The sequence below is a fragment of the Tauraco erythrolophus genome, chromosome Z (assembly GCF_009769465.1).
Source record: "Tauraco erythrolophus isolate bTauEry1 chromosome Z, bTauEry1.pri, whole genome shotgun sequence".
Lineage (NCBI taxonomy): Eukaryota > Metazoa > Chordata > Aves > Musophagiformes > Musophagidae > Tauraco > Tauraco erythrolophus.
In genome coordinates, this window is record NC_141496.1 from 24,005,148 (window position 1) to 24,220,369 (window position 215,222).

At 40.9% G+C, this 215,222-nt stretch overlaps 3 protein-coding genes across 4 annotated transcripts; 1 reads left to right on the forward strand and 2 right to left on the reverse strand.

Moving 5' to 3' along the window:
* Nucleotides 1-18,666: 18,666 nt before the first annotated feature.
* Nucleotides 18,667-55,665, reverse strand: ERCC8 (ERCC excision repair 8, CSA ubiquitin ligase complex subunit). Of its 2 annotated transcripts, XM_086628946.1 has the most exons (12): nt 55,581-55,665; nt 52,593-52,688; nt 52,342-52,443; nt 46,325-46,448; nt 44,701-44,782; nt 42,506-42,574; nt 40,321-40,387; nt 37,433-37,536; nt 34,509-34,633; nt 28,523-28,720; nt 20,742-20,828; nt 18,667-19,011 (listed from the first exon to the last, which is right to left on the reverse strand). In XM_086628946.1, the coding sequence occupies exons 1-12, from the start codon at nt 55,655-55,657 to the stop codon at nt 18,943-18,945; spliced, it is 1,200 nt and encodes a 399-aa protein (XP_086485072.1). In that variant the 5' UTR covers nt 55,658-55,665; the 3' UTR covers nt 18,667-18,942. The 2 variants fall into 2 exon arrangements, with proteins under 2 accessions (XP_086485072.1, XP_086485073.1); XM_086628947.1 differs by lacking the exons at nt 44,701-44,782; nt 52,342-52,443; nt 52,593-52,688; nt 55,581-55,665 and having other exon boundaries at nt 46,325-46,393.
* Nucleotides 55,666-55,962: 297 nt separating this feature from the next.
* Nucleotides 55,963-127,275, forward strand: NDUFAF2 (NADH:ubiquinone oxidoreductase complex assembly factor 2). Its single transcript, XM_086629688.1, has 4 exons — nt 55,963-56,089; nt 100,986-101,075; nt 110,447-110,487; nt 126,888-127,275. Exons 1-4 carry the CDS (start codon nt 55,963-55,965, stop codon nt 127,143-127,145), a joined length of 516 nt encoding a protein of 171 aa, XP_086485814.1. The 3' UTR covers nt 127,146-127,275.
* Nucleotides 127,276-127,887: 612 nt separating this feature from the next.
* On the reverse strand, nt 127,888-131,128 carry SMIM15 (small integral membrane protein 15). Its single transcript, XM_086629443.1, has 2 exons — nt 131,068-131,128; nt 127,888-129,676 (listed from the first exon to the last, which is right to left on the reverse strand). The coding sequence occupies exon 2, from the start codon at nt 129,647-129,649 to the stop codon at nt 129,425-129,427; it is 225 nt and encodes a 74-aa protein (XP_086485569.1). The 5' UTR covers nt 129,650-129,676; nt 131,068-131,128; the 3' UTR covers nt 127,888-129,424.
* Nucleotides 131,129-215,222: the final 84,094 nt, after the last annotated feature.

Sequence of the window (215,222 nt, forward strand, 5' to 3'; positions counted from 1 at the left end):
GCAAGCTGAAGATAAACCAGTACAGCCTAGGGAAACTGAACAAGCCTTAGTTTCCTGCTTATTGACAGCATTCCCTGCATGGGGGATCCCTGTCGGCGTTATGTCAATGAGAATCTGAGATAAGTTCATTGGTTCAGACAATTTTCATAAACTTCATAATAATTATCAACAAAAATTTGCCAAGAGTTGGAGTTATTGTATATTTTTATCCAGAAGAATGGCTGAAAATACTAAGTGGTACACCTTCGTTCTGCATAAGCATAAGAAAGAACAGCAAGAGCTGAATGAGTAACTACTTCTGGTATTTCTTAATTTAAATACATAACCCTGAAGCTGCAGCAAATCACACTTTCCTAGTAAGAAGTGCAGAAGTCGACGCAATGAGCCACTCCGTTCAGTTATCCATCTGTGCAGTGCAAAAGCCTGGGAAGATCACAGCTCTATTACACTAGGCTGGTCCTTTCAGCACTCTACTCAGAGGGGATGATTCAAGTTTCACCTCACAGTGTTGTTACCCACACTTTACCCCAAAACCCTTTCCTGCTCAGTTCTGCCCATGGTCTTCCCCTTCCTCTTGGCCAACAAGTTCATGCCATGGAAATAGGCATCAAGAATATACTCCTTTCTTGCATCTTCTCTCTTTGGTACCTTTGACACTCTCTCCAAAGGGTAGTAGAGAGCCCACGATCTGAGTTTTTAACGCTTCAACAAAACAAGTGAAAATAAAATCACATGCACTAATAGCTAAGCTGTGCTCAACAGTTCTCATTCATTTACATGAGTCTGTCCCTAGCCCTCTCCAAACAAAAAGTCCGATCCTTTCTACACACTCCTCACCAGCTAGCACAGACGTGCAGGAACACATCACTATCTTTTCCTCCATGAGGAGGAAGGCAGACGGTCTTAGAGTACAACAGAAGCTTTTATTCAAAGCATTACTTGTATCCCTGTTTTTTTTAACATTTACCATCAAATCTGATGTTTTCACAGCAAGCACCTGAGCCACCACCACTCACCCACAGGACAACACATGCCTTCCCATTGTGATTAAAATTCTCCTTCTATAGAAGGGCACACACTTACATTACTATCACAACAGTTCACAGAAACACACCTGAATTCCTTTTATTCTTTCCAGCTCATGTCTGTAGCAGCATAACTGCAGCAACAGTGAACTCAGAGCAAGTAACTAAAGCTTCCTTGAGGGCTGAGTAAACACTCTTCAGATTGCCAAGCCTGAGGAAGCTGAGCTGCACTTAATTAGCACCATGGCAGGAGCGGAGGAGAGAGGAGAGCAGCTGACTCCATGAGGTTATCGAACAGTTGCCTGGGCTGTTAGTGGGCTGGGCATCGCTTGCTTTTGAGGATTTTACAGGCCTGACTTTATTACTGCCTCACAGTAAAAAACACAGTAAAAAACTGCCTCAGAAAAAACATCGTGCACCCCTTTGCAGGCCAACACAGATGCATTTTTCTTTATCTACTATCCTTGATCTTGCAGGCAGCCATGAGAGTGTCTTTTAAGCAGACACGACTAACAAGCAGCACTACACAGTGTCACAGATGTGACATGCTTAGAGAGATGGGAAGAGTAGTTTAATTTTTTCATGAAGTGCTTGAAATTCCTTTATTACTTCTTACCATAAATGTCACTTGCAGCAGTTCAGAACAATGTGTTTATGCAGATAAGAATGTCTTCTTTATGTGTTTAAAGGAGGGCAACATTGCCATCAAACAGTGAGGCTCACAACAAGGCTTAAAGATTTGAACAGTAACGTGACTGGAAAAACATATTCTGTCTTGGAGAATCTGCTGTGAAACCCAAATTGTTCGGCAAAGGAGTCTAAGGCCAGTATGGAAGAAATGTGGGGAAAAACCCACCAAACAAACTAGTGAAAATTTTAGTCTAAACTCGGTGAACCAAACTGTTTCTTCCCAAAGAGACTGCTATCTTCCTATTCTAGCTGAGAAATTAGACTTATCAGTGAGAAACTTAAAATGCACCAGGGTACATTGTTGCTACAGGGTATATCCCGGGCCTATACTCCCACTAAAGATACTCTCCCAGGCAGACTCCTGTAACCATCAGTCACATCTAGGGATGTGTTAGGCAACGGCATGAAACAGCATTATGTCTTACAGCACACTTCATAGCAGGTGCTGTCATTCTTTCTCTTTTCCTGCTATTTCTTTACTGTTGCAACTGAGAATTTATAGATCAAGAGTAAAAGCTGGAAGTGGGAGTGTGGCTTCATATTAGATGGTAGAACATTATTTGACTCGTAGGTGTAGGTGTGAGCTGAGAAAAAGATCCTCTTCAGTGTACTTGTTTTCATATCTCCACCCATTTTGACATGCCTTTACACTCACTCTAGGGTAGCCACAGGCAAAGTAGTAAGAACAGCTCAGAGACTGGCTGAGACTAATGCAACACTTTACAGTGTGTTGAATCTTATTTAAAAGTCTCAGGGTTTCAAATTTAGGCTTACACTTCCTTAGTTGTTACTGTTCAATGAATTATTACTTCTGCATTAGTCTACAGCATGTTACTATGGAATAATACATAGTCTGATGGTCTTCAGCTTGGAAAATTTTTCAGGCTAAATCTTCAGTGAAGTTTGCAAGATCTACATTCACAGACCAGTTTTGCACCTGAGGTACTGTTTTCTCTGTGCAAGTGGCACCCACAAACATAAACAAATGATTTTTAGACAGAGCATAGGAAGAATTCTGTATTCTTACAAGCCAATAGTTTCTCTTCAAAGCTTAACTAGATAGCAGAAAACTATTAACTGAGGCTTCTGGTCTTTTTCTGTGATTCTAACATGGCTTCTGAAGTATTTCTAAAGAATACTATGAAGCTTTCTCCCTGTTCTTTTTCCTTCCTGACAACTATTGTCTCATCCAGACACTTACTGTGGTTGAGATAAACCATTTTTTTATTTATTCTCACCTTTTCTACTGAGAGATGCAGTAAGAGCATACAGTGGAAATTTTAAACTTATGTCAAGGTTTTCAGAGACATTTCAGGCTCTTGTCTTCTAGGCTGCTCTTGGCTTGATCTCGGTCTTTATTGTTTATAATGAGTTCTACATACATAAACAAATCTCAAAGCCTGCATGAGCTCATACATATGAATGCAGCTGAAACGTCTCTCAGCAGATACAGTGTCATTGTGACACAAAGAAAGGACTACATTACTTACTATTGCTTACTATTCTCTCTTACCATTCTTAAGGCAGCTTGTCCCTTTGTCGTACTGAAGATGAGGAAAAAGAAGTTATCCCCAAGCATCTTTGTTTCTTCTGGTGGCAGTATTTTCATATACAAAGCCATACAGGAATTAGTGCTCTTTGTCAGAACATGCCCCTTAATCTTCTGGTCTAAGATTCTGCAAGTTTCAGAGAATAGTGAAGTAAATCATCCTACATATCACCAGTCAATGTACGAACAACAACAACAACAACCCAATTAAAAATAAATAATTGAGAAAAGCCAACATAATTCTCTTTTTCCCACTCTCTTTTTGGGTGTCAGTTGGGTTAGTTCTTATCCTAGGATGTCTAGTCTCTGGTTCTGCTAGAGGATCTAGATGCTTCCAAATCACAAATTAATTTATAATAAAGCTAATTACTTATAATCTTAAGGCAGAAATTGAAAAGCCACTTGAAATTTCACTGAAATTCCTAAAACCAAAGAAATTTCAGTCTAGTCTGCCTTATACTCTTTCTTTAAAAATTTAGCTCATTCAATCTAAATGGTGAAATGGCTTCTACCATGATTTTATGATGATATAGAAACAAATATTTCAATATCACTAAAAAGAGGCTAAGCAAAATGCTGTGTCGGAAACCTCTCACTGACATTGGAAAGTGCTTTTGATCACCTTGTATAAAGGAAAGGTCCAAATATCTGTTGATTTTACAGAGAAATCCAGGTAAAGTTGTGAAGTTTTGAGAATTTAGACAATGTCTGGCTCCCAAATTCAACACAAGTGTAGATACCTTTTGGAAAACTCCTACCAATGCCGTAGCATTGATTTTTCTTATCAGAAGTATATTGTGTGCTCTGAAATAGTAATTTCGGAGCTTTGCTTTTCCAGCTGCAGGTGCACACCATTCTCTCTAAAAAGTCCTTTTTTGTTTGATGTCCTCCACCTTCATCAAAATCAAAATCCCCAAATAACTGTGCCACTGAAAGACAGGTTCTTAACACTTGCTTGCTCGCAGTTAGAGGCATCTGTGGCTCCCCATCCAGGCATATGATACTAGTCTGCATGTGGGTATTTTCCGTGTAGGATCTGAGCTTGTCTTCCTACCAACCTGCTAAGTTTGAACAAGCTATTGAAGCATTACTAATAGCTGAGTTTCAGAATGTGGCAGGCTGGAGTCAAGTGTCAGGGAAACGTGTGCTTTTCCACAGTTAATCTTTAACAGTTAAAAGGCAATTTTACATTAGAGCTCCTAAGAAAACACCTTATTTTTTCAAAAAAAAAAAAGCTACAAAGAAAAGTGGAGAGGATGAGAATTGTTTAAGTAATACAAAAGGGAGATGGCTGAGACAGAAAAACAGGAGAGAAATAACCCGAGTAGACAAAGCCCGGGAGTTTCCCTACGAACTCCTTCCATTACACTAGATTTGTTTTTAAGACTTTGCCAACACATAGCAGGATTTTCATGCACAGAAAGTAAAGAAGTAATCCAGTTCTGCACCAGAGCTTTCCCCTGTGCCACCTGAGGAGAGGTGAGGCAAAGTTAACGTTAACCATTTCGAATCCTCTCACCCAATTGCCAAGGACGTCCCTGTGCCTGTTTGGCTCATCTTTAACGTAGCAGCCTGAGGGGTTCAAACGCTGTTGACTCTGATGTCTGCTGTGGTGCAGCCCAGGTGGGCAGAGATGGTGGAGACACAAACAGGGCTCCTTCTGGTGACTGTCTCTGACTTTGTCATCTCTGGTAATGACTTTGTCTTCTTGAATAGCTGATAGCTCTGAACAGGATAACATTGGGTCGATTAGAAACAATGCAGAATACCTACTTGCCTGCAGATTTCTGCAGAGTCCAATCAAGGAAATCTTCTCTGCTTCGTGCAGCATGAGCTCAGATTTTATAAGACTTGGGAGAACTGTTATTTTCCTCAAAGCATTTTTGACAACAGCTTTATACAAAGTTAAGCAGCTCTGTCAAGACACTGTACTTTAGATATCTCCTGTATTTTTTTTTTAAGCATCCTGTAATACTTTAGAATACACCCACAGATATTACAGAACACTATTTCATTTTGCTGCTGATATCAGATGAAGGTTTACCTCCTATATTAAATCATTCATATGTTTAATATACCTGTGTTATAGTTTTGAGTAATGCGAGTCCTGATGCAATGAAGGGGTTAAAGCTTTAGGACAGTAGAAAGGATGAGGAGTGGATGATGTGATCATGCAAAAGAAGAAAGGTCTAATGTTTGTCAGCTATGGTCCGTTGTCCATTTTCTGGATTGACTAGGTCACCTACAACAATGGGACAGCATGGGATGCAGCTGAAAGCGCAATGCAGAAACATCTCATGAATATTTAAGAGGTAACCATAAATGCATGCCTGACTCATTTTCTAAAGACATAGTGATAGAAGTGAGTCTTGAAATCTGATAAGAGAGAAAAGTTACAACCTGGGTAGACTAGCTTGGAGTAAGGTAGTAAAAAATGGTGGAGATAGTTGCTGGAAGAGTAAATGAACGAAGCTTATGCCAGCAGGATAGGTAAGAATTATTGAATTTATTGAAGATAAAGAAAAGCAATTTAAAGAGGAGGTGATATACTGGGAGAATAAAAGTGAAGGTAAAAAGAAACTAAAAAAGGGAAGGTAAAAAAAAAGCTAGATCTTAGGGAGCTATCTTAAAATTTGTGGTACTTTTCATTAAATAGGTGGCAGATTGGAAATGTAGGAGTAAGTGAAGAGGAAGCCATGAAGATGAGAGGTGAAAGAACGAAAGTTAGTGGACTCTGTGCACAAAAAAAAAATTGGTAAATAGGTTAGGCTATACTTTATGAAAAGTTACACAGGAAAAAGTGGTAAAATCTTAATGCTGGATGGAGCAGATCTTGCACCTCTGTATCATGGATGCTGCGGGTCTTCAATATGGTGACAGGAGACAAGGAAGTGACAATGTTTTAAGATAAGTAATTCAGTTTGGACTAGTGAAAGGGCATTTAAGGAACATGACAGAGAAAGGCAGAAATGTGAATTGGGTACGAAAGATCATGGAGAAGTGGCATCTAGAAATGAGGATAAATAACAAAGCTGGTAACTGTTTTATATTGCACAAAGTTATAAAACTGAGAAATACTTTAATATGGCAGTTAGTAGTGCTGCTGTATTTCAAAGATTTCTGCAATACTTCAGCTATACTTTTATTTAACTCTCTTTTCAGATAAACCAGATCTTGAATATTTATATGATCATTTTTGTTAATGACTAAGATTTTAAGAAGCTGCAGGTGACTGGGGAAAATAACAAACATAGGTCAGCTTCTTGGGGCCCAACCTAAATGCCTCTATGCTAATGCACGCAGTATGGGGAATAAGCAAGAGGAATTGGAAGTGTATGAGCACCTGTTGGAAGATGATCTTTTTGGCATCACGGAGGAGTGGTGGCATGAATCCTAGGACTGGAGTGTCAGAATAGAAGGGTACGGGCTCTTTAGGAAGGACAGGCGGGGGAGAAGAGGAGGAGGGATTGCCCTCTATGTCAAAGACCAGCTGGAGTGCATGGAGCTGCACCTGGGGACAGATGAGGAGCCAACTGAGAGCTTATGGGCCAAGATTAAAAGGAGGGCAGGGACAGAGGACATAGTAGTAGGGGTCTGCTACAGACCACCTGACCAGAGGACAGAGTGGATGAGGCCCTCTACAGACAGATAGGAGCTGCTTCACATTCACGAGCCCTGGTCCTCATGGGGGACTTCAACCACCCCGATATCTGTTGGAAGGACAACACAGCAGGGCATAGGCAATCCAGGAGGTTCCTGGAATGCATGGATGATAAATTCCTTCTCCAAGTGGTAGAGGAACCAACAAGGAGAGGTGCTTTGCGGGACCTTGTTCTCACCAACAAAGAGGGGCTGGTGGGGAACGTGACGCTCAAGGGCAGCCTTGGCTGCAGTGATCACAAAATGGTGGAATTCAAGATTCTTAGGGAAGCAAGGAGGGTGCATAGCAGGCTCACTACCCTGGATTTCAGGAGAGTAAACTTCGGCCTCTTCAGGGATCTCCTTGGTAGAGTACAATGGGATGAAGCCCTGGAGGGAAGAGGGGCTTGAGAAAGCTGGATAATATTCAAGGATCACCTCCTCCAAGCTCAGGAGCGGTGCATCCCAACAAAAAGAAAGAGAGGTAGGAACACCAGGAGGTCTACTTGGATGAACAAGGAGCTCCTGGACCAACTCGGACACAAACTACAGAGGGTGGAAGCGAGGACAGGTAGCCTGGGAAGAATACAGAGCGATTGTCCGAGCAACCAGAGATCAGGTTAGGAAAGCTAAAGCCCTGATAGATTTAAATCTGGCCAGGGACATCAAGGGCAACAAGAAAAACTTCTATAGATGTCCAGGTGATCTTATTGCAGCCTTCCAGTACTTAAAGTGGGCCTACAGGAAAGCTGGAGAGGGACTTTTTACAAGGGCATGTAGTGATAGGACAAGGGGCTATGGATTTAAACTGAAGGAGGGGAGATTTAGATTGGATATAAGAAAAAAATTCTTCACTCAGAGGGTGGTGAGGTACTGGAACAGGTTGTCCAGAGAAGTTGTGGCTGCCCCATCCCTGGAAGTGTTCAAGGCCAGGTTGGATGAGGCTTTGGGCAACCTGGTGTTGTGGAGGGTGTCCCTCCCCATGGCAGGGGGCTGGAACTAGATGATCTTTGAAGTCTCTTCCAACCCTAACCATTCTATGATTCTATGATAGGTCAATTATGAAATATAAGTAATATTTAAATGGCAGGTTTTCAAGACATCTCTTTCCTACCGTCTTTAATGAACAAATGCTGCAAGTGTGGTAAACTAATGAGCTGCTTGTTCATAGAAAAATATTGCACTGCATCCACGTGAGTTAACAAGCAGTTAATGTTACTCCAGGAACAGCATGTATAAGTTAACATAGGATTACAAAAAAGCTAATGAAACCTCCCTCTCATTTTCCTTATTGTTTGGGTAGTTTTTCTCTAAAAAGTCAAATGGCTTTCAGATCAAAGCCCTTGTGTTCTTCTGCTCAAAACTCTATCTGAACTGGCAAGCCACTGTATGCACCTAAGCATGTAGCCATTCCAGCCAAATGAAAGTGGAGAAGAAAGGGGAGGACAGGCCAAAGGACTGCCCAGAGAGGTTGGGTGATATTTCAAAAGCAAACAGAACCACCAGCTTTAAGCAGATTAGCTTGAGGAGTAATACTGGATGACCAAAAGGTCATGGACTTCAGCATAGAGACAGGCCAGGAATAAGTCCTGGCCTGGAGGGCTGTCTGTGGGCACGGCTGTGTGCAGCAAAGAAAGGAGATGCGAATTAACAGCAATGATTATGAGCAGCCTGCTGGGGAGAGAAGAAGAGCAGGCAGGAGTTAGGGACCATGAAAGATTTGTATTTAATTGACCCTAGGTAAAGCAATGGAGGGAGAGGAAAGATGGAGCAATGTGAAAGCCATTGCCTTCACAGCTCTCGTGCACTTGGTCATGTGGAGCAGGACGTTTGCCTTGGGGTTTGGGAGATCAGGGCACCACAGAAATGAGCACTGGTCTGAGTGAGGCACCACTGCAGCATGGAGGACTGTCGAGCACGCACACCCGGTGCGTCTTGGGGCACAAGCAGGGCTCTACCTTCCTTTCTATAAACTAGAATGGCTCCTTTGTTTCCTTTCTCTATCGCCATTTTTTTTGTGCCTGTTAAGCTTAACGCTTGAGCAGCCTTCTTAACTACTGGACCACTTTCCACCCTTTGATTTGCATCATTTTTCTTCTCTCTGGGAGGAAAGAAACCTTTGCTGGCATAGTTTTCAAGGCCACAGGAATACATAATAAAGCCTTCCTACTGATATCAGATGTACCAGTGAGACCTCATACATGTTTGGGGCACACAGAGCAAGCCTCCCGAAGTGCTGAAACCTGTAATCCAACACCAGGGAATTCTGCTAAGCAGCAATATAATTCTTATACCCCAGAGTTCTCCATGTCTTACAGGTACCTATATTTAATATAGTAGTCCATCACTGAGTGTGATTTACATTACTTTGACATACTTCATTAGTCAATCTAAACTTCAATAGTTCTCCATAGTGGCAGAAAAAGGATGAAGCAGCTGTTTCAAACAATCATTTAGCCTCTCAGTTATATTAGCTGTCTGCAAAACAATGACGTTCTGGAAACTTTCTTTATAAAAAATGATGAATAGCACTTAGATGGCAAAGTTCCATGCAACTCTAGAGATGCATTTTTTTTTTCCTTGGGAAACAATTTATGCACTACTCTGAAAATGTGCAACACACTCCAAGTAAGTGCCAAATGTTACAATTTCCCACAGAAGATGTGCAGAAGAACTGTTCAGTATAAGGCTCCCACTGCACTAGTGGCAGTGCAAAACCACAGAACACCATCAGACTGTTTAATACTTCAGATGCTTAGCTTCAACTCACATAGGCCATAATGCATGGTTCTGGTACAAGAATATATTCTCTGGGCCACATACTCCACCTGGAAGCACTAGTGATGGGGAAAAGACAAGAGCTTCATTAAAATCTACTATTTTATAAAGTCCCAAACATTTCTTTTTCCTGTTTGCTAGCATGAGAATCATATAATCAGCTGACTTCCAAAGGTGTTACCGCACAGTGTAGGAGGCAATGGCAACAGTAATTAACTGTTGAGCAACCGAAGACAACTCCCTACTGACTGGCACAAGAGAACTTGATATTCTTACTATGCACCTACTGTTTGGTATATCTTTTATCACAGCAAACACGGGCTCCCCAAACTGCTACATTGGTTGTGTCCTGTTGGCATAGCCTATCTACGGAAAATAGGAAAGAAACGTATTAACACAGTAACGAAGTCGTCTAGCCATGGAAGTATTCAGCTCCATACAGGGGAACTGATGCAGCATCCCAGCAAGGCCCATTAGCCTCTGGTGGGGTTCCTCACGTAACCTAGAGCTAACATCTCTGTGTTATGCTGCTGCCTGCAGAACGGACGTACCCTAAGTCAGAGAAAAGGATTCTCTGTTTTTCTTTTTCCCAGGTTACCCCTCTCAAAATGGCACTGACAGATTAAGGATCCACCACACAGACCAAGATACAGTTACATGGATGAAAGGAAAACATTGCAGGCAGGCATTAATAGCTACAGGTCCTTCAGACACCATCTTGAACTACTAACAGAGAGGATTAAGAGTCAACTTTAAATTTTAAATACAAATGGAACTGGCTGGCTACCAAATGTAAGTTTATTTTTGTCAATGATCTCCAGAAAGAGCATAATGTATTTCTTCATTTATTATGAATATGGCTTTTGAGCTAACTTTTCCAAAAATGTGATTCCAAATTTTCTTAGAATGTTTTAATAATTCTGTTATTAAAACATAATTAATATATATTTAGCTAATATAAAACGAGTATCCTGTGAAATAAATTCTTTACAGTCAATCGAAAAGAAAAATGCTCAGTATCTTTCAAATGTGGCTGCTGAGAACTGCAAAAAAAACATTCTAATAACCCCGTGTTTTCTCTGCCCCCCACGTTAATCTATTTGTATTAAACAAAGACATATTATTTTTGTTGCTGAATAAATTACTCTATTCTTGCTTAAACATGTTACTCCAGATTACAAACATACAGCTGTACAAATAACTGGTTGGAATGATTCAAACTGCTGATTTTAATCTCTGATTTGGCATGAGGAAATTTACTATAAAACCTGTTTAGGATTGCAGATACATCTCTGTCCCACAGCTGCAAGAAAGGGGTGGATTTGTAATCTTCTAAGTGTACAGACCTCAGTGACTGACTGAAAGTCTCCTTCTTAGCACAAAGCTAAAATGCATAACTACAAATATCCTGGTTTCTTTCTGCCTTAATTTGAAAGCAAATGGTGATAAAATGGAAATTAAGAACAAAGATGTATGCCTATGCAATTAAAAAATTCTTTCATACTTCAAATAGAAAGCTGCCTTAATAGCCCCAAATATTTTTTTCCAGAATCTTGGGCTTGGTGGAATTTGGCAGGACTGGGGGTGGTTAAGGGTTGCCAGAGTGGTGAATGACATCAGTTAGCTGTCATCTGGGCAGAATGCGTGGGTTGGTGGGTAAGGCTGACTACACAGCACACAGATATGATTAGAAGGGATGAAGCTGTGGGGAGTAGTTATGCACCTGCCTGAATTCCTGGCCACTCAGTCATCTCTTTTTATCCTCCATTCCCACTGTTTTTATAAAATAAGACTAAAAGAAAACAAAAACAAGGGGAGCATGGAAGAAGGTATGTCCATTTCATAACTCTGCTTTAACCACACAGAAGGATTTTATTGATACATTTTACATACTTTTGTTTAGCTGGGTATTATAGGTGTTACCTGCTGTCCACTGAAATCAATATACTGCCTTCAAGAACATCTCTCAGATGTCAAAACATCAGCACACATCTTAGTGGCTAAGCACATGGCCAATACGCAAGCTCTCTTTCTCTATGGACCTCTTCAACCATGTTAGTTCCTATGTTTTACATGCCAAAAATATCTATCTGGACAATTCCCAGGGTTTAACTGATATGCCCGTAACTTGACTATGTGCCTCAAACTTCACTTGTACTAAGATAACAGGAGGCTTATCCATTCATTGTGGCAGACCCTAGGCTAATGTGCACTCAAGAGCTTACAATTCTCAACTATACGCACTAGACCTTTACCTATATTAAAAAAAAAAAGAGGTAGGAAGAAAACCGAGAACCATCCTCCAATGGTGCCAAAGCAGTGGTATTTTAAATATATTTATATCTTGCATGCATACATAAAGGTGTGTGCGTATACATCTCTATCTCTGTATTTCTGTTCAAGGTAAGAAAGAACTATAAAACAAGTTTAAACACAAAGGAAAATAATGTAGCAATCAATTCTATTGATGTTCCCAAATAGAAGTTTTCAGCTTTACAATGACAAAGGTCTTAAGTTCTGGGCCGTAAGCTGACTGAGCACACGAGGAACTCATTCCTGATTAAAAAAAGACGTGTCTTGTGCAGTCAGAAGCCTGGCCTGACTACAAATCCAAACAATGCCAAAAAAGGTGGCAAACAAACCCCTACATTTTTAGTCTTGTCAATGTGTGTGTAAGACTGCGTATAATGCGGATAGAGAAAAGTGCAAAGGGAGGTAAGCACATGGTGTTAACTTGTTCTTCCCAATACTTGGGAGTTAGCCATATTTACATTCTCATGTGCTAATGCTTTCTTCCAGGTCTGTGTACAGGAGGGGAAAAAAAAAAAGAACCAGGTTTTTGCTTGGTTGTCTCCGTACTAGATTCTTTCTGAGCATCATAACCTAGACAAATAATCAGAGTCCTCTATTACTGTCTCTACAGAACTCAGCTTTCACTCAGGCTGAAGAAGGCTTGTTTTAGGCTGTCTGGATTTCTTCAGCTGGGCTGGCTTAGACCAACTCCCACCTTCATTGTTTCCTTAGGCTAGAAGGGAAAGGAAATTCTTTGATCTCTTGTGAGAACAAATAAATTGTTTTCTCTCTTTTGGTACCTGCTGTATCAAGCTCAAAAAAAATTTCTCTGCCTTGGCAGGCAAAGCAAGTCTCCTAAGCAATAGTCAATTCCCGGAATGGCCTGAAAAGATGAAAGCACTTCTCTAAGTATTTTGATACAGTGTATGACTACTAAATCCCAGTACCGCTGCTGTGATAAGAGTGCAGGCCATTCCAGCTTAAGCTGTCTCTTCAAACTCTCAGCTTTCTTACTGCTTTCAACAGGAGCTTATAATCCAGCTATCAGCTAGTTGCCTCTCAAGTGAATAACTTTATTTCAAAACGAATACAGCACTCCTTTTGACGCCTGCTGGATTTTCAAATGTGTTTTTTTCTGACTGACATAAGGATGGAAAGTGCAATTAAACCCATGCTACGCCACTTGCTGCATTTCTGGTTCTGAAAGAGCTCTCATACAATAAAAATACATGCTATAAGCACAGGATCAGAATAGGCATAAACCAAAGGGAAGACTCAGATTTAATTATCGCATTTAACTTACATACAAGCAAGAGATGCATAGTTGCAACTGACATCGTTGGCTTCGTACTTCATTCTTTTCAGTGAAAAATAACATACAGCACACCTTCACTGTCCTTTAAAACTTTTCATTTTGAAGATACCAACACTTCACTTAGTAATTAAGTACAGCCACCATAAGAATACAGCAGAAATAAAATAAAAAAATATTTTTTTCCTTAGAGAAAATTTAAATAATAAATTTACCACATCTACAGAAAACTAGAAGTGCTGAAAAAATCATAACATATATACCATTGTTCCAAGTACAATTTTCACAGAAATTGGTGTTTTTGATGCTGGCTAGTACCAAGAGGTTTCAAACCTTGCAAACTAAACATCACCTATCAGCTACTGCCATTATGTGGAAGGTTTGCAGGTGCTGGATTGTACAATATGCCTGGATTCTTGCCCAGATAAGAAACAGATGTTTTTAATTTCCCTCATCAGAAACACCTCTCCTTCCAGCAGAGGACAACAGGCAAGAGGGAGAATGACATTATCAACTGATACCAGAATAGAACTTGGAAAGATTCCTGTGCAGAAGATACTAGCTGTTAGTAGGAGCAATAAGCTCCCAAGATATCTGATTTCTATTGTCAGCTGTTTGGGACAGCTTCAGACACTAAACCAACAGGTTTCTGGGTGGATAGATACTTGGGCAAATAATCCCCAGCTCACTTCTTCTTGAGCTGAATCTCACATTGTATTCATGTATTCATTTGCATATCAGAAAACTGATATGCAAAAAGTTATGCAGCAACAGTATGAAAATGAGCTCCATAAAAACAGAAAGGAAAGTTTCCACATTTCCAGATAGATCCCTATTCAGGGTTCCATCTTGAAGAATTCCATGGGATATGTCTCTGATGAGAAGACAGGTCCAGGAGAGCTGGCTGATTTTCAAGGATGGTCCATCCTCACATGCAGGAATTGAAGTAAAGGTGGAAGGATGTAATGAAAATAGAGCTCCTGAAAAAACTCAAGATGCAAAACAGACGTATACAAGAGATGGAAGCAGGGAAAAATACAGAGAAGCTGTCTTAGCATGCACAGATAAGGCCAGGAAAGCCAAAACTCCTCTGGAGTTAAATCTGTCGAGGAGTATGAAAAGCAAAACTAAAACCTACAGATATACCAGCAGCAAAAGGAAGACTAGGGAAAATGTGGACTCACTGATAAATGAGGAAGGAGAACTGGAGACAAAGGACACAGAAAAGGCTGAGGTACTCAAAGCTTCTTCACCCTGGTCTTTAGTGGTAAGACTGGACTTGAGCAATGCCAGGTCCTTGAGACCACTGAAGTCTGGAGCAAGGAAGGCGTTCCCGTGGTGGAGGAGGATCAATCCAAAGAGGCAACACTTATACGAACTGGACATACACAAGTTTTGGTGCTTGACTGGATGCACCCACAACTGGCAGGTGTCATTGCAAGACCACTCTCAATTATCTTGGAAAGGTCATGGTGAACAGGAGAGGTTTCTGAGGACTGGAAGAAAGCCAAAGTCACCTATGTCTTCAAGTGCGAAGATCCAGAAAATACAGGTCAGTCAATCTCAACTCTATCCCTGGGAAGGTGATGGAGCAAGTAATCCTGGAAATCACTTCCAGACACATAAAGGACATGGAAGTAGCAGTCAGCATAGATTTATGAAGGGAAAATCATGCCTAACCAACCTGAGCCTTCTACATGTTGTCTAGCTTGTTGGATGAGGGGAGAACAGTGGATGATGTCTGCCTTTACTTTAGCAAGGCTCCTGGCAGTCTCCCAAAACACCCTTATCTATAAGCTGGAAAAGTAGAGACTAGATAAATGGACAGTGAGATTGAAGGTTGCGATCAGTGGCACAAAGCACAGTTGGAGGCCAGTAACTAGTGGTGTACCCCAGGGGTCGACAGTGGGGCCATTACTGTTTAATATCTTCATTAATGACCTTGATGCTAGGACAGAACGTGAGTTCAACAAGTGTACAGATGATACAGGACTGTGAAGGAGTGCTTGATATACCAGATGGTTGTGCTGCTACCATTCAGAGTGACCTCAACAGATGGGATAAACAGGCAAATAGGAATCTTGTGATGTTCAGTAAAGGCAGTCACCAAATCCTGCACCCAGGGAGGAAAAAGCCCATGGACAAGAAAAGGTCAGGGATCAACTTGCTGGAAAGCAGCTTTGCAGAAAACACCAACACTCCCTGTGGACACTAAAGCGACCATAAACCAGCAATGTGCCCTTGCAGGAAAAACAGCCAATAGCATCCTGGATTGCATTAGGAAGAGTGCTGTCAGTGGGCTGAGGGTGATCCTTCCTATGTGGAGAAGCTGAAAGAGCTGGGACTGTTCTACCTGGAGAAGAAAAGGCTCAGTGGGATCTCACCAATGTGTAGAAACATCTGATGGAGCCAAGGAAAGGGAGAATAAAGAAGAAGAATTCTGACTTTTCTCAGTGGTATCCAATGACAGGGCAAGACACTATCGGTGCAAACTGAAATACAGAAAATTCCACTTAAATCTAGTAAGAAACTTATACTCTTAAGAATGCTCAAATACCAGAACAGGTTTGTAGGTTGTAGAGATACTCAAAGCCTGACTCGACACAGGGCTGAGAAACCTGCTTTAGGTGACCATGTTTTAGCCAGGGAGGCTGGACTAGGTTATCTTCAGTGGTCCCCTCGAAACTCAATAACTGTGTACTCAAAGCACAGGAAAAGGAACTTGTTTAAAACAGGCCACTCCAAAAACCAGGAGAGTTAATGCAACATTCTTATTTATGGGTTTAATTTTTATGATTTCTCACCTTTTTTAATAAACATTATTTTTCTCTCTCTCCCATTTTATGTACCATTCCCATTTCACCATACAGCTGGGGTTTTTTTTGGCAAGTTTTTAGTTTGTTTGTCTTAAAATCAACACAATTTATAGTCATGTTACAGATGACTGAAAACCGACTTAAAAAAACAATGCGTTTATTCTTCGATAACTAGCTCTATGATTTTCTGATCACATTTTTAGAAATTCAAATACCAAACGCATGCCCTGCAGTTGGCATATATAAATGATACGCAGAATTATAACATGCAAAAAAGTCATCCTCTTCAAGACAAAAAAATCAAAATGTGTAATCTTTCTTCAAATTTGTTCCACAGTTTTTCCAATTTTAGAGGGAACAGCCACCATTGGTAATGAAAACTATAATTTGGAAAAAAACAGAAAATTCTCTTCTCTATTCCTGTAAAGTTACAGTTACAGGCTGGTTCTCAAATTCAGCTGAAAGTTCGGGAAGTCTTCCACGCTGTAGCTATCCGCTTAATAGTGCAACTTAAATTCTAGGTGTCTACCAGCAAATACACACCATATGTGAAGCTTGATTAATTACAGCATTCCCTTGATATCACCTGGTATCATTTTACAATGCTAAACCGTAGATTGATACAGAAGCTGACAGCCTATTTCTTGTATAGATATTAAAACACAGATGCGCAGTCAGTTAGTTCTAAAATGAATGCTAATCACAGAAATACAACACACTATACAAAGACTAAATTATTATCTTTCATTTATCCGTACAATATTTTTTCCTTTTGCCTGAATCTGTGGTCCTAACATCTGCTCTGCTTTGGAAGGAATTTCTCCTTTACAAAGCTGCATCTACATCTGATAGGAACCTCTAACTCACCTCTCAGATTGGTGACTACACTATGTCAGAAGCAAAAATTAGTGATTGAGATGAGACAGCAACCCCTCAAAGCTCCTCCCTTTCAAAACACAGAAGGCATTCGGACCACAAATTCAGATGAAAATAGTTTTGAAGGACTACATTTGATATTTCTAACTTGAAACATGATCCATTCTCAGCCTTGTACTGTACCTAAAGCCTGTTTCTGTCCAGGAATTCTTCACACTGGCTAGGGAAGTGTGAGAGATTCACACATAGAAGACTGACCTTAAAAATCTGCTAACAGAAGCAACAAAAATTCTATTTCTATTAGAAAATCTAGTTTCTATTAGAAACAAAAATCTAGTTTCTATTCTAAACTTTATAGGACAGATTCAGATAGTAGTATACATGGTCTAATATAAATTCTTAAATAGATGATCCCAGCTACACCTCTTTCTGAACTGAATACTGCGTGTATGGAGAAACTTTCACAAAAACTGAAAATGCAAAAGAAGAGGCACAAAATCCTGTTGGCTCCCACAGCACACAAGCACTTGAAAATGGACGCAGTCTGCTCCATCTAGACATTGAGAAAAATAAGCTGGAGGTATCCCTGAGCTAGTCCTCCTTCAGGCAAAATCCTCTGTATTGTATCTCTTGGAAACACAGGGATTATCTCCTTATATTCCTTATTATGCTCCTGGAAGCAAGGACAGGTAGCCTGGGAAGAATACAGAGTGATTGTCCGAGCAACCAGAGATCAGGTTAGGAAAGCTAAAAACCTGATAGAGTTAAATCTGGCCAGGGACATCAAGGGCAACAAGAAAAACTTCTATAGATATGTCAGTGATAAAAGGAGATCTAGGGAAAATGTAGGCCCTCTCCGGAAGGAAAGGGGGGACCTGGCTACCTGGGATATGGAGAAGGCTGAGGTTCTCAATGACTTCTTTGCCTCAGTCTTCACTGGCAAGAGCTCCAGCTGCACAACACCAGCCACAGAAGGCAAAGGCAGGGACTGTGAGAATGTAGAACCGCCCACTCTAGAAGATCAGGTTCGAGACCATCTTAAGAACCTGAAAGTAGACAAGTCCATGGGACCTGATGAGGTGCATCTGAGGGTCCTGAGGGAACTGGCAGATGAGGTTTCTAAATCACTATCCATCACATTTGAGAAGTCATGGCAGTCTGGTGAAGTTCCCACTGACTGGGAAAGGGGATATATAGCCCCAATCTTTAAAAAGGGGAAAAAAGAAGACCCAGAAGACAGGCTGAGAGAGTTTGGGACGTTCAGCTTGGAGAAGAGAAGGCTTCGGGGTGATCTTACTGCAGCCTTCCAGTACCTGAAGGGGGCCTGCAGGAAAGCTGGAGAGGGACTTTTTACAAGGGCATGTAGTGACAGGACAAGGGGCAATGGATTTCAACTGAAAGAGGGGAGATTTAGATCGGATATAAGGAAGTAATTCTTTACTCTGAGAGTGGTGAGACACTGGAACGGGTTGCCCAGAGAAGTTGTGGATGCCACATCTCTGGAAGTGTTCAAGGCCAGGTTGGATGAGGCTTTGGGCAACCTGGTGTAGTGGAGGGTTTCCCTCCCTATGGCAGGGGGGTTGGAACTAGATGATCTTTGAGGTCCCTTCCAACTCTAAGCATTCTATGATTTTATGTATTAGTGATACCAGAAACAATGCAATATTAACCAGTCCCAAGGGCTTTTATTTTTCCTTTATCATCTGTTCAAAAGTGAATGAAGTATACCAATGCATAAGGTTAAGTATAAAAGTCAGTAAGTATGAAAAAGTAATCCTTTAGATTTAACTGTAAGAGTGAAGAAAGAACACAGAGAACAGTGAAAACTTATTTCTAAAAGACCTTGCTCTAATAGAGCTGTACCAAAAATCCAGTTGTAACAAATCTGATGATATCCAATTCTGTAGATAAAGTCCATGAACGCAGTGCCTGAATGTCAATTTTATATCAGCACATAATTGAAATTCAGCCTTCATCATCACTGCTGCTCCATGCGTCTTCATATGCTGGATTTAAATGCTGTTGAGGCAGAGACTAAAGAAAATAAAAATTCTCTCAGCGGTTTGCTTAATTAAAAATACTAAAATCAAATAAAAGCAATGCTAAATGCATGTCTTAAATTACTATATGTAGGCAAACCATTGTGCCTCTCATGGGTATTGGAATTTTTTTAACCACTTCTTTGGCCATCCTGCTAATTAGAGACATGATACATTATGAAAAGAAACAGTACTCTATTTAATTCTAATTACAACAAAAAAAATATCTAGAGCACTGATTGGAAATTTTACAAATGTCTGCTATAAAATATAACAGATATTACTGTGTTTGCTTTGAGTCACTGGTTTTAAGAAATAATTTCCCTGGCCCAGTGTAACTGATCAGTACTGTCTCAAGAAGTAGTCCTGGCCTCTATGCACATCCAAGATCTATTCCTCACCACATCCCCGCCAGGGTCAAGCTAAAGGGTTTCTGCAGCGACACAATGCACTGCCTCACAGTTTTGACTCGAAATAAAACGTTTTTCTTGTTCACCTCTACCCTGGGTTCAGATTGTGGTCATACAGGCACCCTAACGGCTGTTCTAGCACATGAGAGGGAGCAGGAACTAGCTGCCTGTGGACAGCGGAGCTGCTTCTTTCAGAGGCAGTGCTCATACACAACATTTGCAGACAGCAGCTGTAGCTTAATAGATTTCAAAAAAATGGTATGCATTACATACCTCCACCATGTCAAGTTTAAAGGGGCAGTTCTAATCAGAGCTGGGTAAATAATCTTGTTGCTGTGAGTTTGTCTTTGGTTTTCAGACTAAGAAGAAAATAACTCTCACACATCAAGATTCTCAGTTACACCAAAAATACTCACTTCAGGTGAACTCAGCACATTTTGGGTTCAGGGTATCTAACCTTCAAAATTATTTTCGTCTTCCTTCCTTAAGCGTAGGACAGTTTTTAAGTAAGTTATCTTACAATGCAAAGGAAATGTTACAAAAATTTTATGCTTTTTACCATTTCCCCCATCCAAAATGGAACGTTTTAGAAATTTTAAAAATCAGAATTTTTGTATGCTATGAGCCAAAACATTAATATATCCTGAACTTCTAACAGTAGTACAGTTTGCCAGACTCTGATTCTGTGAATGGTTTCAGTTCCTTAAAATCTAGAATTTTTCCCTCTCAAACTGTTCATTGAAATTTTTATTGCCAAGCTCTAATACTAAGGAAGAAAACATTCTCTTGGACAACAGTGTTACATATGATTTTCCCTGTAAGAGCCAGAACGTCTTGCCTCAGACACTAAAATAAGCTCCTTTGGAATCTTCTTATTGTATTTCTGCATAAAAAATATTTGGGTATGAAGTGTGTCATCTCTAATCTTACTGTTTAATACACAGTATATTCTTAAAGAACTTAAAATAAAGTCTTTGGCACCTTTCCAATTCCAAAATAGAATAAACTACAGAAAATAGTATGGAAATTAAGGAAGCTAAAATAGGAAAGAGTGAAAGCCAAATGACAAGTACTACTTTTAAATAAGTGAAAAGCCAGAAGTCTGCAAAGGATTTTACTAGCCTATGGAAGAAAATATCCTCTCAAAACCCCACAACAATCAAAAGATTGCACAGAAACAGTAGGTGATTCTCCTCTCACTTATGACTTGTTGCAAGTTTTGATGGTGAAACACATACTTTATATGCAATTTCAACACCACCACCTCAAGTACGACAGCTATAAAAACTATAGTTCAAACTCACAAATTCATTACCTTTTCAGAAATGTCATCAGGAACTGGCTCTCGAAGAGCTGGAATCCACGCAAGGATATTGCAATCTTTGCTACCACTGTAAAGTTCCTTTAAGAAAGCAAACAAAAATTACTTTCACACTGTTTTACTGAATAGTGACACAGATATAATGGGGGGGTGGGGGGTGGGGGAAGCGTATGAAATATTTCTTTAAAAATAAAGACAAATATACAACTTCTAATTTGTACTGTAATCTTGATAAACAGTATTTTAAATGATATAATGATATGTCAAAGAAAATTAATAAATTTTTGTCTTTTTCCCAGACTGCTCACCAAAACAGCACTACCCACACTTAAATGAACTTCATTGCTTAAATGCGCTTTTCTTCTTCCTTCTTTCATGTGTCCTGAAAAGACACCTATTTTAACAGTTAGGAAGCTTAAGAGATTATTTATGTTTCATGGAGAAGTGAGGAGGGAAAAAAAAAAAAGGAAAAGACATTTTATTGTAATTAAAAAATATGAATCAATTCAAAAGCATCTGGTAATACATGTTAGACGAGTGCATGAGTATAGAACAAAGAAGTATTAAGTAAACGTAGTTTCAGTACGCCTAGGGAAGGAAAAGAACAAATAAAGAACAACTTGAAGCCTGTATCCTGTTGGGAAGGCGGAGATCAGAAAGACCAATTTATTATTTTTAATATAAATAACTCTATTTATTATGGTAATGACTAAGGACTGAGTTCCCATTGTGCAGGCACCCTGCAAACACATGGAAGCAAACACTCTCCACACCAAACAGCTAACAGTCAAATACAGCTTAGTTTTCTTAGTTCTCTATTAAAGGAAACACAGACTTTTCTGTCACTTTAAACTGCAGAAATTCTGCTAATGACAAGCACTGCACCATCTTCGCAGTAAATTTTGCACTAATAATGCTTCTGTTTTCCAAAGTGCTGCTTAAATGAACACCCATGAAGATATTCTCATATGCCTTCAATCTTGAATCCTACTCCTGCATATTATATGCGGTGCCTGACAACACGTGAGTATTGCCGGAGCGAAACAAAAAGTATTCTTTTCTGTATTCAGGCCGACAGCATGAAAGCCTTGCTTTAAGCATGTTGGCTTTTACCCTTCAACTAGCAACTCTGTGTATATATGCACATTATTAGTATGTTGATTCAACATAAGTTCAATGAATTATTACAGTTCTGTCTTTGCAGAAAATCTCCTTTCTGTATGTTTAATTCCAGAACTGCATTCTTTCTTTATGTCTGTTTAATTCTAGAACTGCATGAATTACACTGACGGTGCGGGAAAATAATGCCTAATTCTTATAAAAGCCATTTATGTGGGTAATCTTATTCAACAGAGCTGACATACTAACTTATAGAATCATAGAACCATAGAATGGTTAGGGTTGGAAGGGACCTCAAAGATCATCTAGTTCCAATCCCCCTGCCATAGGCAGGGAAACCCTCCACTACACCAGGTTGCCCAAAGCCTCATCCAACCTGGCCTTGAACACTTCCAGGGATGGGGCATCTACAACTTCTCTGGGCAACCTGTTCCAGTGCCTCACCACCCTCTGAGTGAAAAATTTCCTTATATCCGATCTAAATCTCCCCTCCTTCAGTTTAAGTCCATTGCCCCTTGTCCTATCACTACACGTCCTTGTAAAAAGTCCCTCTCCAGCTTTCCTGTAGGCCCCCTTTAGGTACTGGAAAGCTGCTATGAGATCACCCCGGAGCCTTCTCTTCTCCAGGCTGAACAGCCCCAACTAACTCTCTCAGCCTGTCTTCATAGCAGAGGTGCTCCAGCCCTCGAATCATCTTTGTGGCCGTCCTCTGGACTCGTTCCAGTAGCTCCATGTGCTTCTTATGTTGGGGACTCCAGAGCTGAACGCAGTATTCCAGGTGGGGTCTCACGAGAGCAGAGTAGAGGGGCAGAATCACTTCCCTCGACCTGCTGGCCATACTTCTTTTGATACAGCCCAGGATACGATTTGCTTTCTGGGCTGCCAGCTCACATTGCTGGCTCATGTTGAGCTTCTCATCCACCAGCACTCCCAAGTCCTTTTCCTCAGGGCTGCTCTCAATCCATTCTCCACCCAGCCTGTACTTGTGCTTGGGATTGCCCCAATCCATGTGCAGGACCTTGCACTTGGCCTTGTTGAACTTCATGAGGTTCTCACAGGCCCACCTCTCCAGCCTGTCAAGGTCCCTCTGGAGGGCATCCCTTCCCTCCAGCGTGTCCACAACACCACACAACTTGGTGTCATCTGCAAACTTGCTGAGGGTGCACTCGATCCCACTGTCCATGTCTCCAACAAAGATGTTAAACAGCACTGGTCCCAGTACTGACCGTGAGGAACACCACTCGTCACAGGCCTCCACGTGGACATCGAACCGTTGACTAAAACTCTTTGAGTGCGACCATCCAGCCAATTCCTTATCCACCGAGTGGTCCATTCATCAAAACCATGTCTTTCCAGCTTAGAGACAAGGATGTCGTGTGGGACAGTATCAAATGCTTTGGATAAGTCCAGGTAGATGATGTCAGTTGCTCTTCCCCTATCTATCAATGCTGTAACCTCATCATAGAAGGCCACCAAATTTGTCAGGCAGGATTTGCCCTTAGTGAAGCCATGTTGGCTGTCACCAGTCACCTCCTTATTTTCTATGCGCCTTAGCATAGTCACCAGGAGGATCTGCTCCATGATCTTGCCGGGCACAGAGGTGAGACTGACTGGCCTGTAATTCCCTGGGTCTTCTTTTTTCCCCTGTTTAAAGATGGGGGCTATGTTTCCCCTTTTCCAGTCAGTGGGAACTTAACCAGATTGCCACGACTTCTGAAATATGATGGATAGTGGCTTAGCAACTTCAGCTGCCAGTTCCCTCAGGACCCGCGGATGTACCTCGTCTGGTCCCATGGACTTGTTCACCTTCAGGTTCTTAAGATGGTCTCGGACCTGATCTTCTCCTACAGTGGGCGGTTCTTCATTCTCACAGTCCCTGCCTTTGCCTTCTGTGACTTGGGCTGCGCCGCTGGAGCTCTTGCCAGTGAAGACTGAGGCAAAGAAGTCATTGAGAACCTCAGCCTTCTCCATATCCCAGGTAGCCAGGTCCCCCCTTTCCTTCCGGAGAGGGCCTACATCTTCCCTAGATGTCTTTTTATCACTGACATATCTATAGAAGCTTTATGTAAAACTGGTCCCATGCATGAAGTTATTACTGCATAAAACACACACAAGATTAGGGTTTATAATTCTATGAGACAGAAACATCTTACTCAACTTGCTTAAAAGAAGATAGGTCAAAGATATACCAACGTATAGGTCAAATCTCACTTCATCCTGTCAGCAGTACTCTACTCAGGCCTCCTGTCTTTGACAGGGTATAGAACTTTAAAACCTCTTCCCACGACAAAATCTCTCCTTGTGAACAATGTTACAGTGACATCAGCATACATCCTTTTAATCTTTATTACCACTGTCTCACTTTCTGATCCTGGCATTGCAAGATCTTCAGTTAATATCTACTGCATTGAGTAATACTTACAATTAATTATTACAATCTGAAATGATGACTAATACCTTAAGTCAGTGAAAAGAAGAGCCAGTGAGGTCCATGCACGTTTATCATACAGTATAGAACACACACATACATTGCACTAGAAACACGCTCCATTCGTGCTTATGGTACAATATATGGAAATATTATGCTTTAAGACTCTGAGGAAAGACTGCAAATAAAATCTAATTTACCTTTCAGTTATTTTAACTTATTAGCCTATCACTGGATTTGCAAAATGCCTTTGCAAATGTCACTGTAGTTTCTTGAACAATAGCAGTAGCTACAATTTAAAGCAAAATTGTTTCCTGATGCATACCTAATATTTTATGACATATTATTCGTGCATGGTGCTTTACTCCATTTATGTTTCTGAAAGGGAAATGTAGGTTTTGTTTGTTTACTCAAATTATTTTAAGCAGCTAATATGGCACAATGGTATCTGTGTGTTAGATCCAACAGTAAACATCTAAGAGATTGCACAACCAAGATTTCCTCTTCCACACCACCCTTGAAATTACCGACCTCCTATTAAATTAATGGCTCTTATTAAAGGGCCAAATTCTGCAGTTCTTACTACTTAAGCAGACTAACATCTTATTAACTTGACAGAGATAATTACGCAAGAACAATTTAGGCCAACAATAACATAGTGGATTTTATGGCTCTATTCCCAGGATCTCAAATGGCACATATACGCACATATACACACATTAACTAAGTCTCACACCACTCTGTGGAGACACAATATCTCAAACACAAAAGGTACTCCACACAAACCTGCTAATTAATTTGGACCTCTTAAGAACAGATAACGACTAATATCATTGGATTGCAAATAGCTAGTTGCTTGGGCATCAGTGATCATATTTCATTACACGGTTCTGAGCAAATACAAGACACTTCTCACCTCAAATACATAAGTGCTGCAAAGTTAAAGTTTCTTTTAGAGCCTATTCCAGTTATGAGGTAAAAAAAAGAGAGTGATTAAAATACAGTTAATGAACAGAAAGAACATGAGGGACTGGCAGCAACCAATATCAATCAGAAGTTTTGAACATAATAAAAAATAGTAAGAAAATCTAAGGACCAGATTTGGGGGTGGGTAGGACAAAAATCACTCAGTAGAGTTAAAGACAGCAGAAAAAAGACTATTAATACTCTTAATAGAAGACTATTAATATGAAGAAAACTTAACAATGACAGAGACTGACTGCTACATGGAAATGGTAGAAACTATACAGAAAAGATGTAGACCTTAATTAATATGAAGATAGTGTACTGATTTCAAGTGTGCTAATAAGTAAGAAAAATGTGTTAGAAAGCCATCTGCTACACATTTCACCAGTAGATGCGTAACTTTTATCAGAGAGGCTTAGAAGAGCTGTCTAAGAAAACTTCTGGCTTGCTTAAGTTAATCACATTTTAAAACATACTGAAATACTACAGAGCTGAAAGTGAGCTAATACGCCACTCAAGCAAAAAAAAAAAAAAAAAAAAAAAAGAAGTGGAACGATACAGAAACAAACAAACAAACTGACATTTCTTTAGTCCTAAACAAGACAATGAAAAAGGTGATTAAACCATTCAGCTACTGTAGATTTAAGATATAGGAATATAAACAACATCAGTCAACATGGTTTGCAAGAAGGAAGGTTTTGTCAAGCAAAACTGATTTTATTTACGACTAGTAACTGAAAATAGAAATGCACAGCTGTCAAAAAGTTAGGAACATATTGATTTATTATTGCTTGCAAGAGTAAAATAAAACATGTAACTATAAATTTTGCAAATTACTTCATTCTCAGAAAAGGAGTTTTAACTGAGAAATCATTTCCATTGGAATTATAAGAAGACTGATAAATGTACTTAATTATCTCAAGGCAGAATGAGCTATTTGGAAGTATGGGTGTGAACACAAACAGTTAAAATAACACTACCACTACCTTTGGTGTTGACACATTGACTATACTGACGTTATTCCATCAGAGTAACAATAAAACTAAAGCAGAGCATATGAAAAAAAGAAAATCATAGAATCATAGAATGGTTCGGGTTGGAAGGGACCTCAAAGATCATCTAGTTCCAACCCCCCTGCCATGGGCAGGGAAACCCTCCACTACACCAGGTTGCCCAAAGCCTCATCCAACCTGGCCTTGAACACTTCCAGGGATGGGGCATCCACAACTTCTCTGGGCAACCCGTTCCAGTGCCTCACCACCCTCTGAGTGAAAAATTTCTTCCTTAGATCTAATCTAAATCTGCCCTCTTTCAATTTAAAGCCATTGCCCCTTGTCCTATCACTACATGCCCTTGTAAAAAGTCCCTCTCCAGCTTTCCTGTAGGCTCACCAGTCAGGTGAGACTGACTGGCCTGTAATTCCCTGGGTCTTCTTTTTTCCCCTGTTTAAAGATGGGGGCTATGTTTCCCCTTTTCCAGTCAGTGGGAACTTTACTAGATTGCCACGACTTCTGAAATATGATGGATAGTGGTTTAGCAACTTCATCTGCCAGCTCCCTCAGGACCCGCGGATGCACCTCATCAGGAGGTTGGATTAGATGATCTCTAAGGTCCCTTCCAGCCTATGCCATTCTATGATTCTATGATTCTATGACTTGCCCACCTTCATGTTCTTTAGATGGTCTTGAACCTGATCTTCTCCTACAGTGGGCGGTTCTTCATTCTCACAGTCCCTGCCTTTGCCTTCTGGACTTGAGCTGTGCAGCTGGAGCTTTTGCCAGTGAAGACTGAGGCAAAGAAATCATTGAGAACCTCAGCCTTCTCCATATCCCGGGTAACCAGGTTCCCCGTTTCCTTCCAGAGAGGGCCTACATTTTCCCTAGATGTCTTTTTATCACTGACATATCTATAGAAGTTTTTCTTGTTGCCCTTGATGTCCCTGGCCAGATTTAACTCTATGAGGACTTTAGCTTTCCTAACCTGATCTCTGGTTGCTCGGACAATCACTCTGTATTCTTCCCAGTCTACCTGTCCTTGCTTCCACCCTCTATAGGCCTTCTTTTTGTGTCCGAGTTGGTCCAGGAGCTCCTTGTTCATCCTTGCAGGCCTCCTGGTGTTCCTACCTGACTTTCTCTTTGTTGGACTGCACCGCTCCTGAGCTTGGAGGAGGTGATCCTTGAATATTATCCAGCTTTCTTGGGCCCCTCTTCCCCAGGGGGAATATCTAGGCATACTTCTAGAATACAAAATCTAGGCATACTTCTAGAATACAAAATCTAGGCATACTTCTAGAATACAAAATCTAGGCATACTTCTAGAATACAAAATCTAGGCATACTTCTAGAATATAGAACTGAACTCTGGAAAAGGTAACTATGAAAGAGAATCAGGAAACACAACGGATAAACAAATGAAGTTGTTGCCAACATAAACCTATACCTATAGTGTCTGATGCAGTTCTTAGGTGTATGCTCACACGAGTGATCCTTTCCTAAGGATCTTAAAAGCCAAGATAGAGATACTATAAAGAGATATGCACTTCCAGGGCTGGAAAACACGATTTACAGTGAGATTTAATGAGCCTCACCTCTTCATCTTATCCAAAAGAGCACCAAGGATGACTTAATGTAAACACACTAGCACTTGTGTTGGGAAACTACTCTTAAAAACACAAAGGACTTTTTTAACTAGTCAAGAACAGTCCAGAAAAGATATGCCTTAGCTATCATGTGAATATTTGACCTTTCAGATTAATTCAAGAAGCTCATCTTCTCAGCACTTCATCCAAACTGTTCGTAGATCCAGTGATTGCATAAGTACAGGCATTTGAGCAAGATCACCTTAGCAAAGTACTTGAGAGGTTTCTCAGCAATACTAACACTAATGCACTTCACCTAAATGCACTTCACACTTTTTCTTACTGTGATTAGTCTTAGGTATCTCACAGAAAGACAAACGCCTCCTCTTCAGCCTTTCAGAAAACACGCAAAAGCTTTAATGCATATGATTTATTAACAACAATATAAGCCAAAAAATCATTACAGGTATATTGAAAAGTTACCTATGTGAGATGAAACGAACAGTGGAAGGAACCCAATATAGAAAGGGCTGTCCCAAGAACCTGACCAAACTTTTCTTGCTTGACACATAGGCCACAGAACTCCCTCTTATGTCAAAACCTTTGATTAAAGCACATCTCTGAAAAGTTTACATTTTTTGTGCAAATGGCTTGGCAATCTGCATAAGTTCGTACTTTACTTACCTGAAAATTAGGTTGAAATACACAGCAGTCGACAGTACTGTAATGCCCTCTAAGCATAGTTATCAGTTCGCCTGTGAAAATCGTGTAAACCGCAATGGTACTATCATATGGTACAAAGGCAAACTCTGGATTACAGCCACAAGAGATGGTGAATTTCAGTCCTTTTCTACTTTCATTACAGACTTTCCCATAATTCACCTGTAAAATGAAGGAGTATGCAATTAGTTATTAACTAAAACTACAGGAAATAACTTTCCACGAAAAGGCCAACTACATTTCTTCTTTAATACCTAGTAAAATTAATTTTAATCTTCCCACTGTTAATACAACTCTTCAGATTTCCAATTACAGATGTCTATCAAGAGAATCATTTTTCTGTTCATTAAAGTTCACTCTCCTTAATATCAACTTTAAGAAAGCGAAAGCAAGATATGCCTAAAAATCAGCAGTTCCACACTTAAAAATAAAATTTTCACAGGCTGTTGCATATCAGATCTACACTGAGAACCTAAACTATCATTGATATTAAAACTGGTTCAGGAATTACCACCTTAGATATTTTCCTAGATGATCAAACATATTAATTTCTCTCAAATGTTGAAACTATGAAAAGACCTCCTTACGCACAACAGTATACAGTTATAAATCATAGAATCACAGAATAATTTGGGTTGGAAAGGACCTTCAAGGGTCATGTGGTCCACTCCCTTTGCAGTGAGTACGGACATCTTCAACTAGATCAAGTGGCTCAGAGAGAGCCCTGTCCAACCTGGCCTTTAACGCTTCCAGGGATGGGACATCTACCACCTCTCTGGGAAACCTGTTCCAGTGTTTCACCATCCTCATTGTAAAAAATTTCTTCCTATATCTGGATTAAATCTACCCTCTTTTAGCTTAAAACCATCAGCCCTTGTCCTATCGCAACAAGCCGTGCTAAAAAGTTTGTCCCCATCTTTCTTATAAGCCTTCTATACTTGAATAAGTATTGAAAATCTGCAATAAGGTCTCTCCAGAACCTCTCTTCTCCAGGCTGAACAACCCCAACTCTTTCAACCTTTCCTCATAGGAGAGGTCTTCCAGCCCTCGGATCATTTTAGTAGCCCTCCTCTGGACCTGCTCCAACAAGTCCACGTCTTTTCTGTGCTGAGGACTCCAGAGCTGAATGCAGTACTCCAGGTGGGGTCTCACCAGAGTGGAGTAGAGGGGCGGAATCACCTCCCTCGACCTGCTGGCCATGCTTCTTTGGATGCAGCCCAGGACATGGTTGGCTTTCTGCGCTGCCAGCGCACATTGCCAGCTCACATTGAGCTTTTCATCCACCAGTACTCCCAAGTCCTTCCTGGCAGGGCTGCTCTCCATCCCTTCATCTCCCAGTCTGTATCGATACCAGTGGTTGCCCTGACCCATGTGCAGGACCTTGCACTTGGCCTTGTTGAAGCTCATGAGGTTCACATGGGCCCACTTCTCGAGCTTGTCCAGGTCTCTCTCAATGGCATCCCACCCCTCAGGCATGTGAACTGCACCACTCAGCTTGGTGTCACCTGCAAATTTGCTGAGGGTGCACTCAATCCCACTGTCTGTGTCACTGGTGATATTAAACAGTACTGGGCCACATACTGCAAGACTTTAGTTCACAGATTGAAGAAAAACGGATCTACATTACCCTTTATCCTGTAAGTACCCCTTGTTGGAGTTGACTGATGTTGCAAAAAATTACATTTCTGAAGTGTACATAACAGAAGGATGGCAGAGAGCATAAGCATAAGTCTATACAATACAAGAAATAGCCCTAAGGATTTCTTGCTCGGGGAAGAAGGAACAGAGGAAAAACATCTGCAATGTAGGGAAAGGTTCTGCATCTCTCCCTCCTGAGTTACCAAGAAACAGTAGGCGGTGAATAGACAGAATGAAAACAACAAGCAGAAGGATGGTATAAGTAATGGGTGAAGTAAAGGGATTACAAGAGAGAGACTCAGGGAGGAGAGGCAAAGAAAGAAAAACTTGCTAAATTATTACGGACTCGTTAAGAGTGATAAAAAAGCCTATCTTCTAACCAAAGCTTTACCACTGAGAAATTTAGTACTGTTCCCTATAAGGGCAGCTGGGAGAGCAAATGATACATTTCTAAGGCCTGACTTGTGAGATGACTTGCAAATAAAAGCAGTATAAGAAGTATAGCTTATTAACATCTGTATGTTTCAGGGTCTTGGCAAGTCCTATAGAGATAAAAACCTCACCAAAAGTTGAAACTGTAAAGTTTCCAAACATGCTACGAAATAGTTCAGTTTGATATATCAGTCTAATTAGGTCCTATCAGACATCAAAAACGTATTCATGAGAAAATACAGAAGTATATTGATGGAAACAGTTTATCTTACCTCTAAACAAACTTAATTAAAACAAAGCATTAGAATTTTGACAAGTAAAGCAAACATATATTATTTTTAATGAAGAGGGAGAAGTCCACTATAAAACCTGAAATTCATACATTATTTTATGATTTAGAAGAAGTGTAAATTTAAAGTAAACGATCTTTGATCATATAAATGATCTTTGAGGTCCCTTCCAACCCTAACCATTCTATGATTCTATGAAATTAATTAATCCTACATAGCATTATATATAAAATATTTTCTTTTCAAATAGTATTGTCCTACAACCTATGCTCTTAATTTCTGCTTAAAAACAGAGATTCACTTCCATGTACAATGTTAGCAAAGCTCTCTGGGTTAATTTTAGAGCTGCCTACCTAAACCTCATGGCCTATAGCCAAAAAAAAACCCCAACAACAAGTTGGTGTCAACAACCTGAAGTGTGAAATCTTTTTCTACAAGCAAACAGATTTGTAAAGTTTAGCAGGTAAATATTCTAATACGAACGTCTTGCTTTGTCAGGAGTGGTGGTCAATGGCTCGATGTCCAAGTGCAGACCGGTCACGAGTGGCGTCCCTCAGGGGTCCGTGTTGGGCCCAGCCCTCTTCAACATCTTTGTCGGTGATGTGGACAGTGGCATGGAGTGCACCCTCAGCAAGTTCGCCGATGACACCAAGCTGTGTGGTGCCGTCGACACTCTGGAAGGGAGGGATGCCATCCAGAGGGACCTCGACAGGCTGCAGAGGTGGGCCCGTGACAACCTCATGAAGTTCAACCAGGCCAAATGCAAGGTCCTACATCTGGGTCGTGGCAATCCCAGGCACAAATACAGACTGGGCGGAGAATGGATTGTGAGCAGCCCTGAGGAGAAGGACTTGGGAGTACTGGTGGACGAGAAGCTCAACATGAGCCAGCAATGTGCTCTTGCGGCCCAGAAGGCCAACCGCGTCCTGGGCTGCATCAAGAGGAGCGTGGCCAGCAGGTCGAGGGAGGTGATTCTCCCCCTCTACTCTGCCCTCGTGAGACCTCACTTGGGAGTACTGCGTCCAGTTCTGGAGCCCCCAACATAAGAAGGACATGGACCAGTTGGAGAGGGTCCAGAGGAGGGCCACGAAGATGGTAAGAGGGCTGGAGCACCTTTCCTATGAGGACAGGCTGAAAGAGTTGGGGCTGTTCAGCCTGGAGAAGAGGAGGCTCCGGGGTGACCTTATAGCGGTCTTCCAGTACCTCAAGGGGGCCTACAAGAAAGATGGGGAGAGGCTGTTCAGGAAGGCCAGTTGTGATAGGACAAGGGGTAATGGTTTTAAAATAGAGGGAGGTAGATTCAGGTTGGATATTAGGAAAAAATTTTTTACCATGAGAGTTGTAGAACACTGGAACAGGTTGCCCAGAGAGGTGGTGGATGCTCCATCCCTGCAGGCGTTCAAGGCCAGGTTGGACGAGGCCCTGAGCAACCTGATCTAGTTGGAGATGTCCCTGTTCCTTGCAGGGGGGTTGGACTAGATGACCTTTGAAGGTCCCTTCCAGCCCTAACCATTCTATGATTCTATGATTCTTGATCCGTACTACATCAATTGCCTGAGTCCAAAGTTTGAGGGAAATATAAGCACCGCACCCGTCAGCATGAGCCAGGCAAGAAAGAAGACTACTTGTTCTATTTTTGAAGTATGCTCTTTCATAGTAAAGAGCACTTATGTAAGAAAAGTATAATAAAAAGGAGTCCTGAGAAAATCTCTCTCAATCATCATAAAAACATATACAAAGAGAGTTTGATTAGCATACAAGTAGGCTGCTATTTTTTCATATTGAGAAGATATTTTCATGAGACACGGAGCTTATGTCATGTCCTTTGTGGATAATATTGCTCATTTGGTAAAGGATATGTTTGTAAATACTGACCGTGTTAAGCCTTGTTAATGCTAGTCATTTCAACAGGCATATGACTCTGCTGATAAAGAGCAATTAAACTCCTTTACACAGTATGTGAGCTATAACAGCAACAATTCCCAAGCCATAACACCGCTCATAACAAAGGAATGTATAATGAAAGGGAGGAGCGGAGGCTGGGAAAAGTAAATTATATAGATATAGTCAGTGTATATGTTGCTGCTTGATAGAGGAGCAACAGAAAGGAAAGGATAGTGCCAAAACAAGAACCAAAGAAAGATCTTAAAAACTGGCTTTGTCCTTTGAGCACACAGACAAACAGAAAATTGCTTCCTTCCATTTGGTTCTTCCTATACGAAGTGAATCAGAACTTTCTATTCCTTTTTGTGATAAAGGATGTACACAAGATGTGTACAACTCCAACACTCGTTTCTCTTACTAAATTAAACAATCTATTAGGGCCCAAATTTGGTTCATTGTGAAAAAAAAAATAAAAAATCACATGCATGACTTAGCTTCTGTATCTTTTGAAAGGTACAGAAAAAAAATATGGAGTCCAAAAGGACTGGTTAGTAAGAGAAATAAAGGGATTATGGTGTGAACTTGTGTTATCCATACATGAATTTATTTGTCTGCTGGTGCCTTGAAATAGTTTTAAGCAATACCTCTTGCAGTGAGTGAAAATACAGTACCTTGGATAAAATAATTCTGGACTTGAAAAAGCAAGGCAGGATCAAGCTATTCCACACCGAATAAGAAAATCATGAAACAATTCAATGAACTAACAGGCACAGAAAAACAAAAAACAGTGATCCAGCTGGTGACAGGAGAGTGAACAAACTGTATTATCTACTTTGGTGATGCTGATTTGAAGACAGAAAGATGTCTGTATATGAAGTGCTGAGAACAAGCTGGCAAATATGGGTAGCATAGAGACAGAAAAGTCCTTTCATTTAAACGTCTATAAAGAATTATTTTTGTGTGTTCTCAAACTAAGCAGCAGAAGTAAAAGATTTCTAAGGTAGAGCAAAATTTCTTCCTTTCCTGATAGCACTGACAGACCATGACTGTGACTGGCTAAAATCCCATGGAAATGCACTTACCTAGTACGTCCTTCTGTCAAAATAAACATAACAATTTTCTTCACTGAACAGAAAATTAAAACAGGAACCTTCAGCAAAAAACAAGCCACAGAAAGGACTGGAGCAGCAGTAGAGATTTAATTACCTCTGGCCTCTACCCTATTTGGTTGCAATGCAACTGCAGAGGAACAGATATTTTTAACGCTGCCATACAACTTCACAAGAGAGATGCCACAAAAACACAAAGAAAGGTCCTAGAAAGCCAGGAAGTCAAGGAGTGAAACGCTCAGGTGTCGACAACTGCCCTATGGATAGCATGCTGAAAACTAATAGTTTAAAAAAAATAAATAAAATTTCTACCAAGAGTCACAGCATATCAAGATTTTCATTACTATCTGAAGTGTTTTCAGCTATAAACACAAATTAATGAACTTAAAGTTACCATATCCAATCTTTAAGTAGATCCAGGCTAAGAAAAGAAATCTGGAAAAAATGCTCATAAAATCTCCTAATGTTGAGATTAAGCAGTTGTATCCTTTATGAAAATTAATAAATATCCAAAGCTGTAATGACAATCGCACAAACTATAACTCTCTAAAATTAAAGTGCAAGTAAAAACATAACCTGCGATCCTTGAAAACTTACTAACGTGTTTTCTCCAGTGGAGCTGTTCCAGAGTCGCATCCGATCATCTGTACCAATGGTCAACAGATGAAGCCCATCACTCGTATAGCACAAACCATTAACTCTCCCATTGTGAGCAGTGCTTGCTGTCAGGAAAACGAGCTGGTTCAGATTTCTACAGAAGAATTACTATTTTTTATACACATTTTTATTTCAATGTATAGTAGTGAAAGTGCTATTTGAATGGTAACATATCAGTAAATTAATAATTTAACTCTTGGTTTATAAAAGTGTTTGTCTGGTGACCAGTCACCAGTGGTATTCCTCAGAGTTCAATTCTAGAGCCAGCGCTGTTCGGTATATTTATCAACAATCTGGATGCAGGAGCTGAATGCACCATTAGCAAGTGCGCTGATGACACCAAACTGGGAGGTGCTGTAGACTCTCTTGAGGGGCAGAAGGCCTTGCAGAGGGATCTAGATAGACTGAGGGATTGGACAATGATTAATGGGATGAAATTTAACAAGTCCAAAGGCCAGATCCTGCACTTGGGAGAGAGTAATGGAGGGCCTAAGCATAAACTGGGAGAGGAGCGTCTGGAGGGCAGCCCTGCAGAAAGGGATCTGTGGGTGCTGGTTGACAGCAGGCTCAGTAGGAATCAGCAGGGTGCCCTGGCAGCCAAGAGGGCAAAGCACAGCCTGGGGTGCATCAAACACAGCATAACCAGCCAGTCCAAACAGGGGATTACCCCGCTGTATTCAGCACTGGTGCAGCCTCACCTTGAGCAACGTGTGCAGTTCTGGGGCCACCGTTTAAGAAGGATGTGGAAGTACTCGAATGTGTCCAGAGGAGGGCAACAAAGCTGGTGAAAGGGCTGGAAGGCCCTTGTCCTATGAGGAGTGGCTGAGGACTTTGGGCTTGTCTAGTCTGAAGAGAAGGAGGCTGAGGGGCAACCTCGTTACTCTCTACAGCCTCCTGAGGAAGGAAAGTGGAGAGGGAGGAGCTGAGCTCTTCTTCCTGGGATTCAGTGGCAGGACACGTGGGAATGGGTCGAAGCTGCACCAAAGGAGGTTTGGACTGGACATTAGGAAGCACTTCTTTACCCAGAGGGCAATCAAACACTGGAACAGGCTTCTTAAAGAAGAGGTCAATGCCCCCAGCCCGTCAGTGTTTAAGAGGCATTTGAACAATGCCCTTCATAACACGCTTTAGCTTTTGGTCAGCTCTGAATTGGTGAGGCAGTTGGACTAGGTGATCATTGTAGGTCCCTTCCAACTGAACGTTCTGTATAAAGTATTACAAATGAATTCCATTGAGTTCACCCTACAATACTGCACATTAAGTATACTAAAGTAGCAAAAATCCAACTCACTGCTGCCTTAGCAAACGTAACTATGGTGCCCATAAATTAACTCACTGAAAAATGGATAAGGTATCTTTGCATTATACTGCAGTACATAATTCAGATATACCTCTTTGGTAAACAGTGTTACTTGTTTTTCAAAGAATTTCTAAAACAATAATTGTTAGCTGCATTTGGTTTAGTTCAGCTATATTTCAATACATTTAATATCTTAGTCTATATTTCAATAGATTTAATATCCTACTCTATCTGATTGCCATTAGATCATCAAAAATCATCTTGAACCTGTCAGACAGAGCAATTAAGTTGAAAAGAAATTTGTGTTTGAACGAAACAACATATCATTCAAACTTATGTATACAATGGCACTATCTTGGGAGTTACATAGAATTTTGTTTTTTTCCAAATTTTTCCTTTTTCATAAGTCTTAGATTTCTTTAGGGCATTTTCATTTCAGTAATTCCCTGAATTTCAATGAAATTTAAAATTGTCAAAACCACCATACTGTAATTTACATAGTAGAGAGTATGGTTACTAAAACAGATACTTACTGCTACTTCATATCCTCTAACCACAAATTTTGGAAAATTAGTTTGACTTTATAGAGATTTGTATGTGTTTTTCTACATGTAATTTAAGTTGCACATAACAAGTCAGAGTAACTTGTAGCTTTAATCATTATGATTTATGCTATGAAAATCTCTTTGTTCAGAGTTATGATACACAGTATCTACTTTGTGTTTCAATTCCAAATATTATGAATTTCTACCTCAGAGCAGTGACCGTTCAAGTACTTTTTTAGCCTGTCAAAATTAAATATCTTTTGTCCAGAATTGACCAAAATACATGAACTATAATTTAAAGCTCAGAAGCTTCCCTTTAGTTTTGGTTTTTGGTTGGTTTTGGTGTGGATTTTTTTTTATCTTCAGAAATGCAACACCAAAATGTTAATGTTGAAGCTAATAACAACTGATACAAGGCCTCACTAATAATTTGACTGTACTGAAATAAAAGTGTAATTTAGCTTCCTCTAAAATTAAATATAATTATAAATTTATACTCTGCTGTACATTTTATGCAGTATAAAAGGAATATAATTGATTTTATGGCACCACATATGAGAAAGTATTCTAGAGACTTGCATTGGAAGCCACAATAATTTAAACAGGAAAAGGAATGTGCTTTTGTGGGTTTTGTTTGTGTTGTCTTTGTTTTTACAGGAGGGTAGTTAGCTACTGGAACAGCTTATGAAGTATGAAGTGATTGCTGTTTATATTAAACTTAATCTACACCAGGAATTAATCCTTCTGCCTATAAAGTGGATGGCAAAATTTTCCATTTTAGGGGGAAAAACATTTAGAACAGATACAATACTGTTGCCAAGGAGATCTCTCTACACAATACCATAAACACTGACTCTATAGCAGAAGTAACTGAATAAAATTAAACAGCCTGTTCTATGCAGTAGGTAACAACTGGATTGTCACCATTCTCCTTGCTGGTCTTAGTATTCAACACATTTATGAAATTTAAGTGTGCTTCTAGTTACATACAGATTACCACCAGTTATAATCTGTATTACCTGCCTCAGAAGATGCTTTGGACTTTTCTCCATTGTGCTGATCAAGCGTCATCAGACATCCAGATGCTCTCCTCACATCCCATAACTTTACTCTACTGTCAGCACTAAGGAAAACAGATTTGCATACATTAGGGAAATTGTGAGCACCCTGGCTCAATAACTGTCTTTAGCCAACCCACCTGGCACTCACCCTGGTCCAGCAACTATTCTGAACTACTCATCATGTAGTCTTATTCAAGACAATAAAATTTCATGAGAAGATTTGGTAAGACAGACTTCAGACGTTCATTTACGTGAATTAATAAATATAGCTGACACACTACAGGCACCTAAGTTAAGAGTGAATCTTTGTCTACAATACAATACGCTTGCCTCTGCCTACAAGGTAACATGCTTGCATACATACTTAGACTAGGAATGAATTTTCTAATTCTTCTGTTGATTATACTGTAGGTGCAAACTTCAGCATGGTCTGTAATGGTTGTCTGAGAACTTAGGCTCTTGCTACCAGAGATCCACAGTATGACTGGCACACATACATGCAGCCTGGATAAGGTCTATATGCTCTGCTGTCATATGGTGCTATGGCAGAGAAACACTGAGAGCTTGCTTCTGTAGGAATTCACTGGCTTTCCATAATTTACCAGTGTGGGACAAGGAGGGAAAGACCAAGGTCCAGGCTGCTGTGGTTCATTCTGGTTCCCAGGCCTCATGCTCATGCGTTGCCACACTGTATCTTTGCCAGCAACAAAAGCTACAATAACTGTTGGTACTAGGTATATTCATAGACAGCAACATTGCAGGCAGTGCACTTTGCATGGCACCTTGACGTGCAGCTTGATTTGAGCATTCCAGTAGTATACTACTGTGTGTGCACCACAAGACTCCCAGGTATAGGAAGGAGGTAAATTCATAGAAAAGACCTAATGCACTAAATGCACTCTTCCCATGCACTAAATCACCAGTGTAGATGTATTTACTGAAACTATTTGGACAGTTCTCAGCAACTTAACTGTCCTTTTGGAGAAAAAAAGGTAACAACAACAAAAAAACCCCACAACACAAAAACTCCAGCTAAACAAAAACAACGGCATCTCTTTCATCTACGGGGCGGGGGGGGGGGAGGGTATTGTAATACAACAACTTGTAATACAACATTCATACAACAATACAATACAACAATATTGTAATACAACAACTACTTCTTAGATAAGCAGCCTTCTAACTGAAGTACTACATAATTTTTCTCAAAGTTAGATCAGTGCATTACTATCAGGAATATACATAGTATACATATACCAACTGACCAAAACAAACCCAACTGTTACTTATTATCTGTTCTGCATCTGGAAAAGCTAATGACTAATTTGTTCTTTTGTGTTCTCCTCCACTACAGATTGGAGTTATTCTTGGAGTTACTTCCAAGTAATATTCCAACTGAATATGCTGACAACACATTACTTTGCTGCAAACCACGAATAGAGACATTGTTGAGGTGTGAGCTGACTGTAAAGTGAGCAACAAACTGCAGGTAGTTGACTGAAATATTCTTAACAAAGGCATGGAAAGAGCTTCCTTATTACAAAAGCCTACAGTTGTCCATTTTTGATGGTTCAGTTTCTACTGGCTAATCTTTTCTAGGCAGTTCTAATGACCAAGAAAGAGCTTATTATCTTCTCTAGTGCCTGCAACTGAAGTGTGTTGAAGACACCCAGAAAACATGTTTCTTCTCTGACCATTCAAATCTCCGGCCAAAACTACGGAAGAGCTGAGCATCACACAGAGAAATTTGAAATAATACGTTCCACGTGCAAGCCACATAAAACCCAAATATGTATTTTCCCTCCCCTGAGGTGATCACAAGGAAACATACAATTGTCTTGGAAAACAGTCACGTCTCCTGATACGCAAGATTATTCCAGATTCTCTTTTTACCAGTATCAGTTTCTTCTCACTAGCTCTTCATTATCACCGTGTTGCCAGTTCTCACCCATATTTGTCTTAGCAGATGGCCAAACTGAGTTACGTTGTTAGAAACTAGTAGTCCAACTATAGCACTGAATTAAGTAATGGAGCCACAAGAAACATGTTTAACATGCAATTATCATAAGGCAGCATTACAACAGAGATAGATGCAGTTCATAGTTATATGACTTGGAAGCAAAACGTTTCAGGAGACATCAGTATGTCAATATTTAATAAACAAAATTTGCTACTATTTACGTGATGCGAAAACAGGGAAACGATTTTTCATTTGCTAAAATAAACAAACAAATCACACTGTTAGTAAATTCTCCAACTATGCTGAGCCTTTCAGAAGCTTGGCATCAGAAGCCAAGGGTAGGCAATTCTCATATCAACTGATTGAAATTTTATTCCCAGCTTACAAAAAGGTCATTCTTCTCTGCAGTTCAAAACAAAAAACAAGTCAACCATGAAACTCAGAAGAGAAATGTCACATTATAATCAAAAGCTAACATATACAAAAGCTATGGGAAAGCCAAGAGGATCTTTTAGACTGAAAATGGCTGGAATGAAAAAAAAAAAAAAGGATTGGGAATATCAACACACAACTTATACTCACTGAATTACTGCAGCTTGGAAGGTTATTTACCCATCAGATGAGCTACCTGCATTACACTCTTTGACATAATTAAGCATGATTAACCAGGACGGTACTTTGAGCTAAACATGTTTTACTTATTATAAAACAGATTAGCAATGCACACACTAATAAACAGGAAGAAGTAAGTATCTCTGTAATGCTCCACCATTTTCCTACACCTATAAATACAATTACAATTTCAAAATTCTGTACAATATTCCTATAAAAGAAGCACCACTTGGATAGCTATCCCCTGCATATAACAGTCCAGTAACATCTCTACCTTGCCGTTGCCAAAACATATTCGTGACGTGGGGACCAAGACACTGCCAGTATTTCTTGCCTGTGACCTAAAAATTAATACGAAAAAGCTTATATGATTTTCTAGGAAAATATTTATACAGACCATTTTATGTAAATAATTAAAAGTGAATACTTAGTTCTATAGGCTAGACCAATCCATAACAATAATCTAAATTGTAATACGAATCTGAATTTTGTGATAATATATTATTTTGCGCTAGAGGTTATTTCTCTTTCTTCCTACTGCTCAAGTGGGATTGCAGTGAGCTGAAAGTGATACATAGAGTATTACATATTTGCAGTTTTTGACAGCAAAGACAGTTTTCCCTAAGCAAAATACATTACAGCACAGTCACAACTACTGACTTTTCTTTAAGTACTGTTATTAAATTTCGTGTTAACACTAGTGTTCTCATGTGCAGAAGGAACCTTCCATTTGTTTTTCTTCAAATCCTTTCAAAATGTTTAATAGAAAGTATATTTACCTTATGTACTTATGATGAAAACCTTATTCAGCTTATCCTCAACTACTTTTGTCCTGAATTTGGGATATTTTCTCCCTTAATTAGGTCTGAAATATTAAGATAAATGTTGTCTTCGCAATGCCATACCTAGTGCAGCTTAGTGAAAAGTAATAACATACATATACACGCACACATACACCTTAAAACTTTCAAAGTTTTAAAAATGTTAGACCAATACAGACAAAAGGAAGTGTAAGGTGTCCTAAATGGAAAGACTGCCATCGCACTTCATGTAATAAAAGAAATATGTTGCTGAAAAATAAACTGTTATACACATACATTTTTGCTAATGCAGTTTAGAGCTATCTGAACCACCTTGTTTCCAGTATATCTTCGAGTAGCTGGTTTTCCATTACCTGAAGTAATCAAAGGGCTGTGATGCCCAAGATAACGGACAAAATCTCCATAATACTGGTACTACAGGACACACTTTGAAGGCTCAGGGCAGACACATTTATTCAGATCCATTAAGTAAACTACAGCCAAGTATTTACTTCCTTTTCAGCTGCTAGAGTTAGCCTATGTGAAAAGTATTCGTAATTATTTTCAAGACACTATTGAGCGCTTCAAGTTCTGTAAAGAATGAATAGATTATGTTTAGGGGAAGACGTAATCTGCTTCCACTTGTTCCTCTGATACTGCACTTGAGCTAACTGTACCAGGCTGTCTACAAAGACACAACCAATTTGTGCCTGAAAAGCACTAACTCTTATGTCAAAAAATGAAGAAGACTTGCTGAAAACAAACTGATTCTCTAGAGAACTATTTTTATCTGCACTCTCTGATGCTCAGTTTGAGAAACAGAACATTGTGACACCCATTGTGGCTGATTCAGTTCAGAAGGACTTACTGGCTTAAGCTCTGCATCACACGAAAGCACCTAGGGCACTTTGAGACTTGAGCTGGCCAGCGAAGGAAGAAGAGCTCTGTTTGTACATTGCTGGATCTGAACTAACACTTCTCTACAGTTCTTAGATCAGATCTGGCTTTTTCCCTGTTGGTGAGCATGTGTATATATACTCATATTCCAAAAAGAAAACATGAGAAAAGAGACATTAAGGGCAAATTCTCATTAAATGCAAAAAGTAATGCATTACGCAACACTACACCCCTGTTTTTACTGAATTAGGTAAATGCAAATGATTAGATACCACCTTTCTATAGCAAGTAGTATCTTGCCTGTTATTTAGAAAATCCTAAACAAAACCATGCAATTACCTCCACAGCATATTTTGTCAAAAACAGTGAAGGTTGTTTTTTTTTGTAGTTTCATGTTGGGTTTTGGGTTGGTTTGTCTGTTTCGAGGTTTGTTTTTTTTTAAAGAAAGCAGCACTATATATTGAACACAAAATCAATGTCTACATTTAACCATGTACTAAATATCAATCACTACTGAATAGGCCATGAAAATGCCCATACATCTGTAATAACCGTCATTAATTAATATTTGTATTCGCTGACTGCCTACCGCTAGACTAACACCCAGAAGAACCTTTCGCCACTGTGTAACTTTCACAACTGGCAATAAATAAATTAGTCATGTTACTTACAAAGAATACATTGTATACAGTGTTTCTTTACAGGACTTGTTTTACTCAAAGTAGTTATTGTTTAACATTTATGTTTCAGACTAAAAAGTACCCTGCAGAATGTGAGAACAGGATCCAGACTTCAAGTCACAGAGCTGTACTTTGGGGCTTTTGGTACCAACTGTAACAAGACAAACAAAGGCAGCTTAAAAAACCCTCAGCATCTGAGAGAACAACAACAAAAAAATCTTAGCAATGACAAAGAAATAGTAGAAAAATGTTAGCTGCATTAACAGTTCATTTAGTCAGATCAATCCATTCTATTAACAAATTTATATTTTTAGTCCAAGTAAATTCACCACGTTAACAAACAAAATTTAGAAACTGGGGGTAAACAGGACAGTACTTAAAAATGAAAAATATCTCCTAATTTTTATTTTTTTTTTGCTAAACATAGTGAAATTGTGTACAAGTAAGCAATTCACACACATCCCCATTTACATAATTTACTCCGTTTGGATCTAATAACCTTCAAATGCTAACTTATGTAATGATAGGTAACCTAATTACAGCTTGCAATTTTTATCTAGAAGAATTACCTGAAGCATTAGAAGTGTGTGCGTGTCTGTTGGAATATGATCCCAATAATGGCATCACGGAGGCGTGGTGGCATGAATCCTAGGACTGGAGTGTCAGAATAGAAGGTACGGGCTCTTTAGGAAGGATAGGCAGGGGAGAAGAGGAGGAGGGATTGCCCTCTATGTCAAAGACCAGCTGGAGTGCATGGAGCTGCACCTGGGGACAGATGAGGTCCCAACTGAGAGCTTATGGGTTAGGATTAAAGGCAGAGCAGGGACAGGGGACATAGTAGTAGGGGTCTGCTACAGACCACCTGACCAGGAGGACTGGGTGGATGAGGCCCTCTACAGACAGATGGGAGCTGCCTCACATTCACGAGCCCTGGTCCTCATGGGGGACTTCAACCACCCCGATATTTGTTGGAAGGACAACACAGCAGGGCATAGGCAATCCAGGAGGTTCCTGGAATGCATGGATGATAACTTCCTTCTCCAAGTGGTAGAGGAACCAACAAGAGGAACTGTCCAAGTGGAGGCCAGTGACAAGTGGTGCTCCTCAGGGGTCGGTACTGGGACCAGTGCTATTTAACATCTTTGTTGGAGACACGGACAGTAGGATTGAGTGCACCCTCAGCAAGTTTGCAGATGACACCAAGTTGTGTGGTGTTGTGGACACGCTGGAGTGAAGGGATGCCATCCAGAGGGACCTTGACAGGCTGGAGAGGTGGGCCTGTGAGAACCTCATGAAGTTCAACAAGGCCAAGTGCAAGATCCTGCACATGGATTGGGGCAATCCCAAGCACAAGTACAGGCTGGGTGGAGAATGGATTGAGAGCAGCCAGGAGGAAAAGGACTTGGGAGTGCTGGTGGATGAGAAGCTCAACATGAGCCGGCAATGTGTGCTGGCAGCCCAGAAAGCCAACCGTATCCTGGGCTGCATCAGAAGGAGCATGGCCAGCAGGTCGAGGGAGGTGATTCTGCCCTCTACTCTGCTCTCGTGAGACCCCACCTAGAATACTGCGCTCAGCTCTGGAGTCCCCAACACAAGAAGGACATGGAGCTGTTGGAGTGATTCCAAAGGAGGGCCACGAAGACGATCCGAGGGCTGGAACACCTCTGCTATGAAGACAGGCTGAGAGAGTTGGGGCTGTCAGCCTGGAGAAGAGAGGGCTCCGGGGTGATCTTACAGCAGCATTCCAGTACTTAAAGGGGGCCTACAGGAAAGCTGGAGAGGGACTTTTTACAAGGGCATGTAGTGATAGGACAAGGGGTAATGGCTTTAAACTGAAAAGAGGGCAGACTTAGATATAAGGAAAAAATTTTTCACTCAGAGGGTGGTGAGGTACTGGAACGGGTTGCCCAGAGAAGTTGTGGATGCCCCATCCCTGGAAGTGTTCAAGGCCAGGCTGGATGAGGCTTTGGGCAACCTGGTGTAGTGGAGGGTTTCCCTGCCCATGGCAGGGATTGGAGATCTTTGAGGTCCCTTCCATTCTATGGAATGGTCCCAAACCATTCTATGATTCTATGATTATGTTAGAAGAAGAAAGGTGGTATTCTCATTGATACCATCTGATTAACCGATATTTTATTTTACCAATGACCCTATGTTTTATGACTCAAATTATGTAAAAATAAGACAGGAGAGGGGGGAAAAAACCTCTACTGAATATTGCTTGCTTTTAATATAACCCCAAAACACATAGGACATTTCTTAAAAACACATACATACCTGCTATTAAACAATGCTTTGTAGCAACTGGAGACATGTGATGGCTATAGACTGTTCCCTCAAAGTGAAATACATCTGCAGGCTGACAACAAAAAGATTAAATTAATGTCAGCATCAATTATATTATCAGAAAGAAAAATACTTAATTATGAGGATATACAAGTAACATCTACAAGTGAGACTAATACAACCATTACTATTTACATACTAACAATAACTCTCCTGGTTAGAAACCAGATCATGTAAGCATTGCAAAGTAAGTCTGTCTGTTTGCGAGGCTAGAACAACTATGCCAGAGCTCAGAGATGACCCAAAAGAAAGACCAAGAAAACTAGCTAATCAGAAGCACGAAATTATCGAAAATTTAAAAAGCTGGCAAGAAAAAACATCAAAGAATATTATAATATGGACACAGAAGTCAACAGGAAAGAGGCATTTAGACTAAATTTAGAAGCTCCTTGTCATTCACAGACATCACATACCATCTTAAATTCCTAAAAAAAAACCCACAAAAAAAACAACCATTCAAAATTATTAGTTCCCTTGTGAGTGTTAAAAATTAAGGAAATATAATACTGGCTTTAATAATCAGTGTAATTACTTTCAGGCACAATTGCTATGTTGTCTCATTCTAAAACATTGTAAATAAAACCCTAAAACCTTAGAAATAAGTTGCCTGTATTTTCAAATACACATTTGGTGGCAGAACGGGTCAATCAATAACCTTCACATAAAAACTGCATCTTTTAAGTGATGCTCGCAGAACTACCTGGAAAGTGAACTGAAATTTGCATTCATGAAAAGATTCAGTAACTACAAATACAGCTTCACATCTCGCAAAAAAACAGGTGAAAATTTATTCTCTATTGTGTCCCTAGGATGACAGACCTTTTATTTTTTTTAAATTCTTTGACTAGGTATGAAACAACACCCAAACAGCATCAGTGTAAATTCATTAACATGTACATACTGGAAACAGGATAAACTGCAGTACAGAATTCATAGTTCAACAAGTAGATGCCAGGATTAATGAGTCAAAGTAACCTAAAATCCTACTGAATCTGTTTACTTCGGTAAAGCCAGTTACATTGGTTAGCATTTTATTAATGGTTTCTCTCGTTCTCCACCAATTTTGAGCAATGGCATCTACAGTGCTTACAACAGCAGAATTTTGGACCTCATGACCCCAAATGCCAAGACCACCAGTCCTTCAAAAGCAGTATTTAGGCCTTGGTTACTAAAAATGATCAGCCCTGCTGTACACTACCATCACACTCAGTAATTCCCCAGAATGAACTTTAGACCAGCCCTCGGTGGGTAAGTTTACACAGCATGAATTCATCTAGCTGTATTCTTGGTCACAGCAAAAACATGAATAAATTGTCCCAAGGGTTCAAGTTCTCATGTAGTTTAGACATTCAGGTCTTCAGAAACAGACAGGTACACACCAAGGTATGTGTGAATGGCAAAACCACGCCACCCTCTGCTGCACCCACAGTCCTAACAATCGGCTCGTTTTTAACCTTCTGGATCCTTGGTCCTGTTGAGCTCTGGGTGAACTGCAGATGTGGCAGGAATAACGTGTACACAAAGAAGCCTGCAAGCTATCGAAATTCTCTCTTACTTGTAAAGTATTTGTATCCCATATTTTCAAGGTTTTATCAAATGAGCTGGATGTAAACATGCCAGTGTCATGAGGATACCACTGGACTGTTTCCACACTGAATTTATGTACATCAGGATGGCTCCTAAAATCAAGGAAAAGATGCCAGTTGGTTAGAGTCTTGATAATTGTTTTATAATTGTCTTCATATTCGATGGCAAGTTGAAAACATAGTTTAAACATTTCTTTTAATTTGTACTGAACTTATCAAGTATTAGCTGTTTCGATGCATCAATTTTCAACCAATCAATGCTAATTCCTTCGAAGAGCCCTCATTTCAAGACACAACAGATCAGTTACCTTTTCAAAATATAGTATCTGTAGCATATCTCAAGTTAAGATACTCAGTCTGAGGCATAAAAGGCACTAAAGTCTTTTGAAATTCTTAAATTCTAATGTTTCAAGATCTAATGCTTGAAGTGAGAGTCTAACACTACAAACCACTTATTTTTTTTTGTGCAATCTCACTGTATTAGAAATGGATTCACCAGAAAATACAATCACATACAGTTCAAAAAATTTACGATCATTAGCTAATAAATACAGCTGCACAGTTACTGGAAATTCATTTATACTGAAGTCAGCAGATAGCAGTGGAATAAGTTACGGAAAGTTAACTGTTTTTGCATTCATTAATGAAAGAGGAATAACAATATCAAACTTTCAATTTAACTACGCACAGTAACAGAATGTAACATAATTAATAATACATTAACAGTGGTGTGAAGAAAGGACACCAGAGCCAACCTTGACAGCTCCAGGACATGATTCAACCAACCAGGCTCTGAACAATACAGGTCGTTTCACATACGTGCTAGGCCACTCATATCCGAGCTGGATTCACATGGATCCAGCTTCAGGGCCCAAAACCATGCTCCCAGACTCAGAAGGAGCAGGTTGTTGTGGGTTAACCCCAGCCAGCTAAGCACCACCACAGCCACTCACTCATTTTTCCCCCTGCAGTGGGATGGGGGACACAATCCAAATGGCAAAGGTGAGAAAACTTGTGGGTTGAGATAAAAACATTTTAATCAGTTAAATGAAACAAAACAAGTCACAAAAAGAAAAACAAGTGATGCAAAAGCAATCAGGGTTTTGCCTCACCACAGGCTGACCAATGCCCAGCCTGAGCAACGGCAAACCCTGTTAAACTCCCCAAGTTTTATTGCTGCACATGACATTGTATGGTATGGAATATCAACTGGAATATCCCTCTGGTCAATTCAGGTCAGATGTTCCAGCTATGTTTCCTCCCAGCCTCCTGTGCACCCTCAGCCGTCTACTTGCTGAGGGGGCACAGTGAGGAACGGAGAATGCCTTGACACTCTGCAAGCACTGTTCAGCAACAGCAAAACCATCAGTGTGCTATCAGGACTGGTCACAAATCCAAAACACAGCACCATACAAGATACTATGAAGAAAATCAACTCTATCCCAGCCAGCCACAGTACACACATGAAAACAGTCCAATTGGCTCCATCTGCAGCTAGTAAAAGGCTCACAAGATTTCTTCACTTCAGGCTTTATCTTTGCATTGTTCTCAAGTGTCCTGACCTCCAAAACGGTAACTATTGCAGCGGTATCATTGTGTAAATGCAGGTGCAGGTCTTCTGTACAGATCTGGCACTACACCTAAGCTAATAAGCCTTCCTGCTGACTTGGGCTGCTAGAAAGCACGAAAGCCAGCACTGACAATACTAAGTGGGAGCTATTGAACAACTGTTAGTTCAGTAACTCTTGCATTGCTTATCTCTGAGACATACCCTAGAACGGCCTGTTACTTTGCCATGGTGCTAAATACCAAGAGATTTGGGGCACTTACTCTACAGGTGTGTCGAGCTAAAAATCTTCCGTACCTGCAGTGCCAGGAAATCAAGCCTGACTTAGTGTGAACTCACTCCTGCAGAGGCATTTGTATGCACTATGCTGAAAAATCTAAACTCATGCAACTAATTATCCTGGTACAATAAACGTAAGTGCACAACACTGGACAGTGTCCAGCACTGCACCACAGCAATCCATTCTCCCACAATCCGCAGAGCGGAGGAATGAACTAAGAGACTCTTGAGTATCTCTTGAGGTGTTTGATCTGACTATGCTTAGTAGTGGCCACATGCCGTTCGACCTGGCTTCATGTCTCAGGGCTGTATGTTATTCCCAGTTCATTCTATACGCAGTATTTGCTCCTATTACTCAGAATATCTCAACCTTTTCTTACCAAAGAAAAACACAGAATTAATTCTATGGATAGGAAGGTCACTGCCATTCATTCTTCCTGGACAGGTTTTCAGTAGAGAAGACTACCTTACACACTAGCATCAGCTATCCATTATCTAGAAGCTGGTGCTGTTTGGTTGCTCTCAAATGCCAGTTTTTGCCACAGGACAGTGTGGATCACATGAAACCACATAAAGCTCTGTGTGCTGTCAGTGGAACAAGGAAAGCTCTTGGTTTTTGCAATAGTGGCCCGACATTCTAGGTGAGAATCACAGAATCTAGGTTAATCACAGGCTACCATCAGGAATTATCTCCTCTGATGTTTTAAACTGCTGGACTCTCAGCAGGCCCAGGTCACAGTCTATTCAGAAACAGCTTCAAAGGGTCTCTACCAAGAGCCTGTTCTTTAAGCAACTTCGAGGCTGGAGTTGTGTTGTGCCCTGCAAACTTGGAACACAGGCAAACTTCTGCAACACATCATTACCACATGCTTCTCCGATAGGAGCCAGACAGTCAGATGCGAAGTGTTTTGTACTGGTAATTATAAATTCATTTATGATGCCAGGAACTCTGCATAAACAATATTCCAATATCTGAAGCTCTATCTGTAGCTAATCAGCTACAACAAATGTTTAAAACATACTAGGAGCCACATGAATACTGGGAATAAATAACTGAGGCAAAAAATCTACTATGGTTACTTCATAGAATCATAGAATGGCATAGGCTGGAAGGCACCTGAGAGATCATCTAATCCAACCTCCCTGCCATGGGCAGGGACACCTCTCAACTAGATCAGGCTACTCAAGGTTCCATCCAACCCGGCCTTGAACACCTCCAGAGGGGGCATCCACAACTTCTCTGGGCAATTTATTCCAAAGTCTTACCACCCTCGTACTGAAGAATTTCTTCCTAAGATCTAATCTAAATCCGTTCTCCTTCAACTTAAACCCATTTCCCCTTGTCCTATCAGTGGACACTCTTGTAAAAAGTCCCTCCCCAGCCTTCCTGTAAGTTTCCTTCAGGTATTGGAAGGCAGCTATTAGGTCCCTCCAAAGTCTTCTCTTTTCAAGGCTGAACAATCCCAGCTCCCGCAACCTGTCCTGGTAGCAGAGGTGCTCCAGCCCCTGGATCATCTTTGTGGCCCTCCTCTGAACACGCTCCAACAAATCTATGTCTCTCTTATGGTGGGGACACCAGAACTGGACGCAGTATTTGAGGTGGGGTCTCACAAGAGCAGAGTAGAGGGGCAGAATCACCTCTCTTGACCTGCTGACCACGCTTCTCTTGATACATCCCAGGATGCGGTTGACCTTCTGGGCCGCATGAGCGCATTGCCGGCTCATGTTGAGCTTCTCATCTATAAACACCCCCAAATCCTTCTCTTCAGGGCTACTCTCAACCCACTCTGTGCCCAGTTTGTATTTGTGCCTAGGATTGGTCCGACCCAGGTGAAGGACCTTGCATTTTGACTTGTTGAAGCTCATGCAGTTAGCACTGGCCCATTTCTCAAGCCTATCAAGGTCCCTCTGGATGGCATCTCTTTCCTCAAGGGAGTCCACGGCACCACACAACTTGGTGTCATCGGCAAACTTACTGAGGGTACACTCAATGCTGTCATCCATGTCGCTGACAAAGATGTTGAACAGCACTGGACCCAGAACAGACCCCTGAGGGACACCGCTTGACACTGGTCTCCATGTAGACATCACACCATTGACCAGAACTCCTTGAGTGCGACCATCCAGCCAGTTCTTTATCCACCAAGTGGTCCATCTGTCAAATCTGTGTCTCACCATTTTAGAGACAAGGATGTCATGTGGGACAGTGTCAAACGCCTTGCACAAGTCCAGGGAAACGACATCTGTTGCTTTACCCATGTCAACCAGTGCTGTAGCTTTGTCGTAGTCAGGCACGACTTGCCCCTAGTGAAGTCATGTTGCCTGTCACCAACCACTTGGTTATTTTTTAAGTGCCTTAGTACAGCTACCAGGAGAATCTGTTCCATGATTTTACCTGGCACAGAGGTAAGGCTGACTGGTCTGTAGTTTCCCGGGTTGTTCTTCGTCCTTTTTTTAAAGATGGGGGTTACGTATAATTTAGAACATTGTATGACACAAAATCAGATTATACTAGTTAAGATTTATGCCTCTACTCTATTGGTAAGAAATAAAAGATGCATCTACAAAAATTAACACCTATTCAAGACACAAACTATCAACTAACTATGCTCATAAACAGAATTTCCAAGTACTAAATATTTCTACTGACCTAAGTGAAGGGAACGATGTCATGATTTTGGCACAGATTAGCCAGTCTTTATGCTGTGTCTTCTCAGCATGTATTTCACCAGTTTGCTGTATCTTTTTCAGAATTCATTTTGGTTTTGAGATTTGGGTATGTATAGCTATTACTTGATCTTTATTACGATTTTAATTAATTTTATTCACAAAGTCCTAGCCACCAATACTTATCAAATGCAGCTTACTTGCAGCAGATTCTGTTTCTACCCATTTGTTTTGATGCATGTACTATTCCCCTTTTTCTTTCTTATGGTGCAAGATACCATTTAGGCCTTTTATTGCTACAAATCTGTTCTGTTCTTGTCGATCTTACTTATGGAGCTCTTAGACCTCAAATAATTTGAAGACTGGGAAAAAATAAGGGGAAAATGTAGCTACTAATCTTTTACAGAGTAGGATACATCTTATTATGAGCCTCAGATAAAGGCCTAACCTACTAGGTAGCCTTACTATGTAGACACGAGGGAAAAACAGCTTTTCCTAGAAGACTTAATGCCCATAAAAGACAAATTTATATTGCCTGCAGGGAAAGCCTGACCAATCAATAAAGGCTTTGAGTTTTACATACATTACACACCGTATGATAGTACCCTGTTCTTCAGAAAAATATATCTCATTTTTGTCAGCAACACATGTGTCTTCATTCAAATACATTCTTAAGAAGTTCTCTACTAATTACTTCTGTACCTGGTGAATGCCTGGTGAGCTTAAAATAGCTGTTCATAAAGCTGGGAGCAGGGAGAAGGGAAACAAAAATAACAACTGTAAATCTGTATTGGATTTTTTTCCAATCAGATAAACAGGGTTATGCAAAGATTATTTTCCTTTTGCTTAAACACAGAATTTTTCAAAGATACATATACTATATGTATTTGAGGGATACAAGGAATATTTCTACAACAGTTCCAAAATTACTTTCTCATAGTTACTGGCACAGAGTTAGCAAATTCAAATGTGAAACAACAAGAAAACTTGCAGGTGAAGAACTGTGATCTGGAAGAGGGTTGGGGTACTTTTTGCCTTTTTTGTAATGTTAAAACATGAGATTGGAGTACTAACTCTGAATTTTTTGTAAGGTCTAGAGCAGCACAAGTCTCTCTAGTTTCCATATGAGTACAATTAACACCCTCCATTTTAACTTTTGAACTGTCAAAGATCTACTCAAACAATATCAGAGTCATTGTACATATATTGTAACTGTTAGAGCAGACAAATGGAGAAAAAAAAATCAGCTCCTGCTACTTAGTAAATCACACAAATCCTCACGAAGTTTCTTGCTTTTTTTTGTTTGTTTTTGCATGCAAAACACCCATAATACATCATGCTAGCCTTCAACGATTTCTGGCATTATTTTCTACATTATTTTTATCCTAGAAATAAGAAAACACATTGTGAGCTTAATGCTAGACATACAAGAGAAATCAATATGAACTATAAATAGAATTTTTGAGCACCTACCTTCCCACAGAACAAAGTGCTTTGCACGTGTAACTTGGTTTTCTGCTCAAGTTTTCAAGGTCATAAAGCACAATAACACCATCTGACCCGCCGGATAACATGCTGAAAGTGTTAATAAAGCACACAAGTTACAACACTCGTGATCTCAGGATGCTCAATATAACTGAGTGCTCAGCAAGAAAACAAACGCATAGTTCTAAAACACAGTGAAGTTCTCATAGACGTTTTTACCAACTGAAGCATATACTTACTATCTTCCCTCAACAGGCTCAATATCAAGGGTGTTGATACCACTGCCATGTATTCTTTCCACATCTCTATCTTTGTTTAATTCCAAACTTAGAACCCTTAAAAGGACAACAACAAAAAAAAGAAAAACAGAGACATGAACAACAAGAACAACAGAATTGCAGATTGTTACTATGTAGCTCTGAATGGCTCAAACTGTAGGTTGAGCACTTTGCACTTCCTCAATGCATCTAACCCATCCCCATGAGTTTTTGCAAAACCAGGCTGGCAGACACCATACTGGGCTGGAAATAAGTCCTGTGAAATTCGCAGAAAACAATATTTTATACTTTATGTTGTTTGGAAAGTAAGAGAGAAATAAATATGTAAAATAGGCTCAAAGAAATAGCAAGACTGCATTTGGGGTCAACATAGAAACCAAAAAACCGAATACAATTTCAAAACACTGAGCAAAACAAACAGTAAGAAGCAGCTGCTGAAGCCACAATAAATGTTACTATGAAGCTTCATCAGGTACTATCTCTCCAAGCTTCATCCTACTTGGAACTACGGACACCTAGTGGACAGATTAATTTAGTTTAACAAATTACAGTACTTCCTTTAAGGAAACAATGTTTGTGAGTTATCTTTTCTGCAACATGAAATAAAAACTATGCTATCTACATGATGAAGCTTCCAAGACAAACTTTTCTGAGCTGCAATTAGTATCTTGTACTACTTAGCAACAGCCGATATCTTTAAATATGTTAATATTGCATAGTCAAAGAGACAGATTCTGCCTCCTTAAACCATGGTACTTGACATAAAATGAGCCTTACAAGACGATCAGTTATTCCTGCAGCACTATTCTGTGAAAACCACTATTGATAAAAACGTAATTAAGCAGATAACTGCAAAGCTGTATGGCAGAGTGCCTCTGCTCTACTTCAGCTTGAGCGGCAAACATCTTGCTGTGAGAAGCTCAGGCTGCTACAGGCAGAGCCTCGACAGCACGCCTGTGCTTCGAAAGCAGCAAGTCATTTAAGCTCTTTTAAAAGATGTGAAATATAATTACACAAGAATTCACCTAGAATAAAAACTCTGACGTATACGAGATTCCTAGTTTAAAACTTTTGAGCTCAAGATTGGATTTTAGTGAAGCAATAAACCCCCTCAGGAAATATTTCAAAACATATGACTTTAAAATGTAGTTATAAACACACTCTGCTGAAGACTATAGATTATTTCTTTCTAAAGTCAAAATTAAAATGGAGAGAAATGTAAGGTAGACAGTTGTCCGAGTAATGTAAATTCTGCCCACTGTGCTTCCATTCTTAACGCTGAATGCTACCCGAGTGCTGAGGGCACTGAAAGGATGTAATCACGTTGTCAAAATGCAAACGGAATGGAGCTTCCTGAATCACCAACATTCATTTTGACTTTGAACACTCTATTTCTGTAACGATACAGCCACAAAAGCTGCGTCATTGTACGAGTAAATCACCAACAAAAATCCTTCCTGCTGATGGAGTTGTGTGAGTAACGGAACTGCGGCTGGCTTTATTGGATTTATCTTGAAATACAGCTGCGAAACCAATTCTCTGATAATGATCAAATATTATCACATTGAACCATCGGTCCAGAGGGACGTTGATAGGCTTGAGAAATGGGCCAGTTGCAAACTGCATGAGCTTCAACAAGTCAAAATGCAAGGTCCTTCACCTGGGTTGGGCCAATCCTAGGCACAAATACAAATTGGGCACAGAGTGGGTTAAGAGTAGCCCTGAAGAGAAGGATTTGGGGGTGTTTATAGATGAGAAGCTCAACATGAGCCGGCAGTGCGCTCATGCGGCCCAGAAGGTCAACCGCATCCTGGGATGTATCAAGAGAAGTGTGGTCAGCAGGTTGATTGTCCCCCTTTACGCTGCTCTTGTGAGATCCCACCTCAAATACTGCGTCCAGTTCTGGTGTCCCCACCATAAGAGAGACATAGATCTGTTGGAGCGTGTTCAGAGGAGGGCCACAAAGATGATCCAGGGGCTGCAGCACCTCCGCTATGAGGACAGGTTGCAGGAGCTGGGGTTGTTCAGCCTTGAAAAGAGAAGACTTTGGAGGGACCTAAGAGCTGCCTTCCCATACCTGAAAGGAACTTACAGGAAGGCTGGGGAGGGACTTTTTACAAGAGTGTCCACTGATAGGACAAGGGGAAATGGGTTTAAGTTGAAGGAGAACAGATTTAGATTAGATCTTAGGAAGAAATTCTTCAGTATGAGGGTGGTGAGACTTTGGAATAAATTGCCCAGAGAAGTTGTGGATGCCCCCTCTGGAGGTGTTCAAGGCCAGGTTGGACAGAGCCTTGAGTAACCTGGTCTAGTTGAGAGGCGTCCCTGCCCATGACAGGGAGGATTAGATGATCTCTCAGGTGCCTTCCAGGCTATGCCATTCTATGATTCTATGATTGAACTCTTTAGCAGGAAGATTAACATGTCTTCCTATGTAGTCACCACTTTCCACAAAAGCTGTTGGGAGCCTAATAAAGCCCCCTGCATCTGATACTTCTGCCACCTGCCAACAGGCCAAGATTTGGAATGAAGAAGGACGAACTGAGCGGGCAGGCAAGCACCGCATACATCCAGTTTCTCCACTCAGCAGAACACAGCCGCAGGCAAATCCAAGCACCCGGGGAAGCCGCTAGGACAGCCAGGGCCGTGCTCCCACCGCAGCTCATCGCCCGGCGCCCACTCAGCCCGCCGAACCACCACTCCTCGGCCCATCCCAGCGCTACTGACCCGCACGGGAAAACAAAAAAAAAAAAAAACCACGGGGAACGCCCGCGACGCGGCCCCGGGGCTCCCGGCTTCCCGCTCCAGCGCCCCGAGCACCCCGCGGGGCGGCGGCAGGGCCGAGCGGGCGCTCCCCGGCAAGGCGGAGCCGGGAGCTGCCGCTGCCGCTGCCGCCCCGCCGGCCAGAGGCGGCCGCCCCGTTCCCGGCTGCCCACCGGCCCCCGCTACCTCCGGGTGGACTCCGCCCGGCGCAGCCGCACTGGATCGTCGAGCCCGGCCCGGCGAGCCGAAATAAACCCCAACATGGCGGGGCCGCAAGGCCACTCCGCACCGCTCCGCCATCTTGGGCCAGGGGTGGCCGGGATTGGCGCGAGGCGGATCGGCCGCCGCCAATGGCGAGCGGCGTTGCTGGCACGCCATCCACCGAGGGGCGGAGCCGGGCGGGCATGGGGGCGCCGGTGAGTGCAGTCAGCCGGGCAGAGTGGTGCGCGGGAAGGCGCGCGCGTATGGCGTACCTGCATGGCGCGCTCGCATGACGCGCCCGCCGGGGGCGGGGCACGGCACGGCACAGCGGCGGCGGCGGCCTCGGCGGCGGGAGCGGCGCGGCGGGATGAGCCGGCCGTGGCAGGCGCTGCGCGCCCTGCGCCTACGGCTCTTCGGGCCCGCCAAGGAGCTGGTGGGCACCGACCAGTTCGGCAACAAGTACTACCGGGTGCCCAAGCACGAGACCCGCGCAGGTAGGTACGGCGGGCCGCCGCGGCGCAGCGAGGGGCTGCCTGCTGGCGGCGGGGCCGCGGCCGGGGGCCTGGCGGGCCGGTGGCGGCGACGGTGGCGGCCAGTGGTGGCGTACGATCCGCGGCGCCCCGGGCGCTGCTGCTGCGGAGAGCCGCCGAGCCGCCGGCGGAGCGCGGTCCTGCGCGGTCGGTGGCCACGTCGCTGCTGGGGCGGTTTAGCTGCTGCTGCCTGGTCGCAAGGAAGAGCGATTCCTGAGCGAAGGAAAAGATGCAGCCGCGGAGGAGACTGAGGGTGCGCCCGTCGGTGCGGCTCGCTTCGGAAAGCGCGCCCGGAGTGTCATTAGGCTGATGCTCTAGGGCAAGGAAAAAGCTGAAGCCAGTCATCGAAGGATTTCGGAGCGTAGCGATCAACCTGTAGTAGGTGCAGGCGGCAATAAACGTATCGGCTCATCTTAATAATTCAGAGCACTACTGGATGTGTCTTTAAATGAATTCCTTGCTGTACGTTCGCTGCACTCCTGAAGAAAAACAGTTCTGTAGGTTTCTGCCTGCGTTCCGTGAGCCTGGGTGATCTCATGGCATGTCCCCACCTCGTTCTCTAGAGATGCCATGCTTACACTGCACAGCTATTTATTGAAGATGTCTCAGTGCATGTACTACGATATTTTACAGTCCTGCTTCCTCTCGCTGCGCAGGCTCTTTTATCTGCCTGCTCTACTCCATGTGTTTTGCATGATCGCATCAGCTACAGCACTCCAGGCTGTGGAGACTTTCTGCTTCGTATTCTTCAGAGTACAAGGAGAAACAGTCTGAGGCTGTGCAATCAGTTAAGTCGGTACCTTTCCTAAAAGGAAGGGAGGGAAGGGGCATGCACCTTCCCTTCAGAAACATGTGATGTCTTCTGGAGTTATTTTGCCTTCAGAGCAGTTCCCTTCACCTGTTTTGCTGTGCAAATTCGTGAACAACTGGCAGTGACTTAAAGCAAATCCACTCAGACAAGTGTCTGGGAAGGTGATGTGCACATTTCATCAGCAGTATGATTTTCCTCTGGGTTAGTATGACAGTGTGACACTTCCAGGCTTTCTGCATCTTGCTTTCAGCTGTTCATTTTCTCATTGCTGGGGTTCATGGTGGCTTTGAGGGGTGTACAGAAGGCTGTGTCTTCTAGCACAGAGGAAGCAGTAAAAACTACAGTCAAATTTCTTGTGTGTGTGTGATTATTGCAGTGTAAGTCCTTTTTTACCAGTAAAAATTACTTGTTTCATCAAAAACATTTGCAGTCTTTTTCTTGATGTTTAGTTTATGCTGTCCTGCCTTTCACAGTGAAAGCTCTCTGCTGAAGCTTTAACACCAATTTCTGTATTTAGAGTTTAATTATACGGTAGTTGTAGTGCCAGTAAGAGGGCAGGAGAGGTGGGACATAGCTATTGAACTCGGCAAGAGCATGGTATAAGAGACTTTCAAAGTTAAAAATTAATTGGAATAGTTGTATCTAAGAGCACGTTTCCCAGTTTTTCTTCAGATTAACTGTAGAAATACCGAACGCAACAATTCAGAGGTGAAGTTGCACTAATTTTGCTTTTAGCAGGGAGGGCTGACTTTTAAATGCTCTACTCTGGCTGATGTGAGTGAGAGCAGTACTTCTATAAATCTTAAGGCTCTTGCACACTGAGTATATTTTAGTGCTGCAGATGACATAGTTACGACTGAATTAATAGTATTCCTCTGTTACTAGATTTTCCTCTCTCATTCTTCCATTTGTCTTACTTTCTTTGTCTTGATCTGTTGAAACTTCTGCACCACCAGCTTGCACTGATGCAATATTTTTCTGCCTCCAAAAGGGAGAGAACTCTTCCCTCTATTTTCTTTCTCACCACTGCTAACTTTTCACTGTAATTTATTTCATCTTCTTACAGAAAATGTTCATAGAAAAATGGTTTAAAATTACTTGATGAAGAATAAATTGTAATCTAGAACTGGCACAGAAATGGGGATGAAGAGGATGAGCTGTTAGATAGCATAAGGTTATACAAGATGTCTTGAAACAAAATCAAGAGCTAGAACTTTTACAGAGTCTTTAATACTTTCTAACCATGTTCACCTCATTTTCCTCTGCTTTCTAGTCATTTGCTTACCAGCTTTTTACTTGGAAAAAAATAGTGTATTTTAAAAAAACACTAAAAAACTGAATGAGAAAAGATGTCTTGCCAAGGGCTAGTATTTTATTCACTCTCCCCATGCTCCTCTTCTATCTTTGGAATGAAACTAAGGGAAAGGTTATTACGATTTTGCTTTACAAACTGACATTTGAGATACTCGAAAATAATACCACATATTCCATAAATGTATTAATTCACAGTTAGTTAATTCTCCTTTATTGTCCTTTTTTATGTAGCTAGAGAATAAGAGAGTGCATATGAAAAATACTACTTCTGGAATTCTATGTGAAAATACTACTTTTGAAAACTCTGGTTTCTCTTTAATTTACCAAGGCGTATTTAACATTGAACTAGCCGTCGCTTTAGATTATCTTAAAAAAACAAACCCCTCAGCATCAGGAGAATGAAAGAACTCTGAATGGAGTAAACGAGACTTCCCCACAGGAAGAAGAAATTTATGGTGAAACTTTTTTATGAAAGTGTTCAAACTTTGCCTTTTATTCTGCTGGTTTGTTCTGTGTTATATTACTTGATGGAACTCACTATTACAGTCAGACACGCTTGACTGCGATGTGGAATGTAACACTCATTAAAGAGGAAGGGAAATAACTAGAATGAAAACAGCTTGCTTCAGGAAAACAGGCTTCAATAAATTCAGAAAATGTGTAGGAGAGATCCTGTGAATATCTAAACAGAATCAGTGAAAAGGTGTGTAGGATAATTCATACCTGTATCTCCTCCAACTGTTAAAGGCACAAGTACAATGTGGATGAAGTTTAAAGGCACAAGTTTAATGTGGATGAAGGCTGAGAAGTATAGCAATAAATTAACCTAGCTAAATCATGAGTTTTTAGGGACCTCAAAAAAAACCCCAAACCCTTCATGAATCAGTTTAACTGGCATGGGTGCTGGAAAAATAGAGGAAGAAGTAATAACTTGTAAGTATATTCACAAGGTAGTGAGTGAAAACTTTTATGAAATTATTGGTTTGACGAGATAGATTCTTTTCAAAATTATCGTCTGAGTGGTCAATACTTCAATGTTTTTTCGACCTTTTTGTGTGCAAAGTTGAAGACTCTTGATTATGAATTTGCTGTGTGGGTACATAGCGAGTTGGAAACTGTTCTTGGAATGTTACCTTGTCAGCTGGAGGGGAATATTCAGAGGGATCTGCTAACTGTCTGTTGAAGTCCAGAACTACCCAGTTTTTATTAGTGGTTTGGATGAAGAACAAGAAAGTATTTTTATTAAATTCTCAGGTCAAACTGTGCAGGAGGAAACTGGGAGTAGCTGTGAGCATCTTACTAGCAGGTCAGCTGTCATACAATTCAACTGGGGGATCAGCTGAGATCAAGCCTTGCTTATTTCTAAACAAAGAGCATACAATTTAGTGATTAAAGGGTCCTGAGAACATGGATCTATGCAACTGACAAATTTTCTTTAGTACGGCATGTATTTTATTAGTACTGTTAAAAATTTCATTTCTGTGTTCTCTTAATTTGGAAACCCTCTTTCTCCCTCCATTTCCACCTTACAGATGGTTACCCACTTTCCTTGCAAAACAGACTCCCTTATGAGTGTTTGTTGTTATTATTTCAAGATCTAGTCTTCCCTGAACCTAGCCAGCCCCTTTCAGCAGTCCCTTGTGACTTTGAGTTACTCGGGTGTAGGAGATTCTACATCTGTTCAATTTCCCCACTCACTGATGGCTCATTTCAGCTGTAATTTGTGGTTTTACTTCTGCGGGTGGTGGTCCTTGTGATGTCAGCTGAGCAAAGATACTAGATTTGGTCTATTGCAGAACAGGAAAGTATGCCAGTCCTCCCTCAGGTTTGTATTATCTTGTGGCTGAGGATAAGTCCGTTCATTCTATCTCTACCAATCCACTTGGGAGGTAGGTGATCACGAGTGGTTACACGCACTGGCTTGAGTGGTGGTAACTAACTCGCTCTCAGCTTGTAACACTTTTGAAGAGCATCCTGTGCTGTTCACACTTGCATATGACAGGGTCACACCGGGACTTGGGGCTTTTAAAACTGGTGAAGAAGTTTAAAGATACTGGATGGGGAAGGAAATTAATTTTAATCTATAGAAAATAAAATGTGCCCATACGGAAGATTTCTGAAGCTCAATTATTTCCCTGGTGTAGGAAACCATTGCGGAGATTTAAACCAGTATCAGCTCTCAGTGACATGCAAAGGTGCTGATTTTAGCAGATGTTTTGCCTTATTTTAGAAAGGTCTAATGAGTAATGGGAAAAAGATAGGAGCTTGCAAGGGTATCGTGGTTCTGCTGGGTGAAATAGAAAGGACTGGAATACTGCGTTCAGCTCTGGAGCCCCCAACACAAGAAGGACATGGAGCTGCTGGAGCAGGTCCAGAGGAGGGCCACGAAGATGGTCCGAGGGCTGGAGCACCTCTGCTATGAAGACAGGCTGAGAGAGTAGGGGCTGTTCAGCCCGGAGAAGAGAAGGCTCCAGGGTGATCTTATAGCAGCTTTCCAGTACTTAAAGGGGGCCAACAGGAAAGCTGGAGAGGGACTTTTTACAAGGGTGTGTAGTGATAGGACAAGGGGCAATGGATTTAAACTGAAAGAGGGCAGATTTAGATTAGATATAAGGAAGAAATTTTTCCCTCAGAGGGTGGTGAGGTATTGGAACAGGTTGCCTGGAGAAGTTGTAGGTGCCCCATCCCTGGAAGTGTACAAGGCCAGGCTGGATGAGGCTTTGGGCGACCTGGTGTAGTGGAGGGTTTCCCTGCCCATGGCAGGGGTGTTGGAACTAGATGATCTTTGAGGTCCCTTCCAACTCTAACCGTTCTATGATTCTATGACTGTCAATTTGGAGAGGAATGGAAGGAAAATGTAAAACTCAGCTGGTTGAGTCTGGTTGCATTAATTCTCTTGAAAGAGAGACGTGAACATTGAAAGACTCTAGACTGTAAGAAGTTAGTAGATTCAGTAAAGAAAGTAATTACCAGAAATAGAAGAGGAATTAAGAAGATTTTAAGAGTCAAGACAGAGGGGAAAGACCCTGAAAAAGAAACTGTTCTGCTCACAGGAGTACGGAAGAATTCAGAATTAGTTACTCCTCTGGAAACATGGGCCTTCAGACATAATGGGGCTGAAGGTATATTATGTAATGTTTATCAGGGACTTTTATTTCCAGGTGGGATGTAGCTATTTTCTCCCAAGTTACGTTAAACGTTCAAGACTATGGTGAAGTAGGCTCATTTGGAAGTAAAAGATGACTCTGTGTTTAATGACATGATGCGGGTGGTATTTCTTACAAGATTACTTTAAGTTGATGACAGTCACTAAATAGTACAAGTGCACCTTGCTTGGCATGAGATGTGCAGCATAACTCATGAACTCTGAGATGACTCTTCAGTTGCCAGTTCTGAAACTGGATGTGATGGAAGATGGGAATAGACAGTTGGGTAGTGGTGATTGATGACTCATTTCAGTATCTCAGACAAGTATTTCACTAAACAGACTAGATTTATCAATGTAATACATTTATTTTTCTTATTGTATAACATGTCATAGTTTTGCTACATAATTGTTTTTTCTTGTTGCAGAACATGGAGTAATACTTAAAATGTTCCTATTTTTTTAATTACAAAACAAATTCCTTTTACAGTTTATGCATTTATTACAACAAAATATATCTTACAGGAAATAGCTGATTCCATTTTCCACTGAAAATAATTCATAAAAACTCTTAATAATCAATTTATTAAAAAAATGCAGGAAGATAAAAGCCACTAAATGCTTAGGATCTGATATATAGTTTTCATCTTTTCAAAGGGCTGATTAATGGGCAGCTTATATCTAAACTTTTTCAATATCGTCATTTGCACTGTCATCTGTTGTAATGATCAGGAGTTAAAATAAGCGCTCTGTGAAATAAAAGCCTATGCAACCGTAGAGCAGCAACCAGAGGGTAATTTCTTTAAAAGATTGTGTGTCAACACTAGTTTTAAGGTTCCCTTTGGAGAAGCAGCAGTTTCAGGTTTGACTTGTTTTGGAGCTGCAGCTGGAAAAAGCCCAAAGCATTGTGTATCTGTAGGTTTTTAGATGTTGCATAAACTCAGTGTTACGGGGCGTATGTGGCCTGAGCCCGTGATGATACGAGCTTAAAGAAGGAAGCTGGAAAGCTAAACGTGTTTCTTGGTATTCTTATAAATACCATCTGAAACAAAAGTGGGATTATCAAGTTTCAGTTGTAAATTTTGTTGCTAATAATTGAGTGTAAGCACTGACTTCCGTGGGAAACCTTTTGTTCGTGTGAAATGCCTACTCATGTTCGCATGAAAGGCCTGTGAGCTCTTTTGCTTGACAAACCAGAAATGTGCAAATAAAAAAGAATCCGTATAAGGAAAAGATACTAATTGCACAATTGCGTGAAGCATGTAGGATGTCCTAAATCTTATTGAATCCAGGCTTCAGTAGAAATACATACCTTTTGTTTATGAAAGTCAGAAAAATTTACTATTCTGTTGATATTAAGGAATCCTCTGTGATTGTTTTTGTAGCTGCTTGTTTCTGGTTTTAGATAGTAGCATGTTGCCTTCCTCTGCATCAGAAATGTAGAATACCATTTCTACTCTTTTTCAAAATTTACTACAAAATAAAATTTTGTGTTGAACACTAGACTGCAACATTCCTGTAATGCTTTACGGCAAATAGGGTAAAGCGGAAGGAGCAACATCGTGTCTCTAAAGCATGTCATTTCAGGTTTGGGCTACAGTTTTCTTTTGACTCTGAATGTTACCTTTTTTACTAACAGGAGTGAAGCCTGAGAACGAGGCAGAAACTGATTCCCATTGTGTGTAGCATTCATAAACTGATTATCAAGTGTTGTGGATAATTGTACACAATATTGGTGAACATAACAAAAGAAAGCTAGTTTTTCAAGTGTAGGTGGAAAGCTACTAAATTAATTTTAGTTTTACATGTGTAATTTTAAGATACTAAGGAAACACAATTTTAATTTTGTTTCATGGGTATGAAACCAAATTTGAAGAGACTTAATTATTTTGGATATGGAAATAAGTGTATTGGGAAAGTATTCTTTTCACATAGGGAGTTTTTATCCAGATACATACTCTCACAGCCAGTAATCGCTTGGAGTTGCAGGTTTGTCCAGATGATGGCAACGTTGTTTCAGAAACAGTGAGTTCCTACAGTTCCCTGATCGTTCCCTTTGGGTGAGACTACCTGACAGAGAAACCTAGCTCTGAAATAATTGTGTTTATGTGTGTTTGTAGAGAAATAAAACTTGCGTAGCAGGCTGCCAGCTTCTAGGACAGTAATTCTGGAATGACAAAATAGCTTTTCAGTCTGGGTGATGCACTATGCAGCAAAACAATTACATTGTGAGGAGCTCACTGCAGGTGATAAAAGCATTAATATTTGAAAAACAGTGTTTGGGTGCAGCGATATGTTTTTCCTTCAGCTGCCAGAAGTGAATTGACAACAGGCATGGTATGTTACTCTCGCCGATTTGAAAATCAGGAATAGCAATAAGTAGTCGTATGTACAGGCAGTGACTTGCGTGCTATCTGTTGCTATGGCCAGGTTTGAGCCTCAATATATATATTATTATTAAACCGAGGTGCTGATCTTCTTGAATTTTGCCTGCCAGTATTAAGATTTATATGCTATACATTTGTTACTTTTAGTTATTGTGGTTTTGGTTTGAGAACCTGCTTTGATTCTTTCAGTAGAGGTGTGGGGAGGTATATGGGATGCTTTGGGGTGTTTTTGAGGTCTGTTTGATGGCCAAAAATCAGATAGTAAAAAATACATGATCTTAAATTCCTTGCATTAATAGCTTTCTTTTTACTGTATATAGAGAAAGAAACACTAAGGTGCTGGACAGATACGTGTTTTTAATAGCCGGAAAAAATCTTACTTGATTTTTGTTAATCCTGATTTAATCAGCTGCCACCTGCAAGGTTCAGAATAGCAGCCGTTTTGGTGGTTGTTACAAATATATTTCATTAGACGTGTCTTTTCTAAGAGTTAAAATAACTATAGGGTACCTGTGCTGTCTTGATGCCATTGTTTGCACTTTGTTTTCCTACCTGTATATTAAAAAGTGGTGTGACTCAAAACTATGTTGTTCTGCTGTAAGTTAGCAGAGGTGAGCCTGTTGTGAGTTCCCTGTGGCAGGAGAAGGACAGCTGTCCCAGAAATAGAGCTTATGAAACTGTCAGCAGTGTTGCCCATGTTTCCTCCTTGCAACATGATCGCTAGAGCTATGAGTGTTGCAAACATGATCATTATATTGATCAGAATTGTCAGCGTATCATCATACCTGCTTTATGGCTAAATTCTATTGCTTTTAGTTTCATTATCCTGAAAAACAAGGAGAATTCAAATATTTTTTCTGGTTCAAAAAGAGTGAAAAAAAATTGGTCATTTATATATATATGTAAGAACAAATCACCTACCCTGTAAAAAGCTTCAGGGTTTGAAATTGTACTGGCAAACCAAGGAACAGATTTAATATGTAGAAGATACTTGAAGTGAGTTTGTAGCTGGTACAGGAAACATTTTCAAATCTGTCTGGATAATTTATTTCAGCTCATTATTTATATGGATTTGGACTAACAAGATTATAAATACCGTCCAAATGCTCTGTTAATGGTGATTGTCATATGAAAATTTTTGATATCTACATTTACTGGTACCTTATTTGCTGTATCTTTTTAGAAATGGTTTATGACTGTGAAATAAAACTAGAAAAAAAATAAAGCATTTAAATAAAAGTGGAGGAGCTACATTACTATTTTAAAAAAGAAGATAGAATAGAAGGGTAAAGAGCTGAACAAAAAAGCGCAGTTGAGAAACTGTAGTAAAAGAGAGGTTAAGTAAAAGGAGCTGAGGAAGGTTGGCATGCTACTCTGTGGGCCACTGTAACCTTTTCAGTTTCTCCTGAAGAAGAGAGAAAGTGGTAAGGAATTAGGTTTGACTTCTGCTTTGTACAGTAAGTTTTTTTATATTCTTTATAGATCTTTAAAATACCAAATAAATTTTCTATCATAAGAGACTTGGTAGTTTTAAGGTCAGATTTACAGAGATAATAACTGCTTTGCTTTGAGGAGAGAGAAGAATCAGTTTTGTGCTCTGCCTCTGGGTATAGGAATTGCACAGAGAGAAGGAGCACTTAAAAATGAACGTGACAGGTTGAGGAGATGGAAATGATGAAATAGGGAGGTAAGATCTTATTTTCCAAGTCTCCGTAGTTTATGGCTATGTGCATATGAAACACAAGGTGTTACCATTTCACCCTTCTTGAAGTGAAGGACTAATTTGACTAGGCTCTTCTGTCTAGATGATCTGGAGGCATTATCGAGGGGAATTGCAGTCAATATGAAATTTGCTTCTGACCGGGAGAAGCCAAAGAAGGGATGCATTCTGGCCAACTTCTGAAGCGGTAGTCAGTGCTGTAAGAATTGAAAATGTTGTAAGCTTTGGAACTCATGAAGCACATGGACTGATTGATGTTTCATACCTGTAAGAGATACTGAACTCAAGGATGAGGAAAAGTACAGAACTACAACCGGAAAGGTAGAATGGAAAGATATACAGCACCATGCAGGAGGATTGCTGCTGCAATGCCTGAGGAGCACCCTGAAGATACTAGCCACAGCAGAGTTTAATCTGGCAGAACTAATGTGCTTGAGAGAGGGTCATATCCAGTCACTGATATCCAGTAAGAAAGTGAAAATGGGTGTCAGTGAGAGTGGCATCACCTCAGCCAAAAATGTTATTGATTGTTATGATTAATAGAAAGAATGGGAGAGCACAATTATACAAGGGTCCGTTACTTGCAAGTCATCAGTATTTGTACAGGGGTGTTGTATGGAAGCGTACTGGAAGTAGATGCCTGTTTGGCAAGAGGTGCATCTGCGTCTAGTAGCCTGTCTACGTTGGCTTGAAGTTTTATTTCAGTCTTGCAGCAGAACTTCCTATAACGCAGAATTTCCAAACACCATAGTTTTCTAAGCAATTTAGAATCCCCACATCCTCAATAGTAGCTATATATTCCCATCAGTCGTTTGTTTGCTTCTCTGTAAGAACGCAGAAAGGTCCAGGACATAAATTGAGGCTTTTCTTCCAGTACTATGGACTAATTGTTTCTCTTCTACTGAGGAGTCTTAAATTAAGACCATCTAACGAGGCAGCTTAGAAAAGCAGAACACTACCAGCGTTTCCCAGCCTCGCAGTCTTGCCCACTTCTTTTTCAGTCTTATCCATAAACAGTACTCATATTTTTTTTCTCTTTTTTGCTTAGTATATGGCAGTGACTCATTCGTATGATCAAGAATGCTCAAATTTAACAGTTGTAATAAGAAGATACTATGTAGCGAAGAAATTAAGATAAATTAATTGAGCTCAGTTGCTCCTTCATATTTTGCTGTGTAGAAAATTAAATGGATCTCCCACCCCTATTTAGTCAGAAATAGTATTTATCATGTTTTGCTGTCTGGATCAGGATTCACCAGCCCGAAGGCTGGTAGCAGCCAAGGTGAGGTTTTGCCTGAAGCAGGGGAGGGATTAATTCAGGAGCATAGTTCATGTTTGGTTAGTATAAACATTAATCACTAGGTTGATAATGAAATTTACTACTACACTTTTAAGCTTAAGTGAGGTGAATTGTTTCTCTGAATGTATCGAGCATAAGAGAGGAACTGAACATGTTTTTGATTCAGAAGCATCAGTACAATAAATTGGTTTTCAGAGAAGACTTCTTTTTGTAGCCGGCCGGCTGCTTCTGTAGGCTGGGTGACTAGGAATCGAGCAGGGAGGAAATAAAGTTCCCACTCACTCAGAGTGGCAAAATCTGCAGCTTCCAGTAGGACTTGCAGGCAGTTATCTCAAGCAGATGTATCCAGCAACAGAGTACTGAAGGAACACTTGTTTTGCTCCTCTAACCAAACTAATCACAAAAGATTTTATTTTATTTTGTTAAAGAAATGGCAAGAAATTTGGAAGGCACAGCTTACAGTCGCAGTGTGTGTGGAAAATACATGGGCAATTTAACAAGACCTTTCAGTTTAGAAGAACTTTAAGGATAGTTGCTTAAGGTAAGCCACACTTCTGGTAGTTCTTGTGAGAACATCATGCCATTGTTCTGTTTACTCGGTCCCTGGATCACTACTTCACTTAAGGTGTTCTTGCATCAGATGTTGTCTCATTGATGGCCCTGTGCCCTTACTCAAGGTGGTCCTTGCTACTACTTTTTCAGACCAGCATGGGACCAGGGCACAGTGCGTTCAGTGCTAGCTTATTTTGTTTGTGTCTAGCAGCTTTTCTTGTTTCTTGATTAACAAGCATTCATTCTGTGTTGAAAGAAATGGAAAAAAAAGATAAGTTTAGTGATGAAGAGCTTCACGCTATACAAGAGCTGTGAAAGGTTCAGGTTGGGCAAGAGAGAAGCCTCAGAGCTGGTTATTACCAGGAGACTCTACAAAGACTATTTCAAAGTTATGTCTGAATGAAGTGTTGGCAGTTGTCTGTTTAGCCGTCAGATCTTGCTTACTTGTATTGGAGAAGTGTTAACTTTTTCTAATATATGAGCTAGAAATTGAAATATTGAGTGCTGGTTGGTATAGGCATCACAATATTGAAGCAACTAAATATTATTTTAAACTTCAGATGAACTGATCTTCTGGAAGCTTTAAAAAAGTTTGTCCTGATGTAAACAACCTCTAATTGTGGGACTATGAATGTTTCAGTTAGTGATAAGACTTTCATAATTGGATGTAATATATCTTTTTCTGTTTTTAGTCAGTCAAGAAGTGTTAGTTAATATATGATGGCATGATTATGGCCAGACCCATCTGTTATGCTTTCTCTTTTACTGCATCAGATTTTTAGAAAACATACTTTGAGTGTTTTTCCTTAAGAAATAAGAACTGATTCTGTTGAAGTCAATGAGAGAACATTTGTTGTCTTCCAGAGTTTCACCTCTTTTTTTGCCACTCTTGCAAAATACCTACTGAAAGAGTTCTGTATATGTACATGTCTGTTTAATTTAATTCTTGTGGCATATGTTGGTGTTTAAACTGATTTAAAAACACAAACTGTAAATACTTGATCTAAACAATATGCTAGAAACGCTGGGCTCTAAAATTGCCAAAACACATCCTGTTCATGGTTCCATTTTATGCAAAACTACTTGGCTGTGGTGAAATTGACATCCAGCTTTACTTCCATGATAAAGTAAATGTCTGATCTGAGAGTTAGTAGAAGCTGGTATTTCTGTGAAAAAAAAGGCAGAGCAGTCCTTTTCCTTTGACTGGCTGCTCATGTCTACCTTCTAGCGTTGGCCTTTCCCTCTTTCTCATTACAAGTGTTTGTGCACCCTTATGCTAGATCTGTCATTTCTGTAATCTAACGCGCTTCATTTTTTCAGCAAGAGTAGTCACCTGGTCTGGTTCATGTCACAAGCTGTGCTGGTGCAACAGTGTAAGGGAGCAAAAAGCACCCAGGGATAAGAGCAAGGCAGGTCTGCTACTTTCAGTGTCTCATCTAGCTCGAATGCTAGTTGAACTGCTAATCCACATTCACTGCGGAGTATTTCTAAAGAATCGAGCGCTGCGCTGCTTATTTTTACTGATCTGTACATAACCAGTGGAAATTTGCAAAGTACTGATACTGATTTTCTTAGCTCATATTTGTAATAGCATTGAGAACTTTGCCGCTGTTATCTTATCATACAAAACGAAATTCTGAATTAAGGCTAGTATAATGGTTATAAAATAATCAAAATAGTAGTTTTAGAAATAAGTTGTGGTTATTATCTTATCTGGCTAGGATATTAATATCTTTTTTAACTTGGTGTAATAGTTTTGTATTCTTGTAAGAATTTCTTCAGATGAAATAAAAACATTTGTCCATGCTATTAAAGCATGCTTGATATTGGTGTATGGATATTTCCTCATTTAAAAAAAAAATAAAAGCTTGCTTAGTCTATTCCTGATTTGAGAACCAAGAATACAGTATCCATAAGCAAATCATGGCATTGCTTACGTGTGATGCACCAAAATTTCCTAGGTCGTTCATGAAATAAATAAGTGGGAAAATAACAGGTAGTTTATGAAATCAGCTGCTTTTGTGAAATTTCTGTTGTCTTGGATCGAAAAGACATGTTGTGTAAGCAGTTTTTGAGCCAGAGATGGAAAATGGATTTGGGTCTGACCCAGGTATCTAATAGCATGGGATAAAGTCTAGAAAACTGGAGCCAGAATCACTTGTGAACGTGAAGGTGAAGTAAGGTTGACTCAGTGGATTCACATAAGTTTGCTGTCGCTGAAAGGAAGCTGTCATTTTCTTTCTTTACTTTCTCTCCCTCAAATTGACAATGGCACTCATGAGACCCGTTGCTGTGCCAGTTTAACTCAACACAGTAGAAGGTGATGAGCAAGTGATCCCATGAGCTGTGAAGCTGGGACAAAGAAGGAAGGTGGAACTGTTGAGCTAAAAGTGTCTCAATACCAACCCCTGAGGAATAACACTCATCACTGGTCTCCACTTGCACATCGAGCTGTTGACCACAACTCTTTGAGTGTGACCATGCAGCCAGTTCCTTATCCACTGAGTGGTCCATCCATCAAATCCTTATCTCTCCAGTTTAGAGACAAGGATGTCATGCAGGACAATGTCAGATGCTTTGGACAAGTCCAGGTAGATGACATCTATTGCTCTTCCCTTACCCACCAATGCTGTAACCCCATCATAGAAGGCCATAGAATATAGGTAGACTCTCAAAGAAGAATAATTGATTATCTAGTTTCTGCTGTTACAATGTGCAACATTGTTGTTCAGTACAGTCCACAACTCTGACCTAGTCTCTTCCGTGTCCTTTGGGTGCTCATATCTTCACCTTAGTAAAAGAAAGGTGTCTATTCCAAGTCAGAGTTAGAGGCCTTGGATGCCTAACCGCAGCAGCCTACCAAAATAGCCTTGATGTACCAGAAAACCAGCAAGAAATGTTCTAGTTGCATAAGTCACATCGTTGTGTGGCCAGTTGTTGTGTATTTCATGTTTTGTTTTAATAGTGTTGAGGAGCTGATGAGCAGACAGTTCAAATAAGGGGCAAACATGGGTCACCCAAGCACCTTGGGGCCAGTTACAGTCACACCTACAAAAGAAAGCATGCTTCAACCAGTTACACATCCTGACCTCCCTCCTGAATGACAGCTGTGCACTGGCTATTTGTTTTTTGTGAATTATGACTTTGTTTCTATGTCTCCAAGCTTGTAGTAACCGTTTATTTGAAGAATAATCGTCAAAGTGTCTTGTAGTAATGCATTTGTAAATTATTAAAGTACATAAGAAATCAGAACTTTAAATACCTTTAATATGAGTTACTATCTCATGACCCAAAAAAGACTGCATTGAGTTTTATCACATGGTTACATTGCTATAAATATTGTTAGTTTACCATAGGAGTCACCTTATCACAACTATTGTAATTCTTGGGGATAGATGAAGAGGCAAACACCCATGTTGTGCTACCCAAGGGAAGATGGAGATTTCTAAGATACTATTGTGTTGGATGTTCACATCTAAAAAATGATCTAGGTTTTCACTCTGGAGGTCTGCTGCTATGAAAATCTTGCTGCAATGGATTGTGGGCTTTACCAGGAAATTTTACAATTTTACAGTAGGAAGACACAGCTGCACTTTCCTGAATTTTCCACCTTGCCACCTCTCAGATAAGGAGAAGAATGAATCAGATGGTGGGTGAAGATGGAAAATGATGGTCAAGGATTTGTGTTAGTTGTTCCTTAGTAGAATTTATGAATCTGTTCTGATGGAGAAACTGTTATTTTGAATTTATTTTTTTTTTTGCTCAAAACATTTCTAGAATCTTCTGCAGCTTGAAAAACTTGAATTATCCTTGCTTGGAAGTTTGGAATAGCAAGAAGTTTATATATTAATTGATTGTTTCAAGCTGCTTACTAACATCTACATACTTCTACTTACCTTGCAAGTTGAATACGTTCAGTAATCTGGCTTAGGGCAAAATTTTACAGCTTGGTCACTTCTCTTTAAAAGGGATTGTAATAGAAATGCTGGTACAAAATTACAGCTACTAGGTCATATGTTCTGCATATTGATCAGATGTGGATTTACGCAGGCTGCTGACTGGATTATAGGCATCTTTGCTCCGACACTGGCATTGCTCAGTGTAATGCAATAGGAGTTATGATTCCTTGTCATTGTTACTGGCAGCCCCCTTTACTGTATCTCTCTCCCTTCAATTTTTTTTTTTTTTTAAAGTTAAGAAATCTCAATTATTTAATTTCCTCCTTAGTACAGTTTCATTATCTGTAGAGATTTGTTTTCTTTCTCCCGTATTCTAAGAAACAAATCTTTAGAAGAAGCACCTCTTTCTGAAATTGGAATAGTACAAAAGAACTACCTTAGGAGAAAAATGAAGTTCAGTTGCTGAGTGGTGAAATCTGTTTGTTTATATGCAGTTATTTCAAATTATTTACCTTATAGGAGAAAAACACCTTGCTGTAAAACTACTTCAAAATTTGCTCTACTTATGGGCAAAGAGCAAGTGCATGTTATCTTCCTGGCTGTTGCAGCACTATTTCTTCCATTCGTGTACTTCAATTTTTTTTTTAAGGTGTTGCTCTTTTTATTTAAGTGTATTACACTTATGAGCTACAAATTATAGTCTTGCATCTCAGAGTACCTGCTTGATCATCTATACAAAGGATAGTCTTTATCCAAAGTGTTTAAAGTTGATGCGTAAGGAAAGGTACCCTCAATAAATATGGATAGGAATGGTCATCCTCATTAGCAAAAATATACCCCACCTGCAGGCTGACTAACTGAAGTTTTTGTTTTATACTTTGTGTCAAAATAGAAGGTAAAGGAAAATTTTGGAATTAGTTTGTGGATATTCATGGAGATCTCCTGTCTAGCTGAGGAGGCAGAAAATTAATTTAGGTTGGTGGATACAGACGTGTATGTGTCAGAGGTCAACCTGTCTCAGGCTGTAGAAAGACAGAGAAGGGGACAGTTTGCAGATGAGTTTGAAAATGAAGTAGCTTGTAGCCAAAGTGAAAAATAGAGATCCTGTGGAGGGTCTAAAGACAGAGATGAAACACTCCAGTTTCTGATTAGAAAAGCCATCTTACATCAGTATTACAAATTCATGAGTAGGGTAGGATGCATATGCCATGTCAAGAGAAAATGATGTTGTAGTAACTGAGCCTGGATGACAGATTTAGCAGTGTGGAAAATCAGGCAAGTTTTACTGAAAAAAAAAAAAAATCTTATGCAGAAAGACATATACATTTGAAAGAGATCCTTAGTATAGAGAGAAGAGAGCTCCAATTCTAAAACAATACCAGAAAGTAAGGAGGAGAGTGGTATCATTCTTCATTGTGATTTTGGGGGAAGGAAGGAGAATAAGATCTGGTTTAGATATGCTGATTTTAATATTAAGATCAGGCATTGGGGGTGTCAGACAGAGATCTCAAGGCAAAAGGAGGCAAGTCTTTAAATTCTTAAAGAGAATAATTCGTTTTTGTATATGAGATGGGTGAGCCCTGGCAGTAAACTCAAAACAACAATGGAGGGTGCTTAGCAGTAATCTGTGTTGGAAAGAAGCAGTGAGAGATTGGCATTAGCCATGGCATCCTGTACTACACAATATTTGTCTGAAGGGTGTCTGTGTTGAAAAATTGCATTATCTCCAGAGATGCAATACTTAGAAGGCTACTGCCTCATGGCACTGACTGTCCTTGATACCCTCTTCTCTTTCTGTGTTTCAAGATAATTATTAGTTACATGTTTCTGAGAGGAGCTGTTAGAACAATTGTGGCAAATCCTGTAGGGCTCTGGAGCTTTCTGGCTCGTCTTGCTGCTCAAAATGCTGACGCACCAGAAAACGCTGGAAGCCGATGAAGGCAGGGTGAGAGAGAAAATGTAACTGTAGCAAGAAAGGGTGAGGTGGGGATTTTTTGAAAGCAGTATTGCTGACAGGCTATATAGAGGAAGTATCATGGAAGACCAAGCAAGAATTGGAGCACATTGGAAGTGAGGTGAGGGAGGACAAAGACTTGAATGGAATCAGAGATTTTTCCTTCATAATGACTGTAATTAAAGAAAGGGATTTAGAGAGACTGAAAAGGTAAGAAAAAGCACTTTTCAGTGGAAGCTTAAATGTTGGATGGTGATTGGTATTTAGGGTTTAGTCCACTTATAACTGCTGTTTGAAGCAATAAAACAGTTCAGAGAAGGGGGAAGGGAAGAGAAATGTGTATGCGTTTGAGATTTGAGAGTTTCTTACCCCACAGAGTTTGTTATTTTTTTCTCCACAGGAGATGGAATGTGTATTTTTTTCTCACATTAATGCACTGTGCATTAATGCCTATTGTTTCTTAAACATTAAGTATTGCATAAATATATAATGGGATATAATAATGTCAGTTTAATCTTTGCAGTGTTCAATTCATTGTTTTGGGGATGGTGCACCTGCTTCTTAGAAAGGAGTAGCTTTCAGCTTAATTTGAGTTATATTTTAAGTATTGGCCCAGTTGACAAAAACGAGAAATTCTGTCTGTTCAACTGTTGTGTAGAATAAAGTTTTATCTCTGTAGCACATGGTCATGTCTAAAATTGACAGCGTAATCTGTTGGGTTTTTATTTTGTCCCACTTCCCCAGGTGTCTCTTGGTACAGTTTTGATTATAAAGAAGTAATTCGGTACTTCAATCAACCTGTCTCAAATGATGAGATTTTTTTCTGTCATTTCTGTGGTGCTGTAGGGGTCAGGCGAGTTATAGGTATGCAGTATTCACTAGATTTTCCACTTACTTCCCCCTTCCACCCTCAAGTTCTGATGAGTATAGAACCACTGTGCTTAATTTTAGTAAAGATTCACAAGTAGCAGTAACATTTTACCCATTTATGAATATTCTGCTCATCTGTAGCTGATGTACCACTGAATTAGCTGCGTGTGCTCCTTTTTCTCAGGGTAGCTTCTCAAGGCGTGTTCCCTGTCTTGCCTTGTATCATGCTGAAGGAGCTCACAGATGATGAAGGCAGTATTTCTGTGAATTTAGAAAATTTTGCATTCTCAGATCAAAGTTTGTAATTTACTGAATATTGCTTTATTGTGAGCTTTTTCAGAAGAGGTTCAAATTTATTTCCAAAGAGTTATTGGCAGACTGGAACTTTTAGCTTATGTTACTGTAGTTAAAGTTCACACAGTAGGTGAAATCATAATACAACTTTTTAATATTTGTAAAGTGTTAGCACGCTGAAATGATGATGTTACCTTGAAATCTTATGTAGTAGAAGACCTCAACTGCTAGGTGAAATTGAAACTCTTTGTAGGACGTAATTCTTGGCTAGAGTTGATAGTCTGAATGAATAAGATGGCAAGTACTTCAACTGGCACTGGTATAATGAGGTTCTGATGCATTTTGTAAGTGAGAGAGTGGAGACACAGAGATTCTGAAGTGCTTCTGTAATGCATTGAGCCATTTCAGCTGTTTTCTCTGAAATCGTGAGATGAGATTCAAGCATGCATTGACTCTGTATTTGAGCCTGTGATGAGATACATAGCTGTAGTCCAACCAGATGAATTAAACTGGGGGAAAAGATGATACTAAGATGAAGAATGAGCTGAGTGAAAAATGGTGACAGTGATAATTAGGAAAAGATACAATGTAAGAAAGCTGGCCAAAATATAAAGAAGAACCTGGAGTTGGCTTAAAAGAAAAGTTGCTATTGGGTGCATCTGAAGATTGACGTAAGTGTGGATGAATAGTAAATTCCTGAAGATGAATGAGAACTAAAGCACCGTAATTCTGTGTAGAGAAAAAGAACTTGCAACTTGTTATAAAATGGGAGAGAGAATGTAAAATATATTTCAAATACACAATAGAAACTACACGTTAGAATGTTGGGATTAGGTGGGGTATTTTTCAGTATGAGAAACATTAAAGACCTAACAAATAGTATGTCTGCATCTGACAAGCGACAAAATAATGGACTAAAAGGAAAGTAATTGGTAGTTTCCTTTGTATTAATATTGATAAGTATACCTAAATGATGTTTAATAGGTACTAAAGAAAATAGAATGGAGAAAAAATTGTTAGAAGATACCTTGTCCAATGGATGCATGGGTTATGATGTTGAGTTAGTCTGACATTTCAGTTACAATTCTTTATCACGCATGGGACATGCTGATGTGAAATGTTCGTATAACTAACCCTTTCCACGGCCAGCTTCCAAAAGGATCTTCCATCCTTCCCCCTTGCTATTCATAGAATCATAGAATCGTTAGGGTTGGAAGGGACCTCAAAGATCATCTAGCTCCAACACCTCTGCGACAGGCAGGGACACCTTCCACTAGACCAGGTTGCTCAAAGCCTCATCCAACCTGGCCTTGAACACTTCCAGGGATGAGGCATCCACAGCTTCTCTGGGCAACCTGTTCCAGTGTTCCACCACGCTCATTGTAAAAAATTTCTTCCTTATGTCTAATCTAAATCTCCCCTCTTTCAGTTTAAAGACATTGCCCCTTGTCCTATCACTGCGTGCCCTTAGGCCCCCTTTAAGTACTGGAAGGCTACAATAAGATCACCCGGAGCCTTCTCTTCTCCAGGCTGAACAGCACCAACTCTCTCAGCCTGTCTTCATAGCAGAGGTGCTCCAGCCCTCGGATCATCGTCATGGCCCTCCTCTGGACTTGCTCCAGCAGCTCCATGTCCTTCTTGTGCTGGGGACTCCAGAGCTGAACGCAGTATTCCAGGTGGAGTCTCACGAGAGCAGAGTAGAGGGGCAGAATCACCTCCCTCGACCTGCTGGCCATACTACTTTGGGCGCAGCCCAGGACAGGGTTGGCTTTCCCAACGTGTGGAAAGCCTTGGATGGAAGAATCCGTACAAGGAAGTCCCACATTCCTGTTTTCCTTTTCATTGCTCCCCTTTCTATACTTCCTCATCGAGGCAGTACTCTGAGCCTGCTATTTGTGATGCAGATTACAAGAGCAGTTCAGTTTAGAGAGCCTTTAACATCTCTGTGTGCGTTGCTGAATGCCAAATTCTGGGACTCATACGCTCCAGGCAGGAAAGTTTTCATGGAGGAGGAGATGCACCCTCATTGGAAGCAACTATGAAACAGTTTTGTGGTGGTGATTTGTTGGTTTGGTTTTTTTTTTTCCTCCATTAACAGAAAATAGGAGAAAACAAAGATGTTTGGCTAATCTTTGAAGTAAAAAGTGAAAGAAAAACAAGTTTATGAAACAACCATCGAAACCTGTGCTACTTTTAGGAGGAAACAGGGATGCAGCTGCAAATCTTGGTGAGCGCAGAAGGCTAGGATTTGATGGCAGATACCTAAAAATTAAGTGTAGTGCTTGCTTTCTTCCTGTTACATGAAAGCTGAGCAGAGTTCTCATGTGCACACAACCTATTTTGGGATTTTTTAAATGATTTAAAATCTTATTGTTCATCATCTCATTGATGGAAAATATTTGAAAATGAGATTTGATGTGTAGTATCACAGAAGAAGGATATGTGCCTGATTATACACTAACTAGCATGGCCTCACTCCAGATGAGGCTTTCAAGGCTGTCATAAATAATGATACTGGATATCACTGAGCAACATAATTGTATTGTTTTGTGAAGGCCGCAACAGTTCTGGAATGCAAGCTTTTCCAGAAACATGCACACAAATAAATATTATACTGAGAACTATTTTTGAGAGACTGGAGATGGACCAAGTTTTCTTTTAGAAAATGAACCTTGTGCGTACTGAGGTGAGGCGGTGTTAATATAGATGACATTATCCAAGCAATGCTTATAGAATTATAGAATTTCCATTAACTTTTTAATTTCAGTAGGGCTTTACTTGGTTAATATGACATTTTTTCTCTTTGGATCCAGCAGCTGATGGAAGCATTCTAATTCTGATTCCTCCTTGCTCATGGGCAACAGAAAAGGAGAGGTCATTGCAAGAAGTAAAAGCAGAAGGGAGATGAAAACGTAAGCACATAACAACCAAGCTGCCTTCTAAAGGACAGATAGTTTTCAAGTTGTAATGTTTCTTTTCTCTGTTCCTGCTAGTGTCCAAATGCTCTTCTGCAAGCTCTTCCTGAGAGCATTCAAGTACAAAGATATCCCACTGGACAACTTGCTGCTGTTGCAGTGTAAAGGTGTTCTCTGTGCATCACTCTTGTGTTTTCTTGTTAACATGCCATAAATGGTGGAGACCGTGTGGAAAGTTTGAAAATTACTATTCCCAGAGACAGCATATCTTTTATGCCATATGGTGAATTAACTGACAGTCGTGCAAATAATATAGTTTTAACCACTGTGTATTTTCTGTTTTGAAAACTATTTCTGATTTCCATTAACCAGGCTTGGTTAATCTTCATGTCAATTTTTAAGACATTTTTAGAGTTTTGTAAGTGGAACAATTATCTTACTTAGATTGTCACGTTATAAAATACATTTGATCCAAAAGTAATTGACAGTTACGAAAACAAAAAGTGAAATCAAACCTTTTTGTTTGTTTTTATTATTAATTTCACTTTTGGCATTGTCTGCTTCTAATACGGTCAATGATTATGCTGTGCTGTAATTTAAAACAGAAATCAGCTTCACAAGGCGTTAGTGCTACGAGCCCCTCTAAGCAAAACCTTGTTAGATGTCTTGCCATTTACAAACTTGTCCAGTTGCCTTAAGAAGAAGATAAGAAAAAGGAAATCTTCATCAGCTTCTGCGCATGTGTGTGCGGGAGATGTTAAGAAATTAAAAGCAAAGCTAGATCAACTGTTTAATGTCGTTGTCTATTGAGTAGAAAAGCCAAGGAAAATATTGTGGTGGTGTTTTAGCTGTGATCATTAAGAGATGAGCAAGGCAAAGTTTGTAGATAGAAAGCAATATTTTTATTAAAATAACTAATTATATAACAAAAAAAAAAAACATACCAACTTTTGAGCCCAGAAACATAAATCTTCGGTTCTGAGTCAGAAGTCAAGTATTTCAGTCATGAGTAATGTGAGTTTAGGGACATCTGGAAGGAGGCCAATATAATCTGCAGATGCTGTACCTTAGTGCTGTAAAAATGACAATTTTTGTTTATTTGTAATCCTTGTGACACCTTGCCAAAACTTGTTTATTGTCATTCTAGGCTTACCGGACTTCTGACGTTACTACTTGATGCGTGGGGTTTTTTTATATATCCACAGATGACTAAATGCTCCTAAGTAATACAACTTAATACATAACATAAAATTCTAAAACTGTTTTGCTCAGGATTAAGGCTCTTTTCGAGTGTGGAGTTTACTGTTGTTGTTCAACATACGTATATAATTGATATGCTAACTACTTTCAAGGTTATATTAGAAGGAAAAGAAGGAATCACATTGATTTAGTAGCAGTAACTATGGTGCCAGAAGATGGCACCGAAGAAACATATAGCACATCTTTGATTTTGTGGGATCTCATTTGTTGGATTTGTACTACAGTGAGTTTTCTTTTGTGCAGCTTTCTATTGTTTTATTTTGTGTTGCTTATTGACATTATTTTCAATTTTCATTTTGTTGCATAAGTTTTAAAGTACTTCGGTGTTTTCAGTTTTGTAGGAGATTAGCGTGTTGGAGTCCACATGGAAATTGGAAAATTCTGCACTTTCATTTGTTAGCTGGAAGTTTAATCAACTCCCTTTGGAAGTGGTTCAATACTCTGTGCTTTAATAAAGCATCATGACCTAGAACTTGAAAGATATGAATAAAGTGGAAGTAATTGTTCTTGAGAAATAGAGATGAGGTTTGAATTAATGTGAGACAAAGGTAAACCCTAAAACTGTACAGGAATAAGTGCCCAATGATGGTGGATTAATACGGTTAGGATGGATTCTTGGTGCCTGTCCTTCACATGTATTACAGTGAACTCTATCAGTAGTACTCTGGATATTTTTCAAAATAGAACCAGATTTTCCTGTTATGACTGTCTTCCTTTCTGTCAGGGTCCACAGATAAATGTAACCAAATAATCCAATGTTCAAGAAGTGGTTATAATGAAAGCTGTTTTAATACATTCCGTAATTACCTTTTGTGCTATCTACCCTAGCAGAACCTGTAGCAATACTCAGGTGCTAAAACTTGTGACTGGAAACCATGTGTGTTACAGGACATCTGCTTTACTGGATAAAATTACTGGCATTAGAGAAGAGATTGGTGTGTGCTTTTGTTTTGCTGTTAAAGCTAATGTGTATGTGTCCACGTGAAACTGAAGTAAAGTCCTGGCATTATTTGATCTGGGATGTTGTAATTCAATGAAGATAAACCAGAGACTTACTGAAACAATGTTTTGAGCAAAGTTGGGGTCTTTTTTGTCATGCTGAGCAGGAAACTTGCATTCAAATAATAGCAAGCTTATAAGGGTCATTTTAATAAGCATGGTTTAAAAAGGAGCCCAGTAGTTTTCTCTGCACAACAGAGAACTTCTAACCTGCTTATTTGCTGAAGCATAAGATTTCACCCAACTAGTATCAGAAAAATGCACTACCTTATGTAATACTCTTACTGTAATTTTTACTACTATGAAGAGTGATTTATTCCAAAGCTTCAATACTAGGTATTTTACATCCACGTCTTTTACTGGATATCCCAGTTTTGATCTTGATAATCTTCAGATCTGTTATTTGTAGTCTGGAAACGATTATTCCGGAATAAAACTTGCAAGACTGAGACCAGAGTTTTAAACTATGCATGTGAAATAGGTCGTTATTAGTATTTTTTAAATTCAAGTAGGTGGGATATTTTTCTGATCTTGAAAACAGCCAAGATGATTTAGAACTGTATCTGATCAACAAAGAAAACAAATAATTTCTTCAGGTATGTTCCAGTCGTTGTTTATAATTTGAATGATTAATTCTTGATGAAGATAGTGGGAATAGGTAGTGCAGGCAGGCGTTCTTTCCTTGAGCCTTTTTTTGAGACAAACATGATTTTTGACATAGACTAGTTCTCTTGCCTTTGTTTTTTGTTGTTTTTTTGTATGTGTGTGGTTTTTTTTTTTTTAATTTTAGTAAGTAAGTCAAGTCGTACTTAAGGTTAAGAAACCAGTCATGGAAATTTATAGATCAGTTAATTTTGAGAGTCTGAAATATTTCATAGATTTCATTTCATAGATTTCTAGGTTGGAAAAGACCTTAGAGATCATCGAGTCCAACCGTCCCTAATCCCCATTAAACCATATCCCTAAGTAGATCATCCACCCTATTCTTAAACACATCCAGGGATGGGGACTCAACCACCTCCCTGGGCAGCCTATTCCAGTGGCTGACAACCCTTTCAGAGAAGAAATACTTCCTAACATTCAACCTGAATCTCCCCTGACTAAGCTTAAACCCATTTCCTCTTGTTCTATCACCCATCACTAATGTAAAGAGCCCTTCCCCCACCTCCCCACCATCCCTTTTCAAGTATTTGTAGGCTGTAATCAGGTCTCCCCTCAGCCTCCTCTTCTCCAGGCTAAACAGCCCCAACTCCCTCAGCCGCTCCTCATAAGTTTTATTTTCCAGTCCCTTGACCAGTTTAGTGGCCCTCCTCTGGACCCGCTCCAGGAGCTCAATCTCTCTCTTAAAGCGAGGGGCCCAAAACTGGACACAATATTCCAAGTGCGGCCTCACCAGTGCCGAGTACAGGGGCAGGATCACCTCCCTATTCCTGCTGGTTACACTATTCTTGATACACGCCAGTATCCCATTGGCCTTTTTGGCCACCTGGGCACACTGCTGGCTCATATCAAGCCGGTAGTCAACCAAGACCCCCAGGTCCTTCTCCGCCAGGCAGCTCTCCAGCCACTCTTCCCCGAGCCTATAGCGATGCTTGGGGTTTTTGTATCCCAAGTGAAGGACTCTGCATTTGGCCTTATTAAAGCTCATGCCATTGGCCTCAGCCCAACGATCCGGTCTGTTCAACTCCCTCTGAAGGGCCTCCCTACCCTCGAGCAGATCGACACAGCCTCCCAGCTTGGTGTCGTCCGCAAATTTACTGAGGGTACATTCAATCCCCTCATCCAGGTCATTGATAAAGATGTTAAACAGAACTGGACCCAGCACTGAGCCCTGGGATATGATTAACTATAAGGTCATTCCAGTTGACACAACTGAACACAGTGCAGGTAACCAAGGGGAGGTGGGGGACTTAACCAAAGAAAAGCTGTAGTGACAATTATTAAGTGATAATACCTCAGTACATTGAAAGTCTTCTGCAAGGGAATTATTGTGCAGCTGGTCATTTTTAGGTTTCTCTCTTCATTGAGAATTAACTGAAGGTTTCATGTATAGAAAAAGAATATGCCCCATTGGATTGTTCTGTAAACTGAAAGACAGTCTTGTGTTTTGGAATATGGTATTCATGCTGAAAGATCCAAACCAGGATCATTCTTTTCAGTATTAGTAAATTACATTCAGTAAGCCCCCCATCCCACCCCACATATTTATTCCTGGACAGGAGAAAACAAATAAAAGGACAGCGAGCACTTAACTACATGAATAGAGAAGTTGTCATTATGAGAGAATTTCTCTCTATGAACGTTTTTTTTAAATATGGAAAGAAGATGAGAGTAATGTGTAATGAACAGACTATTTAGTTTGCTTGCAAATTGGAAATGTATTGTTTTACATATTTCATGTTAGTGTTTACAGAAGACAGAAACAAATATTTTTCTAAAGCAAAATACTTGAGCTGCTATAATATTCGTGATAGACTGCATGTGCTTTTGTTATGGTTTGAAGTGGGGAGGGAGGTCCGGGTGGCAGAAGCTGCCCATCACACCGGACTCCCATCCCCCTCGGGGCTTGAGCCAATCGACGCCTCTGCGAATTGCCCTATTTACGACGGACAAAGGAACCGGAAAGGTGTGTGCCTTTGCCCAGGAGCAAGGAGAAGGGAGAGGGGGGCACGGCCCCTGCTCCCGGCTCCCGGCCGGGCCGGGCTGGGCCGGTGCCCGCTCCGTGCCGATGCCCGCCCCGTCGAGGATGGCGGCGGCGGAGCCGCTTGGGGAACTCGGGGAGAGCCCCGCTGCCGGGGCGCCCACCGGGCCGAGTTCACTCAGAAAGGACTGAGATCTGAGAGAAACGGCCACACAGATAAGAGGTCAGTGAAGATGGAATGGAACAACGTGTGCCGCGGCTGAGTCCCCCTTGCGAGCAGCCCCTTGCAGCCAGCCCTCGGTGGAGCAAGCAGAGACCCACTCGTAGCCCGTGGAGGACACATGTCGAGAAGAGATGCCAGAGCCTGAGCACAGTACGCATCTAGAGTCCGTGGGATGACCCCACCGATGGGGAGGTGTTTCGTTAAAGGAGATGCCTGAGCCTGAGACTATTGTGAATCATGGGCACAGGTCGAGGCGCATTTACGCATCTAAGTCTGTATGAAGACGCATTTAAGGTCGATATGCCGACCCACGCCGGAGCGCATTTAAAGCCTGTATGATGACCCACGCCAGAGCGAGTGGCTACAGCTCCTTAAAAGTCCAGGACTGGTAAAGCCCGCACGTGGGGCAAATCCAATGGGGTGAGGATTTGCCCCCCAGCGGGTAGTATTCACGCTTTTGCTGTGAGTAGGGGATCCACTGGAGCAAGGGACAATGGTGTAAGGACTCCTTTTCCTTTAAGAGAAGCGGCAGTAACAACATGGAATGAACTGACCTGCACTCCCCCATTCCCTGCCCCCCTGCGCCGCTGGGGGGGAGGAGGTAGAGCCGGGAGGAAGAGGCAAAGGGGGCGAGTGGTGTTGTTTTTAAGACCTGGCCTTGTTTCCTTGTTATCCTCTTAAGTAACCGTTTTTGTTTGCTTTTCTCTTTGTAGGTAGCTGTTAATAAACTGTTTTGCTTTAAGAAAAAAGCCTCTTTTGCCCGGGACCATGGTTGGTGGGTGCTCCTCTGTTCCTGTCTCGATCCTCAGCTCTTTTATTACATTTTTCTCCTCTCCATTTTACTGGGTTGGGAGAGCTGCGTGGGTTTAGTTACCGGATCGGCCTAACCCACGACAGCTTTCTAACCTACTGTAAGAAACAGTAATTGGATCAGAAATTGTGTTTTGCTTTACCGTGTTCAGAGAACAGCAAACTGTTCAAAACTGTACTAAGTTTCAGTTTTAGTCATTTATGTATGTGTTTTCTTTTTTCCATCAACGTTTAATGTATGTCCAGATTTAGAAGAAACAAACTGTCTCTGTGAACTGAACTTGCTCTTCTTGAGAATTACACCATTTTGACAGTATAGGAAATTTTTAAGTTTTATTGCAGCTGATTTCTGGGGGTTTATCAGTGCAAAATACTGTAAAATGGATAGCGGGTTCAAATAAGTGTTTGAGAGCATTTGGAATATATTGAAGGCCTTTTTGTTTTATTCTACTACTAAAAAGAAGAGAAAATATAATTTAATTTTTTATGGAAAAAAAAACCCTGGGTCATATTTAATGGGTTATTTAACCCTTTCAATGGTAGGGAGAGATAATGAGGGAAAAAATGACTGGTCTCAAGCTGGTAGGCACTATATCTGGGCTAGCTCTATTTTAGTGCAGCTTGAATTCTAACATGAGAAAATTGCAGAAATTTACAATTCAAAGTGTGTTTCATCAGGGAGAAATCCACAGATTGTTTTGACACTCAGTTAGAAATTCAACATGAAGATGGACGTCTCATGAAATTTGCAGCTGCTGATTGAATTTATATTTCCATAAAGGCCATCAACAGTAGCAGCCTGCAGGGAAAGTGGGGGGAAAATGACAAAAATTGTGAGGCTGGCATTTTTTCCTCAGCCTTATAGTAGCAAATTACTTGTAATAAGGTCCTACACTGACCAGGATTAAAGAAGAATATAGGCAGCCAGAAGGGAATGATTTCTCGGTTTAATTGATTTGAACTAAAAATGTCTGAATTTGATATTTAAATATATGTTTAGTCATCTGTACAATATGTAAAATGCAACTGCAAATCAAAAGTGTCGGTAAACTGGAAATTACTGGTAATTACAGAAGGTTTATCATACAGGTAATTTGATTTTATAGTAAATTCCCAGAACAGAGAATGAATTATATAAAATGTGCAAAAGTAGGCCTTCTTTATTAGAGGTGAAAATCTCATCTCATCTCATCTCATCTCATCTCTGGCGTGCTCCCTCTCATTCATTCACACGTGCAGACAGGAGAGGATATGTAAGATCTGAATTTATTTTTCTGAGTAACAACTCTCATTGCGTTGATAACTTTAAAAGCAAACATGCATTCACAAAAACAAGCCCATGTTGTCAAAACAATTAGTAAGAAATGTCATTGAGACAAATGGTATAATAAAATTGAACAGGTTTATCTTTTGTTTAGAAGCTTTTGTACGTTACTGTCTATTTATGTTTTCATGGAAGGAACGGGGCAGGCGAAAGGCTAAGTATTTTTGAAATATCTTCTTTTTTGGTAAAAGCATAATCTCAAAGGTGATACTAATGATTCTAATTCCCTTAATGCCTTTGTTTCAAAATACCTGGGACTGTGTAGGTGTTTTCTTTTGTCTTGGTGTCAGAGATTTATGCATGCAAGTCTCAATGTATAGCAAGGCAGCTATGCCCACCGAGTTGTAGTCAGAAGCTTTTTATCGTTAGTAGTCTGCATCTGTGCCATCCTGTGCTGCAGGTACGTCATGTCTTGCAAGCTAAGGAAGGTCAAAAAAAAAAAAAAAAAAATTTTGATGTCAATAGACACCTGATGTTCCAGAAACTTTAGGGGAGCTCTCTGTGGCTGGACAGCACAGAGTTGTGCTTTCATATGGTGAGACACCAGTCACGTGTAGTCTTGATATCAGTAAGGTTCCTTACTCTATGGAGACATTTAAGAATGAAAGAACTTGTGTGACATCTTCGTATGAAAACACAGGGATCACACATCTGAGCTGCTCAAGCCAGGGAGAAATAAGTTAGAATTCTAATGGGACTAATTGAATAACTTTGCAATAATGACAATCTCTATGAATGTCGTTATTTCTGAGAGTTTACATTTTAGATATTAAATTGGTAAAGTATTTTTTTTTACTTGTAAAAATTAAAATATAGTTTAGGAACCTAGCAGTCTTTGACATACCTAGAAATGAAATTATTTGATTGTAGAGTTTATCAGTATCACAGTTTGTTCTTTCTGTGGTCTTAAATGCTGTGTATCAAACACTCATATTATGGTTATTAGAAGCTATGGAAGTCTAAAGATTGCAGTCCAAATGCAGTCTTTCTTCTTTTTGTTCACTGACATCAGCATAAATGCTGTCACATAGAAAGTTCCGTATGTACTGACTGGCTACAGTAGTTGCACTTGTTGCTTTAGCTTCTAGTAACAGCAAAATACTCTAACATCAATGGACACACAATTGAATATTTAAATACTTGATGATTAGGTACTTGCACACTGTAAAAGCACATAGACCTCAGTATTTGCCATTTAGTCTAAAATTTGCACAGTTAAACTGGACCTGTGGAAGTAGAAAGCAGAAAAAACTGTTAGGTGGAGACGGCATGTTGCTTTTTGCATGTGCATTTGTTTTTCTAACTTGCAAAGTGACCCACAAACTCTTGAGATCTGAGTAGAAAAATAAATTCATGGGTTGACTCAGGTCTAAAAAGCTTTGACTTTCAGGTAGTCCTTGGTCCCTGTTCCAATTTATTCTTTTCTTGCTCAAAGTAGCTTTGTAGGGAGATCAGACATTACTGCAGTACCTTGGCTATATTTTTTTTCCCCTCTTCACCACTTAAACCACCCTGTGCTAACCAAAACCAGCTAAAATGTTGTCGGTTTGTTTGTTTTTCCCCACAGAATTAGTGTTACTGGAAAATACCTTGACTAATGGGTACACATGGTTCAGCTTAAAGAAACAAACTTTTGAAGCAGAGGTTTAAAAGTAATCTAACAATGTAAAGTAAGAGCTAAATCAGGCAAAAATTTTCAGCTGTTGAAAGAGAAATGACTCCATGTTGCTAATATTAATCAACTAAATTGTAGTGCTAAGTATTGTTTAATTTTGTTTTTAAAAAGTACTAGTTGCCTTTGAAATACTTGTTTTTCTTAGAACTCTAACCAAGTAAAGGTTTTGTTTTTATTTCTATATATAATGAAAGACGAAATTTGGCAAACTTTAGGTATTAAAAGCTATAGAAGTACTTACTAACCTGAACTATTATGATAATTAATCTCCTATGAGCATTAGTATAGCATTCTTTGAATTCTTTTGGAAAATACATTACTAATTATGTTTGCAATCTATTTCCTGTTCTTTTTTACTTCACTACCTTTTAATAAATACTGAATAGTATATGTAACATATGTATATAAAGATATTTGAAAAAGCATACCAGAAATTTATTGTAAATATAAGCAAACTTGAAAGTAAAGCAAAATACAATGGCCGATGAACATAAAAATCTTATTGCGCTCATCTGTCAAGCGTCAAACAAGTGAGTCAGAAATGTGTTTAGAAGGCTTTCTCTGAACTAGCGTACAACCGTTTTTTAGATATGTCATTTTGAGCATCCCCTTTACAGCCCTCATACATTTTAAACAAATTAGGATACAAGAGTAAAATTGTGGGGAGTTTTTTTTGCTTGTTAACTGTCCACCCAGCTTCTTAAGGATCCTGAGCGTCAAATGCTATCATTATGAATTATAATAATTAATATAAATTGCAAAGGGTGCGGCATTTCCTCTTTTTTTTAGAACTGCGATGACAGTTTCAAATTCAAAATATATATTCCTATCATAATATTATAGGTATCGAGTTGTCTTTAAGCCCTTTTCAGTAATATTTTTTTCGTCTTGTAGTGAAAGTAAGACGTGATTTGCTTATCACCTAAGGTATTCAAGTTCAGTTAGTTTATCTGAGTAAAAAAATTAAACTTTCGAGTTGGAAATAAGTGATGATAGCATACTTTTATTTGAACTCACTGCTGCAATATGTATGTGCTAGATAATGCTGGTATTCTGAAGCACAAGAAGTTTTTGTGATAGCATTTTGAGCCATCTGTTCAATGTACATGCTTCTTTCCCAGATCGGGCAGTGTTCTTCTGTTTTTTGCATTACCAATTTTTGTTTTTTCTCAAACGTGATTCTTCAGAACTGCTAAAAGCTCAATCCAAGTGAAAGGTCTGCATTTTCAAACAGAAGCTTCAGTATTGTTTTACATAAAACATGAACAAAATGCCTGGGTTCAGCAGCCGGTGTCAAGGCCCTGCCGTTGTGCCCTCGAGCCCGTGGCTGCATTCCCGGCTGTGCCGTGGTGCCCTGTCTGCGCAGTCGGGTGCTGCAGGATAATGTCACTTGTCACGTTCGTCTTGACGCCTGCGCATCCCTTTTGGTTGCTGTACCCAAGAGCCGAGGGGAAGCAGTCCCTGCTGCTGCTTTACCTGGTTGTGTCCATCCTGACTGCCCCATCCCACAAGACCTATCTTCGCTGCGAGGTTATTTATAAAAGGACAGAACCTCCTGTTAGACCCAGCTGTGTGATAAAATGGAAGATGCTTTCTCTTTTGGCAACCCTGACAAACTACAACTATCTACATTTATTTCAGTCTTTGTTAGGTATTTTATTTCCTTGAAGCTGTGCAGTGTTTCTCTTGACTCTAGTAGGCTACACTTAGTGAAACCATTTCCACGTTCAGGGTCGTGCTGTGGTCACTTGTCCCGTCGTATTAAAATTGCTCCCTTTTCTCCCAAGGATGAGTTCTTGCCCTCTCCTGAGATCCCAGTCAGGCCTTGCCTTGCCTAGCGGGCTGTCCCTCTGAATCCGTGCCAACCCGCTCCCTTTTTCAGCCTTCCTTTGAAAATGGCGTTTTGGTGCTCATCACTCAGCCAAAAAGGTCAGTGAAACACAGACACACCGCCAGGGTCCCGCCGGCGGTGTTCTGAGCACTGCACCATGTTTGGGTGTTCTCTGATACTCCCCACCCGTCTTTTTCCTTGAGCCTTGAGCTTTCACAACAGTCAGCGTTTCTGATTTTCTTCCCAAAGCCATATTTTAACACATGAAGAACAGTATTTAACCAGCTGGATAAGCTGAGAGGCTTTTTTGAACAGAATATATACATTCAACATGTCTCCCAAGTTGACTGTGGCATTTGCAGGGGGACACAGGAGCTCAGTCTTGATCTAATCAGATTTCCAACCATACCACCTTCAGAGCCATGTTGGCATGTTCGGGGGGGGACCACGTCTACCTTCTGCATCTGAAATGTTAGGACCTCTGTTCACATCTTGTTCAGATGTGAAGTTTGCAAGAGTTTTTGTGTAATTGCTTTATAGGTGAGAAGGAGCAACTTAACTACAGTCGGAGTTTATTTTTTGTGCAATATTGATGTATCTGCATCCTACTTTTTCTAAGTTTGTATTTGTGAGACTTCTGTTAGTAAAAGGACTACATTTATATATGTACACCTCTCATGTTCTCAAATGCTCTGTCTTGAAGTATACAGATAGTGCAAGGGCAGCTTCAAAGGATAACTTTGTAATTTATATTATAAAATGAGTAGCATAAAAATTGTAGGATAAAAAATATTTTTTTTAATACTGTTTAAAAGAAATGTCTGTAGGATATGAATGTACCCGAAATGAATAATTATCTCAAAGGACAAGTTACTTGAGTTTACTTTTTGTTTCTTGAAAAGTGGCATTGTTGTGTTGATGGTGGCTGAAATACATAAGCATTCTCCACTATACTCTCCAATGAAAAGCAAACACAATATAGTGGTACTAATAGTGTTCTTTAATCCTTCAAGTTCTATATGCAGTATTGGCTGTAATTGTGTTCAGACTTTGTACAAGACGGAAATTTCTTTGCAAACTCAAACTTGTAATCCTTTTGTGGAACGTATTAAAATTTGCTAAAAAACAGAAATAGCATTAGCTCCTTGATAGTCTATGTGTAGCTAGCTGTAACAATTCCATTTATTCTGAAGAAAATGGAGGTGGTAAATGAGCATTTGCAAATGCTCTATAATTGAAATATAATTAATCATCCAAACCAGACTGCAACGCTGTTGTTTTGGGTCATATTCTTAATTGATGTTCTCCACAGCTGTAACTTTCTTTTCATTTCATTTACAGTTCATACCCTTTACTGTCATTTGCCTGTTTCTCTTCCCTGCATGGCTGCCTTTTTGTTTGTCTTCCTGTGTTATCTTTTTATAAATAAAGTACAAGTTATTGTACATTTTCTATCTGCTTGCTGAGTTTCCTTTATACATGCTAAATCCTCATTTTAAGCCGTTTTTCATACATTTACAGAAAATATTCAGTACTTCATCCTGGATTTAGTCACATTTTGACAGTAATTGGTAGAAAACTGTTTCTTGAATCTGATAGACCAAAACAAACCAAAAGAACAGTTGGGAGAAAGCTTCTGCATGCCAGAGCACCAAGCATCCATCAGCTCTCCAAGGAAGTGGCATTTGTACTAGTACCATTTACACTTCAGTTGCAAAAAGAATATAATGCTGCATATTTCTAGTAAGGTTATTGTAGATTCATTAACAAAACAGTGGTTCTTCATAAAGGTGTAGTATCTGTTGGGCTTCGTGCAGCTTTGAGGTAGAAGGCACAAGGCTTTCCAGTGAGCAGGGAATGGGAACTGGTGTTGATGCATCCTGCTGCCAGATGGAGAGAGCTCATGAATGTCCTGGTTTCGACTAGAATGACAAGGGGCATTTAGCAGAGGGTTTTTAAATCTCTGTCCGCTGCAGGAACTTCCTTCTTGGACAAATGCAATAAAAGATATTTTTGCTTGAGTTAACTGCCACAGTCTCTCATACAGCAGGCTTTCAAAACATCAGATTTGTGTGCACGTGTATAACAGCTATGGGCTCTGATCCCTCAGGAAGTTACAGGTTAAGCATTTTCAGATTATTAAATTTGTTGCTCCTGAAAAGAAGATACAGAAAACAGGATGCCTTTTTTCTTATGTCTGACACAGATGTAGGTGAATACACGTTGACTGCTCAGCAGCTTGTAATTGTTCATAGCAATCTAATTTTATTAGAATAAACTACTTACTGTTGGAAAAGCACAGTTGTAGTATCCCTTCTAACTAACTTGAATGACCTACAGTGACAAAAGATAAAAGAAAACTAAAAGCAAAATGGCAAGAAGAGCACAGAGAAGACTGAGAAATTGACCCCCAGAAATGAGAATGAGTATGTTTAAATTTGTTTTGTCCTTACATGTAGAAAACATGAATCTGCTCAGTTCAAGTAGAGGACAGTTTTCACATGCTTATCATATAAGGGATAAGATCTGAAATAAATATCAAAGTGGACTTCTTCCCTAGACAGCCTTCAGGCCAAATTCACAAGGGTACTTTCAGTAAGTTCAATATCACCTCCCATTGCTTTAACTGTAAATAATACTGCTAAAAAAAACCCAAGTGTGTTTAATTGTTAGAGGAGTATGCAGAATAAAACCTTGATGAGGTGTAGTTTTGCACTGTAATTACCTAAAGATTTGCAGTGGAAGCCTCTTCTATTTATTTTGCTCTGCCTGCACACTAGTTTACCAGGTAGCGAGTTACGAAGTGATCATTTCTTACTGAGAATTGAGCCATGTTTTCAGGATACCTCTTAAGTTTTTGGGAAATGCATGATGCATTATGTCATATAAAAGATAGAACAGATCACTTAAAATACTAGATAATTTTTGAAATAAATTTTATTTTTTTAGAAAGGACCTACCTTATCACTGATTAGTGGTTGTGTCTTTTTTCTTTCTTTCCCTTCTCTTTGGCCTCCTTAAAATAAGTGTTGCATGTATTAGTTCTTTGAGACTGGTTCATAGCTTTTCAACACCAGAGTCAAGAGTTCCAGTAACAACTACTAGTTTGTCAGGGAGCATTTGCAGGTATAGAGACTCTGAAACCATCCTCTTAACCATTAGCTACTTGATAATCAGGTGTGAATAAAAACAACTTTGGGATGTTTCTGGTCAAGTTGCACTTGTCCAGAGACTTACTAGAACAGATATCGTACTATGTACAGCTCTTGACTGTTTCCTTAAGAATGATGTGCTCAAAATGGCATTATTGTAATAATCCCTATTTTGGCTTTTGTGAAAGTAAAATGTTTTGCAATATATATGAGCCCAAGTGAATCAGTGTATACACACTAATTGCCAATCTTCCTGTGAAATAGTGCGAAATACCACGTATTTAATACAGTTGTTCAAACTTAAGCTTCTGCCTTCCTGTTCTCAACCTGCTGAGTTTAAAATGCATATTTTTAATTCTTGTACCAGATTGGCTTCTGTTGTGGTTTAGCCCAGCCAGCAGCTAAGCTGTTATGCAGCTGCTCACTCATTTGGAGGGCCGACCTGCCTCCCCCCTTACTTCACTGCAGATCCTGCCTGGCTCAGCTTCCTTTGTCCCCTTCTTAAATTGGGCATTCGCAGAGGTGCTGATCGGCTCCGCCCTGGCCAGAGATTGGTCTGACTGGTTTTGAAGCTAGGGAAGCTTCTCACAGCTCCTTACAGAGGCTGTCTCTGCTGCCCCTCCCCTGGTACCAAACCCCCACCATGTGAACCCAGCACAGCTTCCTGCCCCCAGTGTGGCGTGGAGTGTTACGTTCTGTTTGTGTATTGTAGATATCCTTGAGTTCGTATGTGTTTGTCTGCTTACCCAATTATGATGTTACAACGCAGTGAATTTGGGCCTTGTTTTACTTGCTGTCTTTGGCTAGAGCTAAGGGTTTGGGGATTTTTGTGGGGAGTGGTGAGGGAGGTTTATTATTTGTTCATTTATTTGGCTGTAGAGAAGGTACTATAGAACGTTTGGATTCAGAGAACTCTGTGGTTTCCTTGTCTTCTATTTCTTTAAAACTAGGTTTAATTTTGCTGCTTGGAAGGAATTTGTCATGTCTCAAAATGAATATCCTCATTTGTTTCATAATCCCTTTAGCCCTAAACATTCTGACAAAATACACTGTTTATCAGAGAGAGAGGCTGTATGTTTCTTACTGCTAATTAACTAGCCTTCATTGAGAATAATGTGATTTATTTTATTTTTTTTCCCCTGCAGCAGCACAGGCTACAAGAGATAACAAACAGTATGTTTTGATCCTTGCTTATGACCTAGATTTCTTAGGTATTGGCATAGTATCTGTAATGATATCCATATACTTAGGAACAGTAATGGCATCTGCATCCTCAAGAACAATGACAGAAGAGATTATTTCTAAAATAAAAGCATTTGTTAGAATTCTAGACAAAGAGACATGGACCATGTAAACAATGAATAAACTCAACCCATCAGTCACTGTCAGCAATAGCAGTATTTTAATCAAATGATTCCTGCCACACCAGATCCAGTGAACTAACACTTCAGATGTTAGTTTAGATGCATCTATAGGAACTGATGCCAGCATGGCTTCACTTAGGGTGAATCATGCCCGACAAATTTAGTGGCCTTTTACAGTGGGGTTACAGCATTGCTGGATAAGGGAAGAACAACTGACATCATCTACCTGGACTTGTCCAAAGCATTTGACACTGTCCCATGTGTCATCCTTGTGTCTAAATTAGAGAGAAATGGATATGACGGAGGGACACTCAGTGGATAAGGAATTGTCTGGATGGTGGCACTCAGAGACATCCCTTCCCTCCAGCGTGTCGACCACACTACACAGCTTGGTGTCATCAGCAGACTTGCTGAGAGTGCATTTGATCCCACTGTCCGTGTCACCAACAAAGATATTAAACAGCACCAGCCTCGATACCAAGCCCTGAGGAATGCCACACGTCACAGGTCTCCACTTGAACGGTGAGCCATTGACCACAACTCTTTGAGTGTGACCATCCAGCCAATATGGCAGACTTGCTGCCATTATGTTAATACCCATTTCTGACAAACGATATGATGTTGGGACATGTCTCTGGCAAAGCTAGAACTCTCTCCTCATCTAAATTCCACATTAAAATTTGACATCTTCTCTGGTGACTTCATGACAATTAAAACCAAAAGCTTACTCTCCTGCAAGAGACCCAGACCCATAAGTCTCTTAAACTATAAGGGGTTTTTTTGAGATACATGGACTAGAAGTGTGTGCAGTAAATGTGTGCACTATTTGGGCCAGTGTTACCTGCCGGGACGGAAGTCTGGAAGACTGTCAAAATCAGAGATAAGGTGGGAGAAATTATCAAAGCTCTGAATTTGCCATGACTAGACTTTCTGAGATGTAAACTCGTTCAAAACTATCTTGGCTATCTTGAGTTTCTGTTGCAACATGAGCCTACCCTTAATCTTTTTGTACCATGTCAAATCCATTGTTAGCAGGGTACAAATAATATTTAATGGGTTGTATTGGCAAAATCTGTTAACCAAGTTAATTAAACATGACAAACTGTTTCCACCTTATTGGATGTTAGTTGTAAATGCTGTAGAAAATGAGAGCAAGGTGAGAACGATTATTTTGGTACACTGTGGGACAGTAACAACAGCAGTTAGTACAAAATAACAGATAATACCAAGACAGTATGGCTGTGACGCTGGCATTTCTTTTGGGAAGTGAAAAGGGACTGCGAGGCTTGTACTGCATGTGAGTCTTTTCCTTTGACAGTTTGTGTTCCCCAAACTGGAAGCAATCATCCTGACTTCAAATCTTCAGTAGAAATATGAAGAAACAGATCTTCCTTTGAAAAGAAAATAGTACTTGCGGACAAGTCTGTAAAGCTGAATGTATTGTTGATAAGAAGTAAATATAAATAGCAAAGTCAAAGCATGATTTTTGAGCCCCAGTGCCTGGTACTTAAGCTTTTTTGGATTTGCTCACTCAGCACTTAGCAGATTTGATATTTCTTGATCTCGCATCACTGTAAAACTGGAAATCACTGATCCTAGTTCTTTTGAGGTTAATGGAAATCAGCACCATAGAACGAAGCAGCCTATGGCCTTACTTGCTGCTCTTAAAAGTTGGAATGAGTTTCTAATATGACTTAGAAAGCATAAAGAGTTTTAGATGACTTTGACGCAAGGATGTACTATTCTTTAGGATAACAAGGGATAGCAGAGGAACCTTAAACAGGAGAACATTCGTCAATATAGGAGGGCACACGTCCTTGTACATCCAAAACATCTGGCAAGTGTTAATCACTCTGCTAACCGTTAATCACCGAAGGAGGAGCTGAAGTAAGGGCCTCAAAGACTGATAAGGAAAACATCTCGCTATGAGGAAGGTTAACGAGATTGGAAGAATATGACAAGTATAAAGTCAGCAAGTCAGCAGTAACTAGGGTAAAGGTAAAGGTGGCAGTGGAAGATCATGACAACCAACTCATTTCAGGTCTAAAAAGACTTACCCCCCAGGCCTGCACAGAGCATGCACACTAATTTATATATGTTTAACCAATAGTAAATGTTAAGCACTAACCAACGAGTGTAATTTTGAGTAGGTTTTTACTAATCATGCAACAGGATAATTATGCTATGATTTTCTGGTAAAGGAGAGCTAGCTTTGTGAAATACTACTTAGCTCCCAACTTTGCACAAACTTGTAATAACGAAATACCTCGACCCTGCGTGTATTGCCTTGCATACTGGGTAAAGATTCCACTTTTTTTGTACAACAACTTCAAGTGTATGAATTATTGGAGAAGATACAACTGCATGCATAAATGATAGATGTTAAGCGCAAATATTAAGCCTTTAGTATTTTATTTTAGACTACTGTATGGATTTGTTGTATGAATAAATATAATGAACTATTGAAAGCTATTAACTTGTCACTCAGCAAAAATTAATTAACTTTATAGAAATCAAATTTTGAAAAAAAAATCAGAATTCTTTGGGAGAAAAGTATTGTCGTAAAATGTTGACATCTTTCCTAAGGTGAAGATTATTACTGCTGGAATTCTGATCACAAGGTAACATGGAGATGGTCACCAATGAACAGGGTCCCTCAGCTAAAAATCTATGCAAAGGAGAGATGTACGCTTGCACAAATTAATGTTCACCTTTAAAAGGATTGTTTTCCATTTCTTAATGACAAACTTTTTTTTTTTCCCCTTCTTCAGTATAGATGAGAACTTCAAGTCTTGCTCTGGAGGTTATGGGCCCCTCCTGCAGCCTATAGAGAAATAATCTACTTTTTGTTGCCTCTGGAGTAGTAGTTCTTTCTCTGCTTTGAGTGAAGAACTGCTGACAGTTCAGTTGCTTTGCTAACTTAAGTACTGCTTCAGATTTAGCAAAAACTAGTTTGTTGAGGTGTTACCAGGCAAGAGCAAAGAAATGAGGGATCCATTCTGTTGAGCTTTAAGTTACTGTTGAAAAAAATTTGAGAAACCTGTTACCAGTAGGTAAAGTTTATGTCATGTTACTGATGATGAAATAATGTACTGTTAGTAAATGAAGTACAATATAGTCTCTTCAAAGTACGTAACAATTCTGTAAATTGGTATGCTTTAAAAATGCTTGTTTCTTCCTAAAATTTACAGTAATGCTGTGCAATTGAAATTTATTCTGTCTTAAATTAACAAAGGCTACATATTCAGTCTGCACATTTAAAAAAAAAATTCTCTAAGTAATTAATAAAGTGTTTCTTCTACAGAGATACTGCAAATCAGCAAGCCAAAAGTGTCCTGGTCCAAGTTCTCATGAACATCTGAGATTTATTGAATTTGAATGGGAATTGTGAATTGTTCCTTTAACATGAAAGCTCCATGCATACACATGTGTGAGAGGGTGATCCCATTTCCATCTGCTGACTGCAAAACACTGATATTTTATAGCTGGCAGTGGCTCTTGCTCAGTTCAGGTACCAAAACCATCCAGTTCCCTGTTAATGGTCCCATTTCTCCTCTTGCTGATCTTGTGTGCCATAGTTTACCCTAGCTGTACACATTAGACAAACTTATCTGGAGGGTAAAAGAGAAATCTTTTTCAAGTAACAGTTTTCTAAACAGCGAAGATCAATCTAGGGCTATGGGAGATCTTTAAAATTATATGTACATGTGTTGTTGTAGGAAATTGATATGAGAAGAATAACAATTTGGTTATAGAACATCATGAGTTTGAGATTATTCATGATTTAACTTTATTTTGATCTGGAAGATTCTTCAAAGAGTTTTTCTTAAAGCAAGTGTGTATATATAAGATTTAGTGGCTGCAGTGGAAACAATTAGGATGTTTTATCTGTAGAAGAAGGGCTCTTCCTTAGAAGAAACTGAAAAATTAAAATACTTATAACATCTGTGCATATCTACAGTTAACCGTGTTTTTGTTGTGGAAATATAACTTGGTTTCTAGGCTTCATAGTCTATAGATAAGGTTGTAGAAATTAATGAATTATTTTCTAAAGCCGTTTGCTACCCCTTCACATTTCACTTAATATTTCCCTTGCTGGCTTCGCCTACCGCTTTCTCATGCCGGCAGACTGCCTAACTTCTGTTAAACACTTTTTTTTTTTCCAGGCTTTTATACAAATTGACTTCAATCATCACACATTGACTTTCAGATACACTGTGACAGAAAGTCTTTCAGAAAATATGTACAGTAAGAAAGTATATAAATCTAAAATGTGTAATTACTGCATCACTTGCCGAATGATCTCTCCGTTACATAAACTTCTTGGCCATTTTCCTTCCTTGTTACTCTTGGAAAGTTGCAAATCTTGGCTGCTTCAGTGTTTTGTGTAAATGATACTGTATCTGAGTATTCTATGTGAGTATTCTGAACATCTGTTAAATTCTTGCTGAAGTAATCTGCTTTTTGTTTTATGAGATATTGGCTGTTATTCTTTGGATGTGTTGTGTTCTATATAATCTCAACTCAAATTATTAATGGTTCTTCTATGCTTCTGAGATCTACTGGTCACATGAAAATTAGGTTAATTTTCAAGTTACTAAATAGTGGTTCTTACTTTGCTATTTGTAATTTCTTTGTATGTATACCCTTCCAAGTGAAGTTTCTTGAGTTATAGAAGGAAAGACCACAGTATTTATTTGAAAACATGGGAATGAATTAATTGATATAAAGCAAAATAGTCAATATCTTCAGCATGAAAAAACACTTCTGTAAACTGTGAAAGGTCTTAATTACGTCTAAAGAGGCCTCAGTGTGATCTTCATTAGAAAAGTCTACGTAAATTAGTCAGTGGTGGTCTGCCAAAAAAAAACCTAGGGGACAAGGCAAATCAGACAGTTGAAGTTAATTAGTGCCGTGTGTGCATCACTAATACAGAGAGGCTTAAAACCTACCAGTGCTACTGCTTGATGATTCTTCAAAATAACATCTTTGGGAAATAATTTTCTGAGTTTGGCTCTACCATGTGATTTGATTGTGGGATCTGCAGAAATAGTTTTTACATGTGTATTATGAAAGCTTGTGCCAGAAAAAAAAAAAAAAAAGGTGTATTTTGTTAAAAGTAGATTTCTTAAAAATGTTTTATTTGGGAATGCATAAAGATACAACATCGATCGCAAGTCATGGTAGCAGGGAGAAAAACACTTGTTCATTACTTCTGCGTATGTCAGTTTATTCAGACTGTTCTGTCTGTGTAGGACTGAAATTATGGACAGTTTTTTAAAAGATGCTTTGCTAACAGTAAAATCTAGTGACTTTCTAAAAATGGAGAAGGGTGTTAATCCTGAGGCTTATATAGGATCAGACTTGATTAGATAGGTCTTCAGCTTTTCTGGCAATCTTCTGTATGGGAAGAAAGTTATTTTGTATTTTTGGTTTCCAGTGTAGGTAAAGAGTTTTGACAATGGATTTATCCATTATATTTTTGAAAGGTGATTATTTTAAAGCAAATGTATAAATTATGATATATTCAGCATATAAGAATTGTGTACTTGTAAAACAAATAAGTATAAATTGTAGTATCATAGAATGGTTAGGATTGGAAGGGATCTCAAAGATAATCTAGTTGCAGCCCCCCTGCCATGGGCAGGGAAACCCTCCACTACACCAGGTCGCCCAAAGCCTCATCCAGCCTGGCCTTGAACACTTCCAGGGATGGGGCATCTACAACTTCTCTGGGCAACCTGTTCCAGTACCTCACCACCCTCTGAGTGAAAAATTTCTTCCTTAGATCTAATCAAAATCTGCCCTTTTTTAGTTTAAAGCCATTGCCCCTTGTCCTATCACTACACGCCCTTGTAAAAAGTCCCTCTCCAGCTTTCCTGTAGACCCCCTTTAAGTACTGGAAGGCTGCAAGAAGATCACCCCAGAGCCTTCTCTTCTCCAGGCTGAACAGTCCCAACTCTCTCAGCCTGTCTTCATAGCAGAGGTGCTCCAGCCCTCGGATCATCTTTGTGGCCCTCCTCTGGACCCGCTCCAGCAGCTCCATGTCCTTCTTGTGCTGGGGACTCCAGAGCTGAACACAGTATTCATGGTGCGGTCTGATGAGAGCAGAGTAGAGGGGCAGAATCACTTCACTCGACCTGCTGGCCACACTTCTTTGGATGCAGCCCAGCATACGGTTGGCTTTCTGGGCTGCCAGTGCACATTGCCGGCTCATGTTGAGCTTCTCATCCACCATCACTCCCAAGTCCTTTTCCTCAGGGCTGCTCTCAATCCATTCTCCACCCAGCCTGTACTTGTGGTTGGGATTGCCCCGACCCATGTGCAGGACTGTCCTGGTTTTAGCTGGGACAGAGTTAGCTCTTCTTTTTAGCAGCTTGAAGAGCTCCGTGTTTTGGTTTTACTCAGAGGCTCGCTCTGAGAAGAATGTTGATAGCAAGCTGATGTTTGTGGTTGGACGTGAGACTCCAAGGACTTTTCAGTGTGCCGTGTTCTGGCCGCAGTGCAGAAGCCCAGTGGGATAAGGGGGGAGCATAGCCAGGACAAGGGGGCCACAATTCTCCTTGTGATTTGTGGTGGAACTTAAGATAGAGGGCCAAACTGGCCAATCAGTATTCCATATCATGCAGCGTCATGCCCAATATAAAGGTGAGGGACAGCCGGACAGAAGGGCTTTTGCGCTTTGGCTCTCTTGCCGCTTTTGCTCCTTTGCGCTTCTGCGCTTTTGTTCTATTGCATTTCCCGCTCCCACCCCCCCAGTACTCCCATTCTCGGAGTACTATCTCTCTCTCTCTGCCCCTCTCTATTTCGGGGCCTTGTGTTCGTCCGGGATTGCAGCTTCGGGACGAGACGGGCTGCGGATAAGAGGGGGTGGTGAGCATCTACACTGTGTAGTACTTATCTGTATTAAATTGTTCTTATCTCAACCCACGAGTTTCCTTTAATTCTATCCTTCTTTCCTGGGGGTGGGGGAGGGTGAGTGACCGGCTGTGTGGGTTCGGTTGCTGGAGCGGCCTAACCCAAGACAAGGATCTTGCACTTGGCAAGATCTTAGATCATAGATCTTTTCAACACTGATTAAAAATATCTAATCTTGAAGATGAAAGTATGCTACACTGTTTTCTTTGCCTGATGGTTTATGTCTGAAAGAGTAAAAATGATGGGTTCCTTAAAAAGAAAAAGAAATATTATAAAGCTAAAAAAGGTACTCAAAAAAGGAATTTCATTTTCTATACAAGTTCTTATTTTACTGTATTGATACTGAACATTAGTATGCAGTTTAGCTGTTAACCAGAGACAGGTTGAATTGGAACTCCTGACTATGAGTTTTAAAATAACTTCATTTGAAATACTTGTTGAAAGCATACTGAATGAGTGAACTGCATTAGTCATATCATTATGAAAGAAAATATTTTATGCGGATGTTTCTTGATGTTTCCTCAAAATGTCAAATTTCTCTAGATCAGCCTTCCAGGAAGATAAAAAGCTGGGAGAAGAAGCCTGGGGAATGTTGTTAGTTTTTTTTCCTGTGAGCAATGGGGGCCTTGCACATCTTTCCAGCATCTTCTAATTTAAAAAGCAAATTAAAATACTCTTTCATACATGAAAGCTGCAACAGTTAAGAAGGTTTTTTTCCTGAATGATACACTGTCTGTTCCTCTATACAGTAGCATGATATCTGACAGTCAGTCTTCTGTTTGCTGCGTCACTGGTTGAACCTTAATTCTTCCTCTTTGGCAGTACTAGAGTCTGTGGGTAGGCTTCAGATCCAGATTCTCCGCACTGACTCCCTTTCAATATACCGAATGTTCCCTATCAGAGAGCTATCTACCATTTTTCATTTTTTTAACATAGAGAATACTTAGTTTGCAAGCATATGTGAGAAGGCTCACGTGCACAGAGCGGTTGCCAGTGATTGTGGCCTGGCTGCTTTGCAAAGCTGACCAGTGCACTTTCATTGCTGTTTTTTTACTTGAAAACAGCATCAAGTTTCTGATCCTACACTAGCAATGGTGTGGAAGATATCCAGGTGAAGGAAAACCATATAGGAAACTGATCGACAATCCTTCAGAGAAGCATTCTCAAGGGGAGGGACACAAAGGGGTGGTGGGGGTGGGGTGCACGTGATTGGTGTATGACTTGGTGGGTAACCTGGATTGAAATGTATTTGTCATTAATATTTCAAGTCAACTCTAGAACATGCAAGCTTTTGTTAAAGTTACTGAAACAGATAGCATTTCAGACTGTCACCCAGATGGTAATAATTTTCTCAGTATTTTAATCCTTAATTTTTTTCCTGTAGACATCATTGCACTTGTGTAAATAAGTACAGTTCTTTTAAAACAGTAACATAATCAGCAATTTAAATATTATATAGAAATATATTTAACTGCTTTTTTTTTCTTTTTTTCTTGCTATAGGGCAGATTATACCAGAAAGAAGGTTTGTAGAAGCAATAAATCGTCAAGCATATCAATATGAAATGGGTGATTTTCCAATAGAATGGGAAGGTAACTCCTGAATATTTTGGTTTTATTTCAAGATAATTTTGCTATTGAATGTAGATTCAGTACTTTTAGTGGAAAGCCTGACTATGTGAATAGGCTGTCTGTTATATTACATTCTGAGTAATGCAAGCTTTTGTTTAACTGCATAGTTATTATGAATTCTTAAAGAAACCCTTTTACAAATAGGATAAATTGTTCAGGAAATCAGTACTTAATAAAAATGTAAATAAAGACTGTATGATCATAAATTTCTCCTATTAAATGGGTAAATATTTGTGCCTGAGGGAGATCTAACAGGATCACCAAAACTAAATGTGTTAAACTTTCTGATTATGCCTTCAACTGCAGTGTTAATTTGTTGGTCAGTTGAAACATTGGAGGCCCAGTGATAGGGCTCTTTTGTGTGTGTGTGTGTGGTGGTATTTGGCTTCCTGTAGTCTTCCTTGCACAATCTTGTAGGGAGTTGAAGAACCTCTTAATTAACAATTTTTTCCCACTGATACTGATGAAAATTTTGTCTGAAAATTTGGGACATAGACATTCAGGGAGGTTAGAGAAGTTCCTTAGGATTAGCTGAGCAGCCCTTGGAGAAACAGAGAAAGCAGAGAAGGAGTGTATGTTTGTCCTTGAGGCTATCAGAGCTTGAGCCAAGTGTGGGGTTAAATTTGGCTTAAAATCCAGGACTCTAAAGCATAAGCAAGGAATCCCTGAAATAGTAGATAGAGTCTACCCAACATTCAGCATGCATTTTGGGAAGAATAATATCTAGGCATCTCCCAAAAGTTGGTAGGTTCAAAGCAAACAAACCTCTTTACTTTGGACACTATGCAGTTGAACTGTGGAATTCCTTGTAATTGAAAATCCTGCTTGCTGGAAGTTTGCATGAGTTCAAAAAGTTTAGAAGCAGTTGTGGAACAAAAATCCTTCTTGTATACAGACATCACTGTGGTTCAGTTAGTAAGCTGCAAATTAATGGAGGCTACAGTGTGTTTTGAGGAATTAGCACAATGTATTTGCTTTACCTCATTCTCTTTCCTCTGTTCTCACTGCTGGCCCCTGAGGGAGGTGATACTGAGCTAAGAGAAATCTTTGGTCCCATAATATCCCTTCCTGGAGTCAGTAGAGAAATACCAAATGTCCCCATCTTGCATTTTATCATTGCCATTACACTGATTCCTGTGATTTTTTTTGTGATTAACTAAGGCTAGTATTAACAGCTAAAAGCTTCTCAAATATGTTTCAACCCTATTAGCAGCATTTGCCAACTGTGGCAAAACCACAATATCAACAGCTTCCGTCTTCTGCTGCCGCGGAACTCACAGTTGGCTGGCAAGTCTCCATCTAGTTGTTCTTTGTTCTTTATCAACCCGAGATAACATCTTTTGAAGAACAGCAGCAGCCTGGTAGGCTTATCCTTACTAAATCATCTGGTGCTTGAATGGGTATCTACCGACTTTCTGAAGGTCTGTTTCCTCATCCAAAAGTTCTTCCGTCACTGTTGGTCATCTTAGGTCTGTATGACCGTCATGCAGTCACTCTGCACCACAAACACTGAGAAGCGTGAATAAAACCTCACGTGCTGTGCATGCATTCTCGTCTAAAACCTGCTGCTGCCTTTTAAGAGTTGAAAAATGCAATCCGATAGTCTCTACCTGCACTTGGCTGGAAGTAACAGGAAACGACGTGGACAGTCAGACTGTCTCAGATGCCTGTGGAATAATCACCCTTTCACAAAGGGTCTTACACTGTTTCAACCAGCTTGCTGCATGAACCTGTTCCTTAGGACTGCTGGAACCCCTGTAGCACTAAAAAGCCTGCACTACATCTCTCTTCAGAAACCTTAGCACAAATCCATGTGACTTGACAGTGTGGTGCGTGGGAGGGGACAGATGTTTGGAAAGATGCTTTTGGCAAGCACCAGTACAGGGAGAGACCTTGGAGTCAAGGGTCAGGTCTCCTGCAGTGTGGACTTGCCTAAAAAGATGCAACTGCTGGACCTGAGATGCACTTTTGCAAGTCAAGGCATCTTATTTGAGTTTGTTTTAAAGAACACAATTTGGCAGTCCCATTTTTATGAGCTGTGTTTATACTTTTAACGCATAACTTCCTCATCTTTGTAACTGCGTTTTTTTTCTATGTTTTTTGTCAGCACCAAATATAAAGAATTTACAGAGAAAAGCAAAATTTACAGTATGCAGATAGGTAACAGTCTTTTCCTCTTAAGTACTGAATTTCTCTAGAAACAGAAAGAAAGGATACATGCATCTTTTTTGCCCCGGGCATTTCTTAAGCAGAATGGGCATGTAGTGCATGTTTCTGATAAAGTATGGGAATTCCACCAAAAAAACCACCATGTTAACCTGTATTTTTTTGTCCAATGCCAATTTAAACATTACAAACGATTCTGTGTGAGTATAAGATAATCTTAAAAAAGCCAAACCTGGTGCTTCTGCTGTGGGTATAGAGGCTGTTCAAAGAGCTATTGTACCTTCCCTGTGTAATGGGATGTGAATTAGGGATGTGAGATGCTCTGAAGTTCAGTTCATCACTACTTCTTTTCTGCCTCCTGTAAAATGAAAACTTCTCAATGTGTAAGAAATGGGAAAGAACAGAAAGAGTAGACAGTTCAAATGATACTATGGAAGCCAGTTGCCTGACTGTGAACCAGTTTAATACAAGGTTTTTAGATGTGCTTTGTCGAAAGGCACATTACAGTTTTGTCCCTATTTTTTCCTCTTTAAGATAGGTCTAGAAGTTTCCTAGGCTCACAAGACCTGTGCTGAACTTTCACTCTGTATCTTCTGGCCAGACTCTTGAAAATTTCCCCACACTTTCTTTCTGTGGGTGTTCACTTCATGATTTGTACTGTTGTGGATGCTGATCATTCCAGCAAATAGTCTGAGACTGCAGAAGGATTTCTATAATACTTGCTGTTTTCTCTGAACAGTAAAAGATGAATGTAAGGTTAGAAGGCTGTATAGTATTTCTTACTTCTGTTTTCTCTTTACTCTTGGAAATTTTTGGATTTTTAGTGTTCTAAATTCTCTCTGCTGAGCTCATGCTTACATCTCCAGGGACCTTCTCTCCAAATTCTCTGTATGCACTCTGACATCTATGCCTCTCAGCTTCAGTTTTGGCTGGTTCAGCAATAGCAGTCTCCTTGCCTAGCCTTCTCACACTTTTCACTTTAAGGACCATGCTAAAGTTTCTGTTGCCTTCTTTCCTCTCCTTTTCCTCGGGATCTACAGAGAGCCGCTTTCACCTGTGTTGTCTTTGTTCTGCCAGGACTCAGTTTTTGCACTTGTGGATAACTCTTAATGGCCGCCCCATTTAAAAGCAGGCATCTCAGAACTCTCTCCCTCTCCTTGTTTCCCTACATCACACTGTCTGGCTAGAAAATAAACCTCTTGTGACCGAAATTAATAAAAGTACTGTCCCTGGAAATATTTAAGGACACGAGTTGTCTGAGGAGAACTTGCACAAACCCAGGGACAAAGGACTGTTGAAGGAGTGGGAGCAGGCTGTAGTGAAATTTGAAGAGAATCCAAGTTAAATCTCATTGTAAATCTAAGACATTCAGCCTGGACAGCTGGTAAACTGAGAGGCTGATTTTGACACTGTGTTTATCACGTTATAAACATGTAATAAGGTAACCGAGACCATGTAGAAAGCTATAAAGCAAGCAGATAAACCTGTCAGCCAGACTGCAGACTCAGTCTGTGCAAGCTGTTTCTCAGACTCCAGAGAAGATGTTTGTGTATTAGTCCTGAGAGTTTACTAAATGTAGGGCCCAGGGCTTACACCTGAAGTATTTGCCTGGAATTTTTCTCCTGAAGATGTTAGTTTTAAGTGCTCCACGGGATTAAATTTCCGAAGTTCTCAGATCTGTGAATTTTACAAAAGTTCTGAAGATCCGTTAAGGCTTTTGTAAAACTGAAATGTGCTCAATGTTAAAATAATAGAATCATAGTCCCTTGTGTTCTCCATAGTCTTAATGTTAGTCTATTTGTACACAGAAAATTAAGTATATTTTAATTTTAAAAATCTGAAAGTGTGTTTCGATTTGTACTGTAGTTTTGAATTTAGAACGTAATCCGTACACACAATGCAAATATTACCTGTTTTTGTTTAGGTGAAGCCTTTTATAGTTGACTACAAGGTGGGAGTGCATACTTTTCCCTAGGCAATATGGATGCACACAACAGATAACCTGTCTGTAATGTTAGTTCTGAATGTTCACCTACTGTAGAATGTGTAATTTACCTCCTTGGGACGTGTCAATAGTGCTCCTGAGAGGAGATCAGTAATTTTACATGCCTCCAGAGATTCATGAGATTGCATGCTTCACGCAGCATTTTATTGCCCATCTACTCCTTGTCCTTTTTTTTTTTTCTTTCCTGCTAACATTTAGTGATTAATGGGATTCTTAATTTGCATGCTCACTTTTACGCTCATTACAGTAACGCTCATTACAGTGTGTTACGTGCCAGTAGGAGTCTTAAAGTTCAATGAAAATCTCATGCATGCTAATGAAAATGCAAATGAGTGCTGATGAAAGAATGCAAGGGTCTCAAGGTAGGAAATGTCCAGCTATCTTGCAAAATTCTTCTAGACAAAAGTAGCATTACAATGAATACAGAATGCAGGAAGTGCCATCCAGATAAAATTAGAAGCAGTAACTTAATGAGTTTGAAAATTTTGCCAAAGCTTTGGGGGGCAGGGAAGCATGTTTTGCTAGCACTCAGTACATACATGTTACCTTCTCTGCTTTACTAGGTTTAGAGTAACTTGACTGACAATGGTGAGGGCATTTTGTTTTATTAGTGTAGGGAACAGGAGTCTTTATGTGGAAATCTTTTCCAGCTTAACTGTTCACTGGACACTTTTTCATTAAGTGTATGCGTGTGTGCATATGGTGTTCAAATAGTATGGAATAATGCACCTACCTGCCTTCTTTCCATCAACAAATACTTAACTGTGGTATAAATCTGTTCAGTAATACAAACCTGCATTGACTAAAGGTGTAATGGAGCAAAGAAAGGTGGGAGAGCTTTTCCATTGCTGAATTTTATACACTGACTATATTTGTAAACGAGAATGCAAAATGTCTTAATTTTAATATATTTACTTGGATTTTGTTAAAATTAGTGCTCCGTAGTAAATCGCTGGTTATATTTTTGTATATATTCACTCTTCCTTGAATTGTTACTATGAATTTCTCTTACTCCTGAGTTACGAGTTGTTGGTGTTTTTCTGAACCATGTGTTGGATGCTTAAAATATTGTTGATACTTCAGAAAAAATTGAAAGACTTTTAAAATTTTTCTGTCTGAAAGAGAAACCACCTGAAAACTGGTGGGGATCAAATATATTAGTGCCCTCCAGTTCTTTTTCCCAAAGACTGAGGAGTGGTCAGGTGAATAATTAGTAAAATTTAATCCTTTTGAAAGGCTGATAAAACTATTAGAAGCTAAAGTACAGTATACTAAAATATACTCAATTCAGATGATATTTGCTTTGCTTTTAATCTTGTAATGTATCTTGAACTGTGCTTTGTGTAGAATATTTCAGAAATGGATTTGCACAGAGGGAATATTATGTATTAAAGCTAACTAACTTCATCAAATGGCTATAAAGATATTTTAGTAAATTTTGTTACTGTATTTCTCCCTCAGCTACGTAGCAGTGAAGGAATCTTTCATTAAATAATGACTTTCCACTGCAACTCATTAGAGATATTAAAATGAATTTACATGTAGTAATTTGGAAAATGGTATCCAGTCTTTGTGTCAGCAAGTTTTATTTAGGGTTAAACTGAAAAAGATTTGTAGTCCTGACACTTATTATAAAGAAGGAAGGTTGATCGCTCCTATAAAATCGTGCATTTAGATGCCTGTTATAGCTGGACAGAAAAATAAGGTGATGTTATAACTTTGTGTGTTATTTGTGTATTTAAATAGATACAGTCTGATAATGGAATGTTTGTTACGAGAAATCTTCCTAAATTATGGATTGTTTTGTTGCTTTTGAGTGTTGGTACTAATTGAGATGTATTAATGAATGAAAATGTGTTGTGTAACACTTCTTGCTTCACAGCTTCTGTTCACAGGACATGTGTCATTGTGTTATCCTTCACTGTTCAGTCTGTGGCTTGTTAAAACTGAGGCAGATAATTAAATGATAAAATCTTTTAATAGAAGTATTCCATTCATCTGAAAATCATTAATCAAGTAACTGCCTAAAAGCCCCATCTGCTATTGAAAGTAAATCTATTGTAAATGTTGTATTTCAGTAGTTTCTAACTGGAGTTTAATTTTTGTAGGATTTCAAATTTTAAGAATATTTCTTTAAGAATCACTAATTATAATCAGTTGAAGTTAAAACAGCTGGTATTTTAAGAAAATACTGGCACTTTCAAAAAAAATGACATTTTTAGGTGCTGAGAGCTGTGGAATTGAAACCAGTGATACTGTACATATGACCAGAAGCAAGGCATAGCAAGGCAGAAGATGATAGTTTGTTGAAAGTAATCCCTTAAATTTTGAAGGTTTGAACCATAATTTTTTACTAAACACTTTAAACTACTACTTTTCCCTTTTTTCTCCAGCTGTATCTCTTATTGTTTAGTGGCTAGTATACATACTTCACTATACCTGATACTTCTACCCCTTTCTTTTATGGATCATGTTGGAACATCATGATTGTGGGTGAACATGACTTCTGTCAGGAGGAAAGGCTTGTGTGCTATGATTTTCTCTAAAATCTGTTGGTCCTTTTACAAAGAGTGTCTGCAAGGCTGCCAGCTGAGAAGTGCCAGTCTCATGCCAGTCTGGTCTCTAATCTTGCCAGATTTTGCATTTGGAAATCCTAATAAAATTTAAACGTTTGAAAGTGCTACAGATAGATGCAAAACGTTTTCCAGCTCTACAGATTCAATAGAAAGTGATTTTGTTGTATTTTGAGTTGTCTTGATGGTCTGTTTTTCTTTCCACTAACATAAAACTTTTTCAGAAAGAGTGATGAGTACTGTTGAGCCTCAGTTGCTTCTCCACAATGGCAAATTTGGGTCTAATCTTTGTTAGGATCAAAAGATCTCTGAGAAGAGCCAGCAGAGACTGCTTTTACCTGAAGATGTTTGAGAATGGTATTTAAAAGAACACATCTTTAGAAAGTGTCATCTGATAGACAAGAACCAAAAGTAATACCTTGATTTGTATCATTACTGGTATTTTACCATTAACCTGTGTTAAGGCTGTTGGCCTTGCCGTCATAGCTAAATTCCAAGCTAGGTAATGCTGGTTTTCTTCCCTTAATTCCATTCTTATGTTAATTGGAAACTATTCCTCCTGAAATCGGTTTCATAATGTTGCTGAAGAAGAGTGATGTTAGTGCTTCACTCTATGTTTAATTGCATTTTCAGTATTGAGGGGACATGACTCTGTGCAGCTTTTAGTGTTTTGGACTTGCTGTGTGACTCATTCCCTGGTTCCCCATAAAATACAGCACAGATGGTATTAGAAAATTAAAATTTGGAATAATTCCTTCTTAAACCATATCTGAAACTTTATAGACAGCTACAGGTCAGACCAGGAATTTGACTGCATGATAATGAAAATGTGATTTTTGGTCTAATTTTCAAGCACAGTAACAAAAGTCCTAATTATCCTAACAAACGTACAAAAGAACATTTTGCCATATCTTGGCACTTGGAACTGGCTTTCCTTATGTTTGTCCTTCTGTTCATTACTGGCCACTTGCATTCTGCAACTCATTTGTTCAAAACATACGAGCAGAAAGGTCTACCAAATGCACAACCTGGTACCTAACAATTGTGCAGCATGAAAAAATGCTACAGTAGTGGTACTTTTAAAGAGTGATGGATAGTGCCTTGTCCAGTGGCAGGGAGTTTGTTTGTCTAAATAATGTCTGTAATAGAGTTGGAGCTGTCTCTAATACTTCATTGACTGAAGGAAGCAAGACCCGATGGAGTGCCGCTTCTCTGTCTGGAATGGGATCCCTTTGGGTTGCTACCTCCAGTCAGTCTCGCACTAAACATCAGTGTTTGCAGTGGGAGTGGGCGTAAGTCTATTGATTTTGCTTCATCATGGAAAACCTGAGCCACAGGACAGTTGTTGCCACTGCTTTCATTCTCCTGCTGTCTTTTCCAGCATGAATTGACTGAGATGGAAGGACCCTTCCCTTGGTTACAAGACCTCCCCTGTGATGCACATCTGTACGGCATGGTGCAGTCAGGGTTCTGCAGCCCTTCAGTCGGATTTGGGGCTGTTTCATGCATCCCTGTAAAGGAATTCTAGTTGGCACTAAAATAAATGTGTGGCCAGCAGGTCGAGGGAAGTGATTCTGCCCCTCTACTCAGCTCTCATGAGACCCCACCTGGAATACTGTGTTCAGCTCTGGAGTCCTCAACATAAGAAGGACATGGAGCTGCTGGAGCGAGTCCAGAGGAGGGCCACAAAGATGATCCGAGGGCTGGAGCACCTCTGCTGTGAAGACAGGCTGAGAGAGTTGGTGCTGTTCAGCCTGGAGAAGAGAAGGCTCTGGGCTGATCCTATAGCAGCTTTCCAGTACTTAAAGGGGTACAGAAAAGCTGGAGAGGGACTTTTTCCAAGGGCGTGTAGTGATAGGACGAGGGGCAATGGATTCAAACTGAAAGAGGGCAGATTTAGATTAGATATAAGGAAGAAATTTTTTACATTGAGGGTGGTTAGGCACTGGAACAGGTTGCCCAGAGAAGTTGTAGATGCCCCGTCCCTGGCAGTGTTCAAGGCCAGGTTGGATGAGGCTTTGGGCAACCTGGTGTAGTGGAGGATTTCTCTGCCCATGGCAGGGGGGTTGGAACTAGATGATCTTTAAGGTCCCTTCCAACCCGAACCATTCTATGATTCTGTGATTCTAAATAGGTGCTTTGGCTTTAACAATGCCTGAGGCATATACAAGAATCCTTTTTCTCCAGAGTGGTCTAAGGCTTTTCTTACTTCTCAGCAGTCATCATCTTCTCAGGGTGAAGCTCAGCTCTGTATAGCAAGCTCACCAACAGGCCTGGGCCATGAGCCCTGCTTAAAGCCCTGTTTTGGCAGCCAGAGTAGTGTGAAAACTGTACCCAGGCTCTCCTCACAGAGGTGATCACCCCACCACTACCTTCCTTGTGTCAAGACTGAGAGTATTAACATGGGAAATAACATCTTGAGACTTTATATTTTGGGAAATAATATTATGGCTTGCCAGGTTGTGGCAAATTCTGTTGTAATATTTTATATAAACATTTATTTTCTGTTACAAATTCATCATAATTTGGAGATTTAATACTGTCTGTGATCTTTGAAATAATCCATTTGATTTTTATTTCTTTTGCAGCATGGATAAGAAAAAAAAGAAATGATCCACCTACCCTTGAGGTGAGAGAGTTTAAATGTCTTTAAATTTTCAATTATTGTAATTAAACTACAATAATTAATTTATAGTGGACTCATCTGTCCAGTAATTTGTCACTTTTGGGGGAAAATTTAGTATGTTGGTTGCCTAACAGATGAAATCATACACAGACTAGACATCTAATGTTTAGGAAAAAGGAAAATAAATGGAAAGATAAACTCCAGTGTTCTGTAATTGATACTTTTATCTACATGAATTCTTTAAGATGATCTACGTAGATTCTTTAAGATAATCATGACTGTTCAAGAATTTTTTTAATTAAACGAATTCTGAAATTACTGCTGTGAATTTTTAAAATAGGTCCTCCATGTATTAACGCAGGAGTTTTTTCATGGTCGTTGACATTAAAATGCAGGTTTCAAATGCAGTTGCCAGCAGATTCACCAGTACAGGAAAACAAATTGCACTAACATTTTACAATGCTAATGAGAAGGGGGAGTTGCAGCCATGACTTCTTCAGTAAGTGGTTTCTAATGGAATGAAGCAGGGAAATATCCCACAGTCTTTCATGCTGGTGAGTTTGTAAAGAGTTTGACTGTTGATCTGTGTATACAGATGCACACGCATACACTGCTTGCCCTGGATTTGTATCACAAGTTGCTAAGCACCAGCTAGGAATGAGTGAGTAGATGAGGCATGGTTTCCTATGGAAGATTCAGACTGACAGAGGCAGATACTTGACTTGCATCAGTAGGAATAACTGCGTCAAATTCAGTGAAGCTGTATTGGCATGCTGTAGCCAGAGATCTGGTCTCTGAGATCTCCTGGAATATAGTGGTTTGTGAAGAGTTGTTCTGTCTGCCTGTGTGTTAAGACAACCCAGGGAAGCTTGTCAGCTGATGTTCACAGGTCATGACTCATTAAAATGAGCTCCCACACAACTTACAGCTCTTCAACTAATTCTCTTTGCTGCTGAGACCGTAGCGATAATAAGGGCTGTGATACACTCATGAATGTAATAAGTTTACATTAATTTTATCCTCAAAGATTTTAGGACTTAAAGCAAATTAACACACTTTTCTTTGCATTAACGTTTAGGGAAGTATTATGTGTGATTTTTTAAATTCCACACACCGCCCTGCCCCCATCCCATTTATTTATGCAGAAGTGATGCTACAGCAGTTGTTCTGTCTAAGCTTGAACTGATATCCTTTTAAGTAGCTCTGGCTCATTCTAGCTGTATACATACAACTTTTATTGTTGAAATTACCATCTTATGTGATACTTGAAGATGGGGGATGTTGCATGTCTTTTCTCCTATCATTTCCATAAGCCAGACTGCCATGATAATTCTCTAAGATAAACCTGCTTCAGAGAACGCAGGCAGGCTTGGGTTTGGCATGGGTGCAATAAAGCTCCTCCCAGCACTGGAGGTATTGGTTCTGCTTCAAAATAGGGACCAAGGAGTCTCCACAGGTGAAATAACTGTGGATCAATAGCATTCTAAATATTTTACTTTCCAGAAAAAGCAGTTTATGGAGAATGAAATATTATTGGGAGTAATGGTGCATTCAGAGTTACAGGACTGCTTATACCCTCAGTTTCATGAGGTAATGGATCTGAAAAATAATTTAGCAGCTAGATACTTTACCTGCTGGGCTGTGCATTGACCTTATTAGGGCAGAATTGATATACCAAGAATTTGAGAAAGAGTTATCTTTTCTTTCAAGTCATGCCTAAATTGTTTTTTCTGTGTAAGAAAAAGTAGTTCAAATATACGTATGTTAAGAATTCTTGCTAATGTTTTGAACATAATACCACAGTAACATTTTAAATATATGATAATGCAGCTTAATTTTTTTTTTCTGTATTGATGTAGGGTGGTACGTATGGTCTACTTTTCCCCTAATGTGAAACTGCTATACCACAAACCCTTATACCACGATGTCATTATAGATATAATTATACTAGTGAAGTACATACGGAATACTGTTTGTCCCTATTTGTATGAGTGCTTGGCTTTGGTGTTTTAGCTACATAAACTTTACTGGCTGCTATGCTATTCTGTATTATATTCCCTTTTTGACAGTAATGCTGATATGGTAAACTGCTGTTTGACAGCTATGGAACAAAGGAATATTCGTGACCATATTTCATGTTGAAACCCTGTATAACAAATCTCCTTGTTCTTTCACGTATTTCTCATGAGACAAGACTATTTCTGAAAAAAGGATGTAAAGCCCACAAACTTTGCATTTTTGCCTTAATACGTTGACAGCAAAACGTCATTGTAACACCACAAAACAGCATTACAGTTCCTAAAGCATAAGCTTCTGGAGCTGTGGCTATGTTCCTACCTTTGTAGTCTATAATACCACTGGGTTTTGGATGATTTTCCCTTTTTTCCTGTCCTTTGCCCATTATCTTTTTTTTTTTTCTTTCTAATATCAAATCACATATGCTAAACTTTGTTAAAATTTCTGTTCCTTTTCTGTGCCCTTATTTGCCTACCATCCCCTTTTAGTATCACAAGTTTGGGTTTTTTTATAGTTGTCAAACTTGTCTTTTATTCAGTTCTCGTCTATGGATGATAGAGATTGTCAGACCACTCAGGCTGTCAGATCTCACGATGAGCTCTATGATCAAGCTTTAATTGAAAATATTGCAGAGATATGACTTCACAAATCAGTTGGATCTTAACTGATCTTACTGATGGCACTGATGACCACATTTTGGGAACGAATGATTTGGTGAATACTGTAGGCCAACAAAATGTCATTCATAATCATTATGACGTGTCAGTCACTTAAGTGAGAACGCATGTGAGTTGTCCTTCCTTAATACTGGTCAAGGTAGCTAGGTCATGACACAGCTAAGTCTGTTGATGATGTTCTTGAGACATGATAATGTTTTGGGTTCAGGCCATTTCTTCTTCCACAAACACCTAACTGATCTTTCTTTGCTTCCATTATAAAGCTTCCATTTTCCCACAGAAGAAATTGCTTTTCATCTGTTTTTCTTAGATTGTAACTTTTTTTAATGGAAGAATATTCCAGTGACTTCACAAGACAACTTCACGAGTGTTAAGTGTTCCACATACTTAGCACTGCACCCCCACCATTTTTCCCCATTTTTGGAGGAACTCACTTAAACTTCTGAGTATTAAGCTAGTCATGACCGAAGAATGCTGCTCATCGCCTTGGTTGTTTCTAATCTGACCAGTAATGTAAGGCATGTTAGTGGTTGGAAGCCTTGGGTTTTAAAAGCCACCTTCTGGGATACTGAAAACAGTTGGTTGCCTTTTGATTTTATTACAGCTTGAGATATGCCAAGTCTCATTCTCAGTTCAGTTATGATGAGGGCGATAGTTTTGCAAATGATTGTAGATCAAGTTGTTTCTTATCTTGCACTTAAACATACTCTGTTCCTATGGTAATCACGGAGTCCATCTTGACAGAGAATTAATTTTGGATCATGTCTGCATCCACTGTAAGCATGCATGTGTGCATACACATACATATACACATACCGCTTTATCACAGGTGAGAATCTGAGCTTGTATATATATATATATATATTTTCACATTGCTGTAGCATTCTGTTATCTGTCCCTTTACGTGTATATGGTGTGCGGTTATATATGGTTGACTAAGGAAAACTTGTCATTACCTTTATTCCTGTGCAGTTATAAATTATATTTTAACCAGTTTAACAAGTGATGAATAACCAAGTAGGCTAGTACATTTCTTTATTATGTATATAGGAAACTAGATGTATGTAGAGTGTTTTGGGGCAAATAGGAAGTGTGTTCTTGTCGAGAGAGCTCATAGTTTTAAATTAATGAAAATATTTTAAAGGCTACAAATATTAAAATACTTTTAATCAAATGCTGTTTTGTGGAAGCAGATTTTTATAATTTGTCACTTTACATGCAAAGTACTTTACCTGCTAAGCATTAATGTTGTTGGAGTTCATTACCAAAAGTTGTCTCAGGATGTAGCAGTTGTTTTATAGAGCGATGTTCCATCCATGGAAATTACTTCTTTAAGAGACTATTCCCTTCAATTCTTCCAGCCATAGTCCACTTTAAGTATGGTTCATCAACTAGGTTGTAAAGTAAATGTAAATGTGCCGTCTTGCATGCACTTCCTACCTCCCAGTTTTTCTTCTTGTTGTGGTTCAACCCTGGCTGGCAACGAAGCTCCAGCCTGCTGCTCGCTCACACCCCTCACAGTGGGATGGGGGAGAGAATTGGAAGAGTAAAAGTGAGAAAACTCATGAGTTGAGATAGAGACAGTTTAATAGGGTAAGCAAAAACTGCACACACAAGCAAAGCAAAACAAGGAAATTAATTCAATAATTCTCATCAGCAGGCAGGTGTTCAGCCATCTCCAGGAGAGCAGGACTTCATCATGCATAACAATTACTTGGGAAGACAAACACCAGAACTATGAACACCCCCTGCTTCCTCCTTCTTCCTCCAGCTTTATATGCTGAGCATGACATCATATGGTATAGAATATCCCTTTGGTCAATTGGGGTCAGCTGTCCTGGCTGTGTACCTTCCAACTTCTTGTGCACCCCTAGCCTACTCACTGGTGGGGTGGGATGAGGAGCAGAAAAGGCCCTGACTCTGTGTAAGCACTCCTCAGCAATACCCAAAACCTCTCTGCATTATCAACAGTTTTCAGCACAAATCCAAAACATGATCCCCATACGAGCGACTGTGAAGAAAATTAACTCTGTCTCAGCCAAAACCAGCAAGCTTCTGGCTACAGATTTCACTCTTGATTTAAAACATGGCATCTTTATATGCCATGAGTGATGTGATGGTTGGAGGCCATCTTGGGCATAGCAATCACGATAGAGTTTTCAGTTCTTGGAGAAGTAAGGAGAGGGGTCAGCAGACTGCTACTGTGGACTTCTGGAGGGCAGACTTTAGCCTGTTTAGGAGCCTTGGTGACAGAGTCCCTTGGGAGGCAGTCCTAAATGGCAGAAGAGTCCAGGAAAGCTGGATATTCAAGAAGGAAATCCGAAAGGTGCAGGAGCTGGCTATCTCCATGTGCCAAAAGACGACTTGGTGGGGAATAAGATTAGCCTGGATGAACAGAGAGCTTTGGTTGGAAGTCAGGAAAAAAAAGAGAGTTTATGACCTTTTGAAGAAGAAGAAGGCCATTGAGGAGGACTACAAGGATGTCCTGAAGTCATGCAGGGAGAAAACTAGAAGGGCCAAAGCCCAGCTAGAACTTAATCTGGCTACTGCCGTGAAAGACAACAAAAAATGTTTCTATAAATACATTAACAACAAAAAGAAGGCTAAGGAGAATCTCTATCCTTTATTTGATGTCGGGGGGAAACACAGTGACAGAGGATGAGGAAAAGGTCGAGGTACGTAATGCTTTCTTTGCCTTAGTCTTTAATAGTAAGACCAGTTGTTCTTGGGGTACACAGACCCGTGAACTGGAAGACAAGGACAGGGAGCAGACTGAAGCCCCTATAATCCAAGCGGAAATGGTTACTGACCTGTGTCACCACTTGAACACACACAAGTCTATGGCGCCAGAGGGCATCCACCCAAGCGCACTGAGGGAGCTGGCAGAAGTGCTCACCAAGCCACTTTCCATCATTTATCAGCAGTCCTGGCTAACCAGGGAGGTCCTGGTTGACTGGAGGTTAACAGGTGTGGTGCTCATCTACAAGAAGGGCTGGAAGGGAGGATGTGGGAAACTACAGATCTGTCAGTCTGACCTCAGTGGTGGGGAGGGTTATGGAGCAAATAATCTTGAGTGTCATCATGCAGCACATACAGGACAAGCACATGATCAGGCCCTCTCAGCATGGGTTTATGAAAGGCAGGTCCTGCTTGATCAACCTAATCTCCTTCTGTGACAAGGTGACTCACTTAGTGGATGAGGGAAAGGCTGTGGATGTTCTTTATCCAGGCTTTTTAGTAAAGTCTTTGACACCATTTCCCACAGCATTCTCCTGGAGAAACTGGCTGCTCATGTCTTGGACAGGCTTACTCTTTGCTGGGTACAAAACTGGCTGGATGGCTGGGCCCAAAGAGTTGTGGTGAACGGAGTTCAGTCCAGCTGGTGACTGGTCATAAGTGGTGTTCCCCAGGGCTCCATATTGGAGCCAGTTCTGTTGAATATCTTTATGAGTGATCTGGAAGCAGAGATCAAGCGCACACTCAGTAAGTCTGCAGATGACACTAAGTTGGATGGGAGTGTTGATCTGTTGGAGGGTAGGAAGGTTCTGCAGAGGGATCTGGACAATGGATGGACCCAGGCTGGATCGAGGGACTGAGGCCAGTTGTATGAGGTTCAACAAGGCTGCGTGCTGGGTCCTGCACTTGGGAAACAACCCCTGCAGCAACACTATAGGAGAAGAGTGGCTGGAAAGCTGCCTGACAGAAAAGGACCTGGGAGTGTTTTGGTTGATAGCCATCTGAATATGAGCCAGCAGTGTGCCCAGGTGGCCAAGGAGACCAACAGCATCCTGGCCTGTATCAGAACTAGTGTGGCCAGCAGGACTAGGGAAAGGATTGTCCCTCTGTACTCAGAGGTGAGGTCGCACCTCAAATACCATGTTCACTTTTGGGCCCCGCACTACAAGAAGGACATTGAGGTGCTGGAGCGTGTCCAGAGAAGGGCAACAAAGCTGGTGAACAGTCTGGAGCAAAAGTCTTATGAGGAGCAGCTGAAGGATCTGAGGTTGTTTAGCCTGGAGAAAAGAAGGCTGAGAGGTGACCTTATCACTGTCTACAACTACCTGAAAGGAGGTTGTAGCGAGGTGGGTATTGGTCGCTTTTCCCAAGTAGCAAGCAATAGGACAAGAGGAAATAGCCTCAGGTTGTGCCAGAGGAGGTTTAGATTGAATATTACGAAAAATTTCTTCACCAAAAGGGGCTATCAAGCATTGAAACAGGCTTCCCAGGGAAGTGGTTGAGTCACTATCCCTGAAGATACTTAAAAGGATGTGTAGATTCGGTGCTTAGGGACATGGTTTCGTGGTGGACTTGGCAGTGCTATGTTAACGGTTGGACTTGATCTTCAAGGCCTTTTCCAACCTAAACAATTCTACGATTCTGTGATTATGTTTTCATTCTGGGTCACATTCCTTTTTTTTTTTTTTAAAAAAAAAAAAGCTTTACTTAAAATTTGAGACAGCATTATGTAAATATATTGAAAATACTAATGAAAGAAACTTATTTTCTGTTGGTATGACTCGTAACTGAGATAGTGGCTGGATGCATAAGATATTTGTCAGCTTTGTTATGGTGCCTGTTTCAATAGAGTATCTACCTCTCTGTCTGTCTCTCATCTCCATACGATGAGTGCATATGTAACACACAGCCAGGTTTTCCTCCACACAGATAGTGGGAGTCATCAAAATTGGTTTAGGTTTCTTGTATGTAAGACACATTGAGTCTTCAGTTTCTAAACCTGGAAGAAACTAAGAGGCATATTTATAAGGATGTAGCAAACCTTAAAAATATCAGGCATATAGTGAGCTTTTAAGCCTTTCTGTGCCTAACTTCCATTTTATTTCTTTAGTATTTCTGATTTCAGAGGGCATCAGATTTTTAGGGGCTTTTAATGAATCCTACTGTCTGTAACATGAGGTACCTGAATGTATTTCGAAATCTAACCCTTGTTTTTTCTCCACAGCAGACACTACTTCTGGCAGTGTCCTGAGTTTCAAGAATATCTGAGTAGTTTGCGTTGTTTATGGCCTTGTCTGTAGAATGGAGTAGAAATAAAGTTACAGGCTGTCTTGGGGTGCCAGAAGGCGCATGAGGAAAAACCAGAGAAGGTTCTCATGGCAGTATCTTGAGAAATGGGCATGGAGAGAAATGTGGTTTATCTGTGAACCTGCCGGTGTGATGTCCTGCAATTGCCAGATGTGTACCTGTATTAACGCTACTCTGTGAACGCAGGTTTTTGTACTAGAAGTCACTTCACTGTTGGGCTGGGTGCTGCTGTCGTGCACAGAGGGCTGCACAGCTACAAGTATCCTCCGTTTGAATTGAAACCTCGCTGCTGCTTTGTATGCATGTGTATGTGTGTTAATATTTCATGGGAAGTAAAGTAGAATTGCGTGTTCCTTTACTTAGTGTCAAGAGCCTGAGAATAGTTTGAAATAGAAAACCACAGTAAATGACTGCTTTTCTCTTGCTTTGAGTACTGTTACACAGTAATAAAACTCCGTGGCTTTTGAATTGCACAGTTGGTTAGAAGGTGAAGTGTTAAAAAAGGAAACTTTTTGTGACAGCTCCTGTCTTGTTTCAAACTATTTCTAGCATTTCCATAATTATCTGTTTTGACAACCTCCTTGTCAAGGGAGGAAAAAATGTACTTCAGTGAATTGTAATAAGCATAAGGTTTCAGTGATTGTTTCTCCCTCCCCCACCCGAATAATTACATTGAAATTATATCCTGTTTGGTTGCCACAATACATACCCACTTTTCCTATTTATTTGATCATAAATATTATTTATTTGAGAGATGGTATGATCAAAACTAGCTTCAGTCATGGAGATCAGTATACACAGAATTCACGTTCCTTTAACCAGAATGTGTTGCAATTCAGAAAAATTCTTTGTTTGACACCATTGGGATTGCACCTTATAGTTTTGCTTCCTTCTTCTTTCAGATGCTTCAGCTGAGAAGTTTTAAAATGAGAACTCTGACATGGAGATTGTACATTCTTGCATAGAGAAGAGGGCTTAGCAAATGAGTGTTTTACTCCTGAAGCCACAAAAAGCTGCAGAATATGATTTACAGTTCCGAGAAATGCTATTAAAAAAGCACAGGGATAAACAGCTCTCTGAGCAACATATTTTCCACCATCGTTGTCCAGGATCATAACCAGGACTGAAAATTTGGAACATGTTCAAATGACTTGATTCATAGATTCATAGATTTCTAGGTTGGAAAAGACCTTAGAGATCATCGAGTCCAACCATCCCTAATCCCCATTAAACCATTGACTTGCACCAAAAAGTATTTTGCATAGTAAATTGTGCATGATTCCAGGGAGGTTTATTACTCAGTGTGAAAGGGCCGTGAAATTTGACAATATAAAGAGCTGAGCTACAAAGAGCTAAGTACAAGGGAGTGGTCAGAGAAGTCACTCAAAAAAAAAAAATGGAGAGCATGAAGAAGCCATCATCTTTTAGAGTTTTTCCCCTCTTACTCACTTTAACTTTCTCCTCAGTTTTGAAACATAGGTGCTTCTCAGCCTCCACAGAGGAGTACTGATGCACCAGCTTGTCCCATTACTTCCAGTGCGCCTGTGCTAGAAATGCCAAGGCTGTACGGGAGAGAGCTGCTGCCTCTGTGCCACTCCTCTCGGTGTGGGAGGGAGCGCATGGAGCATTGGCTCTGCCTCCTAATTCACTGTCGGCACAGCTGAACGGGGGTGGAGGGAGAAGGAATGTGTACCAGGAAAAGCGCTGGTACGGATTACATCATATGCAGAGTAAGGGGAAAGCAAGGACTAAACCGGGACTGAGTCACAGCTGTAGTTCCTTGTTTGCTCCGTGGGCATCAAGGCTGTGCATTGCCCTTTATTCTGGGCAGAGCGCAGTGGTGCCAGGCTAGTTTGTGATTTTTGCTGCTTCTAAACACTTCCTGTCTGTGATCTTCGACGTGTGTGTAGTTCTGTACAAAAATCTTTGCAGTATTTTAAAAATAATTCAGTCACAAACCCCTGCTGACTCCTTGTGTTGCCGACATGCTTTACATCTGTGTCTGCGCCTGTTCTCTTCCTTTCGGCTGTCGTGACGTGTTCTTGCCAAATACACGTGTGCTGCACTGTGGTGCCCTAGGAACTATGTCAGCTCATGCCAGAGATTCTGTAGCTCGGAAGTAGCGATGTAGTAATTTTGTAGTAGCTAGCATTGGTTCTTTGTAGATTTGATTTAAACAGAAATCGCTGCGCGTTAGTATTTAACTGAGTTAGCTTGGTACTAAGTAAGTGTGGTATTAACACTGCATTTAAAACTAAATATCGGGCTGTCATCAAATCATATATTTGTACGTACCTTTGTGATCAATATAGTGATTTAACACTTACACATTAATCATAGAGTGCTTTAAACCTTAATTGAAATTTTTATGCTGCTGCTGACTGATTCCAAAGAATTAGTGCATCTCATTTACAGGATTAGGAACCCAAAATGCACAAGCAGCCTTCATCTAGACTGAACTGTAACAGATGATTCTAAGGAGTTACCGTTCCCTTAAAACAGAATAGAAGTCAGAGTTTCCTGTTTCAAAGACCTGTGGTACCATTAGAGGTCCGTTTCTGTATCTGCTTATGTTTAAGGGGTTGTTGCAGGTTGCAAGCAAAAGTAACTGTTCTAAAAAGGCAGCTATGTTAGTGTAGTAGTTTGGTTGGATAATTTCTCTGATTTATGTTCAAAGGTCAAAAAAGCTGTTCTACAAAGCCTAGGCAATGAGATATTCCATAAATTGTGATGTTTCCAACAAAGATTGTTTATGATCAGTTTAATTTTGAATTATGCAGGGTGCATCCTTCTAAAATATCACACTGAGTGCACAGAACACAGTCCATATTTTAAAATTGCAACTGATAAGAGATTTGCTTGAAAACTAAACCTGAATAAAGCAAATCTTACATGGATTTGACTAATGTTGATTGTCCATTGAAGATAGTTAACGTGTATATTCTTCACAAAATTAGCAGTCAGTTGGCTCAATGGCTGACTTAAATAAGTATTTTAGGAAAGCCAGATATGCCTTTCTAATTCAAACTGCTCCTCTATTTTTGCTGTGCACTGACACAGCCCTTCATTTACCACATTATTTCTTATTCCGAACCTGGCACTGCTGAGCGCATGCTCAGTTGCTGAGTTAACAAGACCTGCCCTGGATCAGAACATTCAGTGCTTCCCAGTGATGAGGTCCTCTCTCTGCCTCCTACTCTTGAAATATGATGTAATAGCCAATTATTTCATCTTGCCTATTTAACTTGTCGAACTTGAAAATGAAGTTTAGTTAACCAGTTTGGTAATATTATAAAAACATGTGAATTTGCTTAACTTCTAGCATTTTGCTGGACTTTTAGTTCCTCAGTGAAGAAAAAATTGACATGTTAAATTGTCTTACAGCAACCAACTTTTTAAATACTATTCCAAACCAGATTTTTTTTCCTTTCCATTTGTCATTTTTTTTTAATTTTTGTATATTTGAATTTTTAACAGGCAAAGTTCAAAGTTCAAGTTCATTCATGATTAAACTATTCAAACTAGCCACCAAAATGCAAGTATTCTATGAATATGTAGTGCCTGTACAGTTCAAACAAAGAACATTAATCTGTCCAAATGTTTCTCAGTTCTGGCATCAAATAATAGTTAGCTAACCCTATTCAAATCAAGGGAAATAATGAGTATTTCAACATATGCAATTAAGATAACTTAGGAAGTTGGAATAGTTTCTAAGACAACATAAAGAAGCTGTGTATTTTTATCAAAACACAAAACCATCTGAAATGAAGTGTGACATCTTGCTCAAAATTAATAATACATAAACCCCTTGTATTTATAGGTTTGGGTATCATGTCTTCAGAAAATCATCCGGAAAGAACAAAAGCAAAACAAGTACCAGCCTGTTAAAGTAACCTTTAAACAATCCTTCTTGAATGTTGTTACGTTGGTACTGTATGTTTAGCCTCCTGCATCCTTGGAGCTACTTGTTCACAAGTTTGGATTGCCCTTTCCTTCAGGAAATTGAAAACGCTCCGTGAGAGGTGAGCGGTTATTACTGGCTTGAGGACTGAGAGGGAAACAAACAGTAAGTAAGTAAGAGGAAGGGGAGGAGGAGTTCCTTAGATTGTGAGGTTCAGGAGGTGCTACGGGAGAGAAAAGGTTAAGTACAGACATTTGCCTGGGGAGAAGACTGGAAAGAAGTGTTCACAAAGGCTAGTCACTAGACCCCAACTGAAGGAATAAGCAAGCCTAGAGAAACCTCTTTCGTATTTATGACATTTTCCTACCAGGAGGAACTGATTTTGTTTGTTCTGTAAGGCTACTAGTTTATTCAGAAAAGGGAAAACAGCGACAATATGAGATCCTTTAAGAGTGAAAGAGCGCTCCATTCCAAATCTTCAGCCTACAAAGCAGGTCTTCCAGTACAACCTGGTAGGCACGGAAAGTCCTTTGACTAGAGACAAATTTCTAGATTTCTCTGTCTCTGAAGTAGAGATGAATGCAGTTTCCAAGCAGCAGAGGATGCTTGGTGATACATCTCAGCTACTAGAGTTAAGCGAGAGCTTTAAGCAAAAATACAGTTTGCAAGAGAAGTGGAAATTTCATGCCATTGACATGAAATACAGCCTTGATCTCTTTTGCTGCAACGCACTTGGAAGACAGCGCCATGTGTTGGGCTGTGTTGCCCCTATCATCAGGCCGTTTTTCATTCTTTGTTCATGCAGCTGTTACCACTACTAACATGTAAGAATATGCAGAAGTCATTGGTTTTTGGATGAAAAGCAGCTGGCTGAAACTCCACATAGGGCCACTTTGGCATTTCTTTAATAATAATGTTAGGTTCCTTTCAGGAAAACCTTAAGGGATCACTTTCTTAAACCCTGCCTTTCTAAGGAGGGAAGGCCTGCAGCTCCAATCATTAGAAGGATTAAAAACCTCATAGAGCTTGCAATAATCACCAAAGCTGGACAAGTAGCAACCTGCAGTAAGCAAAATTTCTTCTTTCACGTTCCACCTAGAAGTAAACTGCAGAACACGTAGCTGGACCTAGTTGTCGCCACATCGTGTGTTTCTTGTTCCAAATGCCGGGAGTCGATGCATTTCAAGGTGAACACCTTAAGTGTAGGGATTTCAACTGGTATAAAACATGACTAGATGTCTTCAAGCATTTTTCATTTTTTAGTTTTGCAGCATAATCTCAATCCTTAGATTTCTCTTATAATAAAAATGATAAAGGGCATTTCTGACACTCTTTAGATGCCATGTGCCTCTTGAGAACTACAGATTCAAAGAGCTTGTATCGTTTATTTGTATGAAGAGAGTGTTGGAAGAACAAGGTGACCCTCAGAAAACTGCAGTGACCTGGTAGATACTACGTTCTCTGTGTTGGATGGAATCATTTGTATTTCCCCTAAAGGTCAGAGCACATTACACATTCATGTTCTTATATTTCAGCAGAAAACTTAAACGGTTATGTTATGGGAGGCAGTTTGTAGTGAAGCTAGCCATTTGATAAAATATTTCAGTTTATCTTGGAGGAGAAGATAAATGTTCCGAACCTGCCAATGTAATTTAAAAAAAACACAAACAAACAACCAAAACAAACAACTTTTCACTCCCAGTCACTGTTTACAGTATGTCAAACAGTAAAGGGTTGGGTAGCAACGGAGCCTCGAAGTAAAAACGTCACTGTGTGCATGCGAGCTGGAAGAGCCTGTGGTGCATTGCAGATTTACAGACTACTTGTCATGGGTAGAAGAGCCCAGAGCAGATGTTGGCTTCTCTACCACTGTTCAGCAGGTCATAGGAGGCTCTGTAGAACCAGGAGGTTGCCTGAGGAGAAACCTTTCTAACACTCACTGTCTTGAATTGCAGTGAGCCATGCAAGTAAACTGAAGCCAAATTTGGACTATTAGTTATAAAGATCCTGCATGTTTCTAGTGTGTTTTAAGGATAATTCCTTCTATAAAAATGCAATCGTTTCATTAAAATTTGTGTTTTGAACGAAGTTGATTATCCTGTTCAAACTTGGAACTACTTGGATCTTTTATTTAAATGCCTGTAACGGTAGGGAACTTCAGTGTCATAACTGCGTCAAACTGCAGTGGCTATGGTAATTGAACCAGTAGTATTTAGAAATACAATCACAATGCTTAAAAAAAAAAAAAGTATGTGTTCTAGTGAGAATTGAGTATGAAGTATTTGCTGATGATAATATAGAAACAGGAAGGATTCAGTGCCTGTGGGAGAATTCCACAGAACAAACTTGCCAGTGTCAAAGGACAAGATGTTTAGGCTGAGAAAAATCAGCTATTTGACCCAATTTTTCTAACATGCCAATTGGCACAAGATTCCAAATTCACATTTTCTTTAGTTTGAGTACAGGAACCCTGATTTCAGTGTACATGTTGGTGCCATAAAATGGATGTGTGCAGCTACTTTCCACTTGAAAAACTTTTGTCCTGGTGTGGGTTCTATATAAGATTCTGAAAAAGGCACTTGAGTATTTTTTTCTGCATTTGCTAGTAAGGATCATTCCTCATGATTTTTTCAAGATCAAAGGGTTATTTTACTAGACGACAACTATACTTTGGCCAGTGAGAGCTGATTAAGAGCCTTACTTGAATCTGAAAACTCAGATTACAATTCTACACGTAAACATTTAAAATAGACTTTGAGCATTTGGAATTTAGTTACAACTGCATTTACCTGGCTAAGATAACTTTGTTAATCACTGGAGAATGTTTGAAGCTAGTAGGTGAATTACATTCATATTTTCATAAATCATTTCATGCTGTTCTAGCAGGGACTATGATGCAGTCTTCAGATATCACAAAGGTGTATGACCTTGTTCCTTAGTAGTGGGGTAATACAGGCACCATAGGGGTAATCCCCTTGAAGTCAGTGAGGGCACGGTAGATTTATACAGGCATGTGGAAAGGAGGGATGGAATCGAGAGATGTTATAATGAGGTTTTGCTGTACTGGCTGTTGAAAATTTGACCTTGTTATGCTTGGCAATATTTTCATTTGAGTATGGGAGAATTTTCTCCCTCCCCTTCAGTTGGCAAAGTCTTATGTGCTGCTTGTGTATTTTCATGCTATGTAGATATGTGAAGTGTTTTGCCTCTGCTTTGTGCATCTGTGAATTTGAGTTTAGAGGCAATTAAGGACTAAAAAAGAAGTGTTAGTTTTCATGACATCTCCAAGATAAGGTTTTATTTAAATACTGCCTATTTAAATGCTCTTAAATATTCAGATACTTGCTATGTCAACACTTCACAATATCACATGTATTTTAATGCATTCCTAAAATAACGTCATGGTATCCGATTGAGAGAGATGTGTACTGATCTCGTTTCTCCTTAGCTCTGCCATATACATGTAATCTGGAGAAAGCTGTTCAGCCTTTTTCCTCCAATCACAGTCTAAATGTGGGTATTAGCAGCTTCCTCGTTATATGGTGTTGGTTACAGTTAAGTTGTATTTGGGTTCAAAGCGTTATAAAAATTCCTATCATCTTTCTGCTCTTGTTTCTAATACTCTTCACTATCTACCCTAACAAAAGCAGAGAGAAGTCTTGCTAGCGGAATTTGCAAATCATCCTTCTAACAGGAAACATGTGCTAACAGATAAAACCAAAACTTCAGTATTTTTCAGGGCTTTTTCTCTTTGTATTTACTTTGGGAGTTCTTTATGTTTTCCTCTGAACAAGATGGCAAGGTCTGTAACAGCTGTTTTGCTATTAGACCTGCGAACAAGCCAGTAATTGCACTCGCTTCAACTAATGGCTTCAGTGTTTCTCAGTGGCAGCGGCCAAATCCCAGTTCAGGTCATCTTTATTAGTGAATTTCTAGCTTTAACCTGTACCCAACCATGTGTCAGTATAGAGCTTCGTGAAGCTGGATCAGCAAGACACACGAGCCTTCTCTGAATACATGTCCTGGGTGGGTTTTCTGGCCTTACAGTAGGATCATACATCAGCTAGTCGCCTCAGTTTATCGGGAGTGGAGGCAAATCTCTACAACTGCATCACTTCTATGTGGATTTTTCACCTGTGCAGGGGCGGTAGGTACGGAATAGATACTAGGAAGAAACCCTTCACTCTGAGGGTGGTGGGGCACTGGAACAGGTTGCCCAGAGAAGCTGTGGATGCCCCATCCCTGGAAGTGTTCAAGGCCAGGCTGGATGAGGCTTTGAGCAACCTGATCTAGGAGGAAAGCTTATGTACTAACATTTCTTTGTCCAAAAACTGCACCCTGGGGCACAGATACCAAAAATCGTTGTCATAGTGAGTTACAGGAAGAAATGCAAGTGATAAATAGCAATATATTGGCAAGTCTTACATGGAAGACAATGGAAAAGGTAGCCTTATTTTTAATGCACTTTCAAATTTGTTGATGATGGTTACTTATTTTCCTTTTTGATTCAACAGAATAGTGAAACTGGGACACCACAGTGCAGTTTTGCTTCAACAACATGATCAAAACATTAAGAACATTTTAAACTAGGGCTGAAATTGCAGTTCTAGAAAAAAAAAATTAGTTTTGCTGCATTTTATTTTACCTAATACATGAAAATTTAATTATAAAATCAAGAAAAACAGTGATTGTTTAGTATGTTTTATTCCAATGTTGCGTATTGCACTTACTTATAATTTCTCTACTTATCTTTCTAATGTTCTTAGGAGATTCTTAAGAATGAAAATTATAGAGAAGAAATGAAACAGAAAATCAAAGAGGTAGCCGAAAAGGATAAGCTGCTGCAGGCCTCGGAATACAAGGAGGGACTTGTTGCTGAACCAGTTCATACTCGTGTTAAAGGCCACGCGTCAGCCCCTTACTATGGAAAAAAAGAGCCTTCACAGGATCCAACTAGCACTGCGAGTACCTTCCAGCCAGGTTCCTGGATGCCACCAGGCAGTGGCAGTAGTCATAATAAATAAAACAATCGTAATGGACAGATATTGCTGATGGATAAACATTTTAACAGGCAACATAAACAGCTGTTATATGCGAGTGTGCAATAAAGTAATATTAAAGCAGTTTCATTTATTTTTGAAGAACTGTTCAAATAGGCCTAATCAAGACAAACTACTGTAAAATTTTGGGTTTAGTGAAAAACAGGGTATGTTATTTAATCAGTACACTTACATTTTCCCAAACCTATGTGTCAATTTAAGATGGTTCTTCTGAATGCTTGTTAATGCCCTTGGCAGTGGAAGCACGCTTTCCTCTGATAAGTGGATGGAAAAATTGATTTCATTAACAGGAATCACGATGACACTACGCTGACTATGCACTGTATTAATCTTATAATAAAGACATTCTTGTAACTTAGATTTAAGAAAACCTTCAACATATTTGAATAATGTTTGATCTGCAGCAAGCAGAGGATAAAAGTCAGGCTAAAACTACTAAAATAGAGGTTAGAAGCCCTTGGTGAAGCTGCTGGAAAATAACACAGCGTTTGGTACAAAGGACTGTCATTAATATTAAAAAAAACATTGTATAGTTTTTTATTTCTGGTGTATGCAGGGATTTCCTTAAATTATTAGATCTATTTGGCCATGGTTTAGATACATAGAACATGCAGATTATTTGCTGAGAGATGATGTTTGAGAACTTCCAGTCAAAACAAAGACCACACTATTTTTTGAAAAAAGTATCAAATTTATTTATGCAGTGCATTCTTCATCAGTTCTCCATATGTTTTAAGCTACGTAGGTATCAAAGGTGGAACACATACACATTTGACAACACTTGATACAAAATGTGGAGACTTAATCTCATGTATTTATGAATGCCAAAATGTCATATTCTGATAATGCTTACTTTGACCAACAAAACTGAAAGGGGATCAACAATACTTCACATTTGCTTTAAGTCAGTTCGGTTAGACTCCCCACTTCTGATCCCCCTTGGTGACAGCCAGGCCTATAGGTCTCCTTATTTGAACAATGGTATTATTTCAAGGTTTAATTTTTAAACATAATGAAGGACTAGCTGCTAGGAAGCACAACTCTGTGCCGCTGTTCAGAAATACACCAAGTCTGAAAACTTGATGACTGCCACAAGCTCTTTAGAACTAGACCATTAATAAAAGTTAGACTTTGAAAAATTAGTCAGTTCTGTTAGAAAAACATGAATTGGAATCAAGGTTAAATAATTTTGACATATTTACAACACAATCCCCACTTGGACTTGAATTTCCACAATGCCAGCATTTTGCAAGCTGGAAGGCTGCAAAGATCCCACCTAAACACAGAAGGTCCTGAATCAAAGGTAGCCAGAAGGTTCATGAGGAGGAAGAACTGTCACCACCGTGCACATCCTCCTCCTGCAGTGTCCCACAGCCACCTGCTGTAGGTCACAAGGACACAGAACACTAGGCCACCTGGGCCTTTGGTCTCACCCCATTTATGGCTATTCTTTGAGGCATAAAACGTTTCTGAAAGCAGAAACAAATGAGTTACAGGTGGACTGTTCAGGCGATCATTGGCGAAAACCAAACAACATGGCCATGTATTTTGTAGAACACAAGTGGCTTAGGACAAATGAAGGTAATTAGAACAAGCAATCAGTTTCCTAGAGTTTGGGCTGAATTTAAAAACGGCTGATGTCTCCTAGTTCAGGAAACAGGAAAAGCTAAGGTAGGTTCCTTTCTGCAGACAAGCCCCACCATTAAAGACTGCAGCAGCAGCCCCTACAGGGACACAGCTGAATGAGCCGCAGGGCCACGTGCAGTGTCCTCAAGGGAAATCAGGAAGATAAGATATGCTGACTAACTCTGAAGTAGCTTATCTCCACAGCTCCGCCGCAGGTATACCAAGTCTTGCCTTACTGTAACCCAGTTTACTATTCATGTTTTCCCCATAATTTTACAGTTTTAAGACACTTGCTAAGTCATAGCTCAGCTGAAGGAAGAAAAAAAATCTACCTCCAGAGAGACCCAACAGATTAATTTTTTAATTTAACATGCAAATTTAGAAAAGCAACCTGCACTAGAAATCAAGTACTAGATTAAATGACTGTAACAAGTGTCACTTGGGCAAACTTCAACACAAATCATCTCAGCAGAAAAAATACACTGAAGGGATTAAATTTCATACTTCAAGAAATAACAGGATGAAGTATCAAAGGACAGTTACAACACAAAATGTCCACGTGTGTCACTTAAAAAGTGTATTCTTCGCACGAGGAATGCGGGTTTTTTTTGCCCCATTTAATCCTTCTTTGCTCGTTTGGCTTTTGCAATATTCTCTTGGCGTTTCTGTTTCTTCTTTTGCTCTCGCTCCCTGGCCTCAATCATTTTTGCAAGCTTCCATGAAAGCGCTGCACTAATTATGAACAATGGTGTAAGGGCCAAGATCACCGTAGTAAGAAAGCCGTATGGGTCCTTTGCAGCCCACTCCACGATGTATTGGGCCCAAGCCTTAATATCGAACATTTTTTCTGTTTTTCTATTGGGAAAACCCTATGGAATAATAAATAATTAATTTCTGAGTATTCAGAAAAATAAAAGCACAGTCACGGTTTAGCCCACCGGTAACTAAACACCACACAGCCATTCACTCGCCCTCCCCCAGCCCCAGGGAATTAGTAGAGAATTAAGACAGGAAAAGTGAAGGAGGCTCGTGGGTTGAGATAAGAACAATTTTAATAATATATGAAAATATATATATATAATGATAAAAACATATACAAACAAGTGATGCACAGTGTAACTGCTCACCACTCGGTGACCAACACCTGTCCCAGCCCAGCAAACGACTCCGAAACACCAGGTAAGTCCTAACACCGCAATCCCAGGAAAGCCAAGTCCAGAAAACAGCAAGAGAGAAGTAGCACTCCAAGAGACTGAGAGCCCCATGAGAGCAGAAGCCCTTCTTTCCAGTCAACCCTCATCTATATACCGGGCATGACGTTGCATGATATGGAATACTCATTTGTCCCTCAATCCTAATCTAAACTCCAATCACACGGGGAGCTGTGGGCCCTTTGTCCCAGCCATGCTCCCCCCCAGCCTGTTGTGCTCCAGCACACAGGCAAAACATGGGAAGCTGAGAAGTCCTTGAGGTCTCAGCACCAGCTAGAAACATCAGTGCACTACTGACGTTTGTCTCGTAGCAAATCCCAGACTAAATCCAAAACACAGAGCTCTTCCAACTGATAAAAGAAGTGCTAACTCTGTCCCAGTCAAAACCAGGACATACACATAAACAGCAATTACTATTTTAATATAAGTCATCATCTTTCCTTATCAAAGAGCAAGCTCATTTTTGCTAGAAGTGGTACACAGTATGTGAAAGTAAGTGCAACATAAACCAAGTGTTGCCCCTTACTTAAAGTACGCTGTTTACAAAGTAATTAGGCATTTCACCCAACACAGCTTCAGATACTACCAAGACAAAAAACTGCCACACGGAAAAAAAATAAAAAGTGAGGTCTGTGCTTCTTTGGAAAAGAAGGGAAGAGAGCAGAGTTGGTTCCCCTTTCTGTAGGTGTTACTAGGGAGGCGAGGAGCCGGGGCAGTGCTTTCAACAGTAAACTGGCGACAGCCGGCAAGCCAAAACCAACGGAAAGCTGTGCCGGCAGCGCGCACGAAGGCACGGCGGTGCCCGTGTGCGCCAGCCCGCCCAGAGCCGCACTGGCGGGGCCGCCGGGCCGCCCCGGCCGGCCGCCTGCAAGCGCCCGGGCGGGCTCGGGAGGGCCGGCGCCCTTCGGCGGGCAGCCGGCACTCGGACCGCTCCCGGCGGCTCCTCCCGCCCCCCGGCCCCGCCGCGGCCGCCAGCGCCCCACGACGTCCGGCCGCGCTCCCCGCCCCGCCCAACGGCCGCGCTGCGGGAAGCGCCGCGCCGCCCTCACCTGCGACGAGGCGGACCCAGCGCCGCGCCCCGGGCACCCTCCGGGCCTGTCGAGCGGCGGAAGGGCGACGCCGAGCTCCCTGCGGAGAGAACACACAGCCCGTGAGGGAAGGGCGCCCGGCGCGGCCCGTCCCCGGCGGCGCTCGCCTCCGCCCGGCACGGGAAGCGCCGCTCGGGGCAGACGGCGGTGGCAGAACGGCGCCGCCGGGGCTCGGGGACGTTCCGCGCCGGGCCGGGTCGGGCCGCGCCGCCCGCCCTCACCTTCCCCCCGCCGCCGCCCCACGGTACCGCTGCCCTGGAGGGCGCCGGCCTGCCGAGCGGAAACAGGAAGACGGCGCCCGCTCCGGCCGGGCGCGGAAGAGACGGAGTCCGCCCGCCGGGGCGGGCTAGAGCGGCCCCGCCGCACAGCCCCACCCACCTCCCTGGCGGCCGCCCGCCAGACGTCACCGGGGGCCGGGGCCATGACACGCGCCTGCGTATAGGGGCGTGGCCACGCGCGGCCGCGCCCCGCCGGGGCCGCGGGAGTCACGGGGTGGCGCGCCGCCGGCGGCGCGTGCGTTCCGCCTGCGTCGCCCCGGGGGTTCGTCGGTCGCGCTGCCGCTGAGGCCGGCGTTGTTCGTTGGGAAAAGGCCGTAGCTAGGAAAAAAAGAGGTTCCAAGAGGCTCCGGGTGGATTTTTCACATCGTAAAACAACCGTCCGGAGGCTGGTGGCAGAACGCCCAGGGGTGGACAGGCGGTGGTCGGTGACCCGCTCCGGACGGTGCGGGGTCGGGAACGCGTGTCCCGCGCGCACGCTGCTGTCGCCGGTCTGTAACGTCTCCATTTCCTCTCCCGTTATAGTGTAAGCCGAGTGCCTGGTGCGGTCTGGAGGCAGACCAGAAGTAGCTTCTGCCGGTAGTTTTGCGTGTATCTCCTGCACCTGAAGGGAGCAGGGGAATCCCGACCCTCTCTGTCGGCCCGTCAGCAGCTCGCCGCACTGCACCGTGCGATTCCCGGAGGAAGAGTGCTCTGCAGTAGCTGCTGTCAGAGCTGTGGTTGTTGCGCTGCTCCCTGTCGAACTGACCGCGGCAAAAATACTCAGTTGATCTCAGTGTAAACTCAGTGACTGTTAATTCCATTAATATTCTGAAAATTCAAGGTTTGAGGTTTTGCTTTATGTGTGTTGCACCGAGCCTTCCCCTCTGGCTTTGTATACACGCATGCAGGCACTCAGTGATGTGAATAAAAACTTATTTACGCTTCTAAGGCAAAGTTAAGCATAGATCAGGGTATTAGCTTAGTACGTAAGAAGCTCTTGCAATCACTTAAATTGTGTTGATCAATTCAGGAGTTCTTTTCTCTGTAGCATACCAGCAAATTCCCTAAGGGCATTCTGCTTTTGTATGCCTTGCCTTTCTGCGAATATTTACATTATGAAAAGGGCAGCAAACAGGCAAATAAGAAATATATTTTGTCAATGAGTCACAGACAAGAGATCTGACTCATCTAAAATGCTTCAGATTTAGTACGTTTAATACAATTTTTTGCTATGTGCTGATTTTCATTATTTGTGCATTCTTATTCAAAACCTGTCTGTGTGTTCAGTCTCTTCTGATATCTTTTGGAAATAGTATAGAATAGTCTATTTCAGTTGGAAGGGAAGGGACCTACTACCTGACCAATTCAGGGCTGAACAAAAGTTAAAACATGTTATTATGAGCATTGCACAAACACCTCTTAAACAATGACAGGCTTGGGACATCAGCCACCTCTCTAGGAAGCCTGTTCCCGTGTTTGACTGCCCTCTTGCTAAAGAAATGCTTCCTAATGTCCAGTCTAAATCTCCTCTGGTGCATCCCTTGCATCCTGCCTCTGGATCCCAGAGAGAAGAGCTCAGCACCTCCCTCTCCATGTCCCCTCCTCAGGAAGTTCTAGAGAGCAACAAGGTTGCTTCTCAGCCTCCCTCTCTCCAGACTAGACAAGCCCAAAGTCCTCAGCCACTCCTCATAGGACAAGGGCCTTCCAGCCATTTCAACAGCTTTGTTGCCCTCCTCTGGACACATTCAAGGACCTTTACGTCCTTCTTAAACGGTTGGCCCAAAACTGCACACATTGCTCAAGGTGAAGCTGCACCAGTGCTGAACACAGTGGGATAATCCCCTGTTTGGACTGGCTGGTTATGCTGTGTTTGATGCACCCCAGGCTGTGGTTTGCCCTCTTGGCTGCCAGGGCACCCTGCTGATTCCTGCTGAGCCTGCTGTCAACCAGCACCCACAGATCCCTTTCTGCAGGGCTGTTCTCCAGCCACTCCTCTCCCTGTTTATGCTTGGGCCCTCTGTTACTCCTTCCTGGATGCAGAATCTGGCCTTTGGACTTGTTAAATTTCATCCCATTAATTATTGTCCAATGCCTCAATCTATCTAGATCCCTCTGCAAGGCCTTCTGTCCCTCAAGAGAGTCTACAGCACCTCCCAGTTTGGTGTCATCAGCACACTTGCTACACACTTGCTAATGGTGCATTCACCTCCTGCATCCAGATTGTTGATAAATATACTGAACAGCGCTGGCTCTAGAATTGAACTCTGAGGAATACCACTGGCGACTGATCACCGGCCAGAAGTAGCCCCGTTCCCTACAACCCTTTGAGCCCTGCTGTTCAGCCAGTTCTTCACTCAGCACACTGTGAACCTGATCATCTCACAGTTGGACAACTTGTCCAGAAGGGTGCTGTGAGGGACAGTACGAAAAGCCTTGCTAAACTCCAGAAAAACTACAGCCACTGCCTTCCCTTCATCCGGTAGGCAGGTGACCTTTTCATTGAAGGACATCAAATTAGTTAAATAGGACTTTCCCTTTGTGAACCCATGTTGACTGTGCTTGATGATTGCATTATTCTTTGATTATTCTTTGGATGTCTTCCAATAGTGCCCAGTATGATCTTCTCGGTAATTGTTCCAGGGACTGAGGTTAGACCAACATATCTCCAGTTGCCTCGGTCTTCTCTTATGCCCTTCTTGTAAATTTGAATTAACATTGTCTAGCTTGCAGTCAGCAGGCACCTCCCCAGGCTCCCAAGACCTTTGGTAGGTATCTCTACATGTATCTCTGTACATGTGTTACTCAGCCATTTACATGAGCATTTAAACTCCTAGAGAGGTTATTGGTCCCTGTTTGGTCTGTAATATTTGTTAGCAAAATATAACAATCTAAATTTACTGGAGAGTAGCTACTACTTTTGAGGTGGTGTGTTCAGTGGTATCAGTATGAGATGTTTTTGCATGCTGTGTAGCTAAGTTACAAGTAAATGAGCTATTACGTCAGTATAGCGTGTTTCTGGTAAAATTGCATATCGGGCTAGAGGGGACACAGTTATATTTCCGATGCTTGGGTGTCAAATTCAGGTATATATGCCAAAATAAACAGTCAACAGCTATGTACAAGCTGCATAATATCTCCACCTTTAGGCCTGCTGCAAAATTAATTTCCAGTTCTGGTCTTTCACATAATAGTAATAGCCTCATCTGTCTGTCCTTCAATGTCTTCACTGCCTTATTGATTTAAAGAGAAAGTGCCTGATTCATTGTGGCAGGGAGGAAATAAAAAGTAGGGATTCTTAATTCGCTTTTCTAAGAAAACAGATCTTGTGTAATTACCTTTTCTGGTCTCTGTCTCCCCTGATAGCTTCTGAAGTTGTTGGCCAGTTATATTGCAAAGTAGTAGAGGTCTTGTGCATAATAATTCTGCTGTTTTGAGATTTGTGGAAGTGGGGAGATAGGTAGAGAAGAGGAGCCAATGCTACAGCCTCGACTGAAAGCTGCACTGTGTCTATATGAGCAATGAAGAGAAATTATGTGATTACTACCCAGTGGGAAGGCTTCATGTGGGGCTTACATTCTACCAAATTCAGAATCATTCAACCACAAGCCCACAGGAGATCAGGACACTTATTTTGCTCTTCTGAGTTACTCAGCTGTTGTACTTTTAAGTAGTCAGAGAACAGAAATTCCAGAATTCACTGCAACTTGAATAAAGCAGCACAACCCTTAGCAGGCCATCAGAGTACTTTAAAAGACCACATAAAGCATATGTTTAGATTAACTATAATTTTGGCAGTTAACTGCAACTTTGTAAATCTGTACTTTCTTTTACAACTCATCCAGAATTCCTTTAAATGACCCTATTCCATTATTTATAGCTATGTGTGTGCCTGTGTGTATTTTAAGACAGACACTCTTTAATTTTCTGTCAGTTACAAGTGAATGAGCAAGAGAATTGGAGGGCTTAGGAAGGAGTGGGAAGGTATCCACTGATGAAAGATCACATTGTTTAAAGTGTGAAAGTCACGATTCGTACCAAACATCATAATGGTTTACCTCGATGACATTCCACATATCTAGGCTAGGAAGGAACTTTACTTAGGATGGAGTTAAGCTTTTCAGCAACTTTGTAATGTCAATGGCAGCAGCTACGGAAGTAGCATCAAAATACAATGCAGTATGAATTTATGAACCATCAACTTTGATAAAATTAAATCACTAGTTAATTTTTACATATATATATATAAAACATACATATGAACAGCATTGAAAGTTACATTTCAATGGAATTTTATGAGAGTATGCTGGAGGAGACAAACATTACTGTCCATTGTCACACTTTTCAAAGAGCGAGTGGGCAGAGGAATGGAAACGGCACTCCAAAAATCCAGCAATAATAAAGAAAGACACAATGCAGAGGAATCTGCTGAGACTATAGTACAGGCATGGAAAATGGAAGAGTTACTTGCATGAAAGCAAAGCCTTTCTCGTGCTAACAGTGACTGAAGAGTCTATGAGTGCTTGAGAGTGCGTGGTGAAGACAAGCTTTGAGTAAACATATTAATTTCATTCAGATGTGTTGACATGTATCAGTGGTCCAGAATCATTCTGTATAAGGAAGCTGCTAAATCTTTCGTGCAATGTGATCTCTAACTACTCTTTTATCATTTGTAAATTCTGAGGATAAACTAGTTCTTTGAAACTACTTTTTTCTACATACGGCATGCATTCTCCAATAACCTTTATGTATACTTATTAATGTCCTGAACATGTTGTACTCCACCTGCTGAATGTCCCTGTTTCTAGAAGAGCTAGATGGAATTCTTGTGTTGTTGTATAATGATGGTTTTTGAAAAGTATTGCTTTTTTCTCCAGCCTATAAAACTCTAAGCTGTGAAAGCTTTACTGGCACTTTTTTGACCGTGTATGATATATCCACCGTGTGTGCCAGCCAATAAATATTCTGGGTTTTATAGCTTTACTTGAGCCAACAAAACTCTTTTCCACCACTGGGGATTAAGGATTCTTTTTCTGCTACAAATCTTTGTTTAAAAACACTGGTGGTTTATGTGTAAGTGTATCTGCAGTATATCTTTATTCTGTAAATTGCATGAAGAACACCATATATTTGTAGTTTGGGTACCATTCCACACAGGTAGGTCTGAGTAAGATGAAAGTAGTCAAAATCATGAGTAATACTGCTTCTCTACTTAACTCACTTCAACCCATCCTTATAAATTGTTCTGCTACTATATACTTTCAAGGATAGAGCATGTGTTGGGACAAGGCATGACTCATAGGGCAAGTAACGAGCTGCACACTTTCGTATCTTAAGAAATGTCAGGGAGGTCTTCTGGCTGCTGTATGGGTTGAACAGAAAGCACCTGTGTTTTGTTAAAACAGGTGCTGTGAGTCACGTTGGTCAGCTGGAAACCACGTGACCCATGGGTGGTTAAAGGTGGGGCACTGCCTCCTGGGAGTGGGGCATTTCCTTTCAGGATGTTGGAGAGGTAGGAGCCCTTTGAGAGCAGTGGTTAGAGGCTCTCTGGAAAAGACCTTTGGAGTGAGACAAAGACCTTCTGAGTGAGATACGAGGTGATCGCAACAACCCGTGGTTGCAATACAGTGCGACAAGAATATCTACAGTTCGTGACAAGAAAGCGATAGAAGTATGTTTATCTAATATTCCACTGGATGATCAACTGCTTCTCTGCTCTAGGTGAACTCATTTATGTGATAGCATTGTTTTTACTACCCTTACAATGAATTGTATAACTGAAGAACTGAAGTGTGTCAGGCCTTACTCCGTCCTTCATTTGTTCCTATTTTAGGTCTTCTAACAGTTCAGAAAGGGGAAAGAATTACCAAAGATACAATGGAAGTTATCCCCCCAGCACAAGAAGGACATGGAGCTCCTGGAGCGGGTCCAGAGGAGGGCCACAAAGATGATCTGAGGGCTGGAGCACCTCTGCTATGAAGACAGGCTGAGAGAGTAGGGGCTGTTCAGCCCAGAGAAGAGAAGGCTGCGGGGTGATCTTATAGCAGCCTTCCAGTACTTAAAGGGGGCCTACAGAAAAGCTGAAGAGGGACTTTTTCCAAGGGCATGTAGTGATAGGACAAAGGGCAATGGCTTTAAACTAAAAGAGGGCAGATTTCGATTAGATCTAAGGAAGAAATTTTTCCCTCAGAGGGTGGTAAGGCAGTGGACCAGGTTGCCCAGAGAAGTTGTAGATGCCCCATCCCTGGAAGTGTTCAAGGCCAGGTTGGATGAGGCTTTGGGCAACCTGGTGTAGTGGAGGGTTTCCCTGCCCATGGCAGGGGGATTGGAACTAGATGATCTTTGAGGTCCCTTCCAACCCTAACCATTCCATGATTCCATGATTCTATTCAAATAACATAGATCTTTTCTTCTCCAATATCATTAATGCATTCTGGTATGGTCATGACTGATATTGGTATTAACTGGCTTCTGGAGTTTCTTGGGTTATATTAAAGGAAAGGAGAGGAAAAATCATCATCAATACAGCTTTATAAATCCTCCGAGCTTTTTCTAGAGATAGCTTAGTGTAGCAGTTCAGGTAAGAAACTGAGAATCACAGAATCGTATATTAACTGTGACACTAGACCTGAGCTGATTCTGAAAATTTTAGTCATCCCCACACAAGTGTGATCCCCTGGGAACAATGGACAAGGGCAATGGAGAAAGATCAGTCCCTCTGAGCAACGGATTCAGGCCCACCACAATGTGAGTACTCTCTGAAGATGCTTGTTTCCTCTGACGGACCGCAGAAGGCACTAAGGATTGAGGATAGTGTTCCCAACTTGATAACCTCACTTCAATGACAAATTCAAGTGCAAGGAACCCAAAGCAAACAGGATATTCTTTAGTGAATCAACTCCATGTCTGTATGTATATTTGTTGAGTAAAAGAAGTACTGCCAGTATGACTATTAGTTTAACTTTTAGGATTCAGATTTTCCTTGATTTTGTAGAAGCTTGAGTTTAACAAGAAATTTCTGTCTATTATAAAGCCATATGCAAGTAGTGGGTCTAAACACAACTTTTTCAAATTCGGGCGATATGGGCGCAATTCTAATACTTCTTCTATTTGTGGTCTTACCATATCCTCTATCACAAAACCATGCTAGAAATTGGTATTTCTAGTGGGTAACTAGATGTTTCCGCAAAACTGTGTACAAGCAGGTTCATTTTGTAGCTTCTTCAATAGAGAAGCCAAAGTTGAGGAGACTGATTGTAATTTAAGTATTAAATGATGTTCTTTTTAAAACTTCACTGATGTAGAAACTTAGCCTGCTCTGTATGTACTATGTGTGTTCTAAGGAGAACTACAAAACTAGAACCATACTTCTGTCTAATCCATCACATTTCATAGAGGAGCTGCGCATAGTTATTGTTTTTATAGTTTCTTTCCAAGAGCAGCAGGAAGTAATGATACTGCTTCACTAAGTGTCACAGCTGCTTCACCAGGTCATACTGTCCCTAACTGGAATTGAACAAACATCCCAGGATAGTGTCTGCATGGACCTCTTTACTTGGATCACTACGCTCTGCATATGGTGTAAAAATGATACTTGCACTGTATAGTATTTCAAATAATTGCACTGTATAGTGTTTCAGTGTTCTGCAGTGTTCATCACATAGTCAGACAATATCTCTCAGAGCTGTTCTAGTATCCTTACTAAATTCTAGTTAATGTGACACATTTTTCTAACCAAAAATTCCTTTTTACAGCTCTGATGATTTTGATTTTCTTTTTACAGGGTACCACAAGGATTCCTGGTGATCCAGGGTAAAACTGAAGGTTGAGGTTCTTACTATAGGATATACTTTAATGAGTCAGGACTGCTGTCATAACAAAGGATCCTAATTTGAATTCCATATTCCTTTTTGGGCAACTAGACATATATACTATGGTACATTTTTCCTGTGTGTTATATGGCTGCTATTTTCCATCTGAACATAGCAGTATCTTTTTTTTTGTTTTGCTCATGTTATTTAGAAACACTTTATAAAGTATTGTGAGCTCTCTGCTGATGAAAGACACTGTAAAAATCTCCAGTACCAATAATGAGTGCCCATGTTGGAATTAACTTACAAGAGTAGTATATGTATGAGTCACTGAGATCTGAAAGACAGCCACCATTGTTGGCTGCTTCTTGCTCTGTCTCGTATGGAAAGAAATTGTTGTCAATGGAAGTGAGAGTCTGTACCTTGTTAGAATTCTTAGTCCTGTGGAAAGGAATGCTATAGCAGTCTGTAACATTACATGTACATCCCTCCTGCCTTCTGCTTGGCAGCAAATTACTCTTTAGCAGAAAAGAAAATTCTAATGAGTTCTCTTACCTAGTTTTCATGCTGGAGTTAAAACACTTAACATTAAAAGTGTTTCAGTTCTTTCTTACCAAAGCAGAGTGATCAAACATAAAGGAATATTGCCAATAGTAGAATATCTAAGCATCAGTCAGTCTTGATGTTGATTTTGTGGGCTGAAACAGCTCAGCTTCAGGATCATGCGTTTAAATGATACTGCACATTCAAAAGACAATCACAAAAGATATGTGATTCACTGCAGTGAATCATAGAATCATGGAATGGTTTGGGTTGGAAGGCACCTTAAAGATCATCTAGTTCCAACCCCCCTGCCGTGGGCAGGGACACCTGCCACTAGATCAGGTTGCTCAAAGCCCTGTCCAACCTGGCTTTCAACATTTCCAGGGATGAGGCATCCATGACTTCTCCTCTGGACAACCTGTTCCAGTGCCTCACCACCCTCAATGTAAAAAATTTCCTGCTTAGATCTAATCAAAATCTCCCCTCTTTCAGTTTAAAGCCATTTCCCCTTGTCCTATCACTACATACCCTTGTAAAAAGTCCCTCTTCAGCTTTCCTGTAGGCTCCTTTTAGGTACTGGAAGGCTGCAATAAGATCACCCTGGAGCCTTCTCTTCTCCGGGCTGAACAGCCCCAACTCTCTCAGCCTGTCTTCATAGCAGAGTTGCTCCAGCCCTCAAATCATTTTTGTGGCCCTCCTCTGGACCTGCTCCCACAGGTCAATGTCATTCTTATGTTGGGGTCCCTAGAGCTGAACGCAGTTAAACAGGACTTTCTCTTTGTGAACCCAATTTGACTGTGCTTGATGAATACGTTATTCTTTAAATGTCTTTCAATAGTGCCTAGAATGATCTTCTCCATAATTTTTCCAGGAACTCAGGTTAGACCAACAGGTCTCCAGTTTCCCGGGTCTTCTCTTATGCCCTTCTTGTAAATTTGAATTAACATTGTCTAGCTTGCGGTCAGCAGGCACCTCCCCAGACTCCCAAGACATTTGGTAGATGATTGAGAGATGTCCTGTCGTAACATCTGTGAGCTCCTTAGGCACTCTGGGATGAATGCCAGCAGGTCCCATGGACTTGTGAACATTCAGCTGATCGAGCTAGTGCCCCACAATTTCAGCGTCGACAAATGGAAAGTCACTCCTCCCACGCTCACAGTCCTCTGACGCAGGGGACTGGATTGCCCAATGTCTATCAGTATTATTAAAGACTGAGGCAAAAACGCATCAAACGCCTCCTCTTTTTCTTCGTCCCTAATAGTCCAGTGACCATCATCAACAAGTATTGATCCAATGTTTCTTTTAGACCTCTTGCTGTTAACGTACTTAAAAAAGCCCTTGATTTTGTCTGACACAGCACTGGCCAGTTTCAACACTGAACATTTTAAATGCAACGATTTAATGATCACTGTGACCACAACAGCCACCTACCATCACAACAGAGTCCTCCTCTATTCATAAATGGCAAGTTTCGGAGGGCATCTTTCCTAGTTGGTTCACTGAGTGCCTGTCAGTTATACAAGAATATATAACAAGAAGTTATCTCGTACAGACTTCAAGAATTTCCAAAATCTGCTCATCACAGCAGTATGATATTCCTAGTTCATATTTGGGAAGTTGAAATCTCCTGTAAGGACAAGGGCTACCAATCCAGAAATTTCTCCTAATTGCTTATAGAATAGTTCATCGATGCTTACATCCTGGCTGGGCAACTGGTAGTAGACACCCACTACAACATCTCCTTTGTTTTCCATCCACCTAATCCTTACCCAGAGGCTCTCAACCACATCACTAACTGTAAGGGCTGTGCAATCAAATCTTTCCCTTATGTGTAGTGCAACACGTACACCTCATCTGCCCTGCCTATCCCTCCTGAACAGCCTGTAGCTTTCCATCCCAGCACTCCAGCTGTGGGACTCATTCCACTAAGTCTCACTAGTACCAATGGTATGGTAACTCTAGGGGCTGACCAACACTTCCAGTTCATCCAGTTTGTTTCTCATATTGCATATGTTGGTGTACAAGCATTTCAGACATGCTCCTGAGACCTCCATGCTCCCAGGAAGCAGTTTAAATCTTCCCATTAGCATTGCCACCCTCAGGTGATGCCGTGCCAACTCTTGACTTACCTACTGCAATTCTGTTGGTATCCCCTTCCCCACTGACTCTAGTTTAAAACTCTCTCAGTTAACTCCACCAGCTTACACCCAAAGATACCTTTTCCCTATCAGAAGAGGTGGATTTTGTCAGGCCCCCAACCTGCCTTGTCGCCCGAAGGCTCATCCATGGTTTAAAACCCCAAAGTTTTAGTGGAGGCACCAGTTCTGGAGCCAGGTATTGATATCCTGGGCTCGCCTGTTTCTTCTGAAGTCTACCCCGGTTACTGGGAGTATTGAGGGAAATACTACTTGTGCTCTTGAATTTTTTAGCCTTCTTCCCATGGCTATGAAGTCTCTTTTGATTGACCTCGGAATTTTTGTTGAGACCTTATTTGTACCCACGTGAAAGAACAGAAATGGATAGTAGTCTGAAGGTTGAACTATACTTTTCAGTCTTGTGGTGACATCTCTAATTTGGGCCCCAGGGACGCAGCAAACTTCACTGAAAAGAGAGCCCCATCTACAAATGGTTGCTTCTGTTCCGCACAGGAGGGAATTGCCAATGACAATAACTTGCCATCGTTTCTTTTTGGCACTGGTCTTAATTCAGGTTTTGTTATGAAGAGTTGGTCTCTCTGATCAAGACTGCAAGACTGCTTGCGCAGGTTCCTCCTCTTTCTCACTATACGCTTCATCTGCCACTCCCAGGGCCTTGTACCTGTTCCTTGTACCTGTTCCATACCTGTCTTAAATGGTAACTTAGAGGGTAAGGAGGGATGTCTCTTACTGTTCTGTGCTGTAACCTTCTTCCACCCCTACTTATTGTTTGTGATACTGCCTTCCTCCTGGCACAAAGTAAGTCCATGTAGTACAACCTCTGTAGTTGTCACACTGAGTTGGCTTCTGTGCATCATAGATGGCAGAGTACATCTCCATTGATCAGTCTTCCTCTCAGACTCTTGAATACTCCTCAGTAGCAGCTCAGCCACCAAGCAGAGCAGTTCATCAGTCTGGTCACACCTTCTGCAGTCTTGCTTGCAATCACTTCCCACATCTAGCAATGTCCCTTCATACATCCCACAGCCAGAAACCTGGGTGGTCGCATGCTTGAACAAGAGCTTTGTCTGTGTGGCTGCATTGGTTGTACCAGGTGCTAGAAGCTCAGGAGAAGCAGGAGACACTGCTTTTTGCTCGGTGGTCACCACGCTGCTGCGTACCTGCCCACTGCTGTGCCCTTGCCCACATGATCCAGCATCCATTGCGAAAGTAGATGACACTATCTAAAAAACCCATTTAGAGAGAAAATTAAAGCAGCTATTTCAGAAATAATAGATATAAAGAAAGGGAAAACTAAACATTAATTTGTATTCTAAAACAGAAGGTAGAAATTGCAGAAAGGTAGTAAGAGAAGTAAATACAGGAGGATGTGCTTGTAGCCAGTAGAATTAAGGATAACTAACAGTTTTTGTTATAGTCTCTTCTAATGAAAGAACTGGTACAGAAACAGTTGAAATGTTCAGTAAATATTTATAATCTACATCTGGAGAAGAGTCTTGTTTATGGCCTAATATGTACATGCACTTACTTATTAAAAGATAGGTCAGGTTTACATATCTCAAAAGCACGCTTTTCCAGGGAAAGAACGATTCTACAAAGAAGCTGTTTCGAAGAAATCTCATAGCCAGAATCAAACAGAAGGTAAAATAGGTAGTCACAGAGGATTTCTTATATTACATGTTTACTGAATATTCTACTGAATTGAAACAAGTACTTCTAGCAACAATGATGCCGTTTGATGGTGGCACCTGAAGAAAATTTTTGCCTCCTATACTTAGTTTTTATTTCCAATTAGAAAATGCGATTTTATCACTATAGATTTTGAAAGAGTCTTAGTCTATAGTATTTTACATTTCATAACAATCCTTCAAATTATGGGACAGGATGTTTTTTCTGTTCTGTTTCTTTTTATCTCCCAAAAGTGCTATCTTTCCTCCAGCTTGCATGATGAGGTATGTGTTCATGCTCTCTGTCACATCTGCCTGAGATGTTTAGTCTGTTATTTTACACAATACATAATGTTTGCTGGAGAAAGCAAGTGGCTTTGGTGTCTTTTTGAATGGAAGTGTTTCATAACATGGTTGAAGACTATGATTCAGCTTAACTGTTTTTATCACATGGATACTGAATTACCTCCTCTCACTTAGATTTCAAGACTCCTTCAGCATAATACGACACAGTGTTCTTGATTCTGAGACTTGCTGGTAAACTATGATTAACAAAGAAATATCTGCATAACTAGGACTATTTCTTCTATTCAAAGTTTCGCTTATTTATCTTATTTATAAACTTATGTTTTATGCTTTTTCCTCCAATTTGCTTCTGAAAAGGGAAGCCTTTTCCTCCCTGCTCCCATCAGGCATACATTACAGGAGGCTATGCATTTTCTCCAAGGAAAGCTTTCACTTCATCAAAAATATCAAGGAAGTATTCCAAAAAACAGAGGGCACACTTTTTCCTGCTCCGATTCAAAAACACTTTTCACATTAGTCATAATCCTCTTCAAGGCAGGGAGAGGTCGGCCCCCTCGTTTTCATTCTTAAAACGTTTTGAACCAATGTTTATGCTCAGCCCTGAAGTTTAACTATTACGTGCTTGTTGTGTTTATTTAATTGCTCAAGCATTTCTACTGGAAATTTTGATCTCTCCATTTTGGAACAGAGAACAGAAAGCCATGTGAGTTCTGGTGGTTCCCACAAACTGCCCCAATAATTTCACTGCCCACTCCGGCAGTGGAAGGAACAGCCCTCAGACTCCTTTGTAAGATGAAAGATACTTGTGACCCTCGGACCAGTTCTGCCTTGCTGATGTTGGTATTGAATTTGACATTGACTTGAATAGAAGAAGAATCAAACTCACAGAAATAGCAGTTAGAAGCACAATGCAAATTTTATCTCATAAAACCATTGCCTACATCAGTCCAGGAGAGGCAGGTAAGGAATTGTTTGGCTTTTTGGAAGCTGTTGCTCGATTTTACACTACTGGAGAGTCTGCAGGAAAAAAAAAAAATGAAGGCAGAGGAGAGGGCTGTTTGAATTGTTTAGAGATGATTGCCTATGCTGAATTTGCATCTTGGGCAAGTGCATTACAAAATGTCTCTGCCTCAGGGAACCAATAAATTAAAACAGATGCACGTAACCAAGACAGGTAGAGCAAGTAGGAGGACTTCTTCCTTGCGCTGCACTTTTCCTCAAAAGGCACAGAATAGTTGTGTCCCAATGCCCTGTATCAGGGATTCAAATTAGATCCCTTAGTGCTAGCAGTGGCTGACTCGGGAGGAGACATTCTCAGATATTCTTTGCTCTCTTTAACATCCTGGTAGTGCCAGAGAAGTATAATACGGCCTTACCTTAACTGAGGATTGGGCTGCCACAGTGATAGGGTTGTTGCTTCTTTCATAGGAAATGCCTGTATTAATTTACAAGCACTCCCATAAATCACAGTTGGAAAAAATTGTGTAAGTTAAATATCTTCATTCTTCTGCAATGTGGTGGAAGTTGTGGCTTACTGGCTATTTGCCCTTTGGAGAGAAATCAGTAATGCGATGTTTGGATATCCTCCAAGTACAACTTCTGCAAATACACTGTATACATCCTTTGTGAGAGGTGCTCATAAGCCACACCCAAACAATTCTGTTTTCTGAGGAATCTTCAGTCCTGATTCCAATCAGTTCCCTGGAAACAACTTTTAACAAGACCATGACTTTCTACCAGGCTTTGCAAAAGTTCCCCATGAAGAATCTGCATGATAAATAAACCCTGTCACCCATTACACTACATTGTCTCTTATGCTGTGTTTAACATCTTTCACCCTAAGGTAAGAATGTGATTAAAAATGTACTGAATATAATTTAGTAAATGCAAATGTGATAATGTAGTGATTTCTTGAAATGGTGTCAGTCTGATGCTTACTTAAAAATAATTTTTCATTGTCTGTCCTTCAGTTCTTTCAAATGTTGGCCAGTTTGCTAATACAGTCAATAAATATGGAAAAGAACACAAGATTCTGACATTTACCTTCTGTACTAGAGCACATCACTTTGTTCACCACCTTTGAAATGTTTCTTGTAGGCAGGTTGCATGTTGATCTGGTTGCACTTCTCCTGAATTTGGTGTTCAATACAGAATCTTCTTTGACTGTAATTGAGCCAGGAGTTCTCCCATGGGCCCACTTCTCTGGTAACAGGGTAAGTCTATAGTGAGAATGCTAATAATGGTATTTGCTGATGTGTTGTTAAAGCTCTAATTTTGATAATGCACAAGGTAAGAAATTTCAAACTTATTTTCAGAGATGTTTCTTCTGTCATTTTTCACTTTTGCACTCTGATAGGGCATTGAATTGCATAATTCGAAAACATCAGATACCAAGATGTAACATGATGCAGTCATAACTAAACTGCACTGTTGTCTGAAATGAGCCATGCAGATATACAAATATATGCATATAAATAGTTGTATGTGTACATATGTATTTTTATGCGTACATATGTATATAATCACACACAGAATAGTGTTATATTGTGCTGTGTTTGGGGATATGTACTGTACAATCATGCAATAAAAGGAACACTTAACAGTAATGTCTATCACTGCTGTCTTTAAAGGCACTTGGGATTATGCTGTGTGAACACCAGAGGGATTAGTTTTAATGTCTGTGCAAAAAAGTAGTAAAGTAAGAGGGAACTTAATTCTATAAACATGATTCTCAGTTACACCAAGGCTTCTTTAAGGTGGACCTAATCGTATTAACATTTATGCCTGCTTTATTGTCCTTGTATTTTGTCTGAGTGATACAAAGGGGCCATAATGTGGACATGTCTGTCTTTGTAGTTAGTATTATGGCATTTATGTTAAAGGTTTTTATTGTTTTGATTTTGGTTTGGAGAGAAATTTGCATATAATTATTTATTACTTGTTTTGTTTACAATTATGGCATAAATACAGAGCATTAAATAATCTCACAGGCTGCTGAAACTAGATATAGCTCAGACCACTTCAGTTTTCAGACCACTTTGTTATTAGCATTATTGTATGAATCTTTCTCAGCTAAGAATTGTGGTATTATTGACCAAAATCCCTTCAACCATTGCATTTTACTTTTTCGCATGAAAAAATAAAGGATAACAGAGTGGAATGCTTTCTTTTTAAACTCTACAGTTCTTTTTATTTATTGATTTGATTTCTGCAGCACCAATTTGATTTCTTAGCGTATAAGGATACATTAGTGTCTCTTTAAATCACTTGTGAACCTTTTAACAGCACCCTCTGTGTTTATAGAGGCTGCCAGAAACCAGTCAGAGCAGCAGTGTGCCCCTAGCTATATCTTGCACATTTGTGTATTATTTAGTAAGTGTGGTTATCTGGGACTCAGCTATACTGCATGGTTTCTTCATACTGTTTTTGTTGAGGAACAAGCAAAAGACGTGTTGTGACCCACAGCTCTAAGTAACTTTCAGCATTTAGCATGCTGAAAACCTACAAGGTTTCAGTACATACTTCAGTTCATCAGAATTTCCAACTGTGAATGCCCCTATTTACACATTCTCCCACATAAAATAAAGACACTCTAGGGACCAATGTTATGAAACCCCACCTACGTTGTTCTTCGTATTTCTAGCCCTTCCATCTCTCAGGCATCACCCTCTTTGAACGCCTGCAAGATAAGAGGGACTATGTAGCATGCCTGGAATGCTTCTAAATGCGGTAACTGGTAGGCCAAAGAAGGAATCAGATTCCAGAGCCTAGGGCCTTGTATGGGGAGTAGTCTGTTATTCCTGAACTCCCAAATAGTTTGGAAAACGTCAGATTTGGGGCTCTGCCTTTGAGCCCCAGCTAGCTAACATGTATGTAGTGATAACATACAAGAAATATAAATAAGAAAGTAAGGAATATGCAGTTCTTTTGTCTAAATGTTGATTAGCAATTGTAATTCTCTTCAAACATAGCTACATCTTCACAGAGAATGTATATTAAATATGACAGTGTTTTCTGCTTATTAAATACAGCTAATTAAACTCCATGTTTAGCTATTTGAAAAGAAGTATTCAAAATGAAATAGAATAGGCATCAGTGTAAAAATGTGAAGTGTCCATCTCAGGGAGACCGTGGCATTCTTTATAATTTACCTGAGATTTACTCCTTCTAGGACACGTAATGCAGTGATAAGAGCCAAGTGTTTGCCCTGTACATTGGTCCAATACTGCAGATGTATGCAGAGATTGTGGAACATGCAACCTTCTTTATGCACTTGATTGTAGTGTCAAATTTCTTACACCTGTTCCCTTTTTCCTAAGAAATATAGTTAGAACCTGGAATTTCCTTTTTTTTTGGTAAAAGTTTTAAGAAACAAACAATTACATGGGTTCACAGTAAACGCATTTTGCATAAGGCAGGAATTGAGAGGAATATGGTTTGGGACAGTTTTTGTTTAGGTCAATTTTAAGAAAGTATATGAAATTTTATTTTTTTATTAGCTGTGCATTCTTCTAAATGAAAGATGATGTACCACAACTACCAGTGAATTAAAATATTTTTATTCGTAAATAAATACGTGACACAGTGACACAGACAGTGGGATTGAGTGCACCCTCAGCAAGTCTGCAGATGACACCAAGTTGTGTGGTGTTGTGGACACGCTGGAAGGAAGGGATGCCATCCAGAGGGACCTTGACAGGCTGGAGAGATGGGCCTGTGAGAACCTCATGAAGTTCAACAAGCCAAGTGCAAGGTCCTGCACATGGGTCGGGGCAATCCCAAGCACAAGTACAGGCTGGGTGGAGAATGGATTGAGAGCAGCCCTGAGGAAAAGGACTTGGGAGAACTGGTGGATGAGAAGCTCAACATGAGCTGGCAATGTGCACTGGCATCCCGGAAAGCCACCCGTATCCTGGGCTGCATCCAAAGAAGCGTGGCCAGCAGGTCAAGGGAAGTGATTCTGCCCCTCTACTCAGCTCTCGTGAGACCCCACCTGGAATACTGTGTTCAGCTCTGGAGTCCCCAGCACAAGAAGGACATGGAACTGCTGTAGCAGGTCCAGAGGAGGGCCACAAAGATGATCCGAGGGCTGGAACACCTCTGCTATGAAGACAGGCTGAGAGAGTTGGCGCTGTTCAGCCTGGAGAAGAGAAGTCTCCGGGGTGATCTTATAGCAGCCTTCCAGTACTTAAAGAGGGCCTACAGGAAAGCTGAAGAGGGACTTTTTCCAAGGGCATGTAGTGATAGGACAAGGGGCAATGGCTTTAAACTGAAAGAGGGCAGATTTAGATTATGCATAAGGAAGAAATTTTTCACTCAGAGGGTGGTGAGGCACTGGACCAGGTTGCCCAGAGAAGTTGTAGATGCCCCATCCCTGGAAGTGTTCAAGGCCAGGTTGGATGAGGCTTTGGGCAACCTGGTGTAGTGGAGGGTTTCCCTGCCCATGGCAGGGGGTTTGGAACTAGATGATCTTTGAGGTCCCTTCCAACCCTAACCATTCTATGATTCTATGATTCTATGTGGATAAATGCCAGCCCAGGTGAAGGGGCAGGACCTATGTGCTAGCGTTCCCCCATGCGTCTCTTTCCTTGAGTCAGAGAAGTTCCTCCAACATACACCTTTCCACTTGTCAGGGCATGAAGAAAGAGCAGCTGCATGGCATTTAGTTGCCAGTCAGGCTAAATCATGACACATTAAAGCCAAACAAATTCAACAGAATTAGCCTGACTGGCAACTAAATGCCATGCAGCTGCTCGCTCACCGCCCCCACCTCTAGGGAATGGGGAAGACAACCAAAGGGGAAAAGGGAAAGAGACTCATGGGTTGAGATAAGAACAATTTAATAATTGAAATTAAAGAAAAAGAATAATGATAAAAATGATGATAGAAATTATAATAATTTATTATAATATATAAAATGATAATAATATATACAAACAAGTGATGCATAGTGTAATTGCTGACCACCTGCTGACAAACACCCATCCTGTCCTGGCAAGCCATCCCAAAGCAGAGAAGTCCTGACATCACAATCCTGAAAAGAGAGATCCAAAAAGAGAGATCCAAAAAGAGAGAGAGAAAGAGAGAGAACACTTGAAAGTCCCAGAAATCCACACTTCTCAGTCAAGTCAACTCTCATCTATATACTGGGCATGACGTTGCATGATATGGAATATTCCCTTGGCCAACTTGGCCCTTAATCCTAATCTAAATTCAAATCACAAGGGGCGCTGTGGGCCCTTTGTCCTGGCTGTGCTCCCCCAGCCTGTTGTGCTCCTGCACACTGGCAAAATATGGGAAGCTGAAAAGTCTTTGATATCTCAGCACCAACTATAAATATCAGTGCGCTATCAATATTCTTCTCGCAACAAATCCCATGCTAAATCCAAAACACAGAGCTATTCTAGCTACTAAAAAGAAAACTCACTCTGTCCTAGTCGAAACCAGGGTAAATGTCAAATTACATCATCAGTAACCTAGTCATGGAATTCACTTCCTGTACAACAGAATCACATCAGTTCTTCTGTATCCAGGTCCTTTTGAGGATGAGATAGGATATCATTCTCTTAAATAGCAAGAATAACACAGAGCAGTTGTACTGTAAAGTAAAATTTTCAAATGGTGACCTGTTGGCCATCTCTAGACTTTAGGGCACATCAGCAAGGCCTGAATCCAACAGTTGCCAATCCTTAGGATAGACCTAGGCTGCAGTGTCACCCACCAAGCTTTTCCTGTAACAGAGTGAAAAGCTTCTAGAAGTTCCTATTTGAATTGGCTCTGTTAGGCATGACGATATCTACCACCTGCATTTTCAGCTCTTCCAAGCAAACAGTGCTATCAGCAATAATGTGGAGGTCAGAGGAGTCTGCTCAGGCTGGAGTCCGCAACATCTTTTTCTTCTTCTGTGCAGCATATAGGCTGAGGAAGAATCACTTGCATTTTGGTGCTATGCCAGGAAACAGCTGTGCCCTGAGAGATCAACTCCATTCACTCATTTACACTGTGCACAGTGTTATGCGTTTTGTTTGCATGGACTTCTCTTTCAAGCTGCTGGCACTGTATCCCTTCCAGAATCAGAGAACAGCTCTTTCCCTAATGCTCTCCCATCCCATCCCATCTCGTCCCATCCCTATCCGGAATCAGATCTCATTCCTGAATTGTTTTACGCACGCCTCTTCCTCTGCTTCGTGCACTGGATTTTTTCCTCTCTGCTACTAATTCAGCTGTATCTCTAACAAGTATTGAGGGAAGGTTTCATCTTGCCTACCTGCTACAACTGAGCCCTAATACCTCATTACAGCTGCTAGAAAGAAGTGCCAATTAAAGGATGGAATTTATCTGACCCAGCTCAGACATTCAGTTTGGGTTAAGATGAACTGTAACCCTGGAAATGTCTAGTTGTTTCTGCAGTAATGTTAAAAGTGACTTCATAAAGTAGATCATCCATAAACATCTACTTACAGTTAAGTTAATCCCAAATGTGTGTGCTGCTCCTCTCCTCCTTCTCATGCTGTATCGTAACAACCTTCCCACCAGAAATTACGTGACTCCTCCTCATCACTCCAGAAGCATATGTGGGTACTTCAAGCACATACACTCTTTAAACTAGACACCCTGAAAATCTGATACAGCAGCCTCACAGCAAAAAGAATGGCATTCAGAAGACTTTTTTCCTCCAATATAAAATGAATTTGCACTGTACTGTTTTCATGACTAGACTAGGCTTGCTTTTCACACTACATAAACATTTAGTAAAAAAGATTCTCTCCTTGCCTTCAGAAATAACCGAATTTTATGTTTCTATGTTTTGTGTTTCAGTATAGATTTTGGTATTTTCTTTGCCTGCTGCTTTCCAGAATGACACTGTGCTTATTGGATTGTATCGTGAACTACTTGGTATTGCCTAAACAGCTTTGAAATCAATTTATAAACCAGAAAATAACATCCAGGAGAGCCTTTATAAATACACAAGAGGATCTTTTCATTACATCTGGAAATTAAAAGCATTTGTATTGAAATCATATGGCAGAAACAAGGGAAGCAATTTTTAACGTGCATACTTGGTTAAACTGTTTGTCTATAAAAAAAATATGTCAATAAGGAAAGGAAAATTTATGATACAAAAATAAACATTTTAGTTGTCTTCTAATAGTTTTATTAATAGCAACATTGTGTGTATAAACATCTATATGAATTTGAGTTATTGCACATCACATAAAGGAGAATACTCCAGTCTCTCAAGTCAGTGCTGTCCCAGATAACAATAAAATTAGGTAAAGAGTGCTGCAGCATCCTGGCAACAGATTCTCCTTGGAGTCATATGATGAGGAGGTGGGATTTTGTGCTCTCATGCACATCTATGAAGCAAAGCTCATGGAAAGACCTTTACCAGCTAAAGGAACCTCAGGGTGCCTGTCAAATTGCTTTTCATATTATCCTTTCTCTAGCAGTACATCTCCTTCCGGAGTCCCACTCCCATTATTCAGGCCTCTCACAGGCCTCCCTGCACAGTACGGGTTGTGTGTGTGGTTGTGACCTATGGAAGAGAGTTGCAAAAGTGCTGAATGACCCATAGCTGCAAACTGGGATGCGCAGGGCAATTTTGCTTTGGCTTGCTCTCACTCTTCCCGTGTTTATTCCACAGAAAGTCTGTGTGCATCGTTTTTGAAATTCTTTGTGTTAGCTGTAAGCACTGTAGAAGTTGAAAGACAGAAATAAATAGATAAGCCAGCAACTTTGAGTCTCTCTGAAAGTCTCCTATCTTCTACGTTCTCACTCAAGTCTCTTGTTGAAAACCAAGGAAGCACATAGGTCCAGAGCTGCTATGCCCCACATAAAGGATGTATTTCTGCACACAATGTAATATTTTTTAAGTGTTTCTGCAAGTGCTTAAGTCTTCTGTTTGGAAGTCAGCAGCTTGCCTCAGAATATCCTTAAGGTAGCCCAGGGAGATGTTGCTCTAATTCTTGTTCCCAGTGTGTATAATTCTGATATAACACAATCACGTATTTCCATTAGGCTTTGAAATAACTGTTTTCATTTTCACTTTGATTGGTACTTATGTAGGTAAATGTCTAAAACGTTGTGGATGTCGCCTGAGCATGGATATTGAATTGCGTGGGATTGCTCTCACTTTTGGTAGTCAACCAATTAGTGATCAATTTTTGTTCTCTTGTGCCATGTATTTACCTGTTCATAAAGAAGAAACAGAAACTGACTGTTATTCTGTTGTCCTACACTGGACTAAATTTAGCTCTTTATTGTATCCATAAAACTTGATTTCAATCCTATTACCTATCATGGAAGTAAAAAGTTAAGTAAGCATTTGAGAACCGGACAAAAATCTTGTCTTTCTTTATGCGTGCAGAAAATTTTCTATTTTAGCTATTTTTGCACATGCAAAATTTTTACTTTAAAAAACCCTCATCTCTATTTTCTGTTAAGCATGAGTAAAGATTTGTAAAGAGAACTCCACTTTAGTGATTAAAATACAAATGTATGTATTTATAAATGCAATGGTGACTAACCACATGATTCAGTGCACTTAGAAGACAGTGGAAGGACTTCTATTAATTTCAGTGGGTACTGGGTGTATTGGTGCTATGGACTTCCATTTTGGGACTTGGTCTGGTTTAAGCTTGGGTGAATTAATGGATATAGATGTCTTCCTGTGTTCACAAGTGTAATACTTCAGCATTTCAAAGAAAATAAAACAATGCAAATGGATGTTCTCTCCTGCATTAAATGAAGTTCTGTTAATATTTACTTTGAATGGCTGTTTGCTTAGTGCAGCTAATGTGGAGCATAGTCTGTTGTTGTGGTTTTAGGCTGATCCAGCAACTAAAACTCACACAGTCTCTCCTTCTCCAGTAAAGTAGAGAGGAGAGAAAAAAAACCCAAAGGGACTGAGGGTTGAGACAAGAACAGAGGGAGCACCCACCAACCATGGTCCTGGGCAAAACAGACAGGGCTTTTCTCAAGGCAAAACAGTTTATTAATGATTACTTAGAAGGACAAAGGGAAACAAAAATCGATTACTTGAGAGGACAGAAAGAAACAAAACCAGATCTTAAAACCGACACCTTCCCCCCCCTTTCCTTTTCCTCCCGGCTCTACCTCCTCCCCCCAGCAGCACAGGGGGCAGGGACTGGGGGGTGCAGGTCAGTTCATTCCGTGCTGTTACTGCTGCTTCTTTCTTAAAGGAGAAGGAGTCCTTACACCCTTTTCCCCTGCTCCAATGGATCCCCTACGCACAAGGAAAAATCCACAAACTTCTCCAGCGTGAGTCCAGCCCACTGGAAACAATCCTTCCCCACAGATTGCTCCAGTGTGGGCTTTACCACAGTCTCGGGTACTTAGGGAGCTGTAGCCACTCGCTCCGGCGTGGGTCATCACGCAGACTCCAGATGCCTCTCTGCCTTGCCGTGCATCCCAACACGACCATCCTCAGGCTCAGGCATCTTCTCCCCACGGGCTGCGAGTGGGTCTCTGCTCCACCAAGGCCGTCCTGGTTGCAGGGGGGCCGCCTGCCATCTCACCATCAGCCGCAGGGGAAACTCGGCTCCGGCACACCTCCTCCTGCTCCATCCTCACTGACCTGGTGTCAATGCGGCTGTTTCTCTCAGGTCTCAGTCCTCTCCAGGTGAACTCAGCCCAGTGGGCACCCCGGGAGTGGGGTGCCCCCGAGTTCCCCAGCTGGCTCCGCCGCCGCCATTCTCCGTGGGTGGCGCCGGCCCGACACAGGCAGCTGCCCGGCCGAGAGCCAGGGAGCGGGGGCAGTGCCCTCCTCCCTTCTCTCCTCGATCCTGGGCGAAGCACCTTTTCCGGTTCCTTTGTCCTTACTTAAATAGGGCAATTCGCAGAGGCGCCCTATTGGCTCAACCCCGAGGGGGATGGCAGTCTGATCTGGTGGCCAGAACTAAGCCTAACCCGGTTCCAAAACCGGGGAGGTCACAGGGAGCAAAACCCCTCTCCTGCCACCAGAACCACCCCCCCTCCCCCCCATCAAACCATGACATCTGTCCACAGAATGACATTTCCAAGTGCTGAGTAAATGGCTAAGGAATTATAAAACTAATTATTCAAAATTTAGCCAAAGGGATGATGCCAATTTCCACAGAACTGTGTGTATATTCCAGGTATTAAGTAGTTTCTATGTCATTGCTGAAGTGTAACAAACCAGCTGCAAACAGGTGTGTTGTAAGATTTTCTTCCCCTATTTTTAAGTGAAGTATTGCATTATGCTTTTTTTTTCTGCAGCTTTTTTTTTTTTAACGTCATATTGAACAGGAAGCACTAAAAAAATACCTCGCTGAGATTGTTTATACTGTTTATGCAGTACTTTCCATGCACAAAAATATAATAGTGAATCCAGCAGTGAGCACACAAAGAAAACAACCCGTTAGGGTTTTTTTCTTTTTTCACCATGTTTATTTTATAACATACTGCACTTCTATTTATAGGATAATGTTTCACAGCACAAGCTGCCCTGGTTTTGTGCGGCTTCCTCACCTATAGAAAGCTGGTTCTCCTGTGCCCACTTTATTCATTTAATTTCTCAGCTTCCTTTTGAATGAGGAATCATTCTAGACACGTGTGATTGATGCAGGCCACTTTCAGGTGATGAAGGTCATTTTTACTGAATGCACTGTACTCAGCACATAAATAATTGCTGTGATTTCAGCTAGATGGTCCTAATGATGCCCTAATGTGGTGCACGTCACATAATCAATCTTTAGAATAATATTTAGACATTAATCTTTAATAATAACCGTGTATCATCTGTTATATATAAAGCATGAATTTGGGGATATTGTTGTATGATTGGGAGTAGGGCCCACGTTTTGTCCATATTATTAGGTTATAGGAAGGTTACAGGAAGGTTATAGGAAGGTTATGGGAGTATAACCACACAGCACTGGCTTTTAATTATTGGTCATATTTTGTGTTTCAGTCAATAAATCTGCTTATAAAATAGTCGTTGTATTTAGAAGCAAAATTAATATAACTGATTTGCTTATTGCTATTGCTGCTTCACTGAGTTGCATAATGAGACTAACTGCTCATATGGGAGGTAAAAGCTAAGTTCATGCGGACTTTTTATAATGGTTGCTGACAAATGTAGCTTGGCGCTTCTCGTGCTCTTCTCTAGGTAGTCTTTCAGTCTGAAATGTGTGGCAAAAAAAATCGACCATACCTTTCAGCACCTGTTAGCTCTAAATGTGGTTTCAGGTTTAACATGTATACTCCTTTTCTCACAGCTATGCTACCTGACATCTCTATCTCTGTGGGGGCTGTCATGGTGAAATACTGGGTGGTCTATAACTACAACTCCTGAGTTAACTCAGGAGCAGGGAATAACCTTCCATGGGTGAGCCTGAAAATCCAGAGCCTCGGTGTGCAGCAACCGCACACAGACAATGGGTGAAATCTTGGCTTCGCAACTCACAAGATCCCACCGCCTTCCTCGGTATAGCCAGGAATTCACTAGTTGAGTATCTGAAGTGGTAATGTCTCAAAAGGCTGACTATTGTGGAGTGGCATTGGCAGACCAGTGGCTGTGCTGCTACAAGCCTTTTCCTCCCAGCTGACGTATTGCAAGCAGCCCCTCCTGTCAGGCCCTGGTAGAAGGCACTGATGCAGGAGTGCTGTTTCTGGGTGGAAGAAGAAGCAGCCCAGCTGCTGGGGTAAAACTAAAAGTGAAAGGTCTGGTTTCAGCATACAGACTTGATTAAAAGTACTATGCAGTGGGTGTATTTCAATTAAATCTGAACTGAAACAAGTACACATGTTCAACAGCATTCATAAGGAGAGGGGTGAGAATGACACGAAAGGAACGCAGTGGGCAGGGCTGTGGAAGAAACATGAGGGTAAGAACTTTTCAGTTAAGATTTGTATCTGTATGGAGTTGCTCTTAGTCTTTGTACTTCCTCATTCTTATTCCCGTTACTGTAGTCTTTACAGTAGCCTGTTCCCATCTATCTTTTACTAATGGTGAGACTGAAACAAATGAATGGTGAGCATAAGATATATGGGATCAAGATTAGCTTCGAACTGTGGCTGCCTCAGAGGGAACCCTTACTCCTCCTCACAGCGTCTGTGCTCCTCTGCACCCCTCCAGTGCTTCTGAGGCCACAAAGAAGGATGACTCAAGGAGCTAATCCAGAAGCTATGTAAGCCCCTACCAGTGAGTATTTCTGCCAGCTTAGCCCCTGGCTCTGTGAGGTCAGACCTATACCAAGAAAAGCAAAAGCAGCTTGTGGGAGAATCAGGTGGGAGCGGGGCAGCTCTTTTACCAGCAGTTAGCTGGCCTATCAGTTTTGCCATAACAAAAAACCTCACTCCAGTTATTCAGAACTTGGCTTCAGATATTTATGACTTAATTCAGAGAATATCCCATCTGACTGCAAAGAGTTGCAGGTGTCCAGTACTTGTGAAAAGACAGACTCAGTGTCTAAGGCAGAGCATCTGGAATTAGAAGCTGCTTTTGAATATTTGAATCTTTGTGATTCACTCAGTTAAGTAACAAGCCAGCGGCACAGTCTGAAATAGATATGCTGCCTCTTGCCTCTCAGCCAACACTCTCTGTGCAGTAATGCTCATGCCAGACCCTACTATCTCCCACATACTCTGTGACTCATTCTGTCCCTAGAATTATTTGCAACTGGTGTTTTATTAACAGTGCAATGGTTAAAAATATGGCCTTCAGAAGTGTTTAATTAAACCACAATTATTTTCCTACCATAAATCTCCAAGCTTTTAACCTCTGTGTGTTCCCAAGTACCTATATTCTTCCGTGACGTTTTGCCCTTGACTCTATTTAGCAGCAGTTAGGCTCAGATGCACGCATATGGGGAGGATGTAACCTCCATCTCCCTTACCTCCGGTTCCTACTTGGTGTGCCCGGCGTACTCTTCTTTATTGCCATTAAATCCATCTTCAAAGTTCCTTTCTTCCATGAAGCTCTCCTCTTGTGCTCCTCAGTAAAGACAGATCACTGTTTTTTCAATTTCTATACTGTTCTGTGTCACTAAGTCAGAGCATAATATCTTTAGAGCTGGCACATTGTCTGTGTGCTTCACTAGAACAACAAAGGCATCTACAGCCCGCATTAAAATTACTGCTGCCATCACTCCCCTGGAATCCTTAAACTCTCATTCCGTTTTACAGCATAATCAATTCTCTGACAGAGTAGCCATTTAGGATCGCTTTGGTGATAAAGGTATAATATTTACAAAAAAAAAAAAAACACTACTGCATAGTGAAAATACTGTGAGTATTGTGGGCTTTAAAATGAACACTGCACTTAGGTTTGTTTCACTCCTTCCCCTCCAAAAGTGTTTGGAGATTGTAGTGGGAGGAGAAGCACGAAGTCAATTCTGACTTTTTCCAGAAGAGAAGGTCTGATAGCCACTAAGCACTGCAGAATCATGCCCTTTGCTTGCTACTCTGCCGTCGAGTAAATCTGGCTTCTTTGCTTACGTTGGCTTCACAGCCTGTATCCTGGGTACTTGGATTGTCCTCTGTGAAAAATTTGTGAACTTGAACTCACTGTGGCTGAAGAAGGATCTGAACTTGGATTTCCCACTTCTGAAAAGGACAACATGCAATTACATTTTGTGAAGGATCTTATTCTGTCAGCTTCAGTTAGGTGTGCTTGCAGAACATTTACTGAACAAGGCTTACATGCCACTCTCCAAGTTTCTAGGTCCTGCATTGATTGTGTAGTGATCACTTGCCCTGGTGGGAGCAGTCACAAATCAGATCAGTGCGTATCGGACTCTAAAGCCCAAAGGCAAAGAGCATAATTTATAAGACAGACACTGTGTGGATAAAAGGTGGCATCACAGATAGGGACTTAAAACACCTCAAACACACCCAAGTCTGATTCTGGTTGCTCAAATCCATTGCTAGATCTGACTAAGGCTGCAAGAGGTAGCAGGCAAAAGAGATGAGAGCAGAATCCAGCGTATTCTCTGGACCAAACTCTTCTGCTTACAGCCCTGCTTCAGCAAAACTTGTGTATGTAGGTCTGAGTGCTTAAGTTCTCTCAGTGACTCCAGCAGACAGTTTGGCGAATACGGGGCTTTACTGCATTATGTTAGTCCCAAATTATGTTCTTTGTTCTAAGATGTTTGCCATTTCTGATTTTGGTTCCCAAGGACATTACAGAAAAATAAAAACATTAGTAGGTCAAGGCTGTCCACTGAACTGATCTTGCGAGGGGTAAATTCCAGGTACCACAAAATGGGACACAATTTATTCCTGGCATTTCAACCTTTTGCTCTTCCAAGTGAAGAGAAATTTTTAGAAGGAAGTATTTGCCTTTCCTAGAAATTCTTAGTTATAAAGTATGACATTATATGATTTCATTAAAAATAACTGATTCAGTATCAACTGGAGGATACGAACACCAGCCTCAGGTGGAAAATTTTTGGAGTGACATTTCACATACTGGAGTGCATATTAGTACATATTACTTTTACTAATATGCTAATAAGCCTTTGTTAGGAGATCTAAAAATAGCTTTGGGTATAAGGACTGGGTTTTTAATGAGGTTTCAGAGACAAAGTATGTATATCTGTGATTAAATTATACATTATAGAATAACATATTTCTTAAAGTGAAATAAAATTTGCTGCTCTTGTATCATCTGTAGCTGAGGCCAGTGAATTCAGATCCTTTATGTTAATCATAAGTGATGAGGATTTCATTCTGTTCACCATTTTGTGGACCAAAACTAGTGTATTCACAGCTCTGGGAGGTCTTAACTCTTACCGCCAAGAAAGAGTTCCATTCTGTGAAAGTGCTTGATCTAAACCTTGCAGAGGAAGCTGCAAATGAAGATGAAATCAGCTTTGCTGATGACAGCTGAGCTGGCAGCCCATCTTTATTCTGAGTTGTAGTTCCCTTCCAGTTTTACTGTGGTTTTGTGTTTTGTTTTATTTTTAGTTTTGCAGAAAATGCACAATACACTGTAATGATGAGCAAGGAATGGCAAATGTTGTTCTGGATTCCTAGACAATTACACCAGACCTGGTAATGGCAACTATCAGAACTACCAAGGAATGCCGAAACAGGAAAGCCATCACGTGTTCTTTCTGTTGTATTTCTTGGGTTACTAGCTATGTGTCCATTTCACTAGGACAAAGACATTCTTTATTTTATAGGTTTAAAGTTAATTATTATAATATGTATTGCATTATTTTACTGGTCTTGGGGCAATGAATAACATATGATAAGCTCCCCTGAGACCAAAAACATTGTTATTAATAAGTTGAAAAGTGTGTGCATGTAGATACAGTAAGATATTGGATGTTTGCTACGAAGCGTTTAAGAGTGGCTGAGCAAAATCCTGCCAATTAAAGTCAGTGTAGCTTTGCCACTGACTGCAGTAGGTCAGTATCTCATGCACTGGGAGGGCTACTAGAAAGAATTTTAAGCACAATTCAATATTAGCAACCTGTTTTTCTCTCATTCAGGAGCTAAATCTAAAAGGTAACTTAGTAATGTCTTCATGATAAGAGTTTACAAATCTCTGATGAGAACTAGAAGGGCATTTAAACTTCATGAAAAATATTGATTAAAAGAAGTAGCAAGGTGAGAAAAGCTTATTGCTCGTCATTTCCTCTCTAGGGGACAAGACTGGCCACCACCCTGCATTCCAGTCAACTTACTTGTTTTGGAGAATGTAATTCCTCAGACTTTCTCCCCTGCACAGAAAGCATCTAACGAAAAAAACCTCTTCAACAGAAAGCTTCTAAGTTGCTATGGTTTTCAGTAGCCAACCAGATATGTCCAACCAGTATGCTATGGAATGCATGGGACACAGATGCCAAGCAGCAGAGCTGATTATTTGGCTTTGACTTCCTTAAATTTTAGCCTTCAGAATTATTCTTTATTCTTCATTTTAGTCTTAATGATTTTATATTTTAAATGCCTTTGGGTATTTAAATCCATTTAGGTCAGAATTTTCCCTATAATACAAGTTTTCTGTATCAGTAGAAAAAGAAGTATCTATAGCAGGAGCTAGCAAATGCTCTCCTTTACATAGCAGCCACTGCCTATGAAGTGAAATAGTGCTTGGTTAGTCCAGTTCCTGATAAGCCTGTATCTGTATCAGAAGCCACTGTCACTTGTTGACTATCTGTACAGAATGGCTCCTGAGGATGACTGGATGTTGAGACAGGACAATCTTTACATACAGCCCCTGCAGAAGTTCATGGTAGACCCCTGCGCTCTATAAATGCTTTTGAAATTGAGAAATAAAGTGCATTCTGAAAGCTGCAGCAGTAAGCTTTGCATTCAGGTTAGCCAGGCCCAGAAAAAATCACCAAATGATCCTGTCATATGGATGTGTTCCAGTAAGAAGATGAAAATCTTGTTTGTGGAAGCATGTCTGTTCTTATGGCATGCGCGACTCAAAGCTAAATTGTCATTTCCCCTCTGAATCAGAAAACCTGGGGAAGTGCTGGTAGAACAGTGCAGCTCTAAAGAAAGCAGTATCTCTGTCATTTCAATGAATTGTTAGGAGAAGCTCACTTTGCTGATCGGATAGTTTTGCAGGTGGCAGTTAGAGATCACGCAGTACTTTTCTACAGGGGCAGCTTTCTCTGTCCCCGTGAGCAAAGGAGATCAGGGGGAATCTTACCAGTGTGTCTAAACACATGATAGGAGGGAATGAAGAAGGGGGAGCCAGACTCTTCTCAGTGGTGTCTAATGAAAGAACAAGAGGCAGTGGGCATAAATTGAAACACATGAAATTCTGTCTGAACACAAGAAAACACTTTTTGTTGTCAAACACTGGAACAGCGCTCAGAAAAGTTGTGGAGTTTCCATTTGTGAAGATACTCAAAACCCAACTGGACATGGTCCTGGGCAATCTGCTGTAGCAGAACCCACTTGAGCAGGGGTCATGGATTAGTTGATCTCAGGAGGTCCCTTCCTGCCTCTAAGGATTCTAACAGTGGCAGAGACTTAGGGTAGACTCTTTTTAAGTGCATAATTTCAAAAAAACCCCGAAAGAAATAGCAGGGTTTATTTCATTTCACCAGCACTGACAAATATTGGCCGCCGTGAAATTCAGGATGTTTTCTTTATGCTCAGTTGAGTTCCACGTTTTTGTGAATTCTGCACCTTGCTGCCTATGTCACTCTGGATTCATGGTAACATGGCTTGAGGTGGTTTTGGTTTGGTTGGGTTTTAGTAAGCAAGATCTTAAATTATTTCTCATGTTAACAGAACTAGGAAAATACATTACTTTTAATCCTTTAAGTTGGGTGAATGACCACTACTATGCCACCAAAACAATGTCACTAAAAACAATTTATAAGAAATAGGACAAATTTCTAGAAGGGAATCACATCCTGAAATTTAAATGAAGGAATATTCTCCCTTGAGGAAGGAAATTCCACCTAAGTGCAAATTCATATTGAAAATGCTATGCTCTGAAGACATGTTGTCAAGGCAAGTAACATCACGGTTTGGTGTTTGCTGAGAGCTCAGCAGGAAAGAGGGATCTGCTTTCATGCTGCAAATGGCTGTTAGTGAAGAAAAAATGGTCTAGTGTTTAATACTCAAGAGAGACAGGTACATAATACTGAAGTTTTCATGTAAGCAGAAGTGTGAAACATCCAGTATAAGATGACACCATGTAATTCAGAGAGAAATTTAAGGACAAAATTATAATCTCACCTCTTAAACTTGTATTTTGCCCTTCATTTTTCCCATACGCTTAGTGTTTTTAAATACCCATGAAAGCTAGATAGAAATGTTACTATCCTTTCAAGTCTCATGCTAACATTTACTCTATATATCATTTATCTAATAGACAAAAATTATTTTAGAGGACATTGCAGTGTATTATTTCAATGAAAAATTCCACATTTGAATAGCCAGTCTGACAGTTTAGAAAATGACTGTTCTGATAAATGCACTCCAATGTCTACAAAAATGTGTTTTATTTTTCTCTCACGCACATCTAATCAGTATGTTAGATTGTAATGGTGCAAAGTCTAATAAGACTTAAATGGTAAGAATTTCGAGCAAGCATGCTTTGGCATACATTTCTTATGCAGATAATCTAAAATTTTCAATAGTTAAACCTTCATGGTACCTGTAAGCATTGCTGTTTTGCTTATAGAACTTATTTTATATTTAGTTTTTCCCTCCTCCCTCTCTTGTGCTTTTCTCTTGGAGATACACGATTTTCCAGAGAAACAATGTTGTTATTGCCCTAGAGATTCATCTATGCATTGTAAATCAGTTTTAATGACATCAAAAATGTTTACAGTGTTTTTTGATAAACCAAAGTTTCTCATAATTCTTTTGATGGCACATGGTCAAAGTATGCTTATTGCTACCAGTAACAGACTAATTCCTCCGCATTGTATTAATATGCCTTTCTGGTATCTATATTGCATACCTATCAAGTTTAGATGAACTAGAAAATATAGTTGATGTATTTGTGCAGCCTTGATATTGAGAAGGTGCTGGTCAATAGTTTGGGGAATATTTCTGAGACTGTTTTGCTGCATGAGATGACCTTTTATTTCGAGTTTACTTTTTAAGCCATTGCTGGTTTGTAAAAAAAATGTTCCATGCTAATGTGACTCTATTCAGCATGCTAGCTCTGCTGTTACAAAGCTAGCCAATCAGTAAATGGAGCACAGGCTAATAAATAATAATTAATCCCCAAATTATGCTGGAATCATGCATGTCTAAGATACCAAAATGAATAAAGCAGGATCTATTGACATCATTCCTCTTCAAAAGGCTTGTTGCAATATTTGCCAAAACAAAGCTGACAAACAAATGCAAGTTAATGTCAATTTTTGTGGTATTACAGTCAACAAGGAATAAAAATAAATGCTCTAATAATAAGATTCATGCTGTAATAATAATAAAAATAAGAAAGGACCTAGGGCTAGCAAATGCCAAATGCAGCTTCAGCATTTTTGTCAAAGACAGTCCCCTTGCCATCTTTGCTTTTTTAAATCCAAGTTTATTTAGCTAATTGGTTGACATATGGCCCAGATTTTGGCTCCGTTACAGCCTTGTCCATTTACAACACCAGCAGCCAGTATAATGGCAATTCAGACGTATTGCCAGGACAGAACTACCATAAGCTGACTCAAACATTGTCTGCTTCAGGGATTAGTAGAAGCTGAAGTGGAGCAGGCAGAGCAGTCCCAGGAGCCTGGGCCACGAACAACCCATGGGCAGCCACGCAAGGTGATCATGCAGAGCTTGGTCCCTGGTGTAAGCTACAAAGCTGTGGGAAGCATCCTAGCAGGGTAGTCCATATGTCTGTCACAATTCACATGGTGTAACGATGTGCATATCGGCCCTTCCTCGGGATAAGCTGAACTTCTGTTGCACCTCCTCAGTGTAACATCTAATTAGTCAGGTGTTACAGTTCTTTTCTTGGATGCAATGGAAAGATTCTCACTGACTTTGGTGGGCTTTGGGACAGTCTATGATTAGCTGATGATCATCTTCAAAAGGTCGCCACGGGCATACGTATTTAATTTTCTATTTTAGAACTGTGATCTTCCAGCTGTGCTGCAATTACAAAGACCTATCAATTAAAAAAATAAACCCATTTATTTTACAGTAAACAGCAGCTGACACAAACGATCAAGTAGGGTTTTTTTAATCACCATATAAATAGGAGTTCTTAGAACACTTAACACATGCCAAACTCCATCAAAGTCATTGGGAGTTTGGGACAGAAAGAATGCTGTCTTGTGACATGCTCTGTCTGATGTGCTTCAGATGCAAACCCCTCCACTGGCCACTGTTGCAATAACGTGCCTGTAAGGAAAAGCAAAAGGGCACTCGCTCGCCTTTTGGGATTACTGTTGTAAAACAGCCCTGGAAGATGTTTCAGAAATTATAGCTGGAAGACTCAACTGCATGACTAAAGCCTACGTAGTATGGGCCCTGAAGGGCATCGTATAATACTAGTCACAGTTATACTGTTAACACATGCTCCAACCACAGGCACACATGGTGCATTGTTTAAGTGTTAAGGCCGTGACAACTTTTGATCTTTCTGTACTTGTAAGCATGTTCAGGGCAATGGCACAGAATAATCTGAGCTATTAAAAATTCTGCTGCACACTTCCTTCTACTGGTGTGAGTGTGACTAACCATGAAATGGGACAGAAATCACATACAGGCTCACAGCTTAGTGCTATAAAACAGGAAAAAAGGAAAAAAGAAGGAGAGGAGAAGAGAGGAGAAGAGAGGAGGGGAAAGGAGAGGAGTCCAACTACCTGACCAGTTCAGGGTAGACCAAAATCTAAAGCTTGTTATTAAGGGCATTGTCCAAATGCCTCTTAAACACTGACAGGTTTGGGACATCAACCACCTCTCTAGGAAGCCTGTTCCAGTGTTTGACCGCACTCTTGCTAAAGAAATGCTTCCTAATGTCCAGTCTAAATCTCCTCTGGTGCATCCCTTGCATCCTGCCACTTCCCCTGGTTCGAGCCATTCCCATGCATCCTGCCACTAGATCCCACAGAGAAGAGCTCAGCAACTCCTTCTCCATGTTGCCTCCTCAGGAATGGTTAGAGTTGGAAGGGATCTCAAAGATCATCTAGTTCCTGACCCCCTGCCATGGGCAGGGAAACCCTCCACTACACCAGGTTGCCCAAAGCCTCATTCAACCTGGCCTTGAACACTTCCAGGGATGGGGTATCCACAACTTCTCTGGGCAACCTGGTCCAGTGTCTCATCACCCTCTGAGTGAAAAATTTCTTCCTTAGATCTAATCTAAATCTGCCCTCTTTCAATTTAAAGCCATTTCCCCTTGTCCTATCACTACACGCCCTGTAAAAAGTCCCTCTTCAGCTTTCCTGTAGGCTCCTTTTAGGTACTGGAAGACTGCAATGAGATCACCGCGGAGCCTTCTCTTCTCCGGGCTGAACAGCCCCAATTCTCTCAGCCTGTCTTCATAGCAGAGGTGGTCCAGCCCTCGGATCATTTTTGTGGCCCTCCTCTGGACCCGCTACAGCAGTTCCATGTCCTTCTTGTGTTGGGGACTCCACAGCTGAACACAGTATTCCAGGTGGGGTCTCACGAGAGCAGAGTAGAGGGGGAGAATCACCTCCCTTGACCTGCTGGCCACACTTCTTTGGATGCAGCCCAGGATACGGTTGGCTTTCTGGGATGCTAGTGCACATTGCCAGCTCATGTTGAGCTTCTCATCCACCAGCACTCCCGTCCATCCGTCAAAACCATGTCTTTCCAGGTTAGAGACAAGGATGTCGTGTTGGACAGTATCAAATGCTTTGGATAAGTCCAGGTAGACAATGTCAGTTGCTCTTCCCTTATCCATCAATGCTGTAACCTCATCATAGAAGGCCACCAAATTAGTCAGGCAGGATTTGCCCTTAGTGAAGTCATGTTGGCTGTCACCAATCTCCTCCTTATTTTCTATGTGCCTTAGCATAATCGCCAGGAGGATCTGCTCCATGATCTTGCCGGGCACAGAGGTGAGACTGACTGACCTGTAGTTCTCTGGGTCTTTTTTTTTCCCCTTTTTAAAAATAGGGGTTATGTTTCTCCTTTTCCAGTCATTGCGAACTTCACCAGACTGCCATGACTTCTGATATACGATGGATGGTGGCTTAGCAACTTCAGCTGCCAGTTCTCTCAGGACCCGCGGATGCACCTCATCATGTCCCATGGACTTGTCCATCTTCAGGTTCTTTAGATGGTCTCAAACCTGATTTTCTCCTACAGTGGGCAGTTCTACATTCTCACAGTCCCTGCCTTTGCCTTCTGTGGCTTGGGATGTGCAGCTGGAGCTCTTGCCAGTGAAGACTGAGGCAAAGAAGTCATTGAGAACCTCAGCCTTCTTCATATCGCGTTGCTCCTCAGCTGCCTTGTCTCCAGACTCGACAAGCTCAAAGTCCTCAGCTACTCCTCATAAAACATACCTTCCACCCCTTTCACCAGCTTTGTTTCCCTCCTCTAGACACATTCGAGTATCTCCACATACTTCTTAAATGGTGGGCCCAAAACTGCACACATTGCTCAAGGTGAGGCTGCACCAGTGCTGAATACAGTGGGATAATCCCCTCTTTGGACTGGTGGTTATGCTGTGTTTGGTGCACCCCAGGCTGTGCTTTGCCCTCTTGGCTGCCAGGGCACCCTGCTGATTCCTGCTGAGCCTGCTGTCGACCAGCACCCACAGATCCCTTTCTGCAGGGCTGCTCTCCAGCTACTCCTCTCCCAGTTTATGCTTGGGCCCTCCATCACTCTCTCCTAGGTGCAGGATCTGGCCTTTGGACTTGTCAAATTTCGTCCCATTAATCATTGCCCAATCCCTCAGTCTATCTAGATCCCTCTGCAAGGCCTTCTGTCCCTCAAGAGAGTCAACAGCACCTCCCAGTTTGGTGTCATCAGCACACTTGCTACACACTTGCTAGTGGTGCATTCAGCTTCTGCATCCAGATTGTTGATAAATATACTGAACAGCACTGGCTCTAGAATTGAACCCTGAGGAGCACGACTGGCAACTGATCACCGGCCAGACGTAGCCCCATTCACTACAACCCTTTGAGCCCTGCTGTTCAGCCAGTTCTTCACTCAGCACACTGTGAGCCAGGTCATCTCACAGTTGGACAACTTGTCCAGAAGGGTGCTGTGAGGGACAGTATGAAACGCCTTGCTAAACTCCAGAAAAACTACAGCCACCACCTTCTCTTCATCCACTAGGCAGGTGACCTTGTCATGGAAGGATCTTATGTTAATTAAAGAGGACTTTTAGTTTGTGAACTCAGTTTAACTGTGCTTGATGATTGCATTATTCTTTAAATGTCTTTTAATAGTGCCCAGTATGATCTTCTCCATAATTTTTCCAGGAACTCAGGTTAGACCAACAGGTCTCCAGTTTCCTGGGTCTTCTCTTATGCCCTTCTTGTAAATTTGAATTAACATTGTCTAGCTTGCAGTCAGCAGGCATCTCCCCAGACTCCCAAGACATTTGGTAGATGATTGAGAGACATCCTGTCTTAACATCTGTGAGTTCCTTAGGCACTCTGGGATGAATGCCAGCAGGCCCCATGGATTCGTGAACACTCCGCTGATACAGCTGGTTCCCCACAATTTCAGCGTCCACAAACGGGAAGTCACTCCTGCCACACTCGCGGTCCTCTGACGCAGAGGCCTGAACTACCCCATGTTCATCAGTATTATTAAAGACTGAGGCTAAAAAAGCATCAAATACCTCCTCTTTTTCTTCACCCCTATTAGTCCAGTGACCATCTTCAACAAGTGTTAGTCCAATGTTTCCTTTAGACCTCCTCTTGCTGTTAACATACTTAAAAAAGCCCTTGATTTTGTCTGACACAACACTGGCCAGTTTCAACTCTAATTGAGCTTTGGTCTTTTGTGTCTTCTCCCTGCGTATATGAACTATGGCTCTGTAATCTTCCTGCAGAGCTTGACGTTGCTTCCAGAGATTGTAGAATTTCTTTTTCCTCTTGAGGTCCTCGAGGAGTTAGTTTCCTGTTCAGTCAAGCTGGTCTTCTGCAGTGCTTGCTTGACTTACGACCCAGTGGAATTGCTGCTCCTATGCTCTTAAAAGGTAGCTCTTAAAGACTGATTAGCACTCGTGGACCTCTAAGGCCTCCAAATTCAGATTCCCTAGGAACTTTGCTACATATCGCCCTAAATCGCATCAGTTTGCTCTCCTGAATTCCATGGTAGCACCTCTGCTGTTCTTCTTTCTCATTATAATGAACAATTTAAATGCAACCATTTAATGATCACTGTGGCCAAAACAACCACCTACCATCTCATCTCCCACAAAGCCTCTATTGACAAATACCAGAATATAATACCAGAATAATTGAAATAGCTCTGTGTTGAAACGTGTAGGAACAAAGTGTTGTCCTGGTAGATCAACAAAACGTCCTGAGTTAGTCGCAATAATTTTCTAAGTGATCACAACATCTTGTGCTATTGAACTGTACAGACAGCTATGACTAAGAATAATGACAGCAAATAGAGATAGGAAAGGTGTGTGCGCTGAAGGAAACAGCAAGAAAAATCACCTTCTAACAATACCTTCCTTCATTTTGTGGAGGAGAACCACACGTATCTATGAAATGCAAAATTTAGAAAAATCATAACCAACAGACAGGATGGAGATGAGCACAGAAGAACGCAGTAGAAGTAGGAACGTGGGCTGTGAAGCTGCTGTTGCTTTGCCACACCTTTTCTTTGTTTTGGAGGCTTCTTATCAGCTGGATCTTCTTCGAAAGGTCACAGCTCACCTCCTCTGCTCTCTGCTTTCTGCAGCAAAGCACGGACTCAGTGGTTCCCCAGAAAGGCAGATCGTGTATTCTCATCAGTGCAACTTTGTCGCCTGAGTAGACATAAACAAGAGCCCTAACATGGGCTCTGTTTAGTGACTGGGCCCTATCAGGCACATGGCAAGTCATAGCGTAAAAATTTCCTCCACACCAAGACTATGATTCTGCTTCTGTCTCTGTCATTGGGGTCTTGCATCAGTTTGTGCCTTCCTTTCCCAGTCTGTTGTAGCAGGGTGGGGAAACCGCAGAGGTGAGCTCCAATGATAAAATATACTAGGTTAAGTGCAAAGTCCTGAAATTAATGTTATTTGAGGTTTTATTATTGTTATTCTGCAAAATCATTGTATTCTGTCACTACTGATCATGGATTGATTCTGCACACACACACATTTCATACAAATCTTTGTTCATAGACATCTAAAAACTGCTTTTTGCCGTCACTTTTACTTGCAAATTTGAGACTTTTTTTCATTAATGCTTCTTATGAACACTCAGAAAGCACTTCCAAAACATCTAAAAGTGTCTACAGTGAGTTTGTTTATAAAAACAGAGAGCAAGTGTACATTTTCAATGTACACACCTAAGCGTGATTGTTACTTCTAACCACTAGACTTTGTAAAAGTTATTTGCCGGTTCAGTGCAATGCTATTTTCAGCTTTGTTTTGTTTTTTTGTTTGTTTGTTTGTTTTTTCCTTTAGATGAAATGTCTGTCAACATTGCAATTTCCAATTAGCAAATAGTAGACAAAAACTAACTGCAGATAGGCTTCCAATATATGTAAACAGAGATCTGAAGTGTAGCATGTATGACTTCAGAAACAATATCTAATGAGCTAGCCTTTTTTTTTTTTTTTTTTTGTTAAAGAAAACAGGGCAATGCCGTCCTTTGTTTTTCATCTCTACAGCAAATTTGTCATTGGATAGTTTTTTCCTGGGTACTGCTTTGGTGCATGTATATCTGTCTATCTATCTATCTATCTATCTATCTATCTATCTATCTATCTATCTATCTATCTATAGATATGTATCTATATTGATATATATGGTAGGTGAAAACTGACTCTCATATCGCCTGTTTAGAAATTATTTTTACCTTAAAATAGCATGAATAGTGAGGAATCCCCCCAGAGCATTTCAAAAGGAAATCTGATTTTTCAGGTTGGGAGAAATGGCTGCTGATTCTAAACTACCATTTTCATTTTTCTACAGCAGAAATGCATGTTTTCCCCAACCATAAAATTTTCTCACAATAGAAATGAGCCAGTCCCCAAAGGTGTGGTTATCAAAAGATAATCTCACCCCAATTTGATTAGAGGCATAAGGCTCATGCCTCAAAGTGCTCCAGGGTGTGATTATCTCATGATAACCATACCCTGTATCATATCTTATTGATTAACTAATAAAGCTTCAGCATTGTTATTCAAAGGAGGAGCTAAGATATCAACAAGACATCCGATTGTGGAATGGAAAAGATTCTTTGAAGCTCTCCAAATAACCTCTCTTGTTCTGATTATAGCTTCTCTGAAATTATGGGGTCACCAGATGCCAGTTTTTGTTTCTTATTGGTGATTATATCAATGGTGTATTAAAACTGAACCATACTCAGATATATGCTTATGTAAGGACACAGTCACACTAAATTGTTCCCTTTGCACTCATGTTGTAGATTTAAGTTCCACAGCAGAATAGAATTACGTTCTCTGGAGAGGATTTTGTAATCCAGACACTAGCTGTGCGCATCATTTAGGGGAGCCCGAAGTTTGACGTATGGTCATGGTGTGGAGGGATCTCTATTCCACCAGCGAATCACTCTGTCTGCGCCCACACACTGTGTACAAAAAGGGACGATAAAGCCAGCCCTTGGGCTCCTTAGTCTCCCAGGCCAGTCATTTCAGAACTACAGTCTTAGTACAGCTGTTTATCCCTTAAATCTCCTAAATAGTAGCACAAAGAGGCCTTAAACCAGTGCTGGAGCTTTAACCGCAAAGCCACCTCCCCCTCTCTGCAGTGTAGTTTGTTCTGTAAAAAAAAAACCAAACTACTTAATGATGTGGGAACTGCTTGAACAGGCAATTTGAAGGCTAATGTCACAGCTAGCAGATTCTGATCTCCTCTGCATCAGTGAAAAGCTGGAATTATCTCACTGACTTCAGTGGAGCAATACCAGGTTAATAGATACATCTAAGAAGAAAATATGGCTGGTGTATGCAAAAAGAACCTCACCAGGAATTCCCTCACAGTGCAGCTTCGACCTACCAATGGCAAAGGAGGAAATATGCCCTCTCTGTCAAGAGTTAAGTGTTTTTTAGGGGAACGAAAGGCAATATTTACATCTGTATTGCAATCTCATCTTTAGATGAAAATTTAAAAAGGTGAAACATTTGATCAAACCTCTCATGTAGGGATGTGCAGCTTACATCTAACAAAGGGATCATTGTACAGCAGTGAAATCCACACCACAGTAATCCACTATAATGAATTCTTTGGCAAATTTGCTGTGTCTGTTGTGATGCCATCCGCTCCGTTGATGGAAAACGTTAATTTCTGGAGCTAGCTGGAGCTAGCTGGAGAGTTGTCATCCTTCCCTTTCATGCTGTGTGGCAAAAATAGCTTGCTGTTCCTGCTGTCAGTTCAGCTCCCTTTTGGCTAGTCACAGGGGGAGTGTGGGTATAGATAGGGCTCCGGAAGCCACTGGCATTTCCATTATTGTGTTACCTACAGCATCCCGAAGCAAGTTTACACAACTAGTAGCCAAAAATGTTGTTTTCCTTCAGCATTCTCACAGATGCTTCTGCCACTGTGTCAGTGCTGCTGTTTTTAATTGGGAATTGCTAAAATCTCTGGAAGAGACAAAGTGTTAAGACTGTAACCTGTGTCTATTCAAAATTTCTTTCAAAAGGTGAGTGGTGTTATCCTAGGGCACGTGCCCATAAGAGGAAGGATAAATCACCCTTTGGAGCGTCTGTCTTTCACCACTGACAACAGGGAAAGAGTCAAGATGACTAGTTTGGATGAGATGCCTAGTTTTCATACAGCTAAGTGAGCTGAAGGGATTTCTGCCTTTGCTATAACCAAGGCTTAACTGGAACTTGGGTTATTTGTATACAGTCTTCACTGTTGCGCCTCCTTTCCTGATCCACGTAAATAAATGCTGCTTTGCCAGGCTGCATGCTGTGGAGCTCTGTGCAGCAAAGGTGCCTGTCTTATGCACTTAAGATTTAGTGCCAGATGCCAGATGTCTCATCTTTCTCTATACAATGGTTCTCCAGAAGAGAAACATACAGGTCCTGCTAAAGACGCATCCTAGCGAGGAAATCTCCCTCTTCAATGGTACCTTTCTGTTCCATTGTTAATTACTACGAATAGAGTTAATCCTAAATCACAATATGTATTCTTCTTGTCTTGAATAGGTTACAGTCCAGGTGACAGAAAGGAAAGAGGCAAAGCAGATTTAGAAGCCCAGAAAGCAAAATGCACTCATAAAGTGTTTGGGGTTTTTTTTGAATATCCAGATATTTTATCACTCTCTTTCAACTTCCTATGACAATTACTACGTTGTTTTTCTATGGTGTCCATAAAGTATTTTTACAAAAGTGTTTCTGTCTTTGTCCATACTTTTGTAGTGGTAAATGTCATGTTCTCTGAGCATAAGCCTATATACCATGAGTTTAATCTTCTTCCAATATTTTTTTTTCTTTTTCAGAGAGAAAAACCCCTGCCCATCAAAAATAAAGTCAGTGTCTTTACATTCTCTGAGACATTCTAGAATGAAATCACATCTTCAGGACAGGGCAAATGAGTGACCACTAAAGCAAAGGACTCCCAGGCTCCTCGTTGTTGTACAGCACACTTTCTACTCACCTTGAGCAAAATCCCACTGACTGAAGTACATGTTCTAAGCAGTTCTGTTCCCTTAAATAAAATGGAGAAGGAAGGAATTTGACTTGCACTTGAAGATAAGCTTCGTAGTAATCCCAAAGCCCTTTTGAAATTTAAGAACTCATCATCTGTTTCCAAAAGAATTACTTTTCATGCAGAAAATTTTTAGTTAAATATAAAACTTCTACTCCTTTAAAATCTGAGGCATATTGCTATGAATGAAATGAAGTCTTGGAACACTCCTTGTTAAATTCAGGGTCACATTGAATGGCTGCGCTGTTTCTCTCCAAGCTATTCTCAGATACAGAAGACAAGAGCAGATGCTGTGAGAATGTCTGTTTTCCTTCCTTTCTCTGCATATGACTTCTCTCCCCCTGCTCTTGTTGCTTAGTTGTCCAGACCCCACTGTGGGTTCCCGTGCAGTATCTGCCACAGCGAGGCCCTCCAGGTGTGAACAGCGAGGAGTTCAGGACCCTGCGCAGTCTGCGGGGCATTTCTAGCAGCTACAGCAGATTACTGATCTTCCAGCATGGATCGTCAGCAAACAAAACTGTCATTTCAATGAGACAAGGAAAATACTTCTGAACTGCAGTGATGCCCTAGGACAAGACATTCTGCATTATTGTGAGCCTAAATGTGTGTATGCACAATCTTCAGAAACTGGTAAAGCCTCATTTTAAACTTTGAATTTAACTTACTTCTTGACCTATTTTCCCCAAATCCTAACAATATTTTAAGCATCTCGGAAGAGCAAAGCATATAAACAGACTTTAATTTTCTGTATAATATTTTTTAAAAATCAAGTATTTAATTAAATCTTTGCATAAAATAGAGACGTAAAAGATGTCGTATCTGGAAAATACTAATCCAAGAATTCATATATAGTTTGTTGCTCATTTGAACGTAAGAGCATGCAGTTAATAGCGAAGGCGGATTTACTGTTTGTTTTTCATAGATTCATAGATTTCTAGGTTGGAAAAGACCTTAGAGATCATCGAGTCCAACCATCCCTAATCCCCATTAAACCATATCGCTAAGTAGATCATCCACCCTATTCTTAAACACATCCAGGGATGGGGACTCAACCACCTCCCTGTTTGCTAATTTGTTTAGTTTTTTTTGTTGGCATTATCCTAGGTAATGTATTGGGTTTGGTACATGGCTACAGTTACAGAGGTACTGCTGTAATGAAGGGTTAAATGTCAGTATCCTCACTATTCCCAAACAGTGTGTTATTCCACAGATAGCTTCACTAATTTAATAGGAAAACTCACACAGTAAAATATTCTTCAATACCAGAAAAGGGAAGAGAGCCTGGTCCTATGCCATATGGGACACAGTTTTGTCCACTGGAAGTTGGAGAGTAGTTTTAAAAAATATATGTGTTATTTTCATCCCTGCAACAGGAAATGAAACTACTTAAATCAATACATAAAAAGGCAACTCATGGAGTTAAGCATGATGCCTAAAAGTAGTAATGGAAGATAAATGAAACTTTAAGTGCTGTACAGTGCTACTTTAAGCAGAGTTTTTTTGCAGATATTAATTTTTTTGTAAAGACCACAAAAGTGTTGTTATAGTTGGATAAAAATAACAGCTGCAAGGGAGGCTGGAATTCTTTCGGAGATAACAAAGAACAAAGGAAACACTTTGCGTCAGGATTTGTGTCAGCTTTAACAGATAAATTGTGCTCTCAGCTCAGTGGGCAGGATTACCACTGAAGGCATTGTGTCACCACGTTAGACCATGCCCAAGGGGAGAATTTGGCCCAAAAGGATGACCAAATCTAGGGCCGAGGGCCAGCAACCAGTGAATGAATTGTCCTTTCATTGAAGCCCTCCAGAAAGTGAAGAGGCTCATCTCAAAGTCTGTGTGCTCTGACCGAAAAGGGAGCAGGAGGGATTTAAGCCATGTCAGTCCTCTACCCTGGCTGCCAGTGCAGCCCAGCAAACTCTGGCAGCACCACAAATGAGGAAGGAGTACATTGCAGCACCAGGCTGAATACCTGCACTTCTCCTGGAGAAGTGGAATACTCCTGAGCGCTGTTTTTAAAGTGCAGGTTGTTTTGCTACTGCTCAAAAAATGAGTAATATGTCTAATTGAATCTTTTGGTTTTAAGTCTAGGACCAAACAAAACACAATATAGTCCCTGGTCCCCTAAGCCAGAAATGGGCCTTTGTGTATGATGTGTATCAGTCTGGAATGTTTATTCTGTGCAAAGCAAAGAACAATAGGATATAGCAGAGTTTGTGTGTTCCTGAGTAAGTTAGTACATGTGCCCTGAAGAAGTTTTCATCTTGCAGTCTTTGGTCTACCGGCCTTTTGGTCTTTAACACTCCTTTTTAACAGATAGGGCTGGCTCTGCACATTTTGGCAGTGCAATGTGGAGCAAAAAATGCAGATGTGAGTGCCCTAAGAATGTATTTTTTTTAATTACTGGAATATGTGTTTCATTTCACTGCAAAGACAAAAGACAGACAGGACTAGCAATGTGGAAGTCCCTCAGAAACTGAGGCTAAGATGCAACACATCGTCTTCTGCCCTTGAACAGTGGCCCTGGGCCACACTGCCACAGAGGCAGCAGCCGATGAAGTACCAGTCTTTTATGGATGACAGGTTGAGACAGAAGGATGCAACTCCCATCAGGCACAGCCAGTGCCAGCAGACACTCACAGGTCACCAAAGTCCTCAATATCAAACTTATTTGACACTTAGGCTAATGCATGTGCCTGCGCATTATGGTTCTGTTGAAAACACGTTTTTTTCATTTTAGAAACTGATAATATAATTTGTTTTCAGCTACTGTGGATGTACAATCTGTTTGCTTAATTTAAAAGCTTTTCTTCATTTGGGAATGAAGGACAGAACAGAATAACTTCAAGATGGACCCTTTTCCCCTCTGCGGGTAACTTAGAAGCTGTATCTTAAACATGACCTCATGCTTTCCTGGCTTTTGCCTTGAGCTGGGCAAGAAGAAGCCCTGTAAGATATAAATCCAAGCATGTAAATAAATGAATAAATAAATCACCAACAGATGTTACTGCTGAGCAATACACACCTAAAGACAGGGTAAAGGGAATGAGAAGATGTACACATGTTTGAATATGAAAGAGATGTTTTTTGGCCTTTTGTTTGCTTTTGACAAATATTTCCATACTCTCTCATTTCTGCGAAGATTGAATATTAAGGTAGACCCAAAGCAGATAAACCCTTACACTGAGTCTGTAAAAAGCATATGAGCCCCTTATGAGGTACTAGCACCTCGCTCCTGCTCCTCCAGTCTGAGCCACCAATGGCTCTAGTCCATGGAGGATCGGAGGTGAGCAGGTAGGGCTAATGAGGGTCGGGTCATGAGCTCCGGTTCTTCCCCCACCGTGCTCAAGTATGGGGTAACAGAAAGCAGCCAGTCTAGTCCTAACACCTTTCCTCTCCAAACTCAAGCCACCCTATTTCAGTGATGATCTCCTGTAAGGGACACCTCCAGAGTCCATTATACACAGCAGTACAGCCTGTTTGAATTCTGTATACCTTTGGCTCTTGTTCTTGATGTAGCACCTGCCCTATGGATCTTGTTGTTAAACTGAAGTCTTTTTTCTTTCTTTAGAAGAGGGTGGACTAAGCATCCAGTGTGCTGCAGATTGAAAACTGTCAGGGCACAATCTGAGGCAGCCTAGAAATAAATGTTCTATTGCTAGCTAAAATGTTTGTGGACAACCTCTCTATTTCTCCTTCTATGAGGCCCTTCAGTGTCTTTGGTCTATGGCCAAAAAGAGACTTGGATGTTATAATGGTGAAGGTCATAGTTCCTGAGTTGTAGACAGCCAATGGCATTTCTAACGTTCAAATCTGATCCATGAGTATGCTGGAAATTTGGCACCTTGGAGTGGGATTTGTGGAAGGCAGCTGAGTGGGGAGCTGCCAAAGCTGGGCAATAGCACTGCCAAGGAGAGAAAGATATGTTTGAATTGTGTCCTTTGCTGAGAATTGACAGTATTACTCTGGGCTACAAATGATGTCATTTTTGAATCGCTCTGCTGAACCTTCTCCTTTATCTGTAAGAGCAGAGAACTTCAGGTTTGGCTTTGAGAAAGTCCATGTTGTCCTGGTGCTCTGGAGCCTGCTGCAAGACTCAGCAGAATGCCAGCTTGCCTACATCAAGCTCTTTTCTTCCATGACGTTTGCAGAGGCCTGAATAAGCCAGTCTGCAGATATGCAATGTGTACTGCCTCACAAGCTGTCCGTTACTGCCGTTTTTCTTGTCCTCCTCTCTGTGCCTGCTTATTGTCTCTTCTTCATATTAAGACTGTAAGGCGTTTCGGGAAGGATAAGTCATTTCGCTCTTTGTTTTGCTTTTTGGTCTTTGAACGACATTAGTTCACTGTGCTCCTAGTCCAGGAAAGTAACGCAGATCTTACTCTGTGTGTGTTCTTGCATCTATTCAGGGAATAAATGCAGTGTCACCTGATGTGTAACTAGGGGTGACCTTTTTACAAACAGTTTTGTTTGTAAAATTCCTTTGATAAGGAATACTTGCTGACTGCCATCACAGATAAGTAATTTGGAAATCGGGAGTGGTGGGTAAGTTCAATGAGTCTATATGCTGTACACTGTATATGTGGCCAGCCACCTTACATCTGAGCAAATCTTTGTTGTCTGCTTAAACAGCAGGGGATGAAAGAGAGAAACCTTTGAGAATCTTCCCCTGGGATGGGGAATCTTCCCCTGTCATGGGCTTTATGATATCTAGGATAGACTTTGATTAAAACGCTACCATGGCACAGGATAGGAATTGTGCATTAGTTGTCATATGTGGTAACAAAACTGCTGCTAATCAACGGGCAGATCTATAATAGCTGGTTTGACCTGTTTCGTTACTAAATAAATATTTGGCTTCAGATAATAGTTAATATTAAAAAGAAAAAAATCAACAACATTAACTTTGTAGAACAGCTGGGGGATGGTTCCTGAAGGAAACTCTCATGCCCATGTTTATTTTTATCTATATTGCATTGAATTCATCTCACCTAGTTTTTGCGATCTGAAGGTTAAGCACTCAGTTGTCTAGAGTCCCTCCCTAGCCTGTGTAGAAACTGCTAGATGGGATAAATCACCTACCAGAGGTGCTGCCTTTACATATCTGTCTCAAATGACACGAGTATGTCTCTGGAACTGCCTTTGTCTATAGATGGAGGCTTATGATTACCCCAGCTAAAAGCCTAACTTTTAAGAATACAAGTCAGGTATTGTCTTCTACGCTAAAGTGATGGGGTAGCACTATACTACCCCTCACTTTCCAGCTCATTGTAATCACCGAGTCCGGGCAGAGAAGGGAAGTCTTGGGCTGATGAGACACCTCATCTCCTGTGAGAATCAGTGGGAAGTGCCAGGGCTGCTAGCTGTGCTGGGTGAACTAGCACCTCCTGGCCTCATAGGGCTCGGGGTGAGATCAGCAGGGCTTCTGCAGCCTACTCGTGGCTACTGTGCCTAGTATATATGCATGTGCGACAAGAACTGTATGCGTAGAGGAACACGTCAGATTTGCCTAGGGACCAGGAAATACATTTCCATGTGTAACTAGTGAAATAGTGAGACAGACATGGACTACACAGGTTTTTCATAGGAAGAAGAGATCATCAGAACTGCAGCTGCATCCACTCCTGGAGCTCCTCCTTTACCCTGAGTAATTCCATCTGCGGTAGACTCCTAACTTGGGTCCCTTGTAGGAGGTATGGAAAGAAACCAAACTGTGGCTGCCCTTTGCTTCTGTCAATAAGCACAGTCATTCAAGTCATTCGTTCTTGTGCTCCATGCAATAATAATCATCTATGGGCAAACTGAGACGATGGTCAAATTTCAATTTTCTTCGCAAAAAAATTAATAAACAGCATTGTGAAGCTCATGTAGAGCTAGCCAGCTTAACCAGCTGCCAAACTCTGCTCAGAAAGAAAGCAGATAAAACCCAAATGCATTATCACTCCACCTTAGCTAGCCTGAACCACAAACTTCTTTCTCTCCACTTGTCTGCCACTCACACATTTAGACAGGCTGTCATTATCAGCTACCCGCTGCCCCAGCTTTGCCCCAATTTTTTTAAGCCCTACAGCACTGTCATTTGATGTGTCTGGTGAGAGAATTAAAGTAGATGAAGACTGAGGATACCACTCCCTTAGGTAATGATGTATTCTGATTCCCTCCAGCTATCTTCCTGACAACCCAGTCCTCCACATCCTGGCCCTACTCCCCTCTTCCACAGACTGAAGAATAATTAAAACTCCTCTACTTAAGGCATGACTTCACTCAACAATCAGCTTAGATTCTGTTAAAAAATGCTGTGACAGATGGGATATATTCTGTGCCATAGCAATAAGTTAGTTGGCATGCAATAGCCAGCAGGAAAAGCAGACAAAAATACCTGGCATGCAAAGGCCGGGAGGGAAAGGAGACAAAAACTCCGAAGTGTTATGTACTTTTGAAACACAGCCTTAAATAAGGCCTCATGAATTTAAACAACATATGCTAGACCTTGAAATTATTATGCAAGTACTATCCTGAATGCGTTCAGCAGAGATAAAACCACTGAAATGTATCTCTTGATCCATCAGGTATGGAAGAGACCTTAGGATGAGATGGAACATACAGTTATTTTGGAAATCTATCAGTACTGCAGATCAGGAGAGCTGCACCTTGAAGGTCAGCATGAGTGGGTCAAACTTCCTTCCTCCAAACCGTATTTGAAAGCGCACAGGAGATCTTTAATCAGGTGAAACACAGTCACTTCAAGTTGCCTAGTAAGAGAACATTGGGAAGAAAGTTTCTAGAATAAGGAGTTTAAATACCATCAGGCTGTCAAATTGCGCATGCTGAGGTGATCCTGGAAATGTTCATTCTCAGAACTTGTTCTTCCCATCAGCAGTAGTACCGCTTGTCTCTGGTGTCATTAGTCACATGTTTAGATGCAGCATTTGGCACTAGGAAGCTTCCTTCCTGTCTTAAAAATGCAGGCAAGGGAATCAAAAGCTATGTGCAAAAAACCTTACAAAACTAATTTTTAACCCACGCCCAGTCATTCTGACAAAACAATACTCTCTCAAAAAAGCAAAGCTCTCATGACTTGTGATATTATCACAGCCTTGGAATGTGTGCACAGCCTTAGTTGCAGAGTCACTCTTTTTTTTTTCTTAATTGTATTAAATAGGTGAGGGATCACATGCTATCATAACAAGAAAAACAGGTTTGATAAAACAAAACAAATATGCCAGTGGATAGAACATGTAGTCATAATTATTTTTAAGAGATAAAATACGCAAACATGAGATGTAGGGGCAGAACAAGACTGAATGTGCCATGGTTTGCTTAATTATCTAGACAAGAATTTCATGTTCCTCAAAGGTGATACAAGGAACAGGCACTGGACACCAGGTGATTGTTCTCTGAGCGGTTTTTCTTTGCTGCATGTTGGGCAAGGCAGCACGCATGGCTTTAATCCTGACTGCAAAGGGAGCCCTGGCTGCAGTGAGCCAAGGAACCCTGCAATGTGCATTTATTCCATTCTACAGACTCCCCATCACTTTCAGTGCAACCTGAATTGTCTATTTTGTGTCAGCAAAGGGAGACCGTCTGAGAAACTGAAATATTCCTTTAAGATTAAGTTGTCTTGGCTGGCAATGAAGGATGCCAGCTGCAGACTACTAACAGCTCTTGGTGAGCAAGTTTAAAAGAGGAAGGAGAGTGGCAACATCCAGTAAAGGAGAAGAAGTTCTCACCATGACCAGATTTGAAGAGTAAGCACCAATATGGAAGAATAGAAAGACTTGTATTGCCCAGGTGTACTGAAGATGCAAAAAAAAAAAAAAAATTAATTTTTGATCAGTTCTCAGCTCTCTCTCTTGTTTTTTTACCTATAAGTGAAATGAGTGACTCTATGGTAAAATTTTGTTTGTGAAAGCTGTAAAAGCTCTACCTATCATGTAGTCCTCAGAGTTAAAATGGCGACTGGAACACCTATGTCATTGACTGCATAATCTTCAGAGAGGGCACTTAGGCCTGAGGAAGGTCATGAAGGCACATGAAGGCTTAGACATTCTGTTGGTTCAACTCCAGCTGAGCTGGCTTGAAAGCAAATAAGATCTAAAAGGTGGATGCATTACATCAGTCCTCTAACTGCCCACAGAGAAGAACTCAACGAGGGCTATAACAACAGTTCCTGTGGGCAAAGGACTGTGGCTGAAGGTGTCAGGTGGTCCCAAAGGTACACCAGTACAAGTTTTGTGGGTTTTCTTTCTGGTTTCATGACCTTCATAGATTAAGTTTTTAGGAGGTGTGAATTAGATATCAGAGGTCGTACATCAGAACTTATGAGCTTGATTAAAGCTTATTTGCCTGTAAAATCTTTATTCTGTTTCACTACGTAATTTAATGAACTGTCAGATTGCATTTTTTTTCCTGTTTGGTTGGTGCTGGTAGCAATAACTTCGGGCTTACACGGTGAAGAGGCTGGAGGGATCCAGCAGGATGGTGGCTGCGTATAAGTATTGCTGTCACCACTTGCGAGGTATCTGCTCTGCACCTAGAGCTGGTTACAGAAGAAAAAAGAGAAGAGACTGTTCCTGGTTGAGAAGTCTTGCTTTAGTGGCTGATCAGAAAGTCTTTCTGCCAAACTCATGAATCATAGAATCATAGAATGGTTAGGGTTGGAAGGGACCTCAAAGATATCTAGTTCCAACCCCCCTGCCATGGGCACAGAAACCCTCCACTACACCAGGTTGCCCAAAGTCTCATCCAACCTGGCCTTGAACACTTCCAGGGATGGGGCATCCACAACTTCTCTGGGCAACCTGGTCCAGTGCCTCACCACCCTCTGAGTGAAAAATTTCTTCCTTAGATCTAATCGAAATCTGCCCTCTTTCAGTTAAATCCATTACCCCTTGTCCTATCACTACATGCCCTTGTAAAAAGTCCCTCTCCAGCTTTCCTGTAGGCCCCCTTTAGGTACTGGAAGGCTGCTATAAGATCACCCTGGAACCTTCTCTTCTCCAGGCTGAACAGCCCCTACTCTCTCAGCCCGTCTTCATAGCAGAGGTGTTCCAGCCCTTGGATCATCTTTGTGGCCCTCCTCTGGACCCATTCCAGTAGCTCCATGTCCTTCTTATGTTGGGGACTCCAGAGCTGAACACAGTATTCCAGGTGGGGTCTCACGAGAGCAGAGTAGAGGGGCAGAATCACCTCCCTCGACCTGCTGGCCACTCTCCTTTTGATGCAGCCCAGCATACGGTTGGCTTTCTGGGCTGCCAGTGCACATTGCTGGCTCATGTTGAGCTTCTAATCCACCAGCACTGCCAAGTCTTTCTCCTCAGGGCTGCTCTCAACCCATTCTCCGCCCAGCCTGTACTTGTGCATGGGATTGCCCTGACCCACGTGCAGGACCTTGCACTTGGCCTTGCTGAACTTCATGAGGTTCTCACAGGCCCACCTCTCCAGCCTGTCAAGGTCCCTCTGGATGGCATCCCTTCCCTCCAGCGTGTCCACAACACCACACAACTTGGTGTCATCTGCAAACTTGCTGAGGGTGCACTCAATCCTACTGTCCATGTCACTAACAAGATGTTAAATAGCACTGGTCCCAGTACTGACCCCTGAGGAAAACCACTTGTCACTGGCCTCCACTTGGACATTGAACCGTTGACCACAACTCTTTGAGTGTGACCATCCAGCCAATTCCTTATCCACCGAGTGGTCCATCCGTCAAAACCATGTCTTTCCAGTTTAGAGATAAGGATGTCGTGTTGGACAGTATCAAATGCTTTGGATAAGTTCAGGTAGACGATGTCAGTTGTTCTTCCCCTAAAAGAAGAATGTATTCACCCTCTTACCAGGGGAAATGGAAGATGGCTTCCAAGAATGGGATCTGCTCAGGATTGGCTAAGGAAGAAGGTCTGAGCTTGTGGATATGCCTCCTGAAGACAGTCACGCTGAGCTGGCTGGTTCAGGAAACTGAATTTCTTTCATGTGTGGACTTTGCTTTGGTATTTCCTGGTCAATAGTTGACCTTCTTGCCTGAGACTCAGAGGAGGTTTTATGGGAACAGCTCTGCTGAATGTATAGGCTTTACTATGGAAGACTGACTTTCCTCGCTTGCATCTGTAACTAATAAAGAAAGAAGAGTCACTCTGCAAGCTATGCACTTTACACTCTGTTTCTTATTACTCATGAAGAGACCTGGGATAGCAAATGACACACTGAGCAGAGCCAGCCTAACCATTTGGAAGCACATTCATAGCAGGAAAAGCAGGAGGAGTGTGGGAGAGCATGGGATGAGAGGGCAGCCTCGCTCCTCAAAAATGCTTTTTTGAAAAACCCTGTTAGTCATGGATAGCTGTCATGGTTTGATGTGGAGGGGGTGGGGCTTCTGGTGGCAGGAGAGGGGTTTTGCTCCCTGTGACCTCCCCGGTTTTGGAACCGGGTTAGGCTTAGTTCTGGCCACCAGATCAGACTGCCATCCCCCTCGGGGTTGAGCCAATAGGGCGCCTCTGCGAATTGCCCTATTTAAGTCAGGACAAAGGAACCGGAAAAGGTCCTTTGCCCAGGATCGAGCAGAGAAGGGAGGAGGGCACTGCCCCCGCTCCCTGGCTCTCGGCCGGGCAGCTGCCTGTGTCGGGCCGGCGCCACCCATGGAGAATGGCGGCGGCGGAGCCAGCTGGGGAACTCGGGGGCACCCCACTCCCAGGGTGCCCACTGGGCTGAGTTCACCTGGAGAGAACTGAGATCTGAGAGAAACAGCTGCATCGACAGCAGGTCAGTGAGGATGGAGCAGGAGGAGGTGTGCCGGAGCCGAGTTTCCCCTGCGGCTGATGGTGAGATAGCAGGCGGCCCCCCTGCAACAGGACGGCCTCGGTGGAGTAGAGACTCACTCGCAGCCCGTGGGGAGAAGGTTCCTGAGCCTGAGGATGGTCGTGTTGGGACGCACGGCAAGGCAGAGAGGCATCTGGAGTCTGCGTGACGACCCACGCCGGAGCGAGTGGCTACAGCTCCCTAAGTACCCGAGACTGTGGTAAAGCCCACACCGGAGCAATCTGTGGGGAAGGATGTTTCCAGTGGGCTGGACTCACGCTGGAGAAGTTTGTGGATTTTTCCTTGTGCGTAGGGGATCCACTGGAGCAGGGGAAAAGGGTGTAAGGACTCCTCCTCCTTTAAGAAAGAAGCAGCAGTAACAGCACGGAATGAACTGACCTGCACCCCCCCAGTCCCTGCCCCCTGTGCTGCTGGGGGGAGGAGGTAGAGCCGGGAGGAAAAGGAAAGGGGGAGGGGGGGAAGGTGTTGGTTTTAAGATCTGGTTTTGTTTCTTTCTGTCCTCTCGAGTAACCAGTTTTGTTTCCCTTTGTCCTTCTAAGTACTATTAATAAACTGTTTTGCTTTGAGAAAGCCCTGTCTGTTTTGCCCAGGACCATGGTTGGTGGGTGCTCCCTCTGTTCTTGTCTCAACCCTCAGTCCCTTTGTTTTTTTTTCTCTCCTCTCTACTTTACTGGAGAAGGAGAGACTGTGTGAGTTTTAGTTGCTGGATCAGCCTAAAACCATGACAATAGCCCTGATCCTTTTCTTTTTCCTTAAGGGAAATAAGATACAACAGAGTATACTGCCTACCAGTGACTGCTAACTGCACCAAGTGATGGGACAAAAGAAACACATTTATGAGGATATTTTAAAAAAAGCAATACTTAAAAATGTATCACTTTCCATGTGAGTGCATGGATTCACGGTTTGTCCTTTATATCAGGAATACCATATCTAATTAAGTCTGAATGCATTTTTTAACACATTTTTAGTTTTCTAAGCAAGTCAAAGACTTAACATGGCACTCTGGTGACAACCTGAGATATGACTTTTCAGTAAGTTGTTGTAGTTTTGTTTAACTTTCCTTAGATGTATTTGAATGTATAGTCCATAAAGTAAAAGTAATGTTGGGATTGAGACATCAAATACTAAAAGTCAGAAAATTCTCCAACTTCAATTTGTCAGTGCACATCTTGTATGTTTTACAGGAGTGAGCTAATAACGAGCTGCCCTAGGCTTTCATTAGGACTGTGTGTACCATATGGTGAGAATACCTTGGGCGTTCCTAGGCGTATAGTCAGCCATCTGAACCATTCTGCTTATCTTAGCGAGGGTGTTGGAGCACATTTGAGACCAAATGGTTTCTAGATCTGCCTCCTTGGTGCTACCTCTCTTTCTCCCCTCCATTGCTCCTCACCACTCTCCCTGGCTATAGTTTCACCTCTGGAGTTTTTCTCCTTCCTCCTTCCCCAGCTGCTCCACCAACTCCCACAGCTCTCCAGCCTCCCTCCCTCGCCCACGTATCTGCTCTAGTCACTTTCCCAGTTTCCGTGACAATGTCACAGCTTCTGTGGGCTCCCCAATGCCCATCTTTAAGTTTCATTGCTGAATCCAACAAAAAAAACAACCAAACAAAAAAAGGTGAGAATTGAGAAATGAGAAATGAAATAGAACGTGAAACTCGAGACAGTTGTGAACGCTTTGATGTTGATTGTGCAAAGGGTATCAGTGTGAGCCCGACCATGTAAACTGCCTTCTACGGCATGACTGGGAGTGTGCGCATCTGCTAATCCTGACTCTACCTGCATCCAAGGCTGTGTTTACTTTCACTACAGGGCTATTACTCCTTCCCTTAGTCTCTTTTTCATCTATCCCTACACAGTGAAAAAACAAGGAGCACTTTAAGCCTCAGAACAGAACAGTGTCAAGAGAGTACAGAGATTAACATTGGCTGGAGTGAGGGTGAGCCAGTGACAAGAGAGAACATTAGAAGTTCACTATTTGTGATACATATAATGTTTTTTTCAATATCTGAGAGGCATTTGGAGAGGTAGAACATTAGGTCTTTATTGATGCAGCTCTAGAGAGATGTAAACAGTGCACTCAAACAGGTGAAATGCCTGCTGAAAATAATTTTGAAATCATTGTAAGGGGAAATATTGATTCATCATTCAAGGCCTCTGTTCTGTCTTGTGAACATTGCTGCCATTATTGTTGACATTAAATTAATATTAGCCACATGATTTACAGTGGCATAAATCTTGGGGTTACAATTAGCTGGAAGTCTTTTTAGAGATGTCACCCCAACTGCAGTTATTTTCTGGGAGTGTTACCACCTTCAGCTGTAGCCCCAAACCTGTTGTTGTCACTGCAAAACTCGGCAATGACTAGTGGCAGCGAAAAGAACCGAATCATTCTGCGTACCTCTAATCTCTCTTCCCCAAAACTCTCTTCCCAACTCTTCTGCTCCTTGCAGGATAACAGAGGTGATTTGAAGACCACCTTATTTTTAGGTAGGATGTCTTCCCATCTCTGCTTTAGGAATTAGTAGTCCTAGTGGTTTCTTTACCTCTGTCATCAGAATTGTAAGTGCTGGGAGGTGAAACCTGTGAATACAACCTGTGCAGATTGAGATGACTGCATAGGGTGGAAATGGAGAGAGCTGTATGCTTTCAGTTACAAGAATAGTCAGATGCTTCTTGACTTCCAGTGCTCCCACATAGCCAGTGATGTGGGGACCTCAGCAAACTGCTAGGCCACATACTTCAGTTACATACCCTTAGGTCAGCAAGATCCGTTCTAAGGCAAAGCACAGGGATAAACACATACCAGGCAGGTAATGGAAAACTTTAATGCAGGTGAGGAGTCCTCTCTCTCCATCCCCCTTCTGCTTACCCGTGCACTGTGATTTGTTTAGGCAATTACTGAAACAAATATAAACCCAGTGCTGCAACAACGTATGGCGTCTGGTATTTGTTATTTATGGCAAAGAAACATGACACTAGGGTTAAAAATATAAGTGCCTATTCTAATAGACTACAAGAGCCTAAAAAGTGCATCAATAAGGTTTAAATGCCCTGTAACAAACAGGACAAGGATGCCCAATTTCGTTCTCCGATTACAGCGTGTGCTGCGATCCAGCCAGACACTGTGCACCCTGCAAGTCCTAGCAGACCACCACAGCAGGGCAACTCAGATCCTGGTTTGCCACAGCAGAGAGTTGCTTTCTGTTTCTTCAGAATGAACTATTTGTGTACTTGGTCTTTAGGCGAAGTCAATGGTCCCTGGACACCTCACTCCACTTCCCGCCGTGTTGGCGGCAAAGCAAGACTCCAGAAGGGCAACACCAAGCGATTGAGAATGTATACTAAAATATTTCTTTTGGGGCAATAGAGTATGTACTTGGTTTCTCATGCACACCAAACAGATCAACCTCACTTATTAATTTACTGTTGTGATTGCACAGCCGGGGGGATGGCGGTGATCTTCAAACTTGAAAAAAGGAGCATATAACTGTTTCTTTATAATGTATTTATGTATATAGTGTATATGTAGGCAAGAAAGACAAAAGACACTGAGACACTCTAGCACTGTAAGGTATGGAGCAACTTACATGGTTGATATCCACGTTGTTCCAACATCCAAAGGTGAAGTGGGCCTGGAATCCTGTGCAAACCAACCACCACCTGTTTATTAAACAGAAAACCTTTTTAATAAAAAAGAGTGATAGAAGGATGCCAAAAGTTTTTCCAACCTAGCTTGTGTATCAATTCGACACTAGGTTTAAGCATAATCAGCTTTTGCATCTTTTTTATTTGATTTTATTTATAAAATTCCAGTTTGCCTTTACTAACAATTCTGATGTTGAGCAGGAAATAAAAGGGCAATTATTCAGGCCTTCCTTCATTCCTCCTGTCAGGAGAAAAAGAAAAGTCAAAAGCCAAACCTTAGAATAGTTTTATCTATTGTTTTTCAGATCTTCTCTCAGGACTCCCCTTGATCCATCCCAAGTCAAGAACTTTTCCTCTCAAAAAAAAAAATTAAGATGTTTTTCTGTGCATTAGGTATCTTGAAACTGATTGATGGTTCCCAAATGGCAATTATTGGCAATTTAGACCAGATCTTGCTACTGAAATGTTGGTAAGCTGATAGTCTAAAACTGAATCTCTGTATGTTAACATGATTCAGACCAGAACATCTATATTTAAACCATGTATCTATTAAAGGTGTATTTAGGCTGAGTATCATATTTCAGTGCTGCAAGGATAAACAAACTTTTTTTTTGCCTCTTAAAATGAAGTATATTAGCTTTTCTAATTAATTTGCAGTATTGTTAGACGATGGTGCTTACAACACATAAGACAAGCATACCTGATCCCAAATGGGTGTTACTGCTTAGCAGCATCATTTCTGACAGTACTGAAATCAGGAAGAATTTAAATTCTGGGATGATTTAACTTGGTTTTATTGTTTTTAACTACTAAAGAAACACTCATCTCGGCAGTACTAGTTTTATATTATACTTTTTTTTTTTTTCTGTGAGGAGTGTTCTTCTAAAAATCTCTAACCAAAAGGAGAAGGAAGATACTTTTATTGTATAAGGATTATTATCTTGTAGATCTTTTCATACCTAGAGACCAAAGAAAAGGTGAGAGGCCAGACTGGGGCACTGGCTACATCCTGCAGCCCTTAATCAAGCCAAACTCCAATCCACCTGTAGTCCCTGTAGTGTTTTTTAGTACATCAGAACTTGGAGGTCAAAGTCAAATTTGAACATCACAGACTGCACAAATAAACACCAGAATGCCACATCCGATCCTATCCTATCCTATCCTATCCTATCCTATCCTATCCTATCCTATCCTATCCTATCCTATCCTATGGATGTTCTACATTTATGACACGGTACATCAGCTTTTAGTGAAAGGAGCGTGAGGAGGTGAAACTAAAGGGAAAACAGTATGAGCAGGGTTTGCACAGCAGACAAGCCTTCTGACTTGCTTACTTGCTATCAGCTGGCACAGTTATGTAGTATATGTCACAACTTCAATCACTGCAGCTATAGGTTCAGTTACAATTTCTTTGCATTACTTGCAATGTTCCAAACCCTCAGCTGGCTTGCCAGAAGATTAATATTTTTTGAAAAATTTTCAACATATACGTGCAACTTTTTTTGAGCTTTTAACATGAAGTAAGGCTGAAACTAAACTGTTCTGCACACTCCTTTAAAAAAATCCTTAGGATGGCTATGATATGCATCAGACTTGCTTGTTAATTTTATTAATGCCTTGATACCCTTGTAGCTCTGGGGCTCATGCTGTAAGCACTTCAGGTGCATGGACCATTGTTTGGCATAACACATGACATGCCAGCAGATGTGCCAGGCAGGTGTCAGTGCTGAGGGCCGCTGTAACACACAACTGGAAAGGAGCAGTGTTGGTTCCATCTCAGTCGGCTGATATGAGATCCAGCCAGCCTTCGCTGGATGGCTTCTGCAAAGTCACACTACCCTGAGCAGTTCTGCTCATGCTCTTCTTTCCTGGCGTGCTTGTTTCTCCTTGGTGCCCACCCTGCTGCAGGACTAGGGATGGGTTACGCTGCAGTTGGCACTTTTCCCCATACGCTATCTTTAGCCTTTTTATACCTGTCAGGCAAAGCCCTTAGCCGTTCTTTCAGCTAAAAGTGAAAAATTCTTTAAACAAAAATACTGTGCTTTGGGTCTTCTGAATTCTAAAAGGACACTAAAATGATGTTATACTTGCCTCGCTGCTGTTCCTAAGAGTACTGCTGTGTTCCATCTCTGTTTGTCTGGCGTGAACAGTGAGAGCAGGATGGTTTCTCTTGCAGGTTCTCACTGACGAACACATCATTATTCTTCTTTCCAGAACAGTAGTATTTTTTATATCATTACAATTGCATGGTCTGTTCCTACGTTTTCTTATCAGAGAACTAGGATACTGTATAGTCCATGTGATCAAAAAGTAAGGTAATACAGTAATTGATTTGATGCTTTTAACAATCTCCTGGTTTTATTAAATGTTTTCTCTGCTTTTCATGTCTAAGTCGCAGGTATTTTAGCATTATTTTCCACACTTTTACATATTTACTGGGTCTTTAGACTATCATTTCAGTAATATGACAGATGACGATGAAATAGAAATGTGGACCTTGTGCACGGTATAGAAGCAGAAGTGGTACACAAAACTGGCATAGAGATACCGTATATTTATTTAATGAATTTTGTTTTGATTCTGATAACATCTTGTAAAAATCAGGGTTAATGTAGTTCTCACGATATTCTCCACAAATTATCTTGAGGCAAGTATGGAGTAATTGGGTGTTGAAAAATGTACTGTAGAAACAGCTCTAGACAAGTACAGTCTGTATTACTCAGGAAGTTGTAACATGTAAATACTTAAAAGTGCATCTTTGAAATGTAACGATACATAAATTCCTAGTCTAAGCATCATCAGCACAAGGACATTTATTGATGTGGGTGGAAACATTTTGGAGACAAGGAGCTTGTTCTTTTTGTTTTGTTAAAGTGAAATATGGCACTAAAAATGCGATGGGGAGCCGGTCTCGGCTTGGAGAATTCCCGAAAGTCCTCAGCTTTGCCAATGGCTCATCAAATTTTTTGTCCTGTTGAGTCCAGCTGAAAACCCTACTTTATCTATGAAAAAACTAAGTACGTCTTTTATTTCTATATTGGCACCAAACAATTACTTTCACACTTTAGGGAGAAAGTGTAAAATTGCACTTACTTAGAAAAAGAGAAAAGAAAAGAGAGTTGACCCTGCAAAGGACGGTTCTGCAGAAGTGTGGTATTTTCAGGCATGGGGGGTGAAAGCGGATGGCTGTGTTCCCCCTGGGAACTTTGGCCCTGGCACCCATGTACGAGGCCAGTGCGGGCAGTCGGAGCCTCGCTCCGGCAGCCCATCCCATCCCATCCCATCCCATCCCATCCCATCCCACCCATCCCATCCCATCCCATCCCATCCCATCCCATCCCAGACAGCTCTTCATTGTTCCTCTGAAGTGGAATACCTCTAGCGGGAAAGCAAGAAGGACACAGCATGGCTCCGCAGTCAGGCCATTGGCTGGGGAGATGGGAAAACCCTTTGTTGCCGATGAGTCTGACCGGCGCAGGGGCTTCCCTTTCCTTCTCATCCCACAAAATCTACCATGGCCTCGGGACGCCGTTCACGTTTCTGCGCTGTTGTTGCTATTGTCAAAACCGTGACATTCCTGGGAAACGTTTGGTTTAACCAACTGTTATTTTTAGATTGGAAAAAAGCTTTCCTCAAAACGTTTCCGCCTGCTGTGCTGAATACGTATCCACTCCTGTGCACAACTGAGTTGTTTTGGAAGGACCGTCTGCGACAGTTGTTTTTTTCAAAGACCCTCTCCTTGGCCTGGTACCCTGTTATTTTTGTTGGGGAAAATAGCAACACAATGAATTATTTAAGTCCTTCAAGCTGCCACTCAGTTAAGAATCAGATCCCACAAACTCAAAGCTTCTGCAGGCGTCAAGGTTGCCAGCTAATCAAGAAAGCAGTTGTTACGAAAATTTGGTGTTTGTCTTCAAAATTCTCAGAATTAGTAATGCTGATGACATGTCTGCCAGATGCACAGGAAGATGAAACTTCCAACAGTTGCCTATGGAAGTTTTAACACAGATAAAAAATGTTTATTCAGTTTTTTTTTTTTTTTTTAAATGAAATAGAAGCATACAACAAATTACTACCATAATTTAAAATATCACTGTCTTTGTAACAATGCAGAGCAAAGCCTGCTGATGCCTTGACTGATCTGACAGAAGCGCATCCCAGAGAGGACTTGAAATGGAAAAAAAAGAAGACAATAGGAAAGTTGTCCGTTTCCATTAGGCACTGGCTTGTCAGGAATCCTTTCTCCCACCAAGCAGCGCTGGGGCTGAGCGGAGCATGACTGCTCGCATGCCGGCCCAAAATGGGGGTTTGGCACGTGCAGGCTGACCCACCGCCACCTCTGCCAAGCATGGCACCACTCCAGAAAGGTGGCCCTGGGTAGGGGCAAGGGAGGCTGGCAGGGTGAGATTGGCAATGTAAGCCTACTTTAAGAGCCTTTTTACAGAATTGCTTGGTAATTACGGAAAACGCGTTCTGAGTAAGCATTTGCATTGTGATCGGATTTATCCAGGGAATCATTCCGGGTTTGGTTTGACAAGGTTTGAATTGCAAAACAAGCTTTGCAACTATATGAATCGAGTCAGCCTGCTGCAAGAACGACAGCCCGTTTTGCCATGGGATGTTCTTGTTGGTAGGCTCAAGTGCCAAAACAAGCAGAGATGATGAGCTTACTCTCCAGGGGCAAGTATAGGCCAATGTGTTTTCGGTTCACCTTCACAAGGTCTACCCACAAAAATGATATGGGTGTAAGCCCTGTCAGAAGCTCCTCACAGCAGAGAGGACAAACTCGGAGCTCTCTGCGCAAGGCCCCACAGAGCAGCTGCTCTCTCCCGGCTGCAGCTCACCTGCTCGGGAATGCTTCCATTTAGACACATAATCTATAGGTGAGCCAGTGGCTCCTTCACTCACTGACCTTTGGAGGCTGACCAATGAGCCTGAATCTCCACAGCCCTGCAGCTTGTGATCCATGACCCAAACTGCAGTACACCTGGAGTGGGGATGCTCGCGCTCGGGGCTCGCTGGCGCAGCACAGCCCACAGACATGCAGAAAGACCCCTGGCTGACGTGTGCTGCTACCCCATGCCAGGGACGGGGAATCACTCCGGCAGCCGTCTCACCTCTGTCCGAAGGGCTCCGTGCATCTTCCTCCACTGTGTGCTTGGGAACGTGCCCACGGTGCGGCGGGTCTGTTCCCGTGCTAGGGCGCTACGGAATACTCTCTCTTCTGACTGCGTTATAGTGGGAACGTGGGGAGCTGGAGCCTACGAGTGCCCCAGTAGGAGGTAACAGCGCCCACCTCCCCTAAAAAAAATCAGATAACACTGCTCTAACTTAATAACGAGCCCTTATGTAAGCCTTTTGATGTGAATGTTCACAGACCAGAAAAGGTCCCTCCTGAACCCCTTAATTAAAGTAGTCCTGTTAATTTCATAAGATTACTTGCCTAAACGTACCACTCCTGTGAAGAAAGTGGTGTATTATTTAGCCCTAAACAAATTAGGCTGCACTAAGCAGATTGACAGGTGAGGAGACCATTAGAGAAACAGGATCACAGAGCCTGTTTTGTTTTTGAACGTTTTTTGATTATTCTTCACAAGGGTACAGAGTGGAAGATATTCGCATTTCGCTTCTGTCAAAACTAATCCAACGCTCTCCTAACCTTCGTTTTAGGAGGCTAAATAAACCAACTTATGGAAATGTCCTTGATCTGCCACTTTCCGCCTGAGCGCAGCTGCTGTACATCCCTGGGACGCTCTGCCCCTGGAAGGCTTGTGCCCCCCAAGCAGCCCAGCCTCCTCGCTTCCCGGAGTTCCTCCTGCGGAGCAGACACATCTGAGATCATCTGGAAAGCTTCTCCCTGAACTCAATAGCCTTCTGGGAGACATCCATGCCACTTCAGGCTAAGCTGGATAAGCAGCAGCTAGAAAACAAAACCTCCTTCAGAAGCATTAGGTCCATTGGCGGCAGTGTAAAATAAAAATCGGAGAGGGACGTGATCATTTTTACCGAAATCATGGTTGCACTTCCTCGTAACCTTCTGCCTAAAGGCACATTTGAAGAAAGTTCAGGCAGTACTTTTTTCTGCAGAATCAGCTATAGGGCCTCAACACTGGGGTAGAAATAGAGAAGTTAGCACGTAGCCTGACAGCAGAGTGCCTCAGCACGTCCTGATGAATTTCAGATTTACTTCAGCTGAATGCTAGGTCTTTGAAAACTGGATTTACGTACAGTCGTTGATGATTGTTCATGTAATCATTTGCCAACAACTGCTGAAAGATCCGCGCTCTGTGCTTTTTACCTTGTTTATCTGCACTCAGGTGTTTAGAGCTTTCAAGCCAGACAGGTCCTACATCCAGATCTCTTTGCCAAAAATCATGCCTTAGGGAAAAATAGTGGTTTTTTTTTTTCCCCTTCCTGAAATTTTGTCTTTCAGTTCAGTGAAGAGCAGAGATGTTAGTAGTTTGGTGGTAGCACATTACCTTTTCTTTGCCGCCAGGACTGCTCACAGGCTGACCTTCTACCAGAGTCCCAGGTGTCGTATTTGAAGGTTAAAGTGTTTTTTAATGAAAGGGGCTTTAGAAATACATTAAATAGCTTACTCTAATCAGTGAGAACAGTGTGTCAGATCACTTGTTTACTAAGGTATGAGCCTCAGAAGCAGCTTACTCGATACAGGATAAGAATACAAGCTTTGGTTTCTAAAGAAGCTGAAAAATCAAGTCTAAATTAATAGGAACATAAGAGGTATTTATCTAATTTTTTCTGCACAATTACTTTCTGTAATTTCTGGGACTTTATTTCATGCATTTTCTCTGGTATTGGATGCAATGACAGAGAGTGAGAAACTCTTCCACAGCACATACTAGTGGTGCTTTCTTACATACACCAGGCATATCATTTACTGAATGTAGGCTTTTAGATTAAAATACAAATTTGAGTATTTAAGGCAATATAAGTAAACAGCCCTTCAAGGTAACAAAAGATTCCTTTTAATTACAGCTTTATTATCACAGGTTTAGTACAATAATTCTCAGCAAAATTAATTCCTTCCAAGGACAGAACACTGAATTAAAAGAAAAGTTCTGAACCATGTGCTAAGATACCCAGTAGTGGTTAAATTTAATCAGTAAGCATTGCACCTAATGAATCCAGTTGCGGAGCTACCTAATTAATGTGTCCTTGTTATGGTTGAGTTAGTCTGAATTAAAAGCATACTACCAAGAAGGAACTAGCTATTTAATCAGCTCTATTAAAACACAAGGTTTTTTTACCTGTTACTACCTAAAGCTGCTACATAATGATGAAAACATATCTGTTGATACAGGAACTTGATATCAAAGACTGAGACAGCTGTTTTACTACAAGTATCCAAACAGCAGGTTACTTCTTTTAAAAAATTACCAGGTAAATTTTCTTTGGTATTGGTTTATATCTTAACTATTTTTTTAAAAAACCAAACAAATAAAAAGGATGGAAGAAATGCTTGAACGAGTGCTCTGACAAACTAATGCTGAGGAAATCTTATTAATTTAACATTGTTGGATGGGTTGAGTGGCAAAGCAGTTTGGAAACCAAAGAGAAACAGAAAATTAAAAATGCTGTAAGCTTTAAATAAAACATAAAAACATTTTGCATGTATTGTGTGTGGAAGGCCGTTAACACTTAAGTCAGTGTTTGATTTGTGGAATATAATTACAGGAAGTTTGTAGAAGGTGCCATGATACCTGTCAATTACCAGCAGGCAGAAAAGCAGATAACATACATAATTCAACAGCATTCTGCCCTTTGTTGTAAGCCGACTGATTTAGCTCCATAACATAACTGCTTATTCAAAACATTTAATTCAAATGAAATACTGTTACCTCCTTAAATGTGTTCAGTTATTTATCTGATTCAGATGTATATATATGCATTGCTAAATGTTAGCAAGGAAGACTACAACTATACAAATTTATATGTGCACACAAATCTGTTGTATTACAGGAAGAAAAGAGGTTTACCAATATCCGTCAGCCCTTACGTTCTCGGATGAGAGACTCTGCTAGTTAACTCTGACTTTTAATAGAAAAGATTTTACAATTACAGTGATTATAATGTTCTTAATATATTTATTATTTATCCCACTAGTCTCACACAAAATTTTAATAATTGCAAATATACTTTAAAATTTATTTTAAAAAAAGCATAGAGGTCAATTCATCTTGATTTCTCCTGCTATAGCCTTTAATTGTGCCTGCTTGAAATCAGATGGATCTTAATAAAAAGCCATCTACCTAGATGAGGGCCAGAAGTAAGTACTGATTGTATATTGCATGGAGGATTTTCATGCTGTTTTCTGAGCAGGAGTGCCCTCATTTAAAATCAAAAAAGTTAAAAACCAACATCTACCGAGATTAAAAACCTGAGGTTCTGAAAATTATTAGTATCCATCGCTTGGGTAAGAAGGGACAGAAACCAGTTCCATGTTTGGAGGGAGACAGATCTGAGATACAACAGAAATTTGTGTGCAGTACAAAAACAGAGAGGAAAGAAATGAACTCCTTTTATTTACTATGTCAGAATATGAGAAGAAGAGCACTGTGGAATCAAAAGGATATAAATAGAAAACTCATCAAGGAAATGCCTTCTACGTAAAGAAAGGCTTTCACAGTTGGTCTTCACTCCCCCAAGGTGATGGGAGCAAAAAGCTCTGTTGCGTAAGCAGGATTTCTACCAAGTCTGAACTTTTACAAGCGATGAGTGTATTCACACCTATATAAGGAAGCTGTGCATATTCTCATCGTGTACAAAGCTCCACGCTACTATACCAAAGCTGCCACTCTCTGATGGATGCATTATTTCCCTTAGGAGGAGGCTGTCTGCATTTGCCTGTGCTGGGTCTGATTCTGCACAGGCAGAGCTACTGTGCACCTAGAGTACACTACATCCTGTATTATCACTAAACAAGGATAAAACCTTCCAAGAGGCAAATCCTTTTTATTCGAAAATTATTTTGCTAGGAAGAATAACAAAATCTAGTTAAATCAGATGAGATGTAAGACTCATGACATGAAAGTGATCTGAAAAGAAGAGAGTTGCAAAAAGGGCAAGGAATCGAGCTCTCCTCCTAGGCTGCAGTTAAACAAAGAACCTCGCTGGCGGCTTGGCCTTGGCCTATAACCCTTTCCAAGCTTCTGTATTTCCATTACTGGCCTGAATGAGGCCTTCAACAAGAATAAAACCTCTCACAGCTGAAGGGGAAATCCTACCAGTTCAGCCTAGTAAAACGTTTTGGGTGAACTTTTCAAAAGACTGTCGATGGGAATAGCAAAGCAAGAAGCAATTGATTACATCCTGGTTTATACAGTTTAAAAAAAAAAAAGGCAGAACAGGCTGCAAAACTAGCTTTGTGGGAGGATCTCAGGCTGACTCCCTCCTCTGCATCTGAAGATTCCCCCAGAGCCCCAGTACTCTCCTCCCCACCTGCCAAGGTTTTTCCTTGCTGTGTGGGTTCTGGAGCCAACCGGTACTTAGTGGCTGAGGCAACCTTGGCTAGACCTGAGGGGAAGTTGCAGGTACTGCCCCTCATTTCATATTTTACCATCCAAACTCATCTGTGACATAAGATGCTGGCTATTTGTTCTAGCAAATGCAAAACTGAATATCCATAATTAATATCAGGTTTTTGGATACGGCACTTTGGTTAGCTGCAAATAAATTCAAATCAATTGAAATCAGCATGAAAATCAATACAAAGTATTGCCTTATTTGTGCCCAACACATAACATACACTATTTATCTATCCATAGTAGCATTGCAAAAAGCAAGCAGCATGTTTTGAAGCACATGCAGAATAAAGAGTCACTTCTCATACAGGTGAAGCTGTACTCAACATATGTGCTGCATAAACAAATATTTTTGTACTCACAAATTATCTGTATACCCTAAATGTAAAAACGACTGCACTACTGATTATTTCCCCTGAGTACACATAAACAGGGCCAAAGGGCAGAACATTACCTGACTAGTTCAACCACACCTCAGGCTTCCTGCAGGCTCAACGAGACAATGATCTCCATACATTTGTTTGTCTTTGTTGCACTTTCTCTCACCTTGGTGATTACTTCAAACATATGGCTGCTACATGGGAACAAGACGGCAGGAAGATGAGGAATGTAAGAGCTGGAAAACAGCCGTAGTTTGGGATGGCAGAGATGTTGCCCCTCTGTAGTAAGATGGGTCACCCAAATATGTGGTCAGCGGTCAAAGAGCAGTGGGGTAAAGGAAAGAGAATGAAAGAGAAGCTCGGGGAGGTCCTTGCTTAAGTTTTGTCACAACCTATAGACAAGACACTTTGGCTGCCCTTGATGGTGTTTCATGTGCCCAAGTTTCAGATGGGTAATTTTTCTTCGTGCTTCTGTCTGTGCCTCCAAAAGCCTTCTGAGGGCAAATGTGTTCTTTTCACATGTACTAGGCTCTGCTGGGTGATGCAGCTACAGCTGTTGTCCAAAAGCAACTAACCCAGGATCTCCTTAACAGGTCCCAGGACTGTAGTAGAACTTGACATATATTGCCAAAGCATCTGTCCCAATTTGGGATTGTAAACACCTAGACACCTAGTTTATGTAGATGGTGGTTCATAACCTCATCCTTCCTTACACATTTCTAAGAAAACTTGACAATGGAGAAAAAGCCAAAATACTCCCCTGTTGTCCCTGCTCCCCTCCGCCACAATGGAGGTTAGGTCTTAGTACTAGCTCTAAGCATGTAGCAAGGTATTAAACAAAGGGGATGATGAAGAGGAAACACGAAACAAACAGCCCTAGAGATGTAACGGATGACCTTCGGGAGCAGGATAAAAGGTATCTCCTAAATCCAGCATTCTGTCTTTTATCAATGCTTCTACCCATGCATACCAGGAAAAGTACTTTAGGTCTGATGAATGTAAAGTCTTTGCAAGATGTAAAGACAGTCAGCTCAGTGATTCTGAGGAACAAGGCATGTAGTGATAGGACAAGGGGCAAGGGATTTTAACGGAAAGAGGGGAGATTAGATTAGATATAAGGAAGAAATTTTTCACTCTGAGGTTGGTGAGGCTGGACAGGTTGCCCAGAGTGTTCCATCCCTGGAAGTGTTCAAGGTCAGTGAATGAGGCTTTGAGCAACCTATCTAGTGGAAGGTGTCCCTGCCCCATTGCAGGGGGGTTGGAAATAGATGATCTTTAAGGTTCCTTCCAACCCCAAACCATTCTATGATTCTATGAATAAAAGTTCTGTTTTCTTGCTAACCTATTAGGATGATTTTTTGAGCATGGACAGAAATTTCCGCCATTTACTGAAAGCGTCACACTGGGTAGCAGTCATGGAGCATGCCTGAAGCATGACTGAATGTGATTGATAGAAAACGCAGTGTTTATAGCTACGCCCTGTGTTACTAAAAAAAAAAAATAGCACGATTGCCTACCCATTCAAAGGCAATAGGGAAAAATTTGATGCTTTATGGCAGAACTTAGTTCTTTACAGGCAAAATTGCATAACGTACTCTAGTCATATAAAAATGATTTATTCTGTGCGGAAAATTAAATCAAGAACTGTAAATAATGACACATGTTCTTCAAACATACAGTCATAGGCACATTATTTACAGTACTACCATTCTGGAACAGGTTAGAGGACCACGTTTTCTATGAAACTCTTTGGAACTTCTTAACCATATTTTGATATAAATAGTCGATATCCATGCAATCTCATAATTTTACAAGTTCAAATTGATATCGAACATCAAGTAATGTTCATATGGCTTCAGGATTAATATAGAATCAAAACTAAAACACATGGAAGTGACAACCTAAGTAACGCCTCTAAAATATTGCGTATGTATAATATACAAAACATTCATGATCATGATAAAGATATGACCAGCTTCTAGTAGAGCCAAACTCACAGGTTCCTGCTGAGGAAGTGTTGGTTTTTGAGTCTCCTAGCAAAGTTGCTGTCAAGGACTATGGCAGTTTCTGTTCAACTTTCATTTTTGATAAAATACAGGACACAATCCCAGTTACTCAGATGCAGGACAAAGACTTTAATCACCAGTATGCAGTAGCCTGCTGGCAGATGAGTGACAAATATTAAGATAGCTAGACTCAAGACACATACTAGGCACTTACCATTTTTCACATTAGTTAAAGTAGCAGCTGCTTTTTATACAGTTTTCAGATGCAGAACTTCAGATGGCATAAATATCAAATCCATTGAAGTCGACTGGACGATGATCTTGAGGGTCTCTTCCAACCACATGATTCTATGATTCTATGATAATGTACACCAGATGAGAATCTAAGCTATATTAGAGATGCAGCCTCACTACAGGAATCTTAAATGAGAAATGCTGCCTATGTGGATATGGCAAAAGTCTGGGAAAACCATTTGATGTGATTGTGTCAGTCAGTCCATATGTTAAAAGCAAGGTGTGATAGTCTGTGGAATGCCTGCCAGTTTGTGGATATGATTTCATTACAATTTAAAGTGCAGATTAGACTCACCATTTTGTAGCAGAAACCAGATTTTATCTATGGAGCTGAAACAGCCTTCAAGAGTACCTCAGCTAGGAATATTTTCGGCCTGGAAGAGCAATTAGATTGCTGCTACAAACAACCGACTGTTATCACAACACTTTGCCATAAGCTTGCTGTGTATCCCAGGAAAATCTAATCAGAAGTCTAAAAGATCTGGGCTCTTTCAGAACAGAAACTTCCTTCAGTTGCAAAGGTGGAAAGCAAAACTGGGGAAAGGAGGATGGAGAAGGTTTTTACTTTCCTTTCCCCACAGCCACAGATCAGACTTTGTTTCTTCAGATGCTCATGAGAAAGGGGGAAATGATGGTCAAGCGTAGTTGTGAATAGACCAGCAAATGCTGTGCTGGCTTTGCAAGGTCTCTCCTTGTGACTTTGTTGCCACACAAAAAACCAGCGTACTTTGGAGGCCTCCTGTCTCAGTTAGAGTTGCCAGGCAGAGTCTTCACCATGGAGGGTACACAAAAGATCCAAAGGTAAAGATTCTTCAAAGCACTCAGTCCAAAACTGGAGTTCCCAAGGCATGGAAACATTGACCACTCCCCTGTGTCGTGGTTTTAGGCGGATCCAGCAACTAACACTCAGTCTCTCCTTCTCTAGTAAAGTGGAGGAGGAGAAAAATATAATCAAGGGACTGAGGATCGAGACAAGAACAGAGGAGCACCCACCAACCATGGTGCCCGGGCAAAACAGACAGGGCTTTTTTAAAAGCAAAACAATTTATTGATGGTTACTTAAAAGGACAAAGGGAAACAAAACTGGTTACGTGAGAGGAAAAAGGAACAAAGCCAGATCTTAAAAACTGCACACTTCGTTCCCCCGCCACCCCCCCATTCCTTTTCCTTCCGGCTCTACCCTCCTCCCCCCAGCAGCACAGGGGGCAGGGACTGGGGGAGTGCAGGTCAGTTCATTCCGTGCTGTTACTGCTGCTTCTTTCTTAAAGGAGGAGGAGTCTTTACACCCTTTTCCCCTGCTCCAGTGGATCCCCTGCCCACAAGGAAAAATCCACAAACTTCTCCAGCGTGAGTCCAGCCCACAGGAAACAATCCTTCCCCATGGATTGCCCCAGTGTGGGCTTTACCACAGTCTCAGATTCTTAGGGAGCTGTAGCCACTCGCTCCAGCGTGGGTTGTCACGCAGGACTCCAGATGCCTCTTTGCCTTGTCGTGCGTCCCACACGACCATCCTCAGGCTCAGGCATCTCCTCTCCATGGGCTGCGATGTGGGTCTCTGCTCCACTGAGGCTGTCCTGGTTGCAGGCTCCTTTGTCCCAACTTAAATAGGGCAATTCGCAGAGGCGCCGATTGGCTCAACCCCAAGGGGGATGGCAGTCCGATCTGGTGGCCAGAACCAGGTCTGACCAGGTTCCAAAACCAGACAGGTCACAGGGAGCAAAGCCCCTCTCCTGCCACCAGAACCCCCACGTCCCCCCCACGTCAAACCATGACACCCTGAGAGCTTCAGGCGTTATGACATAAGGCCTACTCAGAAATTTGATGCTTTGTGGTAGATTTCCAGAGCACTTCCAGTCAAACAGCTATCTGATGCAAAGATGGATAGGAAGGAGTGACGCATCACATGGGCTCTCCATGAGTAGTGACCAGTGAAAACTACAGAGAGCATGCAAGGCAGTTTGATGAGAATGTAAAAGAGAAAAACTATCCCTAGAAGACAATAAAGAATCTCCTCAGTAGTAAAATACTGTTTGAGAGCTTAGTGAGAAATTGGCTTCATCTGAGTAGGGGCTAAGCGCTGGAGCTACTGATACCAAGGCCAACCATTAGCACAGCGCTCTCCTGGTCAGTGCGGCAATGATGAGGTGACAGTGCTACCTACTACTTCCGTGACACTACTGTGGCTTTTCCTTCTCTTGATTTCTTGACATCATGCAGTGCATTAGCTTCTTCAACATAGGACAGGAAAACACAGGGTCCTTTGTGATGCTTTTTTTTTAAAAAACAAACAAAGGAACAACAAACAAACAAACACATCCCTTCCTTATCACTCTCAAAGTAATTAAAGAAGTTGGGAGACTTGTATAGGATACCAAGGCAAACTTTGCACCAAAAAGCTGTTAAGAAGGATTGCTATCAGGTATAAGGTTTTAGCTTGGAGGAAGCTTAACAGTAAAATTCACATGATCAGTCATAAGGAAAAACAAGTGGCAACAGAGACACAAATACCCAGTTCTTGTTAGAGACTACTCAGAATGCTGACCTCATTGAAACATGCTTCCCAACTTATTTTAAATTTCTGATGTAATTATACTGTTTTCAAGTTCTTGTCATTGCTTAGAGTTCTCTTTTGTATAAGTTCATATTCAGGTCGAGTTCAGAGAGGCTTCATAGCCATCAGAGACAGGGACATTGTCCTTCTGCCAACATGGGTTTGCTCCAAGCTGCAAGAAGGCTGAAGTAGCCATTGTAAGGGATTTTTGCATTTTTTATTACTTGCAGAAAGGAAGGTTTCAGCCAAGTAAGGACATAATTTTAGGGTTTTTTATGCATAAAGAGGGAATTGATTTGCTGTAAATAATGACAAGCTATATGTTACTAATTACTTCAGCACTTTTTATTCGAAGGACTAAATATCAATTTACAAATACGAGCCCAAACACAAGTTGCAAGTTTTGGACAAGCTAAAAACCCAAGTGTCAATATGGACATAGCCCCGGTGCACTTAGAAATCACATGGGCATACAAAAGTTAATACATGAGCTAAGACTGTTAATCTGAAACAGTATTCCACCTTCTGTATATGACCACAAGCTTACATAGTGGCACAGAATCACCAGATACACTGCTAATTCACAAGACTGTTGCTCAGAAACTGGAATAAACATGAAAAAGAAGTGCTAAAATTCCCTGTGTGCTGGCTGGACATAAGGCTAGAACATGCACTGTGGCCATATGGGCTAATCTGTTTTCATAGAATCATAGAATCGTCTGGTTGGAAGAGACCTTCAGTCCAACACCATGTTCCAACGGTGAACTGCTCATTATTTAGGGAAAATTGACCACTCAGGTTCTAGTCTGATTTTGTTCGGCTTCAACATCCAGCTGTCACATCCTGTTATGTTTTGTCAGCTAGATGAGGAAAGCCAGGTATCATGTTTCTATTTCATTGCAGATACTTTTGGACTTCAGACAATACATTTGCTGTTTGATAAACCAAACAGAAAGAGTTCTTTCTATCATGCCACATGAATCAATGACTTTTCTGGCCCTTCTCACAGCTCTCTTCTGTCTACAAACAGTCTTCTTGAATCCTAAACTGGACAAAGCCAATTCTGACAAAAATTGTTTCAGTGCCAAACATATAACTAGTATCATCTTTGTAATCTCTAGACATTTGTCTTGTATAGCCAAGAATCACATGAGGTGTTTTGACCAAAGCACCATATTAAGAGTGCATTCATTGTTACCTTCCTTGACAAACCTCTCTGCACCTCTTCATTCCTCCTCCAAATCCTCAAATAAAAACTCACTAACAGAATAAAAATTCCAACCAGCATTTTCAGTTCTTCTTAGGTCCACAAAACACAAATTCTGAAGATGAAAAAGGCAGCAGCAGCATTAGCTTTGCCAATAACGTGACTGATGATTAGACTACGGGAATTACCTGCAGACATGGTTTTAGTCCCTTATTTGTTACAGCTATACCAAACATGTGAAAAGGCTATGCAAGGCAGAGAAAGGGTAACTGAAGTAGGATGTATGTACGGTATAAGACATTTTTAAAAGGACTGGCTCAAGGTCAAAAGTAGAGTCAATCTACAGCATGGGGATGTTTTAGCATTAGTCTGAGATGCCAAATAAAGTTGTGTAAGCATGTAACATAATATATGCTTTAGAGAGGATCAGAGCCACGAATACAAGGAAACCTAGGAAACAAATTGGAGGCTTAGACTGCCCCTAAAACAAAAGGCTGTGTTTGCTAGGGAATTTTATTTTGAGAACACCTTGCGCGGCTGACCTTCAATGGCTCCAAATCGGAGTGCCTTCTCCATTCTTGAGTTCTGGTATTTGGTGGCCGACACAATGTACAGGGCTAAAGGACAGTCTGTTTTCACTGTTCATGGCTGTATTGCTTAATAGTTATCCACAAAACCCTTGTCTGCTTGCCCCCAACTTATTAAATAAAGTCATCTGGACTGCATCAATGACTTATCTTTGTTGCCTATTACATCTCCAACTTTTGGGTCATCTGTGAGTATCGTTAACAATTTTGTACAATCTTTGATGTTATTTAAAACAAACATTAAATAACCCATGGCCAAAGCAATTCTAAAGTAAGCTTAATGGTGAATATACTTGCTCAGTTAGAATCCTCCCATTTAGTATTTGTTTTCGTTTGTCAGTTAATTGATATTCTATTAATTAACAGGTATATTGATTAGATTAGCATGACATATAAAAAGTGTCAGGCAGTGCTTAAGCCAAAATGTTTGGAAGAAGTCTAAGTATTACATAAACGCTATTGTTATGTGAAACACATATTTCGTGATGAACTGTATTGTTTAATTAAAACTGTGGTCAGATCTGGTTTTCATATACCCCGTATTGACCAACATTAGTTCTACTGATTTCCTTTAATAGCTTACCTGCCAATTATACATGTGTTGCCTACATGGACACTAGCCAATCATCATCTGGATTGTCCTGTTTACCCTTTTACTGCCAGTACTTTTAACTTTGTCAAGTCCTCTGGATTGTCTTTCCCAGTTTCAAATTTATTGAAAACAAACAGTAGCAATACAGAAAACTGTTTGGTCAGTTAGAATATAACACTGAATTAAGTCATCTGAACGTGTTACTTTAAACCTAGCTTTGATGGATAACACACTCCTGAGTTACTGCTGGAATAGGAATGTGTTTTCTCATCTTGCAAAGTGATACAAGTTTGGAGTTTACCCGTATGCTTCAAATATAGAAAAAATTAATTATTCAGTCTTTTGTGTTTTACTAGCAACATTTCCATCTTTTCTATAGATCCATATGATTCTTAGGACTAACATAACCCTCCCTATGTGCACCACTTCTAGCCATGAGGGCAGCAAGGGACATGAATGATGCTGTGTTCTCTGCAGACGTAATTGCCATTTACAGCACTGACTCACAGGAAGTAGTAACTCTACATAAAATATTCCATCAGACTGGCTGATGTGTTATCCCAAGATAGTGTGTTGAGGCAATAAAGCACAGTCACTGTTCTGAGCATCTGTTGAAAGGGCAGAGTCAGCTTAAAATCTACCCAACTTTCAAAAGATAGTTAAAAGTAGTTCTATATTTTCCTACACATCTCTTAAATGACTTGTGAAGCTTACTTATGGAAACATGTCTTCCTGCTATGTGACAGATGCACACAAAAGAAGAAACTGACTTAAACAAAACCAGTGAAGTTAACTCAGATAAAAATGCAGGCAAAGTAACCGGTGAATTGTTTTTGTTCGGCGTTACTTCCAACAGCTGGTATGACTCAATGAGAAAGGTGTAGCTACGTTGACTCTGCTTCTTTCAGAAAGAAGTGACCTGTGGAGAGACATGAAGCAGCAAGGTATTATTCAATCCATCTTCATTCTATCACACCATAACTTCCCATATGAAAGATTTCTGCAAGAACATTACAACATGCAACAACAAAAAAATATTTATTAGAATAAGTTTATTCAGTTTATACCTGGGACAGCAGAGGACTAACTCAGATCTAGAAATTCCTTTTATATTCCCCTCGTTTCCATTCACCCCACATCTTTTTGCTTTGTAAGCTGAAAGTAGAACCTGAATCTCGTCTAAGAATTATCTTTGGTTTTTTTTCCAAGTAAACTTGGTAAAAAGATTTTAACTATCTTTGCACTACGGTTGAGCATAAAAGGCTAGTATTATTTGTATTTTTTAAGTATACTTCACACAAAATTATGGTTGTTATAGGGCTAGTCAGAATTATCACTGGTTATTAGTATTTGTATTGTTATGCTTTCACTCATCAAGGTAAGATCTATACAAATGATACCACAAATGCTCTTGCTGAGATCAGCATAAGCCGAAGTAGTAAATGTTGCATAATGTTCACTCTGCAGATGCTGGAGTGTATTCTCACACAGACTGTAGTCTGAAACATGATTTTTCAGTTCTCAAGCTACTTTCAAACACTTGTCTTCTGAATGCTAATTTCAGTCTCATGTTGGCAGATCCATACTGAGCATGTCACTGATGTTGCCATGGTTATATTCTCCATTTAGTAAACAGTATGAAATAAAGCCCCATTCAATGGCAATAATGCAAGTTCGACCATACTTTCAAAGTTGTTCCTCTTCCTTTACACTTCTTAAAATCTGAGTAAGCAGAAATTGCAGTTTCATTTCCAAGTTGCCAGTATAGGGGACATCATCCCTTCTAAGAAGTCCTCAAACTTAGCAAGTGATTTTTCACTCCTAGGACCATCATTGCAGACACGGCAAGATATTCTGAGCAAAGGGAAAAAGTTGCCTTCTTCCCCTTAGCAGATGTGGTGACTGCGACTCATGAGTACCAGATGGAGTCTGTCAACACAGCATCAATTATTGGGACAGGAAACTGCAACTTTTGTGAGGCCCAGAGCTATTTTAGGAGGATTTTCCTGACGCTAGAATCAGCTTAGGGTGGATCCAACTTCCCTGGCAGTAAATGCCATTTAGAGGGTGGAGCTGGCAATGGACTGGGTTATACATTCAACCTTCAAATCTTACTCGCATTAGTTCTGTCCTTCTCTTCCTCAGTTCTTTCACTCCTAACTCATATCCTAGTGATTCTTATTTTCTTTTTTAAGAAAGATCTCTAGCTTTCATAGTGGACTTCAAAAGCACTCACTCAACTGCAGCCAGTAAACTCTTGTTTTAAAAAACAAAAATCAAAGCCTTTATGTTTGCAGAGATAAATCGAAAGGTCAGAGTAGAGCGCAAACCTGCTCAGTACTGGCTGTCCAAGCGTGCATATGGAGAGGTTTGGTGCCTGCGCTGCTGTCCTGAGCACAGGGAAAGCAGTGCTCAGGCTTTGCTGCTGCTCAGGACCACTGAAACCACAGAAGGACAAGGTGTTTTTTGTGCTGTCTGTAACAAAGCTCTGAGAAGCACATAACTGGGAAGCAGTTCTGAGTTCGGGTACTGGAGAGATTCCTCCATTTGCTGAGACAGGAGAGCAGTAACAGAGAGTCGAACCTTCATTACAACTGATGAATTCAGAGGCTCCATAGAGACCTGTCCCTGCCCAGAAGCTCCACTTTTATTTGAACTACTAAAAAATGCATCTTACATGAACATACCAGAATAGATTTCTACCCCTCCTGCTCACGGATCACAACATCCGTGTGAGGATGACTGGATGGTGACATCTGCCTAAGCTCAGTCACAGTATCTGACATAGTATCTCCTGGAGGGTTTCAACACACCACACACAGTGCCTGTATCCCCTCCGAAGGACCCCGGCACAGCCCAGCAGAGGACAGTGTCTAGCAATGAGGACAGCTGTCCCATGAGTCCTGCCTAGTTTGTCGAAGTAGAGAAGCATGGATTCGTATTAAGTATCAAGGGGTCTCTTCAGTAGTAAAACTGCCAAATTCTTGCAACTCCTAATACCCCCTGGAAGAGGCTCAAAGGACTAACTTCCCAGAAATATAAGAGTACATTGTGTCACTATTATTCTAAGTGTGGAAGTGCAGCAGAGGCATATCTCTCAGCTCATCTTAATCCCTGGAGCACAAAAGAGGAAAAAGAAGAATGTTTTCCCTTTCTATTCAGAGCAACTTCAAAAGTTAGATGCTGTTTAGTGACAGACCAGCAGAAAAAAAAAAAAAAATTAAATCCCTTTTCCCAGAAAGGGATTCCAGCGAAACCTTTGAAGCTGCTGAAGTAGAAGGAAGTACTGGTTTCTCTGACAAAATCTTACTGCAGAGCTCTAACCATAGCTTATCTCTCTCTTCTGAATTTGATCACAAGGCTTAGCTTGAGATAATCACTCTGGTACGACTTCAGGACAGGAAGAATAGGAAGAAGGAAAGCAACCAGATGGAAAGTTTATGGGGCATTAGTTGGGACAGAGCAGTATAGCGTACGGTGAACTCGCAGCACCAAAGTATGGTCAAAGGAAGATGGGAAAGAGAAAGAAGGGATAGGAAAAGGCAAATAGACAACAAAAATACTTACAGTTGGGGTATAAAACAAAGGTGAAAGTATATCAACATCAGCCAAGATATAACTCAGTAAGTTGTGTTTAACTTTGAAAGTTGACTGCTCCAAATGGATGCAGTATTCCCCAGCTCAGCCACTTGGCATTGCAGGAATAACTTGGTAAAACAAGTACACATCAGTCCAGTTAGCACTTGGGCTACAAAATTTCAAATATGTTCTAAAGCCCTGGGACAAATGTCCAAGTTTTACTTAGTTAAACACAACCCACAAAAGTACTTAAATGTCACTTCGCTTAAGGATGGAGTTGACATCAAATACTGCAATACAGATACAAACAGAAGATGAAATCTGGGTGGGGAAAAAAAGAAACAAGTGAAAACAGCTCCCCAAAATGTCACATCCTAGCATTGAGTCTTTACTAATTATTCCTCAGTGCGTAGTCCTCTTTGACCAAATGAAGCTTAACCAGATGGCATAGCATAATTTTTCTGCCATACAGAAAAATCTCATTCTCTAATTTCATAAGGTGTCTGAATTATACAGAAGGCCTCATATTTGGAGTACTACCTTGTAAATTTGTCTCTGATAAACCCAAGAAAAGTCATCTCTAAATCTGGACTGGGTGTTTCAGTCCAGCAAAGCTAGAGGCAGGTTTGCAATGCTGTTCAAATACTTGTAAACTAGGAATTTAAGTACCAGTAGGAATCAAATCTTAAATAGATCGTTAAGAAAAAAATATCTTAAAATCCAGCTGAGTTTCTCCAGCTTGCTAATGCAATCACTAGTGACCAAGTTAGGGGAAACAGACATTGTACCCAAGCTTTTTAAAGGAACGACAGCTGTTTAAACAGGAATCATTTAAGCGTTGCTTAGCTATCTCTGCCTTTCCTCTGCTTTTCTGCCGGGTCCTCAGTTACAATTTATAAAGGCAGAGAAGTTCACAGAAGACTGGCAAATATCTGAAGCAATTGCTGGCCAGTTAGCTACACTTGCACTGGAGACAAGGAGGCACCAGCACAGCAAGGGTCCTACTGATAGACACCACATCTCTATAGCACATAGGCAGGAGCTTCAGTTTTTGGCCTATTTAAGCTGTTCCCTTCTAACTACAGCTCTCTTGCCATCAGGAATGAATCTAGACTTCTTGAAATGGGAGAAAGAGTGTTTTGGGGGTTTTTGGGTGTTTATTTTTTTTGTTTGTTTGTTTGGGTTTTTGGTTGGTGTTTTTTGTTTTGTTTGTTTTTGTGGTTGGTTTTTTTTTTTTTTGTTTTGTGGTGGGGTTTTGTTTGTTTGTTTGTTTGTTTTTTCTTTAAAGCCATTCTACCAGCAATTAGCATCTTGGAAAATGCACCTCTGAGAATTTTCTTTGCCACAGGCAAAAACGTGGGTAAGCAATGCTTTTGTTCCTGCCATTAGCGGACTGAGGTTTGCCTGCCGTCATTCCCAATGCAGTTTCTGCCCAAGAATTAGTATGTTGCCTGCCACAGCAAGGTAGCTATTTGGTCTAATGCAAGCAAGTCTAAAGTAAAGTGCAGTTTAAAGGGAGGAAGAACAACAAAAAGGAAGTTTGGTAGTGTAGGATGCTTACCTACTAGAAGGTAGTCCAATAGCGTTTCCTTTAAACTGCCAGTCCACTTCACTTTCTGTACGTTGCATGGGCTGAGGTGTTCCTACACCCGCTGGTAGACAGATCACTGGCATTTTGCACCTGATTAACTTCTGAACTGGCCTATCATATTTTTTTGGTGAAGGATGTCTGGCCAGAAGAGGATAAAGGTTTGACAATTTTTTTTTTTAAAGGACTTTACCACAATTAAGTGTACGTATTTGCAATAAAGAGAGAATATGTGTAAGAAAGTTATTTTAAAACCTGAAGTTTTCATCACAGTTACTTTTATTTTGATATTAGAGAAGCTATAGTCCTTTAAAAATAAAGTTTAAAAAAGCCTGTGAGAGGAATAACACTGTTTTTACTCTGAGCGTTCAAGAAATCTGCAACTGAGATCTACAGAAGGTCACAACAAACCCAGAGGGATGTTAATCTAGATTCCTCTCAGAGACACGGTTTTCTGCCTTTGACTTTTTGCAAATGGTAAGTTAAAACTCCAGAGAAAGGTGAGACACTCTTATTCCTCTATTCCAAGACTCTGAAATTCTGAACTCTCTAAATCAGTCCAATACGTTTAATTTTAAGAAGCCACTTGCACATTATCATTTTACTTGTAACAGTGATGCTTTTATCCCTAGTAACTGAGCAGTGAGCTAAAATGCCCCAACAGATATCCTAATACAAGGCTCCTTATAAGGAAGAAATAATTCATTCCCAGGATCTATTCTCAATATATGTAAACTGAATGTGCTCATTCCTTGAGGAAATACAGAGCAGCATTAACTCACACAGCTCTGGGACTATGGCACACACAGTGTCCTCCCCTTCAGTCCATCTCAGAATGACTTCATACGTCAATTATCAAGCCACAAAAAGGCACAGGACACAGAAATGAATGTCAAGAGGATTTAGCTCAACTTAAGATGTTTGCCTCTTTTCATCAGTCTAGAATACTGGTTATGCATGTTTAGTGCATTTTATGTACATTTTCCTAAAGGCTTTTAGATTCTAGCCTCTGACTACAGTTTTGGAATCATCATGGAATTTAATTAGAATAAAAAGCTGCACTTTGAAAGGGCTCATTCAATGCTGCTGGTTTATTTTCACTCTAACAGAGAGACTCCAAAGAGCTGGCAATATTTATCCTAGAGTACCTGATTTAAAAGGCTAGTAAAAGGCAAATGTTCTTTTTTTAAGTCCTTAAATTAAAAAGTTTCTGAACATAATGAAGGAAACTATTCAAGAAAACAGTGTAAAACTGAAGATACTGACCTACTATTCTCTCCACTGACCAATATTAAGATGACACCTTCATCAACACTCATCACTCCTGTCCATTTTTCCTGTATTTGAATTTCCAGAGTCACTACTCTGCAAAGTGCAGTGATATTCTCTACTTTTACCTACAGTATGTTTTTCAACCTTTCAAATGATAAATGTGACAATACACCTGGTATCTGTAAAACCTATAGCTTTCTTATAAGAATGGAAGTGATTAGTTATCTAAAAAGGCTTGAAGAAACAGGATAAAAAAGACTTGGTTTAGCACTGTAAATTCAGCTGTTTCAGTAGGCCCATCAGTCTTTTTCATATTTGATTCTTTTAGAGCTGTCACCTCAAGTAATTTTGTGGGTTTTTTTCTTGTGTTTTTATTTTCTTAAAGCTCTAGCTCTGAGAACCCTCTAGCCTTCCTTCCCAAGTTTCCTCCTCTTCATCGCTGACCCCCTACCCTCCCAACATTCAGAAATATTTTATGCAGCGCACGAATCCAGATTCTTGTGGAGTTTCAATGCAGGAATACTGAGTCTCATCTTTCCAGATAAGTTTTAAACACCAAAGCGACTTGCGCTGGCCATCATTAGCTTGTCTGCCATCCACTTTTCTACATTTAGACCATTGTTTGCTTCATACAAAGACAACTGTGCAGCTGTAAGCGACCTTTCTTTTAAATTAGCACAAGTGGTAGAATGCTCAAGCCCTGTATGTTTTACTGGAAAGAGCAAAAATGACTGAAAGTGGCCTAATGCTTTGAAACATTAAGAAGGAATTTCACTGAGTGGTGGCCAAGGGTATTTTTCCAAGTAGCTCATAGAATAGCCTTTGATTACGTGCAGGAAGTTAACCAAGGCTGCTGTTTTGCAGCCGTTCTTTCTTCCTTGGGGAGCTCTGGAATACAGACTTCCCAAAACCGATGAGGCATAAAAAGAGGAAATGAATGCTCAGCTCGGCAAAGTCTTCCCACATGAAGAACATCCACTGCAAGGAAAATTAACTAGAAATTAAAATACAGCTCAGATGTGGCTGTAACACATCTTAATTTCTTCCTCAGAATTAACACAGCTTCCCACTCGCTTCCAGAAAGTAAAAAGAACTCAAGGGGCAAAACTGGCAGGACAACAGAACTTCAGCCTCAGATGGTAATTTGCAAGCTGTTACAGTGCTACACCAGTGCAGAGGGAGCCCAAGGAGAAGGATATTTGGTGCTTATGGCAGAATGTCAAGAGCAAAGATGCCATTACCTCTTCATGTGCTCCCCAGCCCAGAAATAAAAAAGCTTCACCAGCATCCTGTGTCACTATTAATATTCATAGACTTAATGGGAAGTAGCTATTCCTGCTGAGTGGTAGACGCATGAAAGAGGTGGATCTATGGGCTTTTCCACCTGCTTTTCTCTGGGATTTCTTAAGTGAATTTAATAATTTCTGCCCAGATCTGAAAAGACAGTTGAGATAACTGACACATGAACTACTTCTGCTTACTGTTGATGCTTTGTTCTGGCATTCCTCTCATTCTTCTTATTTCTCAATTTTTACTGTAAAGCTTCTTTACTATGATTGAAAGAATTCTTCCAATGGCATTAGTGTGTTAATTTTATTGCAGCAGGTGGCTAAGACCCGGTAAAGTACAGCCATTACCCAATTTAGAAGAGAATTTTTACTGACTTGCTAGACACTTGTTTAAAACATAAATAGCGCTAGAGCAACAGAGAAGAAAAATTGCTTTGAGATGTGAAAAATTATTAACAAATAGTAAGTGACTGGGTGAAAATGAAACATAATTTTCCTCGGCTCTCATACACATGCAATCATCAAGTTCTTTTTTTACCTTCTACATATTCCGTTTCTCTACTCTAAAAAATACTGGAATCAATACCATATCAATTCAGAAATACTGAAATCAATATCAGTAGAAGAAAATACTACATTGGATGAGGCTTTGGGCAACCTGGTGTATTGGAGGGTGTCCCTGCCCATGGCAGGGGGGTTGGAACTAGATGATCTTTGAGGTCCCTTCCAACCATTCTGTGATTCCATGATCCTCATCTCTGGCCTGTAGCATTCAGGCTCCCTAACACCTCCTAACTTCAATTGGAGTTAAGTTTAGAAATCCAGTAGATCACTTGTGAAATATATGCCTAAAACAAGGAAGAAGCCAGTTAATGTCCCAGCAAGGTATCTGTGGACTTATAAAACTGGCACCTCAAGACTAACTGTTCTGTGTGGTTTATGCTCAGAAGCACAGAGGCATCAGTTTACACTGATTTCTTACCCAGAAGGTAGCTCTCATGATCCCAAAGAAAAAACAATTTGTAATATATACAAAAAATACACTCTGCAGAACACAGTTTAGGCCCTGACTGTAGTCCGCAGTTTAAAGTCCCTGGTTAAAAAACATCACTCATTTTCTTAGTATGAGCAACTGACAGCAGAGAAAGAAAAAAAACAGTTCTACACTTAGACGTAGAAAAATCCTCTGCGAGTTTTCAAATCGGCGCTACTGTCTAAGAGCTTATTAGCATACGAAAAAAGCCAATACTTGCGTATTCTAAACCATCCTCAGGCTCCCGCTGATCTTTCTTTAAAAAATCAAAGCCAGCAAGTCTCATTCGGTTCACTCAATTTCCCACCCGTTTTTAACGGCAAAGGCAGTCTCTGCTCTTCCATCCCCTGCCCAGGAAGCGACCTGTTGTTCCAGTCCGGGGTTTTGGTGGAAACAGCAAGTCGACGTCAATTCAAGTCGGTGGGATGATGCTTGTACGCGTCAGGTCTTTTCTCCCGGCGCACTTGACGTTCTTCCGCCGCATCCCCTGGCCGAGCCACCTCCCGACTGCGGACCTCCCAGCTGGCTGTTCCCCAACGTGACGACTTGCGTTGCATCATGGAAAATGCAGTCCAGCTGGGCGAACCCGCCTACGCGCGGGCTGCTCGTTGTCACGCCCACGCCAGATGCATAAGTACTGTTTTCGACTGCGACCCGCCGAAAATGCCACTTCCTACCTAAAGTTCCGGGATGCTTCATAAATAAAAAGCGTTGATTGTTCTAAAAGGATACACATCAGTGTCTGTCTCCACAGGAAAGACGGTATCGGCTTTCTTTGCTACCCTTATCGCACAGTATGTCCATGCTATTTCACATTAGCAGTGTGGCTGTAACCACAGCTCCCTGCCGCAACCGGGGGTAGCATTTGGTATTGACCCAGCGCCGTCCCACGCAGGATCCCGTTAACTTCAGCCTGCCACCGTCCTTCGTCTTCTCCTTATTTCTTTTATTTATTTATTTTTAAAAATTTAATTTGAAGAGTAATGGTATCTTTTTTATTATTTTTTAGCGAATGCAGAAAAAAAACAAACGAGAAAGGATCTTTTCGACTCCACGCTCTGCTGCGACCGCACCGCACCGCTCGCTAAAAATTAAACCGGGACAGACGCCCCAAAACCAGCCCTTTTTCACGGAAACCCTTCCGACACCCCGGCAAGCACAACGCGATCATCGCGTTCGCTCGACTCACCGCGGCTCTTTGGCGCCCAGCCCTTCACCTTGGGCTACCGGAGAGGTTCCAAACCGGACCATCCGCGAAAAGAACCGGTTGCTGGAAGTTGGCACCGGGAGCTGCAAGCCCGCCCGCGGCGCGCGCCGCGCGCTCCGCGGACCAGCGGCCGCTGCTACCGTAGTGCCTCGAATAGAAGGGAAAACGTTGGGGCGCGACTCACGGAGGTACTCAACAACGGGCTCGTTGCGGGCACGCGTCGGGGCAACCACCTCGGCTGCTGCCTCAGAGGCGGGCTGAAACGGGCCGCCTCTGAGGCAGGAGCCCAGGCCCTTTCCTTTCCAGCTCCTACCTGCCCCGCCGCAGCCCCTGACTCCCTCAGAGCCCCGAGCAGAGGCGGCCGCCGCTCGGCCTCCCCCCTCCAACGAGCGTAGGCGCCGGAGGTGCGCCGGGCCCCGCCTTTCCAAGGGCGAGGGCGTCCGCCTCAGCTGTTACCGTAATTTCCTGCTGCGAGGCGCGATTCTCCCCGCCCGCCGGCTTTCCCAGCAGAGGTGACCGAGTTGAGGCCGCGGCGGCCCCGCCCC

What these genes read in the sequence shown, in the direction of transcription:
- ERCC8 (XM_086628946.1), bottom strand. Translation starts at nt 55,657, where the DNA reads ATGTTGGGGTTTATTTCGGCTCGCCGGGCCGGGCTCGACGATCCAGTG. An exon ending in GGGATACAAATACTTTACAA is followed by an intron (nt 44,783 to 46,324) that starts GTAAGAGAGAAT and finishes TTTTGTTGTCAG; the next exon opens with CCTGCAGATGTATTTCACTT. An exon ending in CTGTTCTCACATTCTGCAGG is followed by an intron (nt 40,388 to 42,505) that starts GTACTTTTTAGT and finishes ATTAATTTTTAG; the next exon opens with GTCACAGGCAAGAAATACTG.
- NDUFAF2 (XM_086629688.1), top strand. Translation starts at nt 55,963, where the DNA reads ATGAGCCGGCCGTGGCAGGCGCTGCGCGCCCTGCGCCTACGGCTCTTC. An exon ending in CAAGCACGAGACCCGCGCAG is followed by an intron (nt 56,090 to 100,985) that starts GTAGGTACGGCG and finishes TTCTTGCTATAG; the next exon opens with GGCAGATTATACCAGAAAGA. An exon ending in TTTTCCAATAGAATGGGAAG is followed by an intron (nt 101,076 to 110,446) that starts GTAACTCCTGAA and finishes TTTCTTTTGCAG; the next exon opens with CATGGATAAGAAAAAAAAGA.
- SMIM15 (XM_086629443.1), bottom strand. Translation starts at nt 129,649, where the DNA reads ATGTTCGATATTAAGGCTTGGGCCCAATACATCGTGGAGTGGGCTGCA.